The 276993-nt window shown below is 38.9% G+C and overlaps 5 protein-coding genes across 27 annotated transcripts; 2 read left to right on the plus strand and 3 right to left on the minus strand.

Moving 5' to 3' along the window:
* Nucleotides 1–17223: 17223 nt before the first annotated feature.
* On the plus strand, nucleotides 17224–143666 carry LOC137244576 (beta-glucuronidase-like). Of its 2 annotated transcripts, XM_067773760.1 has the most exons (14): nucleotides 17224–17649; nucleotides 17708–17887; nucleotides 17967–18133; nucleotides 18194–18339; nucleotides 18394–18770; nucleotides 18822–18994; nucleotides 19060–19203; nucleotides 55823–55907; nucleotides 55965–56141; nucleotides 56216–56354; nucleotides 56407–56680; nucleotides 96220–96782; nucleotides 143224–143397; nucleotides 143477–143666. In XM_067773760.1, the coding sequence occupies exons 1-11, from the start codon at nucleotides 17359–17361 to the stop codon at nucleotides 56583–56585; spliced, it is 2058 nt and encodes a 685-aa protein (XP_067629861.1). In that variant the 5' UTR covers nucleotides 17224–17358; the 3' UTR covers nucleotides 56586–56680; nucleotides 96220–96782; nucleotides 143224–143397; nucleotides 143477–143666. The 2 variants fall into 2 exon arrangements, with proteins under 2 accessions (XP_067629861.1, XP_067629862.1); XM_067773761.1 differs by lacking the exon at nucleotides 96220–96782.
* Nucleotides 100140–100945, minus strand: LOC137244577 (zinc finger HIT domain-containing protein 3). 2 transcript variants are annotated; one of them, XM_067773764.1, is made up of 3 exons: nucleotides 100816–100942; nucleotides 100553–100710; nucleotides 100140–100486 (listed from the first exon to the last, which is right to left on the minus strand). In XM_067773764.1, the coding sequence occupies exons 1-3, from the start codon at nucleotides 100887–100889 to the stop codon at nucleotides 100302–100304; spliced, it is 417 nt and encodes a 138-aa protein (XP_067629865.1). In that variant the 5' UTR covers nucleotides 100890–100942; the 3' UTR covers nucleotides 100140–100301. The 2 variants fall into 2 exon arrangements, with proteins under 2 accessions (XP_067629865.1, XP_067629863.1); XM_067773762.1 differs by having other exon boundaries at nucleotides 100150–100486; nucleotides 100770–100945.
* LOC137246751 (uncharacterized) lies at nucleotides 109819–111520 on the minus strand. 4 transcript variants are annotated; one of them, XR_010951687.1, is made up of 4 exons: nucleotides 110999–111397; nucleotides 110781–110940; nucleotides 110608–110694; nucleotides 109819–110549 (listed from the first exon to the last, which is right to left on the minus strand). XR_010951687.1 is itself a non-coding variant. In XM_067777760.1 (4 exons), exons 3-4 carry the CDS (start codon nucleotides 110822–110824, stop codon nucleotides 110216–110218), a joined length of 378 nt encoding a protein of 125 aa, XP_067633861.1. In that variant the 5' UTR covers nucleotides 110825–110940; nucleotides 110999–111109; nucleotides 111499–111520; the 3' UTR covers nucleotides 109819–110215. The 4 variants fall into 4 exon arrangements, 3 of the variants coding, with proteins under 3 accessions (XP_067633861.1, XP_067633859.1, XP_067633860.1); XM_067777760.1 differs by lacking the exon at nucleotides 110608–110694 and adding an exon at nucleotides 111499–111520 and having other exon boundaries at nucleotides 110999–111109; XM_067777758.1 differs by lacking the exon at nucleotides 110608–110694.
* A 2114-nt stretch (nucleotides 143667–145780) lies between the features above and the next one.
* On the minus strand, nucleotides 145781–147052 carry LOC137246752 (large subunit GTPase 1 homolog). Of its 3 annotated transcripts, none has more exons than XM_067777764.1 (3): nucleotides 146882–147052; nucleotides 146306–146793; nucleotides 145781–146186 (listed from the first exon to the last, which is right to left on the minus strand). In XM_067777764.1, the coding sequence occupies exons 1-3, from the start codon at nucleotides 146903–146905 to the stop codon at nucleotides 146114–146116; spliced, it is 585 nt and encodes a 194-aa protein (XP_067633865.1). In that variant the 5' UTR covers nucleotides 146906–147052; the 3' UTR covers nucleotides 145781–146113. The 3 variants fall into 3 exon arrangements, with proteins under 3 accessions (XP_067633865.1, XP_067633864.1, XP_067633863.1); XM_067777763.1 differs by having other exon boundaries at nucleotides 145781–146231; XM_067777762.1 differs by having other exon boundaries at nucleotides 145781–146793.
* Nucleotides 147053–176010: 28958 nt separating this feature from the next.
* Nucleotides 176011–261869, plus strand: LOC137244578 (zinc finger protein ztf-16). 16 transcript variants are annotated; one of them, XM_067773773.1, is made up of 9 exons: nucleotides 199335–199368; nucleotides 199511–199549; nucleotides 199679–199777; nucleotides 204237–204360; nucleotides 239587–240264; nucleotides 240317–240535; nucleotides 240609–241251; nucleotides 241387–241536; nucleotides 258353–261869. In XM_067773773.1, the coding sequence occupies exons 5-9, from the start codon at nucleotides 239591–239593 to the stop codon at nucleotides 258752–258754; spliced, it is 2088 nt and encodes a 695-aa protein (XP_067629874.1). In that variant the 5' UTR covers nucleotides 199335–199368; nucleotides 199511–199549; nucleotides 199679–199777; nucleotides 204237–204360; nucleotides 239587–239590; the 3' UTR covers nucleotides 258755–261869. The 16 variants fall into 16 exon arrangements, with proteins under 16 accessions (XP_067629877.1, XP_067629879.1, XP_067629873.1 ...); XM_067773772.1 differs by lacking the exons at nucleotides 199679–199777; nucleotides 204237–204360 and adding exons at nucleotides 209680–209708; nucleotides 209782–210198 and having other exon boundaries at nucleotides 199325–199562; XM_067773771.1 differs by lacking the exons at nucleotides 199679–199777; nucleotides 204237–204360 and adding exons at nucleotides 209680–209708; nucleotides 209782–210178 and having other exon boundaries at nucleotides 199325–199562.
* Nucleotides 261870–276993: the final 15124 nt, after the last annotated feature.

The following is a 276993-nucleotide window of genomic DNA, read 5'->3' on the forward strand; positions in this document are numbered from 1 at the left end:
TTTAATATGGCTGAGGGGATTTTTTGGAAGCGAAATGTCTGCATCTGCCTTTGCGCAGTAAAAAAACTTCTTTTGCATCAATTTACACGTTTGGTATATTTTTTTTGTGTCCGACCTCAAGACTTCCGTTTACACAAATTGAAATTTTCACAACCTTAATTTTAGCAAGTATTTGATAAAATATAGCCGCCTCATGTACTAATTGTAGCAATGGTTCCACAACCTTAATTTTAAAAATTGTTTAGTATAAAAAAATACGACCGCCTACTAGATTGCTTTTGGTTCAAGCCCTTCCGGTTTTGCATATTTCGGATGCACTGCCAAAGAGGATAAATAAATAAGAGCCACCAGTCTGCTAAGAGTGGCGAGTAACTCGCTGCAAATAATAAAAATTTATGTCTAATATTTTCTGTGAAGGACATTTTTAATTGTCTCGCATTTATCCATGCCGTGTAGGCACCTTAGGCAAATGTTATTTTTGGAAAGAGAATTAATTAATTAAGTAAATAAAGTTGGAAAAATAAACACAAATACCCCACGAAATGTATAGAAGACATTTATGCACATCTCGCCCAAAAAAAACCTGGGAGTACCCTAACGATTAACATTACGCAAAGTAACGAGTGACGTCTCTTATTATATTTATCCTCTTTGGCACTGCAATAAAATTTATACCACTGGCAAAGAGGATAAATACAATAAGAGCCGTCACTCGTTATTTTGTGGCGAGTATCTCGCTGGAAATTGAAAAAATTGATGCCGAATGTTTTCTGAGAGGGACATTTTTAATTGTCTCGCATTTATCCATGCCATGTAGGCCCCTTGTGCAACTGTGATTTTTGGAAAGAGAATTAAATAAATTAATTAAATACAGTCGAAAAATAAACACAAATACATGCTTGGGTTTCAACCTAGTCCCACTCGTTGGATTTCCTTCTATCTCTGTGGCAGAACAAAAAGAGTAATCTTTAAAAATATTTTTTTCGAGCATCATTAGTGTCACATCGGGTGTTCTTCAGGGCAGCCTTCTTGGCCATATTCTGTTTTTACTATTTGTAAATGATAGCTCTGCAACTATAAAATATTCTCAAATCTTGATTTATGCTGATTATGTAGAACTTTTTAAGACTTAAGCGTCGATTGAAGAACGTTCTTTACTTCAGACTGATTTAAATTGCTTAGCAGCTTGGTGCAATGTGAACCATGGCCGCTTAATCTTCAAAAATGTAAATGTATGTGTTTTTCGCGTAGAAGTTTACAACCAGTTTCTTACACAATTAACAACCAAAACCTTGAAAGTGTTAATGTTTTTTTAGACTTGGGAGTAACAATGATCTGCAAACTTAGCTTCAACACTCATATAAGTGCCACTGTCAATAGAGCTAAAGGTGTCTTAGCATTTGTGAAAAGGTGGTCAAAAGAGTTTAGCGACCCGTACGTTACGAAAACCCTCTTCACAACATTGGTTAGACCGATATTAGAGTATGGCTCAACAGTCTGGAATCGGCGTTTTCAAGTCCATACTGACAGGTTCGAATCAATACGAAAACAGTTTTTACTATTTGCCTTAAGGAATTTTTAATGGGACTCTTTATTTAATCTTCCACCTTACAGTAATCCATTAAAAGTTATCAAACTTCCAATACTTGCTACTCGTAGGGAAATGCTTGGCGTAATATTTATGACAAAACTACTGAATGGAACGATTTCAAGCCCATGTCTTCTGAACAAAGTGAACTTTAGTGTTCCCTGTCGCACTACGAGACACTATAATCCTCTTCTTTAAAACAATGTAGAACAAAGTTCGAACTCAACGAACCTTTCCGGTGTTTGTGCCAAGATTATAACTCTTAGTAAAACACATTTGATATGTCGGACTCTCTTAGGCCGGGTTTTTCAGTGCGATTTTAAACTCCAGTTAAAGTTGACTTGAGTTTAACCCTGCCACTTCGGCCGCTTAAGCTGAGATGAGCAGCAACATTTTATGTTATCGAACAAAGTGGCAAGGTACTCTAGTCAACTTTAACTAGAGTTTAATCTCGTACCGAAAAACCAGGCATGGGAGCGCTCCGGGCCATTTTTCTGTTTTTTGGAAATATCTTTCGACAGAAATAAAATTTTTGGTAATTCCTTACTTTAGCTCAACAAAAAACCGAAAAATAGCCCTGAAACCGGAGGTGGGACCCAGTGGCTTAGCGAGGTTTTCTTGCGACCGGTGCAAAATATTTTTCTGTTCAATCGAAATCTGTATTATAAAATTCACCCAAGTTCTTACATATTCTTTCTAACTCGTTATCATCCTTTTTTTAACAAATTCCAACGTCTAAGAGAAATCCAAATATAAAATTAAGGTCATTTAGTTGTTTTTGTTTTTGAGTCATTTAGTTGTGTAAATCTTGTACGTATTTATTATTGGAGACGATAGAGAACACTTTTCATAAGGTGAGAAATTTCACATTCTGCGAAAAGACCAACATCTCTAGCCGATTCTGCGGGCATTTTGCGGCGCCTTCTTATACGTTTTACTATATCAATATCCCATTTTCCACAAAGAGACTTCGCTTTTTCTATTGCTTCTTCACAGAGAGTGTCTAGAATTTCGGATAGTTCAGTCGCTAATGATTTAAGATTATGATATGCTTCTCTAAAAATCATCCCCGGATCTTGTAATCTCAGCTGCACACGATCAATCCTACTTAAGATTCCATACCAGAAATGTACTAATGTTATGAAACTAACATTTAGTATATTTTGCAACAGAGCTTTAGCGACGCTTCTGGTGTCCCTTGTGGTGTTAGAGTCCTCTGCTAATTGTTCTACTACATTCTCTAATCCATCAACGATAACGCTAGCCGCTTGTATTCTGGCGCTCCATCGTGTTTCAGATTAACGTTTGACAGTTTTTGTTAAAGCATTTTTTAATAATTCCCATCGTAATGTTGAACGTGAAAAAAAGATATATGCTTTCAATTATTCCACAATATATCGCAAGTGTTCCGGATATGTGCATGCATTTTTAGTATAGAAATTTTTTTCCAGAAATCAGTTATAATAAAAATACAATTTATCCAGGAATTTCTGCTTTTCGGACCATTTGGCGCCCACTCACTACGCCACTGTGGGATCCATAGTATTTTTGAGCAGAACACCTTTCTGCTTTTCAATTTTCTTTGCAAATATCTCTGGAAAGAAATAAAATTTTCTATTTCCGCTTCTGGTCCAGGGTGTAACGTACACCTAGTGTGAATCCGCCCCTTTTGCGAAATGAAGGTGGATTGCCCCCAGCTAGCTCAGTGTGAGGAGTCGGGGCCCTTAACCCTTGTCCACCTTGATGCGGCGCGTATGTTACAATCATCTCCTCTTCCTGTAGAGATGCACACACCTCGCAGGAAGCCCACCCAACCTTGGACCGGTCGATTATTTCGGCTATCAGCAGGTCCCCTTTATCTCTCCTCCATCTGACTCCTCTTACCTACCCTGTCGTCATCCCCTCCCCCCCCCCCCCCCCCCTAACCGATCAAATTAGCACACCATATTAAAAATTTTTTTCTTTCAATATAACATTTTAATAAAAAAAAACTTACTATCTATAGAGATAAAATTTAGTCAAATGCTTCATAAACTTCCGGCTTTGAATTTTACAAAATTTTCCTAAAGAGCAAGGGTATGCAGCCGGGATAACCATAAATATGCTCGTAACAAAAATTTTCTAGAGCACATACGCAAAATACTACATACAAAATCATCAAAATTATGTATAGGTTTAGGTGTATATTTCCAGGCGGTAAAGTAAAATTATCTCAGATAGGTACCAAAAAATGTAAATCATACAAAAAAAAGGACATGTGTCTTAAAGATAAAAAAAAGCTGTCATTTCTTTTTTCTTTTTCGAACTTAATAGAAATACATTTATAAGACAAAGATTTAAATCAAATCGTATCACACCTTAAAAAAAATGTCTGCATGCAACTACATAACATAATGTTAAAAAATGTATAAAAAAACCAATTTATGGAAAATTAAATAAAATGTCGGGCTGCAAAGCGAAAGAAACGTTATAAAGTAAATTTTTGTTCGTGAGTTTTTGGACTCTGGACGAAAATTACAGGATATGATAATTTTCACAAAAAACCCAATTATACAAACCAGGCATGCTTAACCAACGAACCGATATCATTTCGTTACGATAAATAACGTTAATAAACGAAACAGTCATTTCGTTTCGTTTATTAACGTTAAGAACGTTAAATTAACGAAATGATTTTGTTTCGTTTTCTGCCATATCAAAACGAAATCAAATCGTTTATGTTGATTATTAATTTCAAACTATGCTGGCAAAGCTGATTGATGGCGGAGTCATTAAAGGTGAAAGCATTAGCCAAGCTGATTGCAACTTTTCTCATGAATTTTGACAGTACGAACATTTCTCACAGTATTTTTGACATTACCACCAACGAATTACACAAACAAATTACATGCAGTTTGTGTGTATGTCCGCTCGCTGTTACCACCTTACGGCTTCACCATGGCTATAGCATTGCCAGCACAATTCAAACATAAAGTATCACGTTTTTGTTAACGTTTTTAACGTTAACGAAGGCTTTTCGTTTCGGTTAAAAACGAGATACAATTTATCTTGCTAATTTCTTTATCGATAATATTTTGAAGTGTTTCAACGGAAACGATGGAAATTTTTTGATAAACGATTAGCTTAACGTTAAGGTGCATCCCTGATACAAACATATGAATTCGATACATATTTATATACAGAAATATTTTTTTTTATAAATCAAAAATGTATGCATCAATATATTAAATAAATTTTATACTTCTTCTAATAGGCCCAGTCGCCAAAAGTAAACCAAACGACTCCACACTCAACTGGAGTAACAATTTTCAGCTACCCAAAGCACCCTAATGCCTACCTAAAAGAGCTCTTTTAATATGGCTGAGGGGATTTTTTGGAAGCGAAATGTCTGCATCTGCCTTTGCGCAGTAAAAAAACTTCTTTTGCATCAATTTACACGTTTGGTATATTTTTTTTGTGTCCGACCTCAAGACTCCCGTTTACACAAATTGAAATTTTCACAAACTTAATTTTAGCAAGTATTTGATAAAATATAGCCGCCTCATGTACTAATTGTAGCAATGGTTCCACAACCTTAATTTTAAAAATTGTTTAGTATAAAAAAATACGACCGCCTACTAGATTGCTTTTGGTTCAAGCCCTTCCGGTTTTGCATATTTCGGATGCACTGCCAAAGAGGATAAATAAATAAGAGCCACCAGTCTGCTAAGAGTGGCGAGTAACTCGCTGCAAATAATAAAAATTTATGTCTAATATTTTCTGTGAAGGACATTTTTAATTGTCTCGCATTTATCCATGCCGTGTAGGCACCTTAGGCAAATGTTATTTTTGGAAAGAGAATTAATTAATTAAGTAAATAAAGTTGGAAAAATAAACACAAATACCCCACGAAATGTATAGAAGACATTTATGCACATCTCGCCCAAAAAAAACCTGGGAGTACCCTAACGATTAACATTACGCAAAGTAACGAGTGACGTCTCTTATTATATTTATCCTCTTTGGCACTGCAATAAAATTTATACCACTGGCAAAGAGGATAAATACAATAAGAGCCGTCACTCGTTATTTTGTGGCGAGTATCTCGCTGGAAATTGAAAAAATTGATGCCGAATGTTTTCTGAGAGGGACATTTTTAATTGTCTCGCATTTATCCATGCCATGTAGGCCCCTTGTGCAACTGTGATTTTTGGAAAGAGAATTAAATAAATTAATTAAATACAGTCGAAAAATAAACACAAATACCCCACGAAAATGTATAGAAGACATTTATAAACATCTCGCCAAAAAAAAAAGTAGCGACTACCTCTAAGTATACATCGAGTAAATGCCAAAAAAATAACGAGTGACGGCTCTTATTGTATTTATCCTCTTTGCCACTGGTGTCTGATGCTGAAATCCCCTTTGCTGATAAAATTAGTGGTGTTGTAAAGAAATAGTTTTGAATTGAATTTATTAAACTTTTCCCCGGTTTACAAATACAAAAACAATCGATAAAACCCGCGAAACTTAAGTGCATGTCTGCAGGTTTAAATACAAATATTTAACAGTATATGTTACATAAATTTTCAATTGTGAAATAATAGCTTCATGTGAAAATGTGAACATGAATTTTTACAAAAATTTTATTTAAACAATATTAAGTGATATTAAAGAGCTTTTATACATAATTTGCATAGTCGGCTTTATATATTTTTACGCTGAGAGCTTTATTATAGTAAGCTTTTAAAATGATCTCTAAGTAGTTGTTTTCTTTTCAATGTATTTGGTAAATTGGTTAAACCAGGGATGCACCTTAACGTTAAGGTAATCGTTTATCAAAAAATTTCCACCGTTTCTGTTGAAACACTTCGAAATATTATCGATAAAGAAATTATCAAGATAAATTGTATTTCGTTTTTAACGGAAACGAAAAGCTTTCGTTAACGTTAAAAACGTTAAGAAAAACGTGATACTTTATGTTTGAATTGTGCTGGCAATGCTATAGCCATGGTGAAGCCGTAAGGTGGTAACGGCGAGCGGACATACTCACACAAACTCCATGTAATTTGTGTAATTCGTTGGTGGTAATGTCAAAAATACTCTGAGAAATGTTCGTACGGTCAAAATTCATGAGAAAAGTTGCAATCAGCTTGGCTAATGCTTTCACCTTTAATGACTCCGCCATCAATCAGCTTTGCCAGCATAGTTTGAAATTAATAATCAACATAAACGATTTGATTTCGTTTTGATATGGCAGAAAACGAAACAAAATCATTTCGTTAATTTGACGTTCTTAACGTTAATAAACGAAACGAAATGACTTTGTTTCGTTTATTAGCGTTAATTATCGTAACGAAATGATATCGTTTCGTTGGTTAAGCATGCCTGGGTTAAACTCATTGGTAGGACATTAAAAAGTGTGGGAAGTAACACGCATAGAGATCTTTTTGTATAAATATTTAGAAACTTTGGTACTACTAGTCTATTCTCCTGGCGCCTTCGTGTGCAATGACTGTGAGATAGTGGGACTTTAAATTCGTTTTCATCATAAAGTTCATTTAAAACATTTAGTTTAAAAATAGCGTTGACATCTTGTAGTTTTAATGCGCTATTCCGTTGAATATTTGGTGTGTATATATTTTTTTTCTTGGCCAGGATTTTCAAATTGATGTTTTGACTTTCCTGCAATGTGCTGAAGTACCCCATGCGGTGACCCCATGTCTTAGATACGATTCCGATAGAGCTAAATATGCCTGATGTAAAACGACGTAACTGGTGCAATAACTCAGATGTTTTAAGAAGTAAGAGGATCGAAGTTTCTTTTGCAGGTGTGATATTTGCGAATTCCATGTAAAGTTTTCGTCAAGTATTACACCGAGATACTTGTAAGTGTCAACTGTATCTATCAATGTGTTGCATGCAGAGGGTATCTGGTTTTCATGCATGTAATCGTGAAAGGTCAGCTCAATTCTTGTTCGGCTAATGTGGGGAGGCCTAATGTGTATTAATTTGGTTTTTGATACGTTTATAGTAAGCATATTATCATGCGACCATTTTGCTATGAGATCTAATTTCCTTTGCATAATTTGTATTGCGGCTTGCAGATCTCGATGCGGTACCAAAACGGCTGTGTCATCTGCATATGCAAATACTTCACAATTTTTCAGTGCTCTAAGTGCTATTAGCGTAGATTATATATAGGATTGGGCCTAATTTAGAACCCTGAGGAACACCACAAGAGATATCAGTTTGCTTGCTAGATTTATTTAGTACTTTCACTCTGTAACTTCTCAATTCTAAGTAGCTTGCAAACCATTTCAAGCAATCACCACTTATTCCGGCATTGTCCAAGGCTTCGATCATTTTCTCATGTGACAGGGTATCAAACGCTTTACTGAAGTATATAAATAAGGCCAGAACATGGTAGATTTTCCCTAGGTTTTCATTAATTTTGCTAGCGAATCTGCCTAGTAGCTGGTGTATGTTCTTATTTTTTTGAAACCCATATTGCCTTTGATCTACTATCTTATATTTCATTATAAAATCAGCTAGTCTACTTGCGATGACTTCTTCCATAATTTTCTCAATGACTGGTAGAATAGCTATTGGCCCATAGTTCCGCGGATCGGATCTGGTGCCACTTTTAAAAATACGTCTTATAACGGAAAGCTTTAAACTACTGGGCACGGTGCATTGGGATAAACTAAGATTTATAAGTTTTGTTAAAACAGGGGCTATTGTAGGTGCTATAACTTTGAGATCTTTCGGTCGAATTCCGTCGGATCCAGGGCCCTTACTATCGTCAAGTTTTTGGATGAGAGATAATACCTCAGCATCACTTATTTCTTCAATATATATTGAATTCGGTATTTTGTAGGGTTCTATATTCAAAGTCCTAATATCACAGATGTGGACCGCTCTTCTTACGTCCTCGCTAAATATTTTGCAAAATTATTACAAATTGTATCAACATCGATATTTCTAAAGTTGTGTGCGATTTATACGTCCGGGCTGACACCCTTACAGCCTACAATGTACTATACTCCAAAAACTTGGTTTTGTAGTAATTATTCCGGGTATTATGTATTTCTTTGTTGACACGGTTCCTAAACTTTTTATATTCCAATTCTATTTCTTTGTTTTCAGGCTTTAATTTCCATTTTTTATAAAGCTTATCTCGATTAGTGCACAAAATTTTAAGGTTATTAGTCATCCATGCATTTCTATTTCTACGTACTTTCTTCTTATAGGGTGAATTAATGGTGACTTAAAACCATAAAGCCATAACCAGATAAAACAGCAGATCGAACCGACCTTAAAGGGCGAATTAATGGTGACTTATAACCATAAAGCCATAACCAGATAAAACAGCTGATCGAACCTATCTTATGGAAATCAATGTAATCGATTAATAGTGTCATACCATAACGCTAACTCGATTACATTGATTTCCATAAAGCTGGAGACAATGGTGCTTTATCGGTAACCGTATCGGTAACCTTATAACAGCTGATTCGACCAACCTTATGGGAGTCAATGCAATCGATTATTGGCGCCGCTAAGGTCGTAACCGTATCGTAGCCAAACAATTGGTTTTTGGTTCACCATCGTAACGATAAACAGCTGATTACGTTAGGGACACGACTACAGCGATACGAAAAACGGCACCAATGACTACAGCTTAAGGTAGGTGTGATCAGCTGTTTTATCTCGTTATGGCTTTATGGTTATAAGTCACCATTAATTTGCCTTTAAGGAAATCAATAGTTACGTTCCATTGAGACTTGAGCGAGATACGGATAGAAATTTAACATGCAAATGCAGCAACAACTTTGTGATCCTGATATTTATCTGGTTAAATTTCTGATCCGTATAGCAGTTCTGTTCGTTTCGTGCTTGTAGTAGATTTTTTAACAGCTAACCACTTTTGAGTTGGTAGCACTCATGGCTCAATTATATGGTTGGCTCATCTCTACAGCAATAACATACCTTTGTTTACATTGCCAAAATTAGTGTGTTGTTGTTAGACGAATGGAATGGAATGAAAACATAAAACTTAGCAGCATTTATAAGTAGTAAGAAAATGTTGTAAATTCGTTGGATTCTTTTTAAGTTTCCCAACTCCTTCTGACAATCCCTACTCCAGTGAAATGAAAAATAAAATCAGCTGGTGAGATGAGCCAACCATATAGTTGAGCCATTGTAGCACTGAACTAAATACGTGTACATTTGTGTATACATAAAAGATCTCGCCATATTTAAAAGCAAAAACACTGAAAGAGTAAACGACTTGAAGATGATGTAAGGAAAATAAATAGTTTGCTTACGTGCGAAACTATTTAAATGTTAATAATTCTATCAGTATCTTAAAATTTTGTGTACGCTTCTTCTTATTTTCTACAAAACAGATGTTTTATATTAGTGCTGCCAGCTCTCATAAAGTTGATCCAGATCATTCCAATGAGATTTGAGCCAGAGCCAGAGCTCGATAAACCAATGGAACGGCCCTAATGTAATCAAGTTAGCGTTATGGTATGGCACCATTAATCGATTACATTGATTTCCATAAGATGGATTCGATCAGCTGTTTTATCTGCTTATGGCTTTATGGTTATAAGTCACCATTAATTCGGCCTTATGGTCCAGTAGAGAGTTCTCATAAATACGTTAAACATATTTTGTATATTTTCGCACATCAATTCCCTGGCGCTTGAAGGCTTCCACGCCAATAATGCGGCAGTTACGAACGTACGTACCAAAAACGTGTCAGCTGACACGACCTATCTTATGAGTGTACAGTGTAAACGAAAACTCACCGACGTGCGACGCACGTACGTACGTAGGCCGGAACGTAGAAAACAAAACAATTTTGATTTTTTCCGTAAAAACGTGTCAGCTGATCGCTCTCTCACTAGACAGAGTTGCCTAGTAAACTTTTGTGCTCTAATTTTTGACCGTTTGCAGTTTTATGCAAAAACACCTTATTAAAATTTGAAAAATTGTGAAAATAATTCGAAATAATTATGTAAAAGTGCAGATTATATAAATGTAATCTATTCATATTTATTTAATATTAATTCAAACCTTTTACAACATCAAAAATTAAATTGGAAAAAGTTGATGTTTCCATAAGCATGCATGCAAAATGGGCAATGGCAACAGTGCTTATTTGTAAACAATACACACACAAATATGTTATGTACATGTACACAGACGCACACATTGATTCTCACGGGCTTGAGGGTTCGGTCAAATGTGTTTCGTACGACAAACGTCCGTACGTACGGCACACGTCGGTGGGTAATTGCCGCTTAAGGCGTTCACGCAAATGCGGCGATTTGACTTGGCGCGCCGATATTAGGGTGGTTGTGAAACATTCCCGAATTAGTCCCAAAAAAATAATACATTTACGAAAAAAATTTTCTTTTAAAGAAATGGAAAACGTCGGAAGAAAGTTACTGGAATTTCCTCTAATTGAACTCTGTATCCACATACGCATTATGTTGGGTCAGGATTGTTCGAGAATTCGAGAAATGGCTGTAATCGCCGGACGTGAACCCCGAATTACGCGGAAGGAATTCATAGATTTTATACAAAAAAAATTTCGTTCACTTAGGACTTACCCATTTAAACTCGCTCCGATCTAAAAACGCCAAACACTCAAAACTCCAGCATGATATTAGCATTTGTGTTTGTTTCACAATGATTCATATGTGCTATTTTAAAATCAAAAATTACATGAAATCTAGTGGGAATCATTGTTTACTATATATTTTGGCAACTTAAATTGAGGTTATGTTACGAATCGGGTGGAAGGCTGTGAAATAGGCAGTCGAATGACATATAATGAAGGTATGGTGTTCGGAGTTTTTTCAAAGTTGAAAAAAAAAAAATGATAAAAGCTTTAAAATAAATAAAAATATTGTTTTATTAACAACACAAACGCCTTATATATTCTATATACACATACATTCGTAAGGATTATCTCACTTTGAGCTAAATAATCTAAAGTTTTTTTTTGAAACTGAGTCGAGAACTGTGCGTGTGAATGCGCGAATTTACACCGATCAGCTGTTAGTTGCGCTACTTGGTAAGATTTTCAATGGTGGGAGTATTAGAATAATTGTGCATACAGATCCCTATGTGCACCCACTGGTTTCACGGTTCTGCAGACATTTGCTATGGCCTATAACTGCATTGATCTTCTTGCAACACCATTGTGATACATCAAAGTAAGTATTGTGAGTTCTGTCCATAAAAATTATGATTTATCTTTACAAACTTAAATAAGTATTCTAATAAAGATGTCTTTATACGAAATATTCTCGTGAACGTTTTATTGGAAGAAATCTTGTCATGGTTAAGTTTATGCGTTCGCCCAATCTCACGCTCTCATTAGACCGTGACTTATTGTTTAATAAAAAGATATTTCGGGATATTTTTTCTCTGTATTTATTATGGTTTCAACAAACAGACGTCTAGTCTAAAGCGTCTATCTTTTAGACGCGATCGATCAGAATCATCACGTTTCCGCCCTTCATCATTTACGATCTTCGAGCGGGACAAAGTAGGTTCCAGTCCCAACGCGGGGAACACCCACACCCTGATAAGGGTCAAAAGCGTGTTTTTGGGCACCTTTCCCGATATTTTTGAACGAGTTTTAGTTTAAGTAAAGAATTACCAAATTTTAATTTTTACGCTTTCGAATTCGTTGTCCTGGGTCCAAATAGCGTCTTTTGACATTTCTACGATATTTTTAGACGAGTTTTAGCAGTTGTGAGCTAATAGGGCCGTTCCATTGGTTTATCGAGCTCTGGCTCTGGCTCAAATCTCATTGGAACGATCTGGATCAACTTTATGAGAGCTGGCAGCAGTAATATAAAACATCTGTTTTGTAGAAAATAAGAAGAAACGTACACAAAATTTTAAGATACTGATAGAATTATTAACAAACTATTTATTTTCCTTACATCATCTTCAAGTTGTTTACTCTTTCAGTGTTTTTGCTTTTAAATATGGCGAGATCATTTATGTATACACAAATGTACACTTATTTAGTTCAGTGCTACAATGGCTAAACTATATGGTTGGCTCATCTCACCAGCTGATTTTATTTTTTTCATTTCACTGGAGTAGGGATTGTCAGAAGGAGATGGCAAACTTAAAAAGAAGCCAACGAATTTACAACATTTTCTTACTACTTACAAATGCTGCTAAGTTTTATGTTTTCATTCCATTATATTTGTCTAACACCAACACGCTAATTTTGGCAATGTGAACAAAGGTATGTTATTGCTGTACAAATGAGCCAACCATATAGTTGAGCCATGAGTGCAACCAACTCAAAAGTGGTTAGCTGTCAAAAAATCTACTACAGAAAACGAAACGAACAGAACTGCTATACGGATCCGCTTCCCAAGGCAGTCGGTTCTATGTACCGGAGCGACTCGGGATTTTTCCCGACCAAGGACTGTCATTTCAGTGTAACCCCATTTAATTTGTTTCGTCCCTCCCACAAATTGTCATCCTCCCAGCAGCTCCTTGCAGCAGGACTGCTCCATATTCTCTTGCTCCGGGAAGGTATCGAATCCAATCCGGGTCCGTCTCCTGACCTCGGTCCTGAGAAATGGTTTTGCTGCATCTGCCGGAAAAGAATCTTTTTAGGACGGTCATACTCTGTTCAGTGTGTCTCGTGTAAGGGATGGTTGCATCGGACAGGTTGTTCTGGGCTTGATTCCAAAACCCGACGTCCACGTAACTTTTATAAATTTTTTGTGGCTCCTTGCTGTTCACGCCCAAGGGCGTCCCGTAGTCTACGTCTAAGCGCCCCCCCATTACCTTCCAGCAGCCCCGCTGCTCAGCAAGCCACAACAAGTACCCGCTGCTGCTCGCGCCTTACGGCGCCAACAACTCAAACAGCTGCTACCACTCATAACTACAATCTTCGTAGTAGAGTCGGAAGCAATGCTGAGCAACAGCCCCTGCCCCCGTCTTCTCCCCCCCTCTTTTCCGGCAGCAATCGTGTAGGTCAGGGAAACAGACTCTTAGTCCCTACCTCCGTTTGCACCGTTTGCCAGCACAGAATATATATGTTTGCGACATCCGCCCAATGCAGCTCCTGCCTCGGGTGGTGCCACTTTCCTAGATGTTCTGGTCTCCGCGACGGCAACCCCTCGGCGGGTTTCATCGCGCCATGTTGCCAGGTCGCAAACCCAAATCATCTGGGTACCCCAATGCTTGCCCAAGGACGCCCAGTCCCAGGGCCACAACAGCAATTGCGTCCTGGCCTTCCTGAACCCAGGCGTAGTCACCCGTCACTTACCCCCAGAGTGGCGACGTCTCCCCTCATGCACTTCAGAATTCTGCAGTTAAACTGTAATGGACTAACTGGGAAGATTACGGAGATAGTCAATTTCATGAAGCGGCACAACATCCGCATTGCTGCGATTCAAGAGACTAAACTCACAGCACGATCTGCATTGCAGTCCTGCTCTGGGTATAATGTCCACAGAAAAGATCGCGAGAGCGGAAATGGAGGCGGCCTCGCGTTTATAATACACCACTCTGTGCAATATCACATATTTGATCCTGGCATCGACCGCAGGGACAACGTCTTAGAACGTCAAGGCCTATCTGTCCGGTCAGGCGATGCAAACCTAGAAATCATCAACATCTACATCCCCCCTGCCACCTGTTGCCCCGGTGGATACCACCCTAATATTAGAGCCTTACTCACTGGAAACAATCGCATTATTTTAGGCGACTTCAATGCCCATCATGATCTATGGCATTCAAATTTGCGGGCGGACAGTAGGGGCGAGATGTTGGCGGATCAAATAGAAGAAACGACGTTCTGCACAATAAACGGAGACGCCCCCACACGTATGGTAGGAAGCTGTCACAGTTCGCCAGATATCTCAATCGTGAGCGCAGAACTCGTAAACTGCGTCAACTGGCAGCCGATGGTATCATTGGCATCCGACCACCTGCCTATACTTGTTTCGCTCGAGCGTACCGCCGACTTCATCGTCACCGAAAAACGCACTTTCATAAACTTTAAAAAAGGAAAGTGGGGAGAATATAAATCCTTTACAGACAACCTCTTTGCTGCCCTCCCTATCCCGACTGATGCCCGCCAAGGGGAGCGTGCCTTTCGCAAGGTCATTGAATCCGCCTCGGCACGTTTCATTCCCGCCGGGAGAATTCCCGAAATCCGGCCCCACTTCCCGGCGGAGGCCGCAAACTTAGCGAGAGAACGGGACCTTATAAGGCAGCTTGATCCAGGCGACCCCCAAATAAGGGATATAAACCAACGCATCAGATTGCTTGTGGATGAACACAAGCGGGCGAAATGGGAGGAGCACCTAAGAGGTTGTAACCTCTCTACCGGTGTGGGTAAACTTTGGTCCACCGTAAAGTCCCTATCGAATCCGACTAAGCACAAAGACAAAGTTTCCATCGCCTTTGGCGACAAAGTGCTGTCGGATGCGAAAAAATGCGCGAGCGCTTTCTGCCGACAATATATAATGCATTCCACGGTCGACAAAGTTAGACGGAGGGCCAACAGACACGCACATAAACACAAATTCAGCGCGTCACCAATCACCATCACCGCTAAAGAGGTTGAGGACGCCATTGGTCGCGCTAAACCATCCAAAGCAGTGGGCCCAGACGGCATAGCCATGCCGATGCTTAAAAGCCTAGGGAAAGAGGGTTTCAAATATTTAGCGCAGGTCTTCAACCTGTCTCTTTCCACCTTTGTCATACCCGAGAAATGGAGAATGGCCAAGGTGGTCCCGCTACTAAAGCCTGGTAAACCAGCTAACATAGGAGAGTCGTATCGTCCGATATCTCTCCTATCGCCAGTAGCAAAGACGCTCGAAGCCATTTTGCTCCCTTATTTCCAAGCAAATTTGCAACTAGCCTCCCATCAGCATGGCTTCAGAAAACTCCATAGCACTACCTCCGCGCTAAATGCCATTAGTACCCAGATAAATTGCGGTTTAAATCAAAACCCCCACCATAGAACAGTACTCGTAGCGCTAGACCTATCAAAAGCTTTTGATACGGTCAACCACGGCTCGTTACTGCAAGACCTGGAAGGGTCTACCCTTCCCCCATGTCTTAAAAGGTGGACCGCAAATTATCTGGGTGGTCGGCAGGCATCGGTGCTATTTAGAAACGAAACATCAAAGCCAAGGAGAATTAAACAAGGGGTGCCACAGGGTGGTGTCCTATCCCCACTTTTGTTTAATTTCTACATATCTAAACTACCTTCACCACCGGAAGGAGTCACAATCGTTTCCTACGCCGATGACTGCACAGTAATGGCCACAGGCCCAGGCCCACAGATCGATGAGCTATGCAATAAAATAAACGGCTACCTCCCTGATCTCTCCAGTTTTTTCGCCTCGCGAAACCTGGCATTATCACCGACTAAATCTTCCGCGACCTTATTTACAACATGGACGTCCCAAATGTCGACCATTTTGAACATCCACGTCGATGGCTCTACGCTACCGACTGTCCTACACCCCAAAATCTTGGGTGTGACGTTTGATCAGGATCTACATTTTGGTGAGCACGCAGCCGCAATTGTTCCGAGAATTCAGAGCCGTAACAAAATCCTCAAATCCCTTGCTGGCAGTACCTGGGGAAAAGATAAAGAAACGCTCATGACTACATACAAAGCAATTAGCCAGCCGATTACGTGCTACGCGTCACCCATATGGTCGCCAAGCCTAAAAATTACCCACTGGAAGAAGCTACAGGCCTGCCAAAATACTGCTCTCAGAATTGCAACGGGCTGTCTTCTTATGTCCCCAGAACACCATCTACATAATGAGGCGAGAATACTCCCCATCAGGGAAAGAAACGAGATGCTGACCAAACAGTTCCTGTTGAATACCCAGAAACCTGGGCATCCCAACAGACATCTGATTGACGAGCCAGCACCGCCTAGGGGCTTAAGGAGTCATCTCCGTAAGCATTTTGAGGAAATACGGCATCTGAGAACACAGCCGTATGAAGCGAAAAAACACAAGCAGGTCCTTGGTGTACTCCACATACAGGCGTCGGACCTTTATGCCGGGAATTGCCCGGTGAACCCAGTACTCAAAGTAAAGTATCCAAAACTTGCGGAAGAGGAACGCATACTCCCCAGGGAAACGCGTGTCACTCTGGCTCAACTTCGTTCTGGATACTGTAACAGGTTAAACTCTTACATATCCAGAATCAACCCCGACATACAAAATGTATGCCCCGCTTGCAATGTGTCCCCACATGACACCAACCATCTCTTTAATTGTAATGTGGAACCAACGCCTCTAACACCCCTTTCCCTATGGTCCACCCCTGTTGAAACAGCAAGTTTCCTTGGACTCCCGTTAGAGGATATTGATGACAGTTTGTGATCGGTCGCGTCTGTTAGGTGGGGCGAAGCACTGCTACAACAACAACAACAACAACAGCTATACGGATCAGAAATTGAATCAGATAAATATCAGGATCACAACGTTGTTGTTGCATTTGCATGTTAAATTTCTATCCGTATCTCGCTCAAGTCTCAATGGAACGTAACTAATGTAAAGCATTACCGTCGATATGATCTGGCAAGTTGATTTTGCGTAATTGATCAGCTGATTTTTGTTTACTTTTTACCAGGATACAATGTGCAACTCATTGTAGTCTCCGGGCTAAGAATAAATTAACAATTAGGATAAACTAGTTTCTCTAAAACTAGATGAAATACTAATAAATTCAAAATAGATGCTATCGAAAACTAAAAAATGGGTATCATTTCGTATTTATGCATTGCAATAGCAATGTGTGGAAGTTTTGCGCTTTCACTGGAACCAAACGAATCTGAAAAGGATTTTGTAAGCAAGGAAGTAACACGCAAAGCTTTTTATTATGCGTGGCAAAGTAATGATAAACCAACTCGTGGTTTGCTTTACCCGCGAGAGTCGGAGTCACGCGAAGTACGCATATTGGATGGCATTTGGCGGTTTCTTCTATCAGATGTCAGCAATCCAATGCAGGGCGTCCGGAATGGTTGGTTCAAAGATGATTTAGATAAAGTAATTATTTTGAGGTTGTCACTATAGCCACTAGTAACAGGAAATTGTTTCGTTAAAGGTGAAACCGACGCGACCAATGCCAGTACCCGCAAGCTATAACGATATAAGTGCAGATGATGATCTGCGTGACTACCTTGGCACTGTATGGTATGAACGAAAATTTTTCATTCCCCATTCTTGGAATATGGATCAGCGCATTTGGTTGCGTTTTGGAAGTGTTCATTATGCTGCCATCGTTGTAAGTTTAAATGCTACACAATTTTTTTGAGATTCATAACCTATATAGGTATACTTCTATGTATGTATCTACTTTTAAGTGGGTTAATGGGCATAAGGTAATGTCACACGCTATTGGGCATTTACCCTTTGAGGCCGAAATTACAAGTACAGTAAAGTTCGGAGCTGAAAACAGATTAACGCTACTATGCGACAACACACTTTTTAACACAACAATTCCACAAGGAACAGTTGAAGAAGAGGAAAGGTTGGTGTGGCGGGCTTAAGGAGAATGGTACAATTTATATAATTTTGCTTTATGTTTAAGCGATAACGGAAAGGTCATGGTTCAGCATTATACCTTTGATTTCTTTAATTATGCTGGCATACACCGGTCAGTTCATATATACACCACACCTGTCGTTTATATTGAAGACATCAAAATTCAAACCGATCTGATTCAAAACGACGTTGGTAAATAAGTTACAGAAAAAATTAAGTTAATAATTTTACAATAATGCTATTCAGGACTTGTGCATTATGAGGTAAACGTGGGTGGACGTAATAATAAAACCGTGGTGTATTATCCACCTGTTGAACCCCTTTATATTCACGTGCAATTACGCAGCAAGGAGGGAGAAATTGTTGCTCACAGTGTATCCAGAAATGTGTACAATGGTACAATGACGGTTAAGAATGTTATGCTCTGGTGGCCATACTTAATGCATCCCGATCCTGGCTATTTATATACCTTAGAAATATATCTACACGCTGTTGATGAGTCTCTGTTAGATGTGTACCGTATGAAAATTGGAATTCGCACTTTAAAATGGAGTAACACCACTTTGCTTTTGAACGATGCTCCCATTTATTTAAGAGGATTTGGACGGCACGAGGATTCTGATGTGAGATTTATATTGTCGCTATATTTTTAAGCATGTATTACGTCATTACAGATACGAGGGAAGGGTTTTGACTATCCTTTGCTAACTCGTGACTTTAATTTACTAAAGTGGATTGGAGCAAATTCATATCGTACCTCACATTACCCATATTCGGAAGAATCAATGCAGTTTGCAGATGAATTTGGAATCATGATCATCGATGAATGTTCGGGCGTAAATACAGAGTAAAACCCTTACACCTACTTAAAAAAATTAAAATCAAAATTAATTGTGGAATTTGAAATTACAGCATTTTCGAGCCGACATTATTAAAGAATCATAAATCGTCATTAGAACAGCTAATCCATAGAGATCGAAATCATGCCAGCGCTATTATGTGGTCCATATCCAATGAGCCCCGTTCTTCTCATCCGCAGGCGGATGAATATTTCAAGTAATTAAATTTTTTCCTGAACATGAAATGGTATATGTATCAATGTTGCAGGGATGCACCTTAACGTTAAGGTAATCGTTTCTCAAAAAATTTCCACCGTTTCTGTTGAAACACTTCGAAATATTATCGATAAAGAAATTATCAAGATAAATTGTATTTCGTTTTTAACCGAAACGAAAAGCTTTCGTTAACGTTAAAAACGTTAACAAAAACGTGATACTTTATGTTTGAATTGTGCTGGCAATGCTATAGCCATGGTGAAGCCGTAAGGTGGTAACGGCGAGCGGACATACACACACAAACTCCATGTAATTTGTTTGTGTAATTCGTTGGTGGTAATGTCAAAAATACTCTGAGAAATGTTCGTACTGTCAAAATTCATGAGAAAAGTTGCAATCACCTTGGCTAATGATTTCACCTTTAATGACTCCGCCATCAATCAGCTTTGCCAGCATAGTTTGAAACAGGCATGATTAACCAACGAAACGATATCATTTCGGTACGATAATTAACGTTAATAAACGAAACAAAGTCATTTCGTTTTGTTTATTAACGTTAAGAACATCAAATTAACGAAATGATTTTGTTTCGTTTTCTGCCATATCAAAACGAAATCAAATCGTTTATGTTGATTATTAATTTCAAACTATGCTTGGTTAAAAACGAAATACAATTTATCTTGATAATTTCTTTATCGATAATATTTCGAAGTGTTTCAACAGAAACGGTGGAAATTTTTTGATAAACGATTACCTTAACGTTAAGGTGCATCCCTGGTTTGAAATTAATAATCAACATAAACGATTTGATTTCGTTTTGATATGGCAGAAAACGAAACAAAATCATTTCGTTAATTTGACGTTCTTAACGTTAATAAACGAAACGAAATGACTTTGTTTCGTTTATTAACGTTAATTATCGTAACGAAATGATATCGTTTCGTTGGTTAAGCATGCCTGCAATGTTGTATGCGGTAAGTTTTTGTCAGTTTAAGATCCTGAGTCTAAAGGCGTTTTCATTTCAGCAAAAAACTGCTCCTATTTCACATTATAATTTTGTATTATGTTACCTGGCGTTCATTCACTAAGGCCATAGTACAGGTCTACAAGTAGGATATGTAGCAGCGTGCACATACACAGCCACGCTCACCTGATAAAATGCTTGTTCTTGTTCGTTTTTTTTGTGGATGGTATTTGGCACTGTTGTACTTCTTAGGTCCAAGAAAAGTGTAGTATCTGCTAACGAAAACTGCGTAAAATTTTTATCGTAATTTTACAAAGAAATGCCCTTATTTACTTTCAAGCGAGCACTTAATTACATCCTTCTTTAGAATCCATATGTTTTCGACAGTTTTAATTAACAAATTGTGATACTTTATTACCGGGGACGATTGCTAAAACACGACCAAAACCGTGGGGGGAGGTATTAATAGACGCGTTTTTGCTCGCTTCCAATAATTCGATTACTTTTTCGTCTTTGGGCTATTGATAAAAGGACAAAACGCGTCTTTTCATTTCTCTTTCCACATTTTTGGACGGGTTATTGCAGTCAACCTCGATTTCACACTGTTTTTCGCCGAGAACTTTTGAACGGGTAGAAAAACTTAGCACCCGTGTTTGTATTGTTAATACTGGAATTACTACGCGTCCTCAGATACCCTAAATCAAGACTTTTGTATAATTTTCTGTAGGACCCATATAGGTGCACTACATTTTCATACTAAATTCGTTAAAAAAATTTACCATCACAGCAACCCATATCTGATATTCCGCTCCATTTTTTGTACCCCTGCGTCGCTTCCAACGACAGCAACCCCGGTATTTTTGACACTTCGTTCAGTGTCAAACGCATGTTCCACGCAGGTTCCACTGAGTTCCACAATAGTTTGACACTGACCGAAGTGTCAAACTGCAATGTGTTAGAAAAGGAAAGGAAATGCTTCCTTCTCATACATATCATACTTGTAAACCTGTACTATGTGCTAAGCGTCGCCGATATTAAAAACGCAGGAGCAAACTGCAGGCCTGTCAAAACGCCGCGCTCAGACTGCCACGGGATGTTAAACTCTTACTTGTCCAGAATAAAAACCAGTATACGTAATGTATGTATGTCCGGCATGCGATGTGTACCCACATGACACCAACCATCTCTTTAATTGGAATGTGAAACCAACGCCTGTTGTTGTTGTTGTAGCAGTGCTTCGCCCCACCTAACAGCCGCGACCGATCACAAATTGTCATCAATATCCTCTAACGGGAGTCCAAGGAAACTTGCTGTTTCAACAGGGGTGGACCATAAGGAAAGGGGTGTTAGAGGCGTTGGTTCCACATTACAATTAAAGAGATGGTTGGTGTCATGTGGAGACACATTGCAAGCGGGGCATACATTTTGTATGTCGGGGTTGATTCTGGATAGGTAAGAGTTTAACCTGTTACAGTATTCCGAACGAAGTTGAGCAAGAGTGACACGCGTTTCCCTGGGGAGTATGCGTTCCTCTTCCGTGAGTTTTGGGTACTTTTCTTTGAGTACTGGATTCACCGGGCAATTCCCGGAATAAAGGTCCGAAGCCTGTTCATGGAGTTCACCAAGGACCTGCTTGTGTTTTTTCGCTTCATACGGCTGGGTTCTCAGGTGCCGTATTTCCTCAAAATGCTTACGGAGATGACTCCTTAAGCCCCTAGGCGGTGCTGGTTCATCAATCAGATGTCTGTTGGGATGCTCAGGTTTCTGGGTATTCAACAGGAACTGTTTGGTCAGCATCTTATTTCTCTCCCTGATGGGGAGTATTCTCGCCTCATTATGCAGATGGTATTCTGGGGACATAAGAAGACAGCCCGTGGCGATTCTGAGAGCAGTATTTTGGCAGGCCTGTAGTTTCTTCCAGTGGATAATTTTTAGGCTTGGCGACCATATGGGTGACGCGTAGCACGTAATCGGCTGGCTAATTGCTTTGTATGTAGTCATGAGCGTTTCTTTATCTTTTCCCCAGGTACTGCCAGCGAGGGATTTGAGGATTTTGTTACGGCTCTGAATTCTCGGAACAATTGCGGCTGCGTGCTCACCAAAATGTAGATCCTGATCAAACGTCACACCCAAGATTTTGGGGTGTAGGACAGTCGGTAGCATAGTGCCATCGACGTGAATGTTCAAAATAGTCGACATTTGGGACGTCCATGTTGTAAATAAGCTCGCGGAAGATTTAGCCGGTTGTTGTTGTTGTTGTTGTAGGGATAAGGTTGCTCCCCGAAGGCTTTGGGGAGTGTTATCGATGTGATGGTCCTTTGCCGGATACAGATCCGGTACGCTCCGGTACCACAGCACCATTAAGGTGCTAGCCCGACCATCTCGGGAACGATTTATGTGGCCACATTAAACCTTCAGGCCATCCCCTCCCTCCCCACCCTCAAGTTCCATGAGGAGCTTGTGGTCGCCAGAGCCTCGTCTGTTAGTGAAACAGGATTCGCCGCGGATAGGTGAGGTTGACAATTAGGTTTGGAGAAGCTATATATTGCGCTGGCAACCTGAAGGGTTGCGCTACACACCCCTTGAATTTGGTATTTTAGTCGCCTCTTACGACAGGCATACCTACCGCGGGTATATTCTAACCCCCTTACCCGCTGGGGGTGATTTAGTCGGTGATAATGCCAGGTTTCGCGAGGCGAAAAAACTGGAGAGATAAGGGAGGTAGCCGTTTATTTTATTGCATAGCTCATCGATATTTGGGCCTGGGCCTGTGGCCATTATTGTGCAGTCATCGGCGTAGGAAGCGATTGTGACTCCTTCCGTTGGTGAAGGTAGCTTAGATATGTAGAAATTAAACAAAAGTGGGGATAGGACACCACCCTGTGGCACCCCTTGTTTAATTTTCCCTTGGTTTTGATGTTTCGTTTCTAAATTGCACCGATGCCTGCCGACCACCCAGATAATTTGCGGTCCACCTTTTAAGACATGGGGGAAGGGTAGACCCTTCTAGGTCTTGCAGTAACGAGCCATGGTTGACCGTATCAAAAGCTTTTGATAGTTCTAGCGGTACGAGTACTGTTCTATGGTGGTGGTATTGATTTAAACCGCAATTTATCTGGGTGCTAATGGCATTTAGCGCGGTGGTAGTGCTATGGAGTTTTCTGAAGCCATGCTGATGAGAGGCTAGCTGCAAATTTGCTTGCAAATAAGGGAGCAAAATGGCTTCAAGCGTCTTTGCTACTGGCGATAGGGGAGATATCGGGCGATACGGCTCTCCTATGTTAGCTGGTTTCCCAGGCTGTAGTAGCGGGACCACCTTGGCCATTTTCCATTTCTCGGGTATGACAAAGGTGGAAAGAGACAGGTTCAAGACATGCGCTTAATATTTGAAACCCTCTTTCCTTAGGCTTTTAAGCATCGGCATGGCTATGCCGTCTGGGCCCACTGCTTTGGATGGTTTAGCGCGACCAATGGCGTCCTCAACCTCTTTAGCGGTGATGGTGATTGGTGGCGCGCTGAATTTGTGTTTATGTGCGTGTCTGTTGGCCCTCCGTCTATCTTTGTCGACCGTAGAATGCGTTATATATTGTTGGCAGAAAGCGCTCGCGCATTTTTTCGCATCCGACAGCACTTTGTCGCCAAAGGCGATGGAAACTTTGTATTTGTGCTTAGTCGGATTCGATAGGGACTTTACGGTGGACCAAAGTTTACCCACACCGGTAAAGAGGTTACAACCTCTTAGGTGCTCCTCCCATTTCGCCCGCTTGTGTTCATCCACAAGCAATCTGATGCGTTGGTTTATATCGCTTATTTGGGGGTCGCCTGGATCAAGCTGTCTTATAAGGTCACGTTCTCTCGCTAAGTTTGCGGCCTCCGCCGGGAAGTGGGGCCGGATTTCGGGAATTCTCCCGGCGGGAATGAAACGTGCCGAGGCGGATTCAATGACCTTGCGGAAGGCACGCTCCCCTTGACAGGCGTCAGTCGGGATAGGGAGGGCAACAAAGAGGTTGTCTGTAAAAAATTTGTATTCGTCCCACTTTCCTTTTTTAAAGTTTATGAAAGTGCGTTTTTCTGTGACGATGAAGTCGGCGGTACGCTCGAGCGAAATAAGTATAGGCAGGTGGTCGGATGCCAATGTTACCATCGGCTGCCAGTTTACGAGTTCTGCGCTCACGGTTGAGATATCTGGCGAACTGTGACAAGCTTCCTACCATACGTGTGGGGGCGTCTCCGTTTATTGTGCAGAACGTCGTTTCTTCTATTTGATCCGCCAACATCTCACCCCTACTATCCGCCCGCAAATTTGAATGCCATAGATCGTGATGGGCATTGAAATCGCCTAAGATAATGCGATTGTTGCCAGTGAGTAAGGCTCTGATATTAGGGTGGTATCCACTGGGGCAACAGGTGGCAGGAGGGATGTAGATGTTGATGATTTCTAGGTTTAAATCGCCTGACCGGACAGATAGGCCTTGACGTTCTAAGACATTGTCCCTGCGGTCGATGCCAGGATCAAATATATAATATTGCACAGAGTGGTGTATGATAAACGCGAGGCCGCCTCCATTTCCGCTCTGTTGTTGTTGTTGTTGTAGCAATGCTCGCCCCACCTAATAGCCGCGATCAATCACAAATTGTCATCAATATCCTCTAACGGGAGTCCAAGGAAACTTGCCGTTTCAACAGGGGTGGACCATAAGGAAAGGGGTGTTAGAGGCGTTGGTTCCACATTACAATTGAAGAGATGGTTGGTGTCATGTGGGGATACGTTGCAAGCGGGGCATACATTTTGTATGTCAGGGTTGATTCTGGATAGGTAAGAGTTTAACCTGTTACAGTATCCAGAACGAAGTTGAGCAAGAGTAACACGCGTTTCCCTGGGGAGTATGCGTTCCTCTTCCGCAAGTTTTGGGTAGTTTTCGTTAAGCACTGGATTCACCGGGCAATTCCCGGCATAAAGGTCCGACGCCTGTTTATGGAGTTCACCAAGGACTTGCTTGTGTTTTTTCACTTCATAAGGCTGGGTTCTCAGGTGCCATATTTCCTCAAAATGCTTACGGAGATGACTCCTTAAGCCCCTAGGCGGTGCTGGTTCATCAATCAGATGTCTGTTGGGATGCCCAGGTTTCTGGATATTCAACAGGAACTGTTTGGTCAGCATCTCATTTCTCTCCCTGATGGGGAGTATTCTCGCCTCATTATGCAGATGGTGTTCTGGGGACATAAGAAGACAGCCCGTGGCGATTCTGAGAGCGAGGCCGCCTCGATTTCCGCTCTCGCGGTCTTTTCTGTGGACATTATACCCAGAGCAGGTCTGCAATGCAGATCTTGCTGTGAGTTTAGTCTCTTGAATCGCAGCAATGCGGATGTTGAGCCGCTTCATGAAATCGACTATCTCCGTAATCTTCCCAGTTAGTCCATTACAGTTTAACTGCAGAATTCTGAAGTGCATAAGGGGAGACGCCGCCACTCTGGGGGTAAGTGACGGGTGACTCCGCCTGGGCTGTGGAAGGCCAGGACGCAATTGCTGTTGTGGCTCTGGGACTGGGCATCCTTGGGCAAGCATTGGGGTACCTGGATGATTTGGATTTGCGACCTGGCAACATGGCGCGATGAAACCCGTCGGGGGGTTGCCGTCGCGGAGACCAGAACATCTAGGAAAGTGGCACCACCCAAGACAGGAGCTGCATTGGGCGGATGTCGCAAGCATATATATTCTGTGCTGGCGAACGGTGCAAACGGAGGTAGGGACTAAGAGTCTGTTTCCCGGACCTACACGATTGCTGTCGGAAAAGAGGGGGGGGGGAGAAGACGGGGGCAGGGGCTGATGCTCAGCATTGCTACCGACTCTACTACGAAGATAATAGTTATGAGTGGTAGCAGCTGTTTGAGTTATTGGCGCCGTGGGGCGCGAGCAGCAGCGGGTACTTGTTGTGGCTTGCTGAGCAGCGGGTCTGCTGGAAGGTAGTGGGGGGGGGGGGGGGGGCGCTTAGGCGTAGACTACGCGACGCCCTTGGGCATGAACAGCAAGGAGCCACAAAAGATTTATAAAAGTTACGTTGACGTCGTGTTTTGGGATCAAGCCCAGAACAACCTGTCCGATGCAACCATCCCTTACACGAGATACAATGAACAGAGTATGACCGTCCTAAAAAGATTCTTTTCCGGCAGATGCAGCAAAACCATTTCTCAGGACCGGGGTCAGGAGACGGACCCGGATTGGATTCGATACCTTCCCGGAGCAAGAGAATATGGAGTAAGAGAATATGGAGCAGTCCTGCTGCAAGGAGGATTCAAGGGATTGTGGTGCGCAACCCTCTCAAGGGGTTGTCAGCGTAATATATAGCTTCTACAACCCAATTGTCAACCTCACCTGTCCGTGGGCAATCCTGTTTCATTAACAACCGAGACTCTGGCGACTCCGAACACCTCATGGATCTAGGGGGTGGGAGGGTGGCATGGTCTAGAAGGTCGCATGTGGTCATAACAAATCGTTCCCGAGATGGTCGGGCTTGGTACCGGAACGTACCGGATCTGCATCCGGCGAAAGACCATCAACATCGATAACACTCCCCAAGGCCTTCGGGGAGTGTCCTTATCGCTACAACAACAACAACAACATCACAAATTGTCATCAATGTTCTCTAACGGGAGTCCAAGAAAACTTGTTGTATTTAGGCTCAGGAGCAGAATGTCTGTTATTCAACAGGAACTGTTTGGTTAGCATTTTCATTTTTCTCCCTGATGGGGAGTATTCTCGCCTCATATGGCCCGTAGCAGTTCTGATGGTGGTATTTTGGCAGGCCTGTATTTTCTTCCAATGAGTAGCCTTTAGGCTTGGCGACCATATCGGGGACGCTTGGGATGCAATCGGCTGGCCAATTGCTTTGTAAGTGGTAATGAGCGTTTCTTTATCTTTAACCCAAGTACTCCCGGCAAGAGATTTGAGGATTTTATTACGGCTCTGGATTTTCGGTACAATTGCGGTTGCATGCCAATATGTAGATTCTGATCGAACTCACACCCAGTATTGTTGGGTGTAAGCCAGTGGGTAGCGTAATGTCATGTTTTTGTTTTTGTAGCAGTGCTTCGCCCCAGCCAGTAGGTGCCACCCATCACAAATTGTCATCAATATCCTCTAACGGGAGTCCAAGGAAACTTGCTGTTTCAACAGTGGTGGACCATAATGTGAAGGGTGTTAGAGGCGTTGGTTCCACATTACAATTACAGAGACGGTTGGTGTGATGTGGGGACACATTGCAAGCAGGGCATACATTTTGTATGTCGGGGGTTGTTTCTGGATAGGTAAGAGTTTAACCTGTTACAATATCCAAATCGAAGTTGAGCTAGAGTGACTCGCGTTTCTCTGGGGAGTGTGCGTTCCTCTTCCGCTAGTTTTGGGTTCACTGAGGACCTGCTTATGTTTTTTTGCTTCATACGGCTGAGATCTGACGTGCCGTATTTCCTCATAATGCTTGCAGAGATGACTCCTTAAGCCCCTGGACGGTGTTGGCTCATTAATCAGATGTCTGTTGGGATGCCCAGGTTTCTGGGTATTCAACAGGAACTGTTTGGTTAGCATCTCATTTCTCTCCCTGATGGGGAATATTCTCGCCTCATTATGTAGATGGTGTTCTGGGGACATAAGAAGATAGCCCGTGGCGGTTCTGAGAGCAGTATTTTGGCAGGCCTGTAGCTTCTTCCAGTGTGTACTTTTTAGGCTTAGCGACCATATAGGGGACGCGTAGCATGCAATCGGCTGGCCAATTGCTTTGTAAGTGGTAATGAGCGTTTCTTTGTCTTTACCCCAAGTACTACCATCAAGAGATTTGAGGATTTTATTACGGCTCTGGATTTTCGGTACAATTGCGACTGCATGCTCACCAAAATGTAGATCCTGATCAAACGTCACACCCAAGATTTTGGGGTGTGGGACAGTTGGCAGCGTAGTGCCATCGACGTGGATGTTCAAAATGGTCGACATTTGGGACGTCCATGTTGTAAATAAGGTCGCGGAGGATTTAGTCGGTGATAATGCCAGGTTTCGCGAGGCGAAAAAACTGGAGAGATCAGGGAGGTGGCCGTTTATTATGTTGCAAAGCTCTATGGGTCTGTGGCCATTATTGTGCAGTCATCGGCGTAGGAAACGATAGTAACTCCTGGTGGCGAAGGTAGCTTTGATATGTAGAAGTTAAACAAAAGTGGGGATAGGACACCACCCTGTGGCACTCCTTGTTTAATTCTTCTTGGTTTTGATATTTCGTTTCTAAATTGCACGGATGCCTGCCGACCACCCAGATAATTTACGGTCCACTTTTTAAGACATGGGGGAAGGGTAGACCCTCCCAGGTCTTGCAGCAACGTGCCATGGTTGACCGCATCAAAAGCTTTTGATAGGTCAAGCGCAACGAGTACTCTTCTATGGTGCGGGTTTTGATTTAAACCGCAATTTATCTTGGTGTTAATGGCATTTAGCGCGGTGGTGGTGCTATGTAGTTTTCTGAAGCCATGCTGATGACAGGCTAGCTGCAACTTTGCTTTGAAGTAGGGGAGCAGAATGGCTTCAAGCGTCTTGGCTACTGACGATAGGAGATGTATCGGGCAATATGACTACTATGTTAGCTGGTTTCCCAGGCTTTAGTAGCGGGGCCACCTTGGCCATTTTCCATTTCCATTTTTCGGGAATGACGAAGGTGGAAAGAGACAGGTTGAAATATTTGAAACCCTCTTTCCCGAAGCTTTTAAGCATCGGCATGGCTATGCCGTCTGAGCCCACTGCTTTGGACATTTGCCGTTTCATATTGTAAATAAGGTCACCGATGACTTAGTCGGTGACAATATCAGGTTTTTTTTTTTTTTTTTTTTTTTTTTTTTTTGCGGGGAGGCTGAAAAATGCCTAATGCACCATAATTGCTGCCGTCGCAGCAACCGTGTGTCCGTAGACTAAAAAACAGCCCCGTTCTGGAACCGTCGCCCACCCCGGCACCACTTTCGCATTACTTCAGGGTGGCGTTCCATATTTCTCATTTTTTAAGAGCCTACTGTTGTCCCTGTGTCCAGGTTCCCGCTATTTGCTCTGAGTGTCCATTTAATCACCACTGCTTCGCATGCGCATTTCTCTGCGCTCCCTCTCAGCATCCATCAGGCGTGTCATTACTATAAATGCCATTTTGCTCACTGCAGTCCAGCATTCTTTCCTGCTGCACATATGTGAAACTAAATTTCTCGTGGTAGGTTCCTCCCCAAAGACTCCATGCAAGGTGAGTCTTTCTTCGTGGAAACGGGGGCAGTAGAACATGACGTGTTCTGCGTTTTCTAACTCTGTGGTACACATTGGGCAATGAGGATCTTCCTCTATCCTACGCTTCCATAAATACTCTTTGAAACCGCCATGTCCACTCATTATTTGCGTGAGATGGTAGTTCAGTTCGCCGTGCTTCCGCTCATTCCATTGAGCTACGTTCCAAACTAGTGTGAAAGTCCAACGCCCTTTACTCGAGGCCTCCCACCGTTCTTGCCACTTAGCTATTGTTTGTGTCCTTGCTCTTTTCTTGTCTTCTTCAGATGGTCGCTCGATATTAGTGTTATACAGATCGGCCATTTCGCTTGCCAGTAAGTCCACTGGGATTTTCCGGGTTAGAACCAGGATCGCGTCGTCGGACACCGTCCGATAAGCACTTGCTATTCTTAAAGAAGCAAGTCGGTACGCTGCTAATATATATTTTTGATGGGTCTGTTTAGATCCATACCACACTGGTGCTGCGTATAGTATTATTGAGCTGGTTACTGTGGACAATAGCTGACGTATAGCTTCGCTCGGGCCACCAATGTTAGGCATTATTCGCATAAGTGATCCATTAACTTTGGTAATTTTCTCCCCCACCGCTCTGAAGTGCTCTTTGAAAGTTAACTTAGAGTCAATGTGTACTCCTAAGTATTTTAAGGAATCCTTTGAGGTGATTTGATGATCCCCGACAGGCCGCGAAACTGGAGAGATCAGGGAGATAGCTGTTTATTTTATTACAAAGCTCATCGATGGGTGTGCCGGGACCTGTGGGCATTATTGTGCAGTCATCGGCCTAGGATACAATGGTGACTCTTTCTGGTGGCGAAGGTATGTTCGATATGTAGAAGGTAAACAAACGCGGGGACAGGACACGACCTTGGTACTCCTTGTTTAATAATTCTGGGTTTAGATGTTACGTTCCCGAATTGCACGGATGCTTGCCGATCATACAGATAATTTGCAGCCTACCTTTGGAGACTTGGAGGAAGTGAATACCCTTCCAAGTCTTCCAGTTACGTGGTTGACTGTATCAAAATCTTTTAATAGATATCCGTAATTTATCTGCGTGTTGATGGTGTTTAGCGCGGTGGTAGTGCAATGTAGTTCTCGAAAGCCATACAGATGATTGGCAAGACGAAATTCGCAGTGAAATAGGGAGGCACAATGGCTTCAAGTGTCTTAACTACTGGCGATAGCAGAGATATCGGACAATAAGATTCTCCTATGTTAGCTGATTTCCCAGGCGTTAATAGCGGAACCACCCTGGCCATTTTACATTTTTCGGGGATGACGAAGGTGGACAAGGACAGGTTGAAGAGATGCGCTAGATATTTAAATTCCTCTTTGCCAAGTTTTTTAAGCATCGGCATGGCTATGCCGTCTTGGCTTACTGCTTTAGATCGTTTAGCATGAACGATGACATCTTCAACCTCTTTGGCGGTGATGGCAATAGAAGACGCGCTGTCTTTATGTTTGTGTGCGCATCTATTGGCCTGCCGTCTAGCTTTATCAACCATAGACAGCACTTTATCGCAGAAGGCGATACATATTTTGTCTTTGTGCTTAGTCGGGTTCAATAGGGACTTTACTGTAGATCATAGCTTACGGTAGAGAGGTTACAATTCTTTGAGTGTCCTCCCATTTCGACCGCTTGTGTTCATCCACAAGCTGTCTGATGTGTTGGTTTATGTCCCTTATTTGGGGATCGACGCGGTCGTGCTGTTTTAAAAGGTCACGTTCTCTCACTAGCGTTGGCCTCCGCTGGAAAGTGTGGCCGGATTTCGGGACTCTTCCGGCGAGAATAAAACGAGCCGACGTGGATTCGACCTTGCGGAAAGCACGCTTCCCTTCACGGGCATCAGCCTGGATTCGGAGGACAGCAAAGCGATAGTATCTATATGTATTGTAATCTTCCCACATTTCTTTTTTGAAATTGCTGAAAGTGCGCTTTTCAGTAGTAATAAGCGGATCGCTCGAGCGAAAGGAGTATGGGTAGGTGGTCGGTGCCAATGCTGCCATCGGCTGCCAGTTGACGAAGTTAACAAGTTCTCCAAATTCTCGAGACAGGACCTACTTGTTTTATACCGACTCCGAACGGCATCTGCATAGCAGATGACTTTTCACTGAGAGCTGTTCATGGCAGAAATGCACTCGGAGTGCTTACCAAACACTGCCGAGGGGCGACCCCGCCCAGAAAAATTTTCTTCTAATTGAAAAACTTGTTTCTAAAATTTTGCTGTATCTTTTTCCGGGGCGTGAACCCAGGATCTTCGGTGTGGATGGCGGAGCACGCTACCATCAAACCACGGCGGCTGCGATGCCACAGATGGTGATTGATAAATGCGTGTCTGCCTCCATTTCCTGTTGTTGTTATTGTAGCGATAAGAACACTCCCCTAAGGCTTTGGTTCTCGGCTGTTAAAGAAACAGTATTCGGCATGGGTAGGTGAGGTTGACAATTGGGTTGAAGAAGCTGTATATTGCGCTGGCAGTCCCTTATATCAATTTGGTATTTTATTCGCCTCTTACGACAGTCATACCTGTCGCGGGTATATTCTAAGCCCCCTAACCCACTGGGGACCATTTCCACTCTCGCGATCTTTTCTGTGGACGTTATACCCGGAACAACTGGGTTGAGGGAGGCTAGGTAACGAGTGCTGTTGTGGCCCTGGGACTGTGCGTCCTTGGGTAAGCATCGGAGTACCCGGTGTAGTTGAGCGTGCGGTCGCTGAGACAAGAACATCTAGGAAAGTGGCACCGCCCAAGTCAGGAACTGAATTGGGCAGATGTCGCAAGCATATATATTCTGTGCTGTTATGATATCCATTGACTAAGTGTGCGATAGGCAGAGCTGTAAAACTGTGCAATCATTTGAAATTTTAAATCATTGATTTAAGAATGCTTTCTCTTCATTCATTCATTCCTTGCTAAGGAATGTGGCTTAAAAGTCAACCGAACGGGTTCAGTAGTGGAAAAAAAGAATGCACTCCTTAACTCATTCGAAGAAAGAATGAAGTAATTGAATGAAACACAAACATTTTTCAACACATGATAAGCATTGAAATGAATGCAGTCCTTGCTGAGTGTGCACACACTTTTCTAGTACCAATCAATTATGAAACATGTTGTACATGCACAAAACCCGCTCAAATATAACATGGTTGCATTTAATCAAAGCCACTTCAAAATATCAACACAAAAATTTAATTATTGTCCGCGATGACCAATGTTTTCCATATTTAAATGACAATAAAGTACAAAGAAGTTAACTGGAAAAGTATTCATATTGAAATTTTCCTAAAAATTTAATAATAAAAAAAGCAAATTACAAATATTTCAACATCTCTGTTCCGAAAATTGTCATCGTTCTAAATAAGTGTTGCCAATGTGCCATATAAAAGGCTTGCATTAAAAAGTACTAGCCTACATTTGCACGTCCGCAATTGGTGATTAAACAATTGAAGAAATGGCAATACATTATAAAAGCTCTTAAGTTCCTCCATATATTCTTCCTGGCGGTATATGGTCAAATACCGTATCTGTACTGGTTTGTGAGTTTGCAAATTGCAATAGCAATATCCTATTTTCTAAGAAAAATATTCTTCCAAACACAATAGTTTGTAATTACAGTCATTTAAAGTAGGCTCTATAGGTAGTTGTAGCTTTTTTGATAGCAAGGAAATTAACTTTGAATACAAATCTGCTCAAGTAAGATAGAATTCAACCAAAATAATTTCAATCTTTTACCAATGCCGTGCAAATAGGCAGAGAGACTATTCTCAACCACTCGTGTCCTATATTTATATTCCGTCAAACACTGATAAAATATCAGCTGTAAAAAGACTGTAGTCCGATGGAGCCAGTCAATAACCTCTGAAGATTTTCTCCCAATGGAACATTTTTTTTTTGGCACAGATGAAGGAAAACGGGGAAGGTGACTCAGGTGAATAGAAAAAGCCTGAATCACCGTAGGACTATGCCATGGAAATAGACATATGTTTGTCGAAATTCTTAGAATTAGGAAGCTCCAACGAATTCGCCGATGGACATATGCATAAATGACTTAAACTCAAGTATCCGTTTTTGATATATTTTAGACAAAAAATATCCACAATTTACTCTATTTGGTCAATGCACAATGTGTTCATTTACAAAATCCATTTTACAACAATAGCAAAATAAGTAGTAACATTTTGACATATAGCAAGAAAGCAATGATTGTCTTTGCGAAGTTTCAGCCAAATTCGACTATATTTTCATGTCTTTTCAATACTTTATATAATCAAGAGCCCTATGGTTTTATGTAAAAGAGTTATCCGCGAGATTTACCTAAAAAGGAAACCAATCAACTCACAAGAGCCTTACATTTTTTGACCTCACAAGATTAATTAAAAAAAAAAAATCAACCCAATTTCGAAGTATACACAATCTGCTATGAAGTGCTATTTCTTGTATGTCTTATGTTCGGGCACCATGAAAATAATTTAAGACTTTCCTGGTTTATAATTAACTACTTGTTTGTTTGTTTTCGAAATGGTACCATCGCAATATACCAGTAAATGCTTCTTTCTTTTCAGTTGCTCTTAAACAAACATAATAATTGATATTCAATAATTATAAGCCGATGTTAAGGTCATGAATTCTTAAATATTAAACTACTTGAATATATAAAGGGGGGCTATTTTCATAGTGACCAATTTTACGCCTTTTTTGCACCCAACTCCTAAATTGATTTAACATATCTGATGGCAATGAAAGTATACAAAAAAATAACCTTGGGGAAAAAGTATTTAATACTGAATGGGAAAAAAGTGTGCATTCATTTCAAGTTTTCATTCATTAAAGATTGGGAATGGTTCCTATATTCACACTCTATGTTGAATTATATTTTACCATTCAATAACACACACACTTTAGCTTTGAGTTAAAGTATTTTAAGCCATTCATGAATGGAGATTTATAATATGCAACCAAAAAATCACAAATTTTTAAAAGAGTGCTGAGAGAGTGCACACTCAATTGATTCAATCTTTTTACAGCTCTGGCGATAGGCACATTCACGGACAAAAGAGCAGTAGTGCTTGTGGCAAGGTGCAATGACCACGACGTGTGCACTGGCGTTCAGGCCCGGAGCTTCAGCTTCGTGGATTCCTTAACGTGATTGCTGCACAATACTACTCTCCCCAGTCAATGGTCAAACAGAATAATTTAGTTTGTACACTGGGATACTCTACCATAAGAAAAATAAAAAAAAAACAACAAACACACTTGCATGCCACACTTCATTAATATAACACACCGTATCAAAGAGGATAAATACAATAAGAGCCGTCACTCGTTATTTTTTAGGCATTTACTCGATGTATACTGAGAGGTAGTCGCTACTTTTTTTTTGGCGAGATGTTTATAAATGTCTTCTATACATTTTCGTGTGGTATTTGTGTTTATTTTTCCGACTGTATTTAACTAACTTATTTAATTGTCTTTCCAAAAATCACAGTTGCACAAGGGACCTACACGGCATGGATAAATGCGAGACAATTAAAAATGTCCCTCTCAGAAAGCATTCGGCATCAATTTTTTCAATTTCCAGCGAAATACTCGCCACAAAATAACGAGTGACGGCTCTTATTGTATTTATCCTCCTTGACCGTATACCTACCTTTATGCATGACAGCTCATTGTTGCAACGATTGGTGGCTGCCTCTGTACCCGCCCTACCATTGGCCTCATAGATGTTATTGAGGCCCCGATACATTACCACTAACTCCTGTGTCTCAAACCAAAGTAAAACAAACTAATTACCCATTATAACAATTATTATTATTGAAACAAAATTCAATCCATAAGAAATAATTCTTAAAAGTCTAGTGGACCTATTTATGTATGAAGTTTTAAATTTCAATTAAGGAAAACATTTCTCACTAACTATCATATATTGGTATTAAAAGTAGAACTATAATTACTCCTATCAACGCTTAGTTTGTATCTTTAAAATTTAACAAAAAGTAATATACATATATATGTAAAGATGTATGCGTGAGCGTATATAATAAAATAATCAATTTACAAAAAGAAAGGATTTACTAGGAAATATCATCCGACTACGATTTAGTCGGCCTTATGTATGTATATCTTCATACACATATGTACATACAGTATGTATGTACAGCAAAAGAAACAAATTAGAGGTGTTAGCAAATAAAAATGTATATAAGTAATATTAATAAAAGCATATAACTAAATATGCATATATACGTGGTGTGATTAAATAATTAGGGAATCAAAAAAAAAAAAGTAGATATATATGTATATATATGCGTATGTATTGCATTTCTACGTTGCGTCGAAGGCCTCCTCGCTTGTAGTTGCTTTAATAAAGACTCCCTAATCTTGGCTTGTACCAGCCCATGAAAAAATATTTAAAGTTTGTCAATCAAAAATTATTCAATAAAAAAAATATATAAACTGGTGGTAGCCATAAATATAAATAGAAATATATTATTGAGAGCTCGCAACAAATAAAAATTATCTAAGATGCAAGTTTGGTTCAAACCACGTTATACAACTCTCTCTCAAACATGTCCAATGCTTCTCATATCATACAATTTCTATTTGGCACAGGTTCGAGAGACAGCTGTACACGAACAACAACACAAGAATATGTTGATAATAGATAGTTATATATTTTAAGTAATAATTATATTTAAAGGTATTAGGAAAATCTTTTAGGTTTTTAGTCTAACCTACAGTGCTTACAAAATGTATAGGAACCATAATTATTGTAATATATTATATGAGAAAATATAAATTAAATTTATTTATTACTTCTTTTCTTATTTGGTAGTGATAATGATTTTAATTCCGCAACATTGTATCTATATAAGTTCTATACATTGGTTCCAGCAACATCTTCTGATGCTTTGTTGCTTTTACATTTTAGTATACTAATTTTATTTTATTATATTTTTCTTAACCTACGTCTTCTTCTTCCTATATCTTCATTTTATGTATGTATATAAAGTATGGACTATTTTATAATCAACATAATTTAAGATTGCAAAATAATTTTGAGTCATTTTTTTGAAGATTCCAAAGCTTGGGAAATCTGCTTGGAGTCGAAATTTAGGTACTCCTAGGTGGGCGTTTTCTAGATAGTTGGCAACTTCGTAAGCATTTTATGAAGATTTCTGTGGTGGCGGCGAAACGCGGAGAGATGAGGTAACGTTAACAATTTTGCAAATAGCGAATTTATTGAAAAATTTGGTGTATATTTGTGGAAATATCTGCGGAAGAAACAGACACCACACAATTAGGGATTTAGTTTTGAAACTTCATACGCATACTAAATAAAAAAGCGGATCCGTCTTTGAGAAATATATGCACACTTACCCTATATATATTTGCTTTTAATCCAAGATTTTTATTGTGTAGATAGACCTACTCAACAGTCTTGTTGGTCGATTTCAACTTGAGGCATAAGCAAACTTTTATTTTTAGCTTCTATAGTTACTTTTGTATATGAGTGTTTATTACATTAATGAAATAAGTTAATTGTTACATTTTAAAGTTAATGCGTAAAAGTATATCAATTGAAAGATAAAAAAGTAATAAAGAAGAAGATAAAGAATGTTCTGGCAACTGTGTTGCCATGTGTTGCATTGTCGTGGCGCTGCCATCTCGTTTCATACATAACATTTTTCCCTCTTCTGCAAGGGCTAAGGTGAGTATCCGACAAGTGCCCTTCTCTGTCTGGTTGATCTCCGTGTAATTTGAGGTATCCTACTTGTTTCGGGTGTTGTATGCGGTGTCGATGTAGGATTTTGCTCTATTGTACTATTGGCCGAAGCAAAGCCTTCAAAATCTTCCGATCCCCACGATTCGTTTTGCGCCGTTTCAGTAACCACCGGTTGCGTTATTTCTTCAGTGCTATCTACTTCAGCTGATGCCTCGGTTTCATTAGTGTTGTCTTCGGTTGACAGCCTCGCCTTGTAATAATCAACTTCCCGAGCTGTTTTATCAGGTCCAATCGGGGCTTTGCGTATTTGGTCCACATGCCGTTTTATACTTTTCCCATTGAAGAGTATTTCATAGTGCAGATCACCTAGACGTGCGTTTATGATTCCCCTGAGCCACTTACAAATTCGTGGATTCCCAGACAAAAAGTAAACATTTTGATTTGGTTCAAACTCTCTAATAGTTTTCTTGGACTTTACGTATTGCTGCTCTTCTACCTTCTCTGAAATTTCCTCTGGTCGAATCAGATTCAACCTTGTGCGCAACTGTCGCCCCATAAATAGTAGTGCTGGTGATGACCCTGTGGTTGCATGCGGTGCGTTTTTGTATTGCCTCAAAAATTCATTCAAATTTGTAATTAATGAACTACTCGTAGTACCCATCGCTTTCAATGCTTTCTTGACTGTTTGTACACTACGCTCTGCTTGTCCGTTAGTTGCTGGGTGATACGGCGCTGAATATTTGTGATATTTAACACCAACTGCTGTCAGAAAGTTGTTGAATTCTGCAGAAGTGAAATTTGTTCCATTATCAGAAACGACAGTTAGCGGCGCTCCGTAAGCCGCAAACACTTCGTCCAACAACGCAATTGTCTCCATTGCTGTTATAGATTTAGTAACTCTCACTTCTAACCACTTACTGTATGCGTCCGAGATTACCAGCAACATCGCTCCCTCGAAAGGTCCCGCATAGTCGATATGAATACGTTCCCATGGTCCCTTTGGGGTATTCCCAATGATGATCCTCACTTTTTGCCGGTTTGTTTGCTTGTCTTGCACATGCATCACATTGTTTAGCAATATTCTCGATATCATTGTCTATGCCCGGCCAGTATATGAATGAGCGAGCAATCCCTTTCATCTTAACAATTCCTAAATGCCCCGTGTGTAAATTGTCAAGCAGTTTGTTTCGATATTTTGGTGGAATAACAACACGATGTTTGAACGTCAAACATCCGGAGGACAACTTATAATTGACTTCTGGGGATTTGTACCCTGCCCTTTTCAAGCACTGGCCACTTTCCAGTAGTTTAATTATTTTACCCATTCGTTCAACTTTTCTGGACTCTCTTGCTATGTGTTCTGAACTTAGTGGTAATTGGTTGATTTGGCGAATCATGAAGTGGTCGAACTCATCATATTCGTCTAGATTCGTCATGGCTGTCTGTTGCAACTGCTTAATTTGTAATGATTTCGATGGCTGAAAGTGGGGCGTGAAAGATAGTCGGCATCCGCGTTCGCCTTTGAGCTCTTGTACACTACCTCGAAATCAAATCTGCTTAAAAAGTCTGCGTAGTTCGCCATTCTACTTATGCATAATACTGAAAGTGATTTGTCAGGTTGTAATATTTGTGACAATGGCTCATGATCGGTGATTAGTGTCCAATGACCTGCGTATAAATATTTGAAAAATTTCTGAACCGCCCACACAATTGCCAATGCCTCTTTGTCAATCTGTGGATAGCGTTGTTCTGTAGCATTCAATGTTCGACTTGCGTATGCAATTGGTCGTTCGGTCCCGTTCTCTAAACGGTGTGAAAGCACGGCTCCTAGTCCTGTTGGACTCGCGTCTGTTGCCAGTAGTACAGGTAGTGTTGGGTCGAATGGCATCAACACTTGAGGTGAAACCAACGTCTCTTTCAATAGGGCAAACGCTGCGTTTGCCTCCTTAGTCCAGTAAAATTTCTCTCTTTTCAGCATATCCCGCAATGGCCGTGCACTTGTGGCCAAATCTGGAATAAATGCGCTATAATACGTAGTTTTTCCTAAAAACAGCTGTAACTCTTCGAAAGTCGTTGGCTTGGGAGCGTTTAGTACCGCTTCAATGTGTTTTTCGGATTTATGTATGCCCTGTTCGTCGATGCGGTGGCCAAGGAACTCCACCGATGGTGTCGCAAATACACACTTTGACTTGTTCAAATGCAAACCATGTGATTTAATGCGATTTAGTGTCGTTTCCAAAACTATCAGTAGCTGCTCGAAGTTTTCAGCAAACACCAAGATATCATCAAAAAAATTTAAAACATTTGGGACTCCCTGTAACACAGTCTCCATTTTTCTTTGCCAGATAGCTGGAATATTTGCTGCTCCATATACCGCACGAGTAGGTCGTATTAACCCATGCGTCACTGTATTTAATGTCAATACATGCGCAAACTCCTCGTCAATTGTTAAATGCGTATATGCATCTGTTATATCTAAGTGACAAAATATTGTGGTGTTTTTCATTTTATTAAACAAATCTTCTGCTTTTGGAATCGGGTGTTCGTCGATGATCATTTTTGGATTGACAGAGGACTTATAATTACCGGTAATGCGAATACCCCCATTCTTTTTTGCTACTACGTGTGTTGTTGAGGCCCATTCTGAATGCTCCACTCTCTTGTAAAAACCTGACTGAATTTAACGATCTATTTCCTGGGCATACTCCTCTCCCAGCGCCATCGGTACATCACGCGCTCGCGCGAAAACTGGTGTTGCTCCAGCTTTGAGCTTTACTTTTGCAGGTGGCCCACTCAACTTCCCAGCCGTCGTACTGAAGATGTCCTCAAAACGTGTAATGAGATGTTGCAGTCGCGTTTGTTGGTTTATTGATAGTTTTGGTGCTGTTGAATTTATAGTATTGATTCGGTTAGACGATGAAAACAGTTCAGTGAAGTTTATTTCTCGTGCGAATTGCGATATCCATTCTCGGCCGCAAAGTGTATCACAATCTCCTTTAACGACATACAAATTAAGTCGTCGTGAAGTTTTCCCCATTGTCGCAGTTACTACGACCCGTCCAATGCAGTTCACCTTGTGGCCCGTATAGCTTGTAAATCGTCGATCTGTTTTTAACAACCTAAAATTTGGATTAATCGAACGCAACGTTTTGTAATTCATTACTGCACATGGTGCACCCGTATCTAATTCCATCTGAATTTGTTTCCCATCTATATATATGGCGGCCACCGTGGTGTGATGGTAGCGTGCTCCGCCTATCACACCGTATGCCCTGGGTTCAACTCCCGGGCAAAGCAACATCAAAATTTTAGAAATAAGGTTTTTCAATTAGAAGAAAATTTGTCTAAGCGGGGTCGCCCCTCGGCAGTGTTTGGCAAGCGCTCCGGGTGTATTTCTGCCATGAAAAGCTCTCAGTGAAAACTCATCTGCCTTGCAGATGCCGTTCGGAGTCGGCATAAAACATGTAGGTCCCCTCCGGCCAATTTGTAGGGAAAATCAAGAGGAGCACGACGCAAATTGGAAGAGAAGCTCGGCCTTAGATCTCTTCGGAGGTTATCGCGCCTTACATTTATTTTTTTTATTTTATTTTTCTATCTACTCCATTGCATGCATTAACACTGTTCAGTTTTAGAACTGATTCACATTCATCCTCTGAAATCTTATCTAATTTGGTCTTACACACTTTGGCGATGTGGCCCACTCTTCCACATGCAAAGCATTTGGAATTGTTAAATTTGCAGTCTTTTCTAAGGTGCTGCCCCCCACATCCGTAACAATTGGACTCTTTCTCTTTTGCCCTCTGCATCGGTTCTTCGCCACACGGGTATTTCGAATTTGTGTTTCTTTTTGTTTTAACTGGTGCGTATCTCAGTTTATACGTTGGCTCGCTTGTTTGTATCACTTCTGTGCACTTTAGGTCTGTTGTGGCGTTTTGTGTTAATACGATTGTATGCGCAATTTCGTATGCTTCAGCAAAATTTTTTGGTTTCTTTGCAATAACTTCATTACAAATTACTCGTGATTCTACGCCATACAACAATTGCTCTAGTAGCATTCTATCTAAGAATTCTCAATACTCACAGTGTACAGCCGCTTCTCTTAACCGAAGTGCGAACTTGCAAATCGGCTCTCCCTTTTCTTGTTTGTTTTGCCGGAACTTGATACTTTCTGCATACTTATTCCTACAGCCATCAAAATGGCGAATCAAGATATTTTTTATTTCGCTGTAGTTGAGCGAGTCTGGTGTTTTTGGGCTAACAAGAATTTTTAGCGCTGTATTAAGCTCTGTCCCCATGTGTACACGTACGAACTTGTGCTGTTCCGCTTCTGGAACCTTGCTCAACTGTAATGCCCAACCTACACGTGTGAAATAATCCTGTACTGAGGATTTATCTTCCGATTTGTATTCCGTAATACTAAACGGTGGTGGTTTGGGTGACAACGAACGATTTACATTTGTATTTGCCGCAGCATTCTGTGCAGCCTCCTCCACAGCTCCTCGGATTGCTCCTGCTAGCGCATCCAACACTGTTTTTAAATCCTCCGAAGTAGGGCTAATTTTTAAATACACTTCTGACACCACTTTTGTATATGAGTGTTTTTTAATTAATGAAATAAGTTAATTGTTATATTTTAAAGTTAATGCGTAAAAGTATATCAATTGAAAGATAAAAAAGTAATAAAGAAGAAGATAAAGAATGTTCTGGCAACACAGTTGCCAGATGTATATATAAATAATGTATTGTCGTGGCGCTGCCATCTCGTTTCATACATAACAGTTACGCTTTAGAGTTAACTAAATTAACTAAATCTGACATCACCGCCATCAATGAAATGCGTTGGACGAAGCAAGAAAGAAAGAAGATCAAAAATTGTGACATCTATTGGAGTGGCCATACGAATAAGCGCAGTTTCGGCGTCGGATTCGTGGTGGGAGAGAGACTTTGTCGCCAAGTTCTGGCGTTCACACCTGTGGAAGAACGTCTCGCCGCTATCCGAATAAAAGCAAAATTTTTTAATATATCATTCATCTGCGCCCATGCGCCGACAGAGGAGAAAGACGATGGGGTGAAAGACACTTTTTATGAACAATTAGACCGCACATACGAGCGCTGCCCCCGTCACGATATAAAAGTCGTGCTTGGTGACTTCAACGCCAGGGTGGGCAAAGAAGGTGTTTTTGGCCCTACAGTCGGAAAGTTCAGCCTACACAATGAAACTTCTCCCAACGGACTGAGGCTGATTGACTTTGCCGGTGCTAGAAACATGGTCATATTCAGCACGAGGTTCATGCATAAAAAGATACATCAAGCTACATGGCTGTCTCCTGATCGAAATACTCGCAATCAGATCGATCACGTTGTGATAGACGGACGGCATGCCTCCAGTGTTTTAGATGTGCGCAAGATCCGAGGACCTAACATCGACTCGGACCATTATCTCGGTGCAGCCAAAATACGCACCCGCTTCAACGCGGCTAAAACCAAGGAACAAAAAACACAAGGAAAGCTAGACGTCGAAAAGCTTCAATCACAACAGACTGCCAATGATTTCGCAACTCGACTCTCACACCTGCTCTCTGAGAGCACAACTCATCCTGAAGGAATACAGGAGCAGTGGGAGCATACTTCCAAAGCACCTCGAGGAAAAATTGGTTACCGGCGACTACGAAAAAACAACTGGTACGATGAAGAATGCCGCGTCGCAACTGAAAGAAAAGACGCTGCCTACAGGGCTACGTTAAAAGCGAGCGCGACAAGAGGAGTGTGTGAACGCTATCGTGAGTTGAAAAAGGAAGCGAGACGCCTTTTCAGGAAGAAAAAAGCAGAAGCAGAAAGGCGTGAGTCCGAGGAGCTTGAGCTGCTAGCCACCAGGAATAACGCCCGAGAATTTTACCAAAAAATACGGCGACAGACGGAAGGTTTTAAGACGGGGGCAAACACCTGTAGGAACGAAAACGGCAACCTTGTAACTGATGTCCAGAGAGTGCTTAGATTATGGAGGGAACACTTCTCTGTTCTCCTAAATGAAGGCAGCAATTCACCGCGCAGAGATGAAGAACCCGATCTCGCAATCGATGATGATGGAATATATGTCCCCCCGCCCGATTATGACGAAGTTAGAACAGCAATAACCAGATTGAAAAACAACAAGGCCGAGGGCGCTGATGGATTGCCTGCGGAGCTATTCAAGTACGGCGGCGAGGAGTTGGTAAGGCGCATGCAGCAGCTTCTTAGCAAAATATGGACGGAAGAGTGCATGCCCGACGGTTGGAATCTAAGTGTTCTTTGCCCAGTCCACAAGAAGGGGAATACTGCAAAATGCACCAACTATCGTGGAATCATCCTTCTCAATATCGCATATAAGGTCCTTTCAAGTGTATTGTGCGAAAGATTGAAGCCCACTGTGAACCGGCTGATTGGACCTTATCAGTGCGGCTTCAGACCTGGTAAATCTACCATCGACCAGATTTTCACAATGCGCCAAATCTTGGAAAAAACCCGGGAAAAAAGAATCGACACACATCACCTCTTCGTCGACTTTAAAGCCGCCTTCGACAGCACGAAAAGGAGCTGCCTATATGCCGCTATGTCTGAATTTGGTTTCCCCGCAAAACTTATACGGCTGTGCAAAATTACGCTGAGCAACACCATCAGCTCAGTAAGAATTGGGAAGGACCTCTCCGAGCCGTTCGAAACTAAACGAGGTTTCAGACAGGGTGACCCCCTATCGTGCGATTTCTTTAATTTGATGCTGGAGAAAATTATACTAGCTGCAGAACTTAGTCGCACTGGAACAATATACGATAAAAGCGTGCAATTACTGGCATATGCTGATGACATTGATATCATCGGCCTAAACACCCGCGCTGTTAGCTCTGCTTACTCCAAACTGGAAAAAGAAGCGGTAAAGATGGGTTTGATGTTGAATGAGGACAAAACGAAGTACCTGCTGTCATCGAGCAAAGAGTCAGCGCATATGCGCCTTGGCAACCACGGTACTGTTGGCTACCATAATTTCGAAATAGTAAAAGACTTCGTTTATTTGGGAACCAGCATCAACACTAGCAACAACATCAGCACTGAAATCCAGCGAAGAATCAATCTTGCCAATAAATGCTACTTTGGACTAGGTAGGCGATGATGAAAGATGATGCTCCGTCCAACAAAGTGTTTCTATCGAAACCCGCCTATGGAAGCAGAGGTAGAGGGCGGCCCCCACTCCGTTGGAAGGACCAGGTGGAAAACGATTTGAACTCCCTTGGTGTGACCTATTGGCGCCGGTTGGTGGAGCGAAGGAGCGACTGGCGCGCCTTGTTGGACGGCCATAACCGTTTAGACGGTTAAGCGCCAATTAAGTAAGTAAGTAAGTAATATTTGCGGCTTTGTACTACGGTACAGTGCTGGCAAACGGTGCACAACCTGTTAGGGACTAAGAGTCTGTTTCCCTGACCTAATCATATGCCAGTGCCGGAGATATGCGCAGACTACGGGACGCCCTTGGAAGTGAACAGCAATGTGCCACAAAAGATTTTTCAAAGGTACGGGGACTACGGGTTTTGAGATCTAGCCCAGAACTCCCCGTGCGATGTAACCATCCCTTACATGTGACACACTGGCATGAGTGTGACCGTCCTAAAAATATTTTTTTCCGGCACACGCAACAAAATCATTTATCTGGACCGGAATCAGGTACTGGCCCCGGATTTGGTTCGATATCTTCCCGGAGCAGGAGAATATGGCGCAAATTCTGGTATTTTGCTTCTGCGGGTGAAGAACACCCTCTGAGGGTTTTCACAGCTGATGCTGAGTCCAGGTTCCGTAGACTAAGTATTTGTTAGATTCAGTGCAATTTGCAAGAGTTCGCTCAGCACCGGAAGATGTTTAGCAGTGGCTATCAGGACTATTTCATCGGCACATGCAAACACCTGGCAGCCGGTAGACTGTAGCCTAGACAATAGTGTTCAACATCAGGTTCCATAGTAGAGGAGAAAGAACCCCCCTTGGGGAGATCCTCTGCTGACATACCTTGTTAGGGAAGAGTTGTCCATTTCGGAAATAATAGTTCTCCTTTTAAGAAACTGTTCAAAAAGTTCCACAAGAAGCTCTTACACACCTAGCGAACATAGGGAGTTCGTAACCGCAGTTGGAAGAATGTTGTTAAAGGCCTCTTCTCTGTTATGCACCTTCTGCTAACGTTCGAATCGCTGAACTGTCGAATAAATAACTCCAATATACAGTATTGCAAAATGGTATTTATTTATACTACTTTGGGAGTATTACTTCATAATTACAATTATACTGCACTTATAGCGTGTCTAAATCAAACTGATTCTGGTTCCTCAGCTTGCGCTGCTTATACTCTCTGTTGCCTCGTTCGCATATTTCTTCTAAGATCTAGACTCTAGACCAGTGGTCACCAAAATTTAAACTGTGGCTGTGTTAGTAAGAGTAATGAGGTAGGATGTCTGCGCGCAAGTTTGGTAACACTAAAAAAATAATACATAATACGCAAATATGCAATACAAATACTAGGGGGGCTCATTTAACCTTATAAATACCTTATAAATGTGTAAACGTATAAATTTATCTAGTGCGTAAACGAACTGTCAAATTTTCTATGAAACCTCAAACGCGGTAAACTCAAAGGAATGCAACCTCGCAAACATAACAGCCGTCATTTTTATCAGAAACCTCCAACATCAGCAAGTCATTTACAAGCATATCTTAGTAAAGAATTTTTGGATTTGATTTTGCACTTAATCTTGGCACTTTTTATTTGTATAATAATCAAAGATTTGTTGGAAATAATACAGCTGATCGACAGTTAAGTTTATCAAGAATATTGCTAGGTGCGTTCATATAATAGCGTGTGTAAATGGATATCATTTTACACCTAATAAAATTATATGCTTTAATGAGTGCCCTTACTCTTTTTTTGCAAACAAAATATATTGCTCATATTTAAACATTATGCGCATGGTTTGCAAAATATCTGTTTGGAAACGCGCAAATAAACAAAAGCCTCCTCTGTTGTTGCTACTCTGCTTGTTCAGCAAATACTAAACGAAAGAGAATAGTAATTTATTTATAAGACTCGGTGGTTGAGCGTAAGACTAATTAATGTCTTTTAAGCCCATTATCATTAAATCAATTTACAATATTTTCATATATAATTAATAATAATAATATCTAATAACAATAATAATTACTGTATATGCATATCATAAAAAATTGCATTAATTTAAATCATAATTAACAACTTATAACAAATATTTTAGGTTTAGAAAGATTCATTCCTTAAAATATGAAAAACAGAAATAAAGGTCATAAGAATGAAAAAGTAAAAGAAAATAGGAAGAAATATTTAGATATTTAAAAACTTAAACACTTCCACTTTAAAGCGCCTGGGATTTGTTATCGATTTAATTTTGTTTGGTAAAGAGTTCCAGAGTTTGACAACAACGACAAAAAACGTTCGTGATGAAGTATTATAATGATGTTTTGGTACGATGAGGTTGCATGTTCTAATCGAATGCGCAAAAGCCAACTTTTCAAAAAGGTACTTTGGATTTCTCGTATTAATGAGTTTATGCATATATATGAGATTACGGTACTTCAAGTAGCAAGTCAGATTGCAATCGAGTATCTTGTAACTAAATTGTGAGATGTGGTCATACTTACGCCTACAAAACACATACCTTGCACAGCTGTTTATGGCCATTGCAAGTTTTCGCTCAGATGCGCTATCTAGGTGCCTGTAGATGAGTTCGCCATAAGAAATGAGTGGAACTATAAAGGTTTTCACCAAATGTAATTTTGTGTCCTGCGGGACGAAGTTAGATGTGTACCACAGCTTTCTTAGAATGAAATAAATTCTAGATATGATTTGGTTTATATAATCGGAGCATCCAAGGTATGAATTAACTTTGTAACCAAGGCTAGTTACAACTGACTCGAAATTTATAAACGAGTCCACTAAAATTATTGGGGGAAAGAATTCCTCACAATTCGACCTGTGTGAAATACATATGGCTTTGGTTTTTTTTGCGTTAAGACTCAAATTATTACATTTGTCCCGAATAGAGATTGAGTGCAGATCATCATTGATTCTAGCTATCAAATCTTCACATAGTCCTGTTCGGCGGGATAGATATACTTGTGCATCATCCGCATACAGGTGTATGGACACATTTTTACAGCAGTATACCATATCATTAATAAAAATACTGAACAAAATCGGGCCCAAAATGGATCCCTGAGGTACCCCCGAATACAATCTTCTTAGCTCAGAAGCCATATTTTTAGTCACAACCTTTGCCAACGATTACTAAGGTAGTTTTTGAGCAGATTTACCGCGCTTTCAGAAAACCCAAAATATTTTTCAAGCTTGTGCAAAAGTATTGTATGCTCAAATTTGTCAAAAGCCTTGGAGAAGTCCAATAGAGTTAAAACAGTTAAATCACCTTTATCGAAGGACGGTCTAATATCATCAATTACTTTAAGCATAGCAGTTGCACAGCTGTGACCCTTTTTATATCCTGACTGGTTTTCGGCAAGAACATTATTGTTGTCTAGATAATCAACTATTTGCGTAACCATTAGCCTTTCCAAAACCTTTGACAAAGAAGAAAGTATGCTAATTGGCCGAACGATTTTTAGAGATTGGATTAACTTTAGCTATTTTCCAGGAGTCCGGAAACGTCGAGGTAGTGATGGAAAAATTCAAAATGTGGGTTAGGGTTGAAAGTATGAATGGAATTATCAGCTTTATAAATTTTAAGCTTACGTTGCCCTCTCCAATGGAATTCGATTTAATTGAAAAAATACTTTTTAGAATATCATACTCAGTCACGGTTGAGAAGTCAAATGTTTTTTTCTGTTGCAAGTAGTAAGCTTTCATTTAGTTTAAAATCTATGCTGCTTTGGATAATGTTAGATTCTAAGAAGTAATCATTCATAGAGTTGGCGTCTAAATTTCATTCTATACTAGTTTTACTCCCAATTCCAACAGACTTTAGATGGTTCCACAACATTTTGTCAGATAAGTTTACATCTAACTTAGTACGGTAGTGCTGCCTTTTAGAGTTTTTCGTGGTCAGATTAGCTTTGTTACGTGCAACGCGGTATGCTTCCCAGTTTTCGCGCGTTGGTTTACGTTTCCAACGTATGTATAGCTGGTTTCTCGTTTTTATACTTTGTAATACCACTCTTGTAAACCATGGAGGGTTTTTATTGGAGACTTTGGCCTTTCTTACAGGGATATATTTATCATAAAGATAATTTAAGCTTGAAGTGAAAAAGTCTAGTTTTTGGTTTATATCTGGAAAGAACCAAGCTGTGTTCCAATCAAGGATGCCAGCCTCATATCTTAATGCATCAATATCAACAGATTTAAAATCCCTGTAATAAAATTGTTTGTGTACATCATTATTAAACTGTAACTCATACGCTAAAACATCATATCATGATCTGATACTCCTGGAATGGAAAACTGATCACAATGAAATACGTTTGAACGATCAAACACACATATAATGTCAAGCAGACTTGATTTACAATTATGACCAAAGCGGGTGGGAAATTTATTTATTACTTCCAAACCAGCAGAAATCAGCCTATATGTTAAATCAATGGAACTGCTATCACTATTGAGAAGATGAAAAGGTCACTAAGATCAAATCTTCTACTAGGATTGTAAACACATACGACCAAACACTTCCTGCAACCATCTCCAATTTCTACCACTAAATACTCAACCGGATCATCACAACTTGATTTAAATATAATTTTTCGATTTATCCCTGATTTGCAGTAGATGCCTATCATTGCCTATCATTTCTTAATAGTTTATAGTCACGCAGTGCACAAGTATTATCACATACGGACTCACTAAACCATGTTTCCGTTATGCATACAACATCAATATCAAGGCCCTGCAAAATATAATTAATGTAATCAACTTTTTTATTATTAAAGCTTCTAGCATTAAAGTAGCATAATTGCAACCCGGTATACTTCCTACTAACAAGCTTCAAGAGAAAATTTAAACATCTTTTGTCAGCAGTAAAACTCATATCAGCGTTAAACATGCTGAGATCCAAAATCGGCGCAAATAATTTGGAAGTTTACAGTGGCAGTAATTGAGTAATAGAGAAAAATACACAATATAAAAACAAAAGAAGAAATATATAGGGAAAAATGAAGAGAATATAATAAATATGTCAACATTGTTTGTCTTAATTTTTATGTAATGTGACTTGACTGGCTGACAAGTGCATCAACGCTCTCTTTGCTGTCCATAAAAACTACCTCTTTTCCGTGATGTACTCTCACATAGACTCTCCCTCTAATGCCAAATGCCGACGAAATGAGTTTTTGATGTTTAAGTTGAGTTGCGTAATGCATTAGAGCTCTATTTGCTTTTGTCAAACTTGCATGTATGTAGAAATTACCCTCACCGCCTTGACCAATATCAGAATTGATCTCTTTTTGTGTTTACAAAAAGCAGCGACTGCTTTAAGAACTCTCGCCTATCATATTGGCAATTGAGTTTAAACAGTATTGGCGCTGGGCGCGCTGTGTGTGTAAACTGAGCGCGAATAATAGCCCCTATTCTGCATTTCGACTTGGATTCGAATTTTTTCGATTTCGCTACTTTGGTATTCTGTTTTCCAATCTCTTTCGATCCAACTTCTAATCGTTCGATTTTGTTTATTCTGCATTCCGATCGTAGTTCCGTTTTTCTAAGTTGCAAATTTGTTGGCGCAAAAATATTTATTTTTTATTTTTTTATTAATTTATAACAGAATTTTAACAAAAATTAAAGTAAAACTTGTTGAGAAACGTAAAAGGCTTGATGATGATTGTTTTTTATATGTTTCCAGGTCAAAAACAAGTAAGGCAGTCTAATTTCGGGTGTAACCGAACATTACATACTCAGTTGAGAGCTGTGGAGACAAAATTAGGGAAAATCACCATGTAGGAAAATGAACCTAGGGTAACCCTGGAATGTGTTATTTGTACGATATGGGTATCAAATGAAAGGTGTTATGAATGTTTTAAAAGGGCGTGGGCCTTAGTTCTATAGGTAGACGCCTTTTCGAAATATCGCCATAAAGGTGGACCAGGGGTGACTCTAGAATTTTTTTGTACGATATGGGTATCAAATGAAAGGTGTTAATGAGTATTTTAAAAAGGAGTGGGCCTTAGTTCTATAGGTGGACGCCTTTTCGAGATATCACCATAAAGGTGGACCAGGGGTGACTCTAGAATTTGTTTGTCCGATATGGGTATCAAATGAAATGTGTTAATGATAATTTTAAAAGGGAGTGGGCCTAAGTTCTATAGGTGGACGCCTTTTCGAGATATCGCCATAAAGGTGGACCAGGGGTGCTCTAGAATTTATTTTGTACGATATGGGTATGAAATGAAAGGTGTTAATGAGTATTTTAAAAAGGAGTGGGCCTTAGTTATATAGGTGGACGCCTTTTCGAGATATCACCATAAAGGTGGACCAGGGGTGACCCTAGAATTTGTTTGTACGATATGGGTATCAAATGAAATGTGTTAATGATAATTTTAAAAGGGCGTGGGCTTAAGTTCTATAGATGGACGCCGTTTCGAGATATCGCCATAAAGATGGACCAGGGGTGACTCTAGAATTTGTTTGTACGATATGAGTATCAAATGAAAGGTGTTAATGAGTATTTTAAGAGGGCGTGTGCCTCAGTTCTATATGTGGACGCCTTTTCGAGATATCGCCATAAAGGTGGACCAGGGGTGACTCTAGAATTTGTTTGTACTATATGGGTATCAAATGAAAGGTGTTAATGAGTATTTTGAAAGGGAGTGGGCCTTAGTTCTATAGGTGGACGCCTTTTCGGAATATCGTTATAAAAGTGGACCAGTGTTGACTCTAGAATGCGTTTGTACAATATGGGTATCAAACGAAAGGTGTTAATAAGTGTTTTAAAAGGGAGTGGGCCTTAGTTCTATAGGTGGACGCCTTTTCGGAATATCGTTATAAAAGTTGACCAGGGGTGACTCTAGAATGCGTTTGTACAATATGGGTATCAAATGAAAGGTGTTAATGAGTATTTTAAAAGGGCGTGGGCCTTAGTTCCATAGGTGGACGCCTTTTCGAGATATCGCCATAAAGGTGGACTAGGGGTGACTCTAGAATTTGTTTGTACGATATGGGTATCAAATGAAAGGTGTTAATGAGTATTTTATAAGGGCGTGGGCCTTAGTTCTATAGGTGGACGCCTTTTCCAAATATCGCCATAAAGGTGGACCAGGGGAGACTCTAAAATTTGTTTGTACGATATGGGTATCAAATGAAAGGAGTGGGCCTTAGTTCTATATGTGGACGCCTTTTCGAGATATCGCCATAAACGTGGACCAGGGGTGACTCTAGAATGTGTTTGTACGATATGGGTATCAAATTAAAGGTATTAATGAGGGTTTTAAACGGGAGTGGCCCTTAGTTGTATATGTGAAGGCGTTTTCGAGATATCGACCAAAATGTGGACCAGGGTGATCCAGGACATCATCTGTCGGGTACCGCTAATTTATTTATATATGTAATACCACGAACAGTATTCCTTCCAAGATTCCAAGTGCTTTTGATTTCGCCCTGCAAAACTTTTTCATTTTCTTCTACTTAATATGGTAGGTGTCACACCCATTTTACCAAGTTTTTTTCTAAAGTTATATTTTGCGTCAAAAGACCAATACAATTACCATGTTTCATCCCTTTTTTCGTATTTGGTATATAATTATGGCATTTTTTTCATTTTTCGTAATTTTCGATATCGAAAAAGTGGGCGTGGTCATAGTCGGATTTCGGCCATTTTTTACACCAATACAAAGTGAGTTCAGATAAGTACGTTAACTGAGTTTAGTAAAGATATATCGATTTTTGCTCAAGTTATCGTGTTAACGGCCGAGCGGAAGGACAGACGGTCGACTGTGTATAAAAACTGGGCGTGGCTTTTTTCACAGAAAACAGTTATCGCCGCAGAATCTAAGCCTCTACCAAATTTCACAAGGATTGGTAAATTTTTGTTCGACTTATGGCATTAAAAGTATCCTAGACAAATTAAATGAAAAAGGGCGGAGCCACGCCCATTTTGAAATTTTCTTTTATTTTTGTATTTTGTTGTACCATATCATTATTGGAGTTGAATGTTGACATAATTTACTTATATACTGTAAAGATATTAACTTTTCTTTTAAAATTTGAAATTAAAAAAAAATTTTTTTAAAAAGTGGGCGTGGTCGTTCTCCGATTTTGCAAATTTTTATTAAGCAGACATACGGTAATAAGAGTAACGTTCCTGCCAAATTTCATCATGATATCTTCAACGACTGCCAAATTACAGCTTGCAAAACTTCTAAATTACCTTCTTTTAAAAGTGGGCGGTGCCACGCCCATTGTCCAAAATTTTACTAGTTTTCTATTCTGCGTCATAAGTTCAACTCACCTACCAAGTTTCATCGCATAATCCTTATCTGGTAATGAATTATCGCACTTTTTCGATTTTTTGATATCGAAAAAGTGGGCGTGGTTATTGTCCGATATCGTTCATTTTAAATAGCGATCTGAGATGAGTGCACAGGAACCTACCTACCAAATTTCATCAAGATACCTTAAAATTTACTCAAGTTATCGTGTTAACGGACAGACGGACGGACGGACATGGCTCAATCGAATTTTTTTTCGATACTGATGATTTTGATATATGGAAGTCTATATCTATCTCGATTTCTTTATACCTGTACAACCAACCGTTATCCAATCAAAGTTAATATACTCTGTGAGCTCTGCTCAACTGAGTATAACAACAACACGAGTGCAGTATGAGACGTTGGCTAATGTAATGGCAACAAAGCATTTTGTGATCGCACACCCTTAAAACATAAAAGAAATCAATACATAATTTGCACTAATGTTTCGAAATAAAATTCTCACTACCATAGCATTTATGCTATAAAATCCTTTTCTGTTGTAATACAGAAAGCACTCTTCAGATGGCCTCATTATTTTTATATGCATGCCATCAACGCACATGATGACTCCTGGGAAAGCCAGCCTTCGCATAAATTCTTGCTTCGCTTGTATTTTCTCCTCTTCACTTTGTTCAAATGCTATCCACTGAGGGCATAATTTTGGTTGCATTACATCCAAAAGCGTAGACAGTGACTTTGACACTAGCTGTGTTTTTTTCACATCTATATACTTTTACCCTTAAACTTTATATGGACTGCTTAGCGACAAGCTTTATCTACACCTCTGAAATTGCTACGCATATAATTAGTACTACTAAATTTCAATACGCATTATACTCAGATGTAACTGAAATATGTGTCTATGTTTCACCCTCTGCACTAATTCTATGTATTCTATGCGCGTCGACTATTTATCACAACTGATTCAGCTATATGTTATACACAGAAATACAACAGAGGGTTGTGTCTCCGCTATTCGGTACACCCTGTGCTGTAGCTAGTTGTTTAACCACTGCCGCTAGATGGGTCTCCTACACATTATCTGAGCGAGGATAGGAAACCGGTCCCGTCCCGCCAATTTGTATGAAAAATTAAAAAGGGGCACGATGCAAATTGGAAGAGAAGCTCGCCTAAAATCTCTTCGGAGGTTATCGCGCCTTACATTATTTATTTTTAATCCGTTTTAGCAAAACTTGGTGGCCACGGCAGGGAATTGGCCAAAGGAAGGACAAAAACACACTTACAATTATGAAAGCACTTCACTTAAGAAAATATAACACGGCGACAATATATTCTATTGCTTTTTTTGTACAAAATGGATGGATAATAAAATATAAACGTTTTTCAGTGTTTTTTACAAATTTTCTTTAATTTATTTTGTTCCAATATTCACACATTCCGTACAAACAGCTGATTTCGAAAAATCATTTTCTCTTCCTCTTCTCGTTACAATTCCGTCGTAATGCAGAATACCCAAGTTCGATTAAAGCGGAGCGTAGAACGGGAACGTAGTCGAAATGCAGAATAGGGGTGAATTATTTCACTAGCAGACGACCATTCTGGCGACCATTGGTCTAGACTCTAGACTTCACGAACATGCCTTCTAGAACAGTTGTATCTCATACTTGGTTGTTTAGCTGTATGAGTGTGTATGTGTGACTACCAACTTCTGCTATTAGCTGATGATAATGTGATGTGTATGTGAAATAATCTCTTTGCTTCAAGTTGCTGGTTATGTATATGTGTGGCTGCTTGATTTGATGTGTTCATGTACAAAGTGTGGCTGCTTGCTTTAATGTGTACATGTACAGAAGTGTGGCTACTTGCTTTATTGTTGTTGTCCATTTATTTAGCAGCAGCATAGTGATGTATAAAACTTCTAATATTTGCCACAATATGTAATTGTTCATTTAATACAGTAATTTTCTTCCCAGTAATGTAAGCACTGGCATGACAAAAGTTATCAAAATAAAAAAAAGCTAACAAAATATACAACAAACAAGTTGATCGAAAAAGCTCGAAATGGTCGTGCTGAAGCTCGAAATTTTTCGAGTAATGAGTATTGAACGGAATATATGGTCCCGTGCCTGAGCTTCGAAAGGGATATTGGGGCCACAATTGAGCCGGAGGTTTGGTGCCGGGCTGCAGAAATAGCAGAATATGCTATACACGTGTATACAGATGGTTCCAAACTAATGGAAGGAGTTTGGTCTGCTGTTTACTGTGTCGACCCAGAAATAAGTAGATCCCACATGCTGCCAGATTACTGCAGCGTTTTTCAAGCGGAAATTATAGCAGTGGAGAAAGAAGCAAAAATTCTGGAGGAAGCGTACTTAAGCCGCAGTCGCGTCAATTTAAATATTGATAGTCAGGCTGCGATTTAGGCAATAATCTCACACAGTACTTCATCAAGAAGTGTTGTGGAATGCAAAGAAGCATTGGAAAAACTTCGCTCAGGCTGGACCATAAATTTTTACTGGGTTCCCGGTCATAAAGGGATAGGAGGTAACGAAAAGGCCGATGAGTTGGCAAAGGAGCGTGCAGCATTCGCTGAGTTGACTATAGACGTCCCAATCCGTTTGGGAGAAATCAAAAGGAGACAGGAGTTGCATATGATCCATCACACAGGAAAGGCGTGGACAAAAGCGCGGGGCTGCACAATTTTCAAGATCACAAAATGGCTCATATCTCTGAAGAGAGAGGACTTAAGGCTCACGATGGGCATACTGACTGGACACTGCCTTCTGGCGTCACATGCTTATAAGTCAGGCCTCGTCAGTGACAGCAAGTGTAGGAACTTCCTACTAGGAAGTATGAGCTGCAGGAAGAAACGGTTGCGCATATTTGCCAAGAGGACGGAGTTATTCTATAGCATATGTCCTGGTACCTGATTGGGGTTCTTCCGTTTGGTCGTCAAACATATTCTGGTAACACTATGGACATGTTCAGTCTATGTGAGGTCTTTATTTACCGGACAGTTCAACCTAACCTAACCTATTGAGCTGAAGTGCGAGTACTCGTTGCTCAGATACCCGGGCTGCTCGAAAATCATGACATAGCAAGTCTTGTATAGCCTTTTAATAGTTTTTCCTTGTTCTATAAATTTGATTTCTTTTGTAGAGTTTTGGCAAATTATACAAAGTGCTTGGATACCTCGCGACCTATTACCGCAGCTCTAAACGTTGACGTTAATAAAGATAAATTGGTAAATGGTTGTGGGATGTCATGTTGTTTAATAAATTTACCTACCTTATCTCAACAGGGAAAATATCTGGATATTATAAGCTTCAATAGATACAATGCGTGGTACGCAAATCCCGGCCATTTAGATATGATTACAAAGTCCGTGGAGGAAGAAGCAATTCGATGGCATGAAACTCATAACAAACCAGTTATAATGACAGAATATGGCGCAGACACATATGAGGGGCTGCATTTTGTAAGATCAATTATAAAAATAGCTTTTATTGAAGAATTTACTATAATATATATTTTTCCTTTTATTTTATTTAGCTGCCTGCATATATTTGGTCCGAAGATTATCAGAGATCTCTGCTCAGTAAACACTTTGCTGCGTTTGATAACCTTAGAGCAAAGAAGTGGTTTATCGGTGAATTCTTGTGGAATTTTGCTGATTTTAAAACGGCTCAAAGTGAGTTATGTTGCGATTATTGATGCTAGTACATAACCTTTTTTATTTACAGCTTTTACACGTGTCGGTGGCAATAAAAAGGGAATATTTACTCGCAATCGACAACCAAAGTCTGCGGCGTATCTTCTCCGTAAACGTTACTATAGTTTAGCAGTAGAATTGGATCAGTGTGAGCTACCTAAAGGCTTGTTTGATTACGTCATAAGCTGGGAAAGAATGCCTTTTATATAAATAATTAAATTTTATCCAAAAACGGAAAAAATACATATCGTTTCCAATTTACAATGGCAGTAACCATAATATTTTTCGAAAATGCGTTTTTCACAGTGAGTTTTGATGTATAAAAATTCATTTCCATTAAAAACTTGATAGCATCTGATATATTCCACTTTTAAAACGCCACATTTGTATGTAGTGAATGCGAAAAGAAATATTTTTTGCAGCTCCTGTAAAATTTTAAATTTGATGGTCTGGACTTTTGTAAATTAAGCTAGCAAAATGAATATTTACAAATCTGCTTAATTAATAACACCGCACAGCAGAAATATATTTTGCAACCATGTATGTATGTGAAACTTCTATATTGCTACTACAGGCCCGGTACACTCACGATAATCAGAGTGGCGATATATGTTTTATGTTTTTGTATTCAATATTCGAACGTCAGGATCGTTAAATAAATATTTATTTGTAGTAAGTATTTATATGACGGCGGCCGTCCTCCCAAAAGACTAGAAAGTCCTCCCTAAAATTTTCACACTTATGCTGTTACAATCACAAAAATTTTGTAGACAGTCTTTTTTTGATTTCGAATTGGCTTGCTTTGATGTTTACATGTACACATGTGTGGCTGCTTACTTTGCTGTTGTTGTGTATTTATTTTCTAGCAACATAGTGATGTATAAGTTAAGGATGACTGTTCGGTTCTTGGTCTTGGCACTACTTTGAGGAAAAACACTGTTTTCGTTTTAAAATAATATGCTTGAATTTTGTAGTGTTTTTTGAAAAGTAAGAAAAATGAAAGTTTTCAGAATAAAATTTGGATTCATAAAAATAACACCAGATCAAAAGATCTTTTCATTTGTCAACAAAGGTTATTATTATTTGGCGCCCAACGTGGGGCTGCAGCCAATTTTAGATCAGTGTATTATAAAGGGTTCATATATCCTAGGTCATTGTCTAACCGGCGGCAGTTAACAACATGAAGGTAATATTTGACCAGCACTCAACCGAGCATGCATCAAATCGTGGTCATTTAAAAGAAAACTTAACAACAGGATCTGAAATTTTTACCGCAACTCGTTGAATTTTAAAGTATTATATATCCAATCTTCAGAAAAAATTTACCCAAGAGGAAACGATCTTCAGCCTAAATAAGTTCAGAAAAAAAGAAAATACTGTTATAATTATGTTCAGCCAAAAAGCTAAAATAAGTTAAAAAAAAAAGAAAATAAAATTATCTTCAACCAAAATAAGGAAAGTAGGGTAGAGGGGTGAGGCTTCGACAGGTTAAGAGAAAATGATTTTTTTAGAGAAACTAGAATGAGAAATAGATAACTCCTTTCATAATTACTGATGCCATGTATGTTTATGACACTTCGGATTTGTTGTTAATATTCCACATGCTTTTTTTCTAAGTTATAATCAAATAACCAAAAACAAAAAATATGACGAAACCTCCCTTTTTCGGGGAGGCTTCGTCAGTCATCTGGGTGGCTTCGACATTGGGTGGGAGGTTTCGACATTTATCAAATATAGCAATTTAACCAGCAAAATAAAAAAGGATGTTGGAAAAAACTCTAAATACGATTTTTAATTCATATTTGATGTTATTTATTTCAATACAGTAACAAATTTTTCGAACAAAAACATATGAGGTGGGTTTTGTCTAAGGCTGGGGTAACACTCAGTCAATCCAGAGTCGAGTAAAGGTCCCACAAACCCCTACTGAATAAATACACGATATTTATGTGTTACGAACGCACGCACACACGGCTGGGGATATTAGGCGGACAGCGGCTTTCCGTGCAAAGATGGAGGCGGTGGCTAATAGGCGTAGTAGTAGCGGAGGGGTCGGTACGGTGGTTTAGCGGCGGTGCAGTAGCGGGCGGGATGGTACGGTTGTCCGGGAGCAGCGGCGGGATCAGCGCGGCGGCCGGACGGCGGACAGTATTAGCGGACGGATTGGTACAGTAGTATGAGCGCAGTGGCTGGACGGCGGACAGTATTAGCGGACGGATGGGTGTAGCGGTATAGACGAAGTGACGGCACCAGCGAACTGGCTGGACGGTGATGCAGCGGCTTAACGGCGGTAGGATGGCGAGCGGCCACCGGTCGTTGTAGCAGCGACGTGACGGGTGCAGCGGCTTAACGGCGGTAGGATGGCGTGCGGCCAACGGTCGTCGTAGCAGCGGCGTGACGGATGCAGCGGCTCAACGGCGGTAGGATGGCGAACGGCCAACGGTCGTCGTAGCAGCGGCGGGACGGATACAGCGGCTCAACGGCTGTAGGATGGCGAACGGCCAACGGTCGTCGTAGCAGCGGCGGGACGGATACAGCGGCTCAACGGCGGGAGGATGGCGAACAGCCAACGGTCGTCGTAGCAGCGGCGTGACGGATGCAGCGGCTTAACGGCGGTAGGATGGCGAACGGCCAACGGTCGTTGTAGCAGCGGTGGCACCGGAGGGGCGACGGTGCGACGGCAGCGGCGGTGGGCTACGGAGCGCGTACCAGGGCAGAGAGAGAGAGAGAAAATAGGCCGGCGACGGGGTTTACCTGGACAGCGGCTGCGTGTTCCGGGCGGGGTCGGATAAGCGTACCAACGGGCTGGTATTGGTCGGTCGGCTGCAACGGGATCTCTAGTCGCTCTTCTTCGGCAGCTGTGGCAGTCGCGGGGTCAGTCACCTGCGGAAGAGACTGCGAGGACTCGTTAGTGCTGGTTTCACCGCTGGACACCCCCGCCTCCCTACTTGCACACTAGTAGAAGGTGCGTAAGGGGGGCGGGGTTGTACCAGCCGATACACCGTGGGTCGACCCGTGGGCGGAGGGGAAGTGCACCTTAACGGCACAGCGGTAGCCCCTGTGCGCACGCATCGGCTCACGGCCGAAACCAGTGCTGAGGGGAAGGGGTGGAATGTCATGAAGGCGTCGGGCCGCTCAACACCCAGGAGGGCGCGGGGGGCAAAGTAGCACAAGGCATCCTCCCCGTCGTCCTTACCTAAGTGAAGGGTGACCCGCGCCATGACAGCGCCCCCTCCACTCAGCCAGCCTAAGCTAGAACTGAGGGGGAGGGGTTAAATGGCCATGAAGGCGTCGGGCCACTCAACACCTAGGAGGGCGCGGGGGGCAAAGTAGCACAAGGCATCCTCCCCGTCGTCCTTACCTAAGTGAAGGGTGACCCGCGCCATGACGTCGCCCCTTCCACTCAGCCAGCTAGCAGGAGGGAAAAATATGTCTTTAAAAAGACATCCACTCCCGCTGGCTCACCTGCGAGGACTGAATTGCGAAAATGCAAATTCAGTGTTTATATGGGTGGTGACGCAAACTGGTTGAGAATTCAACGCACCATTATTGTGATTTTCGTTGGTTCGCAATTTAGTTGGTTGTTGAATATGCTATAAAAGAAGTGGTTGTTGGCTATGCTATAGCAAAATAAGTACAGGGAGGTTCGGGTTTAGGTGAATAAGGAAATACAGGGGGAGTTACGTTATTGTAACGTTACGTTACAGTCCCCCTCCCACTTCGGTTGACGGAAAGCTGCGGTGGGGGAAAGGTGGATCTCCAGGCATGGCCTAGGTATTATGCCGGTGTGCGTGTGGGCGAAGCACTTTATTTAAAAAAAAATATTTTTTCCAAAAATATACAGAGTCATTCTACTTAAGTCTAACAGAGTTAATGTTACTATTTCAGGTTCAATTGCAAAAAACATCATTCTAATTAATTAAAAAAAAAGAATTTTTTTGTTTTTTTGTCGGGGGTGGAGTTGTACTGAACTGTATCCGTTGTCATACTTCTCTCGTTCCCTTGTGATGTTATGTAGATGTATATATGAAAATTAATTTTTTTTTTTTTTTTTTTTTTTTTTTTTGTAATTTGAAAAATAATTCACATTTCATTTTCTCTTAAAATTAACAGAGGGTGCATATATATATAAAAATAGAAAATTTTGATTGGTCTCGTCTTCCTTCTTCAGTGCCTTATTCGATTGGTACGATTCGTTTCGTTCCCATGAGTGACACCTTTGCGTGTTTGTCATTTATCACTTCTACCCTCACCCGCTGTGCTTTCCACCGGAATGTCCAGGTTTTCTTGGATTGGTTGGCCGGGCGTTTTAGCCTTAGTTCTCTAAAAAATTCCTCGGGATCCGGTAATTTTTTTTTGCGCTGTTTTTGTTGTTTCGTTGGTTTCGGGGGCGCGCCGTTCTTGGCTCTGTCGCCGACTCCTTCTCCCGGATGGCCATTAGGTGGTTTATTGGCGGCCCATGAAAAATTTGTATGCGTTGTATCCTTGGTTTGTTTGCCGGCCATAATGTTGCCTCAACCGGTGGGTGCCACGGCCGTATTGGTTTTGGTGAGTCCGGTGGTATGGGTTGCCGGTGTTTTTGACTCATGTTGGATGGTCTGGTTCCTGGAATGGAGAGATAAACGGGTTGTTTATGATTCGTACGGCTTTAAGTCTTGCAAGTGTGCGTGTGCGTGTTGCCGCTTTGGTTGCTCCGGGTGGCCTAATTTTACCGTGTTCGTCGAAACGTATTCCATCACCAAGTACGGGCCGGAAAATTTTGGTGCTAACTTCTGGGCGAATTTGTCTGCCGCGGATGAGAGTAGGTGGTCCCTTTTCATCACCTGCTCACCTATACGTGGCTTCCATTGCCGTCTGCGTAACTCGTAGTGTTTTTTCTGTTGCTTTGAAGCTTTGGCTAGATGCCCTTTTATCTCGTCCCACAACTTGGTGATGGACGGTGGTACGGTTGGTGGCTCTGCTGGTACTGCTCCCTCCGTGCGCACTTGCTGCGGTGCTGTAAGGTCTCTACCGAAGTTGATTTCTGCTGCTGATGCTGTTGTAGATTCGTGGCTGGCCGTGTTTATCGCGAATGCTATTTGCGGTATCTCCTGGTCCCAGGTGCGGTGGTCGTTCTTGCATCGCTGAGCCATCATTTTCACGACTCGGTTGGTTCGCTCGGTGCGGTTTTCGTGCGGGGCGTAGGCTGCCGTAAACTTGTGATCGATGCGGTGGTCGTTCAAAAACGTTGCTAATGCCTTCCCGACGAATTGTATGCCATTGTCTGTGAGGAGGGTTTTCGGGCAGCCAAATCGGTATATGACTCTTTCTTGGAGTGCTTTGATTACGCTTGCCGTTGTCGCTTGGCGCACTGGGATCAACTCCACCCACTTGGAGAATTTGTCTACCATTACGAGGAGGCAAGTATTTCCTTGCTTGGAACGGGGTAGTGGCCCTACGAAGTCAGCGGTTACTATTTCCCACGGTCGTGATGATTGCATGGTTGCCATCAATCCTGCTGGGCGTCTTTGCTCGACTTTGTATTCTGCGCATCTGATGCACTTCCGTACGTGTTTGAGGACATCGCGGAACATCCCGGGCCAGTAATAGTTCTGTTGTGCTCTCTTAAGCGTCTTCTTCACCCCGAGATGTCCGGCGGCGGCGGCGTCGTGGACTTCCTGTAGTACGTCCTTTCGTTCGTCGGCTGGGATGCACAGCTTCCATTGCGGTGACCGCGAAAGTTGATTTCTCGGGGAAATGTGGCGGAAGAGTCGGTTATCGACGATCTGGTAATCTGGATGTGCTTGGGGTTTTTCCCGCACCTGTCTTGCTTTCCTCTCGTGCCAGTCGTTTGTTCCGTTGGTTATGGTGTACAAAATGTCGTCATCGGCGTGTCGTAGCGGGCAGCGGGAGAGTGCGTCGGCTACCACGTTTTGTGCTCCTTTTCGGTATTCTATCTCGAAATTATATTGTTGGAATTCCAGTGCCCATCTTGCCAGACGTCCAGAGGGGTTTTGGAGTGAGTGCAGCCATTTTAGTGAGTGGTGGTCGGTGATGACGGTGAAGTGATACCCCTCCAGGTACGGTCTCATCTTACGGATACCCCATAGCACGGCGAGGCATTCTTGTTCGGTGGCCGAGTATCGCTTTTCCAGCTGGGTTAGGCTTCGGCTGGCGTAGGCTACTACATTCTCGTGGTCGGAATGGCGTTGATAGAGCACGACGCCCAGGCCCTCTCCGCTCGCGTCGGTCTGGAGAAAAAACGGTCGAGAGAAGTCCGGACAACAAAGTATTGGCGCGCTGGAGAGCTTATCCTTGAGAGCTTTGAAAGCGTGATTTTGTTGCGCCTCCCATTTCCAGACTTGTCCCTTTTTCAGCAGTTGGTTAAGCGGCGCGGCGAGCGTAGAGAAGTCTGCCACGAAGCGGCGGTACCATGACGCGAGTCCAAGAAAACGGCGGAGCTCTTTGAGCGTTTTCGGTGCGGGCATCTACTGTACAGCGGATACTTTTGCTGGATCGGTGTGAATTCCTTTCGAACTGATGATATGTCCTAGGTAATGGAGTTGTTGCTGGACGAAGCTGCATTTTTCGAAGTTTACTTGCATCCTGTGTCTTTGTAGGCGCTCGAACACTTCCCTCAAGATTGCCAAGTGTTCTGCGAAGGTATCTCCCAATACGATGATATCGTCCAGGTAGGCGAAAACTTTTGGTTGGAGTTCGGGTCCAAGTATCGAATCCAGAGCGCGTTGAAAGGTAGCCGGAGCAGAGTGTAGGCCAAATGGCATGACTTTCCACTGGAACAACCCTCTGCCAGGAACTGTAAATGCGGTGTATGGTCGGGATGCTCTGGCGAGCGGGATTTGCCAGTAGCCGTTCTTTAAGTCAATGGTCGAGATGAATTTCGCCTCTTTCAGCTGGTCGAGAATGGCTCCAATTTGCGGCAACGGGTAAGCGTCTGGTTCGCTGGCGGCGTTGAGTTGACGGTAATCGATGCACATCCTCCACGTGCCCTGTTTTTTGCGGACTAGCACGATTGGCGAGCTGTACGCGCTTCGCGATTGTTCTATCCTTCCTCCTGCTAATAGCTCGTCTACCTCTTCGTTGATGACTTGTTGCATGGCCGGGTTGCGGGGGTAGTATCGTTGCTTCAGCGGTCGGTTGTGTTTGAGACGAATCGTATGCTCGGCTGCAGTGCTTGGTCCGATGATTTCTCCAAACCGCTTTTGGTGATGCGCCAGGAAGTTTCCCAGTTCCGTGTTTTGTTCGTCGCTCAGGTGTTCTCGGCTCGTCAATGCACATAGCGTATCCAGTTCGGGTGCTCTCTTGGTCACGGTGGCCTCTAGCGGCTGACCATCCAGCGTGAGGATGATTCCCCTCTGTCTTAGGAAGTCCATTCCGAGGATTACCTGTTCGGCCAAGTTTGGGATAACGGACAGCATCGCGTCTGTGGCTCGTCCTTGATACACAATCCTTGCCGGGTAGGAGTTCGAGGTAAATACACACGTTTGGTCTGCCAGCTGGATGCTTCGCTTGTTGGGGCGCGCCTTGATGTTGTTCTTTTCTAGGTGTTTCCGTACGGTGTCATCTACATAGGATAGGGTGGCGCCGGTGTCCACTAGTGCGCGCACGCTCATGTCCTCGATGACCACTGGTATATAGAATCGGCTATCTACTTGTGTTTTTGCGGTTGATTTGTTGGCGGGTGGTTCCTTCGGCTTCTCTGGTCGGACGTACGGTGCTTGGCGGCTTCCTTTAATAGCGTTGGACGGCGTTCGGGGTGCGTTCTCGGTAGTTGGGCTAGTCGGAGGGCATGGGCAGTCCCTGGAGAGGATGTTGTCTTGGCCACACCGGGAGCAGAACTTCCTCCAGGGGCCCTTACATTGGAAGCGGTGGTGTCCGCGTTCCTTGCAGCGCCAACAGCACTCTTTGCTGTCGTATTCCATGGGTAGGTGGTATAGGCTGTGGGCCACCATTTTTCCCTGTTTCGCTTCCTCGCCTCTTAACAGCTCATACTCTTCCGTTAGCTCCAGGAGCTCCTCGATCGTCCTAAACTCGCTGCGTTTGACAAAAAGGCGGTATTCCACGCGTAGACCATCATAGATCCGTTCGAGGTGATTCTCTTCGCACATCGTCGGGTGTTGGCGGATCAGCGTTTCCAGTGCGAGGATGTAGTCCTTGGCCTTCTCTCGGCCTTGCTGTTTGCGTTGTCGGATGGCCTCTTCCAAATGTCGTATGTGTCGCTTAGGTAGAAAAAAATTTTGCACCTCCCTCCGCAGATCGCTCCAGCGGTGTATGTGTTGCTTACGGACGCGGTACCATTGCAGTGCTTTCCCACGTAGAAGCTCCGGCAGTGTTGGGAGGAGTCGGTCGACGGGGATGCGGTAGCATTCGGCAAGCTCCTCTATCCTCTCAAGAAATTCGTGCAGTGACTCCTCCCCCGAAAAGTGCAAGTCCCAGCGGCGAACGGTATTCATAAGTTCACCGTCGCTCATTTCGTCTCGTTTTGGTAATGCGTTCTCTCCCTTTCCTCCGTGCGGCTGTGGGCTGTGGATCTGGATTGAAGGGATCGGCTTTGTTGTTGGCTGGGGTAGCGTAGCGAACTTCCCCTCTTCCTCGTTCACTTCTCGTTCCAACTCTTTCAACAGGTCTTCACTGGATTTCCTGGCGCGTTTCGCTCGCACGTAAGTACTCAGTGCGCGGCGCAGCTCGGCTACGGTTTGGCCTTCCACGTCGATTCGGTGTTCCTTACACTCCTCGATCAGCTTCTCCTTCCTAAGTAGGTAGATCCAATTGAGCGAGTCGGTGTTCAGCAGCGTGCCTTCCGGAGCGTGTGTGTGTGTTGTTTCTAGCGGTGCGTTCGTCGAACCCGCCCCGGCAGTGTTGGTGGTGGTTGTAGTTGTTTTTCCACGGTCATCTGCGGAGGAGGGTGCCTGCTCGGGCGCCATTTATGAGGTGGGTTTTGTCTAAGGCTGGGGTAACACTCAGTCAATCCAGAGTCGAGTAAAGGTCCCACAAACCCCTACTGAATAAATACACGATATTTATGTGTTACGAACGCACGCACACACGGCTGGGGATATTAGGCGGACAGCGGCTTTCCGTGCAAAGATGGAGGCGGTGGCTAATGAGCGTAGTAGTAGCGGAGGGGTCGGTACGGTGGTTTAGCGGCGGTGCAGTAGCGGGCGGGATGGTACGGTTGTCCGGGAGCAGCGGCGGGATCAGCGCGGCGGCCGGACGGCGGACAGTATTAGCGGACGGATTGGTACAGTAGTATGAGCGCAGTGGCTGGACGGCAGACAGTATTAGCGGACGGATGGGTGTAGCGGTATAGACGAAGTGACGGCACCAGCGAACTGGCTGGACGGTGATGCAGCGGCTTAACGGCGGTAGGATGGCGAGCGGCCAACGGTCGTTGTAGCAGCGACGTGACGGGTGCAGCGGCTTAACGGCGGTAGGATGGCGTGCGGCCAACGGTCGTCGTAGCAGCGGCGTAACGGATGCAGCGGCTCAACGGCGGTAGGATGGCGAACGGCCAACGGTCGTCGTAGCAGCGGCGGGACGGATACAGCGGCTCAACGGCGGGAGGATGGCGAACAGCCAACGGTCGTCGTAGCAGCGGCGTGACGGATGCAGCGGCTTAACGGCGGTAGGATGGCGAACGGCCAACGGTCGTTGTAGCAGCGGTGGCACCGGAGGGGCGACGGTGCGACGGCAGCGGCGGTGGGCTACGGAGCGCGTACCAGGGCAGAGAGAGAGAGAGAAAATAGGCCGGCGACGGGGTTTACCTGGACAGCGGCTGCGTGTTCCGGGCGGGGTCGGATAGGCGTACCAACGGGCTGGTATTGGTCGGTCGGCTGCAACGGGATTTCTAGTCGCTCTTCTTCGGCAGCTGTGGCAGTCGCGGGGTCAGTCACCTGCGGAAGAGACTGCGAGGACTCGTTAGTGCTGGTTTCACCGCTGGACACCCCCGCCTCCCTACTTGCACACTAGTAGAAGGTGCGTAAGGGGGGCGGGGTTGTACCAGCCGATGCACCGTGGGTCGACCCGTGGGCGGAGGGGAAGTGCACCTTAACGGCACAGCGGTAGCCCCTGTGCGCACGCATCGGCTCACGGCCGAAACCAGTGCTGAGGGGAAGGGGTGGAATGTCATGAAGGCGTCGGGCCGCTCAACACCCAGGAGGGCGCGGGGGGCAAAGTAGCACAAGGCATCCTCCCCGTCGTCCTTACCTAAGTGAAGGGTGACCCGCGCCATGACAGCGCCCCCTCCACTCAGCCAGCCTAAGCTAGAACTGAGGGGGAGGGGTTAAATGGCCATGAAGGCGTCGGGCCACTCAACACCTAGGAGGGCGCGGGGGGCAAAGTAGCACAAGGCATCCTCCCCGTCGTCCTTACCTAAGTGAAGGGTGACCCGCGCCATGACGTCGCCCCTTCCACTCAGCCAGCTAGCAGGAGGGAAAAATATGTCTTTAAAAAGACATCCACTCCCGCTGGCTCACCTGCGAGGACTGAATTGCGAAAATGCAAATTCAGTGTTTATATGGGTGGTGACGCAAACTGGTTGAGAATTCAACGCACCATTATTGTGATTTTCGTTGGTTCGCAATTTAGTTGGTTGTTGAATATGCTATAAAAGAAGTGGTTGTTGGCTATGCTATAGCAAAATAAGTACAGGGAGGTTCAGGTTTAGGTGAATAAGGAAATACAGGGGGAGTTACGTTATTGTAACGTTACGTTACAAACATAAAAAATTTAAGCGAAAAATAAAGTATAACTGCACTTTTAACGTTTAACGAACATCTAAATTTGAAAAATCAAAGTTAAAAATAAACTTGCTTTGCGCACGTGAAGTTCCTGGTGGATGTTCAGTTGTGGGCAATATACTTATTATATCCTGCTTAGAAACCAAGTGTCTGTCTTCTACAATCGGTTCATAGAAATATTGGGTTTTATTTTGATGTCTGAGGAATTTCGCGAGGCACGTCGTATTTTCAACTTCCACGACTACACCAGTGTAAAAGAAATTTGTTTTGTCAGTGAACATAATAACAAAAACAAAAACGAATCGTCTAGCCAAGTCATACGTCAATCCATAATGAAGATTTGAACATTTCTTGAAGTAAACCGTTAAGTCTTTTTCCTGGGCAGCTGTAAGTACTTGATTGGAAGAAAACTTCGACTGAAAATCTTTAACAGTTCCCATATTTGTTTGCTCTTTTGAAATTCGAGATATTAGTGTTGTTCGCTTCAAGTTATATTTCCGAGCAGCGCTTGATGTGGTTTCTTTTTTTTTATTTTATCTCCTCGATGGCTTTTTTCATTTTGTCTTCGTAGATGATCTTTTCAAGGAACTTTCTTTTGTAGATATTTGGCATCTTGATGGCTGTAAAATATTACTTGCTAAGTAAAAACTTTGTAGAAGCCTCCCAAAACATATTGTCGAACCTTCCCCCGTGCACTTATTTCAGATTTTTCGCTCCAAAATATACATCTTAATGTTATTGAAAGAGTCTTTAAAAGCAATAAATCTTAATTTTATTGCAATATTAATGGGCGGAAAACTCATGTTATATATTCTATATTGTACACTTTACACGCGAATACTTACCAGCAATTTTTACATCAACACTTTTCAAAAATAAAAAATCTCGTCTGCATACTATCGCCGTTGAACAAGCACTGAATAGCTTTCATGACAGCGTCACACTCAATTTGGTTACTGTTTATTGGTGGAATAAGAACAATGGCAGTAATAACGGCGGCCAAATTTGAAAAAGTCGAAGCCTCCCTCATGTCGAAGCCTCCCCATTCTACCCTAACTGCAAATCATATTCTAAATCAGTCGTCATCAATCAAATCCTTTAAAGGTAACATACAGGACATTTTTAGATATTCATTTTGAAAGAAAGCTGTTCTCCAATCAACTTGAGTCGTCGAATCGTAACGCACTAGACGCTTTAGAAGTATTGTCTTTCAGTAAAAATTTTACTGTAAGTATTAGCCAAATCTGAACCCTATTTCTATATATTTGTTCAAAATAAATGTTAAAGATTTTACATATTTTTCTGATCTTTATCAATATATGTGACCCGGTCTATGAAAAGGTGGCTTATGACTCAAAAACGATTTTTCCACTTTTTTCTGGTTTCGCTAGTTTTTGAGACGCTTTTTCACGTGGTGAAAACTAGAAAGTCCAACTTGCTTAGAAGTGTACTAAAAATGTAGAGAAAGAAGAGCACAAATGAAAGACGATGAAGCTTTTGGTTCCTTCGATGCCGCTTTGGTGGCTGGTGAAGCATCCTCAGATTTTTTCGATGGCAATGGAGCCAAAATATCGGTCATAAACTGGTTTGTGCTTTGCCTTTTGGGCATGACTGTTCATAATGCAAAAGAAAAACTACTAAGGAACTGAAGAAATGCATTGTTTATCTTTAACAGCTGTTTCTCGTAATTTCTTTTTTGAGTCATAAGCCACCTTTTCATAGACCGAGTCACATATATTGCTCTTGTTTTCCGTACTTTTTTGTTTTCCGCGCATTCCACTGTTGGGAACTGCGCAAACCGAGATCGCTTTTCAATATTCTTAGTCCTCCTAAGTTTATACTAACTATTTTATTTTATGTGAATTTTTTCTTGAGTATTTAAAAAATATACTAAAATGAGTGTTACGCGGGAGCAAGTGATGGAATTAATACGCACGAAATGTGAAGAAAGTAGGCAGGAGTACGCTCAGCTCATTGCAGCTATCGAAGAGAGTAGAAAAGATTTAGTGGCCCAAGTAGAAAGTCTCACATCGGCTTTCAACCGTTTAGCATCACCAAGTGTGGAACCTCATCTACCCGTAGCAATATATCCTTTGATTGAATCTGGAAACTGTAGTATGGATTTAATTAAATCCTTGCCAGAATTCAATGGGGATGATACCTCTTACCCAGCTTGGCTTTCGGCTGCCAATTTTGCAATCAGATACTATAGTGAAGGATCCGAAAAGAATTATGTGGCAATGGGTATCTTACGAAACAAAATAACAGGTACCGCTAATGCCACGCTATCATCCTTTAACACTGTTCCTAATTTTAGTGCTATCATTGCTAGACTTGATCATACGTACGCCGACAAAAGGGCAGTGTACGTTTTAGAAAATGAATTAAGCATTCTAAGGCAAGGTAACTTAACAATTCTAGAATATTATGAGAGAGTTGAACAACATTTGACACTCATAATCAACAAGCAAATAATGTCTTATAGTGGAAATGATGAGGTTATAGATACCCTTAACGCACGTGCAAGAGAAAATGCCTTACGAGTGTTTATTTCCGGGCTTAAGCGCCCTATATGCGATAGCCTTTTTTCATCCCAACCAAAGGATGTGAGCTATGAAGAATTAAGTTGCAAAGACTGCGATGTTGACGAAAAGCTTTGCGCACCCAATTGCAATAACGAAGAGGGGGAATTCAATGAGGAGATAAATTTTTTAAACTGAAGTCACTCCTGCCATTTATTACAAAGAAAGCTATAAATCTTCAGGAGCTTCGTTTACTAATAGATATGGGAACATTTAAAAATTATATTAAGGAGCTATCTTGTCTTAAGGGTGTTCAATTCCTGAAAAATCCTTTTAATTTAAAATCAATAAATGGGTATAATTTAATAAATAAAAAATGTTTTGTCAATGTCCTTAACCACACTTCGGTCTTTATTTTGTTAAAAAGTCTTAGCACTTTTGACGGTATCATTGGCTATGAAATCGATATAGAAGCTGGTTATTTATATTTCTAGAACGGTAAAATAAAACTCCAACATCTTCATTGTAATGAAATGAATTTAATTACACTGTCGGATGAATTTGTTCCTCCTCACGTTCTTAGCCAATTTCGTAATATGATTGACAGTAACATAAGTGCTTTTGCACACCCAGATCGGGCTTTACCTTATAACACAAATCGGTTCCCCGGTTCAACAATAACGCAAATGTCAATATTAAAGTTTCGAGATAACGCGCACAAAAGCTTTAAATAGTACTAATCTTTGCTGTGTATAAATTTTACAATTGTATTACAAATAGTTTCCACGCTAGACCACTTGCGTCGTTATTGCATTCGCACATTTTTCTAGTTGATGCAAATATTGAAACTTGCTTCACCAAAACTTAATATTTTACAATTGCGTCATTATTGAACCGGGGAAGCGAAATGTGGATGCTACTATTCGTACTTGTACTGACGAACCTATATTTAGTAAAGCTATCATTATCCCATCTCAGCAGCAGAATTTGTTAATAGGGAAATACGAGACCTTTTAAAGGATGCCATAATACGGAAATCAATTCACCAATACATATTCCCCCCTATTGCGAGTGTCGATTGGAGTAGAATCGACTATTTGTCGATTCCATCTTTATCATTTAATTTTGTTATTATGCAAGTTAATCGCCAAATCTTTGAACTATTAAAACAGTTATCTTGTACGAAACAGATTTTGATATTTTTTTAATATTTCGATTCATATAAGATACTTTTTATCCATTATAAAGATAATCGATTAACGCTCAACGATCGACTGTCGACTGCGATCGACACTCGCAATAGGGGGGAATGTCACAAAGAACGGTATCGATGATGAAGGGATGCAGAAGCTGCGATTGGTGATTGATTTTAAATGATAAAACAATAGCTGACAGATATCCGATACCTGATATTTCAGTAATTTTGGCTAATCTAGGGAAGTCGCATTTTTTTACTACACTTGATTTCAAATCCGGATTTCACCAAATAAATTTGCGAGAAAGGGATGACAGAAAACAGCTTTTAGCGTTAACTATGGCAAATATGAGTTTTTTCGCTTGCCGTTTGGTTTAAAAAATGCACCAAGTATTTTTCAGCGTGCTATCGATAACGTTTTGCGTGATGAGATAGGAAAAACTTGCCACGTTTATATTGACGATGTTATGATCTTTTCAAATAATGAAAGTTCCCATTTAAGAGATGTTGATAAAATTTTGAAAATGCTTCAGAGTAGTGGCATGAGGATCTCACCAGAAAAGTCTAAATTTTTCAGAACAGATGTTTCATTTTTAGGATTTTTGGTCTCCCAGCATGGTATTCGAACTTGTCCAGATACAGTGAATGATATTTTAAAAATACTTTAGGTGATGTTCTTTCTCAAAATAATCGGCCCATAACAATGATTTCAATAACACTTTCATCGACGGAACAAAATTATGCAAGGAATGAGCGTGAAATGTTAGCTATTGTATGGGCACAAAAAACTTTTCGACATTACTTATATGGAGTAAAAGATATAAAAAATTTTACTCATAAAGGAATCCTAATACAAAAATGAAGGGATGGCGAGCATTTGTAGAGGAGTTTTCGCCAAGTTTTCATTACAAGCCAGGAAAAGAAAATAGAGTTACTGATTCTCTTTCGAGGCAGTTTATTCATAATCTTAGTACCTTTGTAAATACATCACATAGTGATGTCATTGGAAGTGTTTAAGTATCTGTAAACAAGTTCAAAAATCAACTGATACTATCAAAAGGAAGTTCTGTAACTAAAACAACCAAGGTTTTTTTTCGGGTTGGCTAAGTATGATCATATATCTGCGTGGAGAACGAGTATCTTGGGTTGTGAAATATCTGAGTATCTTAAGGCAAGAAACTGTATATTTCTGTGTCGTGTGATTGCTGATAAAATGCCTACTTATTTATATAACAAGCTAACATTCTCTAGATCTGCTCGCATAAATGCTTTGATCGTGCCCACAATTATCTAAACTCTGCAAGACTTTTCTTTGTCAATGCTATCCGCATTTGGAACTCTATCCTCAACTCGGTTCGCAATAGCTTAAGTAAAAGCAACTTTAAGAATGTTATATTTTCTTTCGTGGGTAAGGTATATACAAATTAGAATCTGAGTTTAGCTACTTATAGTCTAGTCAATTCTTGTTGTAAAATCTCCTTGTCACAATTCTTGTTAACTTTATATATTACCACCGTTATTATGTTATTCTCACATGCTTACATGTTTTTTAAAATTGTACGAGGAATAATATTTTTAAGTTTTAAAAATTATACCCATTAATATGTAACCATTGTTGCACTATAAAAGATCATACAAGATCTTATTGTGCTAATACTGTCAATAAATGAATGCATATTTTCGACATACCATTTCTTATGACACAATAGAAAACTTAATACGATGTTTAGAAGACATTATTAACCCAAGTGTTCCAAATGTAAGTAAGTAAGTTACAAATGCAATACACCTTAATACCTTAGCAGAAATTCAAAGTTCTATTGTGTCTTCATTTCCTGGAGTTAAATTTCGCCATACTGAAGTAATTGTGATAGACTCGACAAATAGAAATGACCATCTTGAAACTGTTGTCACTGCACATAATCGGGCTTACCGATCTATGGTTGAGAATTTGAAACAAATTTCCAGTGAATATTTTTAATAATTGCAAAATTTTTATAGAAAATAAATATCAGCGCAAGCAGTTCCTAATTATCCAGATGAAATACTTCATATTGATATTTTTATGACAAATAAGCAGTATTTTCTAACATGTGTAGATAAATTTTCAAAGTTTGCCCTTGCTGAACCGATTGCATCGCGCTCTTCATTGGATGTGAAAAATGCATTGCTTGAAATATTATTAATATTTCAAAACAAAAAGGTAATTGTTTCGGACAATGAAAAAGCATTTAAATCAAATATAATTAAATCTTTATTGAGAGACAACTTTTCAATAGACCAATTTTTTGTTCCTACCTTGCATAGTGAATCGAATGGCCAGGTTGAAAGATTCCATTCAATACTGATGGAGATATCTCGATGTATTAGAGAACAACAAATATTAACTGATACTGTTGATACCGTGCTGCTAGCTACCAACAAATACAATAATAGTATTCATTCTGTAGTAAATGATAAACCAATTCGAATTCTTCATAAGTGTGTTGAGGATGAGTTGGGTAAGGTTCGAGAAAGATTGGTTAAGGCACAAAAAACTAGTTTAGAAAGAGTTAATGGCACCAAAAAAATGAAAATGTATTTACCTGGTGACTTTGTGTTTGTTAAAAGAAACAAGCGACTTGGGAATAAATTTTTTAAATTGTTTTATGAGAAGATTGTTGAAAGGGATCTCAGTACAACAGTTTTAATCGAAGGAAAAATGATTCATAAAAGCAATCTCAGATAAACCTCAACCTAAATTCAATATTTATTTATCGATCAAACAGATCAGATACAAATCGGGGTATCAATTTTGGTTATTACTGTTATTTATAATTACTCATTTTATCGTTTACATGTTTACCAATTAAAATTTTAAATATGAGTTTGAAGTTTATATGTTAACATTTATTTTTAATCTGTTAAGACCAAGCAGGGTATGCAAGGCAACAGTCACCTGATTATTAAGAGCCTTGTTAAATTATATTATATTTAAATTCAAAGAATTTTAAATGTACTTGGTATTATATAAATCTTGGCACTACTTTGACCAAAAACACTTTTCGTTTTAAAATAATAAGCTTGAATTTTGTAGTGTTTTTTGAAAATAAAAAAAATGAAAATTTTCAGAATAAAATTTGGATTCATAAAAATAACACCAGATCAAAAGATCTTTTCATTTTTCAAAATTCATAGAGAATTCAATTCCTTTAAAATAACAAAGGATAATTATTATTTTATATAACTACTAATATTCGCCACGCTACCCTCCACCTAAGTCTGTATCGTTTTGATTTTCACAACATAGTGCACCCTTGCTTAAAATCACCCTTTCATTCTTTTTGGGAACTTCTTTTCTTCTTTTGGATGCGTCCATTGCGGTTTGTCAATGCCAGTGTTTTTCTCGCAGGTACCTTCGGTTTTGATTTGTTTGTCCCATTCGTTCCATCAATCTTTGTCCAATCTACTGCCTTTGAATTTTGTGGTCCTTGGACCGTCGACTTTTTTGGTCTTGAATCTTCTCCACCAACATCCGCTTACTGCTGAACCCCTTCTTAAAGCTGAAGTTAAGTGGCGTATCTTTGTTCTTATATCGCATAATCCTTCTCCCTGCCATGATCAACTAAGAAGTCCACTGACAATATGACTTCATCAACGACCTCTGTCACAACGGATTTGTGTAGAACCGTGACCTTCCCATCTAAGACTTCACATACCACTTCCCCCTGGACTTGGTTATTCAAACTTGCTCCAGGTAATGGCTTTACTCTCCTGTTGACCAAATCAGATTGGATTAAGGAATGAGATGCTCCGTATCTACAGTCCAGCAGCCATCCACATATCCTCCAACGGTAAGACTGCTCGATTTTTTTCCGATTTGTGATACAGAGATCACGGGACATTCAATAGCTGGAGGTGGCTCTCGATCCTTGCATCTAACTTGCTCCTGCTCATCTCCTCCAGCTTTGTACTTAAGACCACCCATGCTGTTGGAACCACTAAGGTGAAGACCGCAATGACGTGACCTGGCATTGAAGCATTTGAGTACTCTGTCACTCCGCTTTTGCGATCCTTTCAATACCTTCAATATTGTGTCCGCCCAGTCTAGCCTTTCTACTTCCCCACGGCATGCTTTGAAAGCTGGCTTACACAGAAGAGATGCTGTTTCCTGAATCAGTAGATGTGATGCCATTACTGCGGAGGAAGGTTTTGGGTTTGCGTATGTCGCTCGCTTCGTTTCGACATATCGTATTTTTACCCTTTCGGTGTATTCAACGGGTGCGTCCGCATTCGCCAAATGTGCCAGCCTTTCGACATCCGACGCAAACTCCTACAAAGTCTCACTAGCTTTTTGGTAGCGGTTTTGCAATTATATTTGGTATTAGAGCGATCGCCGCTCTACAGCAACCATCAGCGCTCTACAGTAACCATCAGCGCTTTATAGTTGTTCCGATCTCCTTCGGGAATCGTCTGTAAAACATCGGTAGCTGGTCCTGTCAATCCTACGAATAGTGCAGCAACTTTATCTTCAGCATTCCAGTTGCTACTGTTGCTTAAAGACTTGGAAAAGAACAGAACAGTCAAAAGATGGAGCCTTCACCTTCGTATTACTCGCTGAAGCATCCATCTCGGCCTCGATTTTTTCCTCGAACTACATTGTTTTCTCGTCCATACGCGCTTAGTGTTATGATGATATACGCTCCTCTTGTGCTTGGAGTTCTACTGTTATGCGTGTCTCTTGTCCTTTCAGTTGTGTTTCCATCTTGGTTGTTATACATGTTTATCCTGTTTATCCAGCTCTTATGCCATGTTTGTGGATAGTTCTGATGACATTTCGGACATTTGTGCCGATATTGCAGCCAATATCATGCTCAAATCTGTGTTTGCCATTTTCGGCGGTCTTTCGTTTTTCTCCTCCAATTTTATTGTCTCATCGCCATCAAGATGAAACACACACTCTTCCACGTTAATTCCTTCTGATCCATTGCCTCTCGTAGTCGTGTGTGTAGTTCATATTGTAACGAATTTACTTGCAAATCCTCTTATTTGCCCTTTTGCTAAGTTCGTATCGCTAAACTGTTGAATAAATAACTCCAGTATTGAATAATGGAAAAATGGCCTTTATTAAAGTACTTCACAATAACACTCAAACTGTGCAACGAGTAGCTTACTTAATAACCAAACTGATTGATAGCTCAAATGAAACTCTGCTATTTAAAATAATACTGCTCTTGCTCGCTAGATAGCGTCTTAATCGAAATCTCAAATCAAACTGAATTCCTTCTTACTCGCTTGCGCCGCTTTTATAGTTTACGCTGCATACATCTAGGCTCTTCTATTTCCAGAACTTACCAACTGTTTCGTGTGTTTATAGTTCTCATATAGTTTCTAATTCTTTCCAATTGTCTACTTTTCAGCGTCTCTCAGATGTATGTGAGTTTGTAGTTTACAGTCTCTCGCACACACATAGGCGTATAAGTAAATGCATCTGTGTGTGACATCTCTCGGCTGCCTTATATATGTGTATACATGATTTGATTATTGACGTAAATACCGCTTAGCATGGCCTTAGCATCGCCTTAGTGATGGTATAGTTTAGTGATGCTAATATCCGTGACACTGCCCTCCACCTAAGTCTGATCGTCCCGATCAGACGAATCTCTCGATCTAACCGCTGCTAGCATCGCCAAATGTACCACTCTTCTACTCCGTGGTTTCTCAATGCTTTGTATGCGGTAGATGGTATCACTGATCTTCTTCACAACCTTGTACGGGCCTTCCCAACTGCACCGAAATTTGGATAGAACACCTTTCCGCAGGTGAGGGTTGTATAACAATACCAAATCTCCCGCCAAGAAACCTTTCGAATTATTGTTCTCATGGTACCTGTGTTTCATCGTACTACTCAATACCCTGGTTCGTTCCTTCACACTCTGTTGTTTGGCCGATGAACTACTTCGTAGAGCTTGCGCTGGACGGATTTGCTTTTCATAATCAGTATCGTTCCCACGTTTCCCCACAGTAGTGCGCTCTGGCTTGAAACTACCCTCGCATTCTTTCTCGGAAATTCGTTGCTTCGTTTTCCTGCGTCTTTTAGGTTTTGTCAATGCCAGTGTTTCTCTCGCAGGTACTTTTGATTTTGATTTATTTGGCCCATTCGATCTATCAACTTTTGCCTTTGACTTTCGTGGTCTTTGTCGAGTCTTTTCCACCAGTACCCGATTACTGCTGAACCCTTTTTCCAAACTAAAGTTAAGTGGTATGTCCTGGTTCTTATAGCGCATAATTTTTCTCCGCATATCGATCCTGAGGTCATGTTCAACCAAGAAGTCCACTCCCAATATGACTTCATCAACGATCTCCGCCACAACGAATTTGTGTAGAACCATGACTTTTCCAATTAATACCTCACATACCACTTCGCCTTGGACTTGACTATACTCGCCTGTGACCGTACGCAACCTTGCTCCAGGTAATGACTTTACTCTCCTGTAGACCAAATCAGATCGAATCAAGGAATGAGATGCCCCCGTATCTACAGTCAGTACACGCTCTTTACCATCCACATTCCCTCTGATGGTAAGACTGCTTGATTTCCTTCCAATCTGCGACACAGATATCACAGGACATTCAATAGCCGCGGCAAGTTTTCGTTCTTTACATCCGACACGCTCTTGCTCATTTCCACCAGCTTTGCGTTTACGGCCACCCACATTGTTGGCACTATTAGGACCAAGATCGCAATGACGTGCACTGTGACCTGGGTTGCCGCACTTGAAACATTTAATAACTCCGGCATTCTTCTGTTGAGATCCCTTCAGTGCTTCCAAAATTGTATCTACCCACTCTGGCCTTTCTACTTCCACACGGCGTGCTTTGAAAACTGTCTTACACAAAAGCGAGGCTGTTTCCTGAGTCAGCGCATGCGATATCGTTTCAGCAAATGTTAGTTTTGGATTCGCATATGTAGCCCGCTTCGTTTCCACATCTCGTATGCCATTTATGAAACTCTGGATGTTTACCATTTCAGTGTATTCCACGGGTGCGTCCGCATTTGCGAGATGAGCCAATCTTTCAACATCCGAGGCAAACTCCTGCAAAGTCTCATTCGCTCTTTGGTGACGGTTTGGCAACTCGATTTGGAATATCTGTTTCCTATGCTCGCTTCCATAACGTCTCTCAACAGCGGCCATTAATGCTTCATAGTTGTTCCGCTCTCCTTCGGGAATCGTCTGTAGAATTTCGGCTGCTGGCCCTTTCAATGCCACGAATAGAGCTGCGACTTTATCTTCAGCATTCCATTGGTTCAGTGCTGCGGTCTTCTCAAACTGTAGCTTAAAGACCTGAAAAGGAACAGAACCGTCAAAGGATGGTGTCTTTACCTTTGGATTACTCGCTGAAACAGCTGGACGATGTAATTGCAAATCCTGTATACGACCTCTCAAAGCATCCACCTCGGCTTCGATTTTTCCTCAAACTGCGTCATTTTCTCGTCCATACGCGCTTCGAGTTTTGATGATATACGCGCCTCCTGCTCTTCGAGTTGTACTGTTATGCGTGCCTCTTGTTCTTTCAGTTGTGTTTCCATCTTTGATGTTATTTCTGACGACATTTCTGCAATACGTGTCTCCTGTGATTCCATCTTGGATGCCATATATGTTTTCTGTTCTTCCAGTTGAGTTTCCATCTTGGATGTTATCTGTGTCGACATTTCTGAAATGCGTGCCTCCTGTGATTCCAATTGTGATGACATGTTGGTAGATATTTGTGATGACATTTCGGACATTTGTGCCGATATTGCAGCCAATATCATGTTCAGGTCTGTGTTCGCCATTGTCTGCGGTGTTTCTTCCATTTTTGTTATTTCCTCGCCATCAAGATGAAAGTCTTACTCTTCCACATCAATTCCTTCTGCTTCCATTGCCTCTCGTAGCCGTGCCTGAAGTTCAAGTTTAACGCCGCTTGTATTCAATCCACGTCTCTCCAACTCCTTCTTTAGTTGCTGGATCTTCAATTCACTGAACTTTGCCATGTCCTTGTTGTCCTCTGGAATTTATTCAACAATTCCTCTTCTGACACAAATTGTAACGAATTTGCTGCAAATCCTCTTATTTGCCCTTTTGCTAAGTTCGTATCGCTAAACTGTTGAATAAATAACTCCAGTATTGAATAATGGAAAAATGGCTTTTATTAAAGTACTTCACAATAACACTCAAACTGTGCAACGAGTAGCTTGCTTAATAACCAAACTGATTGATAGCTCAAATGAAACTCTATTTAAAATAATATTGCTCTTGCTCGCTAGATAGCGTCTTAATCGAAATCTCAAATCAAACTGAATTCCTTCTTACTCGCTTGCGCCGCTTTTATAGTTTACGCTGCATACATCTAGGCTCTTCTATTTCCAGAACTTACCAACTATTTCGTGTGTTTATAGTTCTCATATAGTTTCTACTTGTTTCCAATTGTCTACTTTTCAGCGTCTCTCAGATGTATGTGAGTTTGTAGTTTACAGTCTCTCGCACACACATAGGCGTATAAGTAAATGCATCTATGTGTGACACAGGCATGCTTAACCAACGAACCGAATTCTTTGACGTTCTTAACGTTAATAAACGAAACGAAATGACTTTGTTTCGTTTATTAACGTTGATTATCGTAACGAAATGATATCGGTTCGTTGGTTAAGCATGCCTGGTGTGACATCTCTCGGCTGCCTTATATATGCGTATACATGATTTGATTATTGACGTAAATACCGCTTAACATGGCCTTAGCATCGCCTTAGTGATGGTATAGCTTAGTAATGCTAATATCCGTGACAATATTTATTGCCAGTTGTATTCAACCCAACTTTTTTTTGAGTTGCTGGATTTTCAAATCATTTAACTGTCCATGTACTTGTTGTCCTCTGATATTTATTCAACAATTCCTCTTCTGACACCAATTGTAACGAATTTTGGGAAATTCCTTATTTTTATACACCTTCTGTTATCGTTCGAATCGCTGAACTGTCGAATAAATAACTCCAATATTCAGTATGGCAAAATCGTCTTTGTTTACAACTTTAGTGGCAGTTTTATACTCTCGGATACCTCGTTCACCAATTTTTCCTAAGGTGTAGGCTTTTCGCGAAAAGCTGCTTATTTGTGTCTCCTTTATGTATCTGATATTTACGTTTCTCTTCCAGTTATATGCGTGTGTATGTGTGAGTAATAACTTCTGCTCTTAGCTGCCGACTACATATATGTATGTGAACAGTTAGCTTAGCGGTTTATATGTTTGTGTCACAGCATGATTTGATGTTTACATGTACATATGTGTGGCTGCTTACTTTGCTGTTGTTGTGCATTTATTAACTAGGAGTATAGTGATGTATAGAACTGCTAATATTCGCCACAATATTTATTAATCAAATATCATACCTCCGCAAGATTAAAAACGTTCAAATTTAAAAGTATTTTTTATTCTAAAATTAATGTATCCTCGGGAGAAAAGTGTGCCCTTAGTGTGATTATTCATGAATAATTATTTATGATTCATAGTTTTAAACACTTAATTCATCTTTTCATCATATTTGATATTATTGGAAGATTGTATTTTACTTGTTTTAGATTAATATTTGATAGATAGATCGCCAAGGAGGGCTCGTGCAAAGGTAAAGTCATATTATCCCGAAGCATGGAAGAGTTGAGAGAGAAGATCCCAATGTCTCAACTCCCGAGGGATGATATCCTCAGGCAGATAGTTTTTGAGAAAAGGTATAAAGTAGAACTGGGAGACAAGGGTACATGGAAGGAAAGCAAGAATTGAAAGCATCCAGCAGCGACATAAAATAGTATGGTACACCGATGGCTCGAAGACGCCAGAGGGGATTGGATCTGGAGTCTTTGGACCCAAAGCCAAGATATCGGTACCCCTGGGAGCATACCCGAGAATTTTTCAAGCGGAAGTATTCGCCATAATCCAGTGCGCTGACCTGAACCTTCAGCGCGAATACTCCAATGAAACAATTGCCATACTCAGTGACAGTCAGGCCGCCCTCAAGGCAATCTCAGCATTTGGAATAAATCAGCACTGGTCCTTGAGTGCGTTGAAAAGCTAAATCAACTATGAGCACACAACGAACTACTGCTGGCTTGGGTTCCTGGCCACAGGGGGGTTGAGAGTAATGAGCAGGCGGACAGCTTGGCCAGGGAGGTAGCAGCGACACGACCTATTAGTCCCGAGCCGTTCCTGCCAGTAGGCCCGCAGGAATTTAGGGGGCATCTATTAGTAGAAGAAAGAAAAAAGAGGGAAGAACACTGGCGCAATATGCCAGGCCTGAGACAATCTATGTTACTGTTAGGGGGCTACAGCACAACTCGATATAGGGCATTGACAGCCCTCGAAAGATAACCTAAGAATCCTAACAGCTATTCTTACAGGACACTGTAGACTGAACAGTCATATGCAAAAGGTGGGTATAGTATCGGACAGCACATGCCGATTTTGTGATCGATCAGCGGAGACGGCGGACCATATCCTTCTGGAGTGTATCGCAATCTCAAGACGTAGGGCTAAGTTTATGGGCTCACCATGTCCAGAGCATTCTCACATTAAATCCCTCAAGCCAGGTGAACTGCTAGGGTTCATCAGAGATGTTGGCATCGATGATGTGCTGTAAAGCAGCTGAGGGCACAATAGACCAATGGTCGCAGTGCGATCCTCAATTAATTATCTATCTATCTAACATTTAATACTTTTCACAATCATTTTCTGATCATATTTAAGAATATTTCTCAATCATACTAAATAATGTGATTCACGGTTCGAATCCCGGTGGAACCTTTGATAACATTACAAAATTGCCTGATGATGATTATGTTGGCGGTTTTCGAAATGGTTCCATCGCAATATGCCAGTAAATGTTTCTTTCTTTTCAGTTTCTCTTAGAAAACATAATAATTGAAATTCAATTATTATAAGCAGGTGTTAAGCTCATGAATTCTTAAATATAAGTATAAACTGAACACACCATTAAACAAACATACATAAATATGTAAAACTGAGCCCGAGTTTACAAAGCTTTTCATTCGCATCGAAGAAGAACTTTACAAAAACAAATCTACATGGCGCACAAATTAATATAGAGACAAAATGTCTCAATTGTGTTGTTAGTGTAGAAATGAGAAAAACTGAATTAAGCATGAAAACAAATACCAGCAGGATAGCCTAGTGGTTAAGGCAACTGCAGTTTCACCATGTGATTCAGGGTTCGAATCCTGGTGAAACCTTTGATAACATTACAAAATTGCCTGATGATGATTACGTTGGCGGTTTTCCATCGCAATATGCCAGTAACTATTTCTTTCTTTTCAGTTTCTCTTAAAAAACATAATAATTGAAATTCAATTATTATAAGCCGGTGTTAAGCTCATGAATTCTTAAATATAAGTATAAACTGAACACACCATTAAACAAACATACATAAATATGTAAAACTGAGCCCGAGTTTACAAAGCTTCTCATTCGCAACGAAGAAGAACTTTACAAAAACAAATCTGCATGGCACACAAATTAATATAGAGACAAAATATCTCAATTGTGTTGTTAGTGTAGAAATGAGAAAAACTGAATTAAGCATGAAAAAAAATATCAGCAGGATAGCCTAGTGGTTAAGGCAACTGCAGTTTCACCATGTGATTCACGGTTCGAATCCCGGTGAAACCTTTGATAACATTACAAAATTGCCTGATGATGATTACGTTGGCGGTTTTCGAAATGGTTCCATCGCAATATGCCAGTAAATGTTTCTTTCTTTTCAGTTTCTCTTAAAAAACATAATAATTGAAATTCAATTATTATAAGCCGGTGTTAAGCTCATGAATTCTTAAATATAAGTATAAACTGAACACACCATTAAACAAACATACATAAATATGTAAAACTGAGCCCGAGTTTACAAAGCTTCTCATTCGCAACGAAGAAGAACTTTACAAAAACAAATCTACATGGGACACAAATTAATATAGAGACAAAATGTCTCAATTGTGTTGTTAGTGTAGAAATGAGAAAAACTGAATTAAGCATGAAAACAAATACCAGCAGGATAGCCTAGTGGTTAAGGCAACTGCAGTTTCACCATGTGATTCACGGTTCGAATCCCGGTGCAACCTTTGATAACATTACGAAATAGCCTGATGATGATTACGTTGGCGGTTTTCGAAATGGTTCCATCGCAATATGCCAGTAAATGTTTCTTTCTTTTCAGTTTCTCTTAGAAAACATAATAATTGAAATTCAATTATTATAAGCCGATGTTAAGCTCATGAATTCTTAAATATAAGTATAAACTGAACCCACCATTAAACAAACATACATACTAAATTATGTTTTGGAATCCTTTTTGAATACGATTATGATGCATTTTCCGTAATATTTTATACATTATTTGATACTATATAATGGTCATATTTTAACCCTACACGAGAAACCTTTAACAAAATATCTAGAAATCATCCTAGACAGTAAGCTGTCATGGAAGCTCAACGTATAGGAGAGGGTGAAGAAGACATCGACGGCAATTTATGCATGTAAAAGAATCCTGGGGTATACGTGGGGTTTATCGCCCTCTCTTTCTCATTGGCTGTTTACAGCAATTGTAAACCTCATATACTATGGAGTCCTTGTTTGGTGGAAAGCCACAAAAAACAACCTACCCCAAAAAATTAGAGGGGGTATGCAGGCTATCAATGCTTAGCATTACGGGAGCCCTGAAAACAACCCCGACGGCTGCACTGTATGCCATTCTGCACATTCCACCTATAGAGCTGATAGCTAAGAACACAACGTTAACAACTGCAACGAGGCTCAATACCTCGAGGCAGCTTGAGCGCAGACCATACGGCCATAGTAATATAGTGGCATCAAATACAGGACGAATATACTACCTGATTCCCTCATTGCGCTTCGAGGGCTCCTAATGCTACAATAAAGGTGGATGGTTGGCTCAAGGGTGCTCAAATGGCGATACATGTGTACACCAAACTGGAAAAATCACAATTTTCTTGATTTAATCAAACACTAAAACTTGCATTCACATTCAATCATGCGAATAAACTCATAATGAATAAACTCAGCATCTGTCTTTACAAGACTCTGTTAGCATGTTTGCAATCGAATGACCGAACAGGTTTTGCGTACGATTGAATTGATCAAACGAATGCAAGCGGAGAATAAAATCAAAGCACGACAATTAGTATCGTTTAGTTAGGCAAACAAACAGAATCGTAAGCAATGTTTATATATATTTTTATGTAGCTTGTCGCCGTGACGTAAGGGCAGAAGAATCATGCAAATATTCAGACGCATGGAGTTTTCATATTTGCATTTTCATTCCGATGAATATAATCGCGTTTGAGGCAAACGAGCAAACGCCTGAATTGATTATATTCACGCATGCAATAAGTTAGTTGATTTTAAATCAATGTCGATTATGTTCGTTTAAGCAAGTTGTATTTGACTGAGCACTGCCTCTTCTGGCGTCACATGCCTTTAAATTAGGCTTGGTCAGTGATAGTAGATGTAGGAAGTGTGATTTGGAGGACGGAACGATCGAGCACGTTTTGTGCTGTTGTTGTAGCGATAAGGACACTCCCCGAAGGCCTTTAGGATTGTTATGTTGTTGTTGTTGTTATGGCAGTGCTTTCCGCAAGGTCATTGAATCTGCCTCGACTCGTTTTATACACGAGAGAACGTGACCTTATAAGACAGCAAGATCTCGGCGACCCCCAAATAAGGGATATAAAGCAACGCATCCGATTGCTTGTGGATGAACACAACCGGGCGAAATTGGAGGAGCATTTAAAGAATTGTAACCTCTCTGCCGGTGTGGGAAAGCTTTGATCCACCGTAAAGTTCCTATCGAATCCGTGACATCCCGCCGCCACGGCCTCCATGACCGCATTTTCCCCACGAGCTGGTATTTCGTTTGTTTCCAGAGGAAGTCGAAGCTTCCTTCTCTTCACTAGCTTTTAGAAAAGCTTGGAACTTGTTTAAATTGCTTAATCCACAGGCTTAGGAATTTTTACGGTATTAAGAAATTTGATGCTTCCCAAGGCAGCCGGTTCTATGTACCGGAGCGACTAGGGATTTTCCCTGTTGAAACAGCAAGTTTCCTTGGACTCCCGTTGGGGGACATTGAAGACAATTTGTGATTGGTCGCACCTATTGGATGGGGCGAAGCACTGTTACAACTTGGGAGTGTTATCATTGTTGATGGCCCTTTTCCGGATGCAGATCCGGTACGTTCCGGTAACACGCACCATTAAGGTACTACCCCGACCATTTCGGGAAGAATTTTGTATGACCACATGAAACCTTATAGGCCATACCGCCCTCCCACCCCATAGATCCATAACGAAATTAGGGTCGCCAGAGCCTCGGATGTTAAAGACACAGGATTCGGCACGAGTAGGTGAGGCTGACAATTTGGTTGGAGAAGCTATATATTGTGCTGGAAACCCCTTCAAAGGGTTGCGCTACACAACCCCTTGCCTAAATTTGGTATTTTAGTCGCCTCTTTCGACAGGCATACCTACCGCGAGTTTATTCTAAACCCCCTAAACCGTTGGGATCATGTTTTGTGCTGTTCTATCTACCGGAGCCACTCGGGATTTTTAATCCCGACCAAGGGCTGTCATTTCAGTGTAACCCCATTTTATTTCTTGCGTCCCTCCCACAAATTGTCATCTTCGGAGCAGTTCCTTGCAGCTGGACTACTCCACACTCTCCTGCTCCGGGAAGATATTGAACCTAACACAGGTCCCAGGCTGTGGTTCTGCTGCATATGTCGGAAAAGGATTTATCTCAGACGGTCATACGATTGCCAGTGTGTCACGTGTAAAATAATCGTTCAGGCTGTTCTGGGTTTGAACCCAACGTTCAGCGCCTCCCGAAATTTCTACAAAACCACCGCGGTTCACTATCAATCGTACCTCCACCACCTTCTAGCATTCGCATTCTAAGGCGGCGATATATTTTATAACGCTTTAGGATTGTAATATTTCCTGAGTGTACACACCCAAGCACGGGTACATCATGTACTCACCTACCGCCACAGCTCCATCGACTACCGTTGATGAAATCGAACAGAAGTTCGCGACCACCCGATATAATTGTATTTACAAAGCCTGCTAAATACATTACAAAGCTCTTTGGGATAGTATAGGCTCCAGTCGTGATGCCTATTGTGAGTACGGTGTTGGTGAACTCAAGCTAGCTACAGTTTACAGCGAATCCATTTTGGTAGTGAATATACAGCAGCCAGGATTGTTGCCAGATAGTAGTCACTGGCGCACTTTGGAACTACTTTGCCAAAGGTAGGGCTAAGCGCACTAAGACGTGTATAAATCTCAGAGGCTACCATCTAAAAACCCCTGACATGTTGATGAAACTTTTCGTCTGTCAGGTCCTCATAAAGAGAATCTTTCTTCTCAACGCTTGGCCTTGAAGGCCTTGGGGAGTGTTATCGATGTTGATGGTCTTTTCCCGGATGCAGATCCGACACGTTCCGATACCAAGCCCGACCATCTCGGGAACGATTTGTTATGATCACATGCGACCTTCTAGGCCATACCGCCCTCCCACCACCCGGATCCATGAGGAGTTCGGGTTCGCCAGAGCCTCGGCTGTTAATGAAACTGGATTCGCGCTATATATTGCGCTGGCAACCGCCTGAGAGGATTGCGCTACACAACCCCTTGAATCTATTTGGTATTTTAGTCGCCTCTTACGACAGGCAGTATAATTTTAAAAAGTTTAATGTTCATTATTTAGTTGTTGTGGTAGCAGTGCTTCGCTCCATTCAATAGGTGCGACCGATCACAAATTATCATCAATATCCTCTAACGGGAGTCCAAGGAAACATGCTGTTTAAACAGGGGTGGACCATAATGTGAGGGGTGTTATAGACGTTGGTTCCACATTACAATTAAAGAGATGGTTGGTGTCATGTGGGGACACATTGCAAGCGGGGCATACATTTTGTATGTCGGGGTTGATTCTGGATAGGTAAGAGTTTAACCTGTTACAGTATCCAGATCCAGTGGATTAACCTGGCATAAAGGTCCGACGCCTGTTTGTGGAGTTCACTGAGGACCTGCTTGTGTTTTTTTGCTTGATACGGCTGAATTCTCAGGTACCGTATTTCCTCACAATGCTTACGGAGATGACTCATCAATCAGATGTCTGTTGGGATGCCCAGGTTTCTGGTTATTCAACAGGAACTGTTTGGTTAGCATCTCATTTTTCTCCCTGATGGAGAGTATTCCTGCCTCATTATGTAGATGGTGTTCTGGGGACATAAGAAGACAGCGCGTGGCGGTTCTGAGAGCAGTATTTTGGCAGGCCTGCAGCTTCTTCCAGTGTGTAGTTTTTAGGCTTGGCGACCAAATAGGGGACGCGTGGCATGTAATCGGCTGGCCAATTGCTTTATAAGTGGTAATGAGCGTTTCTTTGTCTTTCCTCAAGTACTGCCAGCAAGAGATTTGAGGATTTTATTACGGCTCTGGATTTTCGGTACAATTGCGGCTGCATGCTCACCAAAATGTGGATCCTGATCAAACGTCACACCCAAGATTTCGGGGTGTAGGACAGTCGGTAGCGTAGTGCCATCAACGTGGATGTTTACGGTATTAAGAAATTTGATGCTTCCCAAGGCAGCCGGTTCTATGTACCGGAGCGACTAGGGATTTTCCCTGTTGAAACAGCAAGTTTCCTTGGACTCCCGTTGGGGGACATTGAGGACAATTTGTGATTGGTCGCACCTATTGGATGGGGCGAAGCACTGTTACAACTTGGGAGTGTTATCATTGTTGATGGCCCTTTTCCGGATGCAGATCCGGTACGTTCCGGTAACACGCACCATTAAGGTACTACCCCGACCATTTCGGGAAGAATTTTGTATGACCACATGAAACCTTATAGGCCATACCGCCCTCCCACCCCATAGATCCATAACGAAATTAGGGTCGCCAGAGCCTCGGATGTTAAAGACACAGGATTCGGCACGAGTAGGTGAGGCTGACAATTTGGTTGGAGAAGCTATATATTGTGCTGGAAACCCCTTCAAAGGGTTGCGCTACACAACCCCTTGCCTAAATTTGGTATTTTAGTCGCCTCTTTCGACAGGCATACCTACCGCGAGTTTATTCTAAACCCCCTAAACCGTTGGGATCATGTTTTGTGCTGTTCTATCTACCGGAGCCACTCGGGATTTTTAATCCCGACCAAGGGCTGTCATTTCAGTGTAACCCCATTTTATTTCTTGCGTCCCTCCCACAAATTGTCATCTTCGGAGCAGTTCCTTGCAGCTGGACTACTCCACACTCTCCTGCTCCGGGAAGATATTGAACCTAACACCGGTCCCAGGCTGTGGTTCTGCTGCATATGTCGGAAAAGGATTTATCTCAGACGGTCATACGATTGCCAGTGTGTCACGTGTAAAATAATCGTTCAGGCTGTTCTGGGTTTGAACCCAACGTTCAGCGCCTCCCGAAATTTCTACAAAACCACCGCGGTTCACTATCAATCGTACCTCCACCACCTTCTAGCATTCGCATTCTAAGGCGGCGATATATTTTATAACGCTTTAGGATTGTAATATTTCCTGAGTGTACACACCCAAGCACGGGTACATCATGTACTCACCTACCGCCACAGCTCCATCGACTACCGTTGATGAAATCGAACAGAAGTTCGCGACCACCCGATATAATTGTATTTACAAAGCCTGCTAAATACATTACAAAGCTCTTTGGGATAGTATAGGCTCCAGTCGTGATGCCTATTGTGAGTACGGTGTTGGTGAACTCAAGCTAGCTACAGTTTACAGCGAATCCATTTTGGTAGTGAATATACAGCAGCCAGGATTGTTGCCAGATAGTAGTCACTGGCGCACTTTGGAACTACTTTGCCAAAGGTAGGGCTAAGCGCACTAAGACGTGTATAAATCTCAGAGGCTACCATCTAAAAACCCCTGACATGTTGATGAAACTTTTCGTCTGTCAGGTCCTCATAAAGAGAATCTTTCTTCTCAACGCTTGGCCTTGAAGGCCTTGGGGAGTGTTATCGATGTTGATGGTCTTTTCCCGGATGCAGATCCGACACGTTCCGATACCAAGCCCGACCATCTCGGGAACGATTTGTTATGATCACATGCGACCTTCTAGGCCATACCGCCCTCCCACCACCCGGATCCATGAGGAGTTCGGGTTCGCCAGAGCCTCGGCTGTTAATGAAACTGGATTCGCGCTATATATTGCGCTGGCAACCGCCTGAGAGGATTGCGCTACACAACCCCTTGAATCTATTTGGTATTTTAGTCGCCTCTTACGACAGGCAGTATAATTTTAAAAAGTTTAATGTTCATTATTTAGTTGTTGTGGTAGCAGTGCTTCGCTCCATTCAATAGGTGCGACCGATCACAAATTATCATCAATATCCTCTAACGGGAGTCCAAGGAAACATGCTGTTTAAACAGGGGTGGACCATAATGTGAGGGGTGTTATAGACGTTGGTTCCACATTACAATTAAAGAGATGGTTGGTGTCATGTGGGGACACATTGCAAGCGGGGCATACATTTTGTATGTCGGGGTTGATTCTGGATAGGTAAGAGTTTAACCTGTTACAGTATCCAGATCCAGTGGATTAACCTGGCATAAAGGTCCGACGCCTGTTTGTGGAGTTCACTGAGGACCTGCTTGTGTTTTTTTGCTTGATACGGCTGAATTCTCAGGTACCGTATTTCCTCACAATGCTTACGGAGATGACTCATCAATCAGATGTCTGTTGGGATGCCCAGGTTTCTGGTTATTCAACAGGAACTGTTTGGTTAGCATCTCATTTTTCTCCCTGATGGAGAGTATTCCTGCCTCATTATGTAGATGGTGTTCTGGGGACATAAGAAGACAGCGCGTGGCGGTTCTGAGAGCAGTATTTTGGCAGGCCTGCAGCTTCTTCCAGTGTGTAGTTTTTAGGCTTGGCGACCAAATAGGGGACGCGTGGCATGTAATCGGCTGGCCAATTGCTTTATAAGTGGTAATGAGCGTTTCTTTGTCTTTCCTCAAGTACTGCCAGCAAGAGATTTGAGGATTTTATTACGGCTCTGGATTTTCGGTACAATTGCGGCTGCATGCTCACCAAAATGTGGATCCTGATCAAACGTCACACCCAAGATTTCGGGGTGTAGGACAGTCGGTAGCGTAGTGCCATCAACGTGGATGTTCAAAATGGTCGACATTTGGTACTTCCATGTTGTAAATAAGGTCCCGGAGGATTTAGTCGGTGATAATGCCAGGTTTCGCGAGGCGAAAAAACTGGAGAGATAAGGGAGGTAGCCGTTTATTCTGTTGCAAAGCTCATCGATCTGTGGGCCTGGGCCTGTGGCCATTATTGTGCAGTCATCGGCGTAGGAAAGAATAGTAACTCCTTCTGGTGGCGAAGGTAGCTTTGATATGTAGAAGTTAAACAAAGGTGGGGATAGGACACCACCCTGTGGCACACCTTGTTTAATTCTTCTTGGTTTTGATGTGTCGTTTCTAAATTGCACCGATGCCTGCCGACCACCCAGATAATTTGCGGTCCACCTTTTATGACAATGGGCAAGGGTATACCCTATGGTGGGGGTTTTGATTTAAACCACGATTTATTTGGCTGCTAATGGAAATTAGCGCGGTGGTGGTGGTATGGAGTTTTCTGAAGCCATGCTGATGACAGGCTAGCTGCAAATTTGCTTTGAAGTAGGGGAGCAAAATGGCTTCAAGCGTCTTGGCTACTAGCGATAGGAGAGATATCGGGCGATATGACTCTCCTATGTTAGCTGGTTTCCCAGGCTTTAGTAGCGGGACCAACTTGGCCATTTTCCATTTTTCGAGAATGACGAAGGTGGAAAGAGACCGTTTGAAGACATGCCCTAAATATTTGAAACCCTCTTACTCTAGGCTTTTAAGCATCCGCATGGCTATGCCGTCTGGGCCCACTGCTTTGGAGGTTTAGCACGACCGATGGCATCCTCAACCTCTTTGGCGGTGATGGTAATTGGAGACGCGCTGAATTTATGCTTATGTGCGTGTCTGTTGGCCCTCCGTCTATCTTTGTCGACCGTAGAATGCATTACATACTGTCGGCAGAAAGCGCTCGCGCATTTTTTCGGATCTGACAGCACTTTATCGCCAAAGGCGATAGAAATTTTGTCATTGTGCTTAGACGGATTCGATAGGGACTTTACGGTGGACCAAAGTTTACCAAAGCTTCGGGAATCCTTCCGGTGGGAATAAAACGAGTCGAGGCAGATTCAAGGACCTTGCGGAAAGCAGGTGGTCAGATGTCAATATTCCCATCGGCTGCTAGTTGACGGAGTTTACCATTCCTGCGCTCACGATGGATAGATCTGACGAAATGTGATAGCTTCCTACCATACGAGTGGAGACGCCCCCGTTTATTGTGCAGACCGTGGTTTCCTCTATTTTGTCCGCCAACACCTCACCCCTGCTGTCCGCCTGTAGGTTAGAATGCCATAGATCATGATGGGAATTGAAATCGCCTAAGATAGTGCGTTTATCGCCAATGAGTAGTGCGCTGATATCAGGGCGGTTTCTACTGGAGTAGCAGGTGACAGGAGGAATGTAGATGTTGATGATTTCTAGCTTTACATCGCCTGACCGGACTGATATGCAATGACGTTGTAGGGCACGGTCCCTGAGGCCGATGTCGGGATCGAATAGATTATATTGCACTGAGTGGTGGATGATAAACACAAGGCCACCTCCATTTCCGCTTTCGCGATCTTTTCTGTGGACATTATACCCATAACAAGTCTGCAGAGCAGATCTTGCTGTGAGTTTAGTCTCTTGAATCGCAGCAATGCGGATGTTGTGCCGCTTCATGAAATCGACTATCTCCGTGATCTTCCCAGTTAATCCATAACAGGTTAACTGCAGAATTCTGAAGTGCAACGGAGGAGACGACGTCGCTCTGGGAGTAAGTGACGGGTCACTACGCCTGGGTTGTGAAAGGCTAGGACGCAGTTGCTGTTGTGGCCCTGGGACTTGACGCCCTTGGGTAAGCATTGGGGTACCCGGTGTGTATGGGTTTGCGGCCTGGCAACATGGCGCTATGAAACCCGTCGGGGATTGCCGTCGCGGATACCAGAACATATAGGAAAGTTACACCGTCCAAGGCAAGAGCTGCATTTGGCGGATGTCGCAAACATATATATTCTGTGCTGGTAAACGGTGCAAAAGGAGGTAGGGACTAAGAGTCTGTTTTCCTGACCTACACGATTGCTGCCTGAAAAGAGGGGGAAGAAGACGGGGGCAGGGCTGATGCTCGACAATGCTCCCGACTCTACTACGGAGGTTGTATGTATGAGTGGGAGCGGCCGTATGTGTTGGTGGTGCCGTGGGGCGCGAGCAGCAGTGGGTTAGGGGGTCAGAATATACCAGCGGTAGGTATGCCTGTCGTAAGAAACGGCTAAAATACCAGATTCAAGGGGCTGTGTAGTGCAACCCTTCAGGTTGCCAGCGCAATATACAGCTTCTCCAAACCCAATTGTCAACCTCACCTATCCGCGGCGAATCTTGTTTCACTAACAGACGAGGCTCTGGCGACCCAAGCTCCCCATGTTGTTGTTGTTGTTGTTGTTGTAGAGATAAGGTTGCTCCCCGAAGGCTTTGGGGAGTGTTATCGATGTGATGGTCCTTTGCCGGATACGGATCCGGTATGCTCCGGTACCACAGCACCATTAAGGTGCTAGCCCGACCAACTCGGGAACGATTTATGTGGCCACATTAAACTTTCAGGCCATCGCCTCCCTCCCCACCCCAAAGTTCCATGAGGAGCTTGGGGTCGCCAGAGCCTCGTCTGTTAGTGAAACAGGATTCGCTGAGGATAGGTGAGGTTGACAATTGGGTTTGGAGAAGCTATATATTGCGCTGGCAACCTGAAGGGTTGCGCTACACACCCCTTGAATCTGGTATTTTAGTCGCCTCTTACGACAGGCATACCTACCGCGGGTTTATTGTGACCCCCTTACCCGCTGGGGGTTCAAGCTCCTGATGAAACTGGTGGGTGCGGAGGGAGGGATGACGGCCTGATGGTCGGGCTAGCACCTTAATGGTGCTGTGTTACCGGGGTGTACCGGATCTGTATCTGGCAAAGGACCATCACATCGATAACACTCCCCAAAGCCTTCGGGTAGCAACCTTATCGCTACAACAACAGCAACAGCAGCAGTGGGTATTTGTTGTGGCTTGCTGAGCAGCAGGGCTGCTGGAAGGTAGTAGGGGGGGGGGGGGGGGAGGGGTGCTAAGGCGTAGACTACGGGACGACCTTGGGCGTGAACAGCAAGGAGCCAAAAAAGAATTATAAAAGTTACGTGGACGTCGGGTTTTGGGATCTAGCCCAGAACAACCTGTCCGATGCAACCATCCCTTGCACGAGACACACTGACAAGAGTATGACCGTCCTAAAAAGATTATTTTATGGCAGACGCAGCAAAACCATTTCTCAGGACCGGGGTCAGGAGACGGACCCGGATTGGATTCGATACCTTCCCGAGGCAAGAGAATATGGAGCAGTCCCGCTGCAAGGAGCTGCTGGGAGGATGACAATTTGTGGGAGGGGCGCAACAAATTAAATGGGGTTACACTGAAATGACAGTCCTTGGTCGGGAAAAATCCCGAGTCGCTCCGGTACACTTGTGCTATCCTAATGATGGTGGGTGATAATAGTCTTGTACTTATGAATATTTTATGCAGTCGGCAAAAGGATTTTAATGTCGTACACTTTAATGAGAAAACCCTAAAATGGAATGCAGAAAATGGATCAGGTTAGGAGAACATTTGAGCAATCTTCGGTGGATGTTATATGTGTGTCGGAGACATGGCTCAGACATGAGATAAAAGATGCGCACTTTGAGATAGATGGGTATACAATGTATCGAAATGATCGAATGAATACTAAGGCTGGTGGGGTAGCCATTTTCTGCAAAAAATATCTAAAATCGAGCATGGTATCCCATGCAGGCGGAGGTACAATGTAGTACTTGCTGGTTGGGGTGTCCAATCCCCTGTCTAAAGTCCTCTTGTCATGGGTGTACAATCCCAATAGATGTTTTAGTGTAAATGATTTCTTTAATACGTTGTCTGTAGTAGCTGTTATGATGAAATAATAGTATGCGGTGATTTTAATGTAAATATGTCATCCCGCCTTTTAGATGAAATGTCTATTGTTGGTCTTTCTTTAGTAAATTCCTCGTTGCCGACTAGATATGAGAATAACTGTTGTCCTAGTCTACTAGATTATTTCATTGTGTCTGATTTGTCTCTGTCTTAAAGTTCGACCAAATTTCGTTTGTGTCTCACCATGATTTAATTTTCTGTTTCTTTGACATTACTTTTGATCATGACAATTTAAGTAGTTTCGGTTCCTTCAAGTTTTCCTGACTATCGCTCGATCAATTTTAACAACTTGAGTACTGAGATGTCTTGTGTTGACTGGACTTATTGCTGGAGCTTGCCATCAGTAAATGATAAGCTAAACTTTTTAAATAATATATTGTTATCTTTTTATAATGCTCATGTACCGATGCGCAGAGTTCAAAGAAAATCTCGATCTTGCCCATGGTTCAACAAAACTGCTCGTAATATAAACTGTAAACGTAACAAAGCCTATGCAGTATGGAAAAGGAATCGAACTGATATAAACTGGCGTTCATATACGAATATACGGAATGTAGCTACTGCAACTATAAAACATGAGAAGCAGGCATACTTTCGAAAAATGTTAAATTCTGAACTTCCTAATGTGTTGTGGCGTAACTTGAAAAGCCTTCGTGTACATGTTAAAGACAATCCTGATTGCTCGCTAGACCCTGAAGATCTGAATGCAGTATTCGTTAATTGTGCTACCTCTTCCAATGACCCAATCACCCACCCCATACATTGTTCTGTGACTTTTTCTCAGAAATTTGAATTTTGTGCTGTGTCGGAGCATCATGTGGTGAGGTGCATTTATAATATACGCTCAAATGCTATTGGTGAAGATAGTATTCCTGTAAAATTCATAAAAATTGTTCTTCCACAGATACTGCCAACCCTGACCCATATTATCAACCAATGCATCGCAACCTCATGCTTTCCTGATGTCTGGAAGATCGACTCTGCCCTTCCTGTAGCTAAAAATAAGTCCGCCATAAGCATCGTTCCTGCCTTTTCGAAGACTTTTGAGATCTTGTTATCAGAACAGATTCATGCTTATATTGATAAGTTCAATCTACTTTCCCCATTTCAGTCTGGATTTAGAGAAAAGCATAGCTGTTCAACTGCAATAATCAAAATCTTGGATGATATTCGGGACAGTAACATGATAAAAATGTTGTGTCTGCTCCACTTTTCCAAAGCGTTTGATTCTGTCAACCACATGTTGTTATACATGAAGCTAAAGTCTTATTTCGGTTTTGGGGACTCTGCTTTAAGTCTCATGAGGAGTTACTTGGGTGGTAGAGCGAAACGAGTGAAGGTGGGATCGCAAGTCTCTAGTCTTAAAATGTTATCTAATGGTGTCCCCCAAGGTTCTATATTTCGACCGTTATTATTTAGCCTATTTATTAATGACATATTTACCACCAAAGTTGGAGGCCACCGTGGTGTGATGGTAGCGTGCTCCGCCTGCCACACCGTATGCCCTCGGTTCGCACCCCGGGCAAAGCAACATCAAAATTTTAGAAATAAGTTTTTTCAATTAGAAGAAAATTTTTCTAAGCGGGGTCGCCCCTCGGCAGTGTTTGGCAAGCGCTCCGGGTGTATTTCTGCCATGAAAAGCTCTCAGTGAAAAGTCATCTGCCTTGCAGATGCCGTTCGGAGTCGGCATAAAACATGTAGGTCCCGTCCGGCCAATTTGTAGGGAAAATCAAGAGGAGCACGGTGCAAATTGGAAGAGAAGCTCGGCCTTAGATCTTTTCGGAGGTTACCGCGCCTTATATTTATTTTTTTTTTATGTATGCTCAAATGCATGCTTATGCAGATGATATACAACTTTATATGTCTGGAACACATGCGCAAGTTTCTGAACTTTGTGCAAAGTTTAATAGTTTGTCAGCTATTCCGTCTTGGGTGCAAAAATTATCTTTCCGTTAATAGTGAAAAGTCGTATGTGTTACCTATATCAAAGAGGATAAATACAATAAGAGCCGTCACTCGTTATTTTTTAGGCATTTACTCGATGTATACTGAGAGGTAGTCGCTACTTTTTTTTTGGGCGAGATGTTTATAAATGTCTTCTATACATTTTCGTGTGGTATTTGTGTTTATTTTTCCGACTGTATTTAACTAACTTATTTAATTCTCTTTCCAAAAATCACAGTTGCACAAGGGACCTACACGGCATGGATAAATGCGAGACAATTAAAAATGTCCGTCTCAGAAAACATTCGGCATCAATTTTTTCAATTTCCAGCGAAATACTCCCCACAAAATAACGAGTGACGGCTCTTATTGTATTTATCCTCTTTGCCTATATCCAAAAGGCGAATTAACTCTTCAAATCTACCAGCTTTATACATCAATAATAAGTGCCTTAATTACGTGTCTAAAGTAAAGACTCTGGGGGTTGTTATTAACTCTAGTCTGTCTTGTGATGATATATTATCGCTGTTATCACTAAAGTTTACTACACTCTACGTAATCTACGAATGTCTGCCCCTTTCACCCCACTTGGAATAAGGAAGCGGCTTGCTATACAACTAATACTACCAATTATCTGCTATTCGGAATATATATACAGCAAATTAGATTCAAAATCAGCACATAAGATTGATGTCGCCCTTAAACATGTCACGCGGTATGTCTTCGGGTTGGCTAAGTATGATCATATATCTGCGTGGAGAACTGAGTCTCTTGGGTTGTGAAATATCTGAGTATCTTAAGGTAAGAAACTGTATATTTGTGTGTCGTTTGATTGCTGATAAAATGTCTACTTATTTATATAACAAGCTAACATTCTCTAGATCTGCTCGCATAAATGATTTGATCGTGCCCACCTAAAATTATCGAAACTCTGCACCACTTCTTTGTCAATGCTATCCGCATTTGGAACTCTGTCCCCAACTCGGTTCGCAATAGCTTAAGTAAAAGCAACCTTAAGAATGTTATATTTTCTTTCTTTGGTAAGGTATATACAAATTAGAATCTGAGTTTAGCTACTTATGGTCTAGTCAATCATTGTTGTTAAATGTTCTTGTCACAGTTCTTGTTAACCTTGTATATTACCACTGTTATTACTTTATTCTCACATGCTTACATGTTTTTTAAAATTGTACATGAATAATATATACATTTTTAAGTTTTAAAAATTATACCCATTGTTGCACTATAAAAGATCATACAAGATCTTATTGTGCTAATACTGTCAATAAATGAATGAATGAATGAACCGAATGCCTTAGTCAGCAAATGCAGTCCGAAAAGATTAAGAAAGGTCGCTTCCCAAGGCAGTCAGTTCTATGTACCGGAGCGACACGGGATTTTTCCCGACCAAGGACTGTCATTTCAGTGTAACCCCATTTAATTTGTTGCGTCCCTCCCACAAATTGTCATCCTCCCAGCGGCTCCTTGCAGCAGGACTGTAGGTCAGGGAAACAGACTCTTAGTCCCTAACCCCGTCTGCACCGTTTGCCAGCACAGAATATATGTGTTTGCGACATCCGCCCAATGCAGCTCCTGCCTTGGGCGGTGCCACTTTCCTAGATGTTCTGGTCTCCGCGACGGCAACCCCCCGACGGGTTTCATCGCGCCATGTTGCCAGGTCGTAAACCCAAATCATCCGGGTACCCTAATGCTTGCCCATGGACGCCCAGTCCCAGGGCCATAACAGCAATTGCGTCGTGGCCTTCCTCAATCCAGGCGTAGTCACCCGTCACTTACCCCCAGAGTGGCGACGTCTCCCCCCATGCACTTCAGAATTCTGCAGTTAAACTGTAATGGACTAACTGGGAAGATTACGGAGATAGTCAATTTCATGAAGCGGCACAACATCCGCATTGCTGCGATTCAAGAGACTAAACTCACAGCACGATCTGCATTGCAGACCTCCTCTGGGTATAATGCCCACAGAAAAGATCGCGAGAGCGGAAATGGAGGCGACCTCGCGTTTATAATACACCACTCTGTGCAATATCACATATTTGATCCTGGCATCGACCGCAGGGACAATGTCTTAGAACGTCAAGGCCTATCTGTCCGGTCAGGCGATGCAAACCTAGAAATCATCAACATCTACATCCCCCCTGCCACCTGTTGCCCCAGTGGATACCGCCCTAATATCAGAGCCTTACTCACTGGAAACAATCGCATTATTTTAGGCGATTTCAATGCCCATCATGATCTATGGCATTCAAATTTGCGGGCGGACAGTAGGGGTGAGATGTTGGCGGATCAAATAGAAGAAACGACGTTCTGCACAATAAACGGAGACGGCCCCACACGTATGGTAGGAAGCTGTCTCAATCGTGAGCGCAGAACTCGTAAACTGCGTCAACTGGCAGCCGATGGTATCAATGGCATCCGACCACCTGCCTATACTTGTTTCGCTCGAGCGTACCGCCGACTTCATCGTCACCGAAAAACGCACTTTCATAAACTTCAAAAAAGGAAAGTGGGAAGAATATAAATCTTTTACAGACAACCTCTTTGCTGCCCTCCCTATCCCGACTGATGCCGCCAAGGGGAGCGTGCCTTCCGCAAGGTCATTGAATCCGCCTCGGCACGTTTCATCCCCGCCGGGAGAATTCCCGAAATCCGGCCCCACTTCCCGGCGGAGGCCGCAAACTTAGCGAGAAAACGTGACCTTATAAGGCAGCTTGATCCAGGCGACCCCCAAATAAGGGATATAAACCAACGCATCAGATTGCTTGTGGATGAACACAAGCGGGCGAAATGGGAGGAGCACCTAAGAAGTTGTAACCTCTCTACCGGTGTGGGTAAACTTTGGTCCACCGTAAAGTCCCTATCGAATCCGACTAAGCACAAAGACAACGTTTCCATCGCCTTTGGCGACAAAGTGCTGTCGGATGCGAAAAAATGCGCGAGCGCTTTCTGCCGACAATATATAATGCATTCTACGGTCGACACAGATAGACGGAGGGCCAACAGACACGCACATAAACACAAATTAAGCGCGTCACCAATCACCATCACCGCTAAAGAGGTTGAGGACTCCATTGGTCGCGCTAAACCATCCAAAGCAGTGGGCCCAGACGGCATAGCCATGCCGACGCTTAAAAGCCTAGGGAAAGAGGGTTTCAAATATTTAGCGCAGGTCTTCAACCTGTCTCTTTCCACCTTTGTCATACCCGAGAAATGGAAAATGGCCAAGGTGGTCCCGCTACTAAAGCCTGGTAAACCAGCTAACATAGGAGAGTCGTATCGTCCGATATCTCTCCTATCGCCAGTAGCAAAGACGCTCGAAGCCATTTTGCTCCCTTATTTCCAAGCAAATTTGCAACTAGCCTCCCATCAGCGTGGCTTCAGAAAACTCCATAGCACTACCTCCGCGCTAAATGTCATTAGCACCCAGATAAATTGCGGTTTAAATAAATACTGCTCTCAGAATTGCCACGGGCTGTCTTCTTATGTCCCCAGAACACCATCTACATAATGAGGCGAGAATACTCCCCATCAGGGAAAGAAACGAGATGCTGACCAAACAGTTCCTGTTGAATACCCAGAAACCTGGGCATCCCAACAGACATCTGATTGACGAGCCAGCACCGCCTAGGGGCTTAAAGAGTCATCTCCGTAAGCATTTTGAGGAAATACGGCACTTGAGAACCCAGCCGTATGAAGCGAAAAAACACAAGCAGGTCCTTGGTGAACTCCGCAAACAGGAGTCGGACCTTTATGCCGGGAATTGCCCGGTGAATCCAGTACTCAAAGTAAAGTATCCAAAACTTGCGGAAGAGGAACGCATACTTTCCAGGGAAACGCGTGTAACTCTGGCTCAACTTCGTTCTGGATACTGTAACAGGTTAAACTCGTACCTATCCAGAATCAACCCCGACATACAAAATGTATGCCCCGCTTGCAATGTGTCCCCACATGACACCAACCATCTCTTTAATTGTAATGTGGAACCAACGCCTCTAACACCCCTTTCCCTTTGGTCCACCCCTGTTGAAACAGCAAGTTTCCTTGGACTCCCGTTAGAGGATATTGATGACAGTTTGTGATCAGTCGCGTCTGTTAGGTGGAGCGAAGCACTGCTACAACAACAACAACAACATTAAGAAAGGTGATTGAAAAATGATTATAAATTTTTTATCACGTAATGTTAACATATTTTTTTCAAAAATGATTCCAAAATGTGATTGAAAAATTGTTTTCAGTCTGTACAAAAAATACTATAATTACTCTTACTAATGTTCTAACTTTGTTGGACTGTAATTATAATTAATTTAATTCGTCAGACGTTTGCGGCTCAACAATCTTAAGACATTCATTCGCAAACTCTAGGAAAAGTGGCTCCTGCATCGCTGCCTTCATAGCTTTCCAGGCGTCTGGGGCTACATCAATCTCTGTTAGTAAATGGCGCATGTGTTTATTGTAGAGCAAATTGTGAAGTTCTTTGGAGTTCTCTGTTAAGCAAACACATAAATTCTGAATAGAATAACTTTAACCAAGCTCGAGTTAAGATAAGCTACTTAAAAGTTCCATTTTGATTCTTGGTACTGTGTCTTCGGTGCTGAATGGTTGATGTAATGTGGGCTCATGATTGTGAACGTCTGGTAGTTCTGCGGCCAGCGGCACAGTTGATTCACATGCTATTTTCTGATGTTCTTGGTAGCAAACTAACGAGCAACTGCAATTAAGGCGCATTAAAAAAAAAAAGAAATTTGTAAAGGGGTCAAGTAAGCTCACTATGGCTGCAAACATTTTGGACATTTGTATTTTCTAAGGAACACACCACACACCACGCAGAGCATTTTTCTTACAGCTATTAAAGAAAAAACGAAGAATCGACTGTCGAAGGTTGTACATTGTTTACAAATAACGCCATTCATAGTGTAGAAGTGTATAGGTACACTATGAACGCCATTATACAAAAAAGAAGGTAGTTCCACTCAAAAATTTTTGACGTATTTGGGGATTTTTGAAGTTTCATAATATTTGTTGTTTTGCCAGAAGCGTTGCCATACCGTTACCGTTTAAGGCGAAATTGTGATTTTTCTTTATGGAAATTTCCTTTAGGATGAAAACGCTATGGCCATCTGAGACAATAATAATATGCTTTAGCACGATTTATGTGCATACATGTCGATTGAGAATACATTAAAACATGCGATTTTATTGAAAAAGAGTGGATAACCACTCATACATTGCTTAATGACTCATATCTTTATGGCAGATGACCCCTAGACAGAAAAAAAATACACGAAAAATCCTGATGTTCTAGCATGGCCCTATTATCATGCCCCTACAAAGATATTTCTCAAGGTATGTTGATAAAAATTGTACTTCCAAAGTCTGCACAACTATGTCAATGCTAAACGGGCACAGAATGTGTATAGGCGGTACTGCCCCAAGGTGCCTCTGGTACAATGGGCAAAAACACTCATAACTAGTGGCTAACTTGCAGAGCTACAGGGTAATTTTCTCCCCAAAAAATGGTTTAACAATGCCCTCTTAAAGCGCAATGTTATGTTTTGTCAAAATGAACTGAGCAAACGTAGAAGAAGGCTATATTCCCTTGCTTTGTATATTTCGATCCATGTTTCTACCGCCCAAACAATTTTCGGGAGCTCGAAAACTTATTAAAAACCTTTTCCAAGCTGATATTTCGTATTAAAATATTTCCAAGGCGAGGGGCTAATTTTTTTCTTTTTTAATTAAAATAACTATGAAAGTAATTTAGTCGTATTCGTTAATATGATATCCATCAAAATTAGAAAAATTCGTGAAATTTTTCAATCTGGTAGCTTGCTTTTGGTGAAATTTTCATTGTCCCCGCAAAAGTCAAGTGGCTAATGTCACACTAAATGGAATCCATTTTTTGTATCATGAATCACGTCATCATTGCAAATTACACAACGAGATTGGCAGTGCGAATGTAAACATTAGATCAGCTGTTTTTTATGACGTATGAGGTCGCTACTATGAGCATTTTTCGATCTTCGATGGCTATCGAAAATCGAATTTGAAATTGGTGTTCACCTCTATTACGGTTGTCAACGTCAACCATTAAGCTGGAGACATTGGTGCTTTATCGGTAACCGTATCGGTAACCTTTTAACAGCTGATTCGACCAACCTTATGAGAATCAATGCAATCGATTATTGGTGCCGCTAAGGTCGTAACCGTATCGTAGCCAACCAATTGGGTTTTGGTTTACCGTCGTAACGATAAACAGCTTATTACGTTAGGGATACGGATACAGCGATACGACATACGGCACCAATGACTCCGGCTTTACTTCGTATCGTCGCCGATATCACGTCGTATCAACTAGAGATATACGCCACAGATTTTGGTCGTTTTTCGCACGCCGCCGCCGAATGTCAAAAATATTGGCGCGGCAACGGCGGCATCCGGCTCGTTACTATATTTTCTACTCGTTTAAGACTGTTTAGACCATTTATTGTTCATGTCGAAAATTGGCCGGATATGGCCGAAAGTGGTATCAACGGATGCGCATCACCGCCATTTATAAGAAACTAATTGCTAAATTTAACTCTTTCTAACTGTTCAAAAGTTATTTTAAAAAACAGGCGTTTTCGATGTAAGCTTAACACGGACTTTGCATCACCCAATTCACCATGTTATTAAAACAAAACACTAAAAAAAACATTATATAATATCTACATTTATATGCTCACTTTGCATTTTTTTTCAAAAAGTTAATAATGAACAATGAATTCAAATAAAATTACCCAAGGCGAACATGTTTTCAAATTGTCAAGTGGTTAAAAAAGCAAAATACCCAAAAAAGGTGCCGATTTCTAAAAAAAATGTATATTGCGATTGGCTGAAAGAATAAGCGAAATCAGTAATGCAAATTCCTTTAGTAGGTTCTAGAGGCATACACACTCCTTTGAAATGATTCTTACCTCATACTTAAGTTGAGGATATAGTCCCTTGGAGTGAATCACATTGATTATAGCCAATCAACGAAGTTTATATATCACCTACACGTTACGGCTCCTTTTATAAATGTGAATACGTAGGCACATATATTTACCACGTGAGGCTTTGTCCTTCGCAAGAACACTCAAAATGGTGAAGCAAAAGCTTCCCCAAGAGAGTCGAACTAATTAATGACCGCGTGTGCTACTACCCTAATGTAGGGCACAGTCGAACTAGTCTGAGAACTGAAGCTACGCGGTCATCCATAATGAGTTTTTATATCATAAGGTCGGAAAACAGCAGTTAACATCTTTCAACTTAAAATCGGTCGACTTTCATTCTAAAATGTCGTTTTGATTTAACGAAGACTATTGAAATCTATGTTGTGAACACAAACATCTGCAAACTTTTGTCTAGATTTAAAAAATTTTATACAGGCTCCTTGTAAAATTTTAATTATGTAGATGCGCCGAAGATAATACGATTTTCACCCATGAGTTACGCAATGACATCCACTAAGACTGCTTATGATTTCGAGGGCGGCATCCTTGGCCGAAAAGTCACTCCCTAACGTTTCAAGGTGTTTCTCTGGTGTAGCTCGGCAGCATAGCGCGACAAAAGCATCCGTTGGAAAGTCTTCGGAGCTACATCTAGAGCTTCTAGGAAAGTGACGTCGACGAAGGTATGAGTTCGAAGTCGCAGTCCTACAGCATCTGTGCTGGCATGTGATGTGAGGGCGACGCCCCCTCCCCCCCACCTCCCCCCTTCTGTTCTGGAACTTATGCAAGTTATAAAAGATTGTTTTAATTACATATAACATTTTTAGCTTTTACTTATGTATAATTTATTAGATCGTCCTAATCGCCCCCCTTCCAAGATCTGCAATTTATAATACTTCGGTTGAAATATTTTATGAAATGAATATTTTAGCTATATATTCATTTCCAATTTCCATTTGTTTCGCTGTGGGTAAAATCAGCAGAAAAAATGTACCATTCTGGTATTTGAAGAAAGAATTGCATACTTTTCGCTGAAATTTGGCAGCCTTGGTCACTATTTCATGTTAAACATGCTGAATTCAATACAACTTTGCAACCCACATATTTACTTAATGAGCAACTCTGATTTTTTTTTCTTTATTGACAACAAAGTTTAAAATTATTACAAGATTTCTCAAAAAAAAGCGAAGTTTTTGCGAGAGAAAATAGCTTATTTCTATTTTACTCTATTTGTTATCAATTGTTATGAGAGGTTACAATGAAAGACAACAGTAAGGAAATAATAATAATTAAAATTTAATTAAAACTAAAATTTAGCTAAATAATTTAATATTATATGAGTATAATTAAAAATATAGTGTAGAACGTACTTTGCATCTAGATAATAAAATCAAAATTTGTAAGAAGTAGTCGTTTGACCTCAAATTTAAAGCATTGCACATTTCTTGCATTTTTAACTTCAACTGGAAGTTTGTTGAAAAGTTTAACACCATAATGTCTTAGTGATTTTGCACATCTTTCCGTTCGAAAGATACGTGGTTTCATACTTAATCTAGCTCTAAGTGTATATTCTGGTGTTGATTCTTCTGGAATGTCTAAATTATGCTTTATTAAGTTATTTTTAATTTTATAAAATAATATTAAAGTTTGAAGGATGGAGTTCTTGCGTACATCAAGCCTGTCTTGGTATAGCAGTTCACTTGCTGTCCTTAGCGGCAGATTTAAAATGATTTTTATTATTTTGGGAATTGTGGCAAGCTCTGACTTATACTATACATAATTCTACATAAAGATAAAAAAATATGTAGAATTAAGTAAACCTATAGTCCTTTGGGCGGTTCTTAGTAGTTGATGGAACCTATCTTCCTCCGGTCCGAAATTCGGTTAATACAGCAGAAATTCTTTGAAAGTCGAGGGCTCGTACTTTATGAACAATGTGGAGAGTTGCTTAAATGTGGATAAACTTTTAGTATTTTTCAGCTAAGATAACTAATAAAAATAGTCGTGAATTAGCCTAATTGACACATTTATAATGTTTCAAAACACGACCCGAAAAAACGGAATAATAAAATATCCTTTCCAACAAGTTATTTAGGGTTCACAGTAAGCGTAAATTTTTCATGAAACATAAACTTTCTCAACAAGATTAATAAAAAATGAGGGGTTTCCCTAAAGAAAATGAACACTTGTTATTTTCATTTTATAATTATTTAACCGGAATTTAAGCTTAACTTATTTCTTTTGCTGGTTCAAGACTCTGGCGGGCCGTGGTGTAGTGGTAGCGTACTCCGCCTACCACGCCGAAGGTTTTGGGTTCAAGACCCGCACAAAAGCAACGTCAAAATTTAAGCAAAAAGTTTATTCAATTACAAAAAAGCATTTCTAAGCGGGGTCGCCCCTTGACAGTGGTTTGGCAAACACTCCGAAAAGTTTCTGCCATTAAATACATTCTCAGTGAAAATTCATCTGCCTTCCAGGTGCCGTTCGGAGTCGGCATAAAAAATTAAAGCCCCGTCCCGTATATTTGTAGGAGAAACTAAAAAGGGGCAAGATGCAAAGTTGAAGAGAAGCTCAGCCTAAATATTTTCTGAGATAAATCGCGCCAAGTATATATTTATTATATTTATTTTTTATCACGGTTCAGGCCTGCTTATTCAATCGTTCATTTGTCAATTTAGCAATGTCTGCCTCCGTCTTAAAATGTTGTGATAATTATTTCTTAGTGCTAAAAAATCTGAGAACGTGTGTTAAGTGATCCTATTGCCCTACTATGAAAAAAGATATACACTAGGCCGGGTCGATTTGTGAGGAGGCAAAAAAATCGCCCATTGCTCTGTGAAAATCATATTCTAGGGATCAAAATAAGAAACTTTGCCGAAGGATCCATACCTCTAAAACGAATTCTGATGTCCCCCCCTTAGGGTCGTAGGGGCAAGTTTTAAAAAATCCCACTTTGAAATGCCTATGTTTTTTCCTTTTGGAGTTTATTTTTCTCTTTAGAAATTTATTTAGTCAGAACATATGTAAATGAAAAAATGAATTTAACTTAGTAATAGAAAAGAAATAAAAAAAAATTATTAGAAATTAGCGTTTTTACAACCCCCTTTTAAAACCAAGGCATCACTGTGATGCATTTGCATGTCGTAAACATAGTTGTGTGGGTTTTTTATTCAACCGTTTTAAAAAATGAAGGTATCACTGTAACACAATTGCAGATCGTAAAATTGCTTGTTTTGTTTTTTTTAAGCCACCACAAGACACAGCAGGTAGAATTGAAATTGCCCCTATCCAAAAGTTCGACCCAAAGGGGGGGGGGGGGGACATCAGAATTCGTTCTAGAAGTATGGTTCCTTCGGCAAAGTTTCTTATTTTGATCCCTGATTTACGATTTTCACAGAGCAATGAGCGATTTTTAAATCGACCCGCCCTAATATATACATAGAAATAAATCTTTTATTTCATAGTTTTGATATCGGCTGACACTTCGGCCAAAAAGCCGCCTGAATATGCATTGTAATGTGATATCTTGGAGAAAAATCTATAATCTTGTTAATCGGTCTTGGTTTAAGTATATACACATTTTAGTGGCGCAAACAAATCTATTTTTTTTATCACTTTTGCTCTCGCTTCCGTACAAAGAACCAGATTGGAGGAAAAGTGGCCATCAGACCAAACCTAAACAAAAAGCACCAGTTTTGTATAAATGGATCGAAGTGGTAACCGTAGCCGCTATGTCAAAAGTAGCGTTCTTCGAATCTAAAACTCTTAAGCTGTAAACACAATGCCGAGCGACGACGATATACGCCGCGTCGGGCGATGACATTTTTCAAATTTACGCTCAGATATTTCGTCCAGTTAAACACAATAGACAGCGGCGGCGATATTTTCTGACATTTTCTGTCATTTCTTCAATGGAAAATAATTTCTTATATTAGTGACCATTTCTTGTGGGAAATGAATTCAATTTAAGGTCAGCATTAGCAGTATATACAAAAAATGAATAACAGAGGTCGTTTGTTGAAAATTTTTAAATTATAAACATCATTTTTGTAATGGTGAATATATATCGCGAGGTGTGCCAGCAGTTGAAGCGGCGATGGTGGGTGCGGCCAGTTAATCGTACAAGGAAGACTCTGAGCTTCCACGAAACTTCCTTCGCACAATTGAAACTCTCAGATGAAGAACATTTCTTCAAGGCAACACGTATGAATGTTGCAAAGTTTAATGCGCTAGTGAATTTGTTACGAGAGCGACTTCAACGTTTTTCCATAAGAGAACCAATAAGTGAAGAAATCCGTTTGGGTATCACTTTGATGTAAGTAACTTTATAAACTATATATCTGTGTAAAAATGGAGTTTCAACAGGTTCTTGGCACAAGGCTGTAATCCACAGTATTTAGCTTGGTCATATAAATTGGGTGTTTCTACAGTTAGGAAAATAATATACGAAACATGCGATGCAATTTGGCATGGACTACGCGAAATTTACGCCCAACCAAATCAAACCGAATTGAAAAACATTGCAGACAGGTTTGCTCCAATTGAAGTATGGTATTTAGTAACTATATATACTCATATATTATATTTTGGACAGGTTCTATGCAAAAACTGGAATGCCCCATTGGCTTTTTGCGATGATCCCAAGCAGTATTTTGTTAAAACCATTTTCCTTAACCTTCCCTTAGAATAGACATGCTGTGGTGGCGACAGTAACCAGCAAGGAATCTTTTCCGGTTTGTACAGGCCAATCAGGAGCTCCACCGTTTTTCGGAGAAACGACGAGAGACTAGATGGTCTGAAAACCGTAGGTGATACGTGGAAGCTTTTACCGGCATTTGGAGTGAAGTTTACTTTGACGTAGTGGTTCACTCTTTTTTAATTACAAAAAGACATTCAGTGTAGTTCTGATTGCAATATGCGATGATAGCTATACGTTTTCATTTGTAGACGTTGGTGCGTTGGGAAGCCAAAGCGATGGGGGAATTTTGGCACGAAGCGTATTTGGTAACATGATCCTAAGAAACGACCTGGAAATTCCTCCCCCAGATAACCTTCCAGGTAAAATGTTTATAACAGATAAGGTTTCAGTTAATTGATGCCATATTTCAAATAGGTACGGACCAAATATTTCCATATTTTTTCGTCGGTGACAGCGCATTTCCTCTGAAGCCTAATCTCATGCGCCCTTACCCTGGTCGAAATTTTTCACCCGCCAAACGAAATTATAACAAAAGGTTATCCTCCGTACGAGTGCACATTGAAAACACCTTTGGTATATTAGCAAATAGATGGAGAGTTCTTCATACAACGATTCACGCTGCTCCAGAAAATGTGGACAAAATTGTTTTAGCAACTATAGTCTTGCACAATTATTTAATGCTTGACAGTAGTAGTGGATACTTCGATCCGAACAGAGCCAGCAGTGATGAAAATGGGAATTTCGATTGTGGACAACTTTCTTTTTTGTTAGGCTAAAATTGATAGGACTAGAAGGCTGCATACTCAAAGAGATTAAGAGAATTCTAATAAAAGCTTTGAAATTTTTGTAAAATTCTCTCGAATTTTCGAATTTTTTGTAAACTTTTTTGCGAATGGTTTGCATAGTTTTAGCAACAAAATTCATTGAAGCTTTTTCTTCAAATATCGAAAAAAAAGAATTTAATTGGCATATTTAATTTGATTGCCACTGCTATTTTTCTTTTCGCTGCTGTATGTCTTTACAATACACACACACATTTACCATCAAGTAGTAAAATTTCATTGCTCGAAGTAACATAAAACTGTCAATTAATACGTCCAGTTTTGATTTGCATCTACTTTTATGGCAAAATTAATTTTTTTCTCACAAAGGTCTATTGTAGCTGCTTACATAATTCAGCCATCTTACTTTAGCGCATTAAATTCGCTCCATACAAGTTTAGCAAAATATGTCTAATTAATTTCCAAACTTATATTTTAATCTATGCAACTATTCATAATTTTTGTACAGGAGCTGTTATCCCTCAGAAAAATTATGGCATACTTCCAAACTAGCAAAGCAATAGCGAAAGTTACAAACGTTTCAGGATTTCCCTGATAAAACGCCCCAAAGTCCTAGATCGGCAATACATATAAACACAAAATACATTTTTATCATAAAAGGACCCATGTACAAATTAGAAGTTTTGTAGTATTTTTTGATAAGTTACGTAATTGCTTTATGAAACGAAATAAAACCTGAATTACGAATAATAAAATTACTATGGGTTAACTGCGTGAGCAAAAGTGTATGTGTATTAATAAAAAGTTTATAGGTTTGTTTAAAGGCTTAACTAGTCTAGTCTCTGAGTTGAATTACTTGAAAGTTGTGCATCTAGCAAAAGAGAAAGATGTATATTTAGTTGCTATCAAGTTTTAAATAAAATTTCAATGTTTTGCACAAATTTGAACTATAGAATATACGTTATTCAATACCGATAGGTTATTAAATTGCATACTTCAACGCTCGAATTTGGTCTCCATTCTCTGTATAAAGGCAACATATGACCCAAAATGGCATACAGTGCCGTTGGGAATAACTGGTATACATAAATATCGTTAGCTTAATTAACAAAGGCCCTAACCAACAGACTTTTTGATACTGCATTTTTCGCAGACTTTGGTATATATTAAAAAACGCCCTGACAAAAAATTTAAAGGGTTCGAACCATAGCCACTTTTAAATGCCATACTATGTTTTGTGAACGCGAAAATAAAATGTGATTCGCTACTCGTACAAATTTCAAATATGTTGGTTAGGTCCTTTGTGCATTAAGCTAACGATATGTCTGTAATGAGAGGTAAGCAGTCGCAACTCCACTTTTAGTCCAAATGGAACTAGTACCATTTTTCAATTTAATTATGGCTTCTTGACCTTCTGGCAAAAGATATTAGCTCAGATATTGTTGGTTGCCTACACTTCGAACTTTACGATGTATTGCCATTGTCATTGTCATTGAGGTACTTGTTTTTCTCATTTCTCAAAATATATTTTTTGGACTTACGACTGTTTACCTATCAGCTAAAGACGTGAAATTATTGAACACTTGTCTTTCCTAGTTCTTCATAAACTAAAGCAACAACTTTCTTTTCAATATTGCGCACATTATTCTGTGATAAGTTGGCACTGGAAATTGTTTTCGCCAAGCTTTCAAACAAAAGCGAAGTTGAATCCCGTATTTTTTCCTGCTCAGGGGCACAAGCTATCTCTTGGATTGTTTTTGCGCATTATTTTAGCACATCCTTTAAAACTGAAGTAACTTCGGCATCTGCTTGCTTTTTTGACTTCCGGTTCTTATTCTGAGCGACATAGCTTCTAGCTGCTTTATCATTTGAAGGTTTGGAATTCTCGTCAACTAACTGTGGTTCGTATACTATATACGGTTCAAAAGTAACATCCATAATTGCATTTGGAGAATTGGAACAATCTGTCGAATTTTCGCTTATTTGCGATTCGTATACAATAAGTGGTTCACGATTTGAAGAGTTTGAGTAATCTGTTGACTTTTCATATACATCAGTATGTTCGTTAATCATGCCAGGATCACAATTTCCAACAGTTCTAAAAAGAAAAAAATAAATGATTGATAATCTAATCTAATCTATTTTCTATTACATACATCCCATTCCCGATCACACTATATTACATATAGAGTATCACTGTACCAAATATTGTGGGAATTCTAACGCATCTTTTGATACCACTCCTGGAATTTTTAGACGTGTAGTAATTGCGAAATGTAATGAAAACCACTCAAACCCATCGCGGCAATATACATAACCCTGTACTTACTTTCTTGAATCAGGATAGTCGTCTAAAAACTGCATTGCATTCATGTATTTCCAACTTTTTGTATCACTTCCTGCGGCGCTCCCGGAAGGAGAGAGCGCACAGCGCTTACGCCTTTTATAAGTGTCTCGCAGACTTTTCCACTTTTTACGACATGTTTCTCCTAAAAAGGATACTTAAACATATGAGAAGAATCCACATCAAAACATATAAATACTTACCATCCAAGGTCAATGCTATGCCAATATTTTCAAATATCGACTGCTTTTTATTTAAATTTTTATAATCTGAAGAACCAAGATTATATAAACAATCGTTTTCCTTAACTTTTTCTATGATATATTCACTTATATTTCTCAATTTTCAATTTGCATACAAAATTTTCACAAAATAATTTTACACAAACAGCTGATTTGACTATACTAAGGGTGACCATATGAAAGGACAAAGGAAGAGAGAAGAAGGAACTAATGACTTCACACAAAGAACTCACTGAAAAACTTTATTATAATCATGCAAATTAATTTATTCTAATCCAGAGTTTGGAAATGTATGTTTGTGCTTTTTAAAGAACGAGATAAATGTATTTTTAGTTTAAATTTAATGTGAGCGTTGAAGCAAAAAATAAATATGGTCACCTTTGGCATAAATTGTCATCATTAAATCTATTGTCGTAAAATGACGTCGCGTAAATTCCGCTCTTGGCGTTCATTGTGTTCACCTTCATGTAATTATGGGGATTCTATTTTTGACAAGGCGATGTTCGTCGCGTTTATTTCGCGGCGTCAGGGCATTGTGTTTCAAGCTTTACTGAAAGCTAAAAATTTCCACGAAAATTTGCATGAAAATTCGCGGAATTTTCTCGAATTTTATAAAAAGTCTTAAGTGTATATTTGGATTGTTGGTGTTATATAATTATACAAATAATGAAGGTCGAAGCAGAACTTAGTAAAAACTGAAAAAATCTGAGTGATGATGACTTTTGTAGATGAGTGTAGATATGAATGTGCGTTTGTATGAAAAATTTTAAGGTCACTTTATCTTACTTAAAAAGTAGACTTAAATCGCCCCCCACCCTCCCCCTCCCAAATCGTGCTGGATTTGCCCCTGGTAGCGACTGGTGATGGGGATTGCTACTGTTCGCACATCGGGAATTATAGCTCTTAAAAACAGCCGCAAAAATTGGAGGCGCCCTGTGCCACGAGAGACATGAGTATTAATAGACCATTAATAGCAACCGTAAGTCGCCTTTATGCGTGGCCGCCAAGGAGCAACAAATGATTTAAAGAAATTGTGTTCGCGGCGATTATTAGGAGTTATCCCTAGGTGAAACTACGCTTTGCACGAAATATACAGACTATACAGACGAAAGTGTGACATTTTATGTATTTCTATTTCTTTTCAGCAGATGCAGCAGTACCAATTCCAAAGACCTGGGTTAGGTTCGAAGCCTCTCTGTAGTAAACGAACGAGGGACAATCCCTCCGCAAGGAGCTACTCCTGAAAATTGTTGAAGGGTCTGCGAGATCTTGAGGCATAAACCCCGGATCTTCCAAAATGGCCAACACGTTGAATTCCTTAAATACATACAAACAAAACCTTTCCTAAATTTTATTTTTTTAAATAGAAAAATCAAGCATTTTAAAGTAAGAACACCGGCGTACGCCAGCGCGCCGCTCGAGCCGCGGCCGCCGGTATATAATAGAGCCTACGCCGCCGCCGCCGATAAAGTGATCGGCGTAAACCTCTAGTATCAACATCAATGTCACGTCAATGCATAATTCTCTCCCAGCATTTTTTGAAATTATTAATCATATTAAAGTCTTTTTCGAGTCTCCAGCATGATCAAAATAAACATATTGCGCTCATTTTCTGATCAGAAAAGACTCCCTCGTCGGGAGAAAATGGTACCCTACGCGCGACTACACTTGGTGAGCCTCTTTTAACCTATATTTCTAATCAGTATTTAGTCTTTTTCGAGTCATATTTACAATCATTTATGAGTCTTATGTGAATAATTGTTAAGTGTGTTTTAAATCTTTTGCGATTCTTTCCCGAGACATTTAAGAGTCTATTTGGAATATTATTTTAATCATTTTTTGTGATCGCTTTACATTTTTTTGTGGCTTTTTAAATAAATCATATTTCACTCAAAAGAGGGAGTCGATTTCGAGCCTTCTTTTGATCGCAGAATTGATTAAACAGTTTTTAGTCGTCAAAATGAGTCGAAAATGTCTCATTGTGGTGATTTATACTTTAATCAATCTTCCATATGCTATGTGGGTTGGTATTTATTAAGGCAATGTATTGATGTCGACGTGATATTGTTACGGTCTGCTGCTACGGTATATGGCTGCGATCCACTTGGGAGCGTGTTCACGGGAACACACCTAGCGATGTGGCAAAGGTTGCGATGAAAAATATCAAAAAGGAAGGAAGAGACAGACCGGCTATCACTAAGAAAAATTTTTCTTCTACCATGAGTTTCCGCCCGATAGAGACAAGCCTGAAAAATTTCTGCTGACCTGGAACTAATTTCGTTGGGTATTGTCTTAAATTTTGTCTATTTAAATTGAATAATGCAGAACAATCGATTGAAGTGAAATATGAACCACAACAACGCCATTAATACAAAGTGATGGTCGACGTCAACAGTGATAGCAATAGATCGCTTTAGCAGAGGGTGCTGCGGTTTACTAAGTGTACCGAAAAACAGCGAAAAGTATAATTTATTTGTATCGAAAAATAGGTCTAGCAATGTAGCAAACAAGCAGGCCGCCTATATTAGTAATCTGCAGGAGAGCGTTTCCAAGCAACAGATCAGTCTCAAGACCAATTTTAGTCAACAGCAACCACGCAATTGTGTTGTTTTCGTAGTAACGTAAGGACAATTAAGAAACGGCAACAGTACGCGGCAGCGTAACCCACGAACGCCAAAATTAGCACCAAGTCATCAGGATCGTAAAGGTCAACACGGAGTTCTATTGCCACCAGGTTCACTTGATCACCTCGGACCAGAGCGCAACAACCAAGAACAGTACCAACACCAACCTGCAATGACAACGACAACGGCAGAGCCAACACCAATGGCCTGCAACCTGACTTTGGTGAGTTCGTTCCAAAACAAAAGTAATAATAATACACAAAAAATGGAATTTTAGAATTAGAAAGTTTAATAGTCATAAAAGTAGCCTTGATATCAAAAATGTAGATCTGAAGTCACTTAAAAATGCCAGGACCAAACAAAAACCCGATTTAACGCTCAAAAAAATTGTCAGTATAAAAAAATCAAATATGATAATCATTTTAAAATTAAGTACGCTTTTTCATTAAATTTCCCAAAGGGAAAAAGGTTAGTAAATGTGCTGAATCTTAGTACCTTTTCACATTTCTAAAGCTTTAAAATATGAATTTTGTTCCGAATTCCCATTTCGGGAAGATTTGAAAGAATTTCAACTAATTTTAGAAATGTTTAAAAGAATTTCAACACATTTTAGAAAATGTTCGAATGTAGTATGTAGTATATAGCATAAACATACATAATTGTATAATGAAATGGCTAAGCAAAAGCACAAGTATAGCGAAAGTTAGACAACAATACTTTAGCGTTTAAGTGTGCAAATACAAGCAAACAAAAATCTACACATACATACATACATATATAGTAGCACATGCAACGAATATACATATATAAAGATAACATGCAACAATAAGAGTAAATAATTATTTACGGGAATTCGAGTTAAATCAATTGCATCAATTTGCATTAGATCAGATAAATTAATAAATCAATAAGTGAAGGCGTAACGTAATTAAATTATACAAACATACTGTAACGAATTTACTTGCAACTCCTCTTATTTGCAATCCTCTGCTAAGTTCGAATCACAAAACTGTTGAATAAATAACTCCAATTTGTAATAATGCAAAATGGCCTTTATTAAGGTACTTCACAATACACTCAACTGTGCAACGAATAGCTTGCTTAATAACCACACTGATTGATAGCTCAATGAAACCCTACTATTCAAAATAATACTGCTATTGCTCGCTAGATATCGTCTTAATCGCAACTGCTTGACAACTCAAATCAAACTGAATTACTTCTTACTCGCCTGCATCGCTTTTATAGTTTACGCTGCATACTTCTAGGCTCTTCGATTTCCAGAAGTTACTAGTTGTTTCGGCTACAAAATCGCCAGCCACAACTACGTGCACAAATTATTGCTCTCTCTTGTGACAACTCAGATAAGGTATATGCATGTGTTTGCAGTTTACAGTCTCCCGCACACACATAAGCGTATAAGTAAATTCATCGGTGTGTGACATCTCATCTCTCGCTGCCTTGTATGTAAATGTTGCTCGTCGGAATGTGTACATATGTGTAGACGCAATTATTGATTCGTTTATGTAGATACATAATGATTGAATTATTGATGTGCATTCACGTCACTGCTTAGATCGGCTTAGAGCTGGCAGCACTCCTTAGTTTTGCTAATATTCGTAACACTGCCCTCCACCTAAGTCTGATCGTCCCGATCAGACAAATCTCTCGATCTAAACGCTGCTAATCTCTCCAAATGAACCACTTTCATTTTGGTTCGTGGTTTGGTAGTGGTTTGTATGCGGTACACTACATCGTTGATCCGTTTTACAACTTTGTATGGGCCTTCCCAGTTACACTGCAATTTCGGGGACAAACCTTTTTTTCGTTGTGGGTTGTATAGCAGCACCAAATCTCCTTCCTGAAACCCTTCCGAATTAATTGCTTTATCGTACCTCGCTTTCATCTTGTCACTCATAATCTTTGCTCGTTGCCTTACCAGATCGTGTATCTCTCTCAGCTCTTCTTCTAAGACATCAGTGGATTTCTTGACATTCCTCTCCGCATCGGCATCTATCCCATACTTCAAATCAGCTGGCAGTCGAAGGTCATTGCCAAAAATTACCTTTGCGGGAGTTTGGCCCGTTGTGTCATGTACTGCCGATCGGTAGGCCATCAAGAATAATGATATGTGTGTATCCCAGTCTTTATGGTACTTGTCGACTACTTTCCTTAAATGCTCCTCCAATGTTCTATTGAAACGTTCCACCATACCATCGGACTGAGGATGCAATGCAGTTGTCCGTGTTTTTCGAATGCCCAACTTCTTGCACAGTTCTTGGAACACAGCTGATTCAAAATTCCTGCCTTGGTCAGAATGTAACTCCATTGGTGCACCATACCTTGCAACCCATTCGTTTTTAACCACTTCTGCTACTGTTTCTGCTTCTTGGTTTGGGATTGGGTATACCTCTGGCCATTTACTGAAATAATCCATAACCACCAGTACGTATTTGTTTCCGCGGTTGCTAGTAGGAAATGGACCTGCGACATCCATGGCGATCCTTTCAAATGGTGCACCTGAAATATACTGCTTCATCTGGCCACGACTTCGGGTTTTGGGCCCTTTCGCTCTGTTGCATACCTCGCAATTGGCAATCCACTCGGTGACCGACTGACGGCAACCAACCCAATAGAATCTCTGCTTAATTTTCTCGAGTGTCTTCGTGATTCCAAGATGGCCTCCACTTGGACCATTGTGCAACTCGCTGAGCACGTCAGGAATCCTTTTTCTGGGAACAACTATAAGTTTCTTCTTGCACTGACCATCCTCACTCTCCCATACTCGATGCAAGCAACCGGATATCAATTCCAAACTGTTCCACTGTGCCCAATATGACTTCGCAATGGGACGCTCTGCTGACATATCCTCTCTGCTTGGTCTTTCGTTTCGTTCGAGCCCTTGCATAACATGTGACAGATCTGTATCTTCTAGCTGACACTTTCTTAGTTGTTCCTTGTCCCATTCATCCGTACACGTTATAGTCATTAGCCGGACATCTATAATGTCTTCTTTAGCCTCGGCCTTTGAACAGTGCTTGCATTCCAAACTACATGGCCTTCGTGACATTGCATCGGCATTTCCATGGGTACTACCTTTTCGATGCTCAATGGAAAAGTCATAGCTTTGAAGTCGCTCGATCCACCGTGCCAATTGTCCTTCCGGATTACGGAACTGCAGAAGCCATTTCAATGCTGCGTGATCTGTCCTGACATGGAATCGCTGGCCGTAGAGGTATTTGTGAAAATGTTTAATGCACTCTACCAATGCCAACAGCTCTCTCCGCGTAACACAGTAGTTCCTCTCTGGTTTTCCAATCGAACGGCTGTAATATGCAACTACCTTCTCCTGTCCATCGACCAGTTGTGATAAAACGCCTCCTATAGCATATCCACTTGCATCTGTATCTAGAATAAATGTTGCTCCTGGAATCGGATATGCTAACATTGGGGCAGTGCACAAACGTTCCTTCAATGTTTGGAAAGCCACTTCTTGCTCCTTCTTCCATTCAAAAGCTTTGTTTTTTCTTGTAAGCTCATGGAGGCTATGGGCTACGCTGGAAAAATTTGGTACAAATCGGCGGTAATATGTGCACAGCCCAAGAAAACTTCTCAATTCATGTAGATTCTGTGGTCTTGGCCAATCCTGTACAGCCTCTATTTTTTCGTTCGCAGTGCAGATGCCCTCTGTCGTTACCTTGTGACCCAAATAATTGACTTCCTTTTTAAACAGCGCACACTTTTTGGGACTTAACTTCAGACCAGCGCCAGCTATTCTCTGGAAAACTTCCTCCAAGTTCTTAAGATGTTCATCAAAGTTCTTGCCCAATACGATGATGTCGTCCAGGTACACCAAGCATGTTTTCCAATGTAGTCCTTTCAGTACCTGGTCCATGAGTCTCTCAAAAGTAGCTGGTGCATTACAAAGTCCAAAAGGCATCACTGTAAATTGCCAAAGACCATCACCGACACTGAAGGCTGTTTTCTCTTTATCTTCCTCCTTCACCTCCACTTGCCAGTAGCCGCTTTTCAAGTCCAGCGTGGAAAACCATTTCGTACCAGATAGCGAGTCCAGAGTGTCGTCAATTCTTGGCAATGGGTAGCTATCCTTTTTCGTTACGTCATTCAACTTCCGGTAGTCCACGCAAAACCTCATTTTTCCATCCTTCTTTTTTACAAGTACTACCGGTGAGCTCCATGGACTAGCTGATGGTTCGATGACGCCGCTGTCGTTCATTTCTTGAATGATTTGACTCACAACTTCCCGCTTCGCCAGTGGAACACTACGTGGAGCTTGACGGATCGGTCTCGCATCTCCAGTGTCAAATTGATGTTTCACAACATTGGTGCGGCCTGGTTTGGAACCATCCTGGTCAAATATGTTCGCGTATTTTATGAGCAGTTGTTTTGCCTTACTCTGATAGGCTTCCTCTAGCCCATGCGTCCATGCCGTGATATCATTTGAAAGATCAGTATTACTAGATGAAACGTGTTCCTGGAGCTGTTCACAGTTAATAACTACTTCGGCCTCTTGGCATCTTCCCAAAATAGCTCCTTTGGTCAAATTGAATGGTGACTTGAACTCATTTAGTACTCTTACCGGAATACGTCCATCTTGTTTTGTCATAGCCAGGGTTTTTCCTACAAGTATGTTCAGTGCTGATTTATTTGCTGCTTCGACAACCCACAATTTGTTTGTCCCACAATCTCCATCAACCTTTGCCCAGATGACTGCTTCTGATTTTGGTGGTATTTGCTGACTCTCTTCCACCAGCACTCGTTTACTACTGTAGCCTCTCTCGTAGCCGAAATTAAGTGGCACATCCATGTTCTTATATCGCATCGTCTTGCTTTGCATATCGATTTTGATGCCTTGGTTGATTAAGAAGTCCACTCCAATTATGATTTCATCAACAATATCTGCCACTATAAAATTGTGTAGTACCGTGACGTTCCCGATTGCTACTTCACATTCTACTTCTCCAATTACCTGGGTGTCTTCTCCAGTGGCTGTACGCAATATTGCTCCATGCAATGGTCTTATCTTCTTGTTGACTAAATCCGCTCGAATGATGGAATGAGATGCACCCGTATCTACAGTCAGTAAACGTTCCTTCCCATCCACATTTCCTCCGACAGTAAGATTGCTCGACCTTCTTCCAATTTGTGAGATAGAGATTATGGGGCATTCAATTGAGGGAGTCAGCTGTCGCCCCTTGCTGCTGACTCGCTTTAGTTTAACGATTGATTTGTCTTGGAGATTTGCTCATCTCCTTCTGCTCTGCGTTTACGACCACCCACATTGTTGGAACTGTTAGGGTTGGTGTTGCAATAACGCGCAATATGCCCTGGCTTTCCACACTTAAAGCATTTGACTGCATCATTATTCTTCTGCTGCGTACCCTTCAATGCTTCCAAAATTGCGTCTACCCAGTCTGGCTTTTCCACTTCCACGCGATGAGCTTTGTACGCTGGCTTACTCAAAAGTGAGGCTGTTTCCTGAGTCAGTGCATGCGATACCGTTTCAGCAAACGTTAGTTTTGGATTCGCATATGTAGCCCGCTTCGTTTCCACATCTCGTATGCCATTTATGAAACTCTGGATTTTTACCCTTTCAGTGTATTCCACGGGTGCGTCTGCATTTGCAAGATGAGCCAATCTTTCAATATCTGAAGCAAACTCCTGCAATGTCTCATTTGCTTTTTGGTAGCGGTTTTGCAACTCAATTTGGAATATCTGTTTCCTATGCTCGCTTCCGTAACGTCTCTCTAAAGCGCTCATCAATGTTTCGTAGTGGTTCCGCTCGTACTCTGGGATGGTCTGTAAGATTTCCGCGGCAGGCCCTTTCAGTGCCACGAACAGAGCTGCAACTTTATCTTCAGCATTCCATTGGTTCACTGCTGCGGTCTTCTCAAACTGTAGCTTAAAGACCTGAAAAGGAACAGAACCGTCAAAGGATGGTGTCTTTACCTTTGGATTACTCGCTGAAACAGCTGGGCGGTTTAGTTGTAACTGCTCCATACGACCTTTTAACGCTTCTATTTCGGCATCAATTTTGTCCTCGAGTTGTAAAATTTTTGCATCCTGTTCTTCCAGTTTCACAAAGAGCTGCGATGATACCTGTTCCGAAATTTGTGCCGACATTGCAGATATACGTGCCTCTTGCGCTTCCAGTTGAGACGCCAAATGTGTCCTCTGTTCTTCCAATTGTGATGTTATACGGGTTTCCTGCGATTCCAGTTGGGATACCATATACGTCTTCTGTTCTTCTAGTTGAGATGACATATACGTTTTCTGTTCTTCCATCTTGGATGTTAAACGTGTCTCCTGCGATTCCATCTGTGATGACATTGTCGATGTTTGAGCAGTTATTGCAGCCAATATCATGTTCAAGTCTGTGCTCGTAACTGTCTGCGATGTTTCGTTTTTCTCTTCAATTTTTGTTGTTGTTTCGTCCCCATCAGGATAAAAGACAAACTCGTCCACATCAATTCCTTGCGATTCCATTACCTCTCGTAGCCGTGCTTGAAGTTCGATCTTATTCCCAGTTGTATTTAATCCCCGGTTTTCCAACTCCTTTTTCAGTTGCTGGATCTTAAATTCACTGAACTTTGCCATGTCCAAGTTGTATTCCCAATCTTCGGAATTTATTCAACAATTCCTCTTCTGACACCAATTGTAACGAATTTACTTGCAACTCCTCTTATTTGCAATCCTCTGCTAAGTTCGAATCACAAAACTGTTGAATAAATAACTCCAATTTGTAATAATGCAAAATGGCCTTTATTAAGGTACTTCACAATACACTCAACTGTGCAACGAATAGCTTGCTTAATAACCACACTGATTGATAGCTCAATGAAACTCTACTATTCAAAATAATACTGCTATTGCTCGCTAGATATCGTCTTAATCGCAACTGCTTGACAACTCAAATCAAACTGAATTACTTCTTACTCGCCTGCATCGCTTTTATAGTTTACGCTGCATACTTCTAGGCTCTTCGATTTCCAGAAGTTACTAGTTGTTTCGGCTACAAAATCGCCAGCCACAACTACGTGCACAAATTATTGCTCTCTCTTGTGACAACTCAGATAAGGTATATGCATGTGTTTGCAGTTTACAGTCTCCCGCACACACATAAGCGTATAAGTAAATTCATCGGTGTGTGACATCTCATCTCTCGCTGCCTTGTATGTAAATGTTGCTCGTCGGAATGTGTACATATGTGTAGACGCAATTATTGATTCGTTTATGTAGATACATAATGATTGAATTATTGATGTGCATTCACGTCACTGCTTAGATCGGCTTAGAGCTGGCAGCACTCCTTAGTTTTGCTAATATTCGTAACAATACATACAAAAATAAGAAAGTGCGCAGGAGTTGAATTTGTTGTAAATCGAATTATATTTTACATATATTCAAAGGCGGTAACTAAAATATTAAAATTTATGCAGATAGGCGAAATTTAGGGCAGGACAGCGTCTGCCGGGTCTTCTAGTATATATATGCACGTATGTACCTATCTGGGTAAATATAAGATGCTAGACATACTCTGAATCACATTAATTTAGCTAAGATTTTAATTAACATTAAAATAAAATTATATTAAAATAAATAAATGCAACAAAAATTATGAGATAAAATAGAATTTTATAAAATAATAAAGATTTTAAATAAAACAACGAAAATAAGTTAAGATAAAATAAAATAAAAAGGAAATACGATACAATAAAATTAAACTAAACATTCCAAAAATAAAATGAACTATAATAAAATAAGATTTAATAAAATAATAGAGATTATAAAATAATAGACATTAAAATAAAATAACATTTAAAATTAATCTAAATCAAATTAAAACAAAAAAAAATTAAATTAAAGCAAATAAATCCATTAAATAAATAAACACAATAAATAAATAAGGATACAAAATACGTAGCTACAACAAAAACAAACGAATAACCCCAAAACTTTAAGTATGAGTATATTTAGTAGGGCATTTTTTTTTCTCGAAATCAACTCTTGCATTATATTAACCCTTGTCAATACACACACAATTAGTCGAGATTTTTTTTTGCTTTAGGTTTTCCTTATACTAGTGCAAATAAGCCTTAGTATAGTAATATTGCTAATTTTGACTAAGTTTTCAATTATAATGAATTTCAAATAAATATTGTAATATAAATGGGAATGCTGGCGTCTACGTTATTTAGAAGGCACTAGGTAGGCATACAGGTAAGGGGCCACCGAATTATAGGTGCGTCGGTGGCCATGGTTATTTGAGGGTGGGACAAATGCACGGGGCGTCGCAACAACACCCGCGGCGCCCCCAAGATATATTCGGCCCTTTTATTTATATTTTTATTTTTCAGCCGTTTTTTTCTTTTGAGTTTGATTTTCAACGTTGGTAACCGGCCATGTCCGGTTCGGTAATTTTTTTTTTTTTTTGCGCCAGTTTTTTTTTGAATTTTTTTGAATGTTAACGGTCTGTCCGTGACATCCGGTTCAGCCGGATGTTGTTTTAGTTTGAATTATAAGCGTTTTGAGTCGGTCTCTGCGCTTCTGTCAGTTTGTTTTTGAATTCGACAGCTGCTCGTTTTGATAGGCATGATATGACCATTTTTTCTGTTTATGGCGCAGGAACAGTAAGGTTGGCAAGGACCCGCCGCAGCCGACAATGACTAGCCACTGTGCACCACCACATCATGCCGACCGCCTTCCGTTCTGCTTTCCATAGTAAATGCGTAACCATAACAATATCGATAAAAATACGATCCCTATATTTTTGACTGTTGTTTATTTACACAAATCACTCATCCAGATTGCGCATTTACGAGTTCAAAATTGCTCCGTTCTGCGCATCTACTGTCACTGTTGACTGTTTGAGCGAATGAAAGAAAGAGAGATTAAAACGAGAGCTAAAGGAAAATGACGTATGAATTGCCCTTAAAAAACAGCTGATCTTTTGTTTACATGCGCAATGCGCAAACTTATTTGTGTGATTTGTGGTTTATTTACAATTTCTATTGAGTTAATTTTTTGTTTAGTGGACAATTTGTGGATGTTGTTGTTGTTGTAGCGATAAGGCTCCTCCCCGAAGGCTTTGGGGAGTGTTATCGATGTAATGGTCCTTTGCCGTATATAGATCCGGTACGCTCCGGTACCACAGCACCTACCCCGACCATCTCGGGAACGATTTATGTGGCCACATTAAACCTTCAGGCCATCCCCTCCCTCCCCACTCCAAGTTCCATGAAGATCTTGGGGTCGCCAGAGCCTCGTCTGTTAGTGAAACAGGATTCGCCGCGGATAGGTGAGGTTGACAATTGAGTTTGGAGAAGCTATATATTGCGCTGGCAACCTGAAGGGTTGCGCTACGCAGCCCCTTGGATCTGATATTTTAGTCGCCTCTTACGACAGGCATACCTACCGCGGGAATATTCTGACCCCCTAACCCGCTGGGGTTATCTCTAAGAAAAGAGAAAAAACAAAAGAAGGAGAGAAAAAAACAATAGCTAAAGGAAAATGACATGTAATTGCCCATAAAAACAAACTGATCTTTTGTTTACATTCTGTGTATGATTTGTGCTTGATCACAAATCACACAAGGAGATAGCGCAATGCGCATGTAAACATTAGATCATTTTTTATGACGTATGAATTGACCGTTTTCCTTTAGCTCTTTTTCCTCACTCTTTTTTCATATGCTCAAGGGTCAACTGTGACGTTGATGCGCAGAACGAAGCAATTTTGAACTCGTCAATGCGCAATCCGGCAGGTGATTTGTGAGTCTTGTTCGAAAGGGTGTCATAATACAGAATGAAAATTCGTTCGATCAGATTTTTCGACCACAGTCGAAGATCGAATTTGTCTCATAATAGGGGCCTGAATTGACTATTTTCCTTTAGCTCTTTTTTTCTCACTTTTTTATTCGCCCAAGAGTCAACTATGACGTCGATGAGCAGAACGAAGAAATTTTGAACTCGTGAATGCGCAATCTTGGAAGTTGATTAGTGGGATACAAACATGGTTGCCACTTTGGTCCATTTGGACATTGTGAATGATGACTAAGTGTGTTATCTTATCTGTCAACTGCCTGACAGGCTGTTCAATATGGCTACTTTTCATCGTTTTGACAGGCTGTTCAATATGGCGGCGCCTATCTTCAGCGGGTGATAGAAAGAGAGACAGAATGAGACAGCGATAGTCAAATACAAATCAGGTGATCCAATCACTTTGGAATTTTGACGTTTATGCAAAAGATATCACACTTAGTCATCATTCACAGTGCATTTGGACGCCAAATTGTCGTTTCCAACCCTATTTGGTCCGCTGGTCCATTTTTTTAAATTTTAGCCCTTTTTAGGATGTAATCAAGATTTTGGTAATTTTGTTTTTCTTTTCACTGAGGTAAAAATGTTCAACACTGCACACAAAATGTGCCACACCTTCTTTAACCTTCACATAATTTTCAATTTACCTCAATGGATTTCTTATACCTATATGACATTAATTTATTTTTGCTTGGAATCCAACGACGAAACGTTTAACATGTTATTGTTGACTTTTTTTCATTTCATTTTTCACCAAATTTTTTCACAATAAAACCATGAAAATATAGCCGAAAAAATATTATGCGTTCGTTTGGTTGTTTTTTTTTACAAGAACGTTAATTTTCGTTTAATCTTTGTGCACAAAATTTTCAAAATAAAAATAAAATTTTCATTTGTCAGAAAAAATAAAGAAAAGCCGGCCGAATGCCAAAAAAACATATCAAAAAACAAACTGGCTCGTTTGTTTCTAATTAAATAGGTTGAATTTTTCTTGTATTTCGTTAGTTTTTTGAGATATAGTTTACATACTTACACCAGTGCTGAAACCGTATTAGGAGGGAGGGCGACAAAAGATATAAGGTAAAATACAGGACAAATACAGATAAAATAAAGTAGTGTCATATAGGTATTACGAAAAAACTGCTGTCATTAAAATGTAGCAGAACAATGACAATTCTCCTAGCAGATAATTTAGAAAAGTGTTGGATCTTGAAGCAAACAAATTTTCGTTATTTGTTGATGAAACAAGCGCTCAATCAGAAAATCTTGTTTTGGTGGCTAGATATTTCGATGGGTTATCAAACACTTTTCGTGATAGATTTTTTGCACTTCTTGAGCTTAAAAATAGTTGTTGCATATGCACGTGCACCTCAAAGAAATTTGACGGAGTTTGCCAGTGATGAAGCTATTCTTAAATTGAAAACTAAGTCAAAGCATGAAACTAATTTATTTTATAATGCGCAAGCATTCCGATAGGCATTGAGAGTTTGTGAAACAATATATCGAAATGCCAAAAAAAGTGACCCTTAAAAAATTTGTACAAGGAAACCCTATGTAAAAATGTTTAAAGTGTTACATCTTGTTTGGGATGTCGATATTTAAATTTTTCTTACAAAGCCCAAAACAAATGGATAAGTTTAAGGGATTTCAAGACTATTGTGGAAAGTGTCTTCTTACGCACGCCCCACACTGCGATACGGCTCTGTTTTCTATCTTTGTGTCTGGAAGTTAATGGCGTTTCTGCTATACACCTCTCATATTCAGTATCAGTCGCAGCATTTAATATTTATATATATCTCCGGCCTGAGCTAAAGAGTTCAATCAAAAAAAGTTTGTCTGTCGATATTATACCATCAAAATGAAGCAAATTTTGAGTAATTTTAGGTACAATGATTATATTGGATTTATAGGTACAAATATTGGATATTTAAAAAATATCAGTAATTATAATGAATGCATTGGTAGACAGAAGAGTAAAGAATTAAATTTAAAAAAAAAAGAAAAAAAAAAATGGATCACCAGCTGTTGGAAACATATTATTTTCTTAACTTTTAGGACTGCATTTAAAATAAATTGATTGTTATGGAAACGCATTTACTATGGAAGCAGTAAGGAAGGCGGTCGGCATGATGTGGTGGTGCACAGTGGCTAGTCATTGTCGGCTGGGGCGGGTCCTTGCCAACCTTACTGTTCCTGCGCCATAAACAGAAAAAATGGTCATATCATGCCTGTTCAAAAGCAACAGCTGTCAGATTCAAAAAACCTGACAGAAGCGCAGAGACCGACTCAAAACGCTTAAAAATTCAAAATCACACAACATCCGGCCGAACCGGATGTCACGGACAGACCGTTGACATTCAAAAATTTAAATTCAAATTCAAAAAAAAACTGACGCAAAAAAAAATTACCGAACCGGACATGACCGGTTACTACTCTGAAATCAAATATCAATAAAGCTGAAAAGTAAAATAACAAAACTGAAAGGAAAATAAAAGGCCGAATACACAGAAGGGCGCCGCGGGTGTTGTTGCGACGCCCGGTGCTTAGTCCCACCCTCAAATAACCATGGCCACCGACGCACCTAAATTTCGGTGGCCCCTTACCTGTATACCCTACGTGCCTTCTAAGTAAAAAAGAACGCCAGCATTCCCATTACTACAATGTTTTTATTGACAATTCATTCCTGTGAAACTTAGACTATATTTATATTTAATACATACTAGATAAATCTCTGAGGTTAAGACCAACGAACTTTTCCCCCTTTTTTATTTCGCTAATTTTAACAACCAGTTTAATTAGCGGTATATTGAAAGCTTTTAAAAATAACAGAAAAAAAAATGTTTTCGAAAGAAATTCCAAAATTTTGCTTCTAATTCTCCGTAACGTTATTGGGCTTTATTTATCCGTGTAAAACGGTATAGACAGAAATCTATTGAAAATTCCAAAATGTTCAAGGTTCTAAAGCAGTTCTCAAGTTTTCAATTTTTTTTCTTTTCGAAATCGTTGTGGACATTTTCTTTTACATAGCTTTCCTTATGTAATAACTTAGAATTTATATAGGTAAATAGAAGAAATTAAATAACTTTTAAAATTTGTTAACAATTTTTGCGGGTACTTCCACGTTCACTACAGTAGGTTCTTTTTGATGAAATGCAGAACTAAAATTATCTCTCTTTATCTATTCTTCAACTTGCAGATGCATACAATAAGCTTAAAAATTGTATCATTAAACCCATTCGGAAATCCGTACGGAATCCTTTTAATATATTTCACACGTCTTGGAATGTTTCGAAATTCAAAGTTACTAGGCGTTGAAAAAATTTGATATATTTTCTTCCCCGGTTTTATTTCCGTGTTAATTATTTTAGTTTATCTCATCTTATTTTATTTTATCTTAAGTTAGTTTGTTTCATTTTATTTTATTTTATCTTAATTTAGTTTATTTCATTTGAGGTTATTTTATCTTAATTTAGTTTATTTCATTGTATTTTATTTTATCCTAATTTAGTTTACTTCGGGTTAGTTGAAGGAAAACTAGAAGTCAAAAAAAAGTATTCATGGAAGTTTATTGGCAACTTCCCTGTTCGATGAACCATATGTGACTCATAATAGCGTAGTGGAATGAGTTCATAAGTCACATGTGACTCATTTCTTTATACAACTTTGATGACGCTGTCTGGGTACGAGCGTGTCGTTATAGATATTTGTGAGTTCTAAGTGAGCGTATATCCAAAAGAACCGGACTTTAGGAAGTGGAAAAAAATTTGGAAAAAAAGTGTTCCTCCTGTTTTTTTTCTAATACCCTTTTCTCATTTTTTCAATTATTGATTATGCTTCCAACTTCACTCAAACAAAAGGGCGTACTTATACATGCTTTTGACCTTTATGTATCAATTTACTGCTATTTGATTCGTAACTTAAGTTATGTTTTTTTTCTTTCTTCTATATGTTCACCTGGGACTCATTGAACGTGGTAACAAGATTGGTTTTGCTACGTTCCTGAGTCACATTTGAATCACCCCGAATTGAATAGCCAAAATAAGATAAATATATGCCAAATCATTTATAAAATAGTATTCTATAATATGTATTCCAATTATTCAATTAAGCAATACAAAAATTAATGGGCGTACGGCCTTCTCAAAGCGCTTGTCTAAAGCAGCGCATTCCTAATGCTATTGAAATGCATTCAATTTATCTTTAAATGGCTATGCTTATGGGTATATGAAAATGTAAATGTATGTGTGTTAATTACTCCAATCTAGTTAGTATAATACTTTCTATAATTTTAAATACTAAATCTTCTTATAAGTGGTTTCCAAAGTATCCTACTGTCGAATTCGGTTTTGGCAGATTATAATGGTCCGTAGTACGGAACGAACTCACCCATTGTTTTAACGTTGTGGTTATTGTATGTGGCATTCCGCAGGCTTATAGCTGGCGGCCTGGCTGTTGTTGTTGTTGGCGTTGTATCATATGCTACTGCGTATGGAGTTTGTGGTGGTTTTGGTGTACCTTCATACATACACGAATGCGCTTTAGGGTATTTCCCAATTTGTTCGCTTAATCCCTAATTGACCAATTCTGGACTCGGCAATTGTCCGTCCTCAATTTGTGACATCGAGTGGTATCGTGGAGACAATAAGAAAGGAAAATCACCATGCAGTCAGCACAGACCACGTCCCGATAATATGTGGCCGTTGTAGGTTGCCATACGAAAAAGTGAAATTGCGGCTAGTAGTAAAGCAGTCAGAATGGCAAATGTAAGTGAATTACCCACTTTGGAATGCAGGTAAGATTTTGTGTACGGTGAACAAATGTTGGTTATTAGTGGGGGATTAGTTACACTGCCTTTGAGAAGTCTTTTGATTCTACGGTGCTTTTAACTCGGTTCAGTTGTAACTGCGGAGCTGATTGTCGCTGCATTTCTTCCAGACGCGTCTGGAATTGCGATTTTGATGATATCAAATGTGACTTGCAGAAAATTAATGCAGTTTTAGGTTCGAAAAGTAGTATAAGATCCTTTTCATGTGCACAATGCGTATCGGCTTTAAAATTCAATTGGAAGTACGCTTGCCCTTAATTGGAAAATTTAAGAGCACAACTCCCCCACAGTTAACCAACTCAGCTCAATTTTTTTTTTCCGGCAACTCGTCTAAGCAAATGTTGGTAATTCCATAATTTTTGTTCCTTTTTGTTTTAGCAGTGATAAAAATTAATTTCTGGACACTTAGATCATCCTTTCCAACCTCTTTTTCCTTTTTTTTTCCGGAACAAGAAAAAACGTGCTGGTTTTTTTTACCTCTCGTGATGGCCGCTCTGTCTGTTCCCTTCTTTTCGATATTTTTCTTTTTATCGCCACTTTCACCACATCGCTAGGTGTGTTCGCGTGAACACGCTCCCAAGGGGATCATGGCCGTAGACCGCAGCAGCAGACCGTAACATGATACAACCGAGCTCTAGAGAAATTTATTTTAAAAATAAGATTTTTATGTAAATAAAATAGAACTGGTTTGGCTTGCGAGACGGGTTTTCCTCTAAGGTTTTTCGTTAAAACATATATGCATATAAGGTTTTTTATTAAAATTAAAGTGTTTGGGCATTGTGTGATATTTACCACAACCTGAAATTAAACATTTTGCAACGAATTCGACCATTTGTGAATTACCAAAGGCAATTAAAGAATACAATAATTTGGTCCATTTCTTTTATATTTGGTCCTTTTTTCCGATGAATTTTGGTCACAAATGCAAACATGGTTTGGCAACTGTGTATACACTACAATGGTTAGGGATGGCACGATAAAGAAATACAAATAAGTATCTATACAGAGTACTGAAGAGGTATCGGAGCTCGATCGAATCACGTTCTATCAAAAAATTAATTAAGAGTACTCATTTACAGGCCCTCACTAGGGTAGGCACCTTGTCGTTGGTGTGAGGGCTTAGCCGAACTCCATAGCGCCGTTTCGCCTCATAGGAGGGCGGCGGGATGTCGGTGACCAAGAACTGCCAACCCCCTAATCCAGGGTGTTATGCGGACCGTGCCTATTGGACGATTTGCAGCCAGGGGATAAATTCGGCTGTATTCGAACGGAGCCTTCCCGATACCGGGCCATCTCGGGAAGTATTTATGGCCTTACCGCAGTAAGGGGCGCTGCTGTGGCGGACGGTTCTTTCCCCGTATATAATACTGGACCGCTGAGCCCGCCTTGTCGGGCAGGTGGTCGTACGACCAAGTTGAACAACTCATTACCTGAATGTAATAAGGAGGATGTAAAGAGGAGGACTGAGTCGCAATCCAAGGACGACAAATACGAATTAAGCGATGCGTCGGACTCGGGGAGCGAGAGTAGTGCTGATTCAATGACCTCCGTGTTGGAGAAGCACACAAATGAAAACGGAGTAGAAGAGTGGAGAAGGGTACGGAGCAGAGGAAGTAAAAGAGCTCTCTCGAAGTACCGTGCAGCACTAAGAATTGCACAACGCTTGGGAGCAGTGGTCGACCCAACAGAAGTGGAGATCGAGCGCTTGGAATGGGCCCATGAAGCGGTAGAAGTAGGTCGAAGGCAGTTCAAAAGGTTTGCTGCGAGAAACCCTCGGTTCTGCAACCGGTACGAGGAGGAAGAAGCGTCGAATGGCAGAATGAAGAGGCAACGTTCGGCAGAAGGCGACAAGCCTGCTTTCAAGAGGCAGAAAGGACCCAGTCCTAGAGCCGCGAGGCAGGGCAATCGCATAGACAAGACAAGTAGGCCCAAAGCTGTAAAACAGATGGGTTCCAATAGCGAGGTAGCAACTACCTCGAAAGCTGCCAGTCAGAGGGAAGTTCCAACTACGGAAGTAGGAGATAAGCCAAAGGGAGATAACGCTAAGACTCCGGCTTTCTCGGAGGCGCTAAAGGGAGTTAACGCGAATTCTCCGGTGTTCTCGGAGGTGCCAAAGGGAGATAACACTAAGACTCCTGCTTTTCCCGAGAAGATGAGTGATGTGGCAAAGCAGTCACTGACTGTGGCGCTGGTTGATCGTCGCAGTCCGTTCGGACAAATGACTACTGAAAGGTGGAGATCTGTGGAGAGGGAGCTTATTAGCTTAATGCTTAAAATGATGCGGGAGCAACCAAGTAAGCCCCTTCCAACCATTGATTCGGGGGGATGGTATAATGGTGTGAAGATGATAGCGTGCGACAACATCGCGAGCTTGCGGTGGCTGGAGGAAGTCGTTCCAAACCTCCAAAGGCAAGGCACGAACGCGCGGTTTGAGGTGGTGGATAAAGCGCAAATCCCCACGGTACCAAAAGTTTAGGTATGGATACCATGCGTGATGAAGTCGGAGGATACACTGCGACTTCTGCAGAATCAGAATCCGAACATACCGACACAGGATTGGAAGGTACTTACTGTATCTCGGCCTACCGAGGATGGTCAGTTCTACATCTTCCAAATAAACAAGCAGGCGGAGGATATTTTGTACACGCAGCTTGGCAAAATGTCCTTTGGCACTGGCAAAATTTACATGCGACTCAGGAAAAGAAGTCCCGAGGATAAAAATCCTAACACGCTGGAAGTGGGCGAAGTCGAAAAGGACCTCAGAAGCCTAAGGGAAAAAAGACAGGTGGAGGTCCCCGACGTCACCACGAACGTGCTAGAAGAGGACCAACCGCGAAATGGTGCTGTGACTCGCACAGAGGAACACACGGCACAACATTCACGAGGGGCTGAAGGTGGCCTCGAATACTCTAAACCAAAAGGGCAAGAGGAGGACGACGACGTCAAGACGAAGGTGCTGGAGGGGGACAAACAGCCCAATGGTGCTGCGAGTCCTACAGATAAACCTTCAACACAGTAAAGTGGCGTCGAGCGAACTCCTCCTAACCCTTGAGGAGGGTTCGTTTGACGTGGCGCTGATCCAGGAGCCGTGGCTCTCATCGGGAGGAAAGGTTTCTGGACTTAGCGCGCGCGGGTTTGGCGTTTACTACGCGCAAACGGAAGGACGGGTGCGAGCTGTAGTAATGGTAAGGAAACAGCTGCATTCATATATGCTGCCTAATTACACCACTGAGGATCTCGTAGCGGTGGCCGTTGAGCAAAAGAATAAGCAGGCATTTATCCTGGCGTCCTGCTACATGGCCCATGCTGCGGAGGTTCCACCGATGGAGTGCAAAAGGCTAGTACAGGAGGAAGGGCGCAAAGGGCGGTTGGGCATAGGCGCAGATGCAAATGCGCACCACAATGCGTGGGGAGGAGCAGATACGAACGAGAGAGGCGAATCTCTATTTTGTTACATCCTGCAAACCAATTTGCAGATAGCCAACAGGGGAAATGTTCCTACATACATTGGTCCAACATCCAGCAATGTTCTGGATATTACATTGAGCTCCGAGCGTGATATATCAAGGTATGATTGGATGGTTCTTGATAGACCATCCTTCTCCGACCATGCGTATATAAGCTTCAGCATCCCACTAAAGAGGGTAGAGAAGGGAGGAACCTTTAGAAACCCTAGGGCAACGAATTGGACTAAATTCCAGAGACATGTAGAAACAAAACTGGGACAACCCAAAGAGGTTGCTAATGTAGAGGAACTGGAGGAGTCGAATGAATTCCTAACAAGGACGCTTATGACTGCGTATAACAAAGCTTGCCCTCTAAGAAGATTCAGAGGAAAAGCAAAGCCGCCATGGTGGAGCAATGAGCTGAGTCTTCTAAGAAGACAGGTAAAAGAAATGTTTAAACTCGCAAAGACCGCGGAAAGCGAAGCGTGTCGGGACGAGTACAGGGATCTACTGAGGATCTACAAGTGTGAAATTACCAGGGCGAAGAGAAACTCATGGAAAAGTTTCTGTACGGACATAGAGTGCTCCAGTGAAACAGCACGGTTGAAAAAAGTCTTAGCAAAGGGAAACATAGTCCAGGGACTAATAAAGAAAGAGAACGGGGAATGGTCACGTGATAGTGAGGAATCCCTTGAGGTGCTTCTCGATACACATTTCCCATCGGGAGACGGTTTAGAAGAACCAGCAGACATCACTCACACTTCGATCACGGAGCTAGAGGTGCCGGGCTTGGTGACCGATACCAAGATCGAGTGGGCAGTGAAGATTTTTTCTAAGTTTAAATCGCCGGGCCCAGATGGTATATTCCGGGCCATGCTACAAGTCTCAAGTAGGGCGGTCGTGGAACGGCTTAAAATAATATTCGATGGGTGCATAAGACTGAATCATGTACCGCACTCCTGGAGAACTGCTCGTGTAGCTTTTATACCAAAGGCGGGGAAGATCGGTCACGTGTATCCCAAAGATTATAGACCCATTAGCTTAACATCATTTCTTCTCAAAACCTTTGAGAGGCTGATAGATGTGTACATAAAGTCCAACGTGGATGAAAAGCTGCTCTCCACAACACAGCATGCGTACACCAAAGGCAAGTCGGTAGACACCGCATTGCATAGGGTGGTAATAAGCATAGAGAAATCCCTGGAATATAAGGAGTATGCTCTAGGAGTCTTCTTGGACATTGCCGGGGCTTTCAATAATGTTGCAAAATGGGCGATTATGGATGGTCTTAATTACATTAAAGTACATCCTGCCTTAATCAGACGGATCGGCTGCATGTTAAATTGCAGAAAGATTACATCACAATGGGGATTGTACGAGGCCACGAAATCAGTGGACAGGGGCACGCCGCAGGGAGAGGTACTATCACCTCTGCTGTGGACACTGGTCATCAACCAACTGCTCAGGCAATTCGATGAGGGACCCGTAAAACTTACGGCTTACGCAGATGACGTTGCAATTGTCATAAGTGGAAAATGCCTTCCAACGATTAGTTCTTTGATGGATCGGGCGCTTCGTGATATTCATACCTGGGCATCTAATGTCGGGCTGAAAGTCAATGCGGAGAAGACGGATATGGTCTTGTTTACAAAGAGGTACAAGGTCCCAAATTGGACCAGGCCTAAGTTTGGAGCGGTGACCTTACAGGAGAAACCTTGCACAAAATATCTAGGAATCATCCTAGACAGTAAGCTGTCATGGAAGCTCAACGTGGAGGAGAGGGTGAAGAAGGCCTCAACAACACTTTATGCATGTAAAAGAATGCTGGGTGTACGTGGGGCCTATCGCCCTCTCTTTTTCATTGAGTTTTTACAGCGATTGTAAGCCCTATTCTATACTATGGAGTTCTTGTTTGGTGGAAAGCCACACAAAAAACAACATACCTCAAAAAATTAGAGGGGGTATGCAGACTATCGATGCTTTGCATTACGGGAGCCCTGAAAACAACCCCGACGGCTGCACTGTATGCCATTCTGCACATTCCACCTGTAGACCTGGTAGCAAAGAACAAAGCGTTAACGACCGCAACCAGGCTCGATGCTTCGGGGCAGCTTGAGCGCCGACCATATGGCCATAGTAGTATAGCGTCATCAGTCACAAGACGAACAGACTACATGATTCCCTACCTGCACTTTGAGGGAGATCTTAAGGCCACAATAGAGGTGGACGGTTGACGCAAGGGTGCGCAAATGGCGGACGAGGCGATATATGTGTACACCGATGGTTCCAAAATAGTGGAAGGAGTGGGGTCTGCGGTATACTGCGCTGATCCGGAAATAAGCAGATCCTACAGGCTGCCGGTTACTGTAGCGTTTTCCAACCGGAAATATTAGCCGTAACCAAAGCAGTAGAAACCCTGGAAGAGAATAGCTTAAGCTGCAACCGTGTTAACTTTTATATTGACAGTCAAGCAGCAATTAAGGCAATAATCTCGCATAGCACAGCATCTAAATGCGTGTTAGAGTGTAAGCAGTCTCTGGAGAGAATCGGGACAGGGAGAAGCATACATCTTTATTGGGTCCCAGGGCATATGGGAATAGATGGGAATGAAAAAGCGGACGAATTAGCTAAAAAGGGCGCATCCCTTGCAGCTTGCTCCGTAGACGTCCCAATTAGATTGGGCGAGATTAAGCGAAGGCGAGAGGTGCACATGATCGACCAAGCAGGAAAGGCGTGGGTTCAAGCGCGGGGCTGTAAAGTGTCGAAGATTATGTGTAGATCTTACAACCTTAGATTAACACAGTTGCTTCTGTCATTAAAAAGAGAGGACTGTAGACTCATGACGGGTATTCTGACTGGACACTGCCTTCTGGCGTCACATGCCTTTAAATTAGGCTTGGTCAGTGATAGCAGGTGCAGGAAGTGCGGGTTGGAGGAGGAAACGATCGAGCACGTTCTGTGCTCGTGCCCTGCATTTGCCAGGCTAAGACTCCAGCTATTAGGAGTGATACAACTGTCAGATCTAGAAGCAGCAAGTGGCTTTAGTCCTAGGAAGCTTCTAGTATTTGCCAAGAGGACGGAGTTATTTTATAACATAGGTCCTGGTTTTTGATAGGGTTTTTCAGTTTGGTCGTTAAAACAAACTTCTGGTAACACTACGGACTCAATCAGTCTATGTGAGGTCCTCATGGACCGGCCAGTTCAACCTACCTACTCATTTACAGGGCAAAGGGCCTGCCAAATTTGACATAGTCATAACGCCATTGTCATAACCATGTTTTTACTTATCCATATCAATTGGCATAAGTTACTGGTGCCTTAACCTAAAATATGTTATAAAAAATAAAAAATAAAACAATTTTAGTTGTAGCCGGTCAATAAATTATTGTAAATATTTTTGTGTTATGATAGGCTTTTCTTGACCATAATGTTGCTTTTAGTGCAAGTAAAACTCCACTATTACGTCCCAACGTTTCGCTAAGCACCTTAGCTTCCTCAGGGGTGAAACTGCATTTATTTAAATATTTTTTCAATTTACCAACGTAATTTGACATGAAATTATAAAAATAGTTGTTTAAAATTTCAACAATGTGTTGGGGCAATGGAGTGCACCCATGTTAAAATCAATTCCCCAGGTGAATATGTGTGAATAGTAATTGGAAAACAATATCTATATTAATTTATAAACGCTTCCCAAGGCAGCCGGTTCTGTCCGGCTTCATTTCAGTGTAATCCCATTTATTTTGTTGCGTCCCTCCCACAAATTGTCATCCTCCCAGCAGATCCTTGCAGCGGGGTAAAAGTCTAGTTGAGGGGTCGACTGCTAACATGCTACCAAAAATATCGAGAGAGGTGTCAAAAGACGCGTATTAAACTCGAAAATAATAATCCGAAGGCGGAAAATAAAAATTGTGTCTCAGTTCTGAGATATTTGCAGTTGAAATGGGCGATTTTCATGTGATTGTTGTAATGTTGTGTACCCACAAAAAAAAAAATGTGAAAATAAGTGTTTTGCGCGGATATAGTTATGGTCTCCAAACCGGTGTTGGACCCACCCAGGGTAAGTTTTTATAAGCGCGGCCGAAGGCCGCCAACGCAGAAGTGTTCTGCGCAAAAATACGATGGATGCCACCCCGGCTTCGGAGGGACCAGCTGGTAATTTTTCGGTTTTTCATTAATATCTTTTAAAATTTTTATTTTCCGCCTGCGAATTAATAATACTGTAACGATTTTTACTTGCAAATCCTCTTATTTGCCCTTTTGCTAGGATCGTATCGCTAAACTGTTGAATAAATAACTCCAATATTGAATAACGGAAAAATGGCCTTTATTAAAATACTTCACAATAACACTCAAACTGTGCAACGAATAGCTTAATAACCAAACTGATATCTTAAAGGAAACTGACTTTCAAAATAATAGTGCTATTGCTCGCTTGATATCGTCTTACTCGTAACTGCTTGACAATTCAAATCAAACTGAATTACTTCTTACTCGCTGGCGCCGCTTTTATAGTTTACGCTGCATACTTCTAGGCTCTTCGATTTCCAGAACTTACTAGTTGTTTCGGCTACAAAATCGTCAGCCACAACTACGTGCACAAATTATTGCTCACTCTTGTCACAACTCAGATAAGATATATGCATGTGTTTGTGCATTGCCGCTCCGCTGCTCGTATACGTACATATGTGTAGACGCAATTATTTATTCGTTTATGTAGATACATAAAGATTGAATTATTGATGTGAATGTTTGTAGTTTACAGTCTCTCGCGCGCACATAGGCATATAAGTAAATGCATCTGTGTGTGACATCTCTCTGGGCTGCCTTATATATGTGTATACTTGATTTGATTATTAACGTAAATACTGCTTGGCATGGCCTTAGCATCGCCTTAGTGATGGGATAATTTAGTGATGCTAATATCCGTGACACTGCCCTCCACCTAAGTCTGATCGTCCCGATCAGACAAATCTCTCGATCTAAACGTTGCTAGCCTTTCCAAATGGACCACCTTCATTTTGGTTCGTGGTTTACCGATGGTTTGTATGCGGTACACTACATCGTTGATCCGTTTTACAACTTTGTATGGACCTTCCCAGTTACACTGCAATTTTGGGGACAAACCTTTTTTTCGTTGTGGGTTGTATAGCAGCACCAAATCTCCTTCCTGAAACCCTTCCGAATTAATTGCTTTATCGTACCTTGCTTTCATTTTGTCACTCATAATCTTTGCTCGTTGCCTTACCAGATCGTGTATCTCTCTCAGCTCTTCTTCTAAGACATCAGTGGATTTCTTGACATTCCTCTCCGCATCGGCATCTATCCCATACTTCAAATCAGCTGGCAGCCGAAGGTCATTGCCAAAAATTACCTTTGCGGGAGTTTGGCCCGTTGTGTCATGTACTGCCGATCGGTAGGCCATCAAGAATAATGATATGTGTGTATCCCAGTCCTTATGGTACTTGTCGACTACTTTCCTTAAATGCTCCTCCAATGTTCTATTGAAACGTTCCACCATACCATCGGACTGAGGATGCAATGCAGTTGTCCGTGTTTTTCGAATGCCCAACTTCTTGCACAGTTCTTGGAACACAGCTGATTCAAAATTCCTGCCTTGGTCAGAATGTAACTCCATTGGTACACCATACCTTGCAACCCATTCGTTTTTAACCACTTCTGCTACTGTTTCTGCTTCTTGGTTTGGGATTGGGTATACCTCTGGCCATTTACTGAAATAATCCATAACCACCAGTACGTATTTGTTTCCGCGGTTGCTAGTAGGAAATGGACCTGCGACATCCATGGCGATCCTTTCAAATGGTGCACCTGAAATATACTGCTTCATCTGGCCACGACTTCGGGTTTTGGGCCCTTTCGCTCTGTTGCATACCTCGCAATTGGCAATCCACTCGGTGACCGACTGACGGCAACCAACCCAATAGAATCTCTGCTTAATTTTCTCGAGTGTCTTCGTGATTCCAAGATGGCCTCCACTTGGACCATTGTGCAACTCGCTGAGCACATCAGGAATCCTCTTTCTGGGAACAACTATAAGTTTCTTCTTGCATTGACCATCCTCACTCTCCCATACTCGATGCAAGCAACCGGATATCAATTCCAAACTGTTCCACTGTGCCCAATATGACTTCGCAATGGGACTCTCTGCTGACATATCCTCTCTGCTTGGTCTTTCGTTTCGTTCGAGCCCTTGCATAACATGTGACAGATCTGTATCTTCTAGCTGACACTTTCTTAGTTGTTCCTTGTCCCATTCATCCGTACACGTTATAGTCATTAGCCGGACATCTATAATGTCTTCTTTAGCCTCGGCCTTTGAACAGTGCTTGCATTCCAAACTACATGGCCTTCGTGACATTGCATCGGCATTTCCATGGGTACTACCTTTTCGATGCTCAATGGAAAAGTCATAGCTTTGAAGTCGCTCGATCCACCGTGCCAATTGTCCTTCCGGATTACGGAACTGCAGAAGCCATTTCAATGCTGCGTGATCTGTCCTGACATGGAATCGCTGGCCGTAGAGGTATTTGTGAAAATGTTTAATGCACTCTACCAATGCCAACAGCTCTCTCCGCGTAACACAGTAGTTCCTCTCTGGTTTTCCAATCGAACGGCTGTAATATGCAACTATCTTCTCCTGTCCATCGACCAGTTGTGATAAAACGCCTCCTATAGCATATCCACTTGCATCTGTATCTAGAATAAATGTTGCTCCTGGAATCGGATATGCTAACATTGGGGCAGTGCACAAACGCTCCTTCAATGTTTGGAAAGCCACTTCTTGCTCCTTCTTCCATTCAAAAGCTTTGTTTTTTCTTGTAAGCTCATGGAGGCTATGGGCTACGCTGGAAAAATTTGGTACAAATCGGCGGTAATATGTGCACAGCCCAAGAAAACTTCTCAATTCATGTAGGTTCTGTGGTCTTGGCCAATCCTGTACAGCCTCTATTTTTTCGTTCGCAGTGCAGATGCCCTCTGTCGTTACCTTGTGACCCAAATAATTGACTTCCTTTTTAAACAGCGCACACTTTTTGGGACTTAACTTCAGACCAGCGCCAGCTATTCTCTGGAAAACTTCCTCCAAGTTCTTAAGATGTTCATCAAAGTTCTTGCCCAATACGATGATGTCGTCCAGGTACACCAAGCATGTTTTCCAATGTAGTCCTTTCAGTACCTGGTCCATGAGTCTCTCAAAAGTAGCTGGTGCATTACAAAGTCCAAAAGGCATCACTGTAAATTGCCAAAGACCATCACCGACACTGAAGGCTGTTTTCTCTTTATCTTCCTCCTTCACCTCCACTTGCCAGTAGCCGCTTTTCAAGTCCAGCGTGGAAAACCATTTCGTACCAGATAGCGAGTCCAGAGTGTCGTCAATTCTTGGCAATGGGTAGCTATCCTTTTTCGTTACGTCATTCAACTTCCGGTAGTCCACGCAAAACCTCATTTTTCCATCCTTCTTTTTTACAAGTACTACCGGTGAGCTCCATGGACTAGCTGATGGTTCGATGACGCCGCTGTCGTTCATTTCTTGAATGATTTGACTCACAACTTCCCGCTTCGCCAGTGGAACACTACGTGGAGCTTGACGGATCGGTCTCGCATCTCCAGTGTCAATTTGATGTTTCACAACGTTGGTGCGGCCTGGTTTAGAATCATCCTGGTCAAATATGTTCGCGTACTTTAGGAGCAGTTGTTTTGCCTTACTCTGATATGCTTCCTCTAGCCCCTGCATCCATGCCGTGATGTCATTTGAAAGATCAGTATTACTAGCTGAAACGTGTTCCTGGAGCTGTTCACAGTTAATAACCACTTCAGCCTCTTGGCATCTTCCCAAAATAGCTCCTTTAGTCAGTTTGAGTGGTGACTTGAACTCATTGAGTACTCTTACCGGAATACGTCCATCTTGTTTTGTCATAGCCAGGGTTCTTCCTATAAGTATGTTCAGTGCTGATTTATTTGCTGCTTCGACAACCCACAATTTGTTTGTCCCACAATCTCCATCTACCTTTGCCCAGATGACTGCTTCTGATTTTGGTGGTATTTGCTGACTCTCTTCCACCAGCACTCGTTTACTGCTGTAGCCTCTCTCGTAGCCGAAATTAAGTGGCACATCCATGTTCTTATATCGCATCGTCTTGCTTTGCATATCGATCTTGATGCCTTGGTTGATTAAGAAGTCCACTCCAATTATGATTTCATCAACAATACCTGCCACTATAAAATTGTGAAGTACCGTGACGTTCCCAATTGCTACTTCACATTCTACTTCTCCAATTACCTGGGTGTCCTCTCCCGTGGCTGTACGTAATCTTGCTCCAAGCAATGGTCTTATCTTCTTGTTGACTAAATCCGCTCGAATGATGGAATGAGATGTACCCGTATCTACAGTCAGTAACCGTTCCTTTCCGTCCACATGTCCTCCAACAGTAAGATTGCTTGACCTTCTTCCAATTTGCGAGATAGAGATTATGGGGCATTCAATTGAGGGAGCCAGCTGTCGCCCCTTGCGGCTGACTCGCTTTAGTTTAACGATTGAGTGGATTTGGAGATTTGCTCGTCTCCTTCAGCTCTGCGTTTACGGCCACCCACATTGTTGGAACTATTGGAATTGCTACTGCAATGACGTGCAATGTGACCTGGGTTACCGCACTTGAAACATTTCATAACTCCGGCATTTTTCTGTTGTGATCCCTTCAGAGCTTCCAAAATTGTATCTACCCACTCCGGCCTTTCTACTTCCACACGATGAGCTTTGTATGCTGGTTTACTCAATAATGACGCCGTTTCCTGGGTCAATGCATGGGATACCGTTTCAGAAAATGTTTGCTTTGGGTTCGCGTATGTGGCTCGCTTCGTTTCGACGTCCCGTATGCCATTTATAAAGCTCTGAATCTTCACTCTTTCCGTGTATTCCACGGGTGCATCCGCATTTGCAAGATGAGCCAATCTTTCAATGTCCGAAGCAAACTCCTGCAAAGTCTCGTTAGCTTTTTGGTAGCGGTTTTGCAATTCTATTTGAAATATCTGTTTCCTGTGTTCGCTTCCGTATCGCCGTTCTACAGCAGCCATCAATGCGTCATAACTGTTCCGTTCGTACTCTGGAATAGTCTGTAAGATTTCCGCGGCAGGCCCTTTCAGTGCCACGAACAGAGCTGCAACTTTATCTTCAGCATTCCATTGGTTCACTGCTGCGGTCTTCTCAAACTGTAGCTTAAAGACCTGAAAAGGAACAGAACCGTCAAAGGATGGTGTCTTTACCTTTGGATTACTCGTTGAAACTGCTGGGCGATTTAGTTGCAACTGCTCGATACGTCCTCTCAAAGCATCCACCTCGGCCTCGATTTTATCCTGTCGACCACTGAAGCCTTCATGAAACTGGGTTAGTTTTTCTTCCATATGCGCTTCCAGTTTAGATGATATACGGACTTCCTGCTCTTCTAGTTGTGTGGAGATCTGAGATGATATCTGTGCTGAAATTTGTGAAATACGCGTTTCTTGTGCTTCAATTTTCGATGTTATTTCTGACGACATTTCTGCAATACGTGTCTTCTGTTCTTCCATCATGGATGTTATATCTGTCTTTTGCGATTCCAGTTGAGAAGCCACTGTCGATGTTTGAGCAGATATTGCAGCCAAAATCATGTTCAAGTCTGTGCTCGTAACTGTCTGCGATGTTTCGTTTTTCTCTTCAATTTTTGTTACTTCCTCGCCATCAAGATGAAAGTCATACTCTTCCACATCAATTCCTTCCGCTTCCATTGCCTCTCGTAGCCGTGCCTGAAGTTCAAGTTTAACGCCGCTTGTATTCAATCCACGGCTCTCCAACTCCTTCTTTAGTTGCTGGATCTTCAATTCACTGAACTTTGCCATGTCCTTGTTGTCCTCCGGAATTTATTCAACAATTCCTCTTCTGACACCAATTGTAACGATTTTTACTTGCAAATCCTCTTATTTGCCCTTTTGCTAGGATCGTATCGCTAAACTGTTGAATAAATAACTCCAATATTGAATAACGGAAAAATGGCCTTTATTAAAATACTTCACAATAACACTCAAACTGTGCAACGAATAGCTTAATAACCAAACTGATATCTTAAAGGAAACTGACTTTCAAAATAATAGTGCTATTGCTCGCTTGATATCGTCTTACTCGTAACTGCTTGACAATTCAAATCAAACTGAATTACTTCTTACTCGCTGGCGCCGCTTTTATAGTTTACGCTGCATACTTCTAGGCTCTTCGATTTCCAGAACTTACTAGTTGTTTCGGCTACAAAATCGTCAGCCACAACTACGTGCACAAATTATTGCTCACTCTTGTCACAACTCAGATAAGATATATGCATGTGTTTGTGCATTGCCGCTCCGCTGCTCGTATACGTACATATGTGTAGACGCAATTATTTATTCGTTTATGTAGATACATAAAGATTGAATTATTGATGTGAATGTTTGTAGTTTACAGTCTCTCGCGCGCACATAGGCATATAAGTAAATGCATCTGTGTGTGACATCTCTCTGGGCTGCCTTATATATGTGTATACTTGATTTGATTATTAACGTAAATACTGCTTGGCATGGCCTTAGCATCGCCTTAGTGATGGGATAATTTAGTGATGCTAATATCCGTGACAATACTGATGTCAAGGCGCGTCGTTTGACACCTCTTTACATATTTTGTGGAGTTCACTGAGGACCTGCTTGTGTTTTTTTGCTTCATACGGCTGAGTTCTCAGGCGCCGTATTTCCTCATAATGCTTACGGAGATGACTCCTTAAGCCCCTAGGCGGTGTGGGTCAGCAATCAGATGTATGATGGGAGGCCCAGGTTTCTGGTTATTCAACAGGAACTGTTTGGTTAGCATCTCATTTCTCTCCCTGATGGGGAGTATTCTCGCCTCATTATGTAGATGGTGTTCTGGGGACATAAGAAGACAGCCCGTGGCGATTCCGAGAGCAGTATTTTGGCAGGCCTGTAGCTTCTTCCAGTGGGTAATTTTTAAGCTTGGCGACCATATAGGGGACGCGTAGCATGCAATCGGCTGGCCAATTGCTATGTATGTGGTAATGAGCGTTTCTTTGTCTTTTCCCCTCAAACGGCTTCCAAGTATTCTATAGAAAGGTTATCGAAAAGGGTTTAATGATGTGCTTCAGGCTGATTCGAACATAGTTCACCGAAGCCCAAACCTTCGGCCTACGTGATGTTAAGAGAATGGATGAAAACGATCTGATCAAGAAAGTGTTTCCATCAGCATCCGTAATTTATGATAAGGAAGGGGAGATCTCCAGTAAGTTGGGAGAAGGAGGTTGGGTAAGACTTGATGTCCCAATTGTAGTCAGTTTTTGTGAAGCAGGCAGTTATTAATGATCAATAATATGTTCTTTAAACCCTTATAAATAACTAATTTAAATATTTTGAATTCTAATTTCAGTGATGAACGATCCTCTGGAGCACGCAACCGGTATTGAAAGGCGTGAAGTTTTAGCCAAAGCTGCTGGCAACGATAATCCCTTCGACATAAAAGTGTTCAAACGTGGCGCAGGCACCAAAGAAAACCCCAATCTGATACCATCCGCATTTGATGCACGTATTGTTAGTTGCATCTGTGAGTGAAGAATAAATAGCACAAGCGAACAAAAACTATTTTTTTAACATACTAAATAATTATTTTATATTATTTCCAGGCGAAGAAGATCAAACTTATGTGCAATGGATGTGGCTGCAAAAAGGTACATTAAAACGCTGCGAATGCGGTCATTGGTTCAAATTGGTTGAGAAAGCTCCTGTCTAAGCTTATTAGTTTTAAATAAATGCAAATATCTTTTTATTAAGAAAAAAGTAACCCAATAAATTCCCAAAACCAACAAATGAAAACATGGTCAGATATTTACTAAATATAAAACGAATATAATTGCTTATAAGTAAGCAACAAATGGAATAGAAAACGTACATTTGTCGAGAGCTGCTTTCAGTTTAGTGCGGGGAGGTAACGCAATGCGGACATAGAGGGGCTTTCGACAAAACGACAACATGGAGAAGCTGAGGGAGCACATTCCACTCATCCAACTTCTCACAGATTACACGAGGAAGATAATTATGTTTGAGAAGCGCTTCAAAATAGAGCTGGGAACAAATGTGCGTGGGACACCTCCAGGATTGAAGCGCTTCACCAGGAACACACTATAATATGGTACACCGATGGCTAGAAGACACCGGAGGGCATAGGAGCGGGGATCTTTTGCCCCCGAACCAAAATATCCCTACCAGTTGTCGCCATAAGCCGGTGTGCAGCATGGGTACCTGGACACAGAGGAGTAGATTGTAACGAGCGAGCGGACGACCTCGCCAGGTTGGCAGCGGCCGGAAAGCCAATAGGACCCGAGCCTATCATGCCAATAGAGTCACATACAATAAGGGAAGAGTTTAGACAAAAAGAGGTGTGCCTAAGAGAACAACACTGGCGCGAAAGTCCAGGACTTCGGCAGGCAAAGGCACTAATAGGAGTGTACAACTCCCAAAAAGTAGCCTTAGGATTTTAACAGGTATACTCACAGGCCACTGCAGGCTAAAGAGCCATATGAATAAATTGGGTATATCGTCTAGTTGTTGTTGTTGTTGTTGTAGCGATAAGGTTGCTCCCCGAAGGCTTTGGGGAGTGTTATTGATGTGATGGTCCTTTGCCGGATACAGATCCGGTACGCTCCGGTAACACAGCACCATTAAGGTGCTAGCCCGACCATCTCGGGAACGATTTACGTGGCCACATTAATCCTTCAGGCCATCCCTCCCTCCCCACCCCCAAGTTCTATGAAGAGCTTGGGGTCGCCATAGCCTCGTATGTTAGTGAAACAGGATTCGCCGCGGATAGGTGAGGTTGACAATTGGGTTTGGAGAAGCTATATATTGCGCTGGCAACCTGAAGGGTTGCGCTACACAGCCCTCGAATCAGGTATTTTAGTCGCCTCTTTCGACAGGCATACCTACCGCGGGTATATTCCGACCCCCTAACCCGCTGGGGAGATGTCGTCTAGTAGCCTCTGTCGGTTCTGTGATCGCGAAGATGAGACTGCAGAACACATCCTGAAGGAATGCGATGCATTCGCGAGAAGGCTTGGGATGCTAGCATCATCGGAAGTAGGAAATAGTAACATACACTCTCTGAAGCCGAGAAACATTCTGGATTATCTCAGAGAACTCGGATTGGATGAGGTGTTGTTAAGAGAATGAGGGCACAATAGACCAATAGTTCCCAGTGCTTGACCTCACAACATCTATCTATCTATCTATCTAAGTGGAATGCGGAAACTGTTATCTTGTCTATGAATGCAACCAGGCTAGAGAGCAACCCATGTCTACACAAGATCTTATGGTGGTAATCGAAAACATCAGAGGCGATTTGAGCTGGTGTCTTCGGGCCCGAAGTCACAATATGAGCTGAACGAACTACGAACCCACAATGTAGTACTGCGGGCGTGGGTTTTAGGCCACAGAGGGGTGAGTGGATGGTAATAAGCGGGCGAACGTTCTAGCGAGAGAGGGAGCTACTGTACGGCCTATTGGGCCCAAGCGGCAGCTGCCAGTTCGCTAAAAAAAAAAATAATAAAAATAAGGTGGCATATATTGCTGGTAGACAGATATATAAGAACACTGGCGCACTCTGAACAATCTAAGTTACTGCAGGAGGATGTAGTCTTAATCGCTAGAGGAGCCATCATACGCCTTACAAAAAATAAAATTAGAATTTTAACAGGTTTCTTAAAAGACAATGCAGACTCAACAGCCACATGCATAAATTGGGCAAATAATCGTGATACCTGCGGGTTCTGTGATCGATAAGCGGATACGGCTAAACATATCCTCCTGGAAAGCGATGCAATCTCAAGAGGGCTAAGTCTTTAAGTTGGGGCGGGGTCGCCCCTCGTGCAAATAGAAACTAAGCGGAACCGATGTTTTGTACAGTTATCATTTAAAAACTATTTAATATTCATATTTACACAGTTAATAGCATATCCACAATACATAGTTTAGCGTAATTCATTTAAAAGTGGATTCTGCAGCAGCCGAATCCAGACTGCTTTACAATAGGGTTTTCTTTTTAACAAAAATAAAAGAAACTGCCTTACGAAGATCTCTGCAGTGCTACTAGAATTACAATCCTTGATGGGTTTTATGACATCAGTGCTTATCCAAATGCGAGAACATCTTGCGCCATTTCTCACGACGTTCTTTCTTCACGCTACGCCAAGGTTTCTCTGTAGGTGACGCACTCACCAAGCTACCATCGCTGGCCAGACGAATATATGGAAAGTTAGTGCGTCCTTTCACATAAGCTGTGCTATTGTTTGAATCAAAGAACTGTTTATCAATCTCCTTCGAAGCGGGTTTTGAATCGATCTAGAGATTGGAGAAGGGAGATAATATAACAGAATCCAAATTTTACTAAAGTTTTTGCAATGCAAATTTGTGGCGAAGAAATCATATTCATTTTATTCGGATTTACTTCCTTTACATACCGCTCTAAGTCGACGCTGCGAAAGAGCAGTGGATTACGTGCGTCCACAATCTGCACAACAACATCTGAACGTTCGACAACACGCCACAACTGACGCCAAAATTCTAAATACTTTTCATAAGGTGTAAGTAAAATGTCGTTGTCTTCTTGCAGCAGCGCTAAAGTGCGACACCATTCTAAGAAGCTTTCATTTTCAGCTCTTTGCAATTCCTCTGCGGTTGTTTGTGCTGTCCATTTAGGACGGCGTGGCACTGTTAGCATATTATTATTTTCCCTATGTTTTTGTTGCATTTGCTTCATTTGTGATTTCGAGAGTACACCAACGCCCGTTTTTGGATTGATGAATGTGATATTCAGTTTATCAGCTTGAAATTCAGTGTCCGCCAGCTCAGCAGTGCGTAAAAAATCATGAAATGAAGATTCCTCAGTAACAGATGCCAAATTTAACCGTCCCCAATGGTAGCCATCTTGGATTTCGGTAGTATGGAGCTGTATAAACCCCAATAAATAAAAATAACCAAAAAATTTTAGCTTAAATATTGGAATGGGAAGCCATTCCTTAGCCACTACTGCATACTTCGGAAAATGGAAAAATCTTCATTTATTTTCACAGCTTTTCTTGTTGTTGTTGTTATACCGACACAATACATTATTAATATGATTATTTGTTTAAAACTTTTTCAAATAACACCAAATATACGTATATCAAAGCCCAGCTAAATGAAAATGGGTAATTCCTACGTCATCAAAATAGCTGATCTAATGTTTACATGCCCATTGCCAAATCTTCTTTTGTGATTTGTGGTATAAAATTATATCCTTTTACACACATTGCTATATGAACACACCTAGTAATATTCTTGATAAACTTAAAGCCATGGAAAAGTTGACATATCCATATCCGTATAAAACAGCTGATCGAACGAACCTTATGGAGAGCAATGTAGTTAGTCAATGGTGCCATACCATAACGCCTTAGCCATAACCATACCATATTAAGCAATTGGTTTTTGGTTTTTGTTTTTTCGCCATATCTATAACCTATAAATATTTCATTTGGTGAATTCATAAAATTTTTGGATATTGTATTCAGCCCAATTCTAAATATTCCCTCGGAATTTTGTTCTCGCGGAAAAATTGTTCCAATTCTTTTCTTCAGGGAGAACAATAATTGGGGAATAGCAATTTCGAATTTTCGAAGTCAGCTGTTTTGTCAATTGTAATTTCGTTGCGCATTTCTTGTTTTGTTTAAAAAATTTAAAAGCTTAATTGTTGTTGCTAATTCGTGTTTGAAATTAAGAAATAAAGTATAAACAATGCACAGTATTGCATTTTATATGGTATTCACTGGAATGAGTAATGAATTGGTGCTACAACAACATCAACAGAGGAGCATAAGAAGAAGACGGCGGGATAACACAAATCCCCTGGAGTTACCTGCTTCCATTCAGCAAAGCAATTTTCTGGCGGACAATCGAGTTGAATTCGTCTTTCATATGCCAAAATCTATTTAAGCCTTCTTAAAAAATCCTTGCGCAATTTCTGGATCGCTGCATCAAATATACCAAGAACTCTTCCGTTCCTTATGATATACTTTCCGACTTAAAACAAAGAATATTGTGGTAGAATGTACATATTTTAGGACAAATTTGTACAAATAAGTTTTTTTACTTTAATTATTTTGAAGCATTCCCTTTAATGTAACAAGTGAACAAACTCCTAAAAATGACGCTAACGCCATAACCATATCATGCCAACCAATTGGTTTTTGGTTTCTCGCCATATCCATAACTCAAAAATATTTGACTTGGTTAATTTAATAACTTTTTGTAAATTTTATTCATTGTTTAGGATACGTTATGACTAAGAGACAAAGTTTTTGTCGAATATGTTTGTAATTTTTTGCGTTTTCTTAATTTTTATGAAATTTTCACGATTTTTAGGTTAAGGCACCATTAATCGATCACATTGGAGATGGTTATGGATATGGTTACGATTATGGCTTTAGGGTTAATGAAGTTTAATTAGCCCTTTACTCAGTTTATGGAAATGATCCTGCTATTGCTTTAGGTAATATGACCGTTATATGCCCGTATTGTAACAATAGCCGTGTTTTTTTAACACGCGTATATCCGTTTACGCTTAAACTTGATATGGAATGCTGAGCGACAAACTTTAAATACACCTCTGAAATTGCTGCTCATAAATTTTGTCCTACTAAAATTCAATACGCATTATACTCAGATGTAACTGAAATATGTGTCTTTGTTTCACCCTCTACACTAATTCTATGTATTCTATATGTGTCCACAATTCATCGCAACTGATTCAGCTATATGTTATACCCTATGGCCATCAGAGCGTTGCGTCTCCGCTTTTCGGTACACCCTGTTGCTGTAGCTAGTTGTTTAACCACAGCCGCTAGATGGGTCTCCTAAGCATTATCTAAGCGAAGATAGGCGTTTTTTTTACACGCGCAAACGAAACGTAAACGCGCGTGTTAAAAAACACGGCTAATGTTTTATAAAGCTGTTTACAATGACATTTCCACACGAAATTCCAATAACAAAAGCTTTATAAGAATAAAGGGGTTATTCTATTCAAATAATTATCTAAATAAAATTGTGTCCGAAATACGCCCAACACTGGTTTCATAAATATTCTTTTAATGTGGCAGCATATACAGATAGTCCTTTTATTTACCAATACTACCACACTAAATTATTTTCTGAATATTTTGTATAGTGTTGGCAAAAGTACGTACATCTTTGGTTTATTACAATTGAACAATGGCTTTAAAGAAAACAAAATGTAAACATCTACAAGTTAAAGTAAGGAAGTTTCAAAATAAATATATTTAGACTATAATAACAATATACATACGTAGATATGTATATAGGTATGATTGTTTATATACCTACATACATCCATACATGCAGGCAGTGTATAAAAAAAATTGTTTTTCAAAATTTGTTACGTCGAGTGTGGATGGACGTTTTTATAGGGATGAAATATGGCATTGCCATTGTGGAGTTATCTACATTACTTAGATATACTATATTTTTATAAATTATTTTTGAACTAATTTATTTTGAATAATATTTCAAAAAGAAAATTTTCTTGTCAGTGTTTATAAAATTGCAATATGAATATTAGTATTTTAATATAAAAAATTAATAAAATTTTAAAATATATAGTTTTATTCTAAACTATAATGGCGATCCTACCAACGGACCTATATCTATATTTTCAGGCATGCTTAACGAACGAAACGATATCACTTCGTTACGATAATCAACGTTAATAAACGAAACGAAGTGAATGTGGCGCTTTACGTATCGCAAAACTACAGACCAATACAATACCACAAATAGAAGTGCAGCTAAGTGACGTGCTACCAAAGAAAATTTGTTTTAGTTGCCTGAACCAATTACAGACTATCTAACGCATTGTTTACTATATAGTTTGGCAACTTAAACAGAGGTTATGTTGCGAATAGAGTGGAAGGCAGTGGACTAGGCAGTCGAATGTCATAAAATGAAGGAATGGTGTTCGGAGTTTTTTCAAAATTAAAAAAAAAATTGATAAAAGCTTTAATAAAAATAAAACTACTGTTTTAATAACAACAAAAACGCCTTATATATTCTATGTACATAAACTCGTAAAGATTATCTCACTTTAGAATTTGAGTTAAATAATCTAAAGTTTTGTTTTGAAACTGAATCGAGAACTGTTCGTGTGAATGTGCGAATTTTCACCGATCAGCTGTTAGTTGCGCTACTTGGTAAAATTTACAATGCTTTTTATCTTGGCTAATCCGCTTCTTTGGATTTATCATACATTTTTTGGTGCCTCCTGTGAGGCATTGTTTACTATATAGTTTGGCAGCTTAAATAGAGGTTATGTTGCGAAAAGAGTGGAAGGCAGTGGACTAGGCAGTCGAATGTCATATAATGAAGGAATGGTGTTCGGAGTTTTTTCGAAGTTAACAAAAAAAATGATAAAAGCTTAAATATAAATAAAACTATTGTTTTAATAACAACAAAAATACCTTATATATTCTATATACATAAATTCGTAAAGATTATCTCACTTTAAAATTTTAGTTAAATAATCTAAAGTTTTTTTTTGAAACTGAGTCGAGAACTGTGCGTGTGAATGTGCGAATTTTCACCGATCAGCTGTTAGTTGCGCTACTTGGTAAAATTTACAATGCTGTGAGGAGTGCAAACGCGTTAATCATTGTAAATGGCGTTAATTGTTTTCAGTAAAATCGTATATGCATTGTTTACTATATAGTTTGGCAACTTAAATAGACGTTTTGTTGCGAATAGAGTGGAAGGCAGTGGACTAGGCAGTCGAATGTCATATAATGAAAGAATGGTGTTCGGAGTCTTTTCAAAGTTAAAAAAAAAATCATAAAAAGCTTTAATAAAAATAAAACTATCGTTTTAATAACAACAAACACGCCTTATATATTCTATATACATAAATTCGTAAGGATTGTCTCACGTTAAAATTTGAGTTAAATAATCTAAAATTTGTTTTTGAAAGTGAGTCGAGAACTGTGCGTGTGAATGTGCGAATTTTCACCGATCAGCTGTTACTTGCGCTACTTGGTAAAATTTACAATGATCTAACGGTTTCAGTAAATGTGCACACGATTCTGTTCCGAATCATCACATCATTGAAAACTGTTTAAAATAAATTTTAAAAATTATATTCATTGCGTTTTCATGCAACTAGAACAACCATTAAAATTTAAATAAAAAAAAAAACCGAAATTAACAGGATAAAATACTACCATGAATTTTGTGTTCGTGCCATATTTTAACCACGTCATTATCTTCAACTTTCTCATGTGAATATCTTTGCATCTTCTTTCTGTACTACGAAAAGAAACTTGATTCATTTGCACATCTACAATATTAACAAAAAACCACAATTTCAATTCAGAATTAGTTTCTCCTGTGCAAATTAACAACATTCAATCTCAGTATCAATTTATGGTTTTAACTCCAGCATCTATCAACAATCCTCAACATTTTCCAATACAAAATTTTCTTCTACCAAATTTCAACATTTTCTACCAATATCAACAATCAATAATTTTACATGAAACTACTTTTCAATCAATTTAAAATTAACTACGATAATAACAATCAATAATCAAAATCTCAAACAAAATTTATTTGGAAACTCGCAGCAAGTTTTTAATCACATTTTTTTACTTATTTTAATATTTTTTCAATATTTAACTTTTTAATTATATGTTGATATATTGAAAAAAAATATTTTTCTTGATTACCTTATTATTAAATTAAATTTTTCTTTATTCAATTAAATATTCCCAAATTTATTTTTACTTGTGTAAACTTCTTCTCCAGTATATAAATAAATACATTTATCAATTATGTACATATCCAAGAACTTTCACAACGCCAAATATTCTAACCCAAAATAAAAACAATAACCTCATTTCAATTCGAAAACAACACAATCTCAAAAGATTTCTTAAAATAATTTTTATTGACATATATCAATTACTTCGTTTTGAAATTAAAATCATATTAAAAATTCAATATTAAACTCATTAACATGACACGAATCATTCATTGACAATTTCATATTACCCTCAAACGAATTAAGGAATCAACTTTTCATTCCTTATCAACAACTTGGACATACATTATGCAGAGTACAATTATATATTGAACATATATTCTGCATAATACAAGTTTTTAATTTTTCCGTGATTGTGCACACAAAGTTGCCATCTACTATCATTCAACTTCATTCAAGGTTTTTCAAGAACATAATTATAATTGACAATATTTAACAAACAGCTATTAAGTTATTTTTAACCTCAACAACATAGCAATAACACAACCAATTTTTAATATACATAAAATATTAATACAATAAGTAAACAATAACTACAACTAAAAATAAGATATCAAGTACATCAAATCATCAAAAGATTGGGTACTTACATGAATACTAACAAAATCTTTTAACGCAATTAACACATAATTAAAATTTTTTTCAAACTATAACACAAAATTTTTACAGTACTTAATATACACTGTAAATTAACATTAAAAAATATATTTTTCGTTTCACTGGAGGGGGAGTAAATGCGGAGTTATCTACTTTACTTAGATATATCTACTATATTTTTATAAATTATTTTTGAATTTATTTACATTGAATAATATTTCAAAAAGAAAAATTTCTTGTCAGTGTTTATAAAATTTCAATATGAATATTAAAAAAAAAATAAATAAATAAATGTAAGGCGCGATAACCTCCGAAGAGATCTAAGGCCGAGCTTCTCTTCGAATTTGCGTCGTGCTCCTATTGATTTTCCCTACAAATCGGCCGGACGGGACCTACATGTTTTATGCCGACTCCGAACGGCATCTGCAAGGCAGATGAGTTTTCACTGAGAGCTTTTCTTGGCAGAAATACACCCGGAGCGCTTGCCAAACACTGCCGAGGGGCGACCCCGCTTAGAAAAATTTTCTTCTTATTGAAAAACCTTATTTCTAAAATTTTGATGTTGCTTTGCCCGGGGTGTGAACCCAGGGCATACGGTGTGGTAGGCGGAGCACTTAGTATTTTAATATAAAAAATTAATAAAATTTTAAAATATATTGTTTTATTCTAAACTACAGCCATACATCTGCCTGAATAGTGGTTAGTGTGAAATTCTTTCATTATCTCTTATGGACGCGTCACAGTAAAATTTTTAATGTTCATGACTTTTGATGAAAAAGGGAAAATCGTCATAATAGCGCAGGATGTTGCATTTGTATTTTCACAAAAAAACCAGACTTAGCAGTTGAAACTTACTTCGGCTTGCAAATTCAGTTACAAAAATTCCGGGAAGCACTGTTATAAACATTCTCCATATGCAAGAAAAATACCGCCATATTGTGTCTGCTATTTATTTGTTAAAACGCATTTTTAATTGTGAAAACCGCTAGAAAAGTACCAACGAGTGAGAAAAATAGTAGCATATTCAAAGTCTGAAAGTTTTCATAGCAAAACATATGTCAAATTCTTCTTTTGCTTTGCTTGCAACAAAATTTGAGAGTTGGCTACTATTGCATGTCAGTTGGCCCCCTTGTTTCCAGAGACGTAAGGTAAAGAGAACTGCCAAGAGAACGAATAGTGGGAAACAGTAAACCATAAAATCGCGGGTAGGGAAATGTGGCATGCCCTCAAATGACCCCGGGAGGACCCCGAGGTAATCGCCAAAACCATCCCGGAATGACCCCCAAATGATGCTGAGAGAGTATCCAAAAAGATCCTGGAACAACCCTCAAATGACCCTGAGGGAGTCCCCAAAAAGATTCCGAACCAACCCCCAAACGAACCCAAGGGACTCCCCAAACCATCCCGGAATGAGCCCCAAATGACCACGGGAGGACTCCGAGGGAGTCCCCAAAACATCCCGGAACGACCCCCAAAAGACCAAGGGAGAACCCCGAGAGAGTCCCCAAAACCATCCCGAAATTACCCCTTAAAGTCCCCGAAATGACCTACAAAAGACCGCGGGAGGACTCCGAGGGAGCCCCGAAATAACCCCGAAAGACCACGGTAGGATCCAGAAGGTGTCCCCGAAATTACCCCAAAAACCCAGGGAATACTCTCCAAAATCATCTCAATATTACCCTAAGAAGCATTAGAACTACAGGCGAACTTGTTACGCATATGGGTATATTTTCAGAGCTCCTGGAGGGGTTATTTTTTTATTTTTGAATATCTGAATAAAAATGGAAATTGTATAGTTATTCCATATTTTTTAAATAAGGAATAATAAATCAACCCTTTACTCAAAATTTACAAAAATAAGAATGACCGATTATCATTCCTCAGGAATATTTTGAATAACGATAAAATGTTATTCATTATTCAAAAATGCTTCAATAAAAAATAACTTTTTATTCATCAATCAAAAAATTTAAAATGATGATTTTTTTTTTTTATTTTTTATTTCGATTTGTTTTATTTCAAAATGACTCAACCCTCGTAGAGAAAAAGGACTCGGAACCCGAATTCATGGCCAGATGAAAAAATATAACTCCGGTGCACCATTTGAAAGGATCGCCATGGATGTCGCAGGTCCAGCGGAAACAAATACGTATTGGTGGTTAGGGATTATTAAAGCAAATGGCCAGAGGTATATCCAATCCAAAACCAGGAAGCAGATACAGTAGCAGAAGTGTTTACCACCAATTGGATTGCAAGGTATGGTGTACCAACAGATTTACATTCTGATCAAGGCCGGAATTTTGAATCAGGTGTGTTCCAAGAAATGTGTAAGCAACTGGGCATTCGAAAACACTCGGACGACTGCATCGCATCCTCAGTCCAATGGTATTGTGAAACGATTCAATAGAACCTTGGAGGAGCACTTAAGGAAAGTAGTGGACAAGTTCCACAAAGAGTGGGAAACATACATATCCTTCCTCTTGAGGGCGTACAGATCGGCAGTGCATGAGACAACGGGCCAAACTCCCTCAAAGGTGTTTTTGGCAACGACTTTAGACTGCCTGCTGACTTGAAGGTTGGGATAAATGCCAACGCGGAAAGGAATGCCAGGAAATCCTACGTGTCTTGGAGGAAGAAATGAGAGCCAGGATTATGAGTGACAAGATGAAAGCCAGATACGAAAAAGCAATTCATTCGGAAGGTTTTCTGGAAGGAGATTTGGTGCTGTTATACAACCCACAACGAAAGAAAGGGTTTCCCCCGAAATTTCATTGTAACTGGAAGGCCCATAATAATAAACAGATCCAATATACAGATCCCGCATTAAAAAATGAGAGAGCAAAAAAATTATAGTTGGCTGGGAAGTAAATTTCTCGGCGTGACGTCACGCTTTTGACAACATGTTTTATTGCTGACGCAGTGTTCAGACTTTATTCCAATCGCAGTATTTTGCTCCGCTCTTACCTCCTACTACATTTTTTTATCTTAAAGGTTTATTTGAGTCGAGTTGAAAACTAAATATTATTACTACCTAATATCTTTTGGTTGAAGTTTTTCAATACATATGTACGTATGAAAAGCTTATTGTTTACAAGTGACGATTGGACGAAATGATTGTTCGTGTCTTAAGATATGTTTGTTCACATTTTTCGTATGGAATCAGAATAGAAGGAGTAAAATGCAAGCAAAAAATGTGTCCGGACGCGATCTGTTAATCCTGCCTAAATTCAACATACTGCTCTTCTTGAAGTTTTATATAAAAATGAAATACGTTGAGTCAGTGAGGTCAGCTAACCCTGTTTTGCGATAACAGTTGCCAATTGGGAGCACCAAGCGAGGTCAAAGCTTCCTCCAACTGTCTTTCCAAACTCAGTGAAGGTCTTCTCTTTCCTATGTTTACAAATTGCCGTAGCGTATTCGTTCATCCGCATAACATGGCCTAGCTAGCGAAGCTTTCTGTTTTTATTGGCTGTACTATCGTCATATCTGCGAAAAGCTCATATAGCTCATCATTATACCTCCTTTGATACTCGCCGTCGACATCACGGATAGGACTATAAATCCTCCGGAGAACTTTTCTCTCGAATACTCCAAGAGCCATCTCATCTTCTCTAGACACCTTCCATCATTTCGAGCCATATCTCAGGACAGTTATGATGAGTGACTTATAGAGCGGGAATTTTGTTCGTCGAGACAAGACTTTACTTTTCAATTGCTTAAAGAAGCACTTGTTGGCAAGACTTATCTCCGTTTGATTTCTAGGCCGACATTGTTGTTGCTTTTGATGCTGCTTCCCAATTAGACGAAATCCCTCACAGTCTCCAATTTTGAATCCGTCAAAAGTGACGTGGCTACAAAGGACACGATGACAGCAAGTACTTCGTCTTGTCCACATTTACTGCAAGTCCCACTTTTTTGCTTCTTTATCTTATACCAGCTCTTCGCCTCCATGTTTGAACAGCCCGGCGGGTATCCCGTCATTACTTGGCACCTTTTGATTTTTTAGCCGTAATATTGCCATTCTCACTTCGCCAAGGTTGGATGCCGTGTTTTTCATCATCGGCAATGGGGATATCGGGTTCGTCTTCCACCACACTCTGTATGTCAGTTACCAGGTCGCCATTATCATTCCTACAGAAATCTGCCCCGGTATTGAAACCTTCTGTCCGTAAAAGAGTATGAAAAATGCATGATAAACCAAAAATAATAATAATATTTTTCGCGATATGTATACGGGGAGATAGAGCCCACTTTTCTTCCAGAATGTTGTGTATTAATGGGAGCATTATTTGGTAATCCTACACGTTTTAGGCCGACTCCATGTGCATCTGATAAGGCAGATAACTTTTTTGCTGAGAAACTTTTCATGACGAAAACACAATCGAAGGGATTGCCAAGCCACCAAATCAATTTGATGTTAGATGTTCGCCCGCTTTCAAAAAGGAAAAAAAATATACTCCGAATATTTTGTTTTTACTCCGCCGTAGCCGTTTACTCAGGTAACAGTTTTAAATACTCCGAACACTGGTAACGAAATATGAGAGAAATGTAATAAATCGAAAAACTTCAAAAGCGCTACGTCATCAAACTTTTTTTTCAAATTCGATTACAAATAAAACAATTCCGGAATGCGAGATCTTTGCTGATTTGTTTATGATACATACATGCAAACAGCGAAGCTTACACATACATAAGTGCAGTCGCCATAGAGCAGAAGTTATTACTTACACATATACACGCATATAACTAGAAGCCAAACGCATATATCAGATGCGGAAATGAGAAATAAATAAGCAGGTGTTCGTGAAAAGTCTAGACCGTAGGAGAAATAGGCGAAGGAGGCAATTGAGAGCATAAAAGCAGCGCAAGCTGAGGAATAATCAATCAGTTTGATTTTAACACGCTATAAGTGAACTACGCCAGTATTTTGATTGTGAAATATATATATAATAAAGATAACTGATAATGCTTAGCGGCAGATATGGGCTGCAACATTTTTGTAGCACATATGTATATCATAAATAAAATTTGGTTTAAAGAATTGTTATGTGACTTGCAATAGTTTTCATAAATAAAATTAGTCGAATTCTTGTTCTATTTTAAGATATTCTGCATCAGTTTTAAACCTTTTTTTGTTTTAAAAACATTTTAAGATTTCATCTTCCTTGTTTAGTTAAGTTGGAATTTTAGACCTAATATATTAAAAAAACTGCTTAGAAAATTTAAAGGATTGAAATTTAGAATTTGATGCTGGAGAAAAATTACCTCTGGAACAATATTTTATAAGAGCATTTAGTTACTGCCTATGGACGCAGAGGTAGAGGGCGGCCCCCACTCCGTTGGAAGGACCAGGTGGAAAACGATTTAAACTCCCTTGGTGTGACCAATTGGCGTAGGTTGTCAGAGAGAAGGAGCGACTGGCGCGCCTTGTTGGACGGCCATAACCGTTTAAACGGTTAAGCACCAATTAAGTAAGTATTTAGTTACTGAAGTATGCTGACATATTTATATCGTCGATCTAAACATCCGCGTTGGTAGTTCTTCTTACTTCAAACTGGGAAAGTAGCGGAAAAATGGGATTGATGGTGCATGAAAACAAAACAAAGTACTTGTAATCCAGCAAGGACTGACAGCACTTGCGTTTTGGCAACCATTTCACTGTTGGCTGGCATAATTTTAAAATAGTAAAGGACTTTGTTTATTTTAACACAAACAACGTTTGCCTAGAAATTCAGCTAAAACTCACTCCAAGGAGGTACTCTTATCTGAAACCGCATTTGGAAGCAGTAGAATAAGTGGAAACGATTGGTGTTATCGATTGGCGCTAGTTAGCCCAGTGAAGAAGCAACTGGTGCGACTTGTTGGTCGGCCAAACTTTCTAATTAAGGAAGTAAGAAATTTAGGCATGGTTAAAACGTAGTTAGCTTTAATTATCGCACAGATATGCCCAGATACCTCCTGTTTACCTTTCACAGAACGTCTTTACCTTGGAAAAATCTCACGAGGTCATCACGAAGTCTTAAGTTTAGAAAATCAAGGGTCACTAATATATTATGACGAATATTAGTATCACTAAGTGATACCCACATCACTAAGCGGTTATTAAATAAAGGCACAACAGCAATAAAGCAAGCTGCCAATCTTGGTACGTAAACAAATCAATCTTCATTTACATACACATGTACATACAAGGCAACAGAGAGATACTCACCATCAGCCGAAGTACTACTCACATATACACACGCATAGGGCTATGAGAGAGACTATAAACTACAAATATACTTGTACATATATGGCTGGTAACCAAGCATTAAGTTCGCGAAGTTACTAGACCTTAGGAGAAATGGGTGCACGAGGCAACAGAGAGTATAAAAGCAGCGAAAGCTGAGTAGTAAGTAAGCAGTTTTGATTTAAGCACGCTACTGGTTGTGAAGTATAAGAGTTATTGTGAAGTACACTCAAGGTAGTGTAATGAAGACCATTTTGCATTATTGAATATTGGAGTTATTTATTCAACTGTTTAGCGATTCGAACGTTTGCAGAAGGCGTAAAATAAGCGGAATTTTACTAAATTCGTAACAATATGTACATGGGAAACTCTTCTCTATATGAGTCGTAATCCTTCCCATTTGTTTGAGAGAAGCAATGTTATAAGTACATATCGGGTATTCCATCCCATTTCGACCAATTTTGAACCCGACCCGTTTAGAATTGGCTGAAAGTTGTTCTTCTTTTTCTAGCTTCCGAAAGACGTTTTTCAGAATTTTTTCAAATTTTTTCATCAAACTCAAAAAAAGTTATGAATTTTAAAAAAAACACCGTTTTTGTTTTCAAAATGATATAACTGTTTCAAAAATTGACCGTTTGGGATCTTTTTTTTTTAATTTTTTTTTAAATGTACTTTTCGGAAAAAATACAAACAAATTTTTAAAGTTTTTTTTTTAATTTTTCAGTTTTTCGAGATTTTTCGAATTTCGCCATTTTTTTTTTCTCATAAAAAACTTCAATCAATTCTGCAATCATCCCCACTAATCCCGGAGTGGGCCGATTTTTTTATATTTTTTTTATTTAATTGTAAAAAAAATTTCAAAAATTAAAATTTTTTTTTATCAATTTTATTTATATAACAAAAATATGTAAGAAAATCATTTTTAAGTATTCTTTTCACAGTCACATTGCGCCATAAACTCGAGTGTATAGTCCCATTTGGACTTTAACAGTACTGGTAAACTCCAAAATGGCACATAAAATTGAGTGAAAGACGCCATATGGCATGTTATTTTAAACTTTTTTAGCTACCTATACTTACTTTCATAGTTATTTTAAATAAAAAAAAATTTTTCGAGCTTCCGAAAATTGTTTTGGTGGAAGAAACAAGAAGGCTATATCCTCTTGCTTTGCATATTTCGATCCATAAGTGTCCATACGTTTGCTCAGAACATTTTGACAACACATAGACGTTTGTCAATTGCTTGCTCAAAGGAGGTCCTTATAAACCGACACCGCAATTTCTTGATAAATTGGCTACAAGTCCTCATTTTTTATTTTTTTATTTATTGCATAATTCAAGCGTTGCGCATTAGGAGGGAATTGTTAAACTATTTTTTAGGGAGAACATTACCCTGTAGCTCTGCAGGTTAGCCACTAGTTATGAGAGTGTTTTTGCCCGTTGTACCAGGGGTCACCTTGGGGCAGCCCCGCCTATACACATTCTGTGCCCTTTTAGCATTGACATAGATGTGCAGACTTTGGAGGTACACTTTTTCTCAACATGCCTTGAGAAATATCCACTGTAGGGGCATGATAATAGGGCCATGCTAGAATAACAGGATTTTTCGTGTATTTTTTTTCTGTTTAGGGGTTAAGCTGCCATAAAGATATGAGTCATTAAGCAATGTACGATTCGTTATCCACTATTTTTGAATAAAATTGCATGTTTTACTGTATTCTCAATCGATATATGTATATGCACATAAATCGTGCTTAAGCATATTATTAGCCGTGTTTTTTTACACGCGTATACGTTTCGTTTGCGCATGAAAAAAACGCCTATCCTCGCTTAGATAATGCTTAGGAGACCCATCTAGCGGCAGTGGTTAAACATCTAGCTACAGCACAGGGTATACCGAAAGGCGGAGACACAACTCTCTGTTGTATTTCTGTGTATAACATATAGCTGAATCAGTTGTGATAAATAGTGGACGCGCATAGAATACATAGAATTAGTGGAGAATGTGAAACATGTACACATATTTCAGTTACATCTGAGTATAATGCGTATTAAAATTTAGTAGTACTAATTTTATGCGTAGCAATTTCAGAGGTGTATTTAAAGTTTGTCGCTTAGCAGTCCATATAAAGTTTAAGCGTAGACGTATGTAGATGTGAAAAAAAAACACAGCTATTATTGTCTCAGATGACCATTGCGTTTTCGTCCTAAAGGAAATTTCCATCTCGAAAAACCACAATTACGCCTTAAACAGTAACGGTATGGCAACGCTTCTGGCAAAACAATAAACATTATGAAACTTCAAAAATCCCCAAAAATGTCAAAAAATTTTCAGTGGAACTACTTTCTTTTTTGTATCACGTTCCATACCCACACTTCAATCAAGCGCAGTGTGATTTGAAAAACTTTCTATATGTTCAAAACCCCAATTCAAAAGGGTTCCCTATTGGGAAAATTCTATGTGCGCCACTGGCAGGTGTAAATTTACAAATCTAAACTAAGAGCGCAACTGAATGTTCGTGGTCATTCATTGCTAGTGCGTTTCTTTCCTACCCCTTCTGATTTTCCTAATTGCATATTACTTTAGGCTTACGAAGAGCACCAAATTGGAATGCTGTATGCTGGCAACTGTTTGATGCCAATCGCTCGGTTTCTTGCCCGAATGTTAATGTCGCCGTTGTTTAAGTCAAAATCGCTACCGTTGCTGCCTGCTGCTCAGCAGCTGCTTTGATTTTGGCGTTAGCAATCAAGTTTCTCAATACCAACTCCAGCAGCATGTTGAGAAACTTTTCTTACCATATTTATGTACATATACTTGTATTTGTACATTAGACGTGGTAAATTTTTTCGAGTCGTTCCTTGCAGATTCCCATTCTAAAAAAAGTAGGTTTAGATCAGGGATGCACCTTAACGTTAAGCTAATCGTTTATCAAAAAATTTCCACCGTTTCCGTTGAAACACTTCGAAATATTATCGATAAAGAAATTATCAATATAAATTGTATCTCGTTTTTATCCGAAACGAAAAGCTTTCGTTAACGTTAAAAACGTTAACAAAAACGTGATACTTTATGTTTGAATTGTGCTGGCAATGCTATAGCCATGGTGAAGCCGTAAGGTGGTAACAACGAGCGCACATACACACACAAACTCCATATAATTTGTTTGTGTAATTCGTTGGTGGTAATGTCAAAAACACTCTGAGAAATGTTCGTACTGTCAAAATTCATGAGAAAAGTTGCAATCAGCTTGGCTATTGCTTTCACCTTTAATGACTCCGCCATCAATCAGCTTTGCCAGCATAGTTTGAAATTAATAATGAACATAAACGATTTGATTCCGTTTTGATATGGCAGAAAACGAAACGAAATCATTTCGTTAATTTGACGTTTTTAACGTTAATAAACGAAACGAAATGACTTTGTTTCGTTTATTAACGTTAATTATCGTAACGAAATGATATCGGTTCGTTGGTTAAGCATGCCTGGTTTAGATACACAGATTTTATAACTGTGATTGTGCACACAAAGTTGCCATCTACTATCATTCAAGTTCATTCAAGGTTTTTCAAAAACATAATTATAATTGACAATATTTAACAAACAGCTATTAAGTTATTTTTAACCTCAACAACATAGCAATAACACAACCAATTTTTAATATACATAAAATATTAATACAATAAGTAAACAATAACTACAACTAAAAATAAGATATCAAGTACATCAAATCATCAAAAGATTGGGTACTTACAAGAATACTAACAAAATCTTTTAACGCAATTAACACATAATTAAAATTTTTTTCAAACTATAACACAAAATTTTTACAGTACTTAATATACACTGTAAATTAACATTAAAAAATATATTTTTCGTTTCACTGGAGGGGGAGTAAATGCGGAGTTATCTACTTTACTTAGATATATCTACTATATTTTTATAAATTATTTTTGAATTTATTTACATTGAATAATATTTCAAAAAGAAAAATTTCTTGTCAGTGTTTATAAAATTTCAATATGAATATTAAAAAAAAATAAATAAATAAATGTAAGGCGCGATAACCTCCGAAGAGATCTAAGGCCGAGCTTCTCTTCGAATTTGCGTCGTGCTCCTATTGATTTTCCCTAAAAATCGGCCGGACGGGACCTACATGTTTTATGCCGACTCCGAACGGCATCTGCAAGGCAGATGAGTTTTCACTGAGAGCTTTTCTTGGCAGAAATACACCCGGAGCGCTTGCCAAACACTGCCGAGGGGCGACCCCGCTTAGAAAAATTTTCTTCTTATTGAAAAACCTTATTTCTAAAATTTTGATGTTGCTTTGCCCGGGGTGTGAACCCAGGGCATACGGTGTGGTAGGCGGAGCACTTAGTATTTTAATATAAAAAATTAATAAAATTTTAAAATATATTGTTTTATTCTAAACTACAGCCATACATCTGCCTGAATAGTGGTTAGTGTGAAATTCTTTCATTCTCTCTTATGGACGCGTCACAGTAAAATTTTTAATGTTCATGACTTTTGATGAAAAAGGGAAAATCGTCATAATAGCGCAGGATGTTGCATTTGTATTTTCACAAAAAAACCAGACTTAGCAGTTGAAACTTACTTCGGCTTGCAAATTCAGTTACAAAAATTCCGGGAAGCACTGTTATAAACATTCTCCATATGCAAGAAAAATACCGCCATATTGTGTCTGCTATTTATTTGTTAAAACGCATTTTTACTTGTGAAAACCGCTAGAAAAGTACCAACGAGTGAGAAAAATAGTAGCATATTCAAAGTCTGAAAGTTTTCATAGCAAAACATATGTCAAATTCTTCTTTTGCTTTGCTTGCAACAAAATTTGAGAGTTGGCTGCTATTGCATGTCAGTTGGCTCCCTTGTTTCCAGAGACGTAAGGTAAAGAGAACTGCCAAGAGAACGAATAGTGGGAAACAGTAAACCATAAAATCGCGGGTAGGGAAATGTGGCATGCCCTCAAATGACCCCGAGGTAATCCCCAAAACCATCCCGGAATGACCCCCAAATGATGCTGAGAGAGTATCCAAAAAGATCCTGGAACAACCCTCAAATGACCCTGAGGGAGTCCCCAAAAAGATTCCGAAACAACCCCCAAACGAACCCAAGGGACTCCCCAAACCATCCCGGAATGAGCCCCAAATGACCACGGGAGGACTCCGAGGGAGTCCCCAAAACATCCCGGAACGACCCCCAAAAGACCAAGGGAGAACCCCGAGAGAGTCCCCAAAACTATCCCGAAATTACCCCTTAAAGTCCCCGAAATGACCTACAAAAGACCGCGGGAGGACCCCGAGGGAGCCCCGAAATAACCCCGAAAGACCACGGTAGGATCCAGAAGGTGTCCCCGAAATTACCCCAAAAACCCAGGGAATACTCTCCAAAATCATCTCAATATTACCCTAAGAAGCATTAGAACTACAGGCGAACTTGTTACGCATATGGGTATATTTTCAGAGCTCCTGGAGGGGTTATTTTTTTATTTTTGAATATCTGAATAAAAATGGAAATTGTATAGTTATTCCATATTTTTTAAATAAGGAATAATAAATCAACCCTTTACTCAAAATTTACAAAAATAAGAATGACCGATTATCATTCCTCAGGAATATTTTGAATAACGATAAAATGTTATTCATTATTCAAAAATGCTTCAATAAAAAATAACTTTTTATTCATCAATCAAAAAATTTAAATTGATGATTTTTTTTTTTTATTTTTTATTTCGATTTGTTTTATTTCAAAATGACTCAACCCTCGTAGAGAAAAAGGACTCGGAACCCGAATTCATGGCCAGATGAAAAAATATAACTCCGGTGCACCATTTGAAAGGATCGCCATGGATGTCGCAGGTCCATTTCCTACTAGCAACAGCGGAAACAAATACGTATTGGTGGTTAGGGATTATTAAAGCAAATGGCCAGAGGTATATCCAATCCAAAACCAGGAAGCAGATACAGTAGCAGAAGTGTTTACCACCAATTGGATTGCAAGGTATGGTGTACCAACAGATTTACATTCTGATCAAGGCCGGAATTTTGAATCAGGTGTGTTCCAAGAAATGTGTAAGCAACTGGGCATTCGAAAACACTCGGACGACTGCATCGCATCCGCAGTCCAATGGTATTGTGAAACGATTCAATAGAACCTTGGAGGAGCACTTAAGGAAAGTAGTGGACAAGTTCCACAAAGAGTGGGAAACATACATATCCTTCCTCTTGAGGGCGTACAGATCGGCAGTGCATGAGACAACGGGCCAAACTCCCGCAAAGGTGTTTTTGGCAACGACTTTAGACTGCCTGCTGACTTGAAGGTTGGATAAATGCCAACGCGGAAAGGAATGCCAGGAAATCCTACGTGTCTTGGAGGAAGAAATGAGAGCCAGGATTATGAGTGACAAGATGAAAGCCAGATACGAAAAAGCAATTCATTCGGAAGGTTTTCTGGAAGGAGATTTGGTGCTGTTATACAACCCACAACGAAAGAAAGGGTTTTCCCCGAAATTTCATTGTAACTGGAAGGCCCATAATAATAAACAGATCCAATATACAGATCCCGCATTAAAAAATGAGAGAGCAAAAAAATTATAGTTGGCTGGGAAGTAAATTTCTCGGCGTGACGTCACGCTTTTGACAACATGTTTTATTGCTGACGCAGTGTTCAGACTTTATTCCAATCGCAGTATTTTGCTCCGCTCTTACCTCCTACTACATTTTTTATCTTAAAGGTTTATTTGAGTCGAGTTGAAAACTAAATATTATTACTACCTAATATCTTTTGGTTGAAGTTTTTCAATACATATGTACGTATGAAAAGCTTATTGTTTACAAGTGACGATTGGACGAAATGATTGTTCGTGTCTTAAGATATGTTTGTTCACATTTTTCGTATGGAATCAGAATAGAAGGAGTAAAATGCAAGCAAAAAATGTGTCCGGACGCGATCTGTTAATCCTGCCTAAATTCAACATACTGCTCTTCTTGAAGTTTTATATAAAAATGAAATACGTTGAGTCAGTGAGGTCAGCTAACCCTGTTTTGCGATAACAGTTGCCAATTGGGAGCACCAAGCGAGGTCAAAGCTTCCTCCAACTGTCTTTCCAAACTCAGTGAAGGTCTTCTCTTTCCTATGTTTACAAATTGCCGTAGCGTATTCGTTCATCCGCATAACATGGCCTAGCTAGCGACGCTTTCTGTTTTTATTGGCTGTACTATCGTCATATCTGCGAAAAGCTCATATAGCTCATCATTATACCTCCTTTGATACTCGCCGTCGACATCACGGATAGGACTATAAATCCTCCGGAGAACTTTTCTCTCGAATACTCCAAGAGCCATCTCATCTTCTCTAGACACCTTCCATCATTTCGAGCCATATCTCAGGACAGTTATGATGAGTGACTTATAGAGCGGGAATTTTGTTCGTCGAGACAAGACTTTACTTTTCAATTGCTTAAAGAAGCACTTGTTGGCAAGACTTATCTCCGTTTGATTTCTAGGCCGACATTGTTGTTGCTTTTGATGCTGCTTCCCAATTAGACGAAATCCCTCACAGTCTCCAATTTTGAATCCGTCAAAAGTGACGTGGCTACAAAGGACACGATGACAGCAAGTACTTCGTCTTGTCCACATTTACTGCAAGTCCCACTTTTTTGCTTCTTTATCTTATACCAGCTCTTCGCCTCCATGTTTGAACAGCCCGGCGGGTATCCCGTCATTACTTGGCACCTTTTGATTTTTTAACCGTAATATTGCCATTCTCACTTCGCCAAAGTTGGATGCCGGAGCGTGTTTTTCATCATCGGCAATGGGGATATCGGGTTCGTCTTCCACCACACTCTGTACGTCAGTTACCAGGTCGCCATTATCATTCCTACAGAAATCTGCCCGGTATTGAAACCTTCTGTCCGTAAAAGAGTATGAAAAATGCATGATAAACCAAAAATAATAATAATATTTTTCGCGATATGTATACGGGGAGATAGAGCCCACTTTTCTTCCAGAATGTTGTGTATTAATGGGAGCATTATTTGGTAATCCTACACGTTTTAGGCCGACTCCATGTGCATCTGATAAGGCAGATAACTTTTTTGCTGAGAAACTTTTCATGACGAAAACACAATCGAAGGGATTGCCAAGCCACCAAATCAATTTGATGTTAGATGTTCGCCCGCTTTCAAAAAGGAAAAAAAATATACTCCGAATATTTTGTTTTTACTCCGCCGTAGCCGTTTACTCAGGTAACAGTTTTAAATACTCCGAACACTGGTAACGAAATATGAGAGAAATGTAATAAATCGAAAAACTTCAAAAGCGCTACGTCATCAAACTTTTTTTTCAAATTCGATTACAAATAAAACAATTCCGGAATGCGAGATCTTTGCTGATTTGTTTATGATACATACATGCAAACAGCGAAGCTTACACATACATAAGTGCAGTCGCCATAGAGCAGACCCAACAAACACTGAAAACAAAAATATCAAATGTTTGAGAAAAACATTGATTCTCAGTTTGATATTCAACATTATTTATCATTTGAAACAACATATTTTCTCGACTTTTTCTCAAACGTCGATCTTCAACTTGAGAATAATTTGAGACATACTTGACAATTTTTTTTCTCTCAACTGTTTGAGAAAAAATTAATCATTCGAAACTAAATATTCTCCCAACTTTTTCTCAAACGTTGTTTTTCAACTTGAGAATGGTTTTAGATATGCTTTCATTTCATTCCATTCCTGAAATGTCAACATAGCAAAGATATCGAAATCCATCGAATCGGTGGATATTCGTCGATCTCTAATTTGCATAGTTTAGCTGGAAATGTAAACAAGCTATTTTATTGAGTGAAGTTGGACATAAAGTGAAAAAATAAGGAAGTATATATACATTTTGATAATATTAAGTGATATTTTACTACATTATGCATAAATCTAAACGAGTTAAAAGTGAAGTGAGGCAAATAATAAATTTGCTTACCGAAAGTGGCACAACAGTAGCACCGGGAATAATAGAAAGTTCAGGAGTAGGCGCCACCTTAGGCGAAGGCCCTTCTATTTCCAATAGTGTTATTTATGATCGAAGTGATTCAGAAAGTATGGATTGCGACTATTCGGAATCTGACATTGATGCAGAAAGTGAAATGGGAAGTGTTATTCGAGAAGAGCTTGCTGTATGGGCCGTCCATTTTAATATTTCCACTGATGCAACTAATGGTTTGTTAAGAATACTTCGGAAACACGGAAAAACAGAAGAATACCAGCTTGCAATAGATTATAATCTATGTATAATAATTTTTAAATGCATTTTATTTATTTACTTATTTATTATTTAATGTTTCATTTTTCTTAAAAACGCAGGATATTTCTGTTGTATTTTTGAACTACAAAAATTTTATTTGAATTTTTGTATTAAATTCTTTTCACTTCTTCAACTAAATTGAAAGAACATTTTTATGTGTAACCCGTAGGAGTTTTTCTAGCTATATGCATTTTTTGTAACCTTTTATGTAAATTTTTTTTTATTTATGTGAAATAATAGGCCTGTTCATTTACAAAAAAATTGTTACTGGAATTTACTAATTGTTGATGTTTTGTATGAGCAATGACAGAAATTCCTAACTTCCAGTAATAATTTTTTTGTAGATGAACACATCTAATATGTTAGGCTTGTATCTATGTCACTAATGGGAACTTTTGTACCTCATTTGCACTTTTCTTTGCAACCTTAAATTTTTGTGCCTAAGTTTTTTGTTTACCTATATGTGTACTTAATCAACATGAAATAATATTTTAATGTATTCACCATGTATATATAACTAGTCGGAGTTTCTCTACATCCTATGCTGTTTTGTAACATTGAATTTAATGCTTAGTTTTTTGATTTTCATGAAATAATAATTTTTTTATAATATAATTTTAATTTTTTTATTCATTTATCTATCAACATTAAACAATATAAAATGTATACATATTTGTTACAGAATATTTTAATAAAATAGAAAGATGGTTGAAAAACTGGTATGTAAATAATTTTTTGCTTTGATATACTTTTTTGAATTAACTGAATAAAGAAAATTTAAAAAATTTGTCAAAACTCATAAAAAAGAACTCTTATTATTAAAACTGGGTATTTCTTTTACAGCGTAGGTAACACTGAATAAACAATTAAATTAGAGTAATTGGATTCCATTTCGTTTCGATTTATTTTCGTTTGAGAAGTTGAGAATCCAAAAATTCTCAATTTGAAAATAAAGAAAAATCCCATATTAAAAATGAGCCTTTTAGCTTGAGAACGCTATCAACGGTTATTTTAAATGCATTTGAAAACTAACGTTTGAAATGTGAGAAATGGACGGATTCTCAAATGTATCTCAAACTGAGATTTGACCAAAATGTTTATTGGGGAAGTTATTACTTACACATATACACGCATATAACTAGAAGCCAAACGCATATATCAGATGCGGAAATGAGAAATAAATAAGCAGGTGTTCGTGAAAAGTCTAGACCGTAGGAGAAATAGGCGAAGGAGGCAATTGAGAGCATAAAAGCAGCGCAAGCTGAGGAATAATCAATCAGTTTGATTTTAACACGCTATAAGTGAACTACGCCAGTATTTTGATTGTGAAATATATATATAATAAAGATAACTGATAATGCTTAGCGGCAGATATGGGCTGCAACATTTTTGTAGCACATATGTATATCATAAATAAAATTTGGTTTAAAGAATTGTTATGTGACTTGCAATAGTTTTCATAAATAAAATTAGTCGAATTCTTGTTCTATTTTAAGATATTCTGCATCAGTTTTAAACCTTTTTTTGTTTTAAAAACATTTTAAGATTTCATCTTCCTTGTTTAGTTAAGTTGGAATTTTAGACCTAATACATTAAAAAAACTGCTTAGAAAATTTAAAGGATTGAAATTTAGAATTTGATGCTGGAGAAAAATTACCTCTGGAACAATATTTTATAAGAGCATTTAGTTACTTCCTATGGACGCAGAGGTAGAGGGCGGCCCCCACTCCGTTGGAAGGACCAGGTGGAAAACGATTTAAACTCCCTTGGTGTGACCAATTGGCGTAGGTTGTCAGAGAGAAGGAGCGACTGGCGCGCCTTGTTGGACGGCCATAACCGTTTAAACGGTTAAGCACCAATTAAGTAAGTATTTAGTTACTGAAGTATGCTGACATATTTATATCGTCGATCTAAACATCCGCGTTGGTAGTTCTTCTTACTTCAAACTGGGAAAGTAGCGGAAAAATGGGATTGATGGTGCATGAAAACAAAACAAAGTACTTGTAATCCAGCAAGGACTGACAGCACTTGCGTTTTGGCAACCATTTCACTGTTGGCTGGCATAATTTTGAAATAGTAAAGGACTTTGTTTATTTTAACACAAACAACGTTTGCCTAGAAATTCAGCTAAAACTCACTCCAAGGAGGTACTCTTATCTGAAACCGCATTTGGAAGCAGTAGAATAAGTGGAAACGATTGGTGTTATCGATTGGCGCTAGTTAGCCCAGTGAAGAAGCAACTGGTGCGACTTGTTGGTCTTGTTTTAATTAAGGAAGTAAGAAATTTAGGCATGGTTAAAACGTAGTTAGCTTTAATTATCGCACAGATATGCCCAGATACCTCCTGTTTACCTTTCACAGAACGTCTTTACCTTGGAAAAATCTCACGAGGTCATCACGAAGTCTTAAGTTTAGAAAATCAAGGGTCACTAATATATTATGACGAATATTAGTATCACTAAGTGATACTCACATCACTAAGCGGTTATTAAATAAAGGCACAACAGCAATAAAGCAAGCTGCCAATCTTGGTACGTAAACAAATCAATCATCATTTACATACACATGTACATACAAGGCAACAGAGAGATACTCACCATCAGCCGAAGTACTACTCACATATACACACGCATAGGGCTATGAGAGAGACTATAAACTACAAATATACTTGTACATATATGGCTGGTAACCAAGCATGAAGTTCGCGAAGTTACTAGACCTTAGGAGAAATGGGTGCACGAGGCAACAGAGAGTATAAAAGCAGCGAAAGCTGAGTAGTAAGTAAGCAGTTTTGATTTAAGCACGCTACTGGTTGTGAAGTATAAGAGTTATTGTGAAGTACACTCAAGGTAGTGTAATGAAGACCATTTTGCATTATTGAATATTGGAGTTATTTATTCAACTTTTTAGCGATTCGAACGTTTGCAGAAGGCGTAAAATAAGCGGAATTTTACTAAATTCGTAACAATATGTACATGGGAAACTCTTCTCTATATGAGTCGTAATCCTTCCCATCTGTTTGAGAGAAGCAATGTTATAAGTACATATCGGGTATTCCATCCCATTTCGACCAATTTTGAACCCGACCCGTTTAGAATTGGCTGAAAGTTGTTCTTCTTTTTCTAGCTTCCGAAAGACGTTTTTCAGAATTTTTTCAAATTTTTTCATCAAACTCAAAAAAAGTTATGAATTTAAAAAAAAACACCGTTTTTGTTTTCAAAATGATATAACTGTTTCAAAAATTGACCGTTTGGGATCTTTTTTTTTAATTTTTTTTTAAATGTACTTTTCGGAAAAAATACAAACAAATTTTTAAAGTTTTTTTTTTAATTTTTCAGTTTTTCGAGATTTTTCGAATTTCGCCATTTTTTTTCTCATAAAAAACTTCAATCAATTCTGCAATCATCCCCACTAATCCCGGAGTGGGCCGATTTTTTTATATTTTTTTTATTTAATTGTAAAAAAAATTTCAAAAATTAAAATTTTTTTTTATCAATTTTATTTATATAACAAAAATATGTAAGAAAATCATTTTTAAGTATTCTTTTCACAGTCACATTGCGCCATAAACTCGAGTGTATAGTCCCATTTGGACTTTAACAGTACTGGTAAACTCCAAAATGGCACATAAAATTGAGTGAAAGACGCCATATGGCATGTTATTTGAAACTTTTTTAGCTACCTATACTTACTTTCATAGTTATTTGAAATAAAAAAAAATTTTTCGAGCTTCCGAAAATTGTTTTGGTGGAAGAAACAAGAAGGCTATATTCTCTTGCTTTGCATATTTCGATCCATAAGTGTCCATACGTTTGCTCAGAACATTTTGACAACACTTAGACGTTTGTCAATTGCTTGCTCAAAGGAGGTCCTTATAAACCGACACCGCAATTTCTTGATAAATTGGCTACAAGTCCTCATTTTTTATTTTTTTATTTATTGCATAATTCAAGCGTTGCGCATTAGGAGGGAATTGTTAAACCATTTTTTAGGGAGAACATTACCCTGTAGCTCTGCAGGTTAGCCACTAGTTATGAGAGTGTTTTTGCCCGTTGTACCAGGAGTCACCTTGGGGCAGCCCCGCCTATACACATTCTGTGCCCTTTTAGCATTGACATAGATGTGCAGACTTTGGAGGTACACTTTTTCTCAACATGCCTTGAGAAATATCCACTGTAGGGGCATGATAATAGGGCCATGCTAGAATAACAGGATTTTTCGTGTATTTTTTTTCTGTTTAGGGGTTAAGCTGCCATAAAGATATGAGTCATTAAGCAATGTACGAGTCGTTATCCACTATTTTTGAATAAAATTGCATGTTTTACTGTATTCTCAATCGATATATGTATATGCACATAAATCGTGCTTAAGCATATTATTAGCCGTGTTTTTTTACACGCGTATACGTTTCGTTTCCGCGTGAAAAAAACGCCTATCCTCGCTTAGATAATGCTTAGGAGACCCATCTAGCGGCAGTGGTTAAACATCTAGCTACAGCACAGGGTATACCGAAAGGCGGAGACACAACTCTCTGTTGTATTTCTGTGTATAACATATAGCTGAATCAGTTGTGATAAATAGTGGACGTGCATAGAATACATAGAATTAGTGCAGAAGGTGAAACATATACACATATTTCAGTTACATCTGAGTATAATGCGTATTAAAATTTAGTAGTACTAATTTTATGCGTAGCAATTTCAGAGGTGTATTTAAAGTTTGTCGCTTAGCAGTCCATATAAAGTTTAAGCGTAGACGTATGTAGATGTGAAAAAAACACAGCTATTATTGTCTCAGATGACCATTGCGTTTTCGTCCTAAAGGAAATTTCCATCTCGAAAAACCACAATTACGCCTTAAACAGTAACGGTATGGCAACGCTTCTGGCAAAACAATAAACATTATGAAACTTCAAAAATCCCCAAAAATGTCAAAAAATTTTCAGTGGAACTACTTTCTTTCTTGTATCATGTTCCATACCCACTCTTCAATCAAGCGCAGTGTGATTTGAAAAACTTTCTATATGTTCAAAACCCCAATTCAAAAGGGTTCCCTATTGGGAAAATTCTATGTGCGCCACTGGCAGGTGTAAATTTACAAATCTAAACTAAGAGCGCAACTGAATGTTCGTGGTCATTCATTGCTAGTGCGTTTCTTTCCTACCCCTTCTGATTTTCCTAATTGCATATTACTTTGGGCTTACGAAGAGCACCAAATTGGAATGCTGTATGCTGGCAACTGTTTGATGCCAATCGCTCGGTTTCTTGCCCGAATGTTAATGTCGCCGTTGTTTAAGTCAAAATCGCTACCGTTGCTGCCTGCTGCTCAGCAGCTGCTTTGATTTTGGCGTTAGCAATCAAGTTTCTCAATACCAACTCCAGCAGAATGTTGAGAAACTTTTCTTACCATATTTATGTACATATACTTGTATTTGTACATTAGAGGTGGTAAATTTTTTCGAGTCGTTCCTTGCAGATTCCCATTCTAAAAAAAGTAGGTTTAGATACACAGATTTTATAACTGAAAATTTGTATAGGATTGCCATTTTAAAACGCTTTATAAACTGTTCGCATTTTAAGAATGTGAAATTAGTAAAAAAATAAATAATAGTTTGAAAAAACTTAAAAACTACGATTTTATAGCTAACCGAACAAAAATTAGTAGATAATTTTTAATCACTAGGGTATACTGGAAATTTTAAGTACGTATGGTTTATGTGCTCGACAAGACCTACAAATTGCTCGCGAAGGGTACATTTTCACTGTCGAACAATGGAATTGATGTTTTCTTCAAAAGCGCTCGGGAAATTTTCATAAAATTGTATTGCTGAGCTTAGTTTATATCAAAAACAGGAGGCCAAAAAAAAAATGTGAGTTGGTATGTCTTTGAATTAAAACATAGTCTAGGCACCCCGTGCCCTATAATTTTTCACGAATACCTAACATATTATTTCATATCTCTTATCTATTATCTCTTACCTCTGATCCCCTATATCCCATCCCCAGCCCCTACCCCTTATATCTTAACCCGGATCCTTATTCCTCATCACTTATCCTCTAATCCACATCTCCCACTCTTTATTTCTTACAAATCATCCCTTACCTATTATCTCTTATCCATTATCCGCTATCCCATACCAGCCGTCCTTTATTCCTTACCTCGTATGCCTCATAACTTATCCCTTATACCCTTCCTCTTGTTAAATTTTTTCTGTATCTTATCACTTATCTCCTATCCTCTTCCCCCCGACGCGATATTTGTTATCAAAGGTTTTAAAAGTTTGAAACTGTGCTGGCCGTTTGGCAATTTTTACAAATTTCCATAAGAAATGATGTTCACAAAAAGAAATGGAAAAGCGAAAATACTCGCCATAATGGGAAACTTTGGAAAGAATGGGTAAATTTTTAAATATTTATGCCTCATACCGGATAACTTTTCCTTGGTTCAGGCTTTATTTATATAAAGCGGCACAAAAAGAAGTTTGCTCTAATCAAACTGATTTTTGAAAATACTCAAAAGAAGTAAATAATCAAGGTATTTACCCGATAAATACCCATGAACGCGGTAATTACCTGTAATTTTTGTTGTTGCTGCAACCGCAAAGACACCACGAAAATAATAGGCGTGTTCTGGATGTACGCAGTTCTTTGACAGATATGAATCTGGTATGTTCCGGAACTAGCACGTTCTGGTACTTGCCCCACTGCCTCGGCAGTGATTTATTTGACTACTCCAACCTTCGGATTTGTGGATTTTAGTCATATCTTATGACAGGCATACCTACCGAGGGAATATCCTAAGACTTTTAACCCGCTAGGGTGGGTAGAATCCCAGTTCTGTTTGTAGCTTCCAATATTTCCATCGCATTTGTATATCATATCTCTTCAACTCTGCTTCCAGAGAGAGAGAGAGAACTCTGCTTCAGAAAAATAAAAAAAAAATAAATAAATGTAAGGCGCGATAACCTCCGAAGAGATCTAAGGCCGAGCTTCTCTTCCAATTTGCGTCGTGCTCCTCTTGATTTTTCCCTACAAATTGGCCGGACGGGACCTACATGTTTTATGCCGACTCCGAACGGCATCTGCAAGGCAGATGAGTTTTCACTGAGAGCTTTTCATGGCAGAAATACAATCGGAGCGCTTGCCAGACACTGCCGAGGGGCGACCCCGCTTAGAAAAATTTTCTTCTAATTGAAAAATCTTATTTCTAAAATTTTGATGTTGCTTTGTCCGGGAGTTGAACCCAGGGCATACGGTGTGATAGGCGGAGCACGCTACCATCACACCACGGTGGCCGTCTGCTTCAGAAAAGGTGTTTTAAAAACAATATCCATCTTAGGTACTTCTTCCGAAAGCATTTCTGCGATGAAAAGCTTCTCAGCAAAAAATTAATTCTACTAGAAAATGTCGGTAGGAGTCGACATAAAATACGTAGGCACCACGAATTTGTAGGGAAAGTATAAAGCAATCCACCGCTAATTCGAAGAAAGGGTAAGCCAAAATTTTTTGAGTTATAATGCGCCAAATTATCATCGTTATACTTCTCGTATTATATAAAAATGTGTCATAACGAGGATAGAATGTCAAAAACGGGTGATTCAAATTTATCCGTCCTAATGCACAAATACTTGCATACTTGCACGTGTATATTTGTCGTTTCATTGCGTTGCTATCCGGTTGATTTGGCTTGAATAACTTCGACGTTGTTATGGCCTAAATCCATGTAGGCCTTGAGGAGTTTTATTGCTCGCAGTTCATTTGAACGTTTGAATAATGAAGTGCGCGCGCAACAGCACGAAAAGGTAATGAGCGTAAAGCAAGGTGTATGGGATGTGTGGTATGTGTTATGAGCTGGGATTCAAGCGGCAGTGTTGGCGTTGCATCGTTCCGATTTCCCGACTTCTAGTCAGATAATAGTCGGAAAGCAGTAGTGCAACGGTCCTAACATTGTTGGTAGATTGAATGGTTTGGTGTGCGCAATGGATAAATGGTGAGTACCACAGCTTTGTTGCTATCGTCGCTGCTAACATTTTCTGAGTCGCACATGCAAACAACACACATCCCACTAATGTTCGACCTGGTTCGACTCTGCACAAGCACTTCGAGCTTTTGACTGAAGCCAGTGTGTTTTTGAATGCGAACGATTTTACACGTACGTTTGTTCGATCGCTTGTTCACTGTTTATCTGTCCGGTTAAACGTTCGTTCATTTTTGTACAAATTTCGATTCTACGTTCACATACAAGTATTCTTAGTTCGTTTTCTTTCTTCGTTAGCAAAGTGATTCCTTAAGTTTATTGTTAAATTCATTTTATAAAACAGGCAAATCGCTATTGTTGTTGTCACACCCTAATAATTGCTATGTTTGCTTTCGATTTTCATACGATATTTTTGTAATTGCATTGTTAATTCATTTCGGCTTACGGATGCTGCACCGGAATTCGGTGCACGGTGTATGTGTGAAACGCGTTGCGGGTTCTATTCGCTCAGCCACTTAACTTCTTGCCACCGTTATCCCCTCTCGGCAGGAGCTGCTGCATCATAAGTTTCTTCGGTAATTGCTGCGACCTATTGCAAAAATACAAAACTGAAAGCAAAAACAAAAAACTGAAAACCACTAGAGTGTGTAGCAAGAATATTAAAAAGACCAATCTACCGACGGTCCAACCAACCAACCAAACGTCATTAAATTCACTTCTAGTGCAGCATATCGTTGTTGCACTTTGTGTTTCTCTGTGGGTGTGCGGGTGTGTGTGTGCGATGGTTGTGGGCGAGGAGCAGAGACGCTGCCGATGTACGCAGAGTGTGTGTGGTGATGCAAGAGTACACCTTGTCATACTTAGTTATTACACAATTGATTTGGAATTACGAAACGAACAAAAAAAAAACTAAAAAGCCAAAAAGGCGATTACAAAAAATAAAAATATATAAACAAATCAAAATCAATATGGATTATAGCAATTGTTATGTTTCTATTTGATATTAATGTTTACCTGCAGGAGCGAACCGTTGTAGCGGGTTTGGGGGTTATCCGATATCGTAGGCTTAAACCTCGATGAAATTACACAGGCCGACAAGAAATTTGACCATAAACGAGACCATACTTTCCTAAAGGTTTTCGATGCGCTGAATTCAAATCTGGACGCAGAATTGCTCTATCACGTCAGGATTTTGGGATATCCTAACTTAAATGTGCAAAAAACACCGTTTTTGCCTATTTTTGAGGTTATATATAAACAACAGATTTTTTTTTAAAGCACACATAGCATCTTAAAGAAGAATTCTTTCTCTTACGAATGGCGTTGAGTTTGCTCAAATATCTTTTTTTTTCGCCAAGATAGAGCAATTTAAAATTTATAAATTTGCTAATTTTCCTATAGCTGAAAAACCACTGAATTAACGTAGGTATGATGCAGTAGTAGTAATTTATAAATTTTAAATTTCTCTATCTTAGCGAAAAAAAAGATATTTGAGCAAACTCAACGCCATTCGTAAGAGAAAGACTTCTTCTTAAAGATGATATGTGTGCTTAAAAAAAAAAAAAAAAAAAAATCTGTCGTGTATATATAACCTCAAAAATAGGCAAAAACGGTGTTTTTTGCACATTTAGGTTAGGATATTTCAAAATCCTGACGTGATAGAGCTATTCTGCGTCCAGATTTGAATTCGCGCATCGAAAACCTTTTGGAAAGTATGGTCTGGTTTAAACTCAGTTGACGTACTTATCTGAACTCATTTTATCTTGGTATGAAAAATGAACGAAATCCGACTATGACCACGCCCACTTTTTCGATATCGAAAATTACGAAAAATTAAAAAAATGCCATAATTCTATACCAAATACGAAAAAAGGGATGAAATATGTTAAGGTAATTGGATTGTTTTATTGACGCGAAATATAACTTTAGAAAAAACTTTATAAAATGGTTGTGACACCTACCATATTAAGTAGAAGAAAATGAAAAAGTTCTGCAGGGAGAAATAAAAAACCCTTAAAATCTTGGCAGGTATTACATATATAAATAAATTAGCGGTATCCAACAGATGATGTTCTGGGTCACCCTGGTCCACATTTTGGTCGATATCTGGAAAACGCCTTCACATATACAACTACCACCACTCCCTTTTAAAACTCTCATTAATACCTTTAATTTGATACCCATATCGTACAAACTCATTCTAGAATCACCCCTGGTCCACCTTTATGGCGATATTTCGAAAAGGCGAACACCTATAGAACGAAGGCCCACTCCCTTTTAAAAATACTCATTAACACCTTTCATTTGATACCCATATCGTACAAACAAAGTCTAGAGTCACCCCTGGTTCAGAAAAGCCCACTCCCTCTTAAAATACTCATTAACTCCTTTCGTTTGATACCCATATTGCACAAACGAATTCTAGAGTCACCCCTGGCCTACCTTTATGGCGATATCTCGAAACGGCGTCCAGCTATGGAACTAAGGATTACTCCCTTTTAAAATACTCATTAACATCTTTCATTTGATACCCATATCGTACAAACGCATTCTAGAGTCACACCTGGTTCATCTTTATGGCGATATCTCGAAAAGGCGTCCATCTATAGAACTAAGGCCCACTCCCTCTTAAAATACTCATTAACTCCTTTCGTTTGATAGCCATATTGCACAAACGAATTCTAGAGTCACCCCTGGCCCACCTTTATGGCGATATCACGAAAAGGCGTCCACCAATAGAACTAAGCCCCACGCCCTTTTAAAATAATCATTAACACCTTTCATTTGATACCCATATCATACAAACAAATTCTAAAGTCACCCCTGGTCCACCTTTAAGGCCATATCTCGAAAAGGCGAACACCTATAAAACGAAGGCCCACTCCCTTTTAAAAATACTCATTAACACCTTTCATTTGATACCCATATCGTACAAACAAAGTCTAGAGTCACCCCTGGCCCACCTTTATGGCGATATCTCGAAACGGCGTCCACCTATAGAACTAAGGCTCACTCCCTTTTAAAATACTCATTAACACCTTTCGTTTGATGACCATATTGTGCAAACAAATTCTAGGGTCACCCCTGGTCCACCTTTATGGCGATATCTCGAAACGGCGTCCACCTATGGAACTAAGGATTACTCCCTTTTAAAATGCTCACTAACACCTTTCATTTGATACCCATATCGTACAAACGCATTCTAGAGTCACCCCTGGTCCATCTTTACGGCGATATCTCGAAAAGGCGTCCATCTATAGAACTTAGGTCCACGCCCTTTTAAAATACTCATTAATACCTTTCATTTGATACCCATATCGTACAAACGCATTCTAGAGTCAACCCTGATCCACCTTTATGGCTATATTCCTAAAAAGCGTCCACCTATAGAACTATGGCCCACTCCCTCATACAATACTCTTTAATGCCTTTCATTTGATACACATGTCATACAAACATATTCCAGGGTTTCCCTCGGTTCATTTTCCTACATGGTTATTTTCCCTTATGTTGTCACCATAGCTCTCAACTGAGTATGTAATGTTCGGTTACACCCGAACTTAACCTTCCTTACTTGTTATAAATACCATTAAAAGTGCCATAACTTCATTGTTGGAATAAGGGAAATGGTTCAAAAGCAACAATGTCATTAATTTGGAAATACTTTTGTCTGGCTAAACAAAAATGATACTAAAGACCTAAACAAGTAAAAACGTCTTCATAGCTCGAAAGGGCATTAAAACCAAATGTGCAGAGTTCAAAGACCAAAATAATGATGTATCAATATCAAAAATCGGATGTCAAATAACCAAGTTACAATAAAAAAACAATTTCGGCTGTATTTCGAAGGATCAAAAACAAATTTAAAAACATTTTTTCGAAACTCTCTCAACATAACCTTCAAATTTGGGGGTGGACTTTTACAACTTTTTTTGCGACCCGGTCTAATGTACACTCAATAGAAATAAATCACAATTGACTGTTTTTTGCGTAATTACTATTGCCGTTGCAATACGAAGATTCATAACACAGCTCTTAGACATATTTAAAAAAGTTGTCTTCAAGCATATGGAACCAACTGTGCATGTGAAGGTGTATTTCAAAATTTGAGGTTTACTTGTTCAATTAGAATTGCTAGCTGACCTACTTGCGTGCAATATAAGTAGATATATGTGTATGAAGTAGTGAGCTTCGCATCTCGACTTTGGCATCTCCAAAGTTATTGGATTTCTGGTCTGAATACATTGCGAAAAATGTGACCAGAATGCATTATAGAACCCTACATAAATTTAATTACAGTTGTGTGATCCGAACACTTTTCACTCGCCCCATTAGCTACGTATCAAAGTATGATAAAAATGATACAAGTCCTCTTATTCTGACCGATAGGTTATATGGGGATAATATTTATATATGCGACATTAGTGACATTTTCAAAAAATTTACCATGACATTGACATAACCATCGTGTAGGCTAAAATGGTCCGATCCTATCGGTTCTGACAAACTGACATGACTCAGCTCTTCTTCCAGACTACTTTGGTGGGCCTATCCAAAGTATATTAAACCAAGTGTGATTGAATTTGATAGTTCTCTCCAAAAGAACCGAACTATAATGTCAAAAAGAGAAAATCTTAACCCTTTCAAATTTTAAATTTTTGAACGATTGCTTTTATTTTTGAATAAAACACCATCGTTTGCGATAAGAACAGGCCAAGAATATTGGGGTACATGTACACTTATAATAAATATTTCGCAGCTACAAGCCCATGTTGTTGTTGTTGTAACGTAAGCACACTTCCCGAAGGGGGACACGACCATACCGGAACATTTAATATGACCACATCGAATTGATTTAAGGGGCTGATAAGCGCAATTCATAGCCTCCGCAATCCAAATGTCAACCTCACCTACGCGAGGCGAATTCTGTGAGGCGAATTAGCAGGCGAGGCTCTGACGACCCCAAGTTCCTTATGGATGGGGGTATGGCCTAGAAGGTTTAATGTGGTCATATTAATCATTCAGGAGATGGTCGGGCTAGTATATACCTTAATGGTGCTTGTTACCGAAACTTACCGGATCTATATCAGGCAAAGGACCATCAACATCGATAACCTCCGGGTAGTGTACTTACCGCTAACACAACAACAACATGACCACATTGAACCTTATATGCAATCCCGCAACCCACCCCCTAGTTCCATAAAAAATTCGGGGTGGCCATAGCCTCGCCTGCTAAATATTTGTATGACATTTTCATATCTGTTATTCCCCTCGGCTATAGAGCTTTTTATTGCACTTACCAACTTCTTGAACCCTTTTACAATTCCATTTACATCATAACAGGAAAGTATGAAAATGAGCACAAGGTACTGAGACTGTGGTGCGTGTTACATCAGCAAAGACAGCAGCCAGATTCCGAACAAAGGCGGAAGCGATTTGTAGAAATCTATGGGGTTGTATTAACAAATTCATGCTCGGTTGTAGTTAGGAGCTGTTTCCATTCCATTCCTTCAAGTAGGGCACAATTAAGTAAAATGCCATGTATGTTTCACATTTGGAAACTCAAATAAAAAGCCCTTTCGAAACCAGCTTTCGAAATGAGAAAATATGAAACATAGAAGCAAGGCTCGAGGAGGTTAGGTTCATAAATCTTGGGCAATTATATACATATTGTAATGAATTTCGGGGGATTCTAATTATTTTGCACCTTCTGCTAACGTTTGTACCCCTGAACTGTCGAATAAATAATTCCAATATTCAGTATTGCAATAGGGTCTTTATTTAGTCTACTTTGGGAGTAGTACAACTATACTTCAATATCACGTACTTCACAACTAATGCGTGTTTAAATCAAGCTGATTAGTTATTACTCAGCTTGCGCTTCTTTTATACTCTCTGTTGCCTTGGCCTCCAAAGATCTGGACGTTTCACCTTCTAGAAAATACAAAAAAAAAAAACAGAAGTGATAAAATACTTCATGCCCCACATAGGGTTAATTCATTTGTTTGGTAGTCCCTTGCGAGAGAATCATATTCAACTGTCAATCACGTTTTGTTAAATTCACTTAGGGCCTATCTCTGTTTGTCATGTACGTCCAAATATCGTGTTTCACAACACTACTCTACTATACTCAGCCTAAAATAAGAATTTCTAAATAAACCTTTTTAAATTCAAAATGAGAATGTGTAAAATTATAATGAACAAGTAAGGAAGATTAAGTTCGGGTGTAACCGAACATTACATACTCAGTTGATAGCTATGGTGACAACATAAGGGAAAATAACCATGTAGGAAAATGAACCGAGGGAAACCCTGGAATGTGTTTGTATGACATGTGTATCAAATGAAAGGCATTAAAGAGTATTTTATGAGGGAGTGGGCCATAGTTCTATAGGTGGACGCCATATAGGGATATAGCCATAAAGGTGGATCAGGGTTGACTCTAGAATGCGTTTGTACAATATGGGCATCAAACGAATGGTGTTAATGAGTATTTTAAAATGGAGTGGGCCTTAGTTCTATAGGTGGATGCCGTTTCGAAATATCGCCATAAAGGTGGACCAGGGTTGACTCTAGAATGTGTTTGTACGATATGGGTATCAAATTAAAGGTATTAATAAGGGTTTTAAAAGGGAGGGGTGGTTGTTGTATAGGTGGTCGCCTTTTCGAGATATCGCCATAAAGGTGGACCAGGGGTGACTCTAGAATGCGTTTGTACGATATGGGTATCAAATGAAAGGTGTTAATGAGTATTTTAAAAGGGAGCAATCCTTAGTTCCATAGGTGGACGCCGTTTCGAGATATCGCCATAAAGGTGGAACAGGGGTGACCCTAGAATTTGTTTGTACAATATGGGCATCAAACGAATGGTGTTAATGAGTATTTTAAAGTGGAGTGGGCCTAAGTTCTATAGGTGGATGCCGTTTCGAAATATCGCCATAATGGTGGACCAGGGTTGACTCTAGAATGTGTTTGTACGATATGAGTATCAAATTAAAGGTATTAATAAGGGTTTTAAAAGGGAGTGGTGGTTGTTGTATAGGTGGTCGCCTTTTCGAGATATCGCCATAAAGGTGGACCAGGGGTGACTCTAGAATGCGTTTGTACGATATGGGTATCAAAAGAAAGGTGTTAATAAGTATTTTAAAAGGGAGTAATCCTTAGTCCCATAGGTGGACGCCGTTTCGAGATATCGCCATAAAGGTGGACCATGGGTGACCCTAGAATGCGTTTGTACGATATGGGTATCAAAAGAAAGGTGTTAATAAGTATTTTAAAAGGGAGTAATCCTTAGTCCCATAGGTGGACGCCGTTTCGAGATATCGTCATAAAGATGGGCCAGGGGTGACTCTAGAATTCGTTTGTGCAATATGGGTATCAAACGAAAGGAGTTAATGAGTATTTTAAAAGGGAGGGGGCCTTAGTTCTATAGGTGGACGCCTTTTAGAGGTATCGCATTAAAGGTGGACCAGGGGTGACTTTAGATTTGTTAGTACGATATGGGTATCAAATGAAAGGTGTTAATGAGTATTTTAAAAGGGAGTGGGCATTAGTTCTATAGGTGTTCGCCTTTTCGAGATATCGCCATAAAGGTGGGCCAGGGGTGACTTTAGAATATGTTTGTACGATATGGGCCAGGGGTGACTCTAGAATTTGTTTGTGCAATATGGGTATCAAACGAAAGGAGTTAATGAGTATTTTAAAATGGAATGGGCCTTAGTTCTATAGGTGGACGCCTTTTCGAAATATCGCCATAAAGGTGGGCCAGGGGTGACTCTAGAATTTGTTTGTACAATATGGGTATCAAAAGAAAGGTGTTAATGAGTATTTTAAAAGGGAGTAATCCTTAGTTCCATAGGTGGACGCCGTTTCGAGATATCGCCATAAAGGTGGGCCAGGGGTGACTCTAGAATTAGTTTATGAAATATGGGTATCAAACGAAAGGAGTTAATGAGTATTTTAAAGGGAGTGGGCCTTAGTTCTATAGGTGGACGCCATTTCGAGATATCGCCATAAAGGTGGACCAGGGGTGATTCTAGAATGAGTTTGTACGATATGGGTATCAAATTAAAGGTATTAATGAGAGTTTTAAAAGGGAGTGGTGGTAGTTGTATATGTGAAGGCGTTTTCCAGATATCGACCAAAATGTGGACCAGGGTGACCCAGAACATCATATGTTGGATACCGCTAATTTATTTATATATGTAATACCTGCCAAGATTTTAAGGGTTTTTTATTTCACCCTGCAGAACTTTTTCATTTTCTTCTACTTAATATGGTAGGTCTCACAACCATTTTATAAAGTTTTTTCTAAAGTTATATTTCGCTTCAATAAAACAAACCAATTACCTTACCATGTTTCATCCCTTTTTTTGTGTTTGGTATAGAATTATGGCATTTTTTTCATTTTTCGTAATTTTCGATATCGAAAAAGTGGGCGTGGTCATATTCGGATTTCGTTCATTTTTCATACCAAGATAAAGTGAGTTCAAGTAAGCACGTGAACTAAGTTCATTAAAGATATGTCGATTTTTGCTCAAGTTATCGTGTTAAGGGCCATGCGGAAGGACAGACGGACGACTGTGTATAAAAACTGGGCGTGGCTTTAACCGATTTCGCCCTTTTTCACAGAAAACAGTTATCGTCCTAAAATCTAAGCCTCTACCAAATTTCACAAGGATTGGTAAATTTTTGTTCGACTTATGGCATTAAAAGTATCCTAGACAAATTAAATGAAAAAGGGCGGAGCCATGCCCATTTTGAAATTTTCTTTTATTTTTGTATTTTGTTGCACTATATCATTACTGGAGTTGAATCTTGACATAATTTACTTATATACTGTAAAGATATTAAATTTTTTGTTAAAATTTTACTTAAAAAAAAATTTTTTTTTAAGTGGGCGTGGTCCTTCTCCGACTTTGCTAATTTTTATTAAACGTACATATAGTAATAGGAGTAACGTTCTTGCCAAATTTCATCATGATATCTTCAACGACTGCCAAATTACAGCTTGCAAAAGTTTTAAATTACTTTCTTTTAAAAGTGGGCGGTGCCACGCCCATTGTCCAAAATTTTACTAATTTTCTATTCTGCGTCATAAGTTCAACTCGTCTACCAAGTTTCGTCGCTTTATCCCTCTTTTGTAATGAATTATCGCAATTTTCCGGTTTTTCGAAATTTTCGATATCGAAAAAGTGGGCGTGGTTATAGTCCGATATCGTTCATTTTAAATAGCGATCTGAGATGAGTGCTCAGGAACCTACATACCAAATTTCATCAAGATACCTCAAAATTTACTCAAGTTATCGTGTTAACGGACGGACGGACATGGCTCAATAAAATTTTTTTTCGATCCTGATTATTTTGATATATGGAAGTCTATATCTATCTCGATTCCTTTATATATGTACAACCAACCGTTATCCAATCAAACTTAATATACTCTGTGAGCTCTGCTCAACTGAGTATAAAAATTGTAACATTGTGTTGAAAGTGTTAACAGAAGGTGTCCTGGCTTGTTTTCGTTTTTAATCAACTTTTCGGATAAGGTTTGTTTCAATATTGCATGATATTTGCTGTTCTAATAATCGCTACGTGCTACTGGTTTACTTCTACAAAATCGTTCGGGAAATCATAAGAAGAAAAAGATTTTTGCTCATGTAAAAGACCCCTCACTTTTTACATTAAAATTTTAACAACAACAACAACAACATTGTGCTCTACGGTAGTTCTAACTCTGGTAGTGACACCATTAAATGAGAAGGCAACCAAATATTGTCATAGGTCGTCCCCAAATTCTCAACTCTACCAATGGAAATACAAACTGCCACACATTCCTTCTTATTCTGATACTTGAATGTGTTTTATGCTTGCGCAACGCGTATGCTCAGCGTATTCCAACATTAGGCATACCATGCTGGAAAAATTTGAAGCTGATGGGACTAGCCATACATGAACCTCTGAAATCACATACATAAATCTATCTTGCGAACCAAGTATGTATTTAAATTGAGAAAAAAAGCAGTTCATTCGAAAGTGTTTGTTTTTTCCTGTTGTCTGTTTTTTTTTTATTTGCTCTTCCTCTATTTGTTCTTCTCCTTCCTCTGCCTCTTTCTCCCTTAGTCTGTTCTTTAGATGAATATCTATGATTATTATGAATGTTCTTTTTATTTTAATAGTTTGGTTTGCCTGTGCGTATGAGTAACCTAAAAATATTTACGGAATGAAAATAAATCAAGTGTGATGGGATTAAAGCACGTTTCAATGTCATCGATCAGTAAAACTCAATATTTGGAAGTAAAAATTGCTTTTGAAAAATTTTACAACTGGCATAGAACGGAAAAGGAACGGTTATGCTAATATTTTCAGAAGGGGTTTATTGTACTCCGCTCTTAAGAAAAACTTATAAACATATCCGTAAAAACGAAGCACACAAAAAAAATAGTTCAGTATTAACTTTCCGGATAAACTTTCGTATAAGGTTTCAATTAGTTATTTCTCTTTTGTTCACTCTTAAAAAAAATCCAGGTCTAAAACAAATTGAAAGCGTTAATTTTTAGCAACAGAGATTTGTGGTCTTGAATATAAAAATTTTCACTTCTTATTTTTTTATAAACCGTAACTATATTTTTAATCTAATACTAACAGTTGGATTTCCTATAAAAGCATGCAACCGTAAGCGTCTCCTACAGGGCTTCTACTCACTCAACAAAAAAAAAAATATATTGCATTTGTACGCCATATTATTCGCTCACAGTCACATCGTAATCAGGTGGAAATAATAACAGAACGTGTGCTTTCGATACGAATAGTTTTCGGTGTTTTTATGCCATGCTGTATGAGATTGAGACCGCATAGAGGAAAAGAAGAAAAAAAAAACAACAACACCAAAAACAATAGCATAGCGGCACACAAAAAACTTAACATTATGAGCAGTCGATCATACAGAGGCACTTACGGTGTTGCAACATGCATACAAACATGTATCAGGTATTTGCATACACTATGAAACAAAATTATTCCCAGCTCTAAGTTTGCATGTGATTTTGTTTCTTTCGATTTAAAGTTAGTTATTATTATCCTCAAGTAGGCGTAAACAAACCCTGAATTTTTTTTATAAAAGTTTTACCGTGGGAAATACTCCGAGCGTATTTCCTACATGAAAAGTTTCTAAGTACGGGATTCACCAAGCAAACTGAACAAAAGCAGGGCCTTTATCTCCTCAGAGATATAAACGCCAAGCTATTATTTTTTTATTTATCTTGTGCACGGCCTTCTGGCGTCACATGATCGAGCAAGTCTTCAGGTCGTGCCCTGCGCTCGCAATGCTAAGACTCCAGCTATAAGGAGTAGCACGTATATCCCTTCTAAAAGCAGGAAGTAGCATAGTGGTATTTCATTACGTAGGCTCTCCCCGCAAAAAATGTTATTAGTCTAGCATGATCACGGGATGAGTCGCAAAGAAGTATGCGACCAATGCCAGTTTTGATCTCTTTGTATGCGTAGAACTTTTTTTTTGTATGCGTAAAACTGTTCCCTTTTGTTTGCGCATGTCCTATGAAGAGACTAATGTACCCATTTGTACCCGAACGGGAACGATAGGACCCATATGGGAACAAATGAAGACTAAACCCTTTTTTGATCAAATAGTGTTCGTTTTCGTATGGTACGGAATACGGTTATGTACATTTTAAATGCAATATTAAAACTTGCAAAATATTGTTAAATACATTTAAGTAATAAGATTTTTAAGTCACCAACTCATTCGAAGGGAAAATGGGTCGACGATAATGTAACATATGGTCCAAGTCATTTAGGTTCGGTATAAAAAAAAAAATAAATGTAAGGCGCGATAACCTCCGAAGAGATCTTAGGCCGAGCTTCTCTTCCAATTTGCGTCGTGCTCCTCTTGATTTTCCCTACAAATTGGCCGGACGGGACCTACATGTTTTATGCCGACTCCGAACGGCATCTGCAAAGATGAGTTTTCACTGAGAGCTTTTCATGGCAGAAATACACCCGGAGCGCTTGCCAAACACTGTCGAGGGGCGACCCCGCTTAGAAAAATTTTCTTCTAATTGAAAAACCTTATTTCTAAAATTTTGATGTTGCTTTGCCCGGGGTGCGAACCCAGGGCATACGGTATGATAGGCGGAGCACGCTACCATCACTCCACGGTGGTGGTAGGTTCGGTATAGGGTTTCGAATTTTTCTTAAATAATTCGAATCAATCAAAAATGTAATCGTTTTTTTTAGTTTATTCACTTCGTTCCCTTGTTTTTTGTGTTTCATAAAATGGGTTACATGGATTTAAAACTGACTAATCCCAACTGTACCCAGATAGGACTAGAGGGGATCAATTATGCCTCAATGTAGACAAAACAGATCAATCGGAGACTATTCTCTTTAGGGATTAATCGCAAGATTTTTTGCAGGGCTGTTTTTTGATAGAGGTTTTCCGTTTGGTCGTTGAGAAAACTTCTGGTAACACTATGGAATCATTCAGGTCCTCACGGGCCGGTCAGCTCATTCTACCCTTACCGACCCTTTAAAGGAATACGCTAATATTTAACAAGTAAGGAAGGTTAAGTTCGGGTGTAACCGAACATTACATACTCAGTTGAGAGCTATGGTGACAACATAAGGGAAAATAACCATGTAGGAAAATGAACCGAGGGAAACCCTGGAATGTGTATGACATGTGTATCAAATGAAAGGCATTAAAGAGTATTTTATGAGGGAGTGGGCCATAGTTCTATAGGTGGACGCCATTTAGGGATATAGCCATAAAGGTGGATCAGGGTTGACTCTAGAATGCGTTTGTACGATATGGGTATCAAATGAAAGGTATTAATGAGTATTTTAAAAGGGCGTGGACCTAAGTTCTATAGATGGACGCCTTTTCGAGATATCGCCGTAAAGATGGACCAGGGGTGACTCTAGAATGCGTTTGTACGATATGGGTATCAAATGAAAGGTGTTAATGAGCATTTTAAAAGGGAGTAATCCTTAGTTCCATAAGTGGACGCCGTTTCGAGATATCGCCATAAAGGTGGACCAGGGGTGACCCTAGAATTTGTTTGCACAATATGGGCATCAAACGAAAGGTGTTAATGAGTATTTTAAAAGGGAGTGAGCCTTAGTTCTATAGGTGGACGCCGTTTCGAGATATCGCCATAAAGGTGGGCCAGCGGTGACTCTAGAATTCGTTTGTGCAATATGGGTATCAAACGAAAGGAGTTAATGAGTATTTTAAGAGGGAGTGGGCCTTAGCTCTATAGGTGGACGCATTTTCGAGGTATCGCAATAAAGGTGGACCACGGGTGACTCTAGACTTTGTTTGTACGATATGGGTATCAAATGAAAGGTGTTATAGGTGTTCGCCTTTTCGAGATATGGCCTTAAAGGTGGACCAGGGGTGACTTTAGAATTTGTTTGTATGATATGGGTATCAAATGAAAGGTGTTAATGATTATTTTAAAAGGGCGTGGGGCCTAGTTCTATAGGTGGACGCCTTTTCGAGATATCGCCATAAAGGTGGACCAGGGGTGACTCTAGAATTCGTTTGTGCAATATGGGTATCAAACGAAAGGAGTTAATGAGTATTTTAAGAGGGAGTAGGCTTTTCTGAACCAGGGGTGACTCTAGACTTTGTTTGTACGATATGGGTATCAAATGAAAGGTGTTAATGAGTATTTTTAAAAGGGAGTGGGCCTTCGTTCTATAGGTGTTCGCCTTTTCGAAATATCGCCATAAAGGTGGACCAGGGGTGACTCTAGAATGAGTTTGTACGATATGGGCATCAAATTAAAGGTATTAATGAGAGTTTTAAAAGGGAGTGGTGGTAGTTGTATATGTGAAGGCGTTTTCCAGATATCGACCAAAATGTGGACCAGGGTGACCCAGAACATCATCTGTTGGATACCGCTAATTTATTTATATATGTAATACCTGCCAAGATTTTAAGGGTTTTTTATTTCGCCCTGTAGAACTTTTTCATTTTCTTCTACTTAATATGGTAGGTGTCACAACCATTTTATAAAGTTTTTTCTAAAGTTATATTTCGCGTCAATAAAACAATCTAATTACCTTAACATATTTCATCCCTTTTTTCGTATTTGGTATAGAATTATGGCATTTTTTTCATTTTTCGTAATTTTCGATATCGAAAAAGTGGGCGTGGTCATAGTCGGATTTCGTTCATTTTTCATACCAAGATAAAGTGAGTTCAGATAAGTACGTGAACTGAGTTTAGTAAAGATATATCGATTTTTGCTCAAGTTATCGTGTTAACGGCCATGCGGAAGGACAGACGGACGACTGTGTATAAAAACTGGGCGTGACATCAACCGATTTCGCCCATTTTCACAGAAAACAGTTAACGCCATAAAATCTATGCCCCTACCAAATTTCAAAAGGATTGCTTAATTTTTGTTCGACTTATGGCGTTAAAAGTATCCTAGACAAATTAAATGAAAAAGGGCGGAGCCACGCCCATTTTTAAATTTTCTTTTATTTTTGTATTTTGTTGCACCATATCATTACTGGAGTTGAATCTTGACATAATTTACTTATATACTGTAAAGATATTAAATTTTTTGTTAAAATTTTACTTTAAAAAAAATTTTTTTTTAAAAGTGGGAGTGGTCCTTCTCCGATTTTGCTAATTTTTATTAAGCGTACATATAGTAATAAGAGTAACGTTCCTGCCAAATTTCATCATGATATCTTCAACGACTGCCAAATTACAGCTTGCAAAAATTTTAAATTACCTTCTTTTAAGAGTGGGCGGTGCCACGCCCATTGTCCAAAATTTTACTAATTTTCTATTTTGCGTCATAGGTTCAACTCATCTACCAAGTTTCGTCGCTTTAACGGTCTTTTGTAATGAATTATCGCACTTTTTCGGTTTTTCGAAATTTTCGATATCGAAAAAGTGGGCGTGGTTATAGTCCGATATCATTCATTATAAATAGCGATCTGAGATGAGTGCTCAGGAACCTACATACCAAATTTCATCAAGATACCTCAAAATTTACTCAAGTTATCGTGTTAACGGACGGACGGACGGACATGGCTCAATCAAATTTTTTTTCGATCCTGATTATTTTGATATATGGAAGTCTATATCTATCTCGATTCCTTTATATATGTACAACCAACCGTTATCCAATCAAACTTAATATACTCTGTGAGCTCTGCTCAACTGAGTATAAAAACACAGTGACAATCACCAGATGTATATTAAGCAGCTTCAAAAAAGGAAAGATTTTTCCCGAAAACCAGCCAGAATGTAAACAGCTTTATGTTCATACTTATCACTCTGACACCCCTGTACTGTACGTATTTGTGAGCGACACTTCCACAATTACAATTGCATACTTTTGGGAGCATCTCAGATAAGATATCTGCTTGTGTTTGTGCATCTCTTCTCCGCTGCGTGTACGTACATATGTGCAGACATAATGATTGATTCGTTTATGTAGATACATAATGATTGATTTATGGATGTGCATACAAGTCACTCCCAGTATCGGCCTAGAGATGACAATACCCCTTAGTGTTAATAATATTCGTAACAATATCAATTTTTACTGTCACTGCAGCTCAGTAGGTTTTGGGTAATGATATTGTTGTTACTAATAATAAAGTCATAATCGTTTTTCGTCATCCCCTGTAAAATGTGGTTTGGAAACAACAACTTTCAGTGTTGTACCATCTTCAGTCAAATTATTGTTGTTGTTGTTGTTGCAGCAGTATAGTTAAAGTTTTCGTACTGCTCTCTTTGTGTCCATCGTCTTTTTCATGAATTTGGTAAGCAAAGTCCCAAAATGAATGTACGTATTATGGAGGTGTGCGTTATAAATGAACATATTTTGTGAGTATGTACGTGTATTAAGATTGTTTCTGTACTTATAACAGTGGTGCACAAAGCCAGCATAGTCGCTGTGCTCACAGTCATGTAGGTCAACGCCGAGTAAACTTCCGACGCTTTACAAAGCTCTTGTGGGAATCTCTAGCCTATACGAAAATTAGTTGGTTTGACGCCTCATTGCGTTACCAAAGTGACTCAACAGTCATTTGCTTTATTTTGTCAATTTGTTGGTTTTGGTATGTGCTAATTTGGAGACACGCGTCTGAGGAGGAATAAACAAGATATTTTAGAGAAGCAATGACTATCAGAAACTCACTTTATATGTGTTAGTATGGAAATATAGAGAAAAATAGAATTTTTACACACATTGCAAATACACATACTTTGCAATACGTTTTTTTTCTGAAAGCACCCCGGAGATATGTTCCGAGACTTTTTGGTTAAGAAAATTTCAACGTGCTCCACGATTCTAATTTTTACCTTTTCTTTAACCCTTAGAACATTTTTGCAATAAATCACAGAAATAGCTGCATGAATGGTAAAAAACTTCGATATCTAAGTAAAGAGTTCTGTATCTGTTATTCTATATCTGACTATTACGCTCCCAGAGAGAGATTTTGAAATTGTTTCAGAGTGCATTAAGGTCTTAAATATTAGAGTATTTGTTGCTAGGTACATCCTAAGTAAGGTTTTGAAAAGATTTGTCTTTCTAAAACGGTCTAAAATATATATATATACACAACTATTACTGATGGATGGTAGGGCAGAGGTGAGCATGTGGGTGCGACAGTTTTTGAAAGAAATGAATAAGGTCGTTCAAAATCTTGGTGTATACATATGTTGGAGTTCTGAAAACACGATCGTTCAAGATTGGATATAAAGGAGGGAATGATTCCTAAAAGTCATTGAAGTACACTCGCTCAACATACATATGTACGTATACCCACATGCTAGTCAATCCAACAGACTTTTTTTTACCCTACCTGTTTTCATTTTCCTCACGCCCTTGCTTTATGCTCTTCGCCTTCGCCTGGTTCTCTCTCTCACCACTTTTCCTATCTGTGTGTCCACTTTTCCTACCTATGTCCTTCCCCATCTTCTTCATGGAGGGGATCGTTATACCAAAATTTTAAATATCTGCCTTGAACAGATTAGGAGATCGAAGTAATTTGGACTTTTTATAAAGAGAGGTTTAGCAGCTTCCAATTTTCGAAAGTGCCAGGCATATAATGTAGGTTATAATTGCGTTGATCTGAAGCCGCGTCATTTAAAACTAATCCAGTTTAATCATATATGATTCTATAAGCCGCACTCCTACTCTCCGTTTCACTGTTTTTCTCATCCTTCTCTACTCTTATCTTAGTTCATTTTTCGGATTCCTTTCCTTCTCCCTTTTTCTATCTCTCTCTCTGCCATTCCTACGCTCACTCCCACTCTTACTCTTTCGCTCTCATTCCAACAAATCCCATTCCTACTCCCACCCCTGTACAATTAGCTTACTTAAGGGAAATAATTAGCGCAAAGAAACAATGGACTTAAAAAAATTAAGTAGCTTTATGAAAAAGTAGTTGTCGCGAGTAAGATTTCTCTTTGGAGCTCAAAAACTGAACTATGGCTACAACATTTTGTCGACAGAGCTTGGATAAGTGAGAATAATGTCTTTTACAATATCCAGATGTACAGGAGTAATGATGTATTTTCGGAGCAGTTTGCGTTCTTCTTCTGCGATCAGTGGTGATCGGTTTCCAATAGTGGTATTCAATAATGAGATTTGACAGAAGAGTTGACTGACTCCCAAATGCTTTATTAATTCAGTTAATGATGACGACTTCTTATTTTCCAAACCAGGAAGCGGCTCTCTTTCAAGTATGTTTAACTCTTGAGTGTTGTTTTGTCTTCTTTAACCTCAAACATCTGCGTTTTACTTTGAAGATAATGTTCTGGTTTTATAAAAAAAAGTTCAGGTGATACGACAGTACTTGCCACTTCCTTCATAATTGCCGGCGAGTTCATCGCGATTTCATGTGCAAGGCTCAAAGATGGCCCACAAGTGCCTTCCATCTTAAGGGCCAATTAAACTTTCTTGACCCTAACGCCATAGTCGTAACCATACCCTTATCCATAACCATCTCCAATGTGATCGATTAATGGTGCCTTAGCCTAAAAATCGTGAAAATTTCATAAAGATGAAGAAAACGCAAAAAATTACAAACATTTTCCACAAAAAAATAAGTCTCTTAGTCATAACGTATCCAAAACAATGAATAAAATCTACAAAAAGTTATTAAATTCACCAACTCAAATATTTTTAAGTAATGGATATGGCGAGAAACCAAAAACCAATTGGTAGGCTATGATATGGTTATGGCTTTAGCGTTATGGTTGGTCGATTACATTGATTCCATAAGGTTGGTTCGATCAGTTGTTTTATCTGGTTATGAATAAGTCACCATTAATTGGACCTTTAATAGCAGTGACAACTGTACCCACGATGCCCATGCACTAAATAAGACGGCCACATACTCAGTTAAACTTTTTCCAAAACTGGTCGACTCGAAAATCTATGGAATGGATGCGTGTCCTAGTATTGAATTTATCAGCACTTGCTAATGGAATTCTTATACTTACAGCAGCCGGAAAGCATTTCAATTTTAAAAACCTTTCTTTAACACAGAAGGGAATTCAAAATCTGCCGTGAGGTCAGTTAAGTATTTAATTGTTGCTCCCCTTAGCAAACTTCTTAATAGGTTCCACTGGATGAATATATGTATAAGAAAATATGCATATTTCATGGTTTGCAATCCAACTTAGACATTGCACATGCCATTCCATCCCGCACTGCAAACGCTTGTTGGCACATTTAGCCCACACACACTAACCTACAAATAACTAGTATACTAATAACACCTTCTATGTAAAGATCTGTGCTTAGATGTTTATCCATAGATATTTGTACGTTGTCGTAGGCTCATGGTTAACTATACTGGTTTTCCGTCAGCGAATGCTAAGTAACAACACGTGTGCGAGTGTGTGTGTGTGCCTAATGCGACAAGTTAAAATGCCTTGAATTTTAGGGGGCTGCGCTAGAGCAAAGCAACAGAAATGATTGCAACACTGCAACTGCGGTAGCTGCAGCATTAACAATACCAACAACAATGAATTCATCGCCATCACTTCCAATAACCTGCTGCACCAACTACTTGGCTTATGATTGAATGCTGGATTTCAAAAATATCTGAATATATTTGCGTTTATGTTCTGAAGAGAAAAACAACAACAGAACATCAGAATGGAAGTGTTATTTAAGTAGTTCCACTGCTCCAAACGACTGGCTGTAGCTAATCATCAGCTTACAAAGCAAACTTAAAGCAAAGTAACAAAAACAATAACCCGTTTGCTAGTCAACCAACTAATCAAACAACAACTTGACGGTGATCTAAAATAGCGCGGTGGCAGTGTGGCTGTGGTGCAATAAACGCATTGCGTCGGCGGTGTGTCCGACTTTTTGTTGTTGCTCGCAATCAAAACGAATGAGTGCGGAACGAACTTGTTTGTTTGGTGGTATTTATGTATATACGTGTATGTTATACTGAACTGATGGGAAACAACGGAAGAAGCGAGCGTCTCAACAATAGTAGCAGTAGTCGTTTATGAAGGTATTTACGCTCGGTGGTGGCTGCTCGCGCAATAAACGTCCTACATCAAGCAAAAAATCAAGTGCTGAGCGCTGTGGAGCGTTGCACAGTAGGCTGAAATTAGGGGAAAATGTCTATATTTCAAAGTTGGAATATTTTCAAGTGCATACTGGTACATTGGGGATCTCTCGTGATTTTCATTTTGAAAATTTTCATACATACTGCAATTCGAAATCCGACATTTAGATTTATTACCTGAAAAATTTGCTAAAGAAATATGCTCAGTTTCTAACGCTAGTCGGTATTAGATTACGACTTACTGGGGCTTTGCTAGTATTTATCTTACGTTTTAAAGCTGTTTTAACATATCTTTTTTATATTTTCGTGAGTTGTAATATTATTATTTTAGAAAGTATAAACGCTGAACGCTGGCGGTAGCGTGCTCCGCCTACCACACCGTATGTCCTGGGTTGGCACCCTGGAAAAAGCAACATTAAAATTTTAGAAATAAAGTTTTTAAATTAGAAGAACATTTTTCTAAGCGGGGTCGCCCCTCGGCAGTGTTTGGCATGCGCTCCGGGTGTATTTCTGCCATGAAAAGCTCTCAGTGAACACTCATCTGCTTTGCAGATGCCGTTCGGAGTCGGCATAAAAAATGTAGGTCCCGTCCGGCCAATTTGTAGGGCAAATCAAGAGGAGCACGACGCAAATTGGAAGAGAAGCTCGGCCTTAGATCTCTTCGGAGGTTATCGCGCCTTACATTTATTTTTTATTTATTTTATAAACGCGGAATAAAAACTTGAAAAATTTATCACTTTCGACTAAGTGAGCCGAAACACTTTGGAAAAACTTGCACTAAAACAAGGATCGGCATTCGATGGAAATTGGTTGTTCCAGAGGAAGAACTGTCCTAATAGCGGTAAGACGCATATTTTGAACATCAACAATGAATACTCTTTTCTAGATCACCTTTGCGTTTGCATTAATGAAATTAATTCCCATAATTCTTAAAGTCGGCTACATATTTTAACGAATTTTGGGAAATTCCGCTTATTCCAAACCTTCTGCTAAGGTTCGAATCGCTAAACTGTTGAATAAATCACTCCAATATTCAGTATTACAATATGGTCTTTATTTAGTCTACTTGGGAGTAGTACAAGTATACTTCAATATCACGTACTTCACAAAAGCGTGTTTAAATCAAACTGATTACTGAGCTTGCGCTGCTTTTATAGTCTCCGTTGCTTCGTCCGCATATTTCTCCATAGGTCTAGACGTTTCACCTTCTAGAACTCTTGTAGCTCATGCTTGGTTACCAGCGGTATGCGTGTATATTTGTAGTTTATAGACATATGCGTGTGTATGTGTGTGTAACTACTTCGGCTGATGACTACATGTGTGTGTGTGTGGTATATATCTTCGTCGCCTTCTACATAAGTGTTGCTAGCTTTAACGTGGACATACATGTCCACATACACGTAAGAGTGGATGCTTCATGTTTTTGTTGTTGCGTGATTATTTACTAACAGCCTAATGATGTCAACATTCGCCACAAGATATTAACCTCATCTATTCCACCTAATAGCAACGTTGAACTGTACAAAGCTTATGTGGATAACGTAATTTTGCTGCATCATATTGAATATGGTCTTGAATCGTACTTCATAGGCAGTTTTCTAAGCCTAAATTTAAAAAGAACTTACTGTATTTTTAATGACTTAAATGGATTGTTAGATCTTGTTGATGTAAGTGAAAATATCGATTCGTGTACACCAAAATGTAATTCGCCGACTTCTGATACCAACATTTATCATGTGCCTTTAGGAATTGTTTTAAAATTCAATATTTTCTCAGATATCACCTTGGTATAACAGACATTTAATGAAATAGAAAAATATTTAAAACAAATAACTCAAAAAGTTCAAGGCAACTAAAATCCAAACTTTCTTTTGAAAATACCTGTTTGGAAGAACGTAAAATCGAAAACACAATTTCCCAGGGTACGCAGTGCAGTATTTATTGATGGAAAAGTTTCTTATTCTCCTATGGAAGCAGTGATTCTGCTCACTGAATTTTTTATGTCGATATTATGTTATGTTATGCACATCTTTCCAGATGAAGCTTTGAGCGCGATGCCCTCAAGCCCTTTTCGCAATCAGATCCTGATGGAATTTCTGCTCCTTTACTTAAATGTTGTCCTGTCATGTCCTTTAAATATAATATTTGATGGATCAATTTCCTCAGGAACGGTTTTTTTATGACTAGACAACAATTATACTTACTTAATTCATTGGTGCTTAACCGTTTAAACGGTTTTGGCCGCCCAACGAGTCGCGCCAGTTGCTACTTCGCTCTGCCAACTGGCGCCAATTGGTCACACTAAGGGATTTTAAATCGTTTTCCGCATGGGGCCCGCCCTTTTCCTCTGCCTCGATAGAAGTGTTCCAAAAAAAAAAAACCTCATCTTTCATTCGCATAACATAGCCTAGCCAGCGTAGCCACTGCCTTTTAATTCGCTGGACAATGTTGATGTCTGCGTACAGCTCATCATTAAGTCTTGTTCGGTAAGGGCCGTCACAAAACCCTAGAGGTCCATACAACTTTCGAAAAACTTTTCTCTCGAACACTCCCAGAGCCGCTTCATCTGATGTTGTCATAATACATGCTTCTGCACTATATAGCAGGACGGGTACCATAAAAGATTTGTGGAGAATTTTTTTCGTTTGTCCAGAAAGGGCTTTACTTTTAAATTGCCTACCTAGTCCAAAGTAACATTTATTGGCAAAAGCGATTATTCGCTGGTATTCAGAGCTGATGTTGTTGTTAGTGTTAATGCTGGTTACCAAATAAACTTAGTCCTTTACAATTTCGAAATTATGACTGCCAACAGTAGCGTGGTTGCCAAGGCGTATATGCGCTGACTCTTTGCTCGATGACAGCAAGTACTTTGTTTTGTCCTCAACAATTTTAACTCCCTTTAAAATTGGTATCAAAAGTAACGTGCGGAACTACAGATCGATTTCGAAATTAACTAGCGTTTCCAAAGTTTTTGGAAGTATTGTTAAAGTGAAAACTTATTCCTCTATGAGATCTGTAATAAGCGCAAACCAGCATGGATTTGCGTCAGGACGTTCGACAGTCTCAAATTTGATGGCATTCAGTGATTTTTGCTTATTATCGTTTTCCAAAATACTCCATATATCGACCTTAAGGAGTATAACAATTCTCTACAACTTATGCCCTTCAGATAAACAAGAAAGTTTCAACTCAAAAAACGTAAACATTTTATAAAACTATTGTGTTTTGCTATGAATCGTATTTTTGGAATGATGCAGAATGGCTTAACTTTCTGTTTTTTACTACACATAGAGATTATTACACAGGATTTGGAAAGTGAAGTTAAATCCTATCCATATCTCAAAGAAAGTTAAGGTTGCACTTCTTACGTTTTGGCTTGGAATTGGTCATATGCTTTAATTTCGCTTCGTTCTTTTTGTAATTTTTCGAAGATTCTAATACACTGTACATGGCGGTGGATACATATGTATGTACAAACAACCAGCTCACGAGAAGGCCCACTCCAAACCTGTTGACCTAATTTTTAATCGTGCGTCGTTTCGCTACAAACATTGGCGCTTTGCCGTTTACGATTAGCCATCGTTGGTTCTCTCTGTTACGACAGCAACTCACAACTGAGCAAATGCGCGCCAAGTGCTATGGTTAGCAGTAATCTTTGATTGGCGAGAATATGCTTTGAATACGTATACGCAAGGGGGGTACGTATCACTTGCTTTGGCAACGACTTCAGCTCTAGCGCAGCTGACACTGACAACGCTTGCTCTGTCTACGTTTACTTACATACTTACATACGTAAACTTGTATTTCATTTTCGACTAGAGTGGTATTCCCTGACACACTACTGCCTGTGATTGCATTGTGCGATACTTTGGATTCAGTCTGTGTTATTATGTTGTGCCGAAAAGCAAAACATTAGAATCGAAGATGCAAAACGCGTATAAGTAACAACATTCACTAAAATAGAAATAAAAATTAAATTCACAAAAAATCACAATCGCATTTACAAAGAGTCACTCATCGAGCGCATTCGTGTCATCTAACTTTTTTATTAACTATCGGTAGTGTTGTTGTTGTATGTTGTAGATACGCATTCGGACGCATCTGTAAAGAACGGGTCGTGAAGTAATATTGAAATGTGAATATTAAAATACATACATACATATTTACAAACATATATTCTTACATATGTATGTATGTATGTAAAAACGAATACCTGAGTGCATGGATTATTTTGTGGATTGTGCAATAAAGTTCTGAAAGGAATCGCAGCTAAACATACAATTGACAATCTAATACAGTAATGAAATATACAAAATTCTGCTGACCTGAAATCTGCATATAATTCGTGAGGTGAATTGGCTTTAACTTGCATTTGCAAAAAGAAAAAAAAAATGTGTATCAAATAAAAATGGAAACTAGGTTGGGTGCACGAAGAGCACATATTTATGCACAATTGTTTGTAGGCTTATTTGTACGTGCGGATATAAAGATATAGATATGTGAATATCTGTGTGCTTTTCCCCATTTCTGTTGGAATGTAGGCATACAATAGCCAATAAACATTTGAGGGTGTGGGGGTGGACAAATCTATTAGATGGGGGGGGGTCACCATTAGGTGAAATCAGAAGAATCCGGTCGCCGCTACGGAAACTATGACGATGCAATGACGGCAGCCATATGCTCCTAAGCCGATATATATTTCTACTTACATATCTACATATGTACATGTGTACATACGTTGCGAAAACATCTAAAATACTTCATTTACGAGGGTCATGCTGAAAGTTTTCCGAATATTTATATTTGCTCAGATAAAACAGGAAGGACAACACTGTGCTTTTTGTTGCAACCGGAATGAACTCGTCGAAGGTTAAACGGATTGTTATGGACGTGAATACGGCACACCGTGGTACTAGCCCGACTGCCGGATGGATTTTATTTATCTCTTATAACAGGCACACCGGGAATATTCTAAGCCCCTTAACCCGCTGGGTTATAATAAAAATAACATGGAGATGTACCTCCGAGGAAATTTAGACCCATTTCCTGCAAATTGATGGGATGGGACCTAATTGTTTTATTCCGACTTCGAACGGCCTCGGCGATGCTGAAGACGAATTTTCACTGAATAGTTTTTCATGACAGAAATACAATCGGAGTGTTCGCCAAACTACTGCCGCAGTGCGAAACCGCATAGAAAAGAACCTTCTGAAATATTTTAAGTTCGGATGCACCGAACTTAATACCGAATAGATTGCCTATTTAAGTTCTTTGATTATTGAGGTATGCCGAAATTTCTTTTTTTTTTTGAGAACAAATGGCAGTGCAACCCCTGTTGCTTTTGCACATCTCTCAACGAGATGGCCCAGCATTAAGCGGAGCGTATACCTATCGATGCTTGTTTTGGCTTCCTGTAATAGTGGGGTAACGAATATTCATCTGTATATATACGAGATATTATCTTTGGATATAGTAATTAATGGGCACCGTTTGTTGGCAACCAAACTGTTTCTGAATGATTTAACGGTCTGATTATTGAGTCAGGAAATAGAGACTGCATGCTAAGTTACAACAGAGATATGTAGCCTAAGTGTCGGGTTGATAATTGAATGGGCTCAATTAATTCACTCTACCTAAACCTGCTTAATTGAAGAATTATGTCACAAATCGCATTTATCGGAACTAGCCCTATATTCATGCAGCTATGAGGGACTAGAATAGGTACGCGTAGATCGATGGGCATATGTACGGTCCAGCATTTCTTCTTCTTGTGCAGTGCCTCGCCTACTCAATAGGTGCGACCTTTCACAAATTGTCTTCGATATCTTCTAACGGAAGTCCAAGGAAACTTGCAGTTTCAAAAGGGTTGGCCAAAGAGACATGGGTGTTAAAGGCGTTGGTTCCAATTGATACTGAATAGATGGTTGGTGTCATATGGATACAAACTACATGCATGACATACATTGGGCATATCGAGATTCATACCGGAAAACTAAGTTTAACATATTCAGTATCCCTGGGTAGTCTGCATTCCTAAACAACGACTTTTGGGTACTAGGCTCTGAAAACGAAGTTTGCTTGACATTTGTCGGCAAAGCACTTTACCGACCCATCGTCGATTAGGCTGAGGGCCTGTTAATCTACACAAGGGTCTTGCCTTACTCACAAACAACTGAACAATGTCACCCTACGATTCCTAGTTACTAGTGGTTTACGCCGATCACTTTATCGGCGGCGGCGGCGCAACTGGCGTACACCTGCGTAAACCGGCGTACTTACTTCAAACACTTGATTTTTCTATTAAAAAAAATATATATATTTAGGAAAGGTTTTGTTTATATGTTTTTAAGGAAATCGATGTTTTTGCCATTTCGAAAAGATCCGGGGGTTTTGCCTCAAAATCTCGCAGATCGTTAAAAAATTTCAGGGGTAGCTCCTTGCGAAATGACTATCCTTCATGCACTTACTCCAGGGAGGCTTCGAGTCTAATACCCTGGGACTGGTATTGCTGCGTCTGCCGAAAATAAATATAAATACTTAAAATAGTCACACGTTTGTCTGTATGTCTCGTTCCACCGAAGGAGATATTTTGGGCTAACTCCTAATATACGTCGTCGACATGATTTCTTTAAAACATTTGTGGCTCCTTGCTGCTCATGCAAAAATACGACTTAGGCCCGCTATTAATGTTCTACTAATAGTCATGATTCTCGTGGCACAGCTTTAATGATTAGCATCAATGCTGGCATATTGTTGATCGCGCCAAAGGGCGTCTCCAGTTTAAGAGCTAAAATTTCTGAATTGCGAACAGTAGTACTCCCGACAACCAGTAGCTACTACGCCTCCTAGCCCTCACACCATATGCCAGTACACAAGCTATAGGATTGCGAGTTCAAACTCCTTCGTCGACGTAATTTTCTTAGAAGCTCTAGGTGTAGCTCCGAAGACTTTCTGGCGGACGTTTTTGTCGCTCCATGCTGCCGAGCTACATAGCCCATAAGAGACTCAAAGGATTCGGCATGTGACTAGTTCTATTCATAATTGTTCTGCTGAGGGTTTCAAGTGTTACTTTAAGCATGAAAGTTACAACGAGAAAGGGCTCAACAACAATGCCGCAATATAGTCCTATATTACTGCAATGTCTGCTACTGAACTCATCCAGTAGTATTTCCCACATCATCCACATTACAGTCGGGTGTAACTACTCCGGGGACAAAATTCATTATAACAACAGTGGCAGTTTGGTTTATTAGATTTTCAGCTCATACAGGTTAGGTTGAACTGGCTGGTCCATGAGAACCTCACAAAGACTGAATAAGTCCGTAGTGTTACCAGAAGTTTGTTTTAACGACCAAACTGAAAAACCCTATCAAAAACCAGAACCTATGTTATAAAACAACTCCGCCCTCTTGGAAAATACTCGAAGCTTCATAGGACTTAAGCCACTTGCTGCTTCTAGATCTGACAGCTGTATCATTCCTAATAGCTGGAGTCTTAGCCTGGCAAGCGCAGGACACGATCACAGAACGTGCCCGATCATTTCCTCCTCCAGCCCGCACTTCCTACATCTGCTATTACTGACCAAGCCTAATTTAAATGCATGTGACGCCAGAAGGCAGTGTTCAGTCAGAATACCCGTCATGAGTCTACAGTCCTCTCTTTTTAATGATAGAAACAACTTTATTAGTCTAAGGTTGTAAGACCTACACACAATCTTCGACACTTTACAGCTCCGCGCTTGAACCCACGCCTTTCCTGCTTGGTCGATCATGTGCACCTCTTGCATTCGCTTAATTTCGCCTAGTCTAATTGGGACGTCTAAGGAGCAAGCTTCAAGGGATGCGCCCTTTTTTAGCTAGTTCGTCCGCTTTTTCATTCCCATCTATTTCCATATGCTTGGGACCCAATATAGATGTATGCTTCTCCCTGTACCGATTCTCTCCAGGGACTGCTTACACTCTAACATGCATTTAGATGCTGTGCTATGCGAGATTATTGCCTTAATTGCTGCTTGACTGACAATATAAAAGTTAACACGATTGCAGCTTGGGCTATTTTCTTCCAGGGTCCCTACTGCTTTGGTTACAGCTACTATTTCCGCTTGGAAATCGCTACAGTAATCCAACAGCCTGTAGGATCTGTTTATTTCCAGATCAGCACAGTATACCGCAGACCCTACTCCTTCCACTACTTTGGAACCATCTGTGTACACATGTATCGCCTCGTCCGCCATTTGAGCACCCTTGCACCAACCGTCCACCTCTATTGTGGCCTTCAGCTCATATAATCTTGAGCAAAATTTGGCGCTAATCGCCTTTGAGATTATGGCCGTTGCGTAGCAAGTCACACTAGTTATCGGGAGATTTGACTTTATTTAGATTGGCCTCCAAGGTTTCAGTATATGCGACATTCAATGTCAAATTCATTCAATGTTGTTTCGATGGCGTATATGCTTCCCATTTTCTTTGTCGGGAGAGCACTTTATTTTATTTGCCCACTCAGTGTGACATAGAAATTGCTGGGAAGCCCCAAATAGTTGCTTCACCATTTCGATCTTTAATCGGCCAACTATAACATTGCTGCCAAGGCGCGAAGTACGACGATCTTTTTTCGAGTACATGCGATCAGAAGTTATGTTTCTGAAGTACAAACATACGAGTCTCGTCCTTCGGTTACAATAAAAAGGCAGAATAAGAAAGAAGTTATCTCGAAATAAAATGTGTATTCTTCCATGCCATACCAAAAATACGGTAACCCTCGTACACAATCGAGAAATAATTTTATTATATTTATACTTGACACCATTAAGTGTTTTTCGTAAACTGCAAGTGAAACAAAAACGAAAAAAAACAGCCAACAACAATGAACCAACTCCAGTTTGGATTTAAATTCGACTTCTTGCTGGGCTTTGCTTGGAAATAAGTTTTGCTAAGGTACTTAACTATTTGTGTGTTCACATCTTTGTATGTGCATATATCCATATATTATATATATTAGGGGGACTCATGAAAGCATATAAACTTATAAGGTGTAAAATTATATCCATTTACACACGCTGTTATATGAACGCACCTAGTAATACTCTTGATAAACTTGATTGTTTATCAGCTGTATTATTGCCAAACAAAATTTTTTTGATTGTTATACAAATTAAAAAATGCCAATATTAAGTGAAAAATCAAAACTAAAACGCCTTTACTTGCTGATGTTGGAAATTTCTGATGAAAATGCCTGCTGTAATGTCTGCAAGGTTGCATTCCTTTGAGTTTACCGCGTTTACACAATGAAATGTGCGCGTAAATTTATACAAATTGTGTAAATGATTTTTCATACAAAGTTTGACAGCTCGTGCGTAAACTAGATAAATTTATACGTTTACACACTTTATAAGGCATTTATACGGTTACATGAGTACCCCTATTGTGTTTTGCTGTGTGTGCTGTGTACGGTGTGCTACTGCAGCTGGTTTTCTAGTTCATATCTACAAAGCATCACGGCCGCGAACCAACACCGATGACTAGAAGTCGTTAAGTCGCTCCACTATTTACTTCGCCACAGCTGAATGCTGACGAAACACATATTAGACACAACGGACGTTTGGCGAGACGGCCGCCGAGCAAATCATTTGGTCAGTCAGTCTGCTGGTCCGATAGTTACCATTGCGTGAGAAGAATATTGTGAAGAAAACATAACGAACGGAATGAGTTGAAATAAGGGAACTGAAAAATAAGTTAAAGTGGGCACACGGCTGTAACAAGCGAGAGGAAAATTAGGTCAACAAAACAACACGCTCTGCTTTCGAGTGCAAGCTCAAACCATAACCGTGCCGCTAGCGCTGATGTTGAGAGAAGGCGGAGAAACTGATTCATTGACAAAGCACGTTGTGTTGATAGCCAGTGTTACCGTTTTTGTAGGATTTTTTTCTAAAACTATTTAAATATCTTGAACGAATTTAGGGTTGCTAAAGTACCTCCATTAGACATAGCAAATTTTGTGAATCATAACTGGGAGTAACATTTTTTGCGCCAAATCCATAAATTGTTAATGAATAAATTTGTGTCTTATACTACATTTCCCTGGCCTCAAATGCATACTTCCAAATGAGGCTTTTGAAAAATCTACATTGGCCTTATTCGCATTTTGCTTCACCATCCCCACAAGACACGACCGTCAGAACACCAATCCATCGCAAGAAAGTGCACTGGCGGGATTGATTTATTGATTAAACGATAAGAAAGGAAATAAATATGACAATTAAAGTTTTAAATTTGGCTTTGAAAAACTAGTGAAAACTGCTATCTATAACTCAGGTGCAGCACTGAGATTATGATACGTCGTTGACCCATTATATTCTTGCCGGGTTTCTTCAAGTAAGGGAATGTCAAAAGCGGGTGTGAATCGTATGAGTAGATAGCATTTGCCAAAATTCGAAAATACAATGAAAGCCCCGCATTTGGAATTTTTCAACCAAATTTATGCATTTGACACATTGCAAATGTGATATTAGTTTATTTTTTTTTTAGCCCAATTACACATATTTTTGGTCTCTTTTCAAAAAATTATGTAGGGTATACTCACAGTCTTTTTTTAATACTAAAAATGTTTAAATTTACCACTTTACCAAATCGAGACTGTAAGCGTCCCTTAACGTTTTAATATTGACAATTTGAAACTATTTATATATTTTCCAGTTTTCTTTATTTTTTTACACTTATTTATATTTTCAATATATTAATTGCTAAACAATCCCATGTGTGTTTTTGTGTGGAAGTTAGTTTTTAAAGTTTTCAATATGGATATAAAAAAATTTTGTTTTTACACAGAAAAAAATATCTTTTTTAGTATCCATTTCTTGTTGTTAATAATATTTCGACTTTTACTTTAAAGTTTTTAGATTAAACTTAAAATTAGATTAAACTCAGACAGATGTTTTTTGTAGTCAGAAAAATAAGTTATACATTTTTATTTTAGGTGGCTGTTCGCATCCCACTTTAAGTTAACTACAAAAAGTCAGGTATTAACTGGTTGGAAAGTAATGCACCATATGTGTTGGCAACCACAATAAGGGAAAAATTTAAAAAATCTAACCCAGGCCTTGAAAGTTTAATGTGGTAATATTAATCGTTCCCGAGGTACTAGCTCGACACATTTTCAGGATATCGCCGTAAAGGTGGACCAGGGGTGACTCTGGAATATGTGTTGTACGATATGGGTATCAAGGTATTAATGGGTATTAAAGGTATTAATGAGGGTTTTAAAAGGGAGTGGCCCTTAGTTGTATATGTGCAGGCGTTTTCGGGATATCGACCAAAATGTGGACCAGGGTGACCCAGAACATCATCTGTCGGGTACCGCTAATTTATTTATATAGGTCATACCACGAACAGTATTCCTGCCAAGATTCCAAGGGCTTTTGATTTCGCCCTGCAGAACTTTTTCATTTTCTTCTACTTAATATGGTAGGTGTCGGATTTCGGCCATTTTTTATACCAAGATAAAGTAAGTTCAGATAAGTACGTGAACTAAGTTTAGTAAAGGTTTTTGCTGAAGTTATCGTGTTAACGGCCGAGCGTAAGTACAGACGATCGACTGTGTATAAAAACTGGGCGTGGCTTCAACCGATTTCGCCCATTTTCACAGAAAACAGTTATCGTCCATATCATTACTGGAGTTGAATGTTGACATAATTTATTTACATATATACTGTAAAATTATAAATTTTTTTGTTAAAATTTGACTTAAAAAAAATTTTTTTTTTAAAAGTGGGCGTGTTCGTCATCCAATTTTGCTAATTTTTATTTAGCACACATATAGTAATAGGAGTAACGTGCCTGCCAAATTTCACCATGATATCTTCAACGACTGCGAAATTACAGCTTGCAAAACTTTTAAATTACCTTCTTTTAAAACTGGGCGGTGCCACGCCCTTGTCCAAAATTTTAATAATTTTCTATTTTGCGTCATAAGGTCAACCCACCTACCAATTTGGATCGCTTTATCCATCTTTGGTAATGAATTATCGCACTTTTTCGGTTTTTCGAAATTTTCGATATCGAAAAAGATTGCGTTGTTGTAGTCCGATCTCGTTCATTTTAAATAGCGATCTGAGATAAGCGCCCAGGAACCTAAATACCAAATTTCACAAAGATACCTCAAAATTTACTCAAGTTATCGTGTTTACGGACGGACGGATGGACGGACGGACATGGCTAAATGAATTTCTTTTTTCGCCCAGATCATTTTGATATATAGAATTCTATATATATCTCGATTAGTTTATGCCATTACGGATTACCGTTATGCGAACAAAGTTAATATACTCTGTGAGCTCTGCTCAGCTGAGTATAGCAAACACTTAAATAGAGACGAATGCTCCGAGCACGCTCAATGAGTACAACATTTCGTTATAGCATCTCTAATAATAACCTTTGGCGTTCAGATACGAATTTTAATTTTGTTTTAGGTTGCAATGTTCGTTGGTACAGAAGTAGCCCTTAGTGTCCGTAGTTTTCATAGAATTTGTTCGGCCGCCCAAATAAATCCTGCTATATTAAAAGCAGAAAAATAATGCTAAGGGATTATAGTTCAGTACTTATCCGGAAATAGTAAATTGTTTTCCTCATATTTCTACTACTACTATTTTTCATAAATTCAATTCGATTTGGGAGCAAGATGGATGCATGTGTCAACCGAGCAGACCTCTTGTGATTCAATCATGATTCGAACGTAAATAATTCTGAAAATCATTTGGCGAGAAAAAACTGGAAATATAAAAAAATTTTTGTCTGTTCACGCAGTTCTGCATTCTATTTTTTGGACTTAATTTTTTTAAATTACAAAAAATATATGAAAATAACATGCTTCTTCACCTTGGGCTAGATCTGATTTCATGCATTCATAATCATCACAATGTAGAAAAATCGGGTAATGCAAAATTATAATAGCAAATCGAATGTTCTATAAAAAGATCCGATATGACTTTTTGCTAGGTGGATTCCTTTAAAGTAAGGTTAGACTGAATGAGTCCATAGTGTTACCAGAAGTTTGCTCAACCAACAAATTGAAAAACCTTATAAAAACCAGGACCTATTGTAATAAAATAACTGCGTCCTCTTGGCAAATACTAGAAGCTTTCTTTGACCTTTGTTAACTTCTTGCTGCTTCTAGATCCGAAACTGTGTCCCTCTGAATAGCTGGATTCTTAATCTGGCCAGCGCAGTTCAAGAGCACAGCACGCTAAAAACTTTAAACACGGTTGAGAACCACATATCTAAGTTACAGTCACATAAGTCAGCAAAGGGTTATTCTAAGTTTTGACAACAAAGTGAACATTTCTTAGTCGTTTCGATACAATTTTACATTTTTTTTAAATTTAGTTTTCTTTCATATTTAAATAACTCAGTCAGTTTTTAATACGCTTATATTAGCTTCACGTGTATGTATGCTTGTTTGTAACTCTCTAGGCTAGGTGCGCAAAGGAGAGTTAGACCCATATAGCTGCAATTATTGAAGACTCGCAGCAGTAGTCAAATAGTCGCTACAAAACGATTTGTGCTTAATAGCGGAGACACGAACCTATGTGCTACAGTGCTATCAACATCAAATATCTGAGTGGATTGTAGATACTAAAACGGCACAATATTTCTGTGTTTTTTAGTTTTTTATACTATATTTATATTATTACTATGTACTTATAAGAAAATGAATACTCATTGAACTCATAATTAATTTCCATTTTTGATCCAATTCTAGTTGGCGTAGTCTTTCTATAAATTAGTGCATACAGATAGCACCAAAGTTGACAGAACCCGAAAAAAGTGAAAAAATTATTTCATTGGGTTCTCTTATGTTTTCCTAGGTGATGTACATATCATTAGAAAGGTCCAAATTTCGTCTTAAGTGACAACGGTACGAAAACTCGGATTTTTGGCTGTAGCTAACAACCATGAGGGTGCCCGGGGAAAATCTTGCATGCAGTACCTTTTACATTTTAAAGATCTACTTGAAAAATGGTACCACGTCTCAGTTATTTTTACTTGCATCTATTTTGTAACTACACAGTGTTACAACAGTCAACTTTTGAATTTAAATTTACTTTTTTATACATCAGCGTTAATAATGAATTGAAAAGCTCTCTGGGTTCTATGTATTGACTTTTCAGCAAACCTTTATTATTTATTTCTTCGCAAATATGAAATCTACCTATGGAATTATTCAAAAAGATGGAAAGCCTAATGGTAACATATTTCTAGGGCGCTTAAGAGAACAATCATACGAATGGGTATATTTCGTTTTGAAACTCTACAAACATTGCAGTCTATAAAATAGTGAAGCCTATAGCTAAAATCAAAAAGGCAAAAAAAGCTGAAGAAATTGCTTAAAAAAACACTAAATGAATACAAAACATCAGAAGCGAGAAGAATATGTTTAAAAAAATCTCTTATGCTTAAGTGAATCGTAATGAACATTGAAATGTTGGAGGCAAATGAGGCCAAGAGCTTCGCTACTTTTTGAATGGGAACACCAAATTAGTGCAATCAGTTTGTGCTTAGCTCTCATAGTGAGGTCCGATAAATGTGAAGAAAATTATTAACAAAACAAAAAAATTTAAAACAAAGCAAAATTTGGCGAGAGAAAACTGCAGAACAATTAAAAGCAGGCAACATAAAAGAAACAAAATAACAACAACAACTACAATGTTTATTCTCAATGGGTCAGAACGACCGCGAACACCGTGCACATTGCGTTGAAGTAAATAAAAAGTTATAAAAGTAAAGTCTACGACAACAATATATACATATGTAGATATGTGCATTAGACTTTCCGAAGACTGCATGGGAAAAAATTTTGCTTGTGAAATTAGATATACATACATACATACTAGAGGTTTACGCCGGTCACTTAATGGGCGGCGGCGTAGGCTCTATTATATACCGGCGGCGGCGGCATGGCCGGCGCGCCGACAAACTGATCGGCGTAAACCTCTGAATTGAATGGCTGGACTTAAGAGTATCACATTGTCCACAACTAATGAATATGGAAACATACTGCTGACGCCAATGGTATTTTTGACGATCTAAAACAATATCATTAACTTGCGAATGAGTATCTGGGAGTCTTGCAAAGCGAAAATTTAGGAAAATAATATTTGGAAAGGTTTTGTTTATATGTATTTAAGGAAGTCGACGTTTCGGCCATTTCGGAAAGATCCGCGGTTTTTGCCTCAAAATCTCGTGGATCGCTCAAAAATTTTCGGGAGTAGCTCCTTGCGGAGAGAGGGAGAAATACTAAAAATGGTCACACTTTTGTAGCGTAGTTTCACCGATGGAGATGTTCTGGACTAACTCTAATACCCGTCGTCGCCACGATTTCTTTAAATCATTTGTGGCTACATGCTAGTCATGCACAAAAGCGACTTACGGTTGCTATCTATTATCTACTAATAGTCATGACTCTCGTGGCACAGTTTTAACGATTAGTATCAATGCAGGCTTATTGTTGATCGCGGCAAAGGGCGCCTTCAGTTTTCGGCTGTTTTTAAGAGCTACAATTCCCGACGTGCGAACAGTAGCAATCCCGACCACCAGTCGCTATCACGCATCCTGGCCCTTACACCATATGTCAGCACAGAAGCCATAGGACTGCGACTTACAACTCATATCTTCATCGACGTCACTTTCCTAGAAGCTCTAGGTGTAGCTCCGAAGACTTTCTGACGGATGTTTTTGTCGCGCTATGCTTCCGAGTTACACCAAAAAAAAAACACCTTGAAACGTTAGGGAGTAACTATTCGGTCATGGATACCGCCCTCCAAATCATAAGCAGTCTAAGTGGATATCATTACGTAACTCATGGGTGAAAATCGTATAATCTTTGGCGCATCTATATAATTTAAACTTTACAAGGACCGTGGATAAAAGTTTAAAAATGTAGACCAAAATTTGCATAAGTTTGTGTTCGATACATTGATCTCAACAGTCTTCGTTTCCGGCCTTCAGACAAGTTCGGCTCTCCCCTACGTTAGGGTAGTAGAACACCCGATAATTTGTTCGACTGTCTTGAGAAAGCTTTCGCTTCACCACATGGTTGATAGGATATATCCAATGTGATTCACTCCAAGGGACTAGTTGGGGATAGGGTAGCCAACTTAAGGAAATGTCAAACCGGGAGACTTGGGTGCTGAATGATGAGGTGTGAAAATCAAAATTAAGATTTCAGACGCTATTTTATAGTTAAGCAAATAAAGTGATTTTTCAAACCCTTCTCATACGTGTTGAAGACATGCATATGCATGTTAAGTTTGAGCTGAGAATCAATTTAAAGGAGAATTTAAACCACTGGGCCTACTAAAGGATTTTGCATCACTGATTTCGCTTACTCTTTCAGCCAATCGGGATATAAAATGCGGCACCTTTTTCTGGTAACTTGCTTTTTTAACAATTGAGGACAATTTGAAAATATGTTCGACTTGGCACATTTTATTTAAATTCATTGTACGTTATAAATTTTTTGAAAATAATTATTTGAAGTGAGCATTTAGATCTTAATATGTATATAAAAAACACGTGTCATTATGTTTGAGGGCAATGGACTCCTAAACTACGAACCGATTTTGAATTTCTTTTGCACCCCGTGTGTAGTTTGATCTAACTTGAAATATAGGATAGGTAACTGGGTGACTAGGGTCTCGAGATATAGGCCAAAACGTGGACCCGTGCCCCCTAGAATGTGTTTATAGAATGTGGATATCAAATGAAAGCTGTGGATGAGTGCTTTAGCAGAGGGTAATCTTTATACCCCTGGGTGACTAGGGTCTCGAGATATAGGCCAAAACGTGGACCCGGGTACCCCTAGAATGTTTTTATAGAATGTGGATATCAAATGAAAGCTGTTGATGAGTGCTTTAGTACAGAGTAATATATTATGCAGAGACGGACTGGGACTGGGATCAGGACTAGGACTGGGACTGAGACTCGGAGTGGGACTGGGACTGGGACTGGAATAAAATACATACCACCCTCTGGGACAGGCAATAAGGGATGCAGGAGAATAAGAAGACATTGAGAGAAGAGAAAAGAGAGAAGGAGATTCAGAAAGAGATAGAATGAGACGAAGATGGAGATAGATGAAGCGAAAAAGACGGAGGGAGGAGTGAATAGAAGGATTAGGAAAAAGTGAAGAGGGGGGAGGGCAGAGTCAGACGGAATAAGCTTATTAAAATGTATGCAGATAGGCCAAATTTAGGGCAGGACAACGTCTGCCGGGTCTTCTAGTTTATTATATAACTTTTATTCAAATGTTTTGTTTTAATAACTTGGTGAATTCGGTGATACGAAATCCGTGTTAAGCTTCCATTGAAGTCGCCTGTTTTCTCAAATAACTTTTGAACGGTTAGAAAGTGTTAAATTTCGCAATTGGATTTTTATAACTGGCAGTGATGCGCATCCCTTGATACCCCTTTCGACCATATCGGAAATTTTTCGAGATGAACAATAAATGGTTTTAAAAGAGTAGAAAATATAGTAACGCGCCGAACGCCGCCGCCGCCGCGCCGATATTTTTGACTTTCGGCGGCGGCGTGCGAAAAACGTCGCAAATCGGTGGCGGTACCGGCGTTTATCGGCGGCGTATATCTCTAATACATACATACCCTCTTTATTGGTTACTGATGTAGGAGCATAAATTCGAAGTTTAATTACCACAGGATACCGATTTCGCAATGAAGGCTATGTACATTTATTATGTGAAATAAACGGAGGTAGAGTTCCATGCACTGAATTCGAATGAGCTGTGCTGAAAAAAGTTCTATTATTAAATAACTTCAGTGTATGCGTCAAAAACATGCTTTCAAGTAGGAATATGTACTTAAAATATTTAAACTTTTAAACATGATGAACATTTCTTCATTTGATTCGAATTTTCTATTCTAGTTTTGTATGAAAACGGCCACAAAGTATAGATGCCATTTTAAATTAATGGACCTTTTCCAATTCGATCTTTAAATTCCGATTCGAACTACGAATCGATTCAAAATATTCGAAAATCGGCCTTAAATTTTTCCAAATTACTGCAGTTGTCGGTCATTTTTGTTACCGTTAAAAGAATTTTGTTACAAGGTTGGGATAATATTAAACAATTGGACAATCCACAACGTCTCGTGTTGTCTTAGGGAGTATTTTTTTAAATTGAATCTTTTTATTGGTACTTACCATTTTTTCTTTGTTTACGTGCATTTTGTTACAAAAATTCTTTGAAATTTTTAAAAGTATAAAAATAATTTGTTTGACAATAGCATATATGTATATAGATTGCTGATTTACATTTTTTAATAAAACTTTTTATGAGAAAGAACAACAAAGCATGCTAAGAGATTTGGAATCGTTGTATTGCTCAAATGCCATTTCTCGCATTTCTTTAAAAACCGATTTGCTGAATTTTGTGTTTTTAAGTAAAATTCTTCCATCTGACTTATAAATGTTTGGGCCCGGTGAAGACGCTCCAGTTGACATTTGGATAGAAACCGAGCTCATCTGGTAAAAACCAAAAATATCCGATTTACTATATATCGAGCCACAAACAAAAGGGGGTATAGTAACAAATGTTAACTGATTTGGGAAAAAGATAAATTTTAAAACCAATTCTAGCTAAAAAAAAATTTATTTTGTTTTGGGGACACTCTAATGTGTACAGAGTATATGTACATGTTGTAATTTGCTTTGGGGAATGAGGCGTGTAGCGGTAAAAAAATGTGAAAAATTGCAAATGATAATGGAAGTTGTGACAATAGAAACAACAACAGCAACATGAATTTAGTGACACAGTGAGTGTGGTGTTTGGCATAATTTATTGGCCGCTCAAAACCATGCACACACACACACACACGTAAACATACCAAATATCTTCGTCGTACTCACTGGCAAAGCGACTATGCGGCTAAAAGACTTTCTGGCTAGTGGGCTCGTTGGCTCGTGGTTTGATTGTCGATTGTTGTTTGCTGTTTGCGGCTGCTCACTGTCGACGTTGTTGTTGGTAATGTTGTTGCTATTAATGTCGTTGCTGGTTGTTGATGTTGTTGTTGTGCGAGTGTCCCACATGTTTGGTGTGGTGAACTATTTTTGCTCCACTTGCTCTTGCCGTTGGCCATGGCAAGTGTTTCGCAATGTTCTGCTGCAGCAGTGCCCCCACATAAATGAAATCATCGCATGGCATCGCATTCGGAACAAATCGCCGCTACAGCGCCACTATGTAAATTTGTTAGTATAGTTGCGTGCATTGAATGCCGTGATAAGCCGACGCTTAGCTACTCTGCCGATCGCATTCATTTCTCTCTGCTTTACCATAATGAGGGAAATTCCTGTTCCACTTTCTAACTGGGGAGTACGGCGCGAAAAGCAAAAATAAACTGTTGCTGTTGTTGTTGTATTACTGTTAAGCACAATTCTTATTCACCTTTCATTCGTATTTTTATATGTGACTACGTATATAAGTATGTATGTATGTGTGTTTTTGTTTTTCGCTCTCATTGAACTACTAGTTCTGAATGCCGACTTCGTTCTGTTAAAATGTGCTATGTTGTTTTTGTTGGGTGAGACTGTAAGGCAGGCATGTAGGATTATATTGTATTTGGCCTATGTCGCATAACAGGAACAATGTCACCCACTTTCAAATCGCTGAAACGTCAAAAATATGTCAAGTTCCGATAAAGTCATGCATGCATACATTCACATATAAAAATATGAATTAATCACATTGGCGGAAGAGAATTCATTACACTTTTTTCTATAAAAAAACCATGAAGCTATTGCCAGAACAAATCATACAAGCACGGGTAATGTGTGTTTCATGTTTTGTCAATATAAAAATGAGGTAATGACGTAAAAATCACTTCCCTTGGTGCATCACTTTCAGATGGCACCGCGGTAAGGAAGGTGACATTTTGCAAAAAATGTACAGCCACGGCCAGTGCTTTAGTGCACTGAAGTATGTATACACCGTAATTTAAGGTAAAGAAGGGAAGGAAAATCTCGGAATTTGGAAAAAAAAGCTGGAACACTAATGGTTTGGTTATGTATATTAACGAAAAAAAAATCAAAAGCCGGGTTCGAGAGTTTTCGACTGGTGTCATTTCAGACAGGGGGACAGACAGAGAAATGTGTAAGAGGTGTTCATACACAGTTTTGTCGAAAGTCAACTTCGAAACTCAGCGTTTATTACGCAAATATGGAAAGCGGGGTTAGAGCTGCAGTCACGGTAAGAAACACCTACACTCGTGTATGCTATCTACCCTCAGCACCGAAGCCTAGCGGTGGTCGCAATATAGGGGAAGAAATAACCGTCCCTAGTTCTGGCATCCTCCTACATGGCCCACAACGTGGAGGCCCCACCAGAGGAGTTCCAAAGGCTGATGGATCTAGAAGGGTGCAGAGGACGACTTGTCTTAGGCGCGGATGAGAATGCGCATCACAGCTTATGTGAAGGAGAAGTTATAAATTATAGAGGTGAGTCCGTTTTATTTTATACTACAGAGTAGTCTACAGGTAGCCAACAGGGGTAGCGTGCATACATATTGTAACGAATGTTAGCAGCACTGAGCGATGCTATCGTCTCTAAGCCGATGCTAAGCAGTGACGTGAATTGACATCCATAGATCAATCACTATGTATCTACATAAACGAAACAATAATTGCGTCTACACCAGGGCCATTCATTTCATAGCACAATTGTGCCCTCTCAAGTCACACGCATATGATTCGCTCTGTCGTCGTTAATTGAGTTATGCGGCAGTTACCCACGAACGTACGTAGAAAAAACGTGTCAGCTGACACGACCTATCTTATGAGTGTGCAATGTAAACGAAAACTCACCGACGTGCAACGCCCGTACGTACGTAGCCCGGAACGTAGAAATCAAAACAATTTTGATTTTTTCCGTAAGAACGTGTCAGCTGATCGCTCTCTCACTAGACAGAGTTGCCTAGTAAACTTTTGTGCGCTAATTTTTGACCGTTTGCAGTTTTATGCAAAAACGCCTAATTAAAGTTTGAAAAATTGTGGAAATAATTCGAAATAATTATGTAAAAGTGCTGATTATAAATATTTAATCTATTTATACTTATTTAATATGTATTCCGGCCTTTTACAATATCAAAAATTAAATTGGAAAAAGTTGATGTTTCCATAAGCATACATGCAAAATGGACAATGGCAACAGTGCTTGTCTGTAAACAATACACACACAAATATGTTATGTACATTTACACAAACGCACACATTGATTCCTACGGGCTTGAGAGTTCGGTCAAACGTGCTTCGTACGACAAACGTCCTTACGTACGGCACACGTCGGTGGGTAACTGCCGCATTAGTCGTCGCTTAGCACTTGGCGTAGCAACATCAGTGGTGGGCATTGTTTACTATATAGTTTGGCAGCTTAAGTAGAGGTTATGTTGCGAATAGTGTGGAAGGCAGTGGACTAGGCAGTCGAATGTCATATAATGAAGGAATGGTGTTCGGAGATTTTTCAAAGTTAAAAAAAAAAATGATAAAAGCTTTAATATAAATAAAACTATTGTTTTAATAACAACAAAAACGCCATATATATTCTGTGTACATAAATTTGTAAGGATTATCTCACTTTAAAATTTGAATTAAATAATCTAAAGTTTTTTTTGAAACTGAGTCGAGAACTGTGCGTGTGAATTTTCACCGATCAGCTGTTAGTTGCGCTACTTGGTAAAATTTACAATGGTGGTGGGTATCGGCAGATCGGTATCAAAATATGTATGAAAAATTATGCGCGATACATATGCTCGTTGTTAGCTCGTTGCTTGCTAGTAAGCGACTAAATGAAAAATCAATTCACCCGCACGATCATCGCGATGATTGCGCTCTCACTAATACAGATGCACTTTCAGTTTTGAATGGCCCTGGTCTACACATATGTACCATGTACGTATACGAGCAGCGGAGAGTCAATGCACAAACACATGCATATATCTGAGATACTCCTGAAAGTATGCAATGAGAAAAACTATAAAATTGTGCAATTGTAGTTACAGCATAGCGGAACGATACAAGGTGGCAGCATGGTGACATACCTACAAACATAAATAAAAATTTCATGTACTTTGTTTTTGTAAATTCGATGGACAAATGTCAAAATCGTACTGCGCCGTATTTTGATGTATCAAATCAAATAAAAAAAGCTTAAAATTAGCTGTCCCATGCTGCCACCTTGTATCGTTGCGCCATGAGTTACAGCTGAGAAGTTTGAGAGCTGCTGGACTAGTAGATTCTGGAAGCGCCTAGAAGATGCGAACGTTGAAATCCAAGAGTATAAAAGGCGGCAATTGTAGAGGCCCTGGAATTCAGTTTGATTTGAGTTTCGATTAAGACGATATCTAGCGAGCAATAGCAGTATTATTTTGAAAGTCAATTTCATTTGAGCTATCAGTTTGGTTATTAAGCAAGCTATTCGTTGCACAGTTTGAGTGTTATTGTGAAGTACTTTAATAAAGGCCATTTTGCATTATTACATATTGGAGTTATTTATTCAACAGTTTAGTGATTAGCAAAACGGCAAATAAGAGGATTGCAAGTAAATTCGTCACAATTGGTGTCAGAAGAGGAATTGTTGAATAAATTCCAGAGGACAACAAGGACATGGCAAAGTTCAGTGAATTGAAGATCCAGCAACTGAAGAAGGAGTTGGAGAGCCGTGGTTTGAATACAACCGGCATTAAACTCGAACTTCAGGCACGACTACGAGAGGCAATGGAAGCAGAAGGAATTAACGTGGAAGAGTATGTCTTTCATCTTGATGTCGACGAGACAACAACAATTGAAGAGAAAAACGAAACATTGCAGACAGTTACGAGCACAGACTTGAACATGATATTGGCTGCAATATCTGCACAAACATCGACAGTAGCATCAATGTCGTCGCAATTGGCATCCCAACTGGAAGCGCAAGAGGCAGGTATAGCAGAAATGTCATCACAAATATCCACAAATATGTCATCACAGCTAGAAGAACAGAAGACATATATGGCATCCAAGATGGAATCACAGGAGACACGTATTGCAGAAATGTCATCTGAAATAACAGCGAAGATTTGAGCACAAGAGGCACGAATATCCGAAATGTCAGCGCAAATTTCAGCACAGATATCATCGCAGATCTCTGCTCAACTGGAAGAGCAAGAAGGTCGTATTTCCTCGAAGTTGGAGGCGCAAGATACAAAAATTTTACAGTTTGAAGAAAAAATCGAGGCCGAGGTGGATGTTTTGAGAGGACGTATCGAGCAGTTGCAACTAAATCGCCCAGCAGTTTCAACGAGTAATCCAAAGGTAAAAACACCATCCTTTGACGGTTCTATTCCTTTCCAGGTCTTTAAGCTACAATTTGAGAAGACCGCAACAGTGAACAACTGGAATGCTGAAGATAAAGTTGCTGCACTCTTCGTAGCATTGAAAGGACCAGCTGCCGAAATCTTACAGACTATTCCAGAGTACGACGGGAACAGCTATGAAGCATTGATGGCCGCTGTCGAGAGACGTTATGAAAGCGAGCATAGAAAACACTTTGCAGGAGTTTGCCTCGGATGTTGAAAGGTTGGCACATTTGGCAAATGCGGACGCACCCGTGGAGTACACCGAGAGGGTAAAAATCCAGAGTTTTATAAATGGCATACGGGACGTAGAAACGAAGCGAGCGACATATGCAAACCCAAAACCTACATTCGCAGAAACGGTATCCCATGCACTGACTCAAGAAACAGCATTGCTTCTGTGTAAGCCAGTTTTCAAAGCACGCCGTATGGAAGTAGAAAGGCCAGAGTGGGTAGACGCAATATTGGAGGCGCTGAAAGGATCCCAAAAGCGGAGTGAAAAAGGTATCAAATGCTTCAAATGCGGGAAGTAGTTCCAACAATGGGGGTGGCCGTAAACGCAAAGCTTGAGGAAATGAGCAAGAGCGTGTCGGATGTAAAGAACGAAAACTTGCCCCGGCTATTGAATGTCCTGTGATATCTGTGTCGGAAATTGGAAGGAAATCAAGCAGTCTTACCGTCAGAGGGAATGTGGATGGTAAAGAACGTGTACTGACTGTAGATACGGGCGCATCTCATTCCTTGATCCGATCTGACTTGGTCAACAGGAGAATGAAACCGTTACCTGGAGCAAAGTTGCGTACGGTCACTGGCGAGTATAACCAAGTTCAGGGAGAAGTGATATGTGAAGTCTTGATTGGAAAGGTCACGGTTCTTCACAAATTCGGTGTGGCGAAGATCGTTGAAGAAGTCATATTTGGAGTGGACTTCATGGTTGACCACGACATCAAGATCGATATGCAGAGAAGGGTGATGCGTTATGAGAACCAGGATATACCACTTAACTTCAAGTTGGAGAAAGGGTTCAGCAGTAATCGAGTAATGGTGGAGAAGACTCGACAAAGGCCACGAAAGTCAAAAGAAAAGGTTGATGGATCGAATGGGCCAAATAAACCGAAATTAAAAGTACCTACGAGAAAAGGGACCGGCATCGACAAAGCCTAATGGACGCACTAAAATAACTGAAAGAATTTTTGAGATGGAATGCAAGGGTGGTTTCAAGCCAGCGCACTACTGTTTGGAAACGTCCAGACGATAATGATGATGCAAAGTCAATCCGTCAAGTGCAAGCTCGGCGAAGAAGTTCATTGGCCAAACAACAGAGTGCGAGGGAACGATCAAGACTAATGAGTAGTAAGATGAAACGCAGGTACAATGAGAACAAAAATTCGGAAGGTTTCTTGGAGAGAGCTTTGGTACTGTTATACAACCCTCGCCGGCGGAAAAGTGTTCCATCCAAGATTCGGTGCAGTTGGGAAGGCCCGTACAAAGTTGTGAAGAAGATCAGTGATACCATCTATCGCATACAAACCACTGGGAAACCACGGATTAGAAGAGTGGTTCATTTGGAAAGGCTGGCAGCGTATAGATCGAGAGATTTGTCTGATCGGGACGATCAGACTTAGGTGGAGAGCAGTGTAACGAATGTTAGCAGCACTAAGCGATGCTATCGTCTCTAAGCCGATGCTAAGCAGTGACGTGAATTCACATTCATAGATCAATCAGTATGTATCTACATAAACGAAACAATAATTGCGTCTACACATATGTACCATGTACGTATACGAACAGCGGAGAGTCAATGTACAAACACATGCATATATTTGAGATACTCCTGAAAGTATGCAATGAGAAAAACTATAAAATTGTGCAATTGTAGTTACAGCTGAGAAGTTTGAGAGCTGCTGGACTAGTAGATTCTGGAAGCGCCTAGAAGATGCGAACCTTGAAATCCAAGAGTATAAAAGGCGGCAATTGTAGAGGCGCTGGAATTCAGTTTGATTTGAGTTTCGATTAAGACGATATCTAGCGAGCAATAGCAGTATTATTTTGAAAGTCAATTTCATTTAAGCTATTAGTTTGGTTATTAAGCAAGTTTGGGTGTTATTGTGAAGTACTTTAATAAAGGCCATTTTGCATTATTACATATTGGAGTTATTTATTCAACAGTTTAGTGATTCGAACTTAGCAAAAGGGCAAATAAGAGGATTGCAAGTAAATTCGTTACAATATGTTGGGCCTACGTCAGGCAATGTGCTTGATATCATATTGAGTTCTGAGCAAGATATATCTGACCATGCATATATTAGCTTCAGAAACTCTCTTAAGAGTGTAGAGAAGGGGAAAACCTTTAGGAACCCAGGGCAACGGAGTGGTACACATTTCATAAAAGTGTATCAGGAAGACTTGGGTAGCCTAAAGAGATTACCACCGTAGACCAGTTGGAGCTGTGCAACAAGTTCTTATGAAATGCGCTGGCAACTGCGTGTAACAAAGCTTGTACTCTGAGAAGATTCAAGGGGAAAGCAAAGCCATCATGGTGGAGTAAGGAGCGGACTCTTCTTAGGGGATAGGTGAAAGAGATTTTTAAGCTGGCAAAATTTGCGGAAAGTGGGGAGTGCTGGGAAGAATACAGAGATCTCTTGAGGATCTGTAAATGTGAAATCAAAAGTTCAAAGCGGGTTGCATGGAAGAAATTCTGTGCCGACATAGACTGCTGCAGCGAAACGGCAAGACTAATAAAAAAGGACGATGAAGTAGTGAAGAGTCCTTTGAGGCACTTGTTAACACGCACTTCCCATTGAAAAAGTTATGTAATCACGTCTAAAATCCTAATACGAAGCTAGAGGTACCAGGATTGGTGACAAATACCAAAATGGAATGGGCAATAAACGCTGTGCCAAGTTCAAATCGCCGAGTCTAGATGGGATATTTCCTGCTATGCTGCAGATGGCCGGTGGAACGATTATAGAATGGCTAAGAATAATATTTGAGGGTGGCATACAACTGAATCACGTCCCGCAATCTTTCAGAACGGCTCGAGTGGACTGCATACCGGTAGCGGGAAAAGCCAGTCACCTGCATCCGAAAGACTACAGGTCTATTAGTTTGACATCTTTTCTGTTGCTAGAGAGATTAATAGATGTGCATATAAAATCAAATATGATCGAGGAATTATCTCTTCACCACGACACGTTTACACCAAAGGCAAGTCAGTCGATACTGCATTGCAAAAGGTGGTCATGAATATAGAGAAAGCCCTGGAATACCAGGAATATATTTTTATGAACATAGCCGGAGCTTTCGACAATATCTCGATAAAAGCAATCATGGACAGTCTCAAATTGATTGAAGTTCATACAGCTTTAACAAATTGGATCGGCTCCATGTTAAGCTGCAGAATGATCACATTGTAATAGACCCCATTAATATCTGTAAACAGAGGAACGCCGTAGGGTGGGGTGCTATCACCAATGCTATGGATGCTAGTTATAAACCAATTGCTTTGACGGAGGACCAGTCATCATAAGCGGCAGATGCCTAACAACAATCAGCTCTCTGATGGATCCGGCTCTTCGGCATGTACATGCCTGGGCATGTGCAGTCGGGTCAACCGCAAAAGCGGAAAACCAATCTAGTATTATTTACTATGAAATATAAGGTCCCTAACCGCTTAAACGACTTTTGTCGTCCAACAAGTCGTGACAGTATTTCTTCGTTGGGCTATCTAGCGCCAATTGTCAGACCAGGGGAATTTAAATTGTTTTCCACCTGCTCCTTCTAGCAGAGTGGGCCGCCCTCTCTTCGGCTTCCATAGGGGGTTTCGATAAAAGTACTTTCTTAACATGGCCTAGCCAGCGTAGCCGCTGTGCTTTAAAAAAAAATCTTTTGAAGGGCACTCCCTGAGGAGGATAAATGAATAATAGTGCATGATCTAACTTAGTTCACCGAGAGAAGACTTTACTTTTCAATTGCCTACTTAGTCCAAAGTAGCATTTGTTGGCAAGAGTGATTCTTCTCTGTATTTCAAGACTGGCGTAGTTGTTTGTGTAAACGCTGCTTCCCAAATAAGCAAAGTCTTTTACTATTTCGAAATTATGGCTGTCAACAGTTGCGTGGTTGCCAAGACACGGATGTCAATGTCGTCAGCATGATATAAAATTGTTTAAGAGCGGTTAGGTAGCAGAGCTAGCACAATTTTCTGCTGCATAAAATCGCACGATAGGGGGTTGCATTGCCTAAAACCTGGTTTAGTTTCGAACAGCTCGGATAAGTCTTTCCCAATTAACTGAGCTCATGGTATTGTATAACGTCATTTTGCACAGACGGCCTTATACGCGAAATTAAGAAAGTTAATTCCGTGATAGTTGGCGCAGTTTGAGGACCTCGCCATATTTTGCAAAGAAGCTGATGCATGCGTCCTACGGTCTCCCCGCATTTGAAAAGCTCCGCAAGCAATTCAGAAGTGCCTGCGGCCTTGTTGCTTATTCCTTTGGTTATTGATATTCTGACTTCGTCATAATCGGATGTGTGAACATTAATTCCATAGTCATCGATTGCGGGATCAGATTAGTCTTCCCTGTATAACGCTGTTCTCATTTAGGAGGACAGGTTCTGTTCACTCCATAATCTCAGTACTCCCTAGGCATAGGTAAGGGGGCACCGTTTTCGTTCTTACAGGCTAGCAGCTTAAGCTCCTCCGACTACCGTCTTTCTGCCTCAGATCTGTTGTTCCTGTAAAGCCGCCTCGCTTCCCTTTTCAACTCGCTGTAGCTTTCACATGCTCTTCTTGTTTCGTTCATTTTTAACGAAGCCCTTTATGATGCTCCCTTTCTTTCTGTCGCGACTCGAGCCTTAATATTTAACATCGATAATATTAAACTAAACATTATAGTGAAAATCAGCTAGTTGAGCGGACTCAGTATCTGAGGTAATACGTCTATCTCGTTTATGTTCAAGTTTTGACTCTCCTGCGAAAAATTGTTTAAAATAAATTTTTTGAAGCAGATTTTAGCAGATTCTTTAACTTCATACATTTCTGACAAATTTTAAAAATAGCTCTTAGGCCGGGTTAGCTTAAATTTAGGTACCTAAACTAATATTCTACTGGAACTTTCCAGAATTGCTACAATGTATCAGAAGTTACTAGTACGCAAAGGTATTCTAATTTTAATTGGATAACGGTAGTACGTAATGACATAAAACAATCTAGATAGACATACATATACTTCATTATATGAAAATTATGAGCATCGAAATTAATTTTAATTGAGCGAAAAATAGAATTTTTTAAAGAATTTTGGAAAATGGCCTTAGCATCGCCCGCATTCAGAAGAAATTTAGCATGGGAGTGATGTCATTCCCATTATATGAAAGCTAACAAAATCGGTTGATATAATATCTAGATAAGAGAAGAATTTCCACACACCCACAGAGACCACACCCCATTTTTTTTTTTAAATGTTGCCTAAAACCTTAACAATCACAAGATTGGCAATATATATTTATGACACGTAACTTCATTACGGTTATAGATACATTAGTGCATGGTACGAAAATTAAAAAAGAAAAGTGTAAGTAGTCCTGGTCCGCTTCTTTTAATTAAGCTATTCACAAAACTTTCAATATTGTAACGAATTTACTGGCAAATCCGATTTGCAATCTTCTGCTAACGTTCGTATCGCTAAACTGTTGAATAAATAACTCCAATATTGAATAATGGAAAAATGGCCTTTATTAAAGTACTTCACAATAACACTTATACTTTGCACTAGCCTGCTTAATAATGAAACTATACTATTGCCCGACAGATTGCGTGCTGAATCAAAAACTGATTATAGCGCCTCTACCGCTGGTGCTTTTATACTCTATGATTTCCTCGTGGCATCTTCTAGGCTCTTCCAGAATTTACTTGGCTACCGCCATATAATTATAACTACAGATATAAATATAGCTTCTCATATGCGTTTATTTGTGAGCGACACTTCAACAATTACAATTGCATACTTTTGGGAGCATTCTCTGCTGCGTGTACGTACATATTTGTAGACAAAATGTTTTATTCGTTTATGTAGCTACAAGTGACTGTCTGCTTTATTGTTGTTGTGACTTCATTTACTTAGCATCAGACTAGGGATGTGAGTGTCACTTAGTGTCACTCATATTCGTCACAATATCAAAGTTGAACAATAAGGACAAAATTCCAAGAGAAGAAACGTTTTTTCTTTGTATACGAGAGCGCAAGCTGATTTAGGTTTCGCCCAAACTAAGACCTTTTACTTGATTCTTTTGCACCCCTTACCGGCAGTTTTCAATGATTTAGGTTATTTATGTATTTAGGTATCAATTTATTAATTCAAAGCTGGAATCATTTATCAATAGGCCGATAAAACAAAACCAATTTTTAATAAACCAAAAGGACATGGAAATGTCAAAAAGTAGTTGACAATAACCAAAAAATCCAAAATCATCAGTGATTTGCGCAACGTACATAGTTAGTAAAGAGGAATAGAAGGAGCGATTTATCAGTCAAACAAACCAAAGCAATGTGCTTAAAGCGTACTGATGATGAAGGCTTAGCAACCTTCGAAATTGATCTATCTGCGCTGCTAAACTAATTTCTTTTAAGTGATGAGTAAAGTATTTTTTTATCGGAGCCCTCCTATCGAAGCAGATGAAGAGGGCGGCCCAGACTCCGCTGGAAGGAGCAGGTGGAAAACGATTGAAATTCCCTTGGTGTGTCCAATTGGTGCCAGTTAGCATAGCGAAAAAGCGACTGGCGCCAATTAAGTAAATAAGTAAGCAAAGTATTCTTAATGTGATGCAAGTGTAAAGTATATAAAAATGTCGAATTCATAATAAAGTTTGCATGAAATCTTCAGAAGTTGTGTACCTAAGCTAGCTGATATGGAAACTTGAATTAATTTTTTTAATGCTGAACTAAATTTTGATACATCACATCTTCATCTAATCCAATGCTCTTCTTTTAATCGCTCACTCCGATCAAGAAAATAAAAAAGCCTTCGTGTAGCAAAACCGATCTTCAACATTTGATTCAAGGTTGGAAACGGTTCATCTTGAAATACATACGTATATATACATATATATACATGTACTTATGCATACGCTTTTATGGTGCGCGTTGATATGTACTTGGATAGCTGGAGGTTTTCTGTTTGAAATGCATGCATCTTATTAGAAAAAAAAACTGGTTTCAATAAAAGAAATAATTCATACTACACACATTCGTACTCGTATGTATGCATGGATAAATTAAGCTTTAAATGAATGTTTACCAACAACAACGTAACAGATTAATCTTTTCCTTTCCTTTGATAAATTAGAGGCCACCCGGTTAACCCAAATATAATAAATATTATGTTATATTAATTATGTAGGCCACATTAAGAAGTGTTAGTATGCATAAGTGGCCATACATATATGTACATATGTTTGCCTTGTGTCACACAGCGGTAATTACAGTCAACCGTATATAACGAATACGTTTCATTACGGTTAAAAGTTTTAACCTATATTTAAAACTGTTTGGGACTTCAAATAAAGAACTGAAAGGGGTTTGCTTTTAAGATGAATGGTTTAAAACTGAAACTCCTGCATTGTTCAATTTTCAAACCCAAAGCATTTTGATTTGAAACCAAATTTTGTTTCAAATTTAGTCCATATTGAACCAAAGCCATTGTAAACCTTAACAAGAAGCGCAACTAACATGTGATCGCTTAAATTTAGCATACACACACAAACATCACTAATCTCTGTATTATGAAAATCTGTAAGGAAATTCATGTGGAATTGTTTAGCAGATATAAACTGTGATAATTTTGGAAAATATAGCATCTCTTAAAATACTGCAACAAGAAACCAATGACTTCTACTAAAAAGAAAAATTTTTGCAATCATCCAATACCTGTTATTGACAGTTAAAATTTATTTATCTTCTTTTTTTCTAGAAATGATCTAACAAAGTTAATTATTTCATTCCTTCTCCTCTAAATTGAAAAAGTTGTGAGTATTTTTTTCTTTTGATTCAAGGCGAATTCAGTACAAGGTGTTGTTATCTCATCAGCTGATTGCTTCTTCTTGATAATTTACAAGCAACGCCTTCTTTTGATGTTTAAAATTTTTTGGTCTTGTTTAGTGAAATAATTTAGCTCAGCTTCTGATGATGTCGAAATTTTCAAACGCAATTTCAATCTTTTCAGTGTAATTTTCAAACTCTCTGTAATTTATTTATTCTTTTGTGTCGTATTTTCTATAATTTGACAGGCCCACCAAAACCTCGATTTGGTTTTGAATATAAACCGCGGTATTTTGAAATCAGACGTAGCAAATTGAATGGTTTCAAATTTTCTTGAAAAACGTTAAAAAACCTGCATAGACCGATGACCGATTTAAAATATAGACTCAAACTTCTAACGGTGCTTTATTTTCCTAAATACCTCAGTGTGCCTCGTAGCAGTACTTTTGGTAATAGCTCTGCAGAGAAAATGCGAGATAGTCACGCAAAACGACAGTTTCGCAGTACATACATAAATTAGAACTAGGACAGAATTGGAACTAGAACTGCCTCTTAATGCGATAGTTCTGTGCTAGTTTGGAACTAGTACGAGTTGCTGCAGGGAGCGATTTTAGTTTGCATTTTCTTATTATCTTGACTCATTCGCCAAACAATGGGTAAGTTTATAGCTCAATGGAAATTTTGTTGAAACGTGATTTCGAAACTTCCCGCGTTTGGTATGAAACTTATAAATAACTACATGAGAGATATTTCTTTTGTAGCTCAATCGAAATCTCTCAAATATTGATTGCATACCATCTGTTCCGTGCGACTTTTTGTCATATGTGTTAAACTGCAATTAAACTCTTAACCGCATTTTAGATTTCAAGTCGCTAGTTCAGCAGGAAGTTACTTAAAGGGCAACATAAGATTCCGAATATCGTATATATTTTCTAATAACCTTGCTCGTGTGCTAGCGGACATTATTTAAATGAAAAAATGTCTTGGTGCGTTAGACTAAGTGTAAGGTTTCAAGTTTCCAGCTTAATGAGAGAAATATCTAGCTCGCTGGGAGGTTACTTAAAACTCGATTGCAAAATATCCAAATTCCTCAAAAATCGATAGCAAGATTTCCCAATATTGCGCTGAATTTTGCGGACATACATATATGAAAGCGACCTAATATAAGGTATAAGTAAGAATCTAATCATGCGCATCGTTAGAAACTTTTTTTACCATCTTTAAAACTTCAAATTTTTTCGTTTACATTGTTTTTCGCGTCAACCAATCTATTCGCCACGCAAAAGCTTAGTGGGTGATGAACATACACCATGGCGTATGAGCAACAAAGTCCTTACTGAAATTCGATGAAATACTTTTGTTGGCGTAACGGCGTCTTAATAAACTATATATGTACATATGCTTTAGAACTCATTAACCACTGTGGAAGGCATTTTTGTATTGGTGATGAGCCAAATGTGGAGCTCATTTTAAGCTTTTAAGGCCCGGCTTTTCAGAAAGTGTTTAAAGTCAAGTTAAAGTTAATTGTAGTATATATATCTACCCTTGCCATTTTGGTCGATAAATAATATTTTACTGCTCTTCTCAGTTTAAGCGGCCAAAGAGGCAGCGTTGACTTCTAGTCAACTTTAACTGGAGTTTAAATTCGCAATGAAAACCCGGACGTGAACAAATTTTGGAGTGAAACGGTTTTTATGATAGTAAATATGTACAAAGAACATATTTTTTGTTTAGGCTATTTTAAACGTTTCTTTGCTGATATGAAATTGCAAAGATGCACTCACAAAAGCTGATCAATATAGATACATAAAACGAATTCTAAATATATATTTCTATGCACGTTGCACAGCGGGTTAGGAGGTCAGAATATACCCGCGGTAGGTATGCCTGTCGTGGCGGCCACCGTGGTGTGATGGTAGCGTGCTCCGCCTATCACACCGTATGCCCTGGGTTCAACTCCCGGGCAAAGCAACATCAAAATTTTAGAAATAAGATTTTTCAATTAGAAGAAAATTTTTCTAAGCGGGGTCGCCCCTCGGCAGTGTCTGGCAAGCGCTCCGATTGTATTTCTGCCATGAAAAGCTCTCAGTGAAAACTCATCTGCCTTGCAGATGCCGTTCGGAGTCGGCATAAAACATGTAGGTCCCGTCCGGCCAATTTGTAGGGAAAAATCAAGAGGAGCACGACGCAAATTGGAAGAGAAGCTCGGCCTTAGATCTCTTCGGAGGTTATCGCGCCTTACATTTTTAGGTATGCCTGTCGTAATAGGCGAATAAAATACCAGATTCAAGGGGCTGTGTAGAGCAACCCATTTAGGTTGCCAGCGCAATATATAGCTTCCCCAAACTCAATTGTCAACCTCACCTATCCGCGGCGAATCCTGTTTAACTAACATACGAGGCTCTGGCAACCCCAAGCTCCTCATGGAACTTGTGGATGGGGAGGGAGTGATGGCCTGAAGGTTTAATGTGGCCATATAAATCGTTCCCTAGATGGTCGGGCTAGCACCTTAATGGTGCTGTGTTACCGGAGCGTACCGGATCTGTATCCGGCGAAGGACCATCACATCGATAACACTTCCCAAAGCCTTCGGAGAGAAACCTTATCGCTACAACAAGAACAACAACAACAACAACAACATGCACATTTTAAAGTACAAATGATTGTGTATTCCTCATCTACATCACAACCAAGTCATTAGGTCAAGTTTTGAAATAAAACTAGCTCATATCCCAAATTCATAAATAGTATCTTGTTGAAAATGTATCACACACTTATACATATGTACGTAGGTAGATAACTAAGTATTTATAACTCATACATATAGTATGTTCATAGGTACAAAGCAACATACAGAAAGTTCACATGCTTTGGTGTGCTGGTAAACGAATTGGTATGAGAGAGCGTATTTCGTTTTCTATTTTTCTACTCTACTCTTTAACACTTTGAAGTTATTCATGTCAGTATGTCAGTGACACATCTGCTTAGCATTTTTATATGCTAGATTATGCCGCACAAAAATCGGGTGACCACCAAGTCAACAAACCAGTAAAATAAATAGACATTAAACCTAAATTAGATGGGCCTTATTAATGGTTATGGACCTTTGTATACATAACTATTTTTCACATACATATATCGTAGGAATATTTAGTAAATGTAATTCACTGTGCATAACACTACATATGCACATAAGAATATGACTAATATAAAATTAGGTTCTTTAGGTGCTTTAAGGATAAAAAATTTACTTAAAATCAGTAGCTTGCACGAAGTTCGTTGAAAAGTTTTAAATTAATGCTCAGACCAGGAAAACAAAACCGTACAACCAAGCTATTTGAAGGAAGTGGTGGTAGGGTGCTTCGCCTACCAAACCCAGGGTTCTGTGCAAAGCAACATCAAAAATTTAGAAAATAGTGTTGTAAATTTGTAAAAAAAATCTTAAAAGCGAAGTCGCCCTAGGTAAGCACTCAAGTGTATGCCATGAAAAGCTTTTCAGTGAAAATTCATCTGCCTTCCAGAAAATATGTAGGTCCCATCCCGACAATTTGAAGGGAAAATAAAAAAGAGCACGACGAAAATTGATGTTGTTGGGACTCGTTACTTTATATGTTTCAATACAGTTTAATAAAAAATTATATTCGGGCGAAACCGAACATTGTATACCCAGCGTGCGGTTTCATAAAAATATTAGGATACATTTGAAAAGAAATTTCAAGAACATTAATTAATATGAGAGCTGAAATATACTACCTATAAATATGCCAATATCGTCTTCTGTAATCAGCTATAAAACACTTGGTAAAAAGAGCGGACCAGGACCATTTACAGTTTTTTAAACAAATATGTTGCCAACTTTGTGATGGTTAAAACTTGGAGAAATCTAAAAAAAAAATGGTATGTTGGTTAAAGAAATTTCCTCAAATGTAAATATAATACCAAGAACCATTATTCTACAAAATTGCAAAGTGATACTAACTGCTTCCAAAGTACGGCTTGCCCAGCCTTTAAACTTTCTTCTCCATAATTTGGGCGGTGCCACGCCCAATTTTAAATATTATATTAAATTTTTATTATGTTTTTGTCTAAAAACAATCCTTATACCAAATTTCGTTATGATTGGTCGATTGTGTTCGATTAATGGCACTTATAGTATTAAATTAAAAAAAAAAGAACCCACCGTGTAAAGAGTTACCACCTAAAAAACAGTAAAAGATCACTCTTTAAAGACAACAACAAAAAGTGCTATGACGTCACCATTTGAAATATGTTTGAAATTAAGCGAAATCTAATATAAGGGAAAGAAAACAAAAGAAATGATTGTTCGAGCTACACTTTTATTGATATTTTTTGACATTTGTGTAAGAAAATGTAAATATAAACTAAATTTAGGAGAAAATTATAAAAAAAAACTGCACAACGCTCTATCCAATGACAGTTTTTGTGCATAAACAACGGATTATAAAAACACCGGCGAACAATTGCCAGAGGTTAGTGTCCCTTCCTCCACAGTACTAAGGCGCAACGAAATCTTTAAGCCGCTTGCAATTGGCCAGCCGATATCATGTAAGGAGTCGTCAGTATGGACGGCTGGCTTATGTGAAACTCAATGGAAAAGGTTGCAGGCCTTTTAGAATACAGCAGTCATACCTGCTGAGGGATGTCTCCTTATGACTCCTTAACATTATACTCAACGTCAAATATTGTATTGAATTGCCAGAAGTCAATATATCCGAGCATATAGCGGGAACTGACTCACGCAGTTCTACATCCGTCTGATATAAACAATATGAGGAACCTTTTTCACACAGGGTCCGTAAACTCTTTTGTCAACTCACACACTGTGAGCCCCATAATGCGAATACCGTTTCAGGCATTATCAAGAATGGAACGTCTTCAAAATATATTTTGACAACGTGGCTAAATAGGGTGTTTTTGTGTGTGCAGCAGGCAGCAGAGGGGCGAATGCGGAGACAACTCGATGTCTGATGTCATGACGTGCATTTCCTTCTTGTTATTGTTGCTACAGTGCTAGGCTACTGGTTGCGATAACTCTGATGTTGTCATCAATTTCCACTAACAGAAGTCTAAAGAAACTTGCAGTTTCAACAAGGTTGAACCAAAGAGGCATTGGTGTTAAAGGCGTTCGTTTCACATTGCAATTGAAAAAAGGTTGGCGTCATATGGAGACATATTAGATGCATGGCAAATGTCGGGGTTGATTCTGGATAAGTATTGCAGTATCCAGATCGAAGTTGTGCCAGAGTAACTCCCTGGGGATTCTCCTTTCTCAACTTTGTTTCTTTAAGGATAACTCTGAGAGCCTTCTATGATCTTTTATGCTAAAAGCCTGACTTATTATATGGCAGATTCCTTAGTAGTATTTGCGGTTGTGTTTCTGAGCATTCAACAGAAACTATTTGTTCGGCATTTCATTTCTCCTTCATAAGAACACAAATATCACATCGAAAAAATTCATTTTTAAACGTTGAAAAAACCTTCAACGAAAATATGAAGAAAATTAACATTGTGGATAAAACAAGTGTGATATCTTCTGCATATACATACGTCAAAATTACAAATAGAATGGAAGATAGTCGACCGTGTGCTTCGCCATATCTTGTCAAAATGCTGCCAAAACCCTAAAAAGTAGCCATTATGAACATCCTATCAGGTAGTTGACGGATAAGACATCACACTTGTTTTATACACAATGTTCATAACTAAAGAAACTGAAAAAGTTCAAACGCCGGTCATTTGAAAGTAACTTTTTCCCTAAATTAAAACACAAATACACGGATCTTTAGTGATTGGTTCATGCTTTGCTACGCCATATCATTATTTACGTGATAAACAGTATAATTTAGTTACATACCGCAAAGATGATACATTTTTCTAAAGTGGGCGTGGTCGCAAACCGATATCTTTTTCAAACATTTTCCAAAATTTCTATTTCTTATCATAAAGTCAAATTTCGTATATCCATCTTGGCAAAAATTATCAAATATTTTTCATTTTTCGAGATGCAATAATTAGGATAAAAAATTCTTCTATATAGGGAAGGGATATGTATAGTTAGAGATCTTTAGATAATCTATACGAACGAGGGATATCTTGCGATCGATTTTAAGGTTCTTTCTCATTGAGCTAAACCTTACACTTAGTTCAGGGCCCCGAGACAATGCAACACAAGAAGAAAAATTTTCGCTCGGCGATACGATGTAAAATTTGAACGACATTTGGAATGATCGGTTTTTAGGTAAATTCCCAGTGAGATGGAGACTCAAAATTTAAAATGTGCTTCAGACGTCAGTGACAGTTTAACATATATGACAAAAAAGGTGCGCTAGGTGTCGTTATATCAACATTCAAGTTGATATTTTAAAAAAATCTTTTATTTTCGGTTTGAAATATAAAAATTTATTTTTGTTTATTTTTGAGTTTAAATATTTTCCAACTAATTAGAATTTTCTTTTTTGAAGTTATTCAAAAATTTTAAGTTAACACGAAAACTCAATAAAAATTATTTTAAAAATTAAAGTAAAGAATACAAAAGTAGTTAACACTATATTTACTCCCCCTCCAAGAAAATTTGAAACAAACAAATTATTAATTAATATTAAATGTAACCTTTTTTTGTTTTTTGTTGTTTAATGTATTTGTATTTAAATTAGTGTTAATAAGTATGTTTGCTGGTTTAAGTAAATCAATTGAAATATTTTTAATAGTATTTTTGTATTGAATTGTAAATGTTTTATGTTTCTTAGAGATAACTTTAAAAGGTCCTTCATAAGGTGATTCTAAATTAGATTTACGAAGAACAATTTTTGTTGTTATATTCGAACCCGCGATTTACGAAGAACTTTAACAAAAACATACTCACAATTTTCTAATTGTTTAGGAACGAAAAAATTATCTTTGTTATGATGAAAAACTTTAGAACGAACAAGCGAAAAATATTCTCTTATTTTATGAAGAGCGTCATTAGAAAAATCATGTTCTTTATTACTATTTGAAATATTTAATTCACCAGGTATTCTAAGTGTTTGGCCATAAACAAGTTCAGCAGATGAACATTTTAAATCCTCTTTAATAGAAGTTCGTAAACCAAGTAGAATGAATGGTAAAATGTCAGACCAATGAATCGAGTCGTTTGATGTTATAATTGCTGCTTTTAAAGTTCGATGAAATCTCTCTATCATGCCATTTGCTTGGGGATGGTAAGGAGATGTATGAATTTTATGAGAACCTAAAAGTTTAGTTAATTCTGTAAACAATTTTGAGGTGAATTGTGAACCTTGATCTACTGTAATATTTAATGGTATACCAAATCGTGGTATATAATTTTGAATAAAAGTTTTTACTATAGTATTTGTTGAAATATCTTTAATCGGATAAGCTTCAGGCCAACGTGAAAATCTGTCAATAATTGTTAAAATATAACAATTTCCATTTGAAACTGGAAGAGGTCCAACAATATCCATATGAATATGTTCAAAACGGCCTGATGTTATTTGAATTTTTTGGATAGGAGATTTAGTATGTCTTGAAATTTTGGATTTTTGACAATTGATGCAAGATGAAGTCCAATCGTTAATCTCTTTACGCATGTTAGGCCAATAATATTTATTTTGAATTAATTTTCTAGTTGTTCTTATACTTGGATGAGATAATGAGTGAATTTTGTCAAATATAATTCTTCTCATAGAATGTGGAACATAAGGTCGAAAAGGTTGTAGAGAAACATCACACCATATGTTTAAATTAATAACTGGAATATGAATTTCTTTTAAATTATTTTTAGAATTTGGATCAGAAATGGTTTTTTGTAAAAATGTATCAGTTTGCTGTTCTTTATATAAAGTTTCTAAATTTATATCTTGAGTTGAAATTGCATTTATTTCTTGAATACGGGAAAGTGTGTCGGCAAGTATGTTGTCTTTTCCACGTATATATTGAATATCATTTGTAAATTGAGCAATATATTCAAGATGACGTAGTTGACGAGGAGATCTATCTACTTTAGAATTTAGAACATGAATTAAAGGTTTATGATCAGTATAAATTGTAAAAGGTCTACCTTCAAGAAAATGTTTAAAATGTTTAATTGAATTATAAATTGCCAAAAGTTCACGATCAAATGTTGAATATTTAGTTTCTGTTGTAGTTAATTTTCTTGAAAAATAAGCTAAGGGTTCTAGTATATTATTGCTAGTTTGTTGAAGAACTGCTCCAATAGCAACATTTGATGCATCTACTGCTAATGATAAAGTACCATTTTTGTCGAAATGTGTAAGTAAAGTATTTTTAGCAAAAAGTGTTTTAACATTTTCGAAAGCTGTTGTGGTTTCATTGGCCAATTTAATTGTTTGAGTTTGTTTTTAATTGCATGTGTTAACATTTCATGCAGAGAACTAAGTTCTGTTGCTAACATTTTAATATATCTGTGATAGTAATTTATCATACCTAAAAATTTTTGTAATTTATTTATAGAAATTGGTTTTTCAAAATTTGTTATAATTTGTTATGATTTGTTATAATTTGTTATGATTTCAATTCTATCTAAAGATGGTTTAATACCTTCGCCTGAAATTTTGTAACTTAAAAAATTTAATTTATTTACACCGAGAGTACATTTTGAAGGTTTGATATTTAAATTATATTCTTCAAGTCTTTTGAAAACTGATTTTAAATGATTTATATGTTGATCTTCATTATCACTGGCAATAAGAATGTCATCAATTTATGTAAATACAAAATCGAAATCAGAAAATACTTCATTAATAAAGCGTTGGAAAGTTTGAGCACTATTTCGTAAACCGAAAGGCATTCTTACGAATTCAAACATTCCAAAAGGGGTAGTTATTGCAGTTTTATGAATGTCTTCTTCTGCCATTGGAATTTGGTGGTAAGCACGCACAAGATCAATTTTGGAAAAAAATTGTTTGCTTTTTAAATCAATTGTTAAATCGTGAATATGTGGTAAAGGATACCGATCTGGTGTAGTAATAAAATTAAGTCTTCGATAGTCTCCGCAAGGTCTCCAATCATTTGGTTCTTTTTTAGGAACGAGATGAAGTGGAGATGCAATAGGAGAATTTGAGGGTCTGCATATAGCCGTTTTAACTAAAAATTCAAATTCAGCTTTAGCAATTTTAAGTTTGATTGGATCAAGACGTCTGGGTTTCGAAAATGGTACCTTTTGTTTCTATCCTGTGAACCGTATGGTGTTTAACTTTTTTAGTATAATCTGGTTCACAGGTAATAGATGGAAATTCATTAAGTAATTTTGAAAACTTATTTTCGACAATAGGAATTTTGAGTGAGAAAATATCAGAAAATCCAGAAGATCCAGCAACTTTAATTTTTGTAGTAGAATCCATTATTTCTTTATTTTTAATATTGACAATAATTCCGAATTTTTCTAAAAAGTTTGCTCCTAAAATTGGTGTATCAATGTTCGCAATAATGAATGGAAATTCGAGTTTCTCTTATAAATTTTAAATTTAGAAAAAGGAATAACTGATACAACTGCGCCGGTATCGATAAGAAAATTAAGTTTATTGAATTTATCAAATATGAATAGGCGACGAGTAGGTTTAATAATAGTTCCATTATCCGTCACCGTCATAATGGATCGTTTCAGTTTAAATTTTGTTCGCAATTTGAATTATGATTTTGATTGAAATTGCATGGGGGTATACATTTAAGAGCGTTATTCTTAAATTTTTTGTGATACCAACAATTGTTTGTGAATTAAATTTACGATTGTTTGAAAAATTTCTTGATCTTGAAAAATTTCGAGATTTAGATTTATTTCTATCTTTAGATCTTGAACGGATTTGTAATTGATTAATATCATTAGAAATTTTATTTAAATTTTGATAAATAGCCGTAGTTAATTCAGTTAAATTTTTAACGCATTGTTCTAAAATATTATTATTTATACTTGAGATTACAGGAGATTTGCAAGAATTAGGTTTATTGATTAAATCAAAAAGTTTGTCAGCTAAAATAATAATTTCATCTCTGTTTTGATTATTATTGGAAGTCAAATGAATTTGTATTTCTTGTGGTAATTTACGAATCCACAATTTAAAGAGTAATTCTTGGCTAACTATGGAGTCAGAACCTATAAGTGATTTCATAAATCTGAATAATTCAGATGGTGAACGATTACCAAGTTCAGTTTTTGAAAATAATTGTTCTAATCGTTTTTCTTCGCTAAGAGAAAATCTTTCACATAGAATTTTTTTGATTGTATCATATTTATTAAAAAGAGGAGGAGGGTTAATAACATCTAAAATTTTAGATATAGTATCTCGTTGAAGAGTAATTAGAACATTTTGAAATTTTAAATTATCATCATTGATATTGTTAATTTCAAATTGTCCTTCAACAAGCAAAAACCAGGCATCGGGAGATTCTTGCCAAAATTGTGGTAATTTAATAGATTTAGTAGAAGAAATATTTGTAAAGTTATCTTGTGTTGAAGTATCTTGTGTTATATTAGAGATGTTGTTTTGTGTTGTACTAATGTTAGAATTTTGAGTTGTATTGTGAGTCATTGTGTTATTTGAATAGTTGTTGTTTTGATTTTCCGAATTTGTAAACTTACGGGTTCGTATTTGTGAACGTAGAACCATATGAAAAAAAAGGGAGTTAACAATTTAAATAAAATATTTAATTTTATATAAAAAATAAGTAAATTTAAATAATTTATATTAAAATTGTTAAAATATAAAAAATAATCTTAAAATAAATTTGAAAGTTTAAAAGGTTTACAATTTTAATTTAAATTATAATTGGAAAATTTTTAATATGATATTAAAATAAAAATTATACTTACATAAAATTAAATTAGTAAAAAAAATATTAAAATTAATAAGTAGTTGATTGATGATTGTAAAGCGAATCAATTGCGTTTTTTGACGTGATGACAATTAAATACATCGTTGTTGCTGTTTATGCAATGGTTTTATTATGCAATGGCTTTGTAATTAGTGAAGAGGACGTTAAGGTTACGAATGATTCCAACAAATGGTATACAAAATGACGATGTTTCGTTGAATATTAAAGACAGTAAATGATGTGCGTAAGTCGACTTCAAACATTTTCGCATATTCTTTCACTTCTTCAATGCCAAGAGTATATGTTGATTTAAATATCAGATAGGAAGTGAAAATATTTTGCCAATGGGTCAGTAGTTCTTTAAAATTACTTTAAGCTTCTTAGTTTTGTTATTAATAAACACGATTTTCGTTTAGGTACACAATTTTTTGGTATCTTTTATTAAAATTAAGCGGCAGTTTAATTTAAATTCATTGATTTTTGCATTGAATAATTCTTGTAAATATTAAATCTATTTTATTTTATTTTCTAGTATATTAATTTAAAAATCACATATTTGTTTGTTAGAGCTTTTTGTCATAGCACTGATGTATTGTGATGATGGTGTTTTTACTTGACCCATCAGACGTAATATATATGTATATCCAATTAAGTTATTTCTTCAGAAGTTGGTTCAGGTAACTAAAACAAATTTTCTTTGATAGCACGTCACTTAGTTGCACTTTTATTTGCGGTATTTTATAGGTTAGTTTTGCGATACGTAAAGCGTCATATTTAGTAATTGTTTCAAATAAAGATATAGGTCCGTTGGTAGGATCGCCAGTATATATATCAACATTCAAGTTGATATTTTAAAAAAATCGTTTATTTTCGGTTTGAAATATAAAAATTTATTTTTGTTTATTTTTGAGTTTAAATATTTTCCAACTAATTAGAATTTTCTTTTTTGAAGTTATTCAAAAATTTTAAGTTAACACGAAAACTCAATAAAAATTATTTTAAAAATTAAAATAAAGAATACAAAGTAGTTAACACTATAGTCGTACAGGTTAGATATTAATAAAATCTTGCGGGTCAGAAGAAATAACGCGATCAATTTTTGTGAGACTTCCGATTGAGCTAGAAACTTAATACCTCATAAATAGTTGAGAGCCAGATGACAGTACATAAATTTATTTTTCGATCGGTTTTTATGTAACATGCGGCTAGAGAACTGACATGAAATTTTAGGCGTATTTAGATGCCAAACGGGCTGCAATACCTAAGACAAAAAGCAAGCACATGATCCTAGAGACTTACAAGCACTAAGTATTTTTTTGTTCCTTGCAAATGGAACATATTAACACAATTTCAGCGCAAGTACGCTTCCTCTACATGATTACCGAACACATTAGACAGCAGTTCTTAGCCCTTCACGAGCTTAGACATATGGCTAAGGTATTGCTACGATAAATTAGCGGCACAGTCAAGGAGCACTTTGTCATGTCATTCAATCTCTTGGGGAAACAAAGAGTCATAGCTAACTTTGGTTTGGCTTCTCCGAGACGACCTGACTCTTTCTGTCATGCAGCAACTTTGGAAGTATGGGAGTCCTTTTGGCATACTATAGAACTTCATTTTTTGTCAATGCGGCTAGCCTGCCTTACGGCCCTGGTTCTGACGACTGACGACCTGAAATCCCGCCGTCTGGCTGTGGAGCAGAATGATGTAGGTGCAAGCTCCTAATCACTACATAGTCGGGCGCTATGGAGCTCGAAAAGGCCTTCAAACCAACGTCAAGTTGCCTACCCCAGTGAGGGCACTCATTAGATCAGTCAGAACACACTCAATTTCGTTTATTAAAGAGTTCGATGGTTTTCGTAATTGTTGTATGTTTAATTACAGATAAATGGCTGAAGCGATAAGCGCGCCCGGCACTATGGAGATGACTTTAAAGGAAAGTGGTATCATCGATATGACTCCAGCCAGTTTATTGCAACACAATGCCTTGATCAAACATTCACATGCGCTGCATAACATTAAGGAGTGCAGGGCAGAAGAACAACCAGTTGCATTAGACACCACAACGCGCTCAAATAGTACCCCGCCAACGAATTATTTCACAACTACACCCACACCAACACCAACACCGCCCGCTTTGGCTACATTTCGATGTGATCGTTGTGATAATTTTGAAACAGCCTCAAGAGCTTCGCTCTTACTACATGTCGTCCAATGTTTATCGAATCATGCACGACTAAAAACCGAAGAACCAGAATTAGAGAATTTGAGCGTTGGTGGAACGATACCACGTTCAGACCACAATACTGCTAATAGTAATGACGTTACCAAATTGGTTCCGGATACGGCAACACCAAATAATGTGCCTACAAATATGTCAGTTATCACAAGCAATGGAAATGCAAGTAGTCCAACGGCGTCATCATCTTCGTCGTCATCCTCCCGCAAAGTCTTCGAATGCGATGTTTGTAATATGAAATTTTCAAACGGCGCCAATATGCGACGACACAAAATGCGTCATACCGGGGTTAAACCTTACGAATGTCGCGTTTGCCAAAAAAGGTTTACAGTTTTCTAATTATCGAGAATATAAATCTTGAAACTATTTTTATAGATTTTTCCGTAAAGACCATTTGGCGGAACATTTTACAACGCACACGAAAACTCTTCCATACCATTGTCCGATATGCAATCGTGGTTTCCAGCGACAGATTGCTATGCGCGCCCATTTCCAAAACGAACATGTTGGACAACACGATCTCGTTAAAACCTGTCCACTGTGCAGTTATCGAGCAGGTTCGATGAAATCTTTACGAATACACTTTTTTAATAGGTGCGCTTAGAAACTTTTCGTAATAATTTTTTTTATAAAAAATTTATTATTTATTTTTGTATGACTTTCATAGACATGGCATAGATTTGGACAACCCTGGACCGGGTGGTTCGTCATCTTTGCTGCTCGCTTTAGAATCGCAGGCATCACAGGTAGCTGCTGCTGCAGCCGCTGCAGGGTTCGTGCCGGGTTTGAATGCGGTAGCCGCTGCTGCTGTTGCTGCCAGCCAGAACGCCAACTCTAACATGACGACAACACATCAGAGTGATAGCGGTGAATCGATGCGTTCATTAGAGAATGCCACACCGCCTATGCATTTTTTGACGCCACATGTGGAAATCTCAACGCTTTCGGATAACGGCACCGATTTGTTCAATGTAACATGGAATGCGTTACTAAATTCCAAATTGGGCAAATCCACTGATGCGGCATTTTTGTGTGCATTTGATTTGCAGGGAAATGCCAATACATCAACCGGGGGAGTGGATCTGATGGACCAGAAGAATTGCGGTCGAGGGGAACGTGATACAATTGCCGAAAGTAAGTCACCAGGGCCACCACCACCTCAGGAACATCCGATGGATTGTAATACCAAATCGTTGCCTTCAAGCACCAGTCATTTGCAATTCAATGCTTGCGCCTCACCAAAAACTCATCATCACGAGAACCACCACATCACACCATCGATCAGTTTGATACCAATCAAGCAGGCGAGTGTAATGCAAATATTTATTATTGGCTTTCATACGATTAACGTTGTATTCACACAAAACCTACATACATATGTATATGTAAATGTTTCCCATTTTTTGTGTGTTGTTTCTTCTTTGGCTTTTATTTTTCCACTATAGGAACCAGTTGGTGAGGATCTATCAACAGACTCAAACAAATGTGGTCAAAAAATCAGTCCATTAACGCCAGCCGAGCAAATAAATGGCGGTGGCGATAGCAGTGAATTGGAATTCTCATCGCCAAACAACAGATTAACTTCATTGATCAAGGTTTGTATTGTACTTTTAATTTAACTCGTATCCGTAGCATTTTCACTATTTATCCATTTTTCTTCTTATTATTTTCTACCTCTAATTCCATTGGTGGCCACCGTGGTGTGATGGTAGCGTGCTCCGCCTATCACACCGTATGCCCTGGGTTCAACTCCCGGGCAAAGCAACATCAAAATTTTAGAAATAAGATTTTTCAATTAGAAGAAAATTTTTCTAAGCGGGGTCGCCCCTCGGCAGTGTCTGGCAAGCGCTCCGATTGTATTTCTGCCATGAAAAGCTCTCAGTGAAAAGTCATCTGCCTTGCAGATGCCGTTCGGAGTCGGCATAAAATATGTAGGTCCCGTCCGGCCAATTTGTAGGGAAAAATCAAGAGGAGCACGACGCAAATTGGAAGAGAAGCTCGGCCTTAGATCTCTTCGGAGGTTATCGCGCCTTACATTTTTTTTTTTTTTTTTTTTTAAACCCATTTCCACTCCCACTATCATTCCTGCTCCCACATCCTCTTTTCTCCCACTTATACTCCAAGCCTAACTCCCACTACCACTTCCTCTATTTCTCCCACCCCGACTTCGCCATGCATCGAATTTGTATACCAAATATTGAATACCTGCTTCACCTGACTGACTGATTTAAATATCTTTGTTTAAAAAACCACTTCGAAACTACATGAAACTAACGCAGGTACAATTTTAAAAATCGCTTTTTTATACTCAGCGTGCTTTGCACACAGAGTATGTTAACTTTGAAGAGGATAACGGTTGGTTGTACAAATATAAATGAATCGAGATAGGTATAGACTTCCAAATATCAAAATTATCCGTATCGAAAAATAAATTTGAATAAGCCATGTCCGTTCGTCTGTCCGTCCGTTAACACGATAACTTCCCAGTCGGGAATTTTGCTAACCACAAATAGTTTTAAAGTTCACTACCTCCACCCAGTGCAGTTTGAAAAGCTGACTACTTTATATGAAACGTTCTGACTATTTTTACATGGTAGAAGGTAGTCAACTGTGCTTTCTTCTACATGACTTCCAGCTGACTACAACTTTTTAGGGTCAATTAAAAGTTAACTATTTGGGGAAAATCTTTCGTTCGTTTTTTATACCTTTCATGAACATGAAATGGTATATTAACTTTGGTTCGATGTTTGTAACGTTGAGAAATATAGAAGATAGACTCACCATTAAGTATACCGAATTGATCAGAGCGACGAACTGAGTTGATATAGCCATGTCCGTCTGTCCGTCCGTCCGTCCGTCTGTCTGTTTGAACGCAACCTAGTCCCTCAAATTTTGAGATATCTCAAAGAAATTTGGCACAAGGATGTACTTTTGTATTATATTAGACATTTTTCGGATCGGGTAGGATCGGACCACCATAACATATATCTCCCATACAACCGATCGTTCAGATAAGACGATTTTGTCATTCCTGCCGCAATTTAGAAAGTATAAACGTGAAACTTGGTGATATATATTCTAATATATCATAGAAGATATCCTGAAAAAATCACTTTGATCGAAGCTATATATATATATATATGTTAGCTGGTCAATTGTATTTAATATTATGTAAATAAATAGGCTATTTTTGACCACAAATTTGCTTTAGTGCAAAGTAAATGAAAACTCCACTATTTCGGCTCAACGTTTCGCTAAGCACCTTAGCTTCTTCAGGAGCGAAAACTGAATTTACATATTTTATTAAGCAATTTTTAGCACAAACAACAACAATGAAAACATGAAAATAAAATTTAAAATTAGGTACAACGATGAAAATTTGTTGGATACAATTATTAACACTTACATATTTAAAGCATGTGTAGCACTAGCTACATCAAGGCGTCAAAATTATAAGATTTTTTACTACAAATTTTATACATTGTGCAATGTATAGTAAAAAAGTTAAATTAAATAGATAAATAATTGTAGTACTTGATGTTGGCAGTTTGTTAGTACGTAGGCATATATGTACAAAAAAGAGAAAACGTAAATGATGGATTATAAGCATAACAGGTATCCAGCGGAGATGTCAGCTGTGTCGTCTTTTCTGTTGACAGTCTTGTTTCTCATTTGCATTATACGTAGGCTTTCTGTTGTGAATCGCACTTTATCCCTCGTTTCTTTATCCAATATTTTCGCATTGCACAGATCAGCTGAATGTCCGCTTTCGCTAGCGTGCTGAGAGAGAGCTGTTTTGTTTTTCTTTTTGTAATTGTCCGCCTCATGCTCTTTGAGCCGAACACCTAAGGTACGTTTAGTTGTACCCATGGTTCAACTATATACAGGTTGGCTCATCTGTAAAGCAACAAAATATGTCTGTTCAAATTGTCAAAATATGTGTATTGGTGTTGGTGCGAATGGTATGGAATGGAAACATAAAACTTAGCAGTTTTTGTATGTGTAAGTAAAATGTTGCCAATGTGTTGGTTTCATTTTGAGTTTGCCATCTCCTTTTGACAATCCCTTCGACCATGCAATGACATAAACAAAATCAGCTGATGAGATGAGCCAACTTGTACATAATTGAACCATGAGTTGTACCTATATATATTTTGTTACATTTTTCTTTATCATTTCCTTTGCATCCTATTTGGTAAACGATATTGTTTTGTTGTAAATGTGGGATAGGGCTTTTTGTTTTCGTGAACACGCTTTGCAGAGTGCGATTCGATTTGTAAGCCAAGCATAGGTTGTTGTTGTTGTGTGTTATTTCAGAGCCGAAGTTCTCTGTTAGTTTCGGTATATAAGTTACGCTGAAAAACTTTTTTGGCTGGTTTGCAGTGTTTGTTGTTGGGATTTTGGTAGTTCTATTCTCTATTTGCGCTACCTTTTGTTGGATTATATTTTGTACTAGGGTGTGCGGATAATTATTGTTTTTTAAAATATTCCGGATTTTATTTAGATTAGTGTTCCAAAATTGCTTGTGGCTGATACTAAGTACTTTATTTACGATATTCGACGCGGTATTCACCTTGTATTTGAAGGGTTGGGCTGGCAAAAAGTTGATAAGGCGTCCCGAAGATGTAGGTTTAGCATACCAATCTAGTACTAATTATCTGTCCATTCTGTGGATACGTGTATCTAGGAAAGGAATGTTACCGTCCCGCTCGATTTCAAAAGTGAATTTTAATTTGTTATGTTATTTGTTTAGCGTGTTTAATATGGTGTCTAAATCTTTTCTTTTTATGACGGCAAAGATGTCATCCACGTATTTAATCAGCAGTTGTATGCCAATGTTGAACTTTTGTTTCAGCTCCGATGTAGTGTCATTTAATACATCGTCCATGACTATATCGGCTATCGTAGGAGAGAGCGGGTTACCCATGGGCATTCCAAACGTTTGAGTATAAAGTTTATCGTTGTACATGAAATAATTATTGTCTTTTAGACAAAAATCTAATATTTCTTTGAATTTTTGCTTTGGTATGTTTGTTGCTTTCTCAATTTTATCCCACTTTTTGGCGATTATTTTTGAGGCTAGCAGTGTCGGAATATTAGTAAAAAGCGAGACAACATCAAAGGAAACCAGTAGGTCATCAGCCCCTACTTCTATGTCTTTCAGCCTCTCTTTTAGGTCATGCGCATTTTTGATGTTGTACTCCTCAGATACCAATGTCTGAATGATGTCTCCAACGTATTTCGACAATTTGTAGCAAGGGACATATGTAGAGAATACTATGGGACGAAACGGTAGATCTGGCTTATGAGTTTTTGGCAATCGGTAGAGTCTGGGGGCAATCGCTGATGAGCATGCTAGACGTTGTTTTTCGCGCATGTTAATTATTTTGTTCTTGTATAAGTCGTCGACCAGTTTGTTGTTTTTTCGTTGGAGCTCGTTTGTAGGATCCTTTCTTAGTGTTTTGTAGGTATTTTTGTCTTCCAGTATCCTATCCATCTTGTCTGTGTATTCGTCCTTATACAGTACCACTGTTTTATTTCCCTTGTCCGCGTCAGTGACTATGATGTTTTTGTGCATATTTAAGAACTGTTTTGTTTTATTAAAAGCTTCCAATATGCATCTTTCCGTGGGATTGAGCCTTCTTCCCCGTTTGAAATGTAAAATACGATTACTAAGCTTGTTTCTTGCTATGTCTCTGTTCTTGTCGTCGTCTAAACTTTGTATTATTTGCTCCATTTCCGCAATTATTGTTGTAGGTTTGAGATTTGTTGTTGTTGTTGGTATAGTGAACTTCCTTCCAAGTGAAAGGAACCATTTTACCTCGTACGGAAAAACTACATCATTAATTAATATTAACATGCGCGAAAAACAACGTCTAGCATGCTCATCAGCGATTGCCCCCAGACTCTACGGATTGCCAAAAACTCATAAGCCAGATCTACCGTTTCGTCCCATAGTATCCTCTACAAATGTCTCTTGCTACAAATTGTCGAAATACGTTGGAGACATCATTCAGACATTGGTATCTGAGGAGTACAACATCAAAAATGCGCATGACCTAAAAGAGAGGCTGAAAGACATAGAAGTAGGGGCTGATGACCTACTGGTTTCTTTTGATGTTGTCTCGCTTTTTACTAATATTCCGACACTGCTAGCCTAAAAAATAATCACCAAAAAGTGGGATAAAATTGAGAAAGCAACAAACATACCAAAGCAAAAATTCAAAGAAATATTTGATTTTTGTCTAAAACACAATAATTATTTCATGTACAACGATAAACTTTATACTCAAACGTTTTGAATGCCCATGGGTAACCCGCTCTCTCCTACGATAGCCGATATAGTCATGGACGATGTATTAAATGACACTACATCGGAGCTGAAACAAAAGTTCAACATTGGCATACAACTGCTGATTAAATACGTGGATGACATCTTTGCCGTCATAAAAAGAAAAGATTTAGACACCATATTAAACACGCTAAACAAATAACATAACAAATTAAAATTCACTTTTGAAATCGAGCGGGACGGTAACATTCCTTTCCTAGATACACGTATCCACAGAATGGACAGATAATTAGTACTAGATTGGTATGCTAAACCTACATCTTCGGGACGCCTTATCAACTTTTTGCCAGCCCAACCCTTCAAATACAAGGTGAATACCGCGACGAATATCGTAAATAAAGTACTTAGTATCAGCCACAAGCAGTTTTGGAACACTAATCTAAATAAAATCCGAAATATTTTAAAAAACAATAATTATCCGCACACCCTAGTACAAAATATAATCCAACAAAAGGTAGCGCAAATAGAGAATAGAACTACCAAAATCCCAACAACAAACACTGCAAACCAGCCAAAAAAGTTTTTCAGCGTAATTTATATACCGAAACTAACAGAGAACTTCGGCTCTGAAATAACACACAACAACAACAACTTATGCTTGGCTTACAAATCGAATCGCACTCTGCAAAGCGTGTTCACGAAAACAAAAAGCCCTATCCCAAATTTACAACAAAACAATATCGTTTACCAAATAGGATGCAAAGGAAATGATAAAGAAAAATGTAACAAAATATATATAGGTACAACTAAACGTACCTTAGGTGTTCGGCTCAAAGAGCATGAGGCGGACAATAACAAAAAGAAAAACAAAACAGCTCTCTCTCAGCACGCTAGCGAAAGCGGGCATTCAGCTGATCTGTGCAATGCGAAAATATTGGATAAAGAAACGAGGGATAAAGTGCGATTCACAACAGAAAGCCTACGTATAATGCAAATGAGAAACAAGACTGTCAACAGAAAAGACGACACAGCTGACATCTCCGCTGGATACCTGTTATGCTTATAATCCATCATTTACGTTTTCTCTTTTTTGTACATATATGCCTACGTACTAACAAACGAATATAGACGAATCCAAGTTGTTTTTTGACAAGTGTACTACCAACATCAAGTACTACAATTATTTATCTATTTAATTTAACTTTTTTACTATACATTGCACAATGTATAAAATTTGTAGTAAAAAATCTTATTATTTTGACGCCTTGATGTAGCTAGTGCTACACATACTTTAAATATGTAAGTGTTAATAATTGTATCCAACAAATTTTCATCGTTGTACCTAATTTTAAATTTTATTTTCATGTTTTCATTGTTGTTGTTTGTGCTAAAAATTGCTTAATAAAATATGTAGATTCAGTTTTCGCTTCTGAAGAAGCTAAGGTGCTTAGCGAAACGTTGAGCCGAAATAGTGGAGTTTTCATTTACTTTGCACTAAAGCAAATTTGTGGTCAAAAATAGCCTATTTATTTACATAAGAAGCTATATATAGTTATATCCCATACAACCGATCGTTCAGATGGAATGATTTTTGGCCATTTCTCCCTTAATTTAGAAAGTACAAACGTGAAACTCAGTGATACATATTATAATATATCATAGAAGATTTTCTGAAAAAATTACTTTGATCGGAGCAATATATAGTATATATCCCATACAACCGATCGTTCAGATAGAAATATTTTTGGCATTCTCTCCCTTAATTTCCAATATAAAAATGTTAAACTTGGTGATATTTATTCTAATATATCATAGAAGATTTCATGAAAAAATCATTTCGATCGGAGCTATATATAATATATATCCCATACAACTGATCGTTCAGATAGAAAGGTTTTTAGCCACTTCTCCCTTAATTTCCAATATAACAAGTAAGGAAGGTTAAGTTCGGGTGTAACCGAACATTAAATACTCAGTTGAGAGCTATGGTGACAACATAAGGGAAAATGACCATGTAGGAAAATGAACCGAGGGAAACCCTGGAATATGTTTGTATGACATGTGTATCAAATGAAAGGCATTAAAGAGTATTGTATGAGGGAGTGGGCCATAGTTCTATAGGTGGACGCTTTTTAGGAATATAGCCATAAAGGTGGATCAGGGTTGACTATAGAATGCGTTTGTACGATATGGGTATCAAATGAAAGATGTTAATGAGTATTTTAAAAGGGAGTAATCCTTAGTTCCATAGGTGGACGCCGTTTCGAGATATCGCCATAAAGGTGGAGCAGGGGTGACCCTAGAATTTGTTTGTACAATATGGGTATCAAAAGGAAGGTGTTAATGAGTATTTTAAAAGGGAGTAATCCTTAGTTCCATAGGTGGACACCTTTTCGATATATCGCCATAAAGGTGGACCAGGGGTGACCCTAGAATTTGTTTGTATAATATGAGTATCAAAAGAAAGGTGTTAATGAGTATTTTAAAAGGGAGTAATCCTTAGTTCCATAGGTGGATGCGGTTTCGAGATATCGCCATAAAGGTGGAGCAGGGGTGACCCTAGAATTTGTTTGTACAATATGGGTATCAAAAGGAAGGTGTTAATGAGTATTTTAAAAGGGAGTAATCCTTAGTTCCATAGGTGGACGCCTTTTCGATATATCGCCATAAAGGTGGACCAGGGGTGACCCTAGAATTTGTTTGTATGATATGGGTATCAAATGAAAGGTGTTAATGATTATTTTAAAAGGGCGTGGGGCTTAGTTCTATTGGTGGACGCCTTTTCGAGATATCGCCATAAAGGTGGACCAGGGGTGACCCTAGAAGTTGTTTGTACAATATGGGCATCAAACGAATGTTGTTAATGAGTATTTTAAAAGGGAGTGGGCCTTAGTTCTATAGGTGGATGCCGTTTCGAAATATCGCCATAAAGGTGGACCAGGGGTGACTCTAGAATGTGTTTGTACGATATGGGTATCAAATTAAAGGTATTAATGAGGGTTTTAAAAGGGAGTGGTGGTTGTTGTATAGGTGGTCGCCTTTTCGAGATATCGCCACAAAGGTGGACCAGGGGTGACCCTAGAATTTGTTTGTACAATATGGGTATCAAAAGAAAGGTGTTAATGAGTATTTTAAAAGGGAGTAATCCTTAGTTCCATAGGTGGACGCCGTTTCGAGATATCGCCATAAAGGTGGAGCAGGGGTGACCCTAGAATTTGTTTGTACAATATGGGTATCAAAAGGAAGGTGTTAATGAGTATTTTAAAAGGGAGTAATCCTTAGTTCCATAGGTGGACGCCGTTTCGAGATATCGCCATAAAGGTGGAGCAGGGGTGACCCTAGAATTTGTTTGTATAATATGGGTATCAAAAGAAAGGTGTTAATGAGTATTTTAAAAGGGAGTAATCCTTAGTTCCATAGGTGGATGCCGTTTCGAGATATCGCCATAAAGGTGGAGCAGGGGTGACCCTAGAATTTGTTTGTACAATATGGGTATCAAAAGGAAGGTGTTAATGAGTATTTTAAAAGGGAGTAATCCTTAGTTCCATAGGTGGACGCCTTTTCGATATATCGCCATAAAGGTGGACCAGGGGTGACTCTAGAATGAGTTTGTACGATATGGGTATCAAATTAAAGGTATTAATGAGAGTTTTAAAAGGGAGTGGTTGTAGTTGTATATGTGAAGGCGTTTTCCAGATATCGACCAAAATGTGGACCAGGGTGACCCAGAACATCATCTGTTGGATACCGCTAATTTATTTATATATGTAATACATGCCAAAATTTTAAGGGTTTTTTATTTCGCCCTGCAGAACTTTTTCATTTTCTTCTACTTAATATGGTAGGTGTCACAACCATTTTATAAAGTTTTTTCTAAAGTTATATTTCGCGTCAATAAAACAATCCAATTACCTTACCATGTTTCATCCCCTTTTTCGTATTTGGTATAGAATTATGGCATTTTTTTCATTTTTCGTAATTTTCGATATCGAAAAAGTGGGCGTGGTCATAGTCGGATTTCGTTCATTTTTCATACCAAGATAAAGTGAGTTCAAGTAAGCATGTGAACTAAGTTAATTGAAGATATGTCAATTTTTGCTTAAGTTATCGTATTAACGGCCATGCGGAAGGACAGACGGACGACTGTGTATAAAAACTGGGCGTGGCATCAAACCGATTTCGCCCATTTTCACAGAAAACAGTTACCGTCATAAAATCTATGCCCCTACCAAATTTCAAAAGGATTGGTTAATTTTTGTTCGACTTATGGCGTTAAAAGTATCCTAGACAAATTAAATGAAAAAGGGCGGAGCCACGCCCATTTTGAAATTTTCTTTTATTTTTGTATATTGTTGCACCATATCATTACTGGAGTTGAATGTTGACATAATTTACTTATATACTGTAAATATATTAAATTTTTTGTTAAAATTTTACTTTAAAAAAATTAGTTTTGGTCCTTCTCCGATTTTCCTAGTTTTTATTAAGCGTACATATAGTAATAGGAGTAACGTTCCTGCCAAATTTCATCATGAGATCTTCAACGACTGCTTGCAAAAGTTTTAAATTGCCTTCTTTTAAATGTGGGCGGTGCCACGCCCATTGTCCAAAATTTTTCTAGTTTTCTATTCTGCGTCATAAGTTCAACTCATCTACCAAGTTTCGTCGCTTTATCTGTCTTTTGTAATGAATTATCGCACTTTTTCGGTTTTTCGAAATTTTCGATATCGAAAAAGTGGGCGTGGTTATAGTCCGATATCGTTCATTTTAAATAGCGATCTGAGATGAGTGCTCAGGAACCTACGTACCAAATTTCATCAAGATACCTCAAAATTTACTCAAGTTATCGTGTTAACGGACGGACGGACGGACGGACGGGGCTCAATCACATTTTTTTTCGATCCTGATTATTTTGATATATAGAAGTCTATATCTATCTCGATTCCTTTATATATGTACAACCGCCCGTTATCCAATCAAACTTAATATACTCTGTGAGCTGTGCTCAACTGAGTATAAAAACGTTAAACTTGGTGATATTTATTCTAATATATCATAGAAGATTTCCTGAAAAAATCACTTTGATCGGAGCTATATATAATATATATCCAATACAACCGATCGTTCAGATAAGGGGTTTTTTGCCATTTTTTATTTTATATTTATCTTAAAAATTGTTTCGGTATGTACATCTGTTCACTATATATTCCTTATCTTATACATCCGATTATTTGGAGATTACGAACCGGGATAAGATTATTGTTCAGCCCCATTCATGAAAGGTATGAAGTCTTCGGCACAGCCGAAGACAGTCCCGTCCTTACTTGTTTGACTTGATTTTAAGCCAATTATTTTATTACAAATTTTAGTTAGCTTTTTAAAATAGATTTATAGTCAGACAGCTTCGATATGGCTTTTAGCTGACTACTTCGGCATAGCTTAAAGTCGACTAGTTTTAAATAGCTTATAGTGGACCCTCTTTGTGTAGCCTTTGGCAGATTTTTTTGCTATCCAACCTTAAAAAAGTACTGCAAGCTTTTTAATGACAATTTCATCATTTATTTTTTATAGCTTGGTTTTCCTCCGCTATGGCACTATTAAGACGGTCCATCTCATCCATGTTTTTAATGGGGAAAGTTTTTTTGACATCGTCATTGTCATTTTCCTGTCGTAATAGCCGTTCAGACAACACTTTCTGAGTTGCAAAAGGTTCCATAATAACTACGTTTTGCGAGACTACAGGATGTAAAACGATGCACAAACAACGCATGCACATACACATAATTATTTTTATTTATTTTTTAGTTCCTTTAGTATTTATGTCAAATGCCGAAATTTCTCTTCAAAATAAAAGGACTGATTTCTGTATCCCTTTAGGGTTAGCTATAATCCAAGCTAGAAAAATTGACTTAAAGGTATTTTTTTGTGAGGCTGGCCACAAAAGTCCCGACTGGGTTGATATTGAGATATCTTCACCAAATTCGGTATACTTGCTTATCTGGGCCCAGAATAAATTGGTATTGAAAATAAGCGAAATCGGACACCCACTTTTTCGATATGACAAATTTAGAAAAACTGAAAAAATTAAATAATTCTAAAACGAATCCTCTAAGGCTAATGAAATTTGGTAGGTTGATTGGTTTTATGATGCTAACCCAATCTTCCAAAAAATTTGGAAATATGGGCGTGGCACCACCCACATTTAGACGAAGAATATGTGGAAGTTTAACAAGCTGTAAATCCTTGCAATATTATATAGACTGAGTGAAGATAATCAAAATCGGTTAAAGACCACTCCCATTTTTCCTAAAGATCTGACCTTAACAAAGTTTGCAATAACTCTATGGTATTTAACTACATTTGACTGATATTCTACCTCGGTAGTGAGCTAAGAACAAAACTTAAAAAAAAAATTTAATTATACCCATTCTGCTCTAAGGCCAAGCAAACTCTTCATTTTGGTTCTTATAAACAACTTAGTCATCAAACTCAAAACGACTGTCAAAACGACTAAACAACTCATTGTTGTATAAATGAAACAACCCAATGGTGTTCTATTTGGACTTTTAGCATAAAAGACACAAATACTTGAAGAAAATCTGGTTCTGCTTTCCATGTATTCATTTTTGGAAGACTTCCTGTGAAATTATGAATGGTTTACATTACTTATGTATGCATTTAAATATTGCAAAAGGGAAAAATTTACCTATAAATTTGTTGTTTCCAAAAAACTGAAATTAATAATTTTTTTTTAATGTTGACGTAGAAAATATTTTTGACAAATAATTTCTCTCAAGTAAAAAACATGGATTATCATTTTTCTCTTTTTATCGTATGTACTTTTAAATGTTATTTGATAAGGAATTTGGATGTTTGAGTTGTCTCCATTACATTACTTAAATACAAAAACAATTTTATAGTCTATAAAACATATTTTTGGTGGCCAAATAAATGTGTTGGAATCTTTACCTGAAGTGAAGAGTTTAAGATAATTGTCGTATAAAAATACTATTATGTGCAATTGTTCAGTGTGCGTGCTGTGAATGCGCTAAAATTAATGTTTAAAATCTCGAGACGGTGAACGTCAAACTAATGCGCCCTGTGCTTTAATGCCGAAGCATCGAAGAATGCTTATTATAACAGAGGTACTGGTAGCGCCCATTTCAAAATATTTTCATTTTCTCCAACTTCTTATTACAAAGGTATTTCAGAAGCAAAATAGCATAGATATAAAGTTAGTTTTCGCATTGATATTGTGTAATATAACTTTATACGACTCTTTAAAAATATTTTATATAAATTTCCTTAAACAATTTCATCAGCTTTCAACAGAAAATTTTCCATAATAAAGCGGTTCGGGTATCGAATTTTGTCACGATGCATGAATGCATGGTTATGGCCGTTCATCAAGTCGCGCCAGTTGGTTCTTCACTGAGTTACCTGGCGTAAAGTTTATTAAATCATTTTCCAGCTGGTCCTTCCAGCGAAGTGGGGCCGCCCTTCCTTTGCTTACATAAGCGGCTTTCAATAAAAATACTTTTTTAGCCGGAGCATCATCTTTCATTTTTTTTATAACATGGGCTAGCTGCGTAGCCGCTGCGTTTTAATTCGCGGAACTATGGTGATGTCTGCGTAAAGCTCGTACGGCTCATGATTAAATCTTCTCCGTAGTCGCCCGCCGCCAACGCGTAGATCATGATTTTCGTTTGCTGAGAGAGGACTTTACTTTTCAATTCCCTACCGAGTCCAATTGTAGGGGCATTACTAACTTAATAATCATTAATAGTTTTGTAGCGAGTTATTTATTTGCCGCTAGATGGGTATAACTCTCCTTTGCGTGCCAGCCTAGAGAGTTACAAACAAGCATACATACAAGTGACGCTAAAAGTGGGCGTGGGGCAACGAACCTGCATATCAGGCTTCATTAAGATATCTAAAAGTTCACACACGCTATCAAGGAATGGAGTGATATGGCTTAATAAATTTCTTTTTTCGACCTGATTTTCGATATTCTTATAAAACAACAATTACTCTACTCATCCTGTATTTTCTATAAATATGAAATGTATGTACTCAGAAACCGTTAATTTTTAATATGAAATAACAAAAATACTTTATTTCGAATTAAAAAAATGTTAAATTTCGAAATATTTTTGACGTGCTGTGCACATTCTTATATGGGAGCAAGACAGTACTCCCAAAGAATGCCACTTTCCACAAAATCTAATCCCTAAACTTGTTTAGGAAGAATGTCCCCAAAATTCCATGGTATTTTCCCAAAAAATGCTTTCCAGGTTCGAATTCCAGCTCAAATTATTGTTTTATTTTTAATTTTTCTATGTAGAGCTATACTTTTTCAATTATAGAAAAGTGTAAAAAAAAAAACAATAACTATCATAAAAATTATTGTTCTTGTCCTTGAGCCCGAATTCGACCCTGGAATGTGTTTGTATGACATGTGTATCAAATGAAAGGTATTAAAGAGTATTTTATGAGGGAGTGGGCCATAGTTTTATAGGTGGACGCCATTTAGGGATATAGCCATAAAAGTGGATCAGGGTTGACCCTAGAATTTGTTTGTACAATATGGGCATCAAACGAATGGTGTTAATGAGTATTTTAAAAGGGAGTGGGCCTTAGTTCTATAGGTGGATGCCGCTTTGAAATATCGCCATAAAGGTGGACCAGGGTTGACTCTAGAATGTGTTTGTACGATATGGGTATCAAATTAAAGGTATTAATGACGGTTTTAAAAGGGAGTGGTGGTTGTTGTATAGGTGGTCGCCTTTTCGAGATATCGCCATAAAGGTGGACCAGGGGTGACTCTAGAATGCGTTTGAACGATATGGGTATCAAATGAAAGGTGTTAATGAGTATTTTAAAAGGGAGTAATCCTTAGTTCCATAGATGGACGCCATTTCGAGATATCGCCATAAAGGTGGACCAGGGGTGACCCTAGAATTTGTTTGTTCAATATGGGTATCAAAAGAAAGGTGTTAATAAGTATTTTAAAAGGGAGTAATCCTTAGTCCCATAGGTGGACGCCGTTTCGAGATATCGCCATAAAGGTGGACCAGGGGTGACCCTAGAATTTGTTTGTACAATATGGGCATCAAACGAAAGGTGTTAATGAGTATTTTAAAAGGGAGTGGGCCTTAGTTCTATAGGTGGACGCCGTTTCGAAATATCGCCACAAAGGTGGACCAGGGGTGACTCTAGAATGTGTTTGTACGATATGGGTATCAAATTAATGGTATTAATGAGGGTTTTAAAAGGGAGTGGTGGTTGTTGTAAAGGTGGTTGCATTTTCGAAATATCGCCATAAAGGTGTACCAGGGGTGACTCTAGAATTTGTTTGTACAATATGGGTATCAAACGAGAGGAGTTAATGAGTATTTTAAAAGGGAGTGGGCCTTAGTTCTATAGGTGGACGCCTTTTCGAGATATCGCCATAAAGGTGGACCAGGGGTGACTCTAGAATGAGTTTGTACGATATTGGTATCAAATTAAAGGTGTTAATGAGAGTTTTAAAAGGGAGTGGTGGTAGTTGTATATGTGAAGGCGTTTTCCAGATATCGACCAAAATGTGGACCAGGGTGACCCAGAACATCATGTGTTGGATACCGCTAATTTATTTATATATGTAATACCTGCCAAGATTTTAAGGGTTTTTATTTCGCCCTGCAGAACTTGTTCATTTTCTTCTACTTAATATGGTAGGTGTCACAACCATTTTATAAAGTTTTTTCTAAAGTTATATTTCGCTTCAATAAAACAATCCAATTACCTTACCATGTTTCCCTTTTTTCGTATTTGGTATAGAATTATGGCATTTTTTTCATTTTTCGTAATTTTCGATATCTAAAAAGTGGGCGTGGTCATAGTCGGATTTCGTTCATTTTTCATACCAAGATAAAGTGAGTTCAAGTAAGCACGTGAACTAAGTTCATTAAAGATATGTCGATTTATGCTCAAGTTATCGTGTTAACGGCCATGCGGAAGGACAGACGGACGACTGTGTATAAAAACTGGGCGTGGCATCAACCGATTTCGCCCATTTTCACAGAAAAGAGTTAACGTCATAAAATCTATGCCCCTACCAAATTTCAAAAGGATTGGTTAATTTTTGTTCGACTTATGGCATTAAAAGTATCCTAGACGAATCAAATGAAAAAGGGCGGAGCCACGCCCATTTTGAAATTTTATTTTATTTTTGTATTTTGTTGCACTATATCATTACTGGAGTTGAATGTTGACATAATTTACTTATATACTCTAAAGATATTAAATTTTTTGTTAAAATTTTACTTTAAAAAAAATTTTTTTTTAAAAGTGGGCGTGGTCCTTCTCCGATTTTGCTAATTTTTATTAAGCGTACATATAGTAATAGGAGTAACGGTCCTGCCAAATTTCATCATGATATCTTCAACGACTGCCAAATTACAGCTTGCAAAACTTTTAAATTACCTTCTTTTAAAAGTGGGCGGTGCCACGCCCATTGTCCAAAATTTTACTAATTTTCTATTCTGCGTCATAAGTTCAACTCATCTACCAAGTTTCATCGCTTTATCTCTCTTTTGTAATGAATTATCGCAATTTTTCGGTTTTTCGAAATTTTCGATATCGAAAAAGTGGGCGTGATTATAGTCCGATATCGTTCATTTTAAATAGCGATCTGAGATGAGTGCCCAGGAACCTACATACCAAATTTCATCAAGATACCTCAAAATTTACTCAAGTTATCGTGTTAACGGACGGACGGGCGGACGGACATGGCTCAGTCAAATTTTTTTTCGATCCTGATTATTTTGATATATGGAAGTCTATATCTATCTCGATTCCTTTATATATATACAACCAACCGTTATCCAATCAAACTTAATATACTCTGTGAGCTCTGCTCAACTGAGTATAAAAATATCTTCGGAGGTTATCGGGTCTTGTATCTTTCATAAAATGAGATGAGCAAAAGAGAAGAGGCATTTGTTTTGATTTTTTTTTTTTTGCAATTTTTTTAAATTTCTAACAAATAATATTGCCATTGTGACATTGGTATAGGGATTGTCAAAAGGGGATGGCAAATGCCAAATGTAACCAAAACAGTGACAATTATTTTTACAAAACAGTTTCATATCATTTTAATTTATTTTTTTATTGAATGCGTCTAATGCGCTAAGCATTATTTTCCCACAACACACAAGAATTGTAAAGTTTTACGTTTTCCCTCCATTCCATTCGCCTAACACCAACACGCAGATTTTGGCAATCTGAACAAAGGTATGTTGTTGTTGTAGAGATGAGCCAACCATATAGTTGAAATATGGTTGCATGACTTTACTTCTAGTCATGATAAAAATATTACAAGGTAAAACCAGTGAGATGGAAAGGATATTTAAAAAAAATTTTAAATTCAATTACTTCTTAACATTTCCATGTGCTCTTGGTTTATTAACAATTGTTTTTGTTTTATCGGTCTATTGATAAAGGATTCAAGGTTCAATTCGAGCTCAAGGGCAGAACAATAATTTTTATGATAATTTGTGCCTTTTTTAATTTTTCTATAATTGAAAATTTGTTTAAAAATCAAAAAACAATTATGGCCGCTGTTAGTTAGACTTGTATAGCAATCGCACTACAAACTGGAAATTAAGAGTTAAATATTTAAGAGAATTTAACTGTTCATACTAGTTTAAATGGTCAAACTGGCAGAGCAAAGCTTACTTTTCTTTTAGCTGAAGTTTAAGTTAGCTTTGAAAAACTGGGCTTTATAAACGTTGAATTATGGTCACTTTATGTAAACATAGATGCTTATAATACCATTAGTCATTTGAGGAATATTTTTATTATTATTGTTCCACATGAGGAATGTAAGAATGAGTAATTACTTCGGACTAATAAAAATGAATAATGACAAAAAAATGTATTCATTATTCCAAAAAAAGAAATAAAGGCTGCAATCCAAGTGTAAGTACAGGAATGAATGCATTCCTTAACAACTCTGTTTTTTAGTAACAGTATCGTACTTATAACCTTGAGTGAATACCCCCATGACCTTTTGTTGTCAAACTTCCTAGAAGTATAATAGCTTGATTATGTTTTTTTTTTTTGTCTAATTTTAGGTATCTCCATTAAAGTCTTTGCTAAGGGAGGATCTCAAGCGTCGCATTTGCGCAAAAGCAAACAATCGCATCACACGAAATGCTTCTGTGCTAGACAACAATAACGGTTTACAAACTGGTCCAGTTAGTGGTGCCTCAAACAATACTTCATCCTGCAATTCCACACCCATTTGCAACGGTACGATCACCTCAACCGGACAAGAAACCGAATCGAATATGCTGATGCGAAAACAAATGTTGACATGCCTATTTTGTGGAATCGAGTTCCCGGACGAAACTTTATACTTCCTGCATAAAGGCTGTCACTGTGAAAGTAATCCATGGAAATGTAATATATGTGGCGAACAATGCAATAATGTTTATGAATTCAATTCACATTTGTTGAGCAAAAGTCATCAATAGCAACCAATGAGCCGAACAACCACGGCCAATAACAATAACCATAAGTAAATAATGTTAGAAAAAGCAATGCCAAATTTTTTATGGTATATGTTTGTAAACAAATGCTGTACATAAATATACAATAAAAGGAGATAGAAATAATATGCGATTAGAGGCAATATTACGGAAGAGCAGGACAACGGTTATAAACTCATACATACATACATACGTACAAACAAAACACACATAAAGTTTAAAACCAGATGGAGCTGCTGTATGACAGTGGCTTCGCAAAATAAATTACGAAAACGAAAATAGAAAAATAAGTGAAGCGTGTGAAGTGAAAAAGTGTGTGATAATTAGTTGATTGTAATCGAAAGCAAGAACAAATAAAAAAAAAAAAACACAATACAGTTATCTAGTAAATTACTTATGCAAATTTATCGTATTTATCGTAAAAGTTTCTTAAAACAAAAATGCAATAAATAATAAGAAAATTAATTACAGCTACGAGCATAATGAATACTCGTTAAAGTACATCGTTAATCATTTGCGCACGCGTAGATGGAATGAAACCAATGAGACGCTGTGAAAATGTTAAAGGAAATAATATGCAAAACAATTAATTGGCGTTTATGTCAGCTGCAAATTGGCACAAAATACGTAACGTTTTCAATAAAACTAAAAATTCGTAGAAATGCATTTAGAGCTCTATCCGCCCGTAAAGAAAAATAAAAAAACATATTTTATTTTAAATCAAAGTAATTAGAAGACAAAGAATATGTAGAGTCAAATAATGAAATTGGAATATGAAGCATTTTTTTGTAGTACACTAAAAGGCGTACCACACTGTAATTTATTTGTAGAAAATGCAGCAGTTGTTAAATACAAGAATACACAATTTGAAAGCAATATTAAAATATGAAGTTTTGAAAAACTACTTGGCGAATATTAATTGGACTTTCGCATACCCTGGACCAAATGTGATATATAATTAGTTCCGATAATGGTGCTGCTTCCGCTATTGGCTTTCATTTTATTAGCCTTTAAATTTGCGTTTCTATTTGATTTGTTTGTTGAAAAGTTCACATACCGCAAGCTGGAATTGTCCCGTTGTCGTGGGAGCATTTGCAAGAAAAAACTATAGTCATCATCCCATCGCAAAGATCCTTAGCTAGATAAATAATTTTGCATGCAAATGCAACAACAATGATTTGAGCAGATCCAAAGCATTACCGTGAGAATTGAGCGTGATACGGAGCTAGAAAACTCACTGGATGATGGCTTATATAAGCTTATGGAAACGAATACAAAGTAGCCGTAAAACCGCTTTTTCAATTAGATTAAGCTCTATTTACAACGTGTGTGAGAGCGAGAGTTGCCATTTTGGTCGGTCGTATCTGAAGTTGTGAATTTTTAGAAAGTGATTCAATGATTCGAAAGATATACTTTTAAATTCAATGTGGCCTGATATGTAATATGTGGTTATATGATTTTCGTTCTCAAAAGTTAGCCTTAAATACGCCAAAGCCCCTACTACAAAAGCGTTATCCTTACAGTACAGAAAATTGTATCGGGATAACCTCGAAATATCACTCAATCTCAGCTGCTATTTCGGAACCGTCCTTTCTCAAAACTTGCTTCAAAAAAGCTTTTTCAAAAATCAGTTAAAATATGAACTGCATAGGAGGTTCTTTCAAAAATGTTGTAATATCTACTGATTTTCAAAGGTTTATTGATATAGAGACTTTTTGAACCTTCAGCTGAGAATCCGTCAAAAGGTGATAGTGGGTCGTTTTTAAAGCGGCAGTCACTATGCCTCAAAAACGGTGTAACCAATTGTACGCTAGCGGTCGAATCCGATATTTTGACGGCGAAATTGTATTTGGAGCAATAAAAGACATTTATTCCAAAAGGTTTTGATTTCAATAATAACTGGCTGCATTTTTTGTAGTCAACAATCATTTAGAAGAGTTTGATTGCAAATTAATCACCAGTTATTTGAGCGTGTTTGATGGTAACTCAACCTAACCTTACCTAAATATTTTATTTTATAAACAAGTTTAATATAATTCTATTTCGAACATGAATGGTTTGCTTAACCCACCTACATACATACAGTTAGGAAGTGACTAGAGTGGCTTAAAGTCGACTACAAACAAGTTTGAAGAACAATATCTCTGATCGCCAAGAAAGGCGTCCAAACTACGATTTCAATGAAAATATTTGCACTTTAAAACTTTGTATGTATGCTTGTAGCAAAATACAGTTTTTTGTGACGAAAACGCGCAAGGAATATGGCGGAAAAATTAGATTTTGGCGCTTTCGGGTACATTTATCTGAAAAACTAGAACCAGTTTAAAAATTCTGGCACCTGAGAGAGTTCAATGTACCAAAGACCTTCAGGAAAGTATAAGCTTTGTGTGATTTTCTTTAATCTTCAATATCTGCATTTCAAATGAGACATGAAGCACCAAACCTTAAATTTCAAGCTAAAAATTGTTTGTAATCTTGATTTAACCACTCCAGTAAAATAATGCGCATGAGCCTTTTTAAATGCTACAAAATTAATTTGTTTAACTGCTTGTACGAAGTCATTCAAAAATTTTACTTTTACTTTTTAGTGCTGGTCAAATATTGCAATGTACCTTCAAAGTATATAGATATTTAATTTTAAACAGTAACAACAAAATGTTATGAAACGCAAACATAGATTAAGTAATCGAAAGTTATATACATGCACATACTTAGTATGCAGATGATATACATATGTATACAAAATTAAGTGAACTCCAAGATCAAATAAGATAAATTAATAAGAAATAAAAAGCCAGTTTGAGGAAACTAATTAAATGATATATAGCTTGTTATTCAAATTTCATAAAACTTAATGTAAAAAACTTGTATATTATTTGAATTTTTTCTTGAACTGGCTTAAACTAATATTTTCTTGACGAAATATTGCGAATCCATTTAATAAAAAAATTTTGACGAAGACGACTAACTGAAATGATTTTTAACAAACAATATATTAATTAAATTTTAAAACTGTTGTTGATTGAAAAAAAGAAAAAATTTGCAAGCATATTTAATGTGTATCTGTTGTAAGGGAGCTCAAATATAAAAAATATAAAAATTTTATGAAAAAGTAAAATACTTAATATAATTTTCCAACAAAGATATATATAAATGTTCTAAGCAAGGAGAAACTTCATTGAACTCGACATAGCTATGTAAGTAGTCGGGTTTGCCCACCATTGGTCTATAGATACCATATGACTACTAAATGACGGGTCCGACCTTTTTTCTTAACCTCAATTTCTACCGTTTTTGCATTTTGAATTGCATTTACACCCGTTCTTCTCAACTTGATCAATTTATAGTTAAATAATTTGAAAGAAAAATAGCTGCATTTATAAATAGTTGATAGACATCTATAATTTAACTATTGCTTTAAGGAGCGTAAAATAATTTCTCGACAAATATTATGATGTTAATAAAAAAAGTGTCGCCTTTACTTTTGTGTTGACCATTCCCAGGAAATAGCCGTATGTCCATGCAGTATATTTCTTTTGAGAAGTTCGTTACTCATACGCCACGTATCATTCAATATCACTGAAACTTTATATCGTCGGCTTATATTCAATACATTCGATCAGCAATTTTAACGAAAATGAGTTTTAGATGGCTAATTGAGCTCTGACTCACCTGTTTTATATGACATTAATTCCAGGTTCAAAACTTTGCTCAAGAGGTATTAATTCTTCTTTTGAAAATTCATTATCAGCAATAAAATATTTTTTCAAAAGCAAAACCCTCTATCAGCATACATTTTCATATTAATATATTCATATTCATATCCTTATTAAGTCAATGGCAACAACAGCAGGCACAGTTGTATTTGCTCTGTAGTAAGACTCAATACGTAACTTAAAGAAAGGTCTTGACATCGCAAAGTTTGTACCTGCTAGATATCCGATTAAACTCCTCAAGCCCTCTTATGAGAGGGGCAAAGGTAATATAGTTAGAACTCCGAAGTTTAACGTAAAATATATTACATGAGCGGAGACTTCTATTAGGAATATTGAAACATATTTCTCTAAGAGGAGTTGGGCAGTCAATTACACCAGTGATAGCGTCGACGATAAACATTAAATTTTGAACAGAGACTCTGACTTCGAGTGACAAAATATTGATAAGTATGCATCTATCAGTATAGGGTGGCAAGGAGTTATCTAAATATCCAAATCGAAAGAGTTGAGTTGAACCCTTTCAATTCATACACCATACGAGCCGTATTTGGAATCCTAGCACTTTGCTCACTATTACGAGGCGTCATGTTCAAAACATTACTCAACATAAGCACTACGTCCAAAAAACTAATATTTTCTTTGCTCTGCAAAACCCTCTATCAGCAATACTTTTTATAAAAATAATTCGAATAACAAAAAGTTCTATCTGACTTATTAACTTAATTAAATTGTTTTGAATACTCAGCGGGATTTCTCATAACCCAATGGAGTACTTCATATTATAAGAAATTTACAATAAGGCTATCAGGCTAGTTTTCTTGCTCTCCTGAAAAACTAGGTTTTTGATGATAATTACCTGCTTATATACATGGCTACACATTAGAGGTTTACGCCGATCACTTTATCGGCGGCGGTGGCGTATGCTTTATTATATACCGGCGGGGGCGGCGTAGGCGGCGCGCCGGCGTACGCCGGTGTTCTTACTTTAAAAGCTTGATTTTTCTATTTAAAAAATAATATTTAGGAAAGGTTTTGTTTATATGTATTTAAGGAAATGAACGTGTTGGCCATTTCGGAAATATCCGGGGGTTTTGCATCAAAATCTCGCAGACCATTCAAACATTTTCAGGAGTAGCTCCTTGCGAAGGGATTGTCCCTCGTTCGCTTGCTCCAGAGAGGCTTCGAACCTAACCCCGGTCTTTGGAGTTGGTACTGCTGCGTCTGCTGAAAAGAAATAGGGATACATAAAATAGTCACACTTTTGCCTGTATATCTCGTGCAAAGCGTAGTTTCACCTAGGGTTAACTCCTAATAATCGTCGCGAACACAATTTCTTTAAATCATTTCTCGCTCCTTGGCGGTCACGCATAAAGGCGACTTACTTACTTACTTACTTAATTGGCGCTTAACCGTCTAAACGGTTATGGCCGTCCAACAAGGCGCGCCAGTCGCTCCTTCGCTCCGCCAACCGGCGCCAATTGGTCACACCAAGGGAGTTTAAATCGTTTTCCACCTGGTCCTTCCAACGGAGTGGGGGCCGCCCTCTACCTCTGCTTCCATAGGCGGGTTCCGATAGAAACACTTTCTTGGCCGGAGCATCATCTTTCATTCGCATAACATGGCCTAGCCAGCGCAGCCGCTGCGTTTTAATTCGCTGGACTATGTTGATGTCTGCGTATAGCTCGTACAGCTCATCATTAAATCTTCTTCGGTACTCGCCATCGCCAACGCGTAGAGGTCCATAAATCTTTCGAAGAACTTTTCTCTCGAACACTCCCAAAGCCGCTTCATCTGCTGTTGTCATGGTCCATGCTTCTGCCCCATATAGCAGGACGGGTACGATAAGTGACTTGTAGAGTATGATTTTCGTTCGCCGAGAGAGGACTTTACTTTTCAATTGCCTACCTAGTCCAAAGTAGCATTTATTGGCAAGATTGATTCTTCGCTGGATTTCAGTGCTGATTTTGTTGCTAATGTTGATGCTGGTTCCCAAATAAACGAAGTCTTTTACTATTTCGAAATTATGGCTGCCAACAGTAGCGTGGTTGCCAAGGCGCATATGCGCTGACTCTTTGCTCGATGACAGCAGGTACTTCGTTTTGTCCTCATTCACCATCAAACCCATCTTTACCGCTTCTTTTTCCAGCTTGGAGTAAGCATAACTAACAGCGCGGGTGTTTAGGCCGATGATATCAATGTCATCAGCATATGCCAGTAATTGCACGCTTTTATAGTATATTGTTCCAGTGCGGTTAAGTTCTGCAGCTAGTATAATTTTCTCCAGCATCAAATTAAAGAAATCGCACGATAGGGGGTCACCCTGTCTGAAACCTCGTTTAGTTTCGAACGGCTCGGAGAGGTCCTTCCCAATTCTGACTGAGCTGATGGTGTTGCTTAACGTCATTTTGCACAGCCGTATAAGTTTTGCGGGGAAACCAAATTCAGACATAGCGGCATATAGGCAGCTCCTTTTCGTGCTGTCGAAGGCGGCTTTAAAGTCGACGAAGAGGTGATGTGTGTCGATTCTCTTTTCACGGGTTTTTTCCAAGATTTGGGGCATTGTGAAAATCTGGTCGATGGTAGATTTACCAGGTCTGAAGCCGCACTAATAAGGTCCAATCAGCCGGTTCACGGTGGGCTTCAATCTTTCGCACAATACACTTGAAAGGACCTTATATGCGATATTAAGAAGGCTGATTCCACGATAGTTGGTGCATTTTGCAGTATCCCCCTTCTTGTGGACTGGGCAAAGAACACTTAGATTCCAACCGTCGGGCATGCTTTCGTCCGCCCATATTTTGCTAAGAAGCTGCTGCATGCGCCTTACCAACTCCTCGCCGCCGAACTTGAATAGCTCCGCAGGCAATCCATCAGCGCCCACGGCCTTGTTGTTTTTCAATCTGGTTATTGCTATTCTAACTTCGTCATAATCGGGCGGGGGGACATATATTCCATCATCATCGATTGCGGGATCGGGTTCTTCATCTCTGCGCGGTGAATTGCTGCCTCCATTTAGGAGAGCAGAGAAGTGTTCCCTCCATAATCTAAGCACTCTATGGACATCAGTTACAAGGTCGCCGTTTTCATTCCTACAGGAGTTTGCCCCGGTCTTAAAACCTTCCGTCTGTCGCCGTATTTTTTGGTAGAATTTTCGGGCGTTATTCCTGGTGGCTAGCAGCTCAAGCTCCTCGCACTCACGCCTTTCTGCTTCTGCTTTTTTCTTCCTGAAAAGGCGTCTCGCTTCCCTTTTCAACTCACGATAGCGTTCACACACTCCTCTTGTCGCGCTCGCTTTTAACGTAGCCCTGTAGGCAGCGTCTTTTCTTTCGGTTGCAACGCGGCATTCTTCATCATACCAGTTGTTTTTTCGTGGCCGCCGGTAACCAATTTTTTCCTCGGCGGCAGTATGAAGTGCTTTGGAGATATGCTCCCACTGCTCCTGTATTCCTTCAGGATGAGTTGTGCCCTCAGAGAGCAGGTGTGAGAGTCGAGTTGCGAAATCATTGGCAGTCTGTTGTGATTGAAGCTTTTCGACGTCTAGCTTTCCTTGTGTTTTTTGTTCCTTGTTTTTAGCCGCGTTGAGGCGGGTGCGTATTTTGGCTGCAACGAGATAATGGTCCGAATCAATGTTAGGTCCTCGGATCGTTCGCACATCTAAAACACTGGAGGCATGCCGTCCGTCTATCACAACGTGATCGATCTGATTGCGAGTATTTCGATCAGGAGACAGCCATGTAGCTTGATGTATCTTTTTATGCATGAACCTCGTGCTTGATATGACCATGTTTCGAGCACCGGCAAAGTCAATCAGCCTCAGTCCGTTAGGAGAAGTTTCATTGTGTAGGCTGAACTTTCCGACTGTAGGGCCAAAAACACCTTCTTTGCCCACCCTGGCGTTAAAGTCGCCAAGCACGACTTTTATATCATGACGGGGGCAGCGCTCGTATGTGCGTTCTAATTGTTCATAAAAAGTGTCTTTCACCTCATCGTCTTTCTCCTCTGTCGGCGCATGGGCGCAGATGAATGATATATTAAAAAAATTTTGCTTTTATTCGAATAGCGGCGAGACGCTCGTCCACAGGCGTGAACGCCAGCACTTGGCGACAAAGTCTCTCTCCCACCACGAATCCGACGCCGAAACTGCGCTTATTCGCATGGCCACTCCAAAATATGTCACAATTTTTGATCTTCTTTCTTCCTTGCTTCGTCCAACGCATTTCTTGGATGGCGGTGATGTCAGATTTTGCTTTGACGAGGACATCAACCAGCCGGGCATCTGCACCAATCCCATTCAGGGAGCGGACGTTCCAGGTGCATGCCCTCAATTCATTGTCCTTCAAACGTTTGCCATGGTCGTCATCAATAGAGAGTGTATTTATCCGAGGCTTGTTGTTATATTTCATTGGAGTATGGTTTTACGTGGCGGGTCCCAAGCCCAGCGCACAACCCGCTCAGCGGGGGTGAAAATATTACTTGGCACGTTTATATAGCGAGCCGCTTGCTCCAAGACAGACGCCCACTTGCAGCCGCACCTAGAGGTGTACAGACGCTGCCGATGAAATCTCCCCCGGCTAGCCCTTAAACCGATTATGTCAGAGTGGCCTAGCCAGGTTGTCGCCTTCTCACATTAGCTCACCGCTAAACGGGTGTTTAGCGGCTACCCAGAGGATACTTGGCCGCAAGCGACCGGCAGTAGTGAGCTGCTTGAACCGCATGCAAAAGAATCGCTCTGGCCATTCCCAGGTGAATGGCAGTCAGAAGCTTTCCCCACTTTCGTGGACTTCTACACACGGCCCCACCCTCCAGGCGACTTAGGGTTGCTATTAATGGTCTATTAATACTCATGACTCTCGTGGCACAGAGCGCCTCCAGTTTTTTCGGCTGTTTTTAAGAGCTACAATTCCCGATGTGCGAACAGTAGGAATCCCTACCACCAGTCGCTACCACGCCTCCTGAGCCTCACACCATATGCCAGTACAGAAGCTATAGGACTGCGACTTCGAACTCATACCTTCGTCGACGTCACTTTCCTAGAAGCTCTAGGTGTAGCTCCGAAGACTTTCCAACGGATGCTCTTGTCGCGCTATGCTGGCCGAGCTACACCAGAGAAACACCTTGAAATGTTAGGGAGTAACTTTTCGGCCAAGGATGCCGCCCTCGAAATCATAAGCAGTCTAAGTGGATGTCATTGCGACATGGGTGAAAATCGTATAATCCTCGGCGCATCTACATAATTAAAATTTTACTAGGACCCTAGATAAAATTTTTAAAATGTAGACCAAAGATTGCAGACGTTTTTGTTCACAACATTGATTTCAATAGTCTTCGTTAAAAATAAATTTAGAATGAAAGTCGACGGATTTTAAGTTGAAAGTTGTTAACTACTGTTTTCCGGCCTTACGATATAGGAGCTCATTATGGATACCGCGTAGCTTCAGTTTTCAGACAAGTTCGACTGTCCACTACGTTAGGGTAGTATCACACACGGTCATTAGTTCCACTGTCTTGGGAAAGCTTTTGCTTCACCACTTTGAGTGTTCTTGCGAAGGACAAAGCCTCACCTGGTAGATATATGTGCCTACGTATTCACATTTGTAAAAGGAGCCGTAACGTGTAGGTGATATTTAAACTTGGTTGATAGGCTATAATCAATGTGATTCACTCCAAGGGACTAGTTTTGGATAGGGCCGCCGACTTTAGGAAATGTCAAACCGGGAGAATTGGGTGTTAAGGATGAAGTGTGAAAATCAAAATTAACATTTCAGACGCTATTGTATAGTAGTTTCGCAAATAAACAACAGATGTTTGAATGCAAGACTTAGTGATTTTTCAAACTCTTCTATAAGTACATATATCCTCAACTTAAGTATGAGGTAAGAATAATTTCAAAGGAGTGTTTATGCCCCTAGAACCTACCAAAGGATTTTGCATCACTGATTTCGCTTATTCTTGAGGACAATTTAAAAAAATGTTCACCTTTGGTCATTTTATTTGAATTAATTGTTCATTATTAATTTTTTCAAAAATGCAAAGTGAGCATATAAATTTATTATATAACTTATCTTTTAGTGTTCTGTTTTAATAACTTGCTGAATTGGGTGATGCAAAGTCCGTGTTAATCTGACATCGAAAGCGCCTGTTATTTTAAATAACTTTTGAATAGTTATAAAGGGTTAAATTTGGCAATTAGTTTCTTATAACTGGCAGTGATACGCATCCGTTGATACCACTTTCGACCATATCCGACCAATTTTCGACATGAACAATAAATATAATAACGCGCCGACGCCGCGCCGCCGCGGCGATATTTTTGACATTCGGCGGCGGCGTGCGAAAAACGACCAAAATCGGCGGCGGCGGCGGCGTATATCTCTACTACACATTAAAAGTGCTTGGAAATGAAAACATACAAGCAATGTTAACAATTATCTGTAATTAGTGAACTTTATCGAAATGCAAAAATCAAACTACTTAAGCAATATTTTTATATTCGAAGCTACGTAGATACCTACCTTCCTCTTTAATTAAGTACATATAACAAACTTGCAAGTATGTACATATATACATATATAAATATTTCTACTTAAATTTAGGATTTAAATTTGCTATATAACGACATATGCGAATTAATTTGTACACAGATGATATCAGACAGTTGTACAGACCTAAACGGATACACACCACACTGCAAAAACAAAGTTGCATGACTCCGCCCCTAATTTTGTTTCTATATGTGTCATTATTTTAGTCCCTGTAGATCTAGAACTCCTTCTAATGTCTCTTTAAGCTGCTGCTGTTGTTTTCACATAGTCTTTTTTTGTAGGGTCCTAAAACTCTTTTAGCCGACAAAATCATCCATTCAACATAAGCTTAAAATTTTTTCGAAACGTAAGACTCAAATCATGCCATTTGAATGAAGGCAAGGCTCATGTGTGACACTATATTGTTGTTGTTGTATAAACGATAAAGACACTCTCGGAAGGTTTTTTGGGAAGTGTTATCGATGTTGATAGTCCTTTGGTGGATATAGATATGGTACATTCCGAAAACTAGCACCATTAACGGTTTTATTTCTAGAGAGTTCTCCTCATTAACGATAATTTCAAAAAGATTTCAGATGCTCGAAAGTTCGAAATCGGTCAATCGTTTTGAACATCAATTTTACATATATTTTTTGTTATATTCGTGTTCGAGTAATGGATTGGCTGCATCAGCATGGGCTCTAGCTACCTTGTCATCTAGCATAAGATAGCGTTAATATTTTATATAATATTAATGATTTTTGTTTGCTTTAAATTATATTTTGAGACTTTTTAATATCTGTACATTTTTCTTATACCATAGCGATTAATATTTCCTTTTTATCCTTAGTGGTATATAAGCTGCGTTCAATTTTTTCATAACTAAACCAAATTCGTAAAAAAAAATGTATATCTAGACTTAAACGAATTTCATCACAATTACAGCTTAAAAGGGAGCTTTTTAAATTTGAATAGCCATACATCTTATAAATTAAGAAATATATCTTGTTGGACAAGTGTACCTGGCAGACTTTGTTCTACCAGAAAATTAATTTGCCTTCATTCAAAAAGTGAGTTGCGATTCCGCTCGTTTGTCTCTATAACATCACTGAAAGAAAAAGACTGGTAAAATCAACCGAAATACAGGTCAATTCAACCGAAATTTCTGTCAATTTTTATCCATCGCAACAAGATGTTGAATCAACTACGCACAAATCGTTGATTCGTATTTGACCGTTTTAGTAGAAAAATGAACAAAAAAGTTGTTGCGACAGCATTTTATGAAAGTACCTATGTTGCTATATAAATAAATAAATGTAAGGCGCGATAACCTCTGAAGAGAAATTTTCTTCTAATTGAAAAAGCTTGTTTCTTAAATTTTTATGTTGCTTTGCCCGGGATGTGAATCCAGGGTCTTCGGTGTGGTAGGCAGAGCACGCTACCATCACACCACGGCGGCCGCCATATAAATACGTAAATATGTGAATACATAAATACGCATGCTTGTTACATATATTTACATATGAATATAAAAATGAAAATAGTAGTCACAAAACTGATTCTCAATTCTTTCAGTTGCAGTTCATTCTCAATTTCTTCTCTCGCATGTAGAGTTGCCACACTTGATTGTTTCGAACAAAACTTGTAGTATAAATGTTTTACATAACATTTTAAATGGAAAAGAATCAAATCGCGGGAAGGTCGTTCACCACTGGAGTAACTTTACATGTAATTCGGCAAGTTTCATTTTCGTAACACTTTAAGTTGAAACGATTCCTAAACAACTCAAACTTTTATTTTGTCCGAAACATCAACAATAAAAAGGGATGTTTTTTATTATCTTATTAGATTCGTTCGAGTGAGTGAAAATTCATAAAAACTTGAACAAAATGTTACTAACTTTGGAAAAATACTGTTCGTTCAAGCAGAACTTTTGCAACAAGAGGGCGAGAAGTTGCAAAATTGTATCCGATAAATAGGTGTCCCGGTACCTCATAATTTTTTGCACAGTAAATTCAAAAAAGGTTTTTTCGTTTTGTATTGATAACTGAAAAACTAGTTTTTTATTGTTTTCCCATTTTGTGTGTTTTTTCGATTTGATGGTTTTCTTATTTTGGTCTTTTTTTTTACAAGTGGCACCATCGTCATAAGTACAAAGTAGAGAGCGCAGTGAGCGTAAAATTCTCTCTGAAATTTGCTCATGTATTGACAGTTGATCGCCGTGGAAATGACCTGTAAGATCAGTTGTGTTAACAGACAAATCAGTTAGATCGATTAGGAATCTGTCAATTTTACAAAATTTTGTTAACTTAAGAGCGACAATTCCTCTTCTGTTGAAATGACTAAACTAATTTGTTCGTTTGACAAAGAACTCGGTCGAATTAACCATAAATCGATCAATTTCACCGAATCTCCGTTAAGTCAAGAACAAAGAACCGATTTGTTGATTTTACTAGCACCATTTCTTTCAGTGATTCTCGTCTATTTTGTACTCCATTTTTCTTCCTGCTCTTATACGTCCCCTGTTCCATTTATCTCCCTCTCATATCCACAATCACTCCCTATCCAACTCTCAGTCCAACTCTCACTCCCACTGCAACTTTCATTCCCACTCCCACGGCATAATTAATAATTCATTTCTAAATGTCTCACTGCTGTTTGCTATAATTTACATATATTTGTGGCTGCCGCGTTCAAGGTAATCAAGTAACCGATGCTTGGCTATGATTGCCGTGAAGCTTTGCTTTATTTTGGTTGGTGATTGCAGTCGCCACTCTATAGGGTAAACCGTAAAAAGTTGTCTCAAAATTTAATTTCGCAGCTACGGTTAAGACTAAAGTTATCAAATAAAAAAGCCAAAAGCCACTTAAAAAAAAAACCTTTTTTATTTTTTTTACATTTTTTTTATAATAAAAGAAAAAATTGAATAGGGGTATTCTCTCTGTCTAGAAACAACAGAAAATTTAAAAATTTTTCCATTTTACAATCAAATGTTTTTACATGCAACAACGAAACATTTTCTACGGTTTCTACATTTTTCATACTCAAACCCATGTATATTTGAATAGAAAATGTTAAAATCTGACAAGAATGTTGAAAATAAATCTTTAATTTAAAAAAATAAAATTGTTTGTGTGCAGCGGTTTTGTAAACTTTTTTAAAGTAAATAATATGCATTTTTTATTTAACTTTTGGTGATAAGTGAGTGATGAGATCGAAGGTATATTAGTTTGGTAAGTGGGCCGTTCTATGAGTGCTGTATATTTGGTCTTAAAAACGTGGAATATTTTCTACGTTTACTTCGCTTCCTAGACAGATAGAATTGCCCTTATGCTTCTTTTCCTCATAAATCAAACATTTATAGATTTTAAAATGCTGAACTCAAAAATGAGTATCGCTTCCAAAAAAATGTTTACTTTAAATACAAATAAAGTTTAAGGTATTATTTGACCGAGTTTTTATTCCATTACAAATCAACATAATAAACAAAAGAAGGCGCAATAACCTCGAAAGCCGAGCTTCTGTTTCAATTTGCGTCGTGTTCCTTTAAAATTTTTCGCACAAATTAGCGGAACGGCATCTGCAAGGCAGATGAATTTTCAACAAAAAGCTTTTCATTACAGAAAAACACTCGGAGTGTTTGCCAAATCACTGCCGAGGGGCGACGACGCTTGCAAACACTTTTTTCTTATTGACGAGACTTGTTGCTTGGCTAACAACTTCAAAGAATTTTAAAATACCAACTTAAAGTTCAAAAAGTTTCCAATAAGAAAAAACGACTAATGCAATTGAGAATCTGTAAATTTAGTAGTGAAAATCGTGTTTGAAAACGTAACTTTGCCAGTTTTATCAGCATTTAATTGTAAAATAAAAACCGCATAATGTTTTTTAATTTCAAATTATTTATAGATTTTGAGATGCTGAACCCGAGTATTTAAAAAAAATATCTATACCAACAAAGTGTATGCCGTCGTTTTAAGTGAAATTTAAATCAGTGAAAATTGCTTGGATTTCCGAATTAGTTTTTAAGTAAAATGTTCGCTCATATAAAATACAATGAAAACCTATCCATGGCATGAACTTTGCCGACCTTTAAAGTAAAAATTTCGTTTGCAATCTATACATATTTTTATACATTCGACTTTAAAAGCTCAAAATCTATAATATTGTAACGAATTTACTGCAGATCCTCTTATTCGCAACCTTCTACTAACGTTCGTATCGCTAAACTCTTGAATAAATAACTCCAATATTTAATAATGCAAAATGGCCTTTATTAAAGTCCTTCACAATAACACTGATACTTCACAAGCAATAGCTTGCTTAAATGAAACTGATTGTCGTGCCTCTACTGTTGCCGCCTTTTATACTCTCTGGTTTCCTTGTTGCATACTTCTAGGCTTTCTATTCTAGAATTTATTAGTTAGTTATCAGCTAAGTTCACAGCTTCTCAAACTAGGTTCATAGCTTCTCAAACTACGTTTATAGCTTCTCATATGCGCGTATATACGTGAGTAAATTATTGCCTTCTTCTGTGAGCATCTCATATAAGATATATACATGTGCGTCTCTTCTCCGCTGCTCGTATGAACATATGGGTGGACATAATGATTGATTTAATGATATGCATACAAGTCACTGCTTAGCATCGCTTAGAGATGACAGTACCCCTTAGTGTTGCTAATATTGGTAACAATATAATTAATTTTTAAGAAATAAACTTTCATTTTTTTTTAATCAAAAACACAAAATGATTTTTTTTAATCTAAATTTGAAATCCTTAACGATTTTTTTTATATCGGCAAAATCTTGGCTTTCTAAGGAATTTATTTTTTTGATAGCTCTAACCTTAACCGCTACTGAGAATTTTGATTGGCTCGATATTTTAAAAATATTAAAATTCCAGATCATTATTAAATATTGAATACACAACCCTGTGGAGAAAATCAAATAGTGACAGTGGATAAATTTTTTTATTTTTTAGTAGGAGGATTAAAATGTGGATTTCAGCCTAGCTTTCCTTTATAACATAATACTAGGCAAAAGCATAGATGGTGATAACCTAGTTGAATACACTCACTTTCACCTACAAAATATGTATATGATGTGCGAATTAGTTAACCAAAAACAAATAATAATAAATAAGAAGAAAAAAATAACTTTAATAGTGATTAAATATTATTAAAACTAATAGGCAAATTCGAAAAATTGTCAACGGGTAATCTTAGGTATTTTATTAGCAATATATTGCACCATTGAATGGCCTTAGAGAAAGGCTTTAAATTGTTATGTTTTCAGAGTTTACAAAAAAATTAAAAATATATATAAAAACATACAACAGATTGTAGATATCAAATATACTTACATATATAGAAAAAAATCAAATAATGTATTAATATTATTCACAGCATAGATAAAATTAAAATAGTAGTAGAAATGTAGCGTGAAACGAAACGAAAATATCAAAACAAAAACGCTGTGGGTTATTACATATGTATTATATACTTGAACTTATTACAACGCAACATAAATAAAAAGCTTTAGCTAAAATTTTAGAAAAATTAAATGCAATAAAAATTAAGAAAGCCTCATCAATAAATGGGTATGAGTAAATAAACGATGTGAGAGCGATGAATCGTTGATGAAAATATTTAATAATAATAACAATAAGCAATATGAGATCGTAATAACATAATACATATGTTATGTATGTAGTTAATATTAAATAAGACAAGTTCTGCACTATATCCGTCCAAGGGTTCATTGTTATATGCTGTGGACCCACGTCCAAGACGTCGACGTAACCGGTGCAAGCGGAATTATTATCCGGTACCAACTATCCGTCGAAACTAAGTTATGCAAACTTAGTTCTTCCCGCAATGTACGGAAACAAAAATACATAAATGCGCATACATGATAAGCGTTCACATGTACCTTTTGTACTTTAGTTTATTATATATATATATATGTTTGTATATAGTTTATTTATCGTATTGTTAATTTAAATGTATTTTTATATTTGTTGGCTTGCATATGCTGTGGATTCTCCCAATGATATCTACTAGTGATGGGTGCAATAAGAAAAACCAATATGAGCCCTAATAGCAACTTTAGCATAACCAAGAAAAACAAAATTTTACAGGGGAAATTGCTACCCATATTTCCCAGGTACAAAGTTCCAGGAAAAAAAATTGGAATTATGTAATTTCTTGTATAATTACATAATGCCAACTTCTTTCATTGGAGCTATGTCGCGGCACTTTCCTTAAATTATTTTTGTTGGTTATACTATAAATTGCTGTTCGGCCTCGAATAATTGGCTATTGGATTCCGGAGTATGGATATACCTGTAGGTCCCCCATGCCGCAGTATACAAATTTGATTCGCAGTAGAAGGTTGCCCTAGAATTTACAGACACATAAATACATGCAGAAGCAAAAAAAATATATATATATAAGTTTATGTTTTTTTACACCTAACTATTCAATAATTTTTATTCATACTTACCATATCGTTAACCTGCACACAAAAACTACAATAAATAGAATACATATTGTTCATAAACATTAGTACATATACATACATCATAAAATATATAGTCAAAATAATTAACTCAGACATTTTTTTTATTTTTTATAAATTTTTTACTTTTTTCTTTTTAGCAAATTGTAAAATAAATTGTTGTGTTCACTTATTTTTTAGTTAAGTTAAATATAATTATATTGTTCATTATTATTTACTACATAATTACATATACACTTACATATGTATGTATGTTAATATACAAAAATGGGAGCATGGAAAAACTTTTAAAATAAAATTAGAAGTAGAAAAAATTGAAGCGAAGCTATTAAAAATGAGCTCGAAAAAGAAAGTATGTCTTAAAATGTTTAACATACATACAAACATACCTACATGTATACAAATGCATACAAAAAAGTGAATAGCAATAATAAGAATATTTTGTAAGAAGGTGTAAGTCATTGTTGCACATTTCGTTACATTGTTTGAAAATATTAATAAAGTTGTTGAATTTTATATATAATACTGTAATAATAATGAAACAATTATACATTTAAAAAAAGTAATGGGACTTGTTAGTTTTTTTTAGCAATAAAATCATTTGAAAAAAGAGACTTTGTTATTCTTGTAGCAATGCTTCAGCCATTTAATTGGCAGGACCAGTCAAAAGATGTCATCTCGTAACTCGAAACGGATGTCTCCATCAAGCAGTTAGCTGCTAGGGTGTGTCAATTGATACTAATTGGGCAGAAACAGCAATAATGTGAATTTTGCATTTTGAAATGTAAGAAATTATTAGGACAAGTTTACATAACTGCCGCGCACAGAAAATTTTTATTTTTTAAATAAAAAAATCAGTTTCGAAATTCTTGTCCCATTTATAAATTTTCTATTCAAATATACATGAGCTTAAGAATAGTTGATAATGAGCTTAACACCGGTAAATAATAATTGTTATTCAATTATTATTTTTGGTTTTATTGGGAAAAACTGAAAAGAAGGAAACATTTACTGGCATATTGCGATGGTACCATTTCGAAAACCGCCACGTCATCATCGTCAGGCAATTTCGTAATGTTTATTTATTTCAACAGGTTTCACCGGTGGTCGAACCGCGGTCAATTTTTACAAAAATGTATTTTGTTATTGTTTCAGAAAACTTTTGATAGTAGAATGGATTTTTTTACTGTTTCTATGGATTCCAGGCAGAAAGAATACCCCTATTATGATTTCAATAATTCAAATTATGCTTTTTTAATTTGTTTTTGACATGCATGAAAGCATACTGAGTTGCATTATTTCTAAAAATTGGTCTGAAATCTATAATTTTGGTTATTACCATGGCACAATAAAGTACAACAACAATATTCTTGGTACAATTTTGCTCCTTTTTTAATACTTAACTAATACAATGTGCGGAAAAAAGTCAAACTCGATATATCTCCACATTGAAAAGGGAAATGGA

This window comes from Eurosta solidaginis, chromosome 3 (assembly GCF_040869045.1).
Source record: "Eurosta solidaginis isolate ZX-2024a chromosome 3, ASM4086904v1, whole genome shotgun sequence".
Taxonomy (NCBI): Eukaryota; Metazoa; Arthropoda; class Insecta; order Diptera; family Tephritidae; genus Eurosta; species Eurosta solidaginis.

Coding starts and splice junctions, on each gene's coding strand:
- LOC137244576 (XM_067773760.1), top strand. CDS start 17,359: ATGGGTATCATTTCGTATTTATGCATTGCAATAGCAATGTGTGGAAGT. Junction 19,204..55,822: donor CAGGCGGATGAATATTTCAA/GTAATTAAATTT, acceptor TTTCTTTTGTAG/AGTTTTGGCAAATTATACAA. Junction 56,355..56,406: donor TGATTTTAAAACGGCTCAAA/GTGAGTTATGTT, acceptor TTTTATTTACAG/CTTTTACACGTGTCGGTGGC.
- LOC137244577 (XM_067773762.1), bottom strand. CDS start 100,912: ATGAATGGCGTTATTTGTAAACAATGTACAACCTTCGACAGTCGATTC. Junction 100,711..100,769: donor CCAAAATGTTTGCAGCCATA/GTGAGCTTACTT, acceptor CCTTAATTGCAG/TTGCTCGTTAGTTTGCTACC. Junction 100,487..100,552: donor AATCAAAATGGAACTTTTAA/GTAGCTTATCTT, acceptor TTTGCTTAACAG/AGAACTCCAAAGAACTTCAC.
- LOC137246751 (XM_067777760.1), bottom strand. CDS start 110,824: ATGAATGCAATGCAGTTTTTAGACGACTATCCTGATTCAAGAAA. Junction 110,550..110,780: donor GACTATCCTGATTCAAGAAA/GTAAGTACAGGG, acceptor TTTTCTTTTTAG/AACTGTTGGAAATTGTGATC.
- LOC137246752 (XM_067777762.1), bottom strand. CDS start 146,905: ATGAAGATTTTTCCATTTTCCGAA. Junction 146,794..146,881: donor AGATTTTTCCATTTTCCGAA/GTATGCAGTAGT, acceptor GGGTTTATACAG/CTCCATACTACCGAAATCCA.
- LOC137244578 (XM_067773776.1), top strand. CDS start 239,591: ATGGCTGAAGCGATAAGCGCGCCCGGCACTATGGAGATGACTTTAAAG. Junction 240,265..240,316: donor TGTCGCGTTTGCCAAAAAAG/GTTTACAGTTTT, acceptor CTATTTTTATAG/ATTTTTCCGTAAAGACCATT. Junction 241,252..241,386: donor TACCAATCAAGCAGGCGAGT/GTAATGCAAATA, acceptor TTTCCACTATAG/GAACCAGTTGGTGAGGATCT.